The sequence below is a fragment of the Oryctolagus cuniculus genome, chromosome 9 (genome assembly GCF_964237555.1).
Source record: "Oryctolagus cuniculus chromosome 9, mOryCun1.1, whole genome shotgun sequence".
NCBI classification, from domain to species: Eukaryota; Metazoa; Chordata; class Mammalia; order Lagomorpha; family Leporidae; genus Oryctolagus; species Oryctolagus cuniculus.
Window position 1 is genome coordinate 76,751,113 of NC_091440.1, and position 280,018 is coordinate 77,031,130.

The 280,018-nt window shown below is 41.1% G+C and overlaps 1 protein-coding gene and 4 pseudogenes across 6 annotated transcripts; all 5 read right to left on the reverse strand.

The window, feature by feature from the left end:
* Positions 1-609: 609 nt before the first annotated feature.
* Positions 610-51,955, reverse strand: LOC138843819 (serine/threonine-protein kinase Nek3-like; annotated as a pseudogene).
* LOC138843820 (cytoskeleton-associated protein 2-like) lies at positions 51,897-90,645 on the reverse strand (annotated as a pseudogene).
* LOC138843729 (testis-expressed protein 10 pseudogene) lies at positions 58,691-60,229 on the reverse strand (annotated as a pseudogene).
* Positions 90,646-95,687: 5,042 nt separating the features above from the next.
* On the reverse strand, positions 95,688-190,072 carry LOC138843204 (phosphatidylinositol 3,4,5-trisphosphate 3-phosphatase TPTE2-like). Of its 6 annotated transcripts, XM_070049005.1 has the most exons (25): positions 182,160-182,344; positions 178,700-178,753; positions 175,303-175,356; positions 174,715-174,768; positions 169,513-169,566; positions 156,460-156,513; positions 155,442-155,492; positions 154,609-154,662; positions 151,754-151,804; positions 150,329-150,484; positions 145,935-146,054; positions 144,525-144,624; positions 144,341-144,404; positions 143,195-143,259; positions 142,415-142,475; positions 141,028-141,109; positions 140,835-140,923; positions 134,358-134,419; positions 132,871-132,951; positions 129,285-129,390; positions 127,581-127,672; positions 123,573-123,665; positions 117,597-117,667; positions 115,311-115,414; positions 95,688-95,823 (listed from the first exon to the last, which is right to left on the reverse strand). In XM_070049005.1, exons 1-24 carry the CDS (start codon positions 182,342-182,344, stop codon positions 115,312-115,314), a joined length of 1,956 nt encoding a protein of 651 aa, XP_069905106.1. In that variant the 3' UTR covers positions 95,688-95,823; position 115,311. The 6 variants fall into 6 exon arrangements, with proteins under 6 accessions (XP_069905106.1, XP_069905100.1, XP_069905103.1 ...); XM_070048999.1 differs by lacking the exons at positions 95,688-95,823; positions 115,311-115,414; positions 117,597-117,667; positions 123,573-123,665; positions 127,581-127,672 and adding exons at positions 186,361-186,417; positions 189,935-190,072 and having other exon boundaries at positions 128,629-132,951; positions 182,160-182,213; XM_070049002.1 differs by lacking the exons at positions 95,688-95,823; positions 115,311-115,414; positions 117,597-117,667; positions 123,573-123,665; positions 127,581-127,672 and adding an exon at positions 189,935-190,070 and having other exon boundaries at positions 128,629-132,951; positions 182,160-182,213.
* LOC138843155 (RNA-splicing ligase RtcB homolog pseudogene) lies at positions 107,563-110,563 on the reverse strand (annotated as a pseudogene).
* Positions 190,073-280,018: the final 89,946 nt, after the last annotated feature.

Below are 280,018 nucleotides of genomic sequence, written 5' to 3' on the forward strand. Positions count from 1 at the left end.
GTTACACACAAAAAGAGGGAGAGGCAGTGATATATAGAGAGAGGTCTTCCATCCATTGGTTCACTCCCTAAATGGCCGCAACGAATGGAACTGGACTGATCCAAAAGCCAGGAGCCAAGAGCTTCTTCTAGGTCTCCCACACTCACACTATTCCTTAACACTTTAGATATCCTTTCTTTTTGTTCTTTGCACTCATTTAAAATAACTGATTAAAGTCTGTCTAAGGGCCAGCATTATGGCATAGTGGGTTAAGCTACTGCCTGAAACACCAGCATCCTATATGGATGCCAGTTCAACTCCCTGCCACTCTATTTCTTATCCAGTTCCCTGCTAATGTGTCTTGGAAAGCAGAAGATGATGGCCCAGGTGCCTGAGTCCCTGCCATCTATGTGGGAGGCTGGGATAAAGCTCCTGGTTTCAACCTGAAACAGCCCTGGCCATTGTGGCTATTCGGAGAGTGAACCAGCAAATGGAAAATAGTAAGTGTGTGTGTGTGTGTGTGTGTGTGTGTGTGTGTGTGTGTCCCTCTCTCTATAACACTGCCTTTCAAATAAATAAATCTTTTTTGAAACTTTTTTAAAAGTTAAAACAAATTTTAAAAGTCCTTGCCTTGGCAGTTGCAGGTTGTCATCTCAAATCTCATCAAGCGCATGCAGGGTACAAATCTGCTGGTGTTTGTCATTCCCCCAGTTCATTCACAGAACCTGCAATGAGATCAACAACAAAATATTCTGTCACCATCATCAAGGGCATAGTCTAAGGTTTTAAGCAAGTGTAACTCACTTCCAGCATCATACTCAAGAAGAAGGGCATATGGGTACTGGTTCATGTTCCGACTGCTCCACTTCTTTTTCAGCTCCCTGCTAATGGCCCAGGAAAAGCAGCAGATGACCCAAGTGTTTGGGCCCCTGCCACCTATATGGGAGACTCAGATGAAGCTCTTGGCTCCTGGCTTCAGGCTTCAGTCTGGCCCAGCACTTGCTATTGTTGTCATCTAGGGAGTGAACCAGATGATGGAATCTCTCAATCTCTCTGTCTCTCCCTCTCCACAGTAACTCTGACTTTCAAAACAAATAAATAAATCTTTTTAAAACACAAAAGGACATTGACATTAGTATGTTGATGAGTGCCAACACTGCCAGCAAAGTGGCTACAGAGTTCTGTGAAACCACTATCAGCAGCTAAGTGACAGAGAATGGCCTTTTTTTCAAAGAACTTTTGCAGACTCCAATTCTTTAATGACTGTGGTTGCTGATGCAAACACTGTTGGACTTTGTGGTACTCTTAAAAACATTATGGCCTTAGGAACTGGGTTCTGTGACTACCTCTGCTGTGGTGACAACATTAAAGCTGCCATCATCCACATGTGCCTCATGGAAATATTTGCTTTTTCCAGGATCTCTGCTAGGGTCAGGAGTCCACAGTCACTGTCCTAGAGAGCTGCCAGGTGGCTAACCTGATTGTCACCTGCTACACAGGGTGGAACCACAGGTGACCAAGGCATTTGCCAGAACTAGGAAGACCACTGAAGAATTGGAGGAGATGCTGAATGGGTAGAAGTCTCAAGGACCTCAGACTTCTGAAGTGTATCACATCCTCAAACAGAAAGAACCAGCTGACAAGTTTCCATCTGCAGTATATCAGATCTGTGAAGGCAGACTCTTCCTAGAGATGTCGTCTCCAGAGCCATCAGAGTATATCTGAAGTTAGCCATGCAACACATTGGAGAATGTTTTATCTTTCTAATCAATCTTCTGTTTTCACATGGAACTATGTGACTTGGCAACAACATGTTTGCTTGAAGGTAATCCTAGTTTGGATAGTTATATATTTTTATAGTTTAACTTTTTAATTGTGAGAGACAATTCATTGGCTAAGATGTACTGGGCAGTAACTATATACACATGTAAACATGTAATTGTGTACTGTTTCTCATTCTGTGAGACCAAAATTTTATGTCCATTTTAAAAATTGCTTTTGAAACTTTCCTACTGTGATCGTTTATAAGATTATGACTGGGGCTGGCACTGTGGCAAAGAAGGTTAAACTGGGGCCAGCATGGTGGCAGAGAAGGCTAAGCCTCCATCTGCAATGCTGTCATCCCATATAAGCACTGACTCAAGTCACGGCTATTCCATTTCTGATCCAGCTCCTGATAATGTACCAGAGAATGCAGCAGAGGATGGCCAAGTCCTTGGGCCACTGCACACACATGGGAGACCTGGATGAAGCTCATGGCTCCTGGCGTCAGCCTGGCCCAGTCCCAGCTGCTATGGCCATATGGGGAGTGAACCAACAGATGAAAGATTTCTCTCTCTCTCCCTCTCTCTCTGTAACTCTGCCTTTCAAATAAATATATAAATAAATAAAATATTTTAAAAAAACATTGGGAAGGAGGACCCTTCTCTTCATCTCTCTCTCTCTCTCTCTCTCACTGTAACTCCACCTACTATTTCAAAAGACAGCTGTTTCATGCAGTAGGGTCTAGGTGTATTCACAGCTGAGTGGGAATTGAGATAAAGGACTCTGAGATGTGAAGGTCTATTAAGTACTAGTGTAGGTTATTGGGTGTTGGGATATCTGAGAATTTTTCATTCTGTTCAAGATCTCTGTCCTGGCATGCATTCTGCCCCTTTCCCCCTCCCAGGACCTCCACAGAATATACATTCACATTTCTATCTAAACTTGAGAGCTGGAAGGAGCAATATAATGGCTCTGGGACAGAAGACAGGTGAAAGGCAGTAAGCAAAGGATGTAGTAGATGTCTGCTTTGTTTTTATTTTGACATGCAGCCTTCACTCTCACTTCTGGAAATGTATCTCTGTTGCCTTCTTTTTTGGCTGGCGCTGCGGCTCACTAGGCTAATCCTCCGCCTTGCGGCACCGGCACACCGGGTTCTAGTCCTGGTTGGGGCGCCGGATTCTGTCCCAGTTGCCCCTCTTCCAGGCCAGCTCTCTGCTGTGGCCAGGGAGTGCAGTGGAGGATGGCCCAAGTGCTTGGGCCCTGCACTCCATGGGAGACCAGGAGAAGCTCCTGGCTCCTGCCTTCGGATCAGCGTGGTGCGCCAGCCATGGCAGCCATTGGAGGGTGAACCAACGGCAAAGGAAGACCTTTCTCTCTGTCTCTCTCTCACTGTCCACTCTGCCTGTCATAAAAAAAGGCAAGTTTTACTAATAATGGATGATCAGATAAATTCACCAAAAATATATTGATAATTCATTTGATTATAAATGAAGAAAACACACTTGAGTTATAAAATACACATACCCATTTGAGAATTTGAAAAACACAGACAAAAGAAAAAGATATATTCCTTAATTATTGAAAAAAGGAATTATGTAATTTGAATTACTGGTTCAAATATGTTTCAAATTTGAATTACTATATTTAGTGAAGAATCCTTGTACTCATTCAATATTCCAATTGTCTTTTATAGTGATCATTTCCAAAACATGGTATGCACCACCCCATTTAATTTTTTCTTCAGTTTTTTCTTCATACTACTTGTTGAATTCCTTACTTAGTGGAGAGTTAATCTTGTGAGTATAAATTAAGCTGAAAATACATCTTCGTAAAAATCAAGAGTGGGAATAGGAGAGGGTGGAGAAAGCAGTGTGGGAGCATGGGTGGGAGGGAGGGTAGAGTGGGAAGTAGCACTATATTCCTGAATCTATATATATGAAATACATGAAATTTGTATATTTTAAAAAAATTTTAAAAAAACCAAGAAAATTCTGTCTTTATCAAGATATACTAAATAGACATTGCTAAGATCTTCCGTCTTCCCTAGCAGAGCAGGATAGCTATTTTAAAACAGAATGCCAAATGATAAAAGGAAAGAGTGAAGCTATAAATATGTCACATTTCAAATAGCTAAGGAGCATCCACAGTCAGATGCTTTTTAAGCCGGGAAGATTTATCTCAGAGGCATCCTAAGTAAGACTGTCCAAAAAGACCATCTTTTCTCTCTCTCTCTCTCTCTTTTTTTTTTTTTTTTTTTTTTTTTGGACAGGCAGAGTGGACAGTGAGAGAGAGAGACAAAGAGAAAGGTCTTCCTTTGCCATTGGTTCACCCTCAAATGGCTGCCGCGGCCGGTGCACCGCGCTGATCCGAAGGCAGGAGCCAGGTGCTTCTCCTGGTCTCCCATGGGGTGCAGGGCCCAAGCACTTGGGCCATCCTCCACTGCACTCCCTGGCCACAGCAGAGAGCTGGCCTGGAAGAGGGGCAACAGGGACAGAATCTGGCGCCCCGACCAGGACTAGAACCCGGTGTGCCAGTGCCGCAAGGCAGAGGATTAGCCTATTGAGCCGCAGCGCCGGCCAGAGACTATCTTTTCTCAAGATCTCATTGCTCAGAAAAGGTAGAGTTCAAGTTCAATTGCAAACATGTTTTGGTCTGAATTTACCAAGAATTTTTTTTTTTTACTTTTTTTTTCTATAGATTTATTTGTTTGAAAGAGTTACACAGAGAAAGGAGAGGCAGAGGGCGGGGAGGGAAAGGGAGAGGGAGAGAGAGGTCTTCCATCCGCTGGTTTGCAGAGCTGGGCCAATCTGAAGCCAAGACCCAGGAGCTTCCTCCGGGTCTCCCACGTGGGTCCAGGGGTCCAAGGACTTGGGCCATCTTCCACAGCCTTTCCAGACCATAGCAGAAAGCTGGATCGGAAGTGGAGCAGCCAGGACTGGAACCGGCGCCCACATGGGCTGCGGGCACTGCAGGCAGGGGCTTTACCCGCTGTGCCACAGCACCCGTCCCTTTCCATCTAAAGCATTCCTGAACTCTAACTTTTATTTCCTTAAAGGCAGAGCTACAAGGAGAGGATGACAGGTGACAGAGAAAGATCTTCTAAACGCTGTTCACTCCCCAGAGGCTGACACCAGGAGCCTGGAACTCGATCCGGGTCTCCCCCATGGATGGCAGGGCCACATGGTTGGGCCGTCTGCCACCACCTTCCCAGGCCCACCAGCAGGGAGCTGGATCGGAAGTGGAGCAGCGGGGACCTGAACTGGTTGCCATGAGGGTTGCTGGCGTGTAGCAAGGCTGCCAGAGACCAGGGCATCACCGGCCCGCAGGCCCGGACACCTGGGACAGGGTAGGGGTGGGGCCAGCAGCAGGAGCTCACGGTGGTGCTGAGTGGACGGCCGGGGCTGCTGGACCTAGCCTGGCCAGCGGGCTCAGGTAGGCACAGAGCAGCTGGGGGCAGGGGGTGGGCAAGGTGCAGGGAGCCCAGCCTCTGTGGGGGGACCGTGGGAGGGCACTGCATTTTTAAAAGGAAGATTTACTTGGGGACAGGCTTAAGCCACAGCCCACATGGAGTTCCGAATGATGGCCTGGAACGCAGTGGAAGACCGCCCAAGTGCCAGGGCCCGCGCCCACCTGGGAGCCCCCATGGAGTTCCTGGCTTCAGCGCAGCCCAGCCCTGGGGGTTACAGTCCCCTGGGGAGTGAAGCCGCGTGCAGACGACCTCTCTCTTTCTCTGCCCAGATCACCTGCTGGCTCACCCCAGGTGCCCGCAGTGGCCTGGCAGGCACAGGGCAAGGCCAGAAGCTCCAGCCTGGTCTCCCACAGGGGGGCGGGGCCCGAGCACTGAGGCGCTTTAGCAAGGAGCTGAGATGTGGGGCCTGCATGCTGACCAGCTGCTGGGACGGTGTTTCCACAATTCTCCGCGGCAGGCAGGCCGGGCACGGGCGGGGCAGGGCTAGGGGTGACATCCCGCCCGGGGGCCTGGCCGTGGCTGGGGGCTCCGCTTTACTCAGCTGCCCTCCCGCCCATGCGACCGCCACGCAGCCACCTTGGAGTCAGAGCACAGCCCCCTGGGGGGAGACCAGGGCACAGCCCCCAGCACCCGCCGGGCTGCTCTGGCCGTCGGGGGGCGCCCCAGCTGTCGGGGGCCCTGTCTCTAACCCAGCCCGAGACACCCGGGGCACCAGGCGGGTCGCCCAGCACGGGCACAGAGCCCAGGACAGGGGCCCGAGGGAAGCGACAGGGGTCTGGAAGTGTCTCGGAGGCGGAGGCGCAGGTCACAGCCAGAGGAGCCAGGCTGTGGGAGCCCGCGCCCCGCCCGCCCACCCGCGCAGGGCCCAGATGAAGTCCCCGGGAGGGCCCATGGCCCCCTTCCCCGGCACCAGGCCCTATGGGGCCCGGCAGCCACCACCTACCTGTCCGCCAGCTGCTGGGCGCCAGGCCCACGCCGCCGCCACTCGCTCCGCGCCGAGGACTCGGGTCAGACGCCGCGGCTGCCAAGCTCCTGAATTTACCAAGAATATTGATCCACTCGTTCATGTTTCATACAAACTTATGACATTTTAAATGTAATCCTTCCTCTCCACATATAGATTAAACGGCAAATTAGAAACGATTTTACCTGATCTTCACTAAGTAACACTCCCCACTGTCTGCTGATCCTTCTCATGAGATCCCCTCCATCACAATATTCCATGACAATAAACAGCCGACATTTTTCTGTAAGAAAAGGCATCATTTGGCGCTGGAGGGGTTCAGATATTTAACAACCATTTGCTTGCTAAGTTCCAAAAAGTTCCAAAAGGTGGAGAATGTAACAGAAAATAATACTGTATACAATAGATCACAACTCTGGCTGTGGAGTCAAAACAGACTGGGTTCTACGCCCACTTAACCACCGAATGTTTCTTAGCTCTGTAACTCTGGGCAAGTCACTTTCTTTGTGTCTCAGTACCTCATCTGTAAAATGCAAATAATTCAGAAACATCCTACTAGGATGGCTGGAAAGATCAAATGAGTTCATCCATGTCAGATGCATAGAATATTGCCTACACATGAGAATGTGGTGAGAGCTATTATGATTAATACATTACTATAAGGATTAGAAATCTGCTGGAAAAGTAGCAGCTGTGAATCTCTCCCAGTACCCCAAGATTAAGAGCCCCTTCTTATGTTGGGGTATGAACATGTGTATTTATTCAAACATGTTGTTGAGTACAATAGCAACTGTTCTTTCTGGTGGACTTCTCCTAACCTACTCAGTAGATTCCTGGACGCTCTCCTATAGTGTTGCCCGCTCAAGGTCATCACTAGTGGCTTCTGGGCTCTCCATTTTTCTACACATTTCTGTTCCCACCAATCACACTGATGCTTACCGAGACCCTTGTGTTTTCCCCAAATCTTCTTATGCCACTTATGTTTGTCATTGTAACTATTATATAGACTGATATAGTAGGAATAGAAAAAGAAAGAGGATTATATCTGTAGAAGACCACATTGAATGTTTTGGAGGACTCAGAAAAATTGACTAAAGAAAAAAATTTCATTTACCTAAATGTTGGATGAGACAAGTAAAATATAGTTAGAAAAGCTCTAAGAGGATTGTGAATACAGATTATTCAGAAATTCTTATTCTACACTAAAGAAAGGAAACAAAATTCTAAATAAGAGGCAGAGCTTGCGGGTGGGAGGGACGTTTGTGGGGGGGAAGCCATTGTAATCCATAAGCTGTACTTTGGAAATTTATATTCATTAAATAAAAGTTTAAAAATAAATAAATAAAATAAAATAAAATACAAAAAAAATAAGAGGCAGAGCTTACATAAGAAAGAATATTCAGAACTCTAGTCCATGAACTCAATGCCTTGGTCCTGCATCAAAAGTTTGATAATATGTTGTGTTTTTATCTGTTAAATTTGTTTGCATGTATGGGGACAGGAGTTCTGGCATAGCAGATTAAGTCATTGCTTGTGACATGAGCATCTCATTGGGGTGCCCCGTTACATCCTGACTATTCTGCTTCCAAACAGCTTCCTGTAATACACCAGGGATGCAGCAGATAGTGGCACATGTACTTGAGATCTCTGCCATCCACCGGGGAGACCAGGGAGATTCAGATGTGGTCCTGGCTCTTGGCTTCAACCAGGGGCAGCTCTGTGTGTTATGGGCATTTGGGGAATGAACCAGTGGATAAAAGATCTCTCTGTGTCTGTCTCTGTGCATCTCTCTTTGTGTCACTCTTTCAAATATGTAAAAAAATTTTTAAAAATTTAAACACTCATATTATTCCTATGGGTGTCCCAGGCAGCTGCTTAATTGCTGTGCCAAATGCCTGCCCCCCTCATCTCCCTTCTTAAGGAGTAATCCATTTATTCAACAACACACTTTTATCAAGGACATGTGATCAGTAAGAAATGCTGTTAGGGATATGGAGCAAATAAGCTGTCCTCCTGCTCTGTCTAGTTGGGGAGTCATTCCACATTGTGTGACCAGTGCTGGATTGGATGTCTGTGGGCTTGAGGGTGTAGAGAGCAGAAAGTGACAGGGGGCCGGTGTTGTGGTTCAGTGGGTTAAGCTGCTGCCAGTGATGCATGCACTCATATGGGTGCTGGTTTGTTCTGGCTGCTCCATTTCCAACCTTTGCTCCACATTAATGTGCCTGGGAAAGCAATGGAAGATGGCCCAAGTGCTTGGGTACCTGCTACCCACATGGGAGACCCAGAAGATGCTCCTGGTTTGGGCCTGGCCCAACCCTGACCATTGTGGCAATTTGGGTAACAAAACAGCAGATGGAAGATCACTCTCTGTCTCCCCCTCTCTCTGTAACTCTGCCTTTCAAATAAATAGGTGAAAGAAAGAGAGAGAGGGGGAGAGAGAGAGAGAGGGAGGGAGGGAGGGAGGGAAGGAGGAAAGAAGGAAGGAAGGAAGGAAGGAAGGAAGGAAGGAAGGAAGGAAGGAAGGAAGGAAGGAAGGGTGAGTGATAAGTCTGACTGGAGATCTAAGAAGGCTCCTAAGAAGATGCTCCCCAATATATACCCTCACATCTGGAGATCAGTTATCCTCAGCACCATACTACTTGATTTTTGTTGTAACTCAGTCATTGAAAGAACTACGAAGGCAAGGAAGGGATGGCAACTTCAAAATGAGAGGGGAATCAGAATAAGGAAACTGAGGGGTCCACTTCATTTCCTTTCCACTAACCTCCATTGGACTCAGCCTTACACTACACTGGCTTTTGGTGAAAGAAACGGACAGGTTCAGGATTATCATGGTTGAACCATCTCAGACTATTCAGGCAAATGAGCATTAATTGGCTCTAATATAAGCATATCCTTTTTCCCCATTAATCAGTGTTATCAGTGTTAATTGCCTTTTTTGTTGTTTAATATTTATTTGAAAGAGTGACAGGGAAATAAAGAGTTTCTAGACTTATAAAGCTCATGGATCATAGACCTTGCAAAAACAATTAAGGGGCAATAATATTAGGGTTGTGGGGTTGGGGCTGTGGCATAGCAGGTAAAGCGGCTGCCTGCAGTGCTGCCATCCTATATGGGTGCCAGTTCAAGTCCATTTCCAATCCAGCTCTCTGCTGTGGCCTGGGAAAGCAGTAGAAGATGGCCCAAGTCCTTGGGTCCCTGCACCTGTGTGGGAGACCCAGAAGAATCTCCTGGCTCCTGGCTTCAGATCAGCACAGCAACAGCAGCCATTTGGGCAGTGAACTAGCAAATAGAAGACTTCTCTCCCTTTCTGCCTCTGCCTCTCTGTAACTCTGCCTTTCAAATAAATCTTTAAAAAATATATTAGGGCTGCAATCTTTATTAGCCAAGTCCCAACATACATTAACTGTTGCTATAATTATCAACTCTAAAACACACTCTTGAAAAATCAAGTTTGTGTCTTACAGACGTTAGAATCTTCTTATCAATTGCTGTAGGGCCAGCAGTCTTAATGTTTTCACTGTGTGCATAATTTTTAAAAACTTCCTAAAAATTTTAAAAAAATATTTGAGAGACAAAGACAGACAAAGGAAGAAAGATTCCATCCCTTGGTTCACTCCTTAAATACCCACAGAAGTCAGGAGCTGGACACTCAGTCCAGATCTCCTGCATAGCCTTCTGCTCTCCAGGACAGGCACTGGCAAGAAGTTGGAGTAGGGAACTGGAGGTGGGTATTGAATCCAGGCGCTCTGATATCTGCTGTGGGTGCCTGAGCCAACATGTTAACTGCTAGGCCAAATGCTTGCTCCTGCATAATTTTTAGAATACATTAAAAAATACATTAGCCAATTTTATTCACTTACATTTTCTTGTTTCTATATGCACAATAGTAATATGAAACTATGTTTAAGTAAATCTAAAAAGAGGTCTGTCTATGCATATAAAAATCATAAATGAGGAGAAAGCACTGTGTCAGCATCTGTAAGAATTTTTTCTTTTGCATTAGCATGCAATGATGCCTATTTCAATCGTTTGATGAAATATCATCTACTATCACTATCATTCCACAAAATAAAGGCATTTTAATACCAAAAATCTGGGAAGTACATACTATCAGAATAAAGAATAAAAAACAAATCTCCTATTTTCTTCTTGATCATTATGCTCTACTCACAATGACATCAGGGAAGGTTCTATGAAGAATCTGAGATTCTACCCTACTAACTGGCTGCTTTCTACTTCACAAATGCTGGCAGAAGTCATGAGACTCCCAGGTAAGAAACAAAGGATGTTATTGTGTCTGGCAAAAGCAGTAGCCAGAGCTTCATATTAACACTGGTTCTCTATGTCACTGAAATCCCACAGAACCAACACAGGTGGGTCTGGATGGACACTGGTACATGGGGGTGGGCTTCATCACACTGAGGGCAGGGAAGCTACTGCTTTCACAGCGAGAAGGAAGCAAGGCTGCTGTCTTCAGGGAGATGTCACCTCATCTTTAAAAGTTGCTCTCAGCAAACACAGTCCTGAGAAACAGCCCAGGTAGACAGTGGACAGGACCTTGCATTCTTGGGATACCCAGCAGTGGATGCTGAAGGCCCCCGGTGAGCTGTTCTCCCAACAGCTCTGGCTGGTCCTTTAGCACATCAGGCCTGCTCTTGCCTCATGCCTTTGCAGTGTTCATTCCCTTAGCCTAGAAGGTTCTTCCTGAGACATCAGCAGGACTCTTTCCTTACCTCCTCCAAATCTTTGCTCCAATGTCACCTTCATAAGTCCTTCCAGACCACTCTATTTAAAACTGCACCCTCCCACCCCCCATCTCATTCCATTCTATTTTCTGACAGCACTTGTCACCTTGCTATATAAAGTAAGCTCATGAATTACATTTACATTTGTCCTCTGTCTCTCCCTACTCCCTAGCTCCAAGAAGGTTAAGTCCTATAGTTGCATTAGGATGTATGATGGCCCTGGTGAACAAACCACAGATGACTCTAACCCCTGAGTGAGGGTGGAACCACTCTTCCCGGGACTGTTATGTCACATTACAAGGGGACTTTGCTGATGTAAAGGCACTGATCAGCTGACTCAGGGTCAATGGAAAGGCAGATTACCCAGGTGGAAGTGACCTAACTACATGATCCATTTTAATCTGTATCTAGAGGTCAGAAACAAAGGAAGAGAAGGATCTCCACACTCTGTTAAGGAGGCCAAATGGCAAGGTACAGAGGCCCACTTCTTGAAGCCGACAGCAGAGGCCCCGTTAACAGGTTAGCTGCCAGCTGCTGAACAGCCAGCAAGAAAGTAGGGGCTTATGTCTTAAAATTGCAGGGAAATGAACATGAACAGGCCAAACAGCAACCTGAGTAGGCTCAGAAAAGGACCATGAGCTGCAATCCCAGCTGACACCCTCATTTCAACTGCATGAGACCCTGAGCAGACTCTCCAGCTAAGCCAAGCCCCACCTTCTGAGCTGCAGGATTTAAGAGCTCATAAATGGTAGCTGTTTTAACCAACTAGATTGTGGTCATTTGCTAGGCAGCAATAGAAACCAAATGCAGCAGTGCAGAGATTTTTGCCTCTTTTGATCACTGGTGTATCTTGGAGTCCTAGAACATACCTAGCACATGACAGACAGTATTTATTGATAGAACTTATGTGGTATTAATTTAGCCTTAGGAAAATATCAAGACATCCTCCTTATTTTTCTTATGCTGCTTCAAACTGGGAAAACTTCACAATTTCCATAGACAAACAGTGGAGCCTGGTGTGTTCAGGGATGAGCTGTTGGAGGGCAAACAAAGCCTTTATCAGGTGCTACAAAGACCTTTCCAGATAAGCTTGGGGTTTCAGGTACCAACAAGCTACCAAGCAAAGGCAAATGCATCACAGCATCTCCAGTGTTTGTAAACACAGGGTGATTTACTTAGAAAAATAAAAGCAGTCATCAGAAAATGTAAACTTACAATATAAACAAACAAAGCACAGGTTTTCATACTTAGAAGTGACCTGAGTTTTGTAACAGTATCCAGTATAAACTGTCCTTTAAAGCTGATCTTGCATGATATAAAGACATACTACACTCTGTTAAGCCACTCCATTCCATTCATTCATTCAGCAAACATACATTAAGCAGCTCCTATGTGCTAGATGCTAAGGATCAAGAACTGAACAGGGGCCTGTGCTGTGGCTAACTAGGTTAACCCTCCACCTGTGGTGCCGGCATCCCATATGGGTGCTGGTTCTAGTCCCGACTGCTCCTCTTCCCATCAGGCTCTCTGCTATGGCCTGGGAAAGCAGTAGAGGATGGTCCAGGTGCTTGAGCCCCTACACCTGTGTGGGAGATCTGGAAGAAGCACTTAGCTCCTGGTGCAGCTCCGGTTGTTACAGCCATGTGGGGAGTGAGCCAACGGAGGGAAGACCTTTCTGTCTCTGCCTCTCACTGTCTGTAACTCTCTCTCTCAAATAGATAAATAAAATCTTTTAAAAAAAAAAAAAAGAACTGAGCAAAAGGGAGATTCCTTTCACCAAAGGTCATTTGGATATTTATAACATCATGCGTGGGCCATACAAATTACCAAGTTAAAATTAGCCTGCTAAGGAGTTATTGAATTATGGAGTCCCATCTGTGGCTGCCATGGCAGGGCCAGACCCAGTGACTCCTGAAGATGAATATAAAATGTACAAATTCATAATTATGATGTAGGGATTCAGTATGATGTGACCAAAGCCATTTTGGACACATCTGTCCTCTTCCTCTTGTGGTAGCCCTGAGGGTCATTCCAAACCTTGTGAGATAAAGGAAGTCATTAAGATCTGCCAGACCTGCAGGTGGAATGTCCCCTGTCTAATCCTTGGAACAGTACTGTTGCTTGAGATGGTCCAGGTGCTGTTAGGTTAGCTGGGGACCCCCTTCCCATTGACTGAGGTTGTGTGGATCCATTGTGTCATGTACACCACCACAGCCTACACTTCTGTGCTCTCAATAAATCACTTTCTATCTAATCTTGGATTTTTCTTCTTTGGTCTCTCAGTCCCTTTTCCCTGTGGCAGCTGGTTCTCATACACAGGGTTTTTCCTGAAACATAGGCATACTTGTAGACACACAGGATATATAGACCCAAATACAAAAATTGCAGAGATCAGTAAAGAGGTTAGACTGAGGGGGAGCAGGAGTAGGAGTTAGCCATACACAGTCACAACAGCATCCCAGCAAGTGAGGTGGTAGCATTTTTTGCCCCAGAAACCTTTGATTTAAAGTATATACACTTCATGCATTTCATAAATACAAATTTAGGAACATAGTGATTCTTCCCACCCTATCTGCTCTCCCACTCACACTCATTTATGGCATAGCTGGATATCAATAGACAGGAATGAGGTCACTTCATTTAGGGGCTCCCCTTGGAAGTTGTTCAATACAGTTCCATCAGCTGGCCATGTGCATTGCTCTATTCCCAAGAACACATCCCAAGGGTCCCAAGAGCTCTTTTAAATTCTCAGTTAAAGAACAGCTGTAACACAGTAAACTCATAGACTGATAATCACTTTAAATAGCACTGTGACCTCAGATTCAGCTCTTATGGCTTTCTGGTCTGGCTGAAAAGCCCATGATAGCATTTCAGGCATGGAAATCCAAGACACTATGGCAAAAAAAAATGTCCTACAAGAAGGATCTCTGTGAAAGAGACCCAAGAGGAAAGAAGTGTCCATCAAAGAAGGATGTACTTTTTCTGAAGGGAGGAGAGAACCTCCACTTTGCTTATGGCCTTATCTAAACATTGACAGAGTTTGTATTCACAAAAGGCTTCCATACCTTTGGTATCTCATGTCAAGACCCTTGGGTGATCACTGATGTCATACATAAGAGTGTTAATTGTTAAATCAACAACAGGAGTCACTATGCACTAATTCCCCATGCAGGACTTCTGTCCTCAATGAGTTGTATTATGAGAATTAACTGTAAAACCTGTTCTCAAACAGTTTGTGTGTGTGTGTGTGTGTGTGCGTGTGTGTGCAAATTGTTGAAATCTTTACTTAGTATAGAGTTGGCCTTCTCTGTATAAAGTTAATTGAAAATGAATATTTGGGGGGCCGGCGCTGTGTCTCAGTAGGTTAATCCTCCGCCTGCATTACTGGCATCCCATATGGGCACCAGTTCAAGTCTTGGCTGCTCTGCTTATTATCCAGCTCTCTGCTGTGGCCTGGGAATGCAGTGGAGGATGGCCTGAGTGCTTGGGCCCCTGCACCTGTGTGGGAAACCTGGAAGAAGATCCTGGTTCCTGGTTCGGATCAGCCTGGTTCTGTCCATTGTAACCATTTGGGGAGTGAACCAGAGGATGGAAGATCTTTCCCTGTCTTTCCCTCTCTTTGTCTATAACTCTACCTCTCAAATAAATAAAAAAATATTTTTTAAAAAGACATTTGCAACAAAATGAATACAACTGGAAACCATTACACATAGTGAAATAAGCCAGTCACAAAAAGACAAATACCATATGGTCTCTCTGATCTGTGGTAACTAATGGAGTACTCAAAAGGTAATCTATAGGAGTGAAACTGACACCTTGAGATGCGATGATTTTTAACAGCTCTTGACTGTCAAGGAACAATGTTATTCTTGTTTGTTTGTTTCTGTTCTTTTTTGTTCATACTATTGAGGGAATTCTCTACTTAATGTAGGGTTAATTTTACGAATAAAAAAGTAACTGAAAACTGACCTTTGTAAAAAAAAAAGAAAATAATGGGAAAGGGAGAGTGAGGAGGAAGAAGGAGGGGAGTATGGGCAGGAGGGAGGTAGGGGAGAAGAATCATCATGTTCCCAAATTTGTATATATTTAATACATGAAGTTTGTATTCCTTAAATAAAATTTTTAAAAAAAATTAAAAAGAAATATTTTTAAAGACCAGTTCTTTAACAGGAAAATAACTCACAATAAAAAACTTTGAAATATAATAATCTATATTAAATCATTAAAATTAATCTATATTAAAGCATTAAACTTTCATTGGAAGTTGGATAACAGTGAGTTCTTTTTCCTTTGAGCCTTTTCTCCCTAAGTCTTCTCATTGAACAGGGGAAAATGTAGTGAGCTGAAGGGCACTCCCATGCTTTAAAAAAAAAGCTTATTTATTGTTTATTTGAAAAGCAGAGCAAGATAGAGAAAGGGAAAGAGGGAGAAGGAAAGAGAAAGATTTTTCATCTGCTGGTATGCTCCCTAAATGGCCACAACAGGGAGGCAGGGTCAGGCCAAAGCCAGGAGTCTGAAACTCCATCTGGGTCTCCCATGTGGGTGACAGGGGCCCAGCTATTTGAGTCATCCTCTGCTGCCTTCCCAGGTGCATTAGCAGGAAGCTGGACTGGAAGCAAGGAGCCAGGACTCAAACCAGTACTCTGATATGGGATGACAGCATCACAACCACCACACCACACACTCGGTCCTACGCGCATGCTTGTTTGTTTTGTAAGATTTATTTATTTATTGGAAAGGCAGAATTACTGAAAGAGAAAGACAGAGGAAAGAGATCTTCCATCCACTGTTTTACTCCACAAATGGCCTCAATGGTAGGGGCTGTGCCAGACCAAAGCCAGGAACCAGGAACTCCATACTTGTCTCCCATGTGGCTGGCAGGGGGCCAAGTACTTGAGCCACTTGCTGTTGCTTTGCCAGGCAGGGAGCCAGATCAGAAGTGGAGCAGCTGGGACTCAAACCTGTGCTCATATGAGACGCTGGCATTGTAGGCAGTTGCTTCACCTGCTGTGCCACAATGCTTGTCCCACACATATATTTAAGTTTCTAGGGGGTGGGTGTTTGGTGCAGTGGTTAAGATCCTGCTTGGGATGCCCACATTCCATATCAGAGTGCTGGTCTGAGTCTTGGCTCCTCTGCTTCTGATTCAGCCTTCTGCTAGTGTACACCCTGGGAGGCAGAAGGTGATGACCCAAATATGAGGGTCCCTGCCTCCCATGCGGGAGACCCAGACTGAGTTCTTGGTTCCGGGCTTCAGACTGGCCTTGCTCCAACTATGGTGGGCATTTGAAGAGTGAACCCATAGATGGAAGATCTTTCCTGTTTATCTGTCTCTCTCTTTTTCAAATCAAACAAAAATACATAATTTTATAAAAAAAATTTTCCAGATAGTGATTACTTTTGAGTTTTCACTTAAACAAAAAAACTCTAATGTAAAAATGTGAATTAAATCTTAATAAAAACCATTTCAAGATAGAGCTAGGACAGATTTTTTAAATTATGACTTTCTTATAATGACAAGGACTTCATCATTTGAGCAGATACAAAATCCAGGACTATAATTTCTAAATCAAAATTGCAGCCATTAATCTTCCTGAGACCTTTCTCCCAGGTATTGGCCCTCCTCAGGCTCCCACATTCCATGTTTAGCCCTATTGGAATGTGCACACGGTACAGCGCTGGTTTCCCTGGCAATAAATGCCTTCAGTCTTCAAAGCAGAAACAGTGTTTTACTGGTTTATTTTAAATCTTAATCTGTTAGTAAATCAATAAATATTGCCAAAACAGACCTCAATCTGCTACAATAAATAAAGTTCAGACTTACTATATACCACTATAGGCTCTTGGTATAACTTGTCTCCAATTTTAACCTAGGAAGGTGGCTCAGGAATTGAATTATCAAAATTATACACATGCACACACCCTTCATGCAGGCCTTTGGCCTGGATCCCTAGGGTTAGAAGTATAAAAGGTTATTTTGTACAAGTTTACTAAAAATGTCTATAGAAAAACTTTAAAAATCAAATCCTGCTTGATCATCCCTTTTAAGTTCTATTCAATATAACTGAATTCAAGGACACAGCAAAAGAAATCTTGGGGCTGTCACAAAAGTAATGTCCAACACTTGCATGGTAAAAATGGGCTACTCTTAAAAAAAAGTAGTAGCATGATTATTAAAATAAGCAAACAAATGGGCAAATAGCTCAATGAAGCTCTAGGGAATGCACTGTGGCACAGTGGGTTGGTTAAGCTACTACTTGAGATGCCAGCATCCCATATTGAAGTGCTGGCTCAAGAACGGGCTGCTCAGCTTCCAATCTAGCTCCCGTTAACAAACTTGGGAAAGCAGTGGATGATGGTCCAAGTGCTTGGCCCACTGCCACCCATGTCAGAGAGCAGGACAGAGTTCTTAGCTCCCAGCTTTGGCCTGGCTCAGCCCAGTCTGTTGTAGCCATCTGGGGAGTGATCCAGTGGTGGGAGATCGATCTCTCTCTCCCTCACTGCCTTTCAAATAAATAAGTCAATCTTTTTTTAAACAATGTGAGTAAAGTAGCCACATGGAAAATTTTAATTGCAGCTTAAGACAGGCTAGAACAGATTTCAGGGACCTCTAAAAATACAATGCTAAGACGTACTTCACAATTTTACAGCTGCAGGGTTTCTAGGAAGGGAGAATGGGGAATTACTATTAAATGGGTCTAGAGTCTCAGTGTTGGAAGGTGAGAAAAACTTGGTGGTGGGATAGTGGCGATGTCAGTACAAAGGGAACACTCTGTACCTGGCTGAATGGCATTAAAATGGTCAAGGTGGTGTATTCTATGTTATATATATATCTCATACTTTTTTAAAAATTGAAGAGTTTCCACAATTACAGGCACCAATTACCATTCTATAAAGTGTGTAGGTCTGAAACGCCAGGCTGAGATCAGCATTCTGAAGGATGTTCAACAAGGTGTCAGGGGTCTCTTTGAGCCACTGCTTGCAGGCGTTATTTTCACTGTATTTGATTACAGAACCACCTAGAGGGAAAAGATAAAAATTAGCACCAAATAAAAAAAAGATGTTCGGCATCTGTCTCCCAGATCACATTTCAGGCTGTCGCTCCCCCTCTTCGTGGAGGAACGACACAGGACCCTGTGCTGTTCTTTTGTCTGCTCGGCCCTCCCCGGGTTTGCTGCTGGTTCTTCCCGGGTTGGCTACCATCCCTTCCACCTCCGTGGAAGGGCGGTTCCCCCTGCCACATTCCCCACTTCTGCGGGGGAGCGGCACACCACCGGCCGGCTCTCTCGGGGGCTGCACAGGTGTTCCTTCAGATAGATGTTCCCCTTAGATGTTCCTGGTGCATGTTGTCTCTCTCCTCCTTTATAGTCCTCTTCCGCCAATCCCAACTCTGCTACCCACACGCCGAGTACGCTGCTCTCCTCCAATCAGGAGCAGCTCCTGCAGCTTGTCAAGTTGGTGAGAGGCAGCTGGGAAGAAGCTGTTTTCTCCTCTCCCAGCGCCATATTGTGGGAGAGCAGATGTATAGAATAAGTCTTAATTCCAGTAACTTAGTCTAGTCCGAGTTGCTCCCAGTTGCTCCCCACACAGGCAAAGTTAGTTATATTTGATTCTCAACTACAATGTTTTTCACTTTTTGTATGAGTAGTGCTCTGATGTGTGACACCTGGTATCTTGCACAGAGTGACATTAAAGAGAGAAAGAAATCCCAGCACATCATAACCATGAGCAAATGTCCTATAATAAAATAACTGCATTTGATCTGACACAGTCAGCCCTCCGCACCGTGTGCTCCACCACCTGTGTATCAGAAACACTGTTTTTAAAAAACTGGGTCTGTACTGAATGATTACACTTTTCCCCTTGTCATTATTCCCTAAATAACCCAGTATAACAACTATTTATGTCACTTGCACTGTATTACTAAGTAATCTAGGGATTTTTTTTAAAGTACATAGGAGGATACTTTAAATTTGATATAAGGGACTTGAGCCATCTTCAGATTTTGTTATCTTCAGAGGGTCCGGGAACCAACCCCCCAGGGATGCTATGGGCCGACTGTACTCACCTTTGTCATCCTCTGCTGTTACACTGGAAGTGAGGATGGACGCGTTTTCCAAAGCTGTCAAAGCTGTACCAGGTACATTTTTCTCCCACTGCCGCCTATGAGGGCCTGGTGAGCCTGCTTGCCTCAGATGCACTGACTTACTGCCTGGTTCTGAAATGTAAAGAGGAATGCCAAGCATGTCATTTTATTTATTCCTCTATAGCTACAAAAGTACCCTAAGGATTCAGAAGTATTTATTTTCTCTTTCAAACTCAGATTTAGCAACAGTGTTCTTTCAAATCTAAGTAGCAAAGGAAACAAACAAACAAAAAAGGTAAAATAAATCATTAAAGTGACTGAATTTGGAGGGCTGGTGTTGTGGTATAGCAGATAAAGCCACTGCCTACCATGCCAGCATCCTATATGGGCACAGGTTTGAGTCCTGGCTACTCTACTTTCTGTTCACCTCCCTCAAAATGTGCCTGGGGAAGTACTGGAGGATGGCCCAAGTACCTGGGCCTCTGCACCCATGTGGGAGATCTGGATGAAACTCCTGGCTCTTGGCTTCAGCCTGGCCCAGTCCTGGCTGTTACAGCCATTTGGGGAGTGAACCAGCAAATGGAAGATCTTGATCTCTCAGTCTCTCTCTCCTCCTCTCCCTCTCTTTATCTGTAACTCTTTCTAAATAAATAAATTAATTAAAAATATATATATATTTATTTATTTGAAAGTCAGAGTTATACAGAGAGAATAAGAGACAGAGAGGGATGTGGGCAATCCCAGCAGTTAGCCTGAGCCAAAGCACATTTTTCCCCACTCCCACCTTCTGCCAATCAGGTGAACTGCTCCCAGGTGTGGCCAAGGCCCATTAGGCCCACCTGGAAAGCTACTTGACCTTCCAGCTGATTGGAGAGGCATATTGGCATCCGTATCGGTTCTGTCCTGTAGTCAGTGTTCCCTTGAGTTAGTTACGCCCCTTCTCCCTGCTCTTTAAAAAGCCTACGTGGCTGTTAATAAAGGGACATGTTCATGGAAGCCTGTCCCCAGTGTTTCTTTATGGGAAAGGACACCTCTGCCCTGCTCTTCCCCGATGGTGTGGCTTTGCAGGACCAAGCCAGAGAGGAAGAAAGAGATCTTCCATCCACTGGTTCACTACCCAAATGGCCTTAAAGGCCAGGGCTGGGCCAGGCTGAAGCCAGGAACCAGGAGCTTCTCCTGGACCTCCAACATGGGTGCAGGAGCCCAGGTACTTGAGCCATCTTCTGCTGCTTTCCCAGGCACATTAGCAGGGAACTGGATGGGAAGTGGAGCAGCCAGGGCTCAAACCAGTGCCCATATGGGATGCTAGCTCCACAGGTGTTCATTTTAAAAGCTATGCCACAATGCCCATCCTAAATAAATAAACCTTTAAAAAAATAAAAGCAACTGAATTTTTAAGAAATAGTATATATGTAGTTATAAAGTATATGATGTACAAGGAAGAAGCTCCAGGAGGATTTTCATATCCACAGTAGCCTATGCTTTCTATGGTAGATAACAAATGCTACATTTCTTAATGGCTCTTAACAAGAAATCATATTCTCTTTTTTTAATGTGTATATACCTCTTTAAAAAGTTTTTGTTGACTGATTTGTTTGAAAGGCAGAATGAGAGACAGAGTGTGCGAGCAAACAGGGTTGGGGGAAGAGGGGAAGAGCTATCTCCCAATTGCTGGTTCACTCTCCAAATGCCCACAGCAGCTGGGTTGAGCCAAGCCAAAGCTAGGAGCCAGTGAACTCCATCTGGGTCTCCCACATGGGTGGCAGGGACTCACGGACTTGAGCCATGTCTGCTGCCTCCCATGGTGTGCATTAGCAGGAAGCTGTCCTGGAAGTGAAGGAGGGAGGACTCAAACCAAGCACTCAACATGGGATGCAGGCATCCCAAGTGTCTTTTTTTTTTAATTTATTTGACAGGTAGAGCTACAGACAGTGAGGGAGACAGAGAGAAGGGTCTTCCATCCGCTGCTTCACTCCCCAAATGGCCACAATGGCTGAGCTGGGCCAATCTGAAGCCAGTAGCCAGGAGCTTCTTCTGGGTCTCCAACATGGATGCAGGGGCCCAAGCATTTGGGCCATATTCTACTGCTTTCTCAGGTCATAGCAGAGAACGGGATCAAAAGTAGAGTAGTTAGAACTTGGACTGGTACCCATATGGGATGCCAGCACTACAGGCGGCAGCTTTCCCTGCTATGCCACAGTGCTGGCCCCAGTAATAAGAATTTTCAATGAGGTTTGTTGTAATGGGCTTTTCATGCTATGATCTTTTTTCTTTTTTAAGATTTAAAAATTTCACAAGAGACCTCGAATAGCTAAAGCAATCTTGTACAACAAAAACAAAGCTGGAGGCATCACAATACCAGATTTCAGGACATACTACAGGGCAGTTGTAATCAAAACAGCATGGTACTGGTACAGAAACAGATGGATAGACCAATGGAACAGAATTGAAACACCAGAAATCAACCCAAACATCTACAGCCAACTTATTTTTGATCAAGGATCTAAAACCAATTCCTGGAGCAAGGACAGTCTATTCAATAAATGGTGCTGGGAAAACTGGATTTCCACGTGCAGAAGCACGAAGCAAGACCCCTACCTTACACCTTACACAAAAATCCACTCAACATGGATTAAAGACCTAAATCTACGACCTGACACCATCAAGTTACTAGAGAACATTGGAGAAACCCTTCAAGATATTGGCACAGGCAAAGAGTTTCTGGAAAAGACCTGGGAGGCACAGACAGTCAAAGCCAAAATCAACTATTGGGATTGCATCAAATTGAGAAGTTTCTGTACTGCAAAAGAAACAGTCAGGAGAGTGAAGAGACAACCGACAGAATGGGAAAAAATATTTGCAAACTATGCAACAGATAAAGGGTTAATAACCAGAATCTACAAAGAGATCAAGAAACTCCACAAACACAAAACCAACAACCCAATTAAGAGATGGGCCAAGGACCTCAATAGACATTTTTCAAAAGAGGAAATCCAAATGGCCAACAGGCACATGAAAAAATGTTCAAGGTCATTAGCAATCAGGGAAATGCAAATCAAAACCACAATGAGGTTTCACCTCACCCTGGTTAGAATGGCTCACATATAGAAATCTACCAACAAAAGATGCTGGCGAGGATGTGGGGAAAAAGGGACACTAACCCACTGTTGGTGGGAATGCAAACTGGTCAAGCCACTATGGAAGTCAGTCTGGAGATTCCTCAGAAACCTGAAGATAACCCTACCGTTCGACCCAGCCATCCCACTCCTTGGAATTTACCCAAAGGAATTTAAATTGGCAAACAAAAAAGCGGTCTGCAGCCTAATGTTTATTGCAGCTCAATTCACAATAGCTAAGACCTGGAACCAACCTAAATGCCCATCAACGGTAGACTGGATAAAGAAATAATGGGATATGTACTCTTTAGAATACTATACCGCAGTAAGAAACAACGAAATCCAGTCATTTGCAACAAAATGGAGGAATCTGGAACACATCATGCTGAGTGAAATAAGCCAGTCCCAAAGGGACAAATACCATATGTTCTCCCTGATCGGTGACAACTTACTGAACACCAAAAAGGAAACCTGTTGAAGTGAAATGGACACTATGGGAAACGTTGACTTGATCAGCATAGCCCTGACTGTTAATGAACAACTTAATACATTATCCCTCTTAGTATTTTTTTTGTCTGTTCTACTTAATATGACTGGTTTAACTCTGTAATTAATACACAGTTATTCTTAAGTGTTGAAATTTAACTGAAACGTGATCCCTGTTAAACATCAGAGTGGGAATAAGAGAGGGAAGAGATGTATAATTTGGGACATGCTCAAGCTGACTTGCCCCAAATGGTAGAGTTAGAAACATACCAGGGGATTCCAATTCAATCCCATCAAGGTGGCATGTACCAATGCCATCTCACTATTCCAAGATATCAATTTCAGTTCACAACTGATCATAATGAAAGGACTAAGAGTCAAAGGGAGCACATAAACAAGTCTAGTACCTGCTAACACTAACCGATAGAATAAATAAAGGGGAGAGTGATCCAACATGGGAAGTGAGATACTCAGCAGACTCATAGAATGGCAGATGTCCTAAATAGCACTCTGGCCTCAGAATCAGCCTTAAAGGCATTCGGATCTGGCTGAAAAGCCCATGAGAGTATTTCAGGCATGGAAAGCCAAGACACTCTGGCAAAAGATCTCTGTGAGTGAGATCCCAGTGGAAAGAACCGGTCTTCAAAGAAGGAGGTACCCTTCTCTGAAGGGAGGAGAGAACCTCCACTTTGACTATGACCTTGTCTAAACAAGATAAGAGTCGGTGAACTCAAAAGGCTGCCATAGCCTTGGAAACTCATGACTGGAGCATAGGGAGATTACTGATGCCATAGACAGGAGTGTCAATTGGTAAAGTCAACAACAGGAGTCACTGTGCACTTACTCCTCATGTAGGATCTCTGTCCTTAATGTGCTGTGTATTGAGATTTAATGCTATAACGAGTACTCAAACAATATATTTCACTTTGTGTTTCTATGGGGGTGCAAACTGTTGAAATCTTTACTTAATGTATACTAAACTGATCCTCTGTAAAAAAAAAAAAAAAAGAAAAGAAAGAAATTATCAACTCCCAACTTGACTCTCACTGGGATTAAACATGACAATAGGTCTGATCTGATTTCATCATCATTTAAAAAAATCATCTATTATTTTTCACTTTATGTTTCTGTGTGGGAGCAAACTGTTGAAATCCTTACTTAATGTATACTAAGCTGATCTTCTGTATATTAAGATAATCGAAAATGAATCTTGATGTGAATGGAAGGGGAGAGGGAGTGGGAAAGGGGAGGGTTGTGGGTGGGAGGGACAGTATGGGGGGGAAGCCATTGTAATCCATAAATCGTACTTTGGAAATTTATATTCATTAAATAAAAGTTAAAAAAATAAAATAAAATAAAACTATTTTATATCTTTGTCAAAAAAAAAAGATTTAAAAATTTATTTGAAAAGCATCAGACAGAGAGAAGGAGAGACAGAATCAAGGAGGGGGCTGTTCTATCCAGCCATTCCCTAAACGGCCACAACACCCAGGGCTGGGCCAGGCAGAAGCCAGAAGCCTGCAGCTCCATCCAGGTTTCCCATGAGGGTACAGGAGCCTAAGCACTTCTGCTGCTTTCCCAGGTGCATTAGCAGGGAGCTGGGTCAAAGGTGAAGCAGCAGGGACTCATTTGGGATGCCAGCACTGCAGGTGGCAGCTTAACCTGCTGTACAATGCAGGTCCCCATGCTGTAATCTCAAATCAAGACATTTTATAAGGCTGCTATTATTGTGGCTCATAACACGGTACTCCCAAGTATGGCACTTTGATATGCTGAGTGCTTTGAACTAAAGGACATTACAAGCCCTCAGAAGCAGCCTCAGAATCAAGATCTCTGGGACCTTCTCCTGCCCTCCTGTCCCCAACTCTCATTCTCCCCCAAAGTGAGTCACAGAAACCAGAATTCCTCTTCCCCAATGTGGACTATAGAAACTAGAACCTGGGGCCGGTGCTGTGGCATAGCAGGTATAGCCGCTGCCTGCAGTGCTGACATCCCATGTGGAAGCTGGTTCGAATCTTGGCTGCTCCACTTCTGATCCAGCTCTCTGCTATGGCCTGAAAAAGCAGTAGAAGATGGCCCAAGTCCTTGGGGCCCTGCACCCATGTGGGAAGATGTGGAGGAAGCTCCCGGCTTCAGATCAGCACAGCTCCCACCCTTGCAGCCAACTGGAGAGTAAACCAGCAGATGGAAGACCTCTCTCCCTGCCTCTCCTTCTCTGTGTGTGTGACTCTTTCAAATAAATAAATAAATAAATAGATCTTTAAAAAAAGAAAAGAAACTAGAACCCTCTTTCTAATGTAAGCTGTAATCCTAAACCTATCACACTAGCCCTCTCCCACCTTTGTGCCTCAGACTGGCCATCAAGAAATTCTCTGATACACCCTTGTCATCAGACCATCATTCCAGGGAAGAAGTCCTGTCCCATACCTGGGAGGAAGAAGTGCTGTACTGAGAGCCGGAGAAGAAAGCTGAACAGGCAGGGCTTGCTGGATTTCCCCTCTCAGTCTATTACCACTAAGCCATATCCTTTGTCTAATCACATGTCTGCACACCCATCCACGTATTATCATACCTAAGCATAAGAATGACACTTTTTCTGGGTCTTTGTGTCTTCCTTATGAAGGCTTCTGTGACATGTAATATGTTGATTAAATCTTTTTTCTCTCTCTTTTTAAAGATTGATTTTATTTATTTGAAAGGCAGAGTTACAGAGAGGGAGAGACAGAGAGAAAGAGACCTTCCATCCACTGGTTCACTCCCCAAATGGCCACAATGGCTGGAGCTGGGCCACACAGAAAGCAGGAGCCAGGAGCTTCTTCCAGCTCTCCCACATAGGTGCAGGGGCCCAAGCACTTGGGCCTTCACCTGTGGCTTTCCCAGGCACATTAACAGGGAGCTGGATCAGAAGTGAAGCAGCCAGGACTCAAACTGGCACCCATAGGGATGCTGGTATTGCAGGTGGCAGCTTAACCCATTCTGCCACAATGCCGGCCCCTCTCCTGTTAACCTGTCTTTGTTATAGGGTATTGACCATGTCCTTTTTGATGAGTGCAGAAAGGTATCATTCCTTTCTGTCCCTACACTAGACGAGAGTCCTCACCGGCACTTACTAGGATCACTTCTGTGCCATTGCTGGGTTAGCTGGGGTCAAGACATGTAGACAGGCATATGAATTTAGAGTCAGTCTAGTGTGATAGCCCAGCTCCTGCTGAGGATGTGGACATCCTCCAATTAAGAAGAAAAGGAAACCCGCTTGTGGGCAGCACACTGCACAAAGGTACAACTGCAAAGGGCATTTCCTGCTGGCACCATCGCAGATGGCGGGCCGAGGGAGTTTTAGCAAAGACTCTGTACAGAAAATGAATTCATCTCTGAATACCGTGGAGGGGGAATTTCTCAAGATGAAGTAGACTGGAGAGGGAAAGTAGAAGATAAATAACATGTGCAGCTTTTTGTTCAACTTGAACAATGATTCTGTAGTGGATGCAACCAGCAAGGGTAACAAAATTCATTTTGCAAATCATTCAAGGAATCTCAACAGATGCAACCAGTATCTGTAATCTGAAGTCTGTGGGGACTGAAAAAGAAATGGAAATCCCTTGACCTCTGCTAGTTCCTTCCTCCCCTTCCTGTCTGAAATAGCTGCCCGAGCTTCCGGAACCTCAGGTACCACGGGCAATTTAGAAAAAGAAAATGCAAGCCGGCGCCGTGGCTCAATAGGCTAATCCTCCACCTTGCGGCGCCGGCACACCGGGTTCTAGTCCCGGTTGGGGCGCCGGATTCTGTCCCGGTTGCCCCTCTTCCAGGCCAGCTCTCTGCTATGGCCAGGGAGTGCAGTGGAGGATGGCCCAGGTGCTTGGGCCCTGCACCCCATGGGAGACCAGGAAAAGCACCTGGCTCCTGGCTCCTGCCAGGATCAGCGTGGTGCGCCGGCTGCAGCGGCGGCCATTGGAGGGTGAACCAACGGCAAAGGAAGACCTTTCTCTCTCTGTCTCTCTCTCTCACTGTCCACTCTGCCTGTCAAAAAAAAAAAAAAAAAATGCAGTTTGAAATTTTGAGTTTGCAAAGTACTGTCAGAATGACTTACAGTACTGAGTTTTAAAGTCAACTTTTTTTTTTTGGACAGGCAGAGTGGGCAGTGAGAGAGAGAGAGAGAGAGAGAGAGAGAAAGGTCTTCCTTTTCCATTGGTTCGCCCTCCAATGGCTGCTGCGGCCTGGCGCACCGCGCTGATCTGAAGCCAGGAGCCAGGTGCTTCTCCTGGTCTCCCATGTGGTTGCAGGGCCCAAGCCCTTGGGCCATCCTCCACTGCACTCCTGGGCCACAACAGAGAGCTGGACTGGAAGAGGAGCAACCAGGACAGAATCCGGCGCCCTGACCAGGACTAGCATCTGGAGTACCAGTGCAGTAGGCGGAGGATTAGCCTAGTGAGCCAAGGCGCTGGCCATTAAAGTCAACATTTTATTGCTTTCTCACTCGCTGCAAAAGTGTTTTGTGCCAGTGAATTTTTTTTTTTGCAATAATGCAGAAAAGTACATTTTTCACCTTTGAATAAAGAATACTTAAATTAAAAAAAAATTAGTGATCGGGGCCAGTGCTCTGGTGTAATAGGCTAAGCCTCTGCCTCTGGCACTGGAATCCCATATGGGTGCCAGTACATATCCTGGCTGCTCCTTTTCTGATCTAGCTCTCTGCTGATGGCCTGGGAAAGCAATGGAAGATAGCCCAAGTGCTTAGGCCCCTGCATCCATGTGAGAGACATGGAAGATGCTCCTGGCTCCTGGCTTAGGATTGGGTCAGCTCCAGCCATTGCAGCCACCTGGGAAGTGAACCAGCAGATGGAAGATCTCTCTCTCTGTCTCTTCCTCTCTGTAACTCTCTCAAATAAATAAAATCTTTTTTAAAAATAGTGATCTAAAATCACTTATCAGTGAAAAGGAATGAATTTACACAGATGAAACCTGAAAACATTACATAAGTTAAAGAAGCCAGACCCAGTAGGACAAATCTTGTGACATTCTGATTAGGAAATATAAAGACAAGCAAACTCATAGAGACCAAAACAAACCTGAGGTCACCAAGGATTGGGTTGGGGCTGGGGGCAGGTAAATGCAGGTTTATTGTTTTTTTTTTTAACTTTTATTTAGTAAATATAAATGTCCAAAGTACAGCTTATGGATTACAATGGCTTTTTCCTCTCCATAACTTCCCTCCCACCCGCAAACCTCCCAATTCCCGCTCCCTCTCCCATTTCATTCACTTCAAGATTCATTTTTAATTCTCTTTATATACAGAAGATCAATTTAGTATATATTAAGTAAAGATTTCAACAGTTTGCACCCACACAGAACATAAAGTGTAAAATACTGTTTGAGTACTAATTCTAGCATTAATTCACATTGAGCAACACATTAAGGACAGAGATCCTACATGAGGAGTAAGTGCACAGTGACTCCTGTTGTTGACTTAACAAATTGACACTCTTGTTTATGGCATCAGTAATCTCCCTAGGCTCTTGTCATGAGTTGCCAAGGCTATGGAAGCCTTTTGAGTTTGAGGACATTGATCTGATTTAGGTCATAGTCAAACTGGAAGTTCTAGTTCTCTCCTCCCTTCAGAGAAAGGTATCTCCAACTTTGATGGCCTGTTCTTTCTACTGGGATCTCACTTGCAGAGATCTGTCATTTAGGTGTTTTTTTTTTTTTCCAGACTGCCTTGGCTTTCCATGCCTAATGCCTAAAATACTCTTATGGGCTCTTCAGCCAGATCCGAATGCCTTAAGGGCTGATTCTGAGGCCAGAGTGCTGTTTATGACATCTGCCATTCTATGAGTCTGCTGTGTATCCCACTTCCCATGTTGGATCGTTCTCTCCCTTTTTTATTCTATCGGTTAGTATTTTCAGACACTAGTCTTGTTTATGTGATCCCTTTGACTCTTAGACCTATCAGTATGATCAACTGTGAACTGAAATTGATCACTTTGACTAGTGAGATGGCATTGGTATATGCCACCTTGATGGGACTGAATTGGAATCCCCAGGCACATTTCTAACTCTACCATTTGAGGCAAATCAGCTTGAGCATGTCCCAAATTGTATATCTCTTCCCTCTCTTATTCCCACTCTTATGTTTAACAAAGATCACTTTTCAGTTTAATTTAAACACCTAAGAATAATTGTGTGTTAATTACAGAGTTCAACCAATGGTATTATGGTATTAAGTAGAACAAAAAAAAAATACTAAAAGGGATAAAGTATTAAGTTGTACATCAACAGTCAGGACAAGGGTTGATCAAGTCAGTTTCTCATAGTGTCCTTTTCACTTCAACAGGTTCCCTTTTTGGTGCTTGGTTAGTTGTCACCGATCAGGGAGAACATATGATATTTGTCCCTCTGGGACTGGCTGTTTAATAGGTTCAGAGTTTCCATCTAGGGCAATGAAAAGTTGGCTTTTTTAAGTTTTTATTTTATTTATTTGAGTGGTAGGGTTACAGACAGAGGGAGAGAAGGAGAGAAAGGTTTCCCATCCACTGTTTCACTCCCCAAATGGCTGTAAAGGTTGGAGCTGAGTAATCTGAAGCTAGGAGCTTCTTCTGGCTTTTCCATGTGGCTGCAGGGGCCCAAGGACTTGGGCTGTCTTCCACTGCTTCCCCATACCATTAGCAGGGAGGTGGATAGGAAGTGCAGCAGCTGGGACTCGAACTGGCACCCACAGGTAGCAATGAAGTTTTGGAACAGTGGTGATGGCTGCACAATATTATAAGTAAAATTAATGGTGTTGAATTGTTCACTTAAAATTGCCTAAAATGGTAATTTTTGGCTATATATATTTTATTGCAATAAAAAACAAAAAGCCATGATTGAAAATATGAATAATTCTCTTACATGTGCTTTGAGGCCATTGTCACTGATCAAGAAATCCTGTCTTTTGCAAATAAAAAATGAATGCAACTGGAGATCATTATGCTTAGTGAGATGAGCCAAACTCACAAACATCATATGTTTTCTCTGATGTATGGTAGCTTATATATAGAGTACAAAAAAAAACACCCTAAATGTATAAGAATAAAATTGACATCTTATCATCTGATGATCATTTACAACCCTTGTCTATATTCCTGTGGAACAGTGGTCTTTCTACTTTTTACTGCTGAACACTATATTCAGTGGAGTATTAAGCCTGTGATTATAAAGTAAATCAAAAGTATGCTATGGCAAAAATTAAAAGAAAAGAAGGATGGAGGGAGGTTTCCTTAAGTTCTCGGATTGTATCTTTGAAATACATGAAATCTGTTCTTTTTTAACAATAAAAAATATATTTTAAAAGAAAAATGAAGAAACAGATCAAATAACTGGTGACTTACAGAAGCTCATCCAGCAGTGCAGGGCTCCAAGACTGATGATGTCGTCACACGTCAAAGATGCAGAACTGCTTCCCCGCTGGGGCCCCACAGCCTTTCAATATCTCAGAGCACCCAAGGGCAGCCAGTGCCCCGTAGATGGATGTCTCAAAAATGTCATTTTAAAGCACTTACCGTCGAGCTTGCTTCATTTCCCAAGGCAATCCTGATTCTGCTGGTGTCTGCTTAAAAAGAAAAAGGTGGGCAGAGAAACACAGGAAGAATCACCTGATGAATTCCCTAATGGGATCAGCACAAAGCTTAAGAGACAAGTGAGGGTCTTCAAGGCAAAGAACCTGGGGCCGACGCTGTGGTGTAGCAGGTTAAAGCCCTAACATATAGCACCAGCATCCCATATGGGCACTGGTTCGAGTCCCAGCTGCTCCACTTCTGATCCAGCTCTCTGCTATGGCCTGGAAAAACAGTAGAAGATGACCCAAGTCCTTGGGCTCCTGCACCCACATGGGAGACCTGGAAGAAGCTCCCGGCTTCAGCTCAGCTCTGGCTGTTGCAGTCATTTGGGGGAATGAACCAATGGAACGGAAGATCTCTCTCTCTCTCTCTCTCTCTGCCTCTCCTTCTCTGTGTAACTCTTTCAAATAAATAAAATAATTCTTTAAAAAAAAAAACCTGAAGAGCGATTCCAGGCTTTAATCACACAATAACACACTCCACGTGTTCAAAGAAGCTATTTCTGTTGTTAAGTCCTGATGTTAAACTCTGAAAGTTTAGAGACATCTCCATTCACTTAGGTCTCTGTCTCTCTCTTCCTCCCCCTCTCCCTCTCTCTGTCACCTTGCCTTTCAAATAAACATATCTTTAAAAAAAAAAAAACATAAAAATTCAAAATTGCTATTGTGCGGCAGGCATTTGGCCCAGCAGTTAGGACATCAGCTAGGATGCCTGCATCCCGCATCAGAATGCTTGAGTTCAATTCCTGTCTTGGGCTCCTGATTCCACTTCCTGTGAAGGTGCACCTGGGTTCCTGCCACCTAAGCAGGACACCTGGACTGTGTTCCTGGCTCCCAGCTGTGGCCTGGCCCAGACCTGGCTCTTGTGGGCATTTGGGGAGTGAACCAGCGGATGAAAGATCTGTCGGTCTCTACCTCTCTTTCTACCTTTCAAATAAATGAAACTAAATTGAAAAAACATTTTCAGAATTGTTACCCTTTTTTCTTGGTGCATTATGCTTAGACTTTTTGGTTTCTTCTAGTATCTGTTCACCATATTCTGAGATGATCTGAAAATTAAAGTTGGGAATTTATATACATCTCTTTAGACACTGCCGTAATGTTATTTAATTATCAACAATCTTCAGCACAATAATATTTAAGTTGAAAAATAAAAAATGACATTTGAAAATACATGTAGTTAGGCAGAGATAAATATAGACATTTGTATATTATTTATATATAAAATATGTAAATTTATACATATAAATAAAGATCTGTATGATTACACAAGCCACAGCTGAGCTTACACTTGGAAACAGTATTGTGGGATGAAGAAGAAAAGGGAAGGAAGCATTAACATTCTTTATTTTACTCTACTTTACTTTACTTTTTCTTTACCTTTTCTTTACTTTTTCTTTACTTTACTTTACTTGACAAGCAGAGTTAGACAGTGAGAGAGAGAGACAGAGAGAAAGGTCTTCCTTCTGTTGCTTCACCCCGCAAATGGCCGCCATGGCCAGCGCACTGCACCAATCTGAAGCCAGGAGCCAGGTGCTTCCTCCTGGTCTCCCATGGGGGTGCAGGGGCCCAAGCACCTGGGCTATCTTCCACTGCTTTTCCAGGTGCATTAGCAAGGAGCTGGATTGCAAGTGGAGCATCTGGGACACAAACCAGTGCCCATATGGAATGCCAGCATTGTAGGTGGAGGCTTAACCTGCAACACCACAGCACCAAGCCAAAACGGCACCACAGAAGGTTTATGGAAGGGGCAGCATTGTGGTGTAGTGGTTGAGCAATTGCCTGCAGTGCTAGCATCCCATGTGAGCACCAGTTCAAGTCCTGGCTGCTCAACTTCTGATCCAATTCCCTGCTAATAGCCTGGGAAAGCAGCAGAAGATGGCCCAAATGCTTGGACCCAGCACCCATGTGAGAGAAACTCCTGGCTCCTGGATTAGGTCTTGTTCAGCCCTGTGTGTCATTTGGGAAGTGAACCAGTGCATGGAAGATCTCTTTCTCTCTCTCCCTCTCTATAACTCTGCCTTTCATTTATTTTTTTTTTTATTTTTTATTTTTTGACAAGCAGAGTGGACAGTGAGAGAGAGAGACAGAGAGAAAGGTCTTCCTTTGCCATTGGTTCACCCTCCAATGGCCGCCGCGGCCAGTGCACTGCGGCCGGCGTACCGCGCTGATCCGATGGCAGGAGCCAGGTACTTACCCTGGTCTCCCATGGGGTGCAGGGCCCAAGCACTTGGGCCATCCTCCACTGCCCTCCCAGGCCATAGCAGAGAGCTGGACTGCAAGAGGAACAACCGGAACAGGATCTGGTACCCCAACCAGGACTCAAACCCAGTGTGCCAGGGCCGCACTGTAGGTTAAAAGTTTAAAAGTACTCTTGCAAGTGTGTTGACAAGATAACAAGCCCTGGAAACCTGTTCACAGCTGATCCAACAGGCGTCCTACCTCAGGGGGGAAGCACTTCCCCAGGAGCGGAGCTAGGCTGCCTCTGCACAGGAGCGCCGAGGCTGAAGGGCAGTGCAGGGGATTCTTCCTAAACATCTGCTTGATTAGAAACTGCAGCTCTTAGGAGTAATGGGAAGGCAGTGGCCTGATGGACCCTCCACATATTTTGAGGATGAGACTTTTCCAACTATTGGCCTGAAACTGGAAAGTAAAAACAGAACTTGAAAAGCAGAAACAGAGAAAGAAAAAGGAAATTAGAAAATACCAACTGAATTGAATTCATATAAACTATTTTAATTTTATAAATATACGTGAGGGTAGGTCATTTTTCTTTCCAGAAGTTTCCTTAAGATATTTGTTGTGGCAAAACATGTCAAGCTGCTGCCTGCGATGTTATGAGCACTGGTTCAAGTCTCAGCTGCTCCACTTCCAATCCAGCTCTCTGCTTATGGCCTGAGAGAGGAGTGGAAGATGGCCCAAGTGCTTGTGTCCCTGCACCCATGTGGGAGACCCAGAAGAAGCTCCTGGCTCCTGGCTTTGGCCTGGCCCAGCCCAGACAATTGCAGCCATTTCGGGAGTGAACCAGTGGATAGAACACCTCTCTCTCTCTCTGTCTCTACCTCTCTCTCTTTAACTCTTATTTTAAATAAATAAAATAAATATTTTCTTAAAATAAAGGTACTATTCTATAGGGAGCAGCTGTTTAGCCTAGTGGTTAAGGCACCTGCATCCCAAACCAGAGTGCCTCAGCTGGACACCTACTCTGGTTCCTGACTCCAGTTTCCTGCTAAAGCAGACCCTGGGAGTCAGAGGTGATGGCTCAAGAAATCGGGCTCCTGCCACCCACTTGGGAGACCTGGATTGAGTTCCCAGTTCCCAGTCCTGGCCACTGCAGGCATTTGGGGAGTGAGCCAGTGGATGCAAGTTCTCTCATATAAATACATAAAACTTCTATCTCTCATATAAAGAGATAGAAAGTATATCTCTCATATAAATACATAAAACTTAAAAGATAATATGGTGGTTCAGGAGAAAGGTCAGCATGAACAATAAGAAACTTGCCTGCCTTGCATACTTTTAAAGTCAACATCAATGTTGTTACAGATATACATTTTTAACATAAACTCACAATAATACATATGACTTTTTTAAAAAAATGATATAGAAGACTCACAATATGCATAATATTCTTTTGATCCATTATTCCTCCCCAGAAACCCCAAGACTTATACTGTAACAACATGTACTTTTGGCTTTTCCAGATTTAAACTACTACTGTAAAATCCTTCTTAACATTCATGCCATTAAAGAAGCTATTGAAGTTTGACAAGTAAAAGAGTGGAGACATAAAACGACACAGTGGAATAGCATCCTAAAAGTTTTCCATGTGTAATATATTTACTGGAACCAACATTAGCCGTCAGCCTTGCTAATGCTCATATAAGAACATGTTGGCACTCTATCTTGAAAGTGTATTGCCCTATTAATAAAAAAAAGTGAAGACATGAAAAAAACCCAACCTATAACAAAGGAAACTTCAGATAATGAAAAATAAAATTGAATGTGCTTGGCCTCAGGCTTTTAAACAATTATACTGCATTTCTACATTTCCTAAAGGTTTGGGAACAACTGTTTTTAAAAATATATTTATTTATGGGGGCTAGTGCTGTGGCTTAGTAGGTTAAGCCTCTGCCTGCGGTGCTGCAATCCCATATGGGCACTAATTGGAGTCCCAGCTGTTCTGCTTCCAATCCAGCTCCCTAATTATGGTCTGGGAGAGTGGTAGAGGAGGGCCCAGGTCCTTGGGCCCCTGCACCACATGGGAAGCCGGGAAGAAGAGTGAACCAGCAGAGGGAAGACCTCTGTCTCTCCCTCTCTGTGTCTGTACATAACTCTGCCTCAAATAAATAAATATATCTCTTAAAAGTATATATTTATGGGCCAGCGCCATGGCTCACTTGGTTAATCCTCCGCCTGCACCACCAGCATCCCGTATGAGTGCCAGTTTGTGGTCCTGGTTGCTCCTCTTCCAGTGCAGCTCTCTGCTGTGGCCCAGGATGGCAGTGGAGGATGTCCCAAGTGCTTGGGCCCTGCAACTGCATGGGAGACCAGGAGATGCACCTGGATCCTGGCTTCGGATCAGCACAGCACTGGCCGTAGCAGCAATTTGGGAGGTGAACCAACAGAAGGAAGACCTTTCTCTCTCTCTCTCATTGTCTAGCTCTACCTGTCAAAAAAGGTATATATTTATTTATTATTTTTATTTATCTGAAAGGCAGAGATAGAGATCTTCCATTGCTGGTTCATTCCCCAAATGCCCATAAAAGCTGGGGCTGGGTCAGGCTGAATCTAGCAGCCTGGAACTCAAATCTGAGTCTCCCACATGGGTGGTAGGGCCCTAACCACTTGAGTTATCACCCACTGCCTCCCAGGGTGGGCATTAGCAGGGAGCTGGAAGTGGAAGTGGAACTGGGACACAAACCCAGGCATTCCAGTATGGATGTGGGTATCTCAAGCAGCATCTTAGCCACTGCAACAGTGTCTAACCCCAAAAATACAAAAACTGTGTCTTAAAGCAGAGAAGAGATGAAATACTGTGTGCCAAAGAATCTGGGCACTATAGTCCTCCCTGTGTATTCTTGCTAGGAAGAAGAAGAACAAGTATATTTATGCTTATGAAAAACATTTCTAAAATATTCATGATGTTAAAATTAAATAATTTTATTTGTATATAACAGTGTTTCTCAACGTAAGCTATACATCAGAATCACCTGTGGGTTTTTTTATGATTTCTTTAATTTGAAAGGCAGAGTTACAGAGTGAGAAAGGGGGGCAAGAGAGACAGAGAGAGAAAGGGAGGGAGACACAGAGAGAGAGAGAGAGAGAGAGGGACAGAGAGAGATGACTGATCTTTCATTTGTTTGTTCACTCCCCAAATGGCACAACAGCCAGGGCAGGACCAGGCTGAAAACAGGAGACAAGAGCTTTATCTGGGTCTCCCATGTGGGTGCAGGGGTCCAAGGACTTGGGCCAACTTCCAGGCTTTCCCAGGCATATTAGCAGGGAGCTGGATTGGAATTGGAGCCGCTGAGACTCAAAGAGGTGCCCACGTGTGCTGCTGGCTGGCATCATAGGCTGCGGTTTTACTCACTACACCTCAGCACCAGACCCAGAATAACTTCTTAAAAATACTAATGCCCAGGACACCTTCAGAGTTAGCATGGGCCCAGGCAGCAGCATTCTCACAGGTTCCCCACCGCGTTCTAACTGGACGGGCAGCATGACAAGCCGCTTGTTCAAATAGACGCCCTCTCCTGAACAGCACACACCTTCAGTTTGCGTTACCTTCCTCTGGTGGTGCTGAGGGATTTTTCTCAGCCATTCCCTCTCCTGAGCTCTGTGTGCAGTCAAGCACCTCTGTATAAGAGCTTGGTAGAGCTTATTTTCAATTCATTCCCAAAGAACAGAATTTATTTCCATGCAAAGCAAAGACTTAATGGAAATCCATTCTACAATTGCTGTTCTTTGCAATAAACTACTGCTAAACAGAAAGGACAAAGTATTTACCATCTATTTTGTTGAATTATTTTTTAAAATATTTAGAAAAACACAACACAATGTGGCAGAGTCTATTTTCTCATATTTCAGTTACAGAGGAAACACACATGATAAGTAAAATCTAATTTCAAAAAGATTGGTATAAAAATGGTACAGCCATTCTGGAAATGTTTGGCTATTCCTCAGAAAGCTAAACATATAATTATTGTATTATACATCAATTCCACTCTTGGATATACACCTCAAAAACTGGAATCAGAGAGTCTGACAGACATTTGCTCTCATGTTCATAGCAGCATTATCCTCAAGAGTCAAAAAGTAGAAACACCCCAACTCCAGTGTCCACAGACACTGTATACTGTATACACACAATGGAATATTATTCAGCCACAAAATGGAATGGAATTGTGATACATGTTCAACAAGGATGATGAGCTTTGAAAACACTATGCTAAGTGGAATAAACAAGACATAAAAGACAAATATATTTTTTGACAGGCAGGGTGGACAGTGAGAGAGAGAGACAGAGAGAAAGGTCTTCCTTTCTGCCGTTGGTTCACCCTCCAATGGCCCCCACGGCCTGTGCGCTGCAGCCGGCGCATTATGCTGATCCGAAGCCAGGAGCCAGGTGCTTCTTCTGGTCTCCCATGCGGGTGCAGGGCCCAAGCACTTGGGCCATCCTCCACTGCACTCCTGGGCCATAGCAGAGAGCTGGCCTGGAAGAGGGGCAACTGGGACAGAATCCGGCACCCTGACCAGGACTAGAACCCGGTGTGCCGGCGCCACAGGTGGAGGATTAGCCTATTGAGCCATGGCACCGGCAAAAGACAAATATTTTATTACCTCACTTACATGAAATATCTAGAATATGTGATTCATAGAGACAGAGAGTAGACTAGAGACCAGGAGCTGGGGGAGAGGAACAAGGAGTAATTATTTAATGGGTGTAAAGTTTCTGTTTGGGATGGTGAAGAAGTTTAACAGGGAAGTATTATTGATGATTGTGCAATACTGACAATATAGTTAATGCCACTGAATTATACACATAAAAATGGTTAAAATGGCAAATTGTGTATTATATATATATATTTACCAAAAATCTTAAAAATTTAAGAACACTGATCAGCACGGGAGTTTTGACCTGCTCCGTTTCCAACCTGGGCTGGTGGTTCACCCCTCCTTAGGCAACCTGGTGGTCCCCCGCTCCCGGGAGGTCACCATATTGATGTCAAACTTAGTGTGGACACCCGATTGGCATAGCGCATGACAGCCCAGAACTCCTGGACTCAAGCGATCCTCCGGCCTCAGCCTCCTGAGTAGCTGGGACTACTGTTGAAATCTTTACTTAATGCATACTAAACTGATCTTCTGTACAAAAAAAAAAAAAAAAGAAATTATCAATTCCCAACTTGACTCTCACTGGGATTAAACATGACAATAGGTCTGATCTGATTTCATCATCATTTAAAAAAAATCATCTATTATTTTTCACTTTATGTTTCTGTGTGGGAGCAAACTGTTGAAATCCTTACTTAATGTATACTAAGCTGATCTTCTGTATATTAAGATAATCGAAAATGAATCTTGATGTGAATGGAAGGGGAGAGGGAGTGGGAAAGGAGAGGGTTGTGGGTGGGAGGGACGGTATGGGGGGAAGCCATTGTAATCCATAAGTCGTACTTTAGAAATTTATATTCATTAAATAAAAGTTAAAAAAAAAGAAATTCAAAAAAAAAAAATTTAAGAACACTATGGCAAAAAGAAGGGAAGAAAAGCTACATATAGAACAACAGAAATGGGAGCCATGGGAGCTGCAGGGTCTGCACGCCAGTGCAGGAAGGGGAGTGGATGTCACACAGACACCAGCGGGGAGAGCAGGGACACCCAGGGCTCCGAGTCCACACATCAGCACTGGAAGGGAAGGTGAGCTCAGTAACCCGAGACATTGGTGGGGAAACGGTGGTCAGAATCTGGAGGGGAGTGGGAAAGTTCACCAGACTGACTACAGGAGAGAAGGAAAAAAGGTAGGGGGGGTACTGGTACAGATGAGTTTCTCTCTAGTTTCTCTCTCCACCAACCTTGCAAAGGCAAGCAAGAGACAAAGAGCAGGCCCCACTCTGGATTTACATAACAACAGGGGAGAGCTAAGGAACTGAGTCGCTACAATTCAGTAGCCTAGGCAACCCAGTGGGAGTCCAGAGGTGAAACGGAGCCTGCACAGACTCTTTGGGTAGAAGCCAGAGATTGGAAGCTAAATACCATCAATCCTGCACAGCCATGCCGTGCGGTATTACTTACCTCCTGAATAAATAAATAAAATAAATAAATAAATAAATAAATAGAGATTTACCATGCATAACCTGAGGGTGTCACCTTTGCACACCCATAACCCGGAAGAACCAAGCAGAGCTCTCAGGCCAAACCCATCTCAAGCCTCCAAGGCTCCTCCAACAGCAGGCAGTCCACTTAACACAGACATAGTATAAAATAAAAAAATAAATAAATAAACAAATGCACAGTGACGAAAGAAGAATTAACTATGCCAAGCAACAAACACAAAAGTTGAGGGAACAAGATCAACGATGACACTATGATGCTTCCAAATAAACAAAACTCCCCAAGCCAAGATTATGAAGATGATGAGATAGAAGAAATGCAAGATACGGATTTCAAAAAATTTATGATAAGAACATTTAGAAGTTTTCAAAAGCAAATCCTTGAACTACAGAAATCCTTATTGGACAGGATTGAAAATCTCTCTCGTGAAAATGAAATTTTAAGGAAGAATCAAAATGAAACGCAGAAACTAGTAGAACAGGAAAGTGTGATAGTGAAGAGAAATCAAAATGAAATGAAGAGCTCAATAGATCAAATGACAAACACATTAGAGAGCCTTACAAACAGAATGGGTGAAGCAGAAGAGAGAATATCGGACTTAGAAGTCAGAACACAGGAAAACATACAGTCAAACCAAAGAAAAGAAGAGGAAATTAGAAATCTAAAAAATATTGTTGGGAATCTACAGGATACTATTAAAAAAACCAACATTCGAGTTCTAGGAGTTCCTGAAGGCATGGAGAGAGAGAAAGGATTAAAAGGCCTTTTTAGTGAGATACTAGCAGAGAACTTTCCAGTTTGGAGAAGGACAGAGACATCCTAGTACAGGAAGCTCATAGAACCCCCAGTAAACATGACCAAAAGAGATCCTCACCACGATACGTTGTAATTAAACTCACCACAGTGAAACATAAAGAAAAGATCCTAAAATGTGCAAGAGAGAAACGTCAGATTACTCTCAGAGGATCTCCAATCAGACTCACAGCAGACTTCTCATCAGAAACACAGATACTTAAAGATGTGCTACACTCAGAAACACAGAAACACGCCCATCAATATGAAAGAAGGTAAAGGAAGAAAAACCACCAGTAAAAGAGCATGGAAAGCTCAAAGCATATACTAGAAAATATATCCGGGAAAATGGCAGGGCAAAGTCACTACATATCAATAGTCACATTAAACATTAATGGACTTAACCCTTCAGTTAAAAGACACCGATTGGCTGATTGGCTCAAGGAACAAAACCCAACTATTTGTTGCCTACAAGAAACACATCTCTCCAAGAAAGATGCATGCAGACTGAAAGTGAAAGGTTGGAGAAAGATATTCCATGCCAACAGAAACCAAAAAAAAAGGCAGGTGTAGCCATATTAATATAGACAAAATAAACTTTAATACAAAAACTGTTAAGAGAGACAAAGAGGGGCACTATATACTGATTAAGGGTTCAATTCAATAGGAAGATATAACTATTATAAATGTATATGCACCTAATTACAGGGCACTGGTCTATTTAAAAGATATGTTAAGGGACTTAAAGGGAGATTTAGATTCCAATACAATAGTACTGGGGGACTTCAATACTCCACTCTCAGAAATAGACAGATCATCCAGACAGAAGATCAACAAGGAAACAGCAGATTTAATCAACACTATTGCCCAAATGGATCTAACAGATATCTACATAACTTTCAATCCTACATCTAAAGACTTCACATTCTTCTCAGCAGTGCATGGAACCTTCTCTAGGATTGATCACATACTAGGCCATAAAGCAAGTCTCAGCAAATTTAAAAGAATTAGAATCATACCATGCAGCTTCTCAGACCATAAAGGAATGAAGTTGGAAATTAGCAACTCAGGAAACCCTAGAAAGTATGCAAACACATGGAGACTGAACAACATGCTCCTGAATGAACACTGGGTCATTCAAGAAATCAAAAGAGAAATCAAAAACTTGCTGGAAGTAAGTGAGGATAACAACACAACATATCAAAACTTACGCGATACAGCAAAAGCAGTACTGAGAGGCAAGTTTATAGCAATAGGTGCCTATATCAAGAAATTGGAAAGGTACCAAATAAATGAGCTTTAAATGCAGCTCAAGGACCTAGAAAAACTGCAGCAAACCAAACCCAAATCTAGTAGAAGAGAAATAATTAAAATCAGAGAAGAAATCAACAGGATTGAATCCAAAAAAAATTACAAAAAATCAGCCAAGCAAGGAGCTGGTATTTTGAAAAAATAAACAAAATTGACACCCCATTGGCCCAACTAACTAAAACAAGAAAAGACCCAAATCAATAAAATCAGAGATGAAATAGGAAACATAACAACAGACACCACAGAAATAAAAAGAATCATCAGAAATTACTACAAGGACTTGTATGCCAGCATACAGGAAAATCTATCAGAAATGGATAGATTCCTGGACACATGCAATCTACCAAAATTGAACCAGGAAGACATAGAAAACCTAAATAGACCCATAACTGAAACAGAAATTGAAACAGTAATAAAGGCCCTCCCAACAAAGAAAAGCCCAGGACCAGATGGATTCACTGCGGAATTCTACCAGACATTTAAAGAAGAACTAATCCCATTTCTTCTCAAACTATTCAGAACAATCGAAAAAGAGGGAATCCTCCCAAATTCTTTCTATGAAGCCAGCATCACCTTAATCCCTAAGCCAGAGAAAGATGCAGCACTGAAAGAAAATTATAGACCAATATCCCTGGTGAACATAGACGCAAAAATCCTCAATAAAATTCTCGCCAATAGAATACAACAACACATCAGAAAAATCATCCACCCAGACCAAGTGGGATTTATCCCTGGTATGCAGGGATGGTTCAACATTCGCAAATCAATCAATGTGATTCACCACATTAACAGACTGCAGAAGAAAACCATATGATTATCTCAATTGATGCAGAGAAAGCATTTGATAAAATTCAACACCCTTTCATGATGAAAACTCTAAGCAAATTGGGTATAGAAGGAACATTCCTCACTATAATCAAAGCAATTTATGAAAAACCCACGGCCAGCATCCTATTGAATGGGGAAAAGTTGGAAGCATTTCCACTGAGATCTGGTACCAGACAGGGATGCCCACTCTCACCATTGCTATTTAACATAGTTCTGGAAGTTTTAGCCAGAGCCATCAGACAAGAAAAAGAAATTAAAGGAATACAAATTGAGAAGGAAGAAGTCAAACTATCCCTCTTTGCAGATGATATGATTCTTTACTTAGAGGATCCAAAGAACTCTACTAAGAGACTATTGCAACTCATAGAGGAGTTTGGCAAAGTGGCAGGATATAAAATCAATGCACAAAAATCAACAGCCTTTGTATACACAAGCAATGCCATGGCTGAGAAAGAACTGCTAAGATCAATCCTATTCACAATAGCTACAAAAACAATCAAATACCTTGGAATAAACTTAACCAAGGACGTTAAAGATCTCTACGATGAGAATTACAAAATCTTAAAGAAAGAAATAGAAGAGGATACCAAAAAATAGAAAAATCTTCCATGCTCATGGATTGGAAGAATCAACATCATCAAAATGTCCATTCTCCCAAAAGCAATTTATAAATTCAATGCAATTCCAATCAGGATACCAAAGACATTCTTCTCAGATCTAGAAAAAATGATCCTGAAATTCATATGGAGGCAAAAGAGACCTCGAATAGCTAAAGCAATCTTGTACAACAAAAACAAAACCGGAGGCATCACAATACCAGATTTCAGGACATACTACAGGGCAGTTGTAATCACAACAGCATATTACTGGTACAGAAACAGATGGATAGACCAATGGAACAGAATAGAAACACCAGAAATCAACCCAAACATCTACAGCCAACTTATATTTGATCAAAGATCTAAAACCAATTCCTGGAGCAAGGACAGTCTATTCAATAAATGGTGCTGGGAAAACTGGATTTCCACGTGCAGAAGCACGAAGCAAGACCCCTACCTTACACCTTACACAAAAATCCACTCAACATGGATTAAAGACCTAAATCTATGACCTGACACCATCAAGTTATTAGAGAACATTGGAGAAACCCTTCAAGATATTGGCACAGGCAAAGAGTTTCTGGAAAAGACCTGGGAGGCACAGACAGTCAAAGCCAAAATCAACTATTGGGATTGCATCAAATTGAGAAGTTTCTGTACTGCAAAAGAAACAGTCAGGAGAGTGAAGAGACAACCGACAGAATGGGAAAAAATATTTGCAAACTATGCAACAGATAAAGGGTTAATAACCAGAATCTACAAAGACATCAAGAAACTCCACAAACACAAAACCAACAACCCAATTAAGAGATGGGCCAAAGACCTCAATAGACATTTTTCAAAAGAGGAAATCCAAATGGCCAACAGGCACATGAAAAAAATGTTCAAGATCACTAGCAATCAGGGAAATGCAAATCAAAACCACAATGAGGTTTCACCTCACCCCGGTTAGAATGGCTCACATACAGAAATCTACCAACAAAAGATGCTGGCGAGGATGTGGGGAAAAAGGGACACTAACCCACTGTTGGTGGGAATGCAAACTGGTCAAGCCACTATGGAAGTCAGTCTGGAGATTCCTCAGAAACCTGAAGATAACCCTACTGTTCGACCCAGCCATCCCACTCCTTGGAATATACCCAAAGGAATTTAAATTGGCAAACAAAAAGCGGTCTGCACCCTAATGTTTATAGCAGCACAATTCACAATAGCCAAGACCTGGAACCAACCTAAATGCCCATCAACGGTAGACTGGATAAAGAAATAATGGGATATGTACTCTTTAGAATACTATACTGCAGTTAGAAACAACAAAATCCAGTCATTTGCAACAAAATGGAAGAATCTGGAACACATCATGCTGAGTGAAATAAGCCAGTCCCAAAGGGACAGATTTCATATGTTCTCCCTGATTGGTGACAAATGACTGAACACCAAAAAGGAAACCTGTCGAAGTGAAATGGACACTATGAGAAACGGTGACTTGATCAGCATAGCCCTGAATGTTAATGAACAACTTAATACATTATCCCTCTTAGTAGTTTTTTTGTTCTTCTTAATATGACTGGTTTAACTCTGTAATTAATACACAGTTATTCTTAAGTGTTGAAATTTAACTGAAACGTGATCCCTGTTAAACATCAGAGTGGGAATAAGAGAGGGAAGAGATGTACAATTTGGGGCATGCTCAAGCTGACTTGCCTCAAATGGTAGACTTAGAAGCATACTAGGGGACTCCAATTCAATCCCATCAAGGTGGCATGTACCAATGCCATCTCACTAGTCCAAGTGATCAATTTCAGTTCACAATTGATCATAATGAAAGGACTAAGAGTCAAAAGGAGCACATAAACAAGTCTAGTACCTGCTAATACTAACCGATAGAATAAATAAAGGGGAGAGTGATCCAACATGGGAAGTGAGATACACAGCAGACTCATAGAATGGCAGATGTCCTAAACAGCACTCACTCTGGCCTCAGAATCAGCCCTAAAGGCATTCGGATCTGGCTGAAAAGCCCATGAGAGTATTTCAGGCATGGAAAGCCAAGACACTCTGGAAAAAAAAAAAAAACCCAAACACCTGAATAAAGATCTCTGTGAGATCCCAGTGGAAAGAACATGTCTTCAAAGAAGGAGGTACCTTTCTCTGAAGGGAGGAGAGACCCTCCACTTTGACTATGACCTTGTCTAAACAAGATAAGAGTTGGAGAACTCAAAAGGCTTCCATAGCCTTGGAAACTCATGACTGGAACATAGGGAGATTACTGATGCCATAAACAGGAGTGTCAATTGGTAAAGTCAACAACAGGAGTCACTGTGCACTTACTCCTCATGTAGGATCTCTGTCCTTAGTGTGCTGTACATTGAGATTTAATGCTATAACGAGTACTCAAACAGTATATTTCACTTTGTGTTTCTATGGGGGTGGAAACTGTTGAAATCTTTACTTAATGCATACTAAACTGATCTTCTATAAAAAAAAGAAATTATCAATTCCCAAGTTGACTCTCACTGGGATTAAACATGACAATAGGTCTGATCTGATTTCATCATCATTTAAAAAATCATCTATTATTTTTCACTTTATGTTTCTGTGTGGGAGCAAACTGTTGAAATCTTTACTTAATGTATGCTAAACTGATCTTCTGTAGATAAAGAGAATCAAAAATGAATCTTGATGTGAATGGAAGGGGAGAGGGAGTGGGAAAGGGGGGGATTGTGGGTGGGAGGGACGTTATGGGGGGGAAGCCATTGTAATCCATAAGCTGTACTTTGGAAATTTATATTCATTAATAAAAGATAAAAAAAAGAACAACAGAAATGAAACAACAGACATTTCCTACTGGTATACATCACAAAAGTGGCTCTAGGCAAAGACAACAATAATGACAACATAGGAAAACTTTTTCATAATGAATTCATCCTAAGTAAGTGAACTGCCAGCTGGAATTTTCTACATTGCTTAGGACCTCACCAGAGATAACCACAACCTTCCAGTTATGTTTTGTGCACCATACTTACTGGATGCTTAAGGGTACAGAGTTCATACAGAATGCATCCTAAGGACCAGATGTCACTGGAAACGTAGAGGAAGCAACATATCAGTAAGTAGGTTATGAGTTATTACACAAAAACAGATGCATTTTTGAATTAAAAAATGAAAAATTATCCTACTTTTAGTAAGAATAGGCATAAGTAATTCCTAGGTATTTAAAGAAGACACATAGTAATTTTGGTTTAATACTTAGGTACTAAGAATAATGGTCACAATAAAACTCTTTGCTCCCCAACTTGCACCACTCCCAATCAGGGTGGTTCAGATACCATTTCAACAGCCTTAGGGAATTCAGCGGCAAAAGGAAGGAGTATCTGTGAACTGAGACTGTCAGAGCTGGAGGAAGGACTTAGAGGATGTCCAGTACAGCTTCCACCAGACCGCCACGTGCATGGCAGCCGGCCTAAGAGGGCAGCTCCTGGTAGACGGCTCTCTGCCATACACGCCATAGTCCGTTGCCCTGCTGGAGGGCCTAAGGTAGCACCTCCTGCCTCACAGCAGCCAAATGTGTCCTCTGGCAACATTCTCCAGGCCTAGAGTCAGCTCATGCTCCAAGAGAAGGAGAACAAGACCACTCGTTCTTCCACAAAACAGCTCTTCAAACTCACCAGAGTCCTATGGGTGGTCCTGTGCCCGACTGCCTCATGCCAAGCATCTCAGTTCTCCTCCAGCAGCCTCACTGCCCAGTTGTCATCATCCAGGCTTTTTCTCAATGACACTCTTGTTATTATTATTTTTAAGATGTATTTATTCATTTGAAAGGCAGAGTTACAGAGAGAGAGAGAGAGAGACAGAGACAGACAGAGATCTTCCACCCGCTGGTTCACTCCCCAAATGCCTGTAGCAGCCAGGGCTGGGACAGGCTGAAGCCAGGAGCCAGGAACTTCCTCCTGGTTTCCCATGTGGATAGCAGGGGCTCAAGAAATTAGGCTGTCAGCAGCTGTCTTCCCCAGCACAGGAAGCTGGATCGGAAGTAAAGCACTCAGGATTCAGAAATGGGATGCTGACGTCATCAGCTGCAGCTCAACCTACTGCACCACAACGCCACTGGGACATTCCTTTTATTTTATGTTTTATTTTAACTAATTGTTTCCCTCGATTTTACTTTTTTAAAATTTCAAGCCTACAGGAGTTACAAATGCCCACATGCTCTCAGTCAGGCTCCCCAATGGTTAACATCTGCCACACTTGCATGCTATCTCCCTCTATGTATCTCTGAACCCCTGGAGAAAAGGCTGCAGATATCAAACACTCACCCCAAACACTCCAGCATGTACCTCCCAAGAGCAAGGACACACTCTCCCTCATAAACACAGCACCATTATCACCCGCAAGCAGAGAACTCAATTATATAGTCTAGTATTTAGTCCAAACTCCAGTCTCCCAATAAATCCCTTGAGGGGTGTTTTGCTCCCAAAGTAGTCAATTCTACTTTGAAACGAACCTATTTAGTATAGATTGTGTACCCTTTTCAGAAAGCCACTTGTTAGAAAGTAATAAGAGCTTTCAGGTGCTTCTGTCTCTAGGAGTCCATGCCAAAAATACAATATAAGACAATGACATTTTTATGCACAAACAATAAGTTAATCGCAGCATGTTTACAATTCAAAAAACTGGAAACACAAGCGCAAGGACAGAGGAGAAGTTAAGTCAACTTTAGGAAGAGCCATAAAGTAAAATATTTGAAGCCTTGATAAATATTTAGGAATTTTGAATGTGTGGGGAAATTAATGTAAGGTAAAGTGAAAAAAAATCAGGATATCAAGTTGTGTAGAGAATATACCAATTAGTACTATGGAGAGAAAGGGGAAAACCCCACCAAAAGATTCTTAGTAGTAGTTGTGGAAAGCAGGTGGTTTCCATTTCCTTCTATGTCCAATCCTTTCTGCCTACTCATACCCACAACAGGCACATAGAACTTGTAATCAGAAAAAATACGGTTCTACTTTTTAAATATTTATTTATTTGAAAGGCAGAATAAGAGAGAGAGAGAGAGATCTTCCATGCACTGGTTCACGCCCCAAATGCCCACAACTGTGGGCTAGGCTGAAGCTCGGAGCCTGGAGCCAGGAACTCCACATGGGTCTCACAGATGGGCAGCAGGGACTCAAGTACTGGGGCCATCATCTACTGCTTTCCCACATTGCATTAGCTGAATTGGAAGCAGAGTAGCCAAGACTTGAACCAGGCACTCTGATATTGTATGCAAGCAGTAGCCTCACCCACTGTGCCACAACACCCACCACAGTCTTAAATCATAAGGCCCTCAGATGAACTTTCAGCAATCAACTAACTTACCAACCAGGTGATTATTACCTAGTCCTGTAAATGTTAACTCAATGACATGATGTAGGGGTCCCCAAATGTTGCTGCATATTGGAATCTCTTGACAAATTGGTCATCTTGAAAAATTGCTGATGCTTGATTTCCATCCTCTGATATTCTAATTTAATTGACATGGATGCAACCAGGACTTTGGGATTTTTTAAAGTGGGAGTAGGACTGGCATTGTGGTGCAGCGTTAAGCTGCTGCTTGCAAAACCAGCATCCCACACTGGAGGGCCAGTTTGAGTACTGGTTGTTCCACATCTGATCCCACTTCCAGATGATGCAGGTACACAGCCCCAGTATTTGCACCCCTGCCATACATATGAGAGACCAGGATGGAGCTCCTGGCTCCTGTTTTTGTGTCTGGTTGGTTGGTTGGTTGGTTTTAAGATTTATTTACTTATTTATTTGAAAGGCTGAGTTACAGAGAGGCAGAGGCAGAGAGAGAGAGGGCTTTCATCACTGGTTCACTCCCCCAACAGCCACAACAGCCAGAGCTGGGCCAGTCTGAAGCCAGGAGCCAGGAGCTTCCTCTGGGTCTCTCACCTGGGTGCAGGGGCCAAGGACCTGGGCCATCTTCTACAGCTTTCCTAGATCATAGCAGAGAGCTGGATCGGAAGAGGAGCAGCCCCATATGGGATTCTGGCACAGCAGGCAGTGGCTTTTACCGGCTACACCAATGTTCCGGTCCCCTGGCTCCTGATTTTAGCCTGGCTCAGACCAGGCTGTTTCAGCCATTCAGAGAGTGAACCAGCAGAGGGAAGATCTATATTTCACTATCTCTCTGCCTCTCAAACAATAAAAATAAATACATTAAAAAATTTTTAAAGTGGGGGCAGCAGACTGGCACTATGGCATAGAAAGTTAAGCCTCTGCCTGCGGTGCCAGCATCCCATATGGTCACCAGTCTGAGTCCTGGCTGCTCCACTTCCAATCCAGCTTTCTGGGAGTGCATCTGGGAAAGCAGTGGAAGATGGCCTAGGCACATGGAGCCCTGCACCCACATGGAAGACTCAGAAGCTCCAGGCTCCTGGCTTCAGCCTGGCCCAGCCCTAGCCATTGTAGACACTTGGGGAGTGAACCAGTAGATAGAAGATCTCTCTCTCTCTGACTCTGCCTTTCAAATTAATAAATAAATCTTTTTAAAAGAATAATAAATAAATAAAGTTGGAGAAGCAAAGTATGGGAACCAGTAATATAATTCATACTATTTTTAGAAATAACTAACCTTTCTTCTGGCATTTATAATGAGCTCTTCTCAGCTCTGATTAAAACAGAAAACTATAACATTCGTCTAGAAGCCAGAGAATATGGATTCCACAGTGCTTTCAGACACATCTTTTAAAAACCAAGATGCTCTGTGTATCTGCTTTACAGTGGCGCTAACTCTAGTGTCCTGCACAGGTCACCAAATGGTCACCCTTGCACAAAATAAGTCCACTGCTTACCTTTTATTGTTGTAAGGCAAGTTCTCCCAAATTTCTGGAGGCACGTAATAACTTGTTCCCACATATGTACAAGCAAACGCCATGGGACTAAAACCAAAAACGGCAAAGAGTGACCACAGAGAATTCCTGAAAATGCAGCATGTTTTGATTACTGTCACAGCATGACAACAGCAGTACATACTCAGAGAGAAGATGGGCAGATCCAAAATCTCCCAATTTTACTTTTCCATTTTGGGTGAGAAAGACATTCTGTATGAAACAAGAACTCAGGTTACATCTTCCTTCATGCAGACACAAGGCCAAGGTCTCCAGAGGCTGACATCAGAGACCAAGGGTAGAAACGCTGGCGTGGAATGCAATATGCCCTCCTGCCAGCTACACAGCCCCCTACCTGGGAGCTCCAGGTGACGGCTTTGAAACTGAACAAGCTTTGGGTGAGTCAGCAGACCTGACTGAACAGGAACCTGTGTCAGGGTGACCCCACATGGCAGGACCGGGTGTCAGCTACTTCCTTTTCTTTTCTAAAAGATTTATTCATTTATTTGAAAGTCAGAATTACACAGAGAGGTAGACTGAGAGAGAGAGACAGAGAGAGAGAGAAAGAGAGAGAAAGGTCTTCCATCTGCTGGTTCACCCCCCAATTGGCCACAATGGCTGGAGCTGCGCTGATCTGAAGCCAGGAGCCAGGAGCCAGGAGCTTCTTCCAGGTTTCCCACGTGGGAACAGGGGCCCAACAACTTCAGCCATCTAATACTGCTTTCCCAGGCCATAGCAGAGAGCTGGATTGGAAGTGGAGCAGCCAAGACTTGAACTGGCGCCCATATGGGATGCTGGTACTGCAGGAGGCAGCTTTACCCACTATGCCACAGTGCTGGCCCCTCAACTACTTTCCATCTGAGAACATATGTTCTAGGAATGGGGCCCGAAAAGGCTGAGAACATATTAGCATACACTTCCAAAGTGACTCTAGTGGCTTCTTCTCATTTCACTAATTTGGTTAATATTAAGTCAAAGGGTACAAAGCTTCAGTTTGAAGGAACGAATAGTTCAGATCAGGTGTATGGCTTGCTAATGACAGTTCATAATAACATACAATATGCTTGAACACTGCTAAGCGAATACATCCAAAAGGTTCTCACCACAAAAAAGGATAAGTATGCAAGGTGATGGGTATGTTAATTAGTTTGATTTCATCATTTCACAAGGTATACATACATTAAAAAAAGAAATACCTCATAACTATATACAATTTTATATCTTAATGCATGGTATCTTTATACATTTTTATCTTAATAAAGCTGGGAAGTTTTTTTAACTAAATAAAAGTAAATAAATAAACATTAGGCTGAAAAATATTTTTCAACTAAACAGAAATGTCCCAAAAGGAAATAAGGTAACAGAAAACAAAAGACTGAATGATACAGCTTTGGGTTTTCTTTAAGCTCCAAAAATATAGTCCACTCACCTTGGATTTGATATCTCTGTGTAGCACCCGTTTCTTGTGAATGGATTTACTCCAAAGCCCATTTGTGTGAACGAATTAGGTATCTGTAAGGAAAAAGATGCAAAATCCACAAACACGTAGTAACGGGTAAACGCTAACCCCAAATTCCAAAGAACCATTTCTAGGATGCAGCTGCCCAGGGTTTTATACAACGTGAGCACAAAACTCCTGCACTCATCTTAGTTCAATTAAAATTCAGTGTTGTCTGAAGAAATTCAGAAAAGCTGTGATCCCCATGCCTATTTCATGTATGATTCAAATGGCAATTTGGTTTATTTTTTTAAAGCATTAGTGGTTGTATTATTCACTGATTTACTTTCATTTGAAAGGCAGAGAGATAGAGATAGTCGGAAAGAGGAGAGAGATCTTTCATCTCCTGGTTCACTCCCAAATACCCACAACTGGGGCTGAGCCAGGCTGAAGTGAGGAGCCTGGAACTTCATCCAGGTCTCCCATGTGTGAAGCAGAGACCCAAGTACTTGAGCCATCAGCTGCTGACTGGAGCTTCCTGTCAATGCACACCTTGGGAGATCGTGGTGATGGCTCAAGTAATTGGGTTTCTGCTACCCATGTGGAAGACCTGGACTGTGCACCTGGCCCCCAGTTTTGGTCCAGCTCAGTCCTGGCCATTGTGAGCATTTGAGATGTGAACCAGAAGATGAAACGTTGTGTCAGTCTCTGCCTCTGAAATAATAAAAATTTCTCTGCCTCTCAAATAATAAATGAAAATTAAAATTTCAGTACAATAAAATTAAGACTGAAATATCTACAATAAAGTACAATGAGTAACACAATTTTCAAAATCTTGTAAACTTGAAAATTTTATTCTTTTATATTTTATAACCATCATATTGATTTTACTTTCTAAAATATTTTGGGCAGCCGCATCCTTAGGATACCATTCAGTAACATTAGCATAGAAATCAGTTGTTGGGGTGTCTCTAGGAAAGATGGTTGAGCCACTGCCTGCAGTTCCAGCATCCCAAATGCATACCTGTTCAAATCCCAGCTGCTCCACTTCTGATTCAGTTCCCTGTTAATGCTCCTGGGAAAGCAATGGAAGATGGACTATATGCTGGGGCCTCTGCACCCATGTGGGAGACTGGGGTGATGCTCCTGACTCCTGGGTCCTGGGCCCTGGGTCCTGGCTGCAGCCTGGGTCAGCCCTGGATTTTGCAGCCATCTGGGATGTGAACCAGCAGATGAAAGATTCTCTCTGTAACTCTGCCTTTCAAATAAATAGCTCTTAGAAAAATCAGTAAGTCAGTCTCTTACCGTATCTTCAGGAAATAACTTTCCCTTTTGCTGTTTAATCTTTTGCATTAGATACCCTCCATCACAATATTCCATCACAATATATAGATGTCCTCCAGCTAAAATAGATATAAGTGTCTTTAGGAAAGTTGCAGTGCCATAAAGAAATTCAGAAATGCACAGATGTATGGGAGTTCATACTCACCTTCAAATGATTCTTTGAAGGCAACAATATTGGGGTGTTTCATTTTGGCTAACAGAACAGCCTCCTTCCTAAACTTCTGTGTTTCAGAAAGACTAGAAAAAGATTTTAAACCATAAATTTATATTGCATTTTATTTTTAAAGACTTATTTATTGAAAAGTGGCATAGCAGAGAGGTATCTTCCATCCATTGGTTCACTTCCAGAATGGACACAACTCTGGCTGGGCTAGGCTGAAGCCATGGGCAGTAGGAACTCAACTACTTGAGCCTTCATCCACAGCTTCTCAGGCACACTAGTAGAGAGCTGGACTGAAAGCAGAGCAGCTGGGACTTGATCTGGCAATACGTTATGGGATGTCAGCATCCCAAGTGGCAGCTTAACCTGCTGTGCCATAATACCCACCCCTAATACTGTACTTAAAATAGCATCACATCCAGCTCCCAGATAATGCACCTGGGAAAGCATCAGAAGATGGCCCGAGTATTTGGGCCCCTGCACCCATGCAGGAGACTTGGAAGAAGCTCTGGGCTCCTGGCTTTGGCCTGGCTCTAGCCCAGTCCCAGCTGTTGCAGCCATTTGTGGAGTGAACCAGCAGATGGAAGATTCTTCTCTCTCTCTCTCTCTCTCTCTCTTCTCTATCTTTCAAATAAATAAAACAATAAATCTTTAAAAGCACAATAATTTAAAACATTTAATTATATTATTTAACATTAGTTTAAGTATACTAATATGTAATCATATGAATATTAGTGTTTTAATCTTATATTTTAGAAAGCATTATAATAATATTTATATAGGTTGAATATATTTCAATGTTAGATGCAGTACTGTAACATTGCACTCAAACCCAATTTAAGTTTTTCAAACTTGCTCAAAAAACAACTATGGCTATATTTTGCATACTGGAGCTGACCATTTTATTATACTATTATGTTCTTTTTCCTTTTCTTACATGTACAGAGTGGAAATAGTTTTTTCTTCTCCTGTAAACTAGTTTTAATATCCACCTAAGTGTCACCGACTTGGAGGGCCAGTATTCCATCAAGAACAGGGCATCCTAAAAGAGAAATCAATGATTTCATGTTTTGACCACTTGTAACATTTTACTGGTCCGTGGCCAAGATAAAAAAAGTAATAATACATTACTGCATCAAAGATGGACAAAGATGATACGCAAAATAAGTATCCAAAGCCGTTTGTCTATAACTTACTGAGGATTAAATCTAGAATACATGGCCTTCCAATCCAGAAATTGCCACTGATTATGTACTAGCACAGGGTTCCTGCAGCAGCAGCAACAGCATCAACTGGGGACTTGTCAAAAATGCAGGTTCATAGGCGCCCCCAGACCTACTCAATCAGAACTTCACGGGGAGGCACAGCAATCTGTATTTTAACAAGTCCTCCAGACGATTAAGTGTCACTGAACACAGTCAAGAATTCAGTGGTGCGGGGTGGGCATTTGGCACACCAGTTAAGATGCCATCTGGGATGCCTGCATCCCATATCAAAGTGCCTGGGTTCAAGTTCCTGCTCTATTTCTGATCTAGCTTCCTTCTAATGCACCTGGGAAGCCAGTGGAAGATGGCCCAAGTGCTTAGGTCCTTCCCACCCATGCTGTAGACCCAGATGGTGTTACTGGCTCCTGGCTTCGGCTTAGCTCAACTCTGGCTGTTGCAAGCATTTGGGGAATGAACCAGCAAATGGAAGATCTCTCATTATGTCTGCTTCTCTCTTTCTCTCTGTTAGTCTGCCTTTTCGACAAATAAAGAAATCCTTCAAAAAACCAAAATATTGTTAAACAGGCTCCATAGCATGTATTGTATAGTACATGGTAATGAAGTCTAGAGGGAAATGAAACCTGTACATGGATCTGGATCGAGATGGTCAGTTCCCTGATTCTAAGAGTGAGTAGCCTACATCTTTGCTCTTCATATTTTTATGTCCCATTCTCATTAATACTGCACCTGAACTGCATTTGGCAAAGATCTGCTACACTGTTAGGTATACACGATTGGAAATTAACTGCTGATTACACACTGGGATAAAATAAACAATAATCACTATCTGAACATGGGCTAATTTTTTTCCCTTTCCTAATTGCAGTGTCCTAAGAGCCACATAAACTATATCAAGCTCTTATAAAGCCAATGAATAAACAGATTACATCGTTTGCATGGAGGAGAAATTCCTCATTAAGCATCAAGAACTTATTGTCTTATACAGACTGCAAGTGCATGCTCACTATGACTTATTTTCTTTAGCAGTGACCTTGGGGAGCCTTATTTCCTTCATTGCAAACAGCTGATTACTGCTTTCCTGCTGCACGAGCCAAAGGAGCCCTCACCAATCACCCTCTGGACTGTGTAGTCACCCATGCTGGGTTCCTGCACAGCTGGGCTCCACCCATGCAGTCCCCAAGGGCTCTTCAAATCTACCTTCAAAAACAGAAACATCTGAGAAGTACATTCACTTTCAAAAGGCATAATTCATCCTGTTGAGGCTAAAAATGATATCCCCCAAATGTGGTGTTTTTTGGCATGCTGAGAAGTTTGATCAAAAGAAAATTAAAAAGTCTTAAAAGCAGGCTCAGAGTCAATGTCCCTCTAACCTTGTCTTCCCCCTTCAAGAGCAAGGAGATGCCACCTGCAAAGTGCCTTTATCTGCCTAAAGTTTGGACAAGCTAAAGAATATACAAATGACCTCTGTCTCTTCCCCTATACTTCCCTTAAGTAGGCTCACATCCCAAGAAAAGACTGAATTCTGCCAATACACCTGGATAATTTTTTTTTTTTTTTGGCAAGCCATTGTCTGTGTTTCAGTCCCAGATGCATCGCTAACGCATTGTCTCTGCTGCAGGCAAAACAGATTTTGTCCCATGCTAATTATGCCCTCCAAGCCCACAGAGTTCCTCTAAAAATCATTCACAATTTCCCTTATACTCCCCTTTTCTCCCTCACCTACAGAAAAAGGGGTAAAGATGTGTCAGGACCATGTTGGGTTTGTGGGTAATCACACACCTGTGATCCCAACCCTGCCCCAGGCACATTAATAAATGTGTATAACTTCTTTCCTCTTTAATCTATTGTCACTTCATTTGGGCAAAGCTCTAGAAGACAGGGGAAATTTCTCTTCACCCCTACAAGCTAAAGTAGCTCTAATCATCACAATATGGCACAGCTTATTCCTTTGAAAGGGATCAGTTTGCCACAAGCATTCCACTTTGGCACAAGAATTGCTTGGAGCTGAAAGCAATTTGTTCTTTATCCTTTTCACTTTCATTTAAATACAAACATCCCCCTAGGTAATGGCAATAACCTTTGTAAATGTGTTTTTCCCTCCAGTACCAGGAATACATTTGTTACCAACAGGGAAGGCATCAATTTAAGTTTGCATTATAAACCTTTATCTTCTGTTATCTAAATAATCTTTATCCTCTGTTGTTTCTTTATCCTCTGTTGTTTCTTCCACATATTTACCCTCTTGCTCTTCACTTTAGAAGCCTCTGTCCTTGATCTAGCTACTGTTCCCTAATTTATCACAGAGTTAGTTAAAATGTAAGTATCTTGGTTTAACATTTCACAATTTGGAGATGTAGTAGACTTTTTCTCCCATCTATCTCTTTTTGTCAGTTTAATTTTCAGGGCCTCAAGCACTGAATCTAAGAAGACACAGAAAAAAGTTTCCCTCCCTACATTATTCACTCAACAGGCAGACACCGAGCCCCAACTCTGAGTCAGAAGTTGGAATCCTGAACAAATCTCTCTTGGTCTCTGGCATCAGGGATGTCCCATGCAGAGGTGGCCATAAACCTCAACAAATGTGGAGGGCAAGTCTTCCAAGAAGAGCATGCCGGTTTATAGCAGAAATATCCAAAGCAGTGGGCAAACGTATACTTAAACTAGAGCCTGAAGGATAAGTGGAAGTTGGCCAAAGAGGAGGGAAAGCGCGATCAAGGCGGAGGGAATGGCACATTGCAGAGCAAAAGGGATTACGTTCAAAGAATTCAAGAAGACTGTAAGGGGCTACAGTGACAGGGCCTTATCTGAAGTCCATTACAAGGCACAGTTAGATGGCTGGATTTTGTCCTCAGGGTAATTAATAGGCTGTCCCTGCAGTGTTTTTTTTTTTTTTTTTTTTTACAGGCAGAGTGGACAGTGAGAGAGAGAGAGACAGAGAGAAAGGTCTTCCTTTGCCGTTGGTTCACCCTCCAATGGCCGCCGCGACCATCCTCCACTGCACTCCCTGGCCACGGCAGAGAGCTGGCCTGGAAGAGGGGCAACTGGGACAGAATCCGGCACCCCAACCGGGACTAGAACCCTGTGTGCCAGCACCGCCATGCGGAGGATTAGCCTCGTGAGTTGCGGCGCCGGCCCTGCAGGGTTTTAACCAGGAGGGCAATACAGTCCTCACACAAATGTATTAGAAAAATCACCCACACAGACGGCAGAGTGAGCAGAGCAGAGGGTGGAGGCACGGAGGGGCCAGATCAGAGGCTCCATGAGTAGACAAAGCAGGAAAATGATGGTGCAATGAAGTAGGTGGTGCCAGTGGGGAAGAAGAAACTGGGAAGGAAGAAGTGGCAACAATTGACACATTTTTGCTACAGATTTCTGGAGGACAGGAAGGGAGGAGGAGGCACCATGGACTTCCAGATTTCTGGCATAAACTGGATGAATGGTGATGATATTCCTAGAGAGAAAAAAGCATAATCAATGGTGGTGTGTCTAGCTTTTTCTTTGATTTTTCTGGTGGTAGGAGCATGGCAGAGGTGGGGCAGAATATGGGAGAAAGGAAAAATCCATTCCATTTTCGACAGGCTGAGCTAGAGGAGCCTGCAACTGGAATGAGTTGTGAAACACACTGACTTCAGACTGCCCAATACATATGAGAGTGTGTGCAAAATGTAAAATGAGATGTAAGATTCCCAGAGCCTTGCCTGGTACACAGGTCTTTAATAAATGGCAGCTATGTTCATTATTAAGACCTTAGAAAGAGCATGCATTTTTTTTATTATTTAAAAAAAACACGCTTTATTTTTCCAAAAGCTCATGCTGGTTTTTTTTTTAATCTCATAAAGAGAATGACCAATAAAGCAAAAATCACAACCCAAAACCTACAATATTGTGAGGTATAAAACTTCAAGTTTATATTTGTTAAGTCACAACATTATCAGGAAAATCTAGAAATCATTTCTACATCGAATCAGATGCATTGTCATTGCTCTGAAACAATGCTAATCATATCGAAGGAAAACGTCTACCTGTACAATGCACCCTGTATCGAGTTCGAGTGAGCAGCCCATATAGCTAAGTTTAATGGATACAGTACTCAGTGCTAGCACTTAACCAGTTCTGTGACATTGGGCAAGTGTGGAAAGCCAAATAATACTCTCCCCTCTATCCCACCACCTTCCCAAACTTCTCCCTTCAACTGCCTGCAACCTGTGCATTGGTTCTTCTGTATGGCAAAAGGGAATTAGATTGCAGATGGAAGTAAGGTTGGTAATTGTCTGACTTTTAAATAGGGAGCTGGGGCCAGCACTTTGTGCATCTGCTAAGTGGCCATGTAGGACTCCTGCCTCCCACATTTCCAATTCCAGCTCACTGCTAGTGTAGACGCTGGGAGGCAGCAGATGATGGCCCAAGTACTTGGGTCTTTGCCACCATGGGAAACCTGGATTCCAACAGTTCTGGGCATTTGAGGAGAGAACCAGCAGATGCAAGACCTACCTCCTATAAGTAAATAAAATAAAAAAAACATAGGGGGTTGATCTTGGGTTAGCCAAGAGCCAAGAGGGCCCAATGTAATCCCGAGTGTCCTTTCAAGTGGAAGAGGGAGGCAAGAGAGGAGGCCAGAGTCACAGAGGGATTTGAAGATGGAGGAAGGGGCCAGGAACCAGGGAATGCAGGTGGCCTCAAGAAGCTGGAAAAGGGACCCACATTGCCCCCTAGAGCTCCCAGGAGAAAGTAGCTCTTTTGATGCTGTCATTTTAACCCCATGAGAGCTCTTACAGATTCGCCCTCCACAACTGTAAGCACTTGACTTGTGATAAGGTATTACAGCTGCTATAGGAAGCTGGCACAGCAAGTAACCAAGCTGTGTGAAAATGTAGTATTTACTTCAAAGGCTGATCCAGAACCTGTCTGGTATACTCTGATATATCAATTACTCTGTAGTTGAGTGATAGCCCTAAGGACCCTGGAGTATACTGTTGCAAATGGCTAACATTTGCAACACCTGCAGAGTGCTCTTTGTATTCAACTTTGAGACTGTTTTCAATGCAAAACAAACAGCAAAAAGTACTGCACTTGCCTGTATGCAGAACACTGCTACAGCGGACACTGCTATGGACTAACGCTCCTCAGGAGTGAGCTGCCTGCACAGACCTAGCCATTCTCTATTAGTGACAGCATCAGCGGAGAAGGTGATAAGAGGGCCTGATTGTTCTCTTTCCCACTTAGTGCTGATGGTCACGAGAGAGACTCCTTCCCTTGTTCCACTGTGTACTAGTCTGCTCCAGCTGCTGAAGCAGCTTCCCACAGACTGGGTGGGAGGAACAGAAATGCATTGTGTGGTGGGTCCAGAGGCTTGAAGTTCAGGATCAAGGTGTTGGTAGTCTTGGATCCCTCTAAGGACTTGGAAGGAAAGGTCTCTTCCAGGCCTCTCTGCTTCCCTTTAGATGGCTGTCTTCTCACTGGGTCTCTTCACATCTTCCTTCTGTGGGTGCTCTCTCTGGGTCTAAATTCCTCTTTTTTATTTTTTGTTCTTTAAAAGTTCAGCTTTAATGACAAACATCTATTACATCAGCCTCTCCACAAAATAAGTTAGATGTGAGTACCCAATTTCCCACAGGAGGTACCACAGCTCCTCTTCAGTACCCTGCATTCAAGGCGCTGGGCCTGTGGGTATTGCCCTGTGATGTACACATGGAAGCAATAACGTAAGTCGCTGACGTACATGGCTCCTGCACACTGCTACTCTTCAAGGCTGGGATATTCTTGATGATCTGCTGCACCAAGATAGCATTGGTCAACACGTGGGTCTGAGGGGAGCATGCTGAAGCGGCAGGCGAAGCAGCTGGCCCACCACAGGCAGCTCCTCAGGCCCAACCCTGTTCACCCACAGGCTCTGCATCAACCTGTGGACTCGAGGAGAAGAGCCAAGGCAGAGACGCGGGCCCCCAGAGCTTGTCCCTCTTCCTTAGATGCTCTGCTTCCCCTTTCTCTAGAGAAGACTGTAGCAACAAGAAGCCAGAAATGGCAGTAGAGTCTCACCAACTACACAAGTATGCTCCAGGAGCCTACAGATAACACCAGAAACACAGTCGGCCACGCTGTCAGGAATTACAGTCAAACCAACCTAGTGCCTAGCTTACTGGCACTTTGCAGGATGTCAAAGCTCTGACCTGGGACAGGGATAACCAATAAGCTGTGACAAACTGCCTCTGTCACATGCCAGTGGTATAAAAGTTGACCCAAATCCATAAGGTAGAGCAGCACAGGGGAAAGCTGCGTCTGGGTGACATGAGGAACTCCTCCAGGCTCTGAAGCCAACAACTCCTCTTTCGAAAATCCTGCTAGTGTGGAAAAGAAAAAGCTGACGTATCCACATCACTGATCAACCAGTCATTAACTTCCATCCAGAAAATGATGATCTCATGTGCAGTATCCCGATAAGCATAGCAACCAAGCTTGAACTGAGTCTTCCCATAATACAGCAACGACTTAACTGAGAAAGCAGATCAGCAGGCAGACTGGGTGGAAAATGTACAAGCTGAACCAAATGTTGCTGAGGCTCTGCAGGGAGAACCACCACAGTGCCTTCCTGTGGATCATAGATTCGGAGAGCAGTAGCTTGTAAACTTTTTAGTAATTCTTTATTTGCTCCTGCTGCAGTAGTATGAATGATATCTCTAAGCTATGCAGAAAGCTCAGGGTTTCAGGAGCCAAGATGAGCAAGCTGCAATGGTAAACCAGCCAGCCAACATGAAAACACTTTACTACGGTATCTGAATCTTGTAAGACCGTATCTCTTCCTTTTGATAGATTTTACTGAAAAACTTCAGCAATGAAGTTTGAACTGGAAGGATAAGGCCCCTCTGCTGATAAAAGGTATACACTGCCTTAATCAGAGTCTCAGTAGCCTCTCTGCTGTGTTGTATCTACACTAACCTCCATGACACTCCAAGCAATCTGTTCAGTTGCTTACTATTCTGCCTAGAGTCATCTTCAAGGGTCTGTCACAAATCTTCTGATCATTTCTATCCAACTGGAAGCTTTCTGCAAAGTTGAGGCATTTGCCAAGGAGACCATGATATCAGACAGTGCTAAATTCAGTAAGAGAGGCCGGTGCTGTGGCTCACTAGGCTAATCCTCTGCCTGCAGTGCCAGCACCCTGGGTTCTAGTCCTGGTCAGGGTGCCGGATTCTGTCCTGGTTGCTCCTCTTCCAGTCCAACTCTGCTGTGGCCTGGGAAGGCATTGTAGGATGGCCCAGGTGCTTGAGCCCTGCACCCACATGGGAGACCAGGAGGAAGCACCTGGCTCCTGGCTTCGGATTGGCGCAGCATGCAGGCCGTAGCAGCCATTTGGGCGTTGAACCAATGGAAGACCTTTCTCTCTCTCTCTCTCTCTCTCTCTCTCTCTCTCTCACTGTCTAACTCTGTCAAAAAACAAAAAAATTCAGTAAGAGTTGATCTATGTTATTGGAGAAAATTGTGCAATGCTTGATGTTTTTCTTTCCTTCTGTTCTTGGTTATTTTAATGCATACAGAAAATGACTCATAAAATGGTGTTTGAAATAAATAAGGCAATTCTTTAAATCCATGATTCCAATTTATGGATTTCATCATTTTCTTTAGACAGTTTCCACAAAAGGGAAATAATATTAAGGACTTGCTGCATAACTTGTAGAGACACTCATTCTATACCATTTCAAACAGAAGCATCTGGCTGTAGAGGCACAGCTTCAACCCAGCATTCAATTAGTCATCTTCAGTAGATGATAGGCCTTCATCCATAACACCTAATCCTCAAACAGGATACAATAGCCTGAACTGTGAACTGACATTTGGCTGTGAACCCCTGTTTTCATAAACCTGGATGTGTTACTGGTCATTGGCGTGTTCCTTCCAATTGATAAAAATGGGGTTTCTAGTGGCATAGGGATTTTCTTTTTGTTCCTGAAGTCCTTCATTTTCTTTCAACCTCCTGGATCCATCTGCCAAGGTGAAAGGAAAAAATGAAGAAATTTGTTCAGCTCCTATTTTAGGGGACAGGGATTGAAGTTGAATTGCTGCTGTATAATTTTTAAGTGAGTTAATGTATGCAAAATGTTTAGCATAGGGCTAGATACATATTAACTCATTTAATCCTCAAAACAACCCTAAATATCTTTTTTTAACTTTTATTTAATGAATATAAATTTCCAAAGTACAGCTTATGGATTACAATGGCTTCCCCCCCATAATGTCCCTCCCACCCGCAATCCTCCCCTTTCCCACTCCCTCTCCCCTTCCATTCACATCAAGATTCATTTTTGATGCTCTTTATATACAGAAGATCAGTTTAGCATACATTAAGTAAAGATTTCAACAGTTTGCTCCCACACAGAAGCATAAAGTGAAAAATAATAGATGATTTTTTAAATGATGATGAAATCAGATCAGACCTAGAGTCAAGTTGGGAATTGATAATTTCTTTTTTTTTACAGAAGATCAGTTTAGTATACATTAAGTAAAGATTTCAACAGTTTGCACCCCCATAGAAACACAAAGTGAAATATACTGTTTGAGTACTCGTTATAGCATTAAATCTCAATGTACAGCACATTAAGGACAGAGATCCTACATGAGGAGTAAGTGCACAGTGACTCCTGTTGTTGACTTTACAAATTGACACTCCTGTTTATGGCCTCAGTAATCTCCCTATGCTCCAGTCATGAGTTTCCAAGGCTATGGAAGCCTTTTGAGTTCACCGACTCTTATCTTGTTTAGACAAGGTCATAGTCAAAGTGGAGGTTCTCTCCTCCCTTCAGAGAAAGGTACTTCCTTCTTTGAAGACCTGTTCTTTCCACTGGGATCTCCTCACAGAGATCTTTCATTTAGGTCTTTTTTTTTTTTGCCAGAGTGTCTTGGCTTTCCATGCCTGAAATACTCTCATGGGCTTTTCAGCCAGATCCGAATGCCTTTAGGGCTGATTCTGAGGCCAGAGTGCTGTTTAGGACATCTGCGATTCTATGAGTCTGCTGAGTATCTCGCTTTCCATGTTGGATCACTCTCCCCTTTATTTATTCTATTGGTTAGTATTAGCAGGTACTAGACTTGTTTATATGATCCCTTTGACTCTTAGTCCTTTCATTATGATCAATTGTGAACTGAAATTGATCACTTGGACTAGTGAGATGGCATTGGTACATGCCACCTTGATGGGATTGAATTGGAGTCCCCTGGTATGCTTCTAACTCTACCATTTGGGGCAAGTCAGCCTGAGCATGTCCCAAATTGTACATCTCTTCCCTCTCTTATTCCCACTCTGATGTTTAACAGGGATCACATTTCAGTTAAATTTCAACACTTAAGAATAACTGTGTGATAATTACAGAATTAAACCAGTCATATTAAGTAGAGTAGACAAAAAAACTACTAAGAGGGATAATGTATTAAGTTGTTCATTAACAGTCAGGGCTATGCTGATCAAGTCACCGTTTCTCATAGTGTCCATTTCACTTCAACAGGTTTCCTTTTTGGTGTCCAGTAAGTTGTCACCGATCAGGGAGAACATATGGTATTTGTCCCTTTGGGACTGGCTTATTTCACTCAGCATGATGTGTTCTAGATTCCTCCATTTTGTTGCAAATGACTGGATTTCGTTGTTTCTTACTGCGGTATAGTATTCTAAAGAGTACATATCCCATTATTTCTTTATCCAGTCTACCTTTGATGGGCATTTAGGTTGGTTCCAGGTCTTGGCTATTGTGAATTGTGCTGCTATAAACATTAGGGTGCAGACCGCTTTTTGTTTGCAAATTTAAATTCCTTTGGGTAAATTCCAAGGAGTGGGATGGCTGGGTCGAACGGTAGGGTTATCTTCAGGTTTCTGAGGAATCTCCAGACTGACTTCCATAGTGGCTTGACCAGTTTGCATTCCCACCAACAGTGGGTTAGTGTCCCTTTTTCCCCACATCCTCTCCAGCATCTGTTGTTGGTAGATTTCTGAATGTGAGCCATTCTAACCAGGGTGAGGTGAAACCTCATTGTGGTTTTGATTTGCATTTCCCTGATTGCTAATGATCTTGAACATTTTTTCATGTGCCTGTTGGCCATTTGGATTTCCTCTTTTGAAAAATGTCTATTGAGGTCCTTGGCCCATCTCTTAAGTGGGTTGTTGGTTTTGTTTTTGTGGAGTTTCTTGATCTCTTTGTAGATTCTGGTTATTAACCCTTTATCTGTTGCATAGTTTGCAAATATTTTTTCCCATTCTGTCGGTTGTCTCTTCACTCTCCTGACTGTTTCTTTTGCAGTACAGAAACTTCTCAATTTGATGCAATCCAAATAGTTGATTTTGGCTTTGACTGCCTGTGCCTCCCGGGTCTTTTCCAGAAACTCTTTGCCTATGCCAATATCTTGAAGGGTTTCTCTAATGTTCTCTAATAACTTGATGGTGTCAGGTCATAGATTTAGGTCTTTAATCCATGTTGAGTGGATTTTTGTGTAAGGTGTAAGGTAGGGGTCTTGCTTCATGCTTCTGCACATGGAAATCCAGTTTTCCCAGCACCATTTATTGAATAGACTGTCCTTGCTCCAGGAATTGGTTTTAGATCCTTGATCAAATATAAGTTGGCTGTAGAGGTTTAGGTTGATTTCTGGTGTTTCAATTCTGTTCCATTGGTCTATCCATCTGTTTCTGTACCAGTAATATGCTGTTGTGATTACAACTGCCCTGTAGTATGTCCTGAAATCTGGTATTGTGATGCCTCCAGCATTGTTTTTGTTGTAGAAGATTGCTTTAGCTATTCGAGGTCTCTTTTGCCTCCATATGAATTTCAGCATCATTTTTTCTAGATCTGAGAAGAATGTCTTTGGTATCCTGATTGGAATTGCATTGAATCTATAAATTGCTTTTGGGAGAATGGACATTTTGATGATGCTGATTCTTCCAATCCATGAGCATGGAAGATTTTTCCATTTTTTAGTATCCTCTTCTATTTCTTTCTTTAAGGTTTTGTAATTTTCATCGTAGAGATCTTTAACGTCCTTGGTTAAGTTTATTCCAAGGTATTTGATTGTTTTTGTAGCTATTGTGAATGGGATTGATCTTAGCAGTTCTTTCTCAGCCATGGCATTGCTTGTGTATACAAAGGCTGTTGATTTTTGTGCATTGATTTTATATCCTGCCACTTTGCCAAACTCCTCTATGAGTTGCAATAGTCTCTTAGTAGAGTTCTTTGGATCCTCTAAGTAAAGAATCATATCGTCTGCAAAGAGGGATAGTTTGACTTCTTCCTTCTCAATTTGTATTCCTTTAATTTCTTTTTCTTGTCTGATGGCTCTGGCTAAAACTTCCAGAACTATGTTAAATAGCAGTGGTGAGAGTGGGCATCCCTGTCTGGTGCCAGATCTCAGTGGAAATGCTTCCAACTTTTCCCCATTCAATAGGATGCTGGCTGTGGGCTTTTCATAAATTGCTTTGATTATAGTGAGGAATGTGCCTTCTATACCCAATTTGCTTAGAGTTTTCATCATGAAAGGGTGTTGAATCTTATCGAATGCTTTCTCTGCATCTATTGAGATAATCATATGGTTTTCTTCTGCAGTCTGTTAATGTGGTGAATCACATTGATTGATTTGCGAATGTTGAACCATCCCTGCATACCAGGGATAAATCCCACTTGGTCTGGGTGGATGATTTTTCTGATGTGTTGTTGTATTCTATTGGCGAGAATTTTATTGAGGATTTTTGCGTCTATGTTCACCAGGGATATTGGTCTATAATTTTCTTTCAGTGCTGCATCTTTCTCTGGCTTAGGGATTAAGGTGATGCTGGCTTCATAGAAAGAATTTGGGAGGATTCCCTCTTTTTCGATTGTTCTGAATAGTTTGAAAAGAAATGGGATTAGTTCTTCTTTAAATGTCTGGTAGAATTCCGCAGTGAATCCATCTGGTCCTGGGCTTTTCTTTGTTGGGAGGGCCTTTATTACTGTTTCAATTTCTGTTTCAGTTATGGGTCTATTTAGGTTTTCTATGTCTTCCTGGTTCAATTTTGGTAGATTGCATGTGTCCAGGAATCTATCCATTTCTGATAGATTTTCCTGTTTGCTGGCATACAAGTCCTTGTAGTAATTTCTGATGATCCTTTTTATTTCTGTGGTGTCTGTTGTTACATTTCCTTTTTCAACTCTGATTTTATTGATTTGGGTCTTTTCTCTTCTTGTTTTAGTTAGTTGGGCCAATGGGGTGTCAATTTTGTTTATTTTTTCAAAACACCAGCTCCTTGCTTGGCTGATTTTTTGTAATTTTTTTTGGATTCAATCCTGTTGATTTCTTCTCTGATTTTAATTATTTCTCTTCTACTAGATTTGGGTTTGGTTTGCTGCAGTTTTTCTAGGTCCTTGAGCTGCATTTAAAGCTCATTTATTTGGTACCTTTCCAATTTCTTGATATAGGCACCTATTGCTATAAACTTGCCTCTCAGTACTGCTTTTGCTGTATCGCGTAAGTTTTGATATGTTGTGTTGTTATCCTCACTTACTTCCAGCAAGTTTTTGATTTCTCTTTTGATTTCTTGAATGACCCAGTGTTCATTCAGGAGCATGTTGTTCAGTCTCCATGTGTTTGCATACTTTCTAGGGTTTCCTGAGTTGCTAATTTCCAACTTCATTCCTTTATGGTCTGAGAAGCTGCATGGTATGATTCTAATTCTTTTAAATTTGCTGAGACTTGCTTTATGGCCTAGTATGTGATCAATCCTAGAGAAGGTTCCATGCACTGCTGAGAAGAATGTGAAGTCTTTAGATGTAGGATTGAAAGTTATGTAGATATCTGTTAGATCCATTTGGGCAATAGTGTCGATTAAATCTGCTGTTTCCTTGTTGATCTTCTGTCTGGATGATCTGTCTATTTCTGAGAGTGGAGTATTGAAGTCCCCCAGTACTATTGTATTGGAATCTAAGTCTCCCTTTAAGTCCCTTAACATATCTTTTAAATAGACCGGTGCCCTGTAATTAGGTGCATATACATTTATAATAGTTACATCTTCCTGTTGAATTGAACCCTTAATCATTATATAGTGTCCCTCTTTGTCTCTCTTAACAGTTTTTGTATTAAAGTTTATTTTGTCTGATATTAATATGGCTACACCTGCTTTTTTTTGGTTTTTGTTGGCATGGAATATCTTTTTCCAACCTTTCACTTTCAGTCTGCTTGCATCTTTGTTAGAGAGATGTGTTTCTTGTAGGCAACAAATAGTTGGGTTGTGTTCCTTGAGCCAATCAGCCAATCGGTGTCTTTCAACTGAAGAGTTAAGACCATTAATGTTTAATGTGACTATTGATACATAGTGATTTTGCCCTGCCATTTTCTGGGGATATTTTCTAGTATATGCTTTGAGCTTCCCATGCTCTTTTTTTTTATTTTTTTGACAGGCAGAGTGGACAGTGAGAGAGAGAGACAAAGAGAAAGGTCTTCCTTTGCCGTTGGTTCACCCTCCAATAGCTGCCGCGGTTGGCGTGCAGCGGCCGGCACACCGCGCTGATCTGATGGCAGGAGCCAGTAGCCAGGTGCTTTTCCTGGTCTCCCATGGGGTGCAGGGCCCAAGCACCTGGGCCATCCTCCACTGCACTCCCTGGCCACAGCAGAGAGCTGGCCTGGAAAAGGGGCAACCAGGACAGAATCCGGCGCCCCAACCGGGACTAGAACCCGGTGTGCCGGTGCCGCTAGGCGGAGGATTAGCCTAGTGAGCCGCGGCGCCGGCCTTCCCATGCTCTTTTACTGGGGGTTTTTCTTCCTTTACCTTCTTTCATATTGATGGCCGTGTTTCTGTGTTTCTGAGTGTAGCACATCTTTAAGTATCTTTTGCAGGGCCGGACGAGTGGCCACAAAGTCTTTCAATTTCTGTTTGCTATGAAAGGTCTTTATTTCACCTTCATTCACAAATGACAGCTTAGCAGGATATAATATTCTGGGCTGGCAATTTTTCTCTCTTAGCACCTGGGCTATGTCTCGCCATTCCCTCCTAGCCTGTAGTGTTTCTGATGAGAAGTCTGCTGTGAGTCTAATTGGAGATCCTCTGAGAGTAATCTGACGTTTCTCTCTCGCACATTTTAGGATCTTTTCTTTATGTTTCACTGTGGTAAGTTTAATTACAATGTGTCATGGTGAGGATCTCTTTTGGTCATGTTTATTGGGGGTTCTATGAGCTTCCTGTACTAGGATGTCTCTGTCCTTCTCCAAACCTGGAATGTTCTCTGCTAGTATCTCACTAAAGAGGCCTTCTAATCCTTTCTCTCTCTCCATACCTTCAGGAACTCCTAGAACTCAAATGTTGGATTTTTTAATAGTATCTTGTAGATTTCCAACAATATTTTTTAGGTTTCTAATTTCCTCTTTTCTTTGGTTTGACTGTATGTTTTCCTGTGTTCTGACTTCTAAGTCCGATATTCTCTCTTCTGCTTCACCCATTCTGTTTGTAAGGCTCTCTAATGTGTTTGTCATTTGATCTATTGAGCTCTTCATTTCATTTTGATTTCTCTTCACTATCACACTTTCCTGTTCTACTAGTTTCTGCGTTTCATTTTGATTCTTCCTTAAAATTTCATTTTCACGAGAGAGATTTTCAATCCTGTCCAATAAGGATTTCTGTAGTTCAAGGATTTGCTTTTGAAAACTTCTAAATGTTCTTATCATAAATTTTTTGAAATCCGTATCTTGCATTTCTTCTATCTCATCATCTTCATAATCTTGGCTTGGGGTGTTTTGTTTATTTGGAGGCATCATAGTATCATCATTGATCTTGTTCCCTCGATTTCTGTGTTTCTTGCTTGGCATAGTTACTTCTTCTTTCGTCACTGTGCATTTGTTTATTTTTTTTTTTATTTTATACTATGGCTGTGTTAAGTGGACTGCTTGCTGTTGGAGGAGCCTTGGAGGCTTGAGATGGGTGTGGCCTGAGAGTTCTGCTTGGTTCCTCTGGGTTACGTGTGTGCAAAGGTGACACCCTTAGGTTATGTGTGGTAAATCTCTTTTATTTATTTATTTATTTATTTATTTAATTCATTCAGGAGGTAAGTAATACCGCACCACACGGCTGTGCAGAATTGATGGTATTTAGTTTCCAATCTCTGGCTTCTACCCAAAGAGTCTGTGCAGGCTCTGTTTCTCCCCTGGACTCCCACTGGGTTGCCTAGGCTACTGAATTGTAGTGATTCAGTGCCTTAGCTCTCCCCTGTTGTTATGTAAATCCAGAGTGGGGGCCTGCTCTTTGTGTCTTACAAACCTTGCAAACTCTTGCAAACCTTGCAACCTTTGCAAGGTTGGTGGAGAGAGAAACCCCCCACCTTTTTTCCTTCTCTCCTGTAGTCAGTCTGGTGAACTTTCCCGCTCCCCTCTAGATTCTGACCACCGTTTCCCTGCCAGTGTCTTGGGTTACTGAGCTCACCTCCCCTTCCCACACCTTTGTGTGGACTCGGAGCCCTGGGCATCCCAACTCTCTCCGCTGGTGTCTGTGTGACATCTACTCCCCTTCCTGCACTGGCGCGCAGCCCCTGCAGCTCCCGCAGCTCGGCTTCTGCGCGGTGGGCAACCTGGTTCTCCCAGTAGGTCCTCCGAGTCACAGCCACTAGATCCAGAAGAGTTTCCTCTGCAATTTTTTCCTGATCCTTTTTCTGAAGCTACTGTAACTCCACTTTTATTAAACTAAATGTTCCTGGACTATCGGTGCCCGCCCTCACTATTCCGCCATCTTGCCTAAAGATCTTTTTAAGATTTATTTATTTGAAAGACAAAGAGAGGTAGAGCGAGAGAGGGAGAGAGAGAGGTCTTCCATCTGCTGGTTCACTCCCCAAATGGCTGCAACAGCCAGAGCTGGGCCAATCCAAAACCAGGAGCCAAGAGCTTCTTCTGGGTTTCCCAAGTGGGTGCAGGGGACCAAGGATTTGGGCCATCTTCCACTGCTTTCCAAGGCCATAGCAGAGAGCTGGACTGGAAGTGGAGCAGCCTGGTCTTGAACCGGCACCCATATGGGATCCTAGCATTAGACAGTGGCTTTAGCTACTATGCCACAGCACTGGCCCCAAAAAGATAAATTAAATTCATTTACTGTAGTTCATTTAATGCAGATTCATTTATGCATCTCATAAAATATTGGTTAAAATAAATGTCATTGAAACACCACTATACAGATATTTTTATTGTATACATATCAGCTATGCATTTAAAAATAATAAAAATCCTACTCTCTAGAACATAAGAACACAATAGAACAGAGATATTATACAAATGTAATGAATATACATAAGATTAAGTATATGATTTTTACCACACTCATATTACATACATAGTTTTTAAACTAATCTTTTTTTTTCTCTGTCTTCTACATTTTTTTTTAATCTTTTATTTAATGAATATAAATTTCCAAAGTACGACTCATGTGTTACAATGGTTTCCCCCCCATACCGTCCCTCCCACCCACAACCCTCCCCTTTCCCACTCCCTCTCCCCTTCCATTCACATCAAGATTCATTTTCGATTATCTTAATATACAGAAGATCAGCTTAGTATACCTTAAGTAAGTATTTCAACAGTTTGCTCCCACACAGAAACATAAAGTGAAAAATAATAGATGATTTTTTTTTAAATGATGATGAAATCAGATCAGACCTATTTAAACTAATCTTTTACGATTCACTTATCTGAAACTTTAGAGTTACAAAACCATGTATGAAATGAAAATATTAGTTCTGGGACTTACAAAACAGCTTTATTGGTGGATTTATATATGGGGAGAAAATGCTTTACTGTATGTAAATTTTATTTTGCTGCAGTCATGACTGAAAAGTAAAGTTGTTATAGAGGAGAAAGCAAGTATAAATATTAACTATTTTAGAAGTGATACCTCAACAAGATTGACATTTATTAAATATTATATATTCCTTTTCCTAATTCAATTCTAATAGTTCATAAACTATCAAATGAAGCTATGGAAGTTAATGTTTTAGGTAGTCAAGTTATAAAAAGAACTCATTTTAAAGTTTCAAATATCTACAAAATGTGGCTTCTTTTCTTTCTTACACAAGGAACCCTCTTTTAGGATTAGGCTATTTATCCTTTTTGGTGACCTCAGTTATAATTTAAAGAAAGAGGCCAAGAGACCAGAGACACAGGCTATCACTGATGAAGTGACAGTGAAGAACCACAAGCTGTCCAAGAGACACAGCAGGGCACAACAGTGTGGGTAACAGGAATCTGGTGGAAAAGCAAGCCAAACCTCGTTTTATACTTGAAGGGAGTTGGTTCTACTCAGTCATCAAAGAAAATTATCACAACTTTTTAAAATGCAAAACTAGAAACTCTATCAAGAACATTTTATTTTCTGATGATACATCTTACTGTACTTAGATTTAGTAAAGAAGCTAACATGACCAAACCTGTATATAGTCAAGGAACACAGTAAACTAGCTGTTTTAAACTATTTATTTTAAAGAAAAGTGTTGAGATTGACAAGGCAGGATTATGTTTTCATTGCATAGAAAGGCAATGCCTGTTACAAGATAAATGTTAGTAAAGGAGATCACTGTCAGGAATACTTAGAATACTTAGGGACTTAGCCATATCCAGACCAAAAGGAAACACAAAGCCACACAAAACACAACACTCAGGAATAATAAAACCCCATTCTTCTTCAGAGCTTTATTCCTCTTCTGTTGTGTTGGTCTCGGAGAACATCGTGCAGAGTGCTACATTAGGACGGCAGACAAAAGCGTCAGCTTCACTTCCCAGCTCTGTTAACTGCTCCAGTGAAGACACACAAGGATAATGGTCTTTTAACATATCTGGCAATTTGGATTAACACTGTCTGATATCATGGTCTCCTTGGCAAATGCCTCAACTATGCAGAAACCTTCCAGTTGGATAGAAATGATCAGAAGATTTGTGATAGAGACCCTTGAAGATGACTCTAGGCTGAATAGTAAGCAACTGAACAGATTGGCAATTTGGAACGTCTCACTGGTGTAAAAAACTTCAGCTCTTTATATGTAGAATTTGTTTCATCAAATTGCATCTTCTTTTTTACACTGATAAAACACAAAATTATTCCCAGAGTTATAAAAACTATTTTTTGAGATTTATTTATTCATTTGAAAGGCAGAGTTATTGAGAGACAGAGAGGGAAAGAGATCTTCCATCTACTGGTTCACTCCCCATTTGGCTATAACAGCCAGGGCTGGACCAGTCCAAAGCCAGCAGCCAGGAGCTTCCTCTGGGTCTCCCTGGGATCTAAGCACTTGGGCCATCTTCTGCTGCTTTTCCCAGGCCATTAGCAGGGGGCAGGATCAGAAGTGGAGCAGGAGGAACATGAACTGGCACTCATGTGGGATGCCAGCATCACAGGCAGCAGCTTTAACCATCATACCACTATGCTGGGCCCCAAAGTTAACATTTTTATTTTGTACGTCTATGCTATTTATCATTCTATAACTTATATGTTACAGCCCTGTGATTGCTTATCTTGTAGAAAGGTACAGATACTGTAAACCTTGAAGAGAGGAACTTACTCCTTCCATCATTTGTTAGAACTTGTATACAGTAGATACTTGACTGGTTAATTCCTAAAATGTAACACCTACTATTATTAGCAATATACAGAGATTCCATAAAATGACATAGAAGTTTTCTTTTCCAAAATGGCAATATTTAGAAAAAAGCAAAGCAAAGAGAACATTTAAAAGGTGAAATGGTCCAATTACATTTAATTTGATCAAAAGTTTTCAATATTAATAAATGATAGTTCCAATCTGGAGCTACCTTAGAAATACCATGTTTATTATCCCTAAGCATGAAAAGAAATCTCAGCCATTATATTTTAAAAGTTTACCTTTGCAAGTATGCCATAGTGGATACATTATATTTAATTATGCAACTTGCTCTGGTTTCAGTATTGGGGATTTTAACATCATTGGTTGAATCTTTTATCATCTTGTTCTTTCCCAATCTTGAAACACCACATTTCTATGATGTTTATTTTCTATTTCCTGTTTTACTGGTTCTAGATTAAGATCTTTATCTTCAGTGTTGCCTTCTTGGATTTGTTCCTTGGTACATTTACTTTTTAGTGTAAGTTTTTGGCCAAATTTTAGGAACAAAATCAGAAGACATTAAAGTTATTCTTAGTTGGCCCTTATTTTCAAAATAAAAGAATGAAACCAAACTGCCATTTCTTAACCATCAATTCTCCTAAGTAAACACTGTCATCAGAATGAGCATTTAGCCGAGCAGCTAAGATGTCCACATCTCATACTGGAGTGCCTGGGTTCGAGTCCTGGCTGTGCCCCTGATTCCAGCTGTGCCTCTACCTTTCAAGTAAGTAAAATGAAATAAACATTTGAAAAATGAAAATAATTGTAAAATGAGATAAGCACTATAAATGAAAAAAGAACCAAGGATTGTTATAACCTGCAAAAAGGAACAACTCATTTTGCTTGTGGTACACAGAGATGGCAAGCGTAAGCTTCACAAATAGCATTTATCCCGAGTCTTGAAAAATGAGTACTGGACAAGACCAAGAAAGAAATCTTAGTATGACACATAAAATGAAATGACCTATTAATATAACATTAGGGGCTGGCGCTGTGGTATAGCAGGCAAAGCTGCCACCTGCAGTGGTAGCATCCCATATGAGCACCGGTTCAGGTCCCAGCTGCTCCACTTCCAATCCAGCCTGGTAAAAGAGTGGAGGGTGGCCCAAGTCCTTGGGCCCCTGCACCCTCAAGGGAGACCTGGACGAAGCTCCTGGCTTCTGGTTCCTGGCTTCTGATCAGCACAGCTTTGGCTGTTGCAGCCACCTGGGGAGTGAACCAGCAGATGGAAGACCTCTCTCTCTCTCTCTCTCTCTCTGCCTCTCTGTAATTCTGCCTTTCAAATAAATAAAATTAATCTTTAAAATAAATAAATAAAAACATTAAAGAGCTAATGTGTTTAGAAGGTAATGAGAAAAGTGGCAGTGTGGGAGGAGGTGAGGAGCTGACAAGTAGGCAGGCGCACAACTGTAATGAATTTATATGCAAGAAATTTGATAACAATTTCATTGGAGAGAAAGATATATTTGGTTGATGTGAAGGATTGTCTATAAAGGCATGGAATGAAAAGGAATGATCTATAATGGTAAGAAGGCAAAGCTGTTGTAAATAGAAAGGTCAGGAAAGGAAGGAAGGGTCCATTTGAGAAATATTTTTGAGTCAGGATTTCATGAACAAATAAAATGATGTCTATGTATAGATGAGTGTGCATGTTCCTTCAAAAATTTCTTAGGAGTCACTGATGCCAGAAGAGATTTTTTTTTTTCCCCTTCTGGAGAAAGGAAGCAGTATGAGAAGATAAAGAGTTCAAAATAAAACACATTAGATTTAAATACTTTTGAGACATCCTGATAAATCCATTAAGCTAAAAAGGTCTCTGCATTTCTTTTTAAGGAAAATTATTAGAGAGTTTTACTAAGAGATGTTTCTTGATAAGTGACTATGACTTTTTTTAGTGAGTGAAAGACCAAGGTGAGAAAAAGGGAACATGGAATCAGTAATTCAACAAATAATTTAAGCATCTAATATTTGTCAGGCATTGCATTAGTATTAGGGATACAGTGGTCAGGAAGATTCTATACCGTTCTTGTCCATCAAGCTTACTGTTTAAAATATGAGACAAACAAATAAGTAACCAAGTACACTAAATATTGCATAGGGGAAAAAAAAGGGAGTACAAAGCAGGTATATTTAACCTAGATTGTAGGAGGAAGAAAAGGTGTATTAATGTAGGTTAATCATGAAAGTGATGTTTAGTTAAGGTCTAAAGGGTAAGTGAGAATTAGGTAAAGAAAAAGCAGATTTTTAAAATAGATTTATTTATTTATTTATTTGAAAGGCAGAGTTATAGAGAGGCAGAGGCAGAGGCAGAGAGAGAGGTCTCCCATCGTTCGCTCCCCAAATGGCCACAACAGCCAGAGCTGGGTCCATCCAAAGACAGGAGCCAGGAGCTTCTTGGGTCTTCCACTTGGGTGCAGGGGCTCAAGGACTTGAGCCATCTTCCACTGCTTTCCCAGGCCGCAGCAGAGAGCCCAGGTGGGAAATGGAGTGGCTGAGACTTGAACTGGCACCCATATGCGATGCCAGCACTGCAGGCAGAGGCTTTACCTGTTATGCCCCAAGTTCTTTTTATGATTTATTTGAGAAGAAAAGCTAGAGACAAAGAGGGAGGGACAAAGGCCTCCATACACTGGTTCAATCTCCAAATGGCTGTAATAGCCAGAGCTGAGCTGATCAGAAGCCAGGAGCCAGGAGCTTCTTCTTGATCTCCCACATGGGTGCAGGGATCCAAGCAGTTCCACTGCTTTTCCAAGCCATTAGCAGGGAGCTGGATTGGAAGTGGAGCAGTCAGAACTCAAACCAGAGCCCATATGGGATGCCAGCGCAGCAAGTGGTGGCTTAACCTATGATGCGACAGTGCTGGCCCCAAGGAAGATTTGCATGAAAAGACCAGGAAGAAAAGATAGTATGATCCCTCCTGGGAAATGAAGACAATAAAAGACACAAGAAGGAAACAGAAGGTTTGGGGCAGAGGAAGAGTGACAAGAGAAGATGCTGGAGTCAGAAATTCGAGCAACTGAGTGACAGGACAGGACTTTGGCAGCGTTGGGAATGGCTTAGGATGGAGCAAGAGTAGAGAGAGGAAACAAAGGAGACAGCTATTGTGGCCCAGCTGAGCTACAGGAGATCTTACCACACTAATGAGAGGAAGCATGGAGAGAAGTAGATGGGTTTTAAAAAGATATTTAATCCCTGTGCTTGGGAAGCAGGAGTAGGGAGATAGGAAGGGTAAGGGAGTCACAAGCATCCCAAGATTCTGCTTTGGACAGCTGGATAGCACCATTCATTTAGATCAGGAACCAAAAGAAGGTTCAGATTTAGGGAAAATTATGTGTTGGGGCAGCCACATAGTGGCATTGCTGGGTTAAGCCACCACCTGTGATGTTGGCATCCTGTATTGGACCTCTGGGTCAAGTCCAGGCTGCTCTGCCGCAGATCCAGATTCCTGCTAGTGTTTCTGGGAAAGTAGTGGAAGACTGCTCCAGTGTTTAGGATCCTGCAATCTAGATTAGGATGGTGTTCCAGGCTCCTGGTTTCAGTGTGGATCAATGCCCGCCACTGTGGCCATTTGAGGAATGAAACAGCAGATGGAAGATCTCTCTCTGGCACTCTTAGCCCTCTAATTGCTCTTTCAAATAAATAAATAAATAGATATACATACTTATTTTTAAAAGTTTAAAAAAGTATTGTGTTCAAAGTTTGGATTTGAGAGTTTGAGCAATCTGAGCAGACATCCCCAAGTGGTAACGCTGGTCTGTCATTTTATTTTTTTTAATTTACACTGTGCCAAATGCCCAACCTTTGTCTCAATTATTACTTGTTTTATATCCCCCACTTATGTTCTCTGCTGTTTATAAATAATTTTGATTTGCAAAATGGATCTTATATTCAGATCTTATAGTGATATATTTCAGAAAGCCAAGAGTTTATAGATAGCTCTTTTTTTCCCATCCAAAGACAAACATTCTCCTGCTAGAGAACACCAGTTTTATTCTATTAAGGAAAAATAAGAGTAACTGAATCAGATTTAAGTACTGGTTTTAGCTTTTCACATTACCTTTGGAGCTAGTGAGAACTATGAGGAAAACTCTTTATACGGCTTTTACTTCCACTTTGCTGTTTTAGCAAGTAAGACACAATTGGGTTAAATCTTTCTCTTCCTTTTGTATATACTAATTAGTCTTTCCAGAGTTTCCTCTTTTCCTATTCTTCTTAAGCTATTAAATATTCCTAGTAAGATCAGGTCATACATCCTATGGGGTCTATTAACAGTTGCCTTAATATGTAATATTCCCCACTGAATTAAGCATACTGCCAACAGAATGGTCTCCTAGAACATATTATTAGGTTTATATGGCATTAACATATTAACTCCACCAAGCAGTTGTGGGTTTTTTTTTTTTTTTTGGTATTTCACATAACCAAATACTTACAATTTCTAATTAAGCATGACCTTTGTTATTATTTAAATTTTAATCCTGAATCTAGAGTTCTACATTTTAAATTCATTTTGTGTACTAAAAATAATGGTACTGTATCTGCTCTGGAAAGCAATCTGGCAGCATACATCAGAAACCTTAAAAAGTTTAAAATCAGGGCCAGCACTGTGGTAAAGCTGCCGCCTGCAGTGCTGGCATCCCATATGAGTGCCAGTTCAAGGCTTGGCTGTTCCACTTTCGATTCAGCTCCCGGCTAATGTGCCTGGGAAAGCAGCAGAGGATGGCCTGGGTCCTTGGGTCCCTGCACCCATGTGGGAGACCTGGAGAAAGCCTCAGGCTCCTGGCTTCTGATCAGCCCAGCTCTAGCCATTTGGGGAGGGGACCAGCAGATGGAAGGCCTATCTTGCTCTGACTTTGCCTCTCTGTAACTCTGCCTTTCAAATAAAGAAGTCAATCTTTAAAAAAAAGGTTTAAACAATTTTAACATAAATCAAAAGAAAACAAACAGAGACAGGGAGGCAATAAATAGTATGAACTGAAATATTTGCTGATTAGGTGACATATAGCAAAAATAAAACCCGAAAACCAAAAATAAAACTGGAAACAATGTTTCTAAACAAGAAAACAAATTAGCTTACATTTAAGTTAATGAATGTTAATGGCTGAAGTTTAGTAAACTTACTATTTGTCATACACTATGATACTTGCTTTATATACATTATTTCTTTCAGTATCCTCAACAATCACCATCTTATAGTGCCTAAGGTTGGCAAAACCTATACTTGAATCTAAAAAATGTTTATATTCTATGTCTGACAGCTAATGAATCTCTTTCATACCTCTACCTATTATATCCAAACAAGGAATTCTTGAATGAGGTTTTCTAGAGCACAAAATAGATGACAGAATTTAATAGGTGAAGTCTTTAGAGATCACCCAATTAAAATGCCTCATTTAAAAAATATTTTTGAAATTTTTATTTGAAAGGCTGAGACAGAGAGATATTTTCCATTTGCCAGTTCACTTTCCAAATGCCCACAACAGCCTAGGCTGGGTCAGTCCAAAGCCAGGAGCCTGGAACCCAATCCAGGCCTCCCATGTGGGTGTCAGGGACTTAAGTACTTGGGCCACCACCTGCTGCCTCCTAGGGTGCTGCATTACAGGAAGTTGGAATCAGAAGAGGGGCTGTGACTCAAATCACAACACTCTGATGTGGGATATACACATCCCAAGTGGCATCTTAACTGTGGCTCCAAATGCCTACCTCAAACTATCTGGTATTTGTAGAAAATTAAGGCCTAAAGAGGTAAAGTAACTTCCATAGATAATCAATGACAATTTGGATTTTGAACCAGAACTCCTAATTAAAAATTCCTTACAATACTTAAATCCACTTTATCTGAGAGGTAGGTCAACAGAAACAGCTTACATATTTTAAAAAGTTAAAAGATAAAAGGAAAAATGAATTCTGCAAAGAAATTTAACAAAATCACAATTTGCTTGAAGGAAATGAAACAAAACTTACCAAAAATAACCTTTTCTAGACTCTTCATTGTTAGAATATCTTTTATTCTACAATTGTATGTCACATCTCTTCAATAGGCTTAATTTTTTTAAATAAAGAAAGGAAATCCATATTAGTTTTATATTCTCAGACATTAACTAGATGATTCAAGTTGAAAATGGTAAGGCCAGTGATCAAAATTTCACTTTTAAAATATGACAGTATTTGCTTTATTTATAAGATTTGTTTATTTATAAGATTTATTTCTTTATTTCAAAGGCAGAGTGAGAGATGAAGAGAGCTTCCATCTGCCGTTTCACTCCCTAAATGGCCACAATGGTCAAAGCCAGGAGCCCAGAACTCCCTTCAGATCTCCCACATGGATGGCAGGAGCCCAAGTACTCAGACCATCCTACCTTTCCAGACACATCAGCAGAGAGCTGGATTGGAAGCAGGGCAGCCAGGACTGAACCAGCACTCTGAATGGGATGGCAGCATTGCAGAGGGCAGTTTAACCTGCTGTGCAACAATGCCAGCCCCGAGATAATGGTTCTTTAGTCAAGCTTCTCAAAACACTTAGTAGTTACTAAGATTTAAAAATGACCATTTTTTCCAAATTATAGGTAACAATGAACTTAGAGGATAGAATTTCATCAATTTAAAATTTTCCCTATTTTTCTGAAGCCTTTGATAACTATTGCTGTTTTCCTGATATAAACAAAATTAATGAAGATGGTAAATTAACAGTATCAGTATATATGAAAGGGCTGAGAATTAAATTTAATAGCTCCTTTTCTCCTATATTTAAGTTCAGTATTATATTTTGCTTCACATGTTATTAAATGCATCTCTGAATAGCTTAAGGTTGATCAGCCCAATATATTTCATTTATTCAAAACTTTATTAAATGTGCACTATTTGCATGTATCATAGTACTTACCATGTTCCTTTGAGATATCATGCCTGCTAACATAATACATTCAAGATAAGTGAGCAGTCCTGGATTACCAAGTGCTCCTGAATTCCCATCTGCTTTCAAATTTTTGACCAATTCTAATTCCTGTTTTCCAACTCTGCTCTGGTATCACATCTTTCTGTTTACATTACTGCATTGTACACACAGCAGTGGCTCTAGTTTTACACCCTAACTACACTGCTTTAAGCGGCCTTAAAAGAAACTTCCATCCTGGTTTACTGTGGCAGGGATCTAATACTCCCTTTCAATTAGGATTCTGTCAAATACAATTATCCTTCAATAATGTAATAATCAATAAGAGAATATCTATCCAATATTTGATTTTTGATTCCGGTGTGTTGCAAGCGCCTGCTGTCATGCAGCTTGACAGTAGCAAGTGCGACATACGACTTGTCAGTCATGGGGAAGAAAGGAACACCAGGACACAAGACTGTCTTTCCAATGAGATTTTATTGCTTACACACCAGGGGTTTTTTATCACACTACTCATCAGCATGCTCAGTGAAGTCAATACACTTATCAGTATCAATATACTTATCAATCTATACTATTTAATACACTTATCAATAAACTTAACACCACTACTTAATCATGACTTAACTACTTAACTCAGCTACTTAGCTTAACGTAACTACTTAGCTTAACTACTTAGCTTAACATAACTACTTATCTTCTACTTAACTTACTTACTATAATACTTAACTATCAGGGTAACACTATTTCCTTAATGACTAGAGGTCTACTGGAATCTATACCATTAATATCAATAATACTACTTGAACTTATTCATTAATCCACAGATCACAGTATACACAGATACAGTATACAGTGTTAAAGTAATTTTGAGGGCTATCCAATTATAATAGTATATGTACATCAAGGTCTCCAGCATTATTTGCAGATACCTTGCATGGGGTCAAAACATAGGGTCAAAGCATAGTTATATTATATTACACATGACTAACATTATTTGTAAAAGCTGTGTTTTCAAGGCTTGTATCACTGTCACGAAGAAGAGTGTCAGTGTTCAAGGTCCAGAGCTCCATGTCTCGGCAGAGACGGATCTCAGATCAATCACTTACAGGCAGGAAGTCGTGGGAAGACTGTCACTCTGGGCAGTAGGCTCAAAGTTCCCAGGCGGATGACCAGGCGAGAAGTTGGAGAGGTCCCCTGTTGAGAGGCCTGGTCTGGCTCTGTGGTCAACTCCGGCATCAGGCTGATAAGGAATCCAGCAAGGCGGTGAGGCGGCATCTCAGCTGGAGTTTTGATCTCCTAGTCACCTTGTGTCGCTTAGGAAGGGGGTTAGCGAGCTGGCTCTTCAGCTCCAAGTGCAAGGAGATCCAGAGGTTCACATGCACTGGGGCCACGTGCGTGCGCACGCGCACACACACACACTAACACAGAGACAGTGGGGTTATAGCTCAGGGACAGCTCTGCAGGTCGCAGGTCGGCTTGCGCCACTACCTGCTCCGTGCAGAGTAGTGGGCTGCCTCTTCAGCTCCAGATGTGTGGAGATCCAGAGGTTCACACACATTGGGCCATGATCCCCAAGAGGATGGAGAGAAGTGCAAGGGCTCCCCTTTTTATCCTCATTTTCTGGCAGTCCTCCAGCTTGCCATCCTCTGACTTGTTGTCCAATCAATGCTGTTTCCTCCTTGCTTACAGTTGAACAGTCCAGTCAATACTGTCCCCGCCTTACTTATGTTGGAACTGATTATGGATTGTTAGTTATTGTCTGTAGCGCAATGCTGTTTCCTCCTTGCTTACAGTTGAACAGTCCAGTCAATTCTGTCCCCGCCTTACTTATGTTGGAACTGATTGTGCACTGTTATCTAACTGACCAGAGACATCTGCTTGGTATGATTGGGAGTGTCTCCCTAACAGCCGTTAGGTATTGCCTCAGCTTATGACTTATAACTCCACTTTACTTTTATTTTGTGGCTAGTGGTAACTTTTTAACTCAATGTTTTACTGTGGAGTTTCCACAGTTCATCTCCTTTCCAGGTAAGCGGTGATCCGTGACTCTTTTTGAGACTCCTGTGGGATTCTCCACAGTCCACCCCCTTGGCTCTCGATGTCTCTCCTGAGTGAGAGGCATTGTGAGGCTCAAGAGGGAGCAATCCTGAGTCATTCCAGTGGCCTCTAAGGTCCACGCCGCTGCACCTTTATTTACTAGGAAGGACAGTTCTTGAGTTATAGTGATTCCTTTGTTGGGAATCTATACCACGTTTCCACAATTTCAGCAAAATGGAAGATAAACCTATCTTCTATTCTTTAGACATCTCCATGAGTTCATCTTTTTTTTTTTTTATTATGCCCTCACTGCCCATTGCTGATATATTGTAAAAGGTCCAAACTTCTTTTTTTTTGGATTGCAGAATTCTGTTAGTCATGACAGTCTATAACTTTATACTTAGCAGTCTATAGCTTAATGATCTATGTTCTAATTTGACCACTATACCTACTATGACAACACAAGCTTAACACACAATCATAATCATACTAATAGCAATAACTAACAATCCATAATTAGTAATCAACAATCAATAATCAAACATCAATATCACATCATTGACATCATGATATTCAATTCATATATATATATATTTTATTTTTTATACCACAAAATATCTGTGAAACAATTATCTAATTAAGGAAAAATTCTATTACATTTTATGTATTCTTTCACATTCTTACTCTCTAATATGGGCTTTCACAGACATTCATATACTGCTTTACATTTTAGTGACCAAAAGAAGTATTCAGGCCATTTTATCTCTTCATATTGCCTAGCATTTTTACATTCAAAAACATCATTATGCCCTAGATGAAAAATGCATAATCTAAGCCAAAATTTTCTATGTGTACTGGCCTTTTTATATGCAGGAGTGTCCATAACTATTTATTAATACATATCCTACAGTCTAATTTGGGGTTTGTTGCTATTTTTATATTTTGCTGAGAATCAACCTTTCTTAAAGAAAGGCCAAAAAGATGAATTTTTTAAAATTAGTTATGTAAACAGTCTCAAAAATATATTTTTAGAAACTTGGTGAAAAGCAATTATGTCTGTACATTCAGCTATAAAAACAAAAAATCTTCAACCAAAGAAAAACTCTTGAGAAATGATTCACTCTTTACACAGGGTTTCTTGTATCAATAGTTTAGAAAAGGTGAGAACTATGGTGGTAATACTGTTAGAGAAACTAGTTGGTCATTTTCTATACGTGAGCAAGACGATTTCATGTGGAGCATAAACATAAGTACATTCAGATATACTCCTAGAGGCAGAGTTCTTTCACAAAGCCATCAGAGCTTGATTTTATATATATATATATATATTTTTTTTTTTTTTTGACAGGCAGAGTGGACAGTGAGAGAGAGACAGAGAGAAAGGCCTTCCTTTGCCATTGGTTCACCCTCCAATGGCCGCCACAGCCGGCTCACTGCGGCCGGTGCACCACGCTGATCCAAAGGCAGGAGCCAGGTGCTTCTCCTGGTCTCCCATGGGGTGCAGGGCCCAAGCACCTGGGCCATCCTCCACTGCACTCCCGGGCCACAGCAGAGAGCTGGCCTGGAAGAGGGGCAACCGGGACAGAATCTGGCACCTCGACCGGGAGTAGAACCCGGTGTGCCGGCGCCACAAGGCTGAGGATTAGCCTGTTGAGCCATGGCGCCGGCCGAGCTTGATTATATTTTAAAAGTTGATTTAGTTATATTTGCTTTATATTTAATTAAGAAAATTTTAATGTTAAAAATCAGTTTCACAGTAAATATCCCAAATAGCAAATGTACACAATGACATGTTATGTTAAAACATTTCTCACAAAAAGTTTCATTAAATTCACATTTGAGCCTGTCTGAAAGTATGCATACACTAAGGCAGCGGTGGGGAATGCCTATCGTGCAGTCATTTGGCCTGGTCCTGCCAAGGCAAACACAGGCAGGACTTGAAATTCAATACATCTATAGCATGCTAATCATAATTTTGTATGGCCTGTGAATGATGTTTTAATTATTCAAACGGCTGCTCACAGGAAAAAAAAAATTCCCCACCCTTGAACTAAGGTCTGATTATCCCTAGTACATGACAAAAAATTTTAGAAGGCTTCGAAATAGCTTCTTCTTTTCTTTTCTTTTTTTTTTTTTTGACAAGCAGAGTGGACAGTGAGAGGGAGAGACAGAGAGAAAGGTCTTCCTTTTGCCGTTGGTTCACCCTCCAATGGCCGCCGTGGCCGGCGCACCACGCTGATCCGATGGCAGGAGCCAGGTACTTATCCTGGTCTCCCATGGGGTGCAGGGCCCAAGGACTTGGGCCATCCTCTACTGCACTCCCTGGCCACAGCAGAGAGCTGGCCTGGAAGAGGGGCAACCAGTACAGAATCCGGCGCCCCGACCGGGACTAGAACCCGGTGTGCCGGCGGCGCAAGGCGGAGGATTACCCTAGTGAACCACGGCGCCGGCTCGAAATAGCTTCTATAATGCAATCCTTTAGTGTCTGAACATTCTTTACTATTATACTATTTATACATAAACCAGTTTTATTAAGTTACATTATCTTGTGTCCCCAAAATAATTCTGTATCTTTTTCACTGTAATAATATATATAAATAAATTTTAACTCACCTGAGCCCCTGCCAGAATGGCCTTCTCATAGATTGCAATAATATTTTCAATAGGACTTGTGATTGGTTCAATACATGCAAGGCAAATCCAATATTTAACAAGTTTTGTGGCATCTGGAATATTTTTAATCAGGTCATTTAGTGTGATTAGTATTTCTTCTTTTGGGCATCCCTAAAACAGCAAGAAATAACATGTGTGATTTTTTTTTACCCTACAAACTATGAATAAATAATAATTCAGCTTATTAAAATAAAAATCATCCTAACTTCAAGAAGCATAGCATCAGCAATGAGTATAAGGCAAAAGAAATGAAATATTAGTTGAGACATAAATAAGCAGTCTTCAAAACGTTAATAGAAAATATATATTATGTGGGGCTGGCGCTGTGGTACAGTGCGTTAACACCCTGGCCTGAAGCGCCGGCATCCCATATGGGCGCCAGTTCAAGTGCCAGCTGCTCCACTTCCGATCCAGCTCTCTGCTATGGTCTGGGAAAGGAGTAGAAGATAGCCCAAGTCCTTGGGCTCCTGTACCCACCTTGGAAACCATGAAGAAGCTCCTGGCTTCTGGCTTCGGCTTGGCGTAGTTCCAGTCGTTGCGGCCAATTGGGGAGTGAACCATTGGATGGAAGACCTCTCTCTCTCTCTCTCTCTCTCTCTTTCTCTCTGCCTCTCCTCTATCTCTGTGTAACTCTGACTTTCAAATAAATAAATAAATATTAAAAAAAATAAAATGCATATTATGAAAAAGTTATGTATGAATTTTGGTCTTGATGTTTATCCTCTTGTCTATAGTGTGGTTCCATGTTAATACCTTACTTAGAATTTTCTTTTGAAAGATTTTATTTATTTAAAAGGTAGAGTAATAGAGAGAGAAGAAGAGACAGCAAGAGACCTTCCATCTGCTGGTTCACTCCCCACTTGGATGCAAGCACTGCGGTTGGACCAGGCTGAAGCCAGGAGCCTATAGTTCCATCAGGGTTAACACCAGTGTCACAGGTGGCAGCTTAACCTGCTGTGCCACAATGCTAGCCCCCTTACTTAGAATTTTTGCATCTATCAAATGTTTGAGAACAGCCTGAGGATTTTTTTCCATATTTGTTGTCTTGTTTTTTTTTTTTTTTTTTTTTTTAAGATTTATTTATTTATTTGAAAGGCAGAGTTACAAAGAAGGAGAGGCAGAGGCAGAGAAAAGAGATCTTCCATCCATTGGTTCACTTTCCAAAAGGCCACAATAGCTGGGGTTGGGCCAGGCTGAAGCCAGGAGCCAGGAACTTCATCCAGGTCTCCCACGTGGGTGCAGGGGCCCAAACACTTGGGCCATCCTTCACTGCTCTCCCACGTGCATTAGAAAGGAGCTGGAACAGAAGTAAAGCAGCCGGGACTCGAACCAGCACCCACATGGGATGCTGGTGCTATAGGCGGCAGGTTTACCTGATATGCCACAGCACTGGTCCCTCCATATTTGTCTTTGTTGGGTTTTGATATTATGGCCAAAATGAATTTGTAGTGGTTTATGTAAGAGTTATATTTAGTTAAACAGCAGGGCAGAAAAATTCCATAGTATCAAAACAAAAAACCTTACTGCAGCAAAGTAATAATAGGACCAGCGTTTTTCTGAATATAATTTTCATGGGTCCTCAAAAGGTTTAAAGATGTCCATCTATGGGGCCAGCGCTGTGGCGTAGTGAGTAAAGCCGCTGCCTGTAGTGCCGGCATCCCATATGGAGCACCAGTTTGAGTCCCGGCTGCTCCACTTCCGATCCAGCTCTCTGCTATGGTCTGGGAAAGCAGCAGAAGATGGCCCGAGTCCCTGGGCCCTGCAACCATGTGGGAGACCTAGAAGAAGCTCCTGGCTCTTGGCTTCAAAATCAGTGTAGCTCTGAGTGTTGTGGCCATCTGGGGAGTGAACCAAGCGGACAGAAGACCTTTCTCTCTCTCTGTCTCTCCTCCTCTGTGTAAATACAACTTTCAAATAAATAAATCTTTGAAAAAAAAAAAAGTTCATCTAGAGTAAGTTTTAAAATCATACCCTACATTCAGTCTTGTTTCAGATCTTAGACACTAACGGTTCACAAAAACAAGATTAAACAGTAGCCAATAAATAAAGAAAATATTCTGGGGCTGATTATTATCACTCCAGAAGATTTTGGTTCAAATAGTAAATTTTTACAATAAATTCAAGACCAGGATGATATTGGTTTAGAGATGAATGGGATTTTGTTAGAGAATTATTTTCATTATCTGAATTTAATCTGTGATAATGGTTCACATAATTATTATTATCACTATTTTTAAAGATTTTATTTCTTTACTTGAAAGTCAGAGTTACAGAGAAGCAGAGGCAGAGAGAGAGGTATTTCATCCACTGGTTCCAGATGGCAGCAAAGGCCGGAGCTGCACCGATCCGAAGTCGGGAGCCAGGAGCCTCCTCCAGGTCTCCCATGCGAGTGCAGGGGCCCAAGGACTTGGGCCATTTTGTACTGCTTCCCCAGGCCATAGTAGAGAGCTGGATTGCAAGTAGGGCAGCCGGGATTAGAACCAGCACCCATATGGGATGCCGGCACTGCAAGCGGCGGCTTTACCCACTATGCCACAGCGCAGGCCCCAATGATTACTGTTAATAGTACTCGTGTTGCTAGCTTTCGGTAAAATACATTATGAGTGTAAAAAAATTTTAAGTATGTTGAATAAAGATAAGAAACAGAAATATCAGAAGTGAAAGTAAATATCTACCCCATCCACTGGATACTAACATCTTACAAAACTGGAACTCAAATAAAAACCCAATTATCCCTTTGTCCTATTTATGTAAACTCAGTGGAAAACTCAGTCAATGAAAGACTAACAATCTCACAATTAATGAACAAGGCAGTATATCTTACAATTAGTTAATTAACTGTGCAAACAATCTGACATTAAATCAACAGCAACTCACTGACATTACTTGGTTAAAAAGACTGACAATCTAATTAATAAGTAATCTTCAAACTTTAAAATGCTTTACAAATGTTGTATAAAATAAACATTACCTCAGTAATCAGGTTCAGGCATTCAGAAATTGCCTTGTTTACTTTTTCAGTAAATAGTCTTTGCTCATCTTCTTCTGCCATGGTAGTCCAGAAGGACCCAACCGGTTTTCCAGCTTGTCCCTCAGGCTCAGGTTGTTGAACTACTGGGTTAGAAGGTCTTTTCAATACTCTTCCTTTGCCAGCTTTCCACTCACTCAGACGAGCTCTACAGTTAGAAGCAGCAGGTAAGTATTACTTTGATATTTATGATAGAATTCTGCCAAATGGAGCAAGTTTCAAAGTATTTCAGGTCTTTAAGTGGTTCTACACTAGTGACACACACCTAGTTCACAGTTTAAAAATATCGAACACATTGGCCGCCTTCGTGGCTCACTAGGATAATCTTCCGCCTGCGGGGCTGGCACCCCCAGTTCTAGTCCCAGTTGGGGCGCCGGATTTTGTCCCAGTTGCTCCTCTTCCAGTCCAGCTCTCTGCTGTGGCCTGGGAAGGCAGTGGAGGATGGCCCAGGTGCTTGGGCCCTGCACCCCATGGGAGACCAGGAGGAAGCACCTGGCTCCTGGCTTCGGATCAGTGCAGCGCGCCAGCCATAGCGACCATTTAGGGGGTGAACCATTGGAAGACCTTTCTCTCTGTCTCTCTCTCACTGTCTAACTCTGCCTGCCAAAAAACCAAAAAACCAAAAAACAAAAAACTGAACACATCAAGATCAAGTGTATGCTCAAAGATCCCAAGTTCATTTTTAAATGGAGAGGTTATAAAGTGGTTCCCAATTATTTTGCACTTAGGTTACAGAATGCAAACTAATAAAACATACTTAAACACAATCTCTATCGGATCATATTGTCCCATGACATATGACATCATGCACATGACAGGACACATGAAAAATTCTGGTATAGTCAATGAAATTATAAGCTAAATCCAAAAGTGATATACTACTGAAAATTAAAGTAATAAAATAAAGAAAATTACAACTACTTACTTTCTGTTCTGCAGTTTCTTTGGGTTGACCTGACCGACTACTAACAGTTGCCGTTGCTATAGTAGGTCTTTGCTGGTCAACGGGTTTTGACTTTTCTACCAATTTGGCATTAGAAATGAAGTAGGCTTGGCTACCATTTCAGATGCTATGCCTCTGGACAGTGCCTTGTTTCTTTTTATGTCCTGAGAAGAAGCAGTTTTGACACTAGATAAAGCTGGTTTTGATTGTAATAACTCTTTTCCCGAGGCCCTTTCCGGATGGTAACGTTGGCCAAGGTTCTACTGATGCTTTGCTTCCCCGTGTTTTGGGTATTATCATGGTGACTTCTAATAGGAGGTCTCACAAGTTGTGTATTCTGAGATGTAGCGCTCACAGATTTAGTGGCAGCTGTCATATTTGAGGGTTGCTCACTTTTCACTGTTTCACTGCTAGTGTTTATAGGCTGAGGCTTTGTGGCTTTAGAGACAGTAGTTGCAAGTTTCGTTGTTGTTGTCAAACTTGCATCTTTGACTTGTAGAGGTTTTCTGAAAGAATTAATCTTAGATTGTACAATTTGACCACGGTAAGCTCCAAGCACAGGTTTTTTGGGCATGTTAGCATCTTGCTTTGGCTTTTCTGCAGTCACTGGTTTCTTTTTATTGTTGTTTTTAAGGTGAAATGCTTGGCTTAATGTCATATGTTGACTTTGGGGATCATCTTTAATTGATAACAACTGCATAGCTTGATTATCATCACCAAAATTCTTTGCATCAATTGCTGTGGTTGAGTTGTTTAATTCATTAGACAGTTTTAAAGGAACACAATTTTTGTCCACCATTGTATTTTTGTCCCCTGTAGGTCTATTGAGATTTTCTTTATCAGCCTAAAAGAGTTATTTAAGACAAAACGGTAGTTTAGGACTCATTTCTTTCAGAAAGAGTTTCTGAAGGGGAAAAAACAAAGATATTTATGAGTTCTATGTTCATCTCTTACCATTTTTGTTTTAAGATTCAGAGCTTTTGTTCCTTTTTGGACCTGGTCCTCATACATCATCACTGTCTTGTCTCCACAACTTAAAAAAAAAAAAGAGAGAAATCAGTTCTGTATCAGGGAGGTTTCCTTTTGGGAAGAAGGATTGGGGGGATATTAGTAATTAACCAATTTTACAATTTTATATTTTAAGTTGAGGCAAGAACTGAGATGAGATTTATTTCTCCTAAGAAAAAGTTTTATTACAGTGCAGTAGCAAACAAGACAATTGAGGAATTTTCCTAAAAGTCTTAACATCTTCCCTACCATAGAGTATGTAAACACATAACAATCTTATTCCAAATCATTTTTATCTAGTGTCCAAACAAGTCTTCAGAAAAAAAACCTTTATCAAGCAACACCTCCTTAGGTTAGTTTTAGCACTTACTAACAGATTTATTAAATTGAGGAAAATCTTTTTTTAAATATTCTTCCCAAAGGAAATCCAGAATTTACCACACACAAACCAGGATACATTAAAAATTGTAGTTTTTAGTTGGCATTGTGTTTAGGCCATTTATCCAAAGCAATGTTTTCTCTAACTAACCTAATCTGCCTTTTACAATTATAGACTGACCAGCACAGGCTGTGACAATCTTTTAGGTGATTCTAATGATTTTATCCAACATGAAACAAGAGGAGAAAAACATCAGACCTGTAATTGACTCTAAAACAGATCTAAAGTCTACAGATTACGTTAAAACATGAAAAAATTGCACATTTAGAATCCACACGATTTGATATCTGCAATAATTAATAACTATGGTTATGCCACCTTTCACATCTTTGTTCAATCGGCTTAGAGAAGTGGCAAAGCATTGACAAAGCCAGGAGCACACATTTTGAATGGTGGCTTTGGTAATAATGGCTTTAGTAATAATATTACTAAATTATTATTTAGTAATAATAGATTACAGCCCAGCTTCTTATCAGGCAAAAAACCTGGAATGATGCTATTATGAGCTAACTGTAGAAAATGAGGGAACCTTTTGTCTTTCTACTTCCATATACTTTCATAAGCTTTGTTTTTGCTGTAACCATGTAAAATTCTAAAAATGTAAATAAGATAATATCAGGAGTTTTCTAGTTGAATTGAGATTAAAACAATCTTCAAATCTCTGCATTTTGGAAACCCCTGCCCCGCCACCTACACACACCTTTGTTTCTGCTTAAGAATGTGAATCAATTTAGATAGAATAACTCAACAATCTAATGGTACACCATCCAATAATGTACCACGAGCCACATGTAGGTCCTGAGGTACTTGAAATGTGGCTAGTCTACACTGAGATGTGCTGAAAGTGCAAAATAGCACCAGATTTGAAAACTTTGTACCAAAAAAAGAATGTAAAAATAAATTGGAATAAATTTGACCTCACCTGGATAATGTCTGATTTTCCTGTTTGTATGAAAAAATGTTTTTTTTCTTAACAGATGTTCCTTGAATTTCTGTCTTCTTTGTTCTAAATAATAAAATATAGGATCTATAAGTCAACATTAATTAAAACAGCAAATATTGCTAAGTGGAGATTTTATTTCGAAAACTGCTGTACTTGAGATCACATTTTCCATTTCCAGAAAAGCGCCCAATTCAGCACTGCCTTTGGGAAATAATTCCATTAATAAGCGAATGTGATCATGAAAGGCCCCACAAGCACTGTGCAGGAGAATCATGTTCTCCACTGTCTACGCTGCTGAAAGCCATGCCTCAGGGAACCGAGCGGTAGACTAGGCGAGACACTGGACTCCCAAGTTCTAACTCGCCAGAACTGGTTCAGCTGAGAATTACTGTTTCCTCATCTGTAGAACAAAGAAATAACAGTAGTCGTATTTGTTGAGACCCACTTAACCCCAGGGTTCCCAGAATAAGGAAGCGAGGAAGTGAATCCAAACATCAGAGCAGGCAAGCCCACCACGCCAGAGGCACTCACGACCCGGCTCGGGGAGGGCTCGGCGCAGGCGCAGGCGCAGGCGCAGGCGGACTGTGCACCCGCGCTGCCCTGCCCCGCCCCGCCCCGGCAGCGGCCCCACCACCCGCGGCCCGGGACCCCCAACGCCACCCACGCATGCGCACTCGCTCCGTCACTAAACGGATTCCTCGTGTCTACCGGTCCGCAGCCGGCAGCCACCGCACAAAAGGCTCTCAACCCGCACACTATCGCCACAGAGCCAACAGCCACCGGTTCGAGTGCTCACACCGTCGGCGGGAGGCCCGGTGGCCCTGACCGCCGGCCCCCACGCCCGCCCGCGCCCCTCCGGCCGGCTGGCGCCGCTCCCGCCATCTCGGCCAGCCTCACCTCTGAACGCGGACTGGGCCCTCTGACTCGGGGGCAGCTGCAGGTCCCGGGGAACTGCCGGCGTGCTCATAGCAGCCCGTGCTCGGAGGATGCGCGTCTGCTCGGAGCGGCTCAGACTCCCTCAGGCCGCGGCCGCCGGACACTGCGCGCCGCGGCCCCTGCGCTAGCCTTTGACAGCGCGGGCGCCGCCTCCGCCCATTGGTGCCGGCGTGAATTGAATGGGCCAATAGGCGCAGAGAGGCGGGGCCTGCGCTGCGGGTGCCGGGAGCGTGCCCGGGCGTCCACCCGGGTCCGTGCCCGCTGAGCCTGTGCGTTTCAAAGTCAAACAACGCTCTTCGTCCCGACTGTGCAGCGTAGGAGGAGTCGGTCCGCTGAATCCTCACCTAGCAGCGCCTCGAGGTTGCAGATAGGACGAGTCCCCGGATGGTCACGGTCCTTTGAGGAAGGCAGACGAGACAAAAAAGTGTGCTCTGGCTGCGCCTGTTGTAGGACAACGGAACCAGCAGGCTACGTACCGAGAGCACGAGTATTTTCCTCTCGCCAACGTGACCCCATTTCGAGCCTCATCTCTGCTTCGCAGATGACAAGCTCGGAAATTATGTTTCCACGTTTGCTGAGCTCGCAGACGGGAACTGGAGTCTGTTTTCTATGCCTGCATACTACACAATTATCAGCTGCGAGAGAGAGAGAGAGAGAGAGAGAGAGAGAACGAGGAAAGAGGCGCTCCCTTCTGCAGGTTGTGTATACTCCGCCTGTGAAGATTAAAAGCATTTACTGTAAACACTTGCTGTTGAAGTGTGCTGCCATAACGCTCAGTCCTCACCTAGAAATAGCACCTTCACAAAGGCCACCCAAACACCTCTCCACCAGAGAAAACGTAACGATTCCCAGCCGGAAGGTTTTAGTGTGGGAGAGTTAGGGAGAGTCCAGACTGCCTTTCCGGTTCTACGCTCTGAGTTCACGACTTTGCTTCCTCTTGCCTGGTCTCTGCACTAAGACTGGACTGGGGCTGTGTTCTGTTTCAGCCGGGTCTCAGCGTGGGATCAGGGGTGCGAGGGTGTGACTTCCCCACAGCGCCCCTGCCCAGCTGTGAGAACCTCCAAAGCCGGCCCTCCACTAAGGTAAGTTTTCCCCACTGTTGTCCACTCTTTTCTTCAGACCTCTTATGGCAGCTAGTAGCAAAACGGGTGTGGGATTTTCTGTAGGTTTTTTTTTTTTTTTCTTAATGTCCCATTTTCAGTACGGCTGCTTACATTTAAGGTCAACTCTGGCAGAAACAACAGTCAAGTCGTACTCTCACCATTCTTAAGACATCACTGCTCTTTATGTACTGCTGTCAATGTTGTTGTTCTATACTAAAGTTTCATCAGACAGCTTGAGTAAACATGGGTTCCCATTAAGTGACAGAGACCAGTTTAACAATTAGGACAGCTAACAAAAACTCAAGAACCTCTAAAGCTTGCTAAGTGAAAGAAGCCAGACACAGAAGGTTGTGTGTGATGTCATTCAATTTGTATGACATACCCAGCATAGATAAATCCGCAGAAGTCCATGGATTGGTGGATGATGGGGTTGGGGAGAGGCTGCTTGCTTAATGGGTAAGGGATTTTCCTTCGGAGTGATGGGAATGCTTTGGAACTAGATAGATGTGTGGTTCACTCTAAACGTTAACTTGATATCATGTGAATTTCCCCCCAGTGATTTTCAGTGGGCATATTAAAAGGAAGTGATTCAGAGAAAGCAGTGGAGGTCTCAATTGGCTGAGAGTGAGCAGGAAAATTTGAAAAACAGATAGGTTTTCCAGCACGGCAATTTTCTCCTAATATCCAGACTTATCCTCTCCAAGAATGATATATTTTTAAACTCTTTTTTATATCATTATCCCAGAATTGTCAGAGAAGGTAGACCCTTTTCGAAAAGATCCAAAGAGAAGAATTCCTTCTCGGAAATGTCTCCACCAACACAGCTGACCATGAAACTACAGGCCGTCGGCCATGGACCGCTTCGTGTGGACCAGCGGCCTCCTGGAGCTCAAGGAGACCCTGGTGATCCAGCAGCGCGGGGTGCGCATCTACGATGGCGAGGAGAAGGTATGGCGGCGGCGGCGGCGGGCCCGGCGTGAGCGGGTCGGCCTGGCTCTGGGTCGTTGGCGAGGCCGGGGCGGGCCTGCGCGTGCGGGGCGCGGCGCTCGGGTCGGTCTCTCCGCCGGCGGCCTGGGGCGCTCGGCGCCTGCCTCTGCCTGCCTCTGCTGGGCCGGGCCGGGCCGAGCCGACCGCGCGGTGCCCGCCTGCGGAGCGGTTCCCGGGGCCGCGCTCTCGGGTCGGCCCCGTGCCGCCGGTGCTGACGGTGGGTGCGGGCACGCCGACTCCCGCATCTGTCCCCGCAGAGCGGCGGGTGGCCTGGGACGGGATTCCGGAAGAGGCCGCAGGGCCCGCGGCTCGGGTGAGAGAGACAGAGAGAGAGAGAAAGAATGAGTGAATGAATGTCTTCTACTCTGGTTTACTCCGCAAATGTCCGTAACAACTAGGGCTGGGCCAGGCCGAAACCAGGAGCCAGGACCCTCTTCTGGGTCTCCCACACAGGTGCAGGGGCCCAAGGACTTGGACCATCTTTGCTGCTTTCTCAGGCGCATTAGTAGGGAGCTCGATCTGAAGTGGAACAGCCAGGACTTGAATTTGTGCAGGCAGTGGCTTAACTGGTAATGCCACAATGCCCAGCCCTGTCCTCTTCCTCTTTTGAGCCCACCACAGGGTGTGAGGGTGTGTGTGTGTGTGTTTAAAGATTTATTTTTAAGACAGAGAGAAAGAGATTTTCCATCCACCGATTCACTCCCCAAATGGCCTCAATGGCAAGGCTGGTGCCAGGCCAAAGCTTGGACCATCCTCTGCTGCCTTTTCAGGCACACCAGCAGGGAGCTGGATTGGAGGCCCAGCAGCTGGGACTCCAACACGTGCTCATCCTGTGCTGTAGGTTTTTTTTTTTTTTAAAGGATTTAATTTTTGTTTACTTGAAAGACAGAAAGAGTTACAGAGAGGTAGAGACAGAGAGAGAGAGAGAGAGAGAGAGGCTTCCATCTGATGGTTCACTCCCCAAATGGTTGCAACGGCCAGAGCTGTGCCGATTGGAAGCCAGGAGCCCAGGAGCTTCTTCTGGGTCTCCCGCGCGGGTGCAGGGGCCCAAGGACTTGGGCCGTCTTCCACTGCTATCTCAGGATACAGCAGAGAGCTGGATAGGAAGTGGAGCAGCCGAGACGTGAACCAGCTCCCATATGGGATGCCGGCGCTTCAGGCCAGGGCTTTAACCCACTGCACCACAGCGCTGGCCCCGTAGGTGGTGGTTTCACATGCTGTGCCCGGTGCTGGTCTCTTGGGAGCTCTCCCTGTATTTCTGTCCATTTCTCTTTTCTCCGTGTGTGTGTCTGCCTGTCAAATAAACAAAGAAATTTTAAAGTAAGAAATAGCCTTGGGGCTATAAGCACCAGCTGTGGCTTAGTGGGTAAAGCCACTGCCTGCATGCTGGCATCCCATATGGGTGCCAGTTTTGAGTCCTGGCTGCTCCATTTCCGATCCAGCTCTCTGTTATTGCCCGGGAAAGCAGTGGAAGATGGCCCAAGTCCTTGGGCTCTTGGACCCATGTGGGAGACCCTGAAGAAGCTCCTGGCTCCTGGCTTTGGATTGGCCCAATTCCAGCCCCAAAAGGGGCCGTTTGGGGAGTGAAACAACTGATGGAAGACCTCTCTCTCTCTGCCTCTCCTTCTCTCTGTGTGTCATTCTGCCTTTCAAATAAATAAATAAATCTCCAAAAAAGAAATAGCCTCACCAGCAAATGAAAAACTAAAAAATAACGGTCAAGTAGCAGAAATGAACAGAAATGATAATGTGTAACATAGCTGGGGCTACCTGGCCTGCAAAAGACCAGTTTGCTGGTGACACTTCACTCTGGCTAAATATGTCTCCAATACATAATCGGCTCTAAGAATAGAATCCTAAGGAGGAAAACAGATGGTACTTGCAGACAGTCAAATATTCGTAGCTCATTTACGATTGTAAAATACATAAGCAGGGTCGAAAGCCTGAGGTGGGGGAGGTGCAAGCCACGGATGGGTTTTGTGTGCAGCAATCAACAGATACATTATGGGAGCTCTATGTTGAAATACAGCCTAGAGTAAATTCAGGATGTCTGTATTAATACTGGAAATGTTTAAATGAAAGCGATCTTAGGAGGGAAAAGGAAAAGGAGCACAAGGACTTAACGCAGCTGTATAAAAAAAAAAAATCGTGCCATCAATTCTCATTTGAAGAAAAAATTATAGCCTTTAATGAAATGACAGGCACCGACAAGAAAACTGCTACGGATACGCAGGCGTAAAGGACAATAAGAAGTCCAAGCTACAGTGTGGGCTCCCTCTACGCTGAGGGCTTAGGATGGGGTGGACCGCGCTGCCCAGCAAGGGTCTAAAAGGCCATTGGCGGACTGACCGCCAGGGGGCGCGACACGCACGCCTCCACGCCCTCGAGCGCCGCACACGCCCCCCCTCCCGTGCCCACCCTCCCTGGAAGGCGACCTCCGCCACGCTCGCCGCCAGGGGGCGCCGCCGTCCGCCTGGCGCAGGACTCGCGGGCCGGGAGCGCCGGCGCCGGCGTAGGCGGGCGGGCTGGCGAGCGGCAGCGGCCGGCTTAGCGTCGGCCATGGACCGCTTCGTGTGGACCAGCGGCCTCCTGGAGCTCAAGGAGACCCTGGTGATCCAGCAGCGCGGGGTGCGCATCTACGATGGCGAGGAGAAGGTATGGCGGCGGCGGCGGCGGGCCCGGCGTGAGCGGGTCGGCCTGGCTCTGGGTCGTTGGCGAGGCCGGGGCGGGCCTGCGCGTGCGGGGCGCGGCGCTCGGGTCGGTCTCTCCGCCGGCGGCCTGGGGCGCTCGGCGCCTGCCTCTGCCTGCCTCTGCTGGGCCGGGCCGGGCCGAGCCGACCGCGCGGTGCCCGCCTGCGGAGCGGTTCCCGGGGCCGCGCTCTCGGGTCGGCCCCGTGCCGCCGGTGCTGACGGTGGGTGCGGGCACGCCGACTCCCGCATCTGTCCCCGCAGAGCGGCGGGTGGCCTGGGACGGGATTCCGGAAGAGGCCGCAGGGCCCGCGGCTCGGGTTCTTGTTTGCTGGTTCTGATGTGTGAGTCCTGTAGGGTGGACGGAGTTGGGAGCCAGTGTGTTGGGTGGTGACGTAGCCAGGTGGTGCCCCCAGGCGTCTCCGGAGCTGCCTTTGCAAAAAGAAATAGAAAGTGTTACGGAACGATTTCGGTGAAACCACACGACATCCCTGCTTGGGTGGAATGTGTAAACTAGGATGAAGGGGGAAAAGGAAGTTTTTTTCTTAAACCCATTTACCCACGAACACTGGTAGTTTACGGAAGTGTTGAGCTGCCACTTCTCCTTCCTGGCCGTCTGGTTCGGGAACGTTGTCAGTGTGCTCACATGTCGGTACCTCACGTGGTACCGAAGACATAGCAGTGTGCACATTGGTGTGCAGATCTGGTCAAGTCAGCCTCCCGTCTGGAAGGAGAAGGCTTAGGTACTGCCGTGGAGAATGCTCAGCCTTCAGGGCTTTGCGTCCCAACACGCTCCCTGGACAGACTGGTCATCCTGTGCCTTCTGGCTCATTGTGGGTGTGAAACCCACTTAAAAAAAACCAGAATGACTAAAGTGCCTCGCATGTGCTTGGAGCTTTATATTTATGACCTCATTTATTCCTCACAACAGGTGTACGAGCTGAGCATTTCATTAAGAAAATATCTCTGAGAGATCCAAGGGACTTTCCTAGGATCCACAGAGTAGCAGGCGGGGTGGGACTTAAAGCTGTGTTGTTCACTGGGCCACGGCACTTCAGCGAGAGCAGTCTGCAGTGCCAGATGCCTTTATGTGGCGAATCTGCCGAAAGATGTGGACACAGAGACCTGCGGTGGATAGCTGAGAAAACTGCAAGCCGTCCAGGGCCACACAAGCAGTCATTGGTGGAGCTGCAGTTCCAAGCCAGATCCAGTGGCCTGTGCTCTGTCCACACCCCGGTGCCCCTGGCGAATCAGTGTGTGTGCACTTGTCTGTACAGGCACAGCTTTTGTGGGCCCATTATGCCTGGGTAATGTGTAGTTTCCTTAAGCAGTATAGACAGGTCATTTGTTTCATTCACAGATGCTTCTGTGGCCTCAGCTAATTAGAAAACAATGTGAAGAAGATTAGTAATGCATAATGTGGCAAGTTGGCAGCTTATACCAGATTTACCAAATGTTCTCTTTCAGCTGACTATTTCACTTTTAGGAATTTACCCTTGGGAGAGAGTCAGGGATGCATAAGAAAACTACATTTGAAGATACTCATCTCAGCATTGGCTATAGTGCATGATTGTTACAGTCACATAGATGGGAAAACCAAAGGCAATCTGAATGCCTACTGCAGAGATTGGTTTATTATATTACAGCATGCCCTAGTTAGCATAGGGATTGCTAGTATAGGTTTCTAAGTAATGAAAAAAAAAGCTATAAAACTATAAATATCCTGGTCTCATTTCTAGAGTGTACATGCATATAAATATACACTCTGTGTGTGTGTGTGTGTGTGTATATATATATATAAACTCTGGCTTCTATGGATAGGAATGATTTCATTTTCTATTTTAGGCTTTCCTTTAAATGTTTTCCAGATTTGTCAGTAATGAGTATGTATTAATGTCATAAGAAATAACATGAAAAATAAGGTAAGTTATTCAGTGAGTTCCCAAGTTTGATGAACTTCTAAGTAGTTGAAATTATTCTAACTCTGAGTGGTAAAGCAAACCAGCAGTAACTTGTCTGTCAGGCTTAGATCAGAATCCCCTGGAACCCTGAAGGGAACTATTGCACAATCTCTTCACTTATAGTAGCAAGATTTTATGTCTGCATATTGTTAATTGACATAGCAATGGAACAGACTCTGGTTTGAGCTTGAAATTTACATCCTTCTGCTTGGATTTCAGTAAGATAAAACACAGCACTTCTTAATCAGAACTCATGTTCTAATGCAACATCATGTACTCTCAAATTAATAAAATACTTGCTTTTGGAAAGGGGAATTTTAAAAAATTACGTATTTATTTATTTGAGAGGCAGAGTGAATCAGCAAGCTCCCAACTGCTGGTTCACTTCCCAGTGTCTAGCAATGGCTGGGCCAGCGTGGGAACTGAAGAAAGAAGCTGGTGTCTCAACTTGTGTGGGTGGTGGGAACCCAGTTACTTGAGCCATCACCACTGGCTCCCAGGGACTCTGTTAGCAGGAAGCTGGAGTCAGGAGCTGGAGCTGGGCATCAGACTCAAACAGTCTGATGTGGGAAGTGAGCATCTTAACTGGTAGCCTAACTGCTAGACCAAATGCCTGCTCTATATGATTTTAAACACAGTGGAATCCTGTTATTACTTGTAAGAATTGGACACTCACTAAAATACTTTGCTTAGAGTTTGTCATAAGGTAGTCTTGTAAATGGGACCAGCCTTACAATTTTTGACATAACTAAATACCCCTAGAAAGTATACAAGCACATCTTCTTATGGCAAATGCTAATTTCTGATCATTAGAATTCATAGAAGATAGCAATGCACTCTTGCTTTTCACAGAAATTAAGGAGTTTGATTTATTCTCTTGGGTTCCAACTTAAAAACTTTATTACTTATATAATTTTCAAAGATAGTGACAAATTATGAGAGTTAAAAGTTTGATCCTAAAAACGTTTTTTAACTTTTATTTAATAAATATGAATTTCCAAAGTACAGTGTATGGAGTACAATGGCTTTTCCCCCTATAACTTCCCTCCACCTGCAACCCTCCCATCTCTTGCTCCCTCTCCCATTCAGTTCGCATCAAGATTGATTTTCAATTCTCTTTATATACAGAAGATCAAATATATACTAAAGTATATATTAAGTAAAGATTTCAACAGTTTGCACCCACACCGAAACACAAAGTGTAAAATACTGTTTGAGTACTAGTTATAGCATTAATTCACATTGTACAACACATTAAGAGCAGAGATCCTACATGGAGAGTAAGTGCACAGTGACTCCTGTTGTTGACTTAACAAATTAACACTCTTGTTTATGGCGTCAGTAATCTCCCTAGGCTCTTGTCATGAGTTGTCAAGGCTATGGAAGCCTTTTGAGTTCACCGACTCCTATCTTATTTAGACAAGATCATAGTCAAACTAGAAGTTCTCTCCTCCCTTCAGAGAAAGGTACCTCCTTCTTTGATGGAGCCCAGTTCTTTCTACTGGGATCTCACTCGCAGAGATCTTTTATTTAGGTCATTTTTTTTTTCCTGAGTGTTTTGATCTCCTCATCCAGATACGAATGCTGTAAGGGCTAATTCTGATCCAGAGTGCTGTTTAGGACATCTGTTATTCTATGAGTCTGCTGTGTATCCAGCTTCCCATGTTGCATTGTTCTCTCCTTATTCTATCAGTTAGTATTAGCAGACACTAGTCTTGTTTATGTGATCTCTTTGACTGTTAGACCTATCATTATGATCAATTATGAACTAAAATTGATCACTTGGACTAGTGAGATGGCTTTGGTATATGCCACCTAGAAGGGATTGAATTGGAATCCTCTGGCACGTTTCTAACTCTACCATTAATGTCCCAAATTGTGCCTTTCCTCCCTCTCTTATTCCCATTTTTATATTTAACAGAGATCACTTTTCAGTTAAATTTAAACACCTAAGAATAATTGAGTGTTAATTAGAGTTCAACCAATAGTATTAAGTAGAAGAAAAAGATAGTAAAAGTCATAAAATATTAAGTTGTTCATCGACAATCAGGTCAAAGGCTGATCAAGTCATTGTTTCTCATAGTGTCCATTTCACTTCAACAGGTTTCCTTTTTGGTGCTCGGTTAATTGTCACCGATCAGGGAGAACAGATGATATTTGTCCCTTTGGGACTGGCTGATTTCACTCAGCATGATGTTTTCAGGATTCCTCCATTTTGTTGCAGATGACTGGATTTTTTTTTTTTTACTGCTGTATAGGATTCCATAGAGTACATATCCCATAATTTCTTTATCCAGTCTGCTGTTGATGGGCATTTAGGTTGATTCCAGGTCTTAGCTACTGTGAATTGAGCTGCACTAAACATTAAGGTGCAGACCACTTTTTTGTTTGCCAATTTAATTTCCTTTGGGTAAATTCCAGGGAGTGGGATGGCTGGGTTGTACGGTAGGGTTATATTCGGGTTTCTTAGGAATCTCCAAACTGACTTCCATAGTGGCTTAACCAGTTTGCATTCCAGCCAACAGTGGGTTAGTGTCCCTTTTTCCCCACATCCTCTCCAGCATCTGTTGTTGGTAGATTTCTGAATGTGAGCCATTCTAACTGGGGTGAGGTGAAACCTCTTTGTGGTTTTGATTTGCATTTCCCTGATTGCTAGTGATCCATGTGCCTGTTGGCCATTTGGATTTCTTCTTTTGAAAAATGTCTATTGAGGTCTTTGGCCCGTCTCTTAAGTGGGTTGTTTTGTTGTTGTGGAGTTTCTTGATCTCTTTGTAGATTCTGGTTATTAATCCTTTATCTGTTGCATAGTTTGCAAATATTTTTTCCCATTCTGTCGGTTGCCTCTTCACTTTCCTGTTTCTTTTGCAGTACAGAAACTTCTCAATTTGATGCAATCCCAAATGTTAATTTTGGCTTTGACTGCCTGTGCCTCCAGGGTCTTTTCCAAGAAGTCTTTGCCGGTACCTAAATCTTGCAGGGTTTTTCCAATGTTCTCTATTTTTAAATTTTTTTTATTTATTATTATTTTTTTGACAGGCAGAGTGGACAGTGAGAGAGAGATAGAGACAGAGAGAAAGGTCTTCCTTTTCTGTTGGTTCACCCTCCAATGGCCGCTGCGGCCAGCGCACCACGCTGATCCGAAGGCAGGAGCCAGGTGCTTCTTCTGGTCTCCCATGCAGGTGCAGGGCCCAAGCATTTGGGCCATCCTCCACTGTACTCCTGGGCCACAGCAGAGAGCTGGCCTGGAAGAGGGGCAACCGGGACAGAAACTGGTGCCCCTGCTGGGACTAGAACCCGGGTGCCGGCACTGCAGGTGGAGGATTAGCCTATTGAGCCACAGCGCCAGCCCTCCAATGTTCTCTAATAATTTGATGGTGTTGGGTCATAGATTTAGATCTTTAATCCATGTTGAGTGAATTTTTGTGTAAGGTGAAAGGTAGGGGTCTTGCTTCATGATTCTGCATGTGGAAATCCAGTTTTTCCAGCACCATTTATTGAATAGACTGTCCTTGCTCCAGGAATTGGTTTTAGATCCTTGATCAAATATAAGTTGGCTGTAGAAGTTTGGATTGATTTCTGGTGTTTCTGTTCTGTTCCATTGGTCTATCCATCTGTTTCTGTACCAGTACCATGCTGTTTTGATTACAACTGCCCTGTAGTATGTCCTGAAATCTGGTATTGTGATGCTCCGGCTTTGTTTTTGTTGTACAAGATTGCTTTAGCTATTCGAGGTCTCCTGTGTCTCCATATGAATTTCAGTATCATTTTTTCCAGATCTGAGAAGAATGTCTTTGGTATTTTGATTCATATCGCATTGAATCTTTAAATTGCTTTTGGGAGAATGGACATTTTGATGATATTGATTCTTCCAATACATGTGAGCATGGAAGATTTTTCCATTTTTTGATATCCTCTTCTGTTTCTTTAAGATTTTGTAATTCTCATTATAGAATCCTTTAATGTCCTTGGCTAAGTTTATTCCAAGGTATTTGATTGTTTTTGTGGCTATTGTGAATGGAATTGATCTTAGAAGTTCTCTGTCAGCCGTGGCATTGCCTGTATATACAAAGGCTGTTGATTTTTGTGCATTGATTTTATATCCTGCTACTTTGCCAAACTCTTCTAATAGTCTCTTAGTAGAGGTCTTTGTATCCCCTAAATAAAGAAGCATATCATCTGTAAAGAGGGATAGTTTGAGTTCTCCCTTCCCATTTTGTATCCCTTTAATTTCTTTTTCTTGCCTAATAGCTCTGGCTAAAACTTCCAGAACTATATTGAATAGCAGTGGTGAGAGTGGGCATCCCTGTCTGGTACCAGATCTCAGTGGAAATGCTTCCAACTTTTCCCCATTCAATAGGATACTGGCCGTGGGTTTTTCATAAATTGCTTTGATTGTATTGACAAATGTTCCTTCCATACCCAGTTTGCTTAGAGTTTTCATCATGAAAGGGTGTTGTATTTTATAAAATGCTTTCAATGCATCTGTTAAGGTAATCATATGGTTTTTCTTCTGTAGTTTTTTAATGTGGTGTATCACATTGATTGATTTGCGAACATTGAACCATCCCTGCATATCAGGGATAAATCCCACTTGGTCTGGGTGGATGATCTTTCTGGTGTGTTGTTGCATTCTACTGGCCAGAATTTTGAAGATTTTTGTGTCTATGTTCATCAGGGATATTGGTCTGTAATTTTCTTTCAATGCTGCATCTTTTTCCAGCTTAGGGATTAAGGTGAAGCTGGCTTCATAGAAAGAATTTGGGAGGATTCCCTCTCTTTTGATTGTTCTGAATAGTTTGAGAAGAATTGGAGTTAGTTCTTCTTTAAATGTCTGGTAGAGTTCCGCACTGAATCCATCTGGTCCTGGGCTTTTTTTGGTGGGGAAGGTCTTTACTGTTTCAATTTCTGTTTTAGTTATGGGTCTATTTAGGTTTTCTGTGTCTTCATGGTTCAATTTAGGTAGATTGCATGTGTCCAGGAATCTACCCGTTTCTGATAGATTTCCCTGTTTGCTGGCATACAGGTCCTTGTAGTAATTTCTGATGATTCTTTTTATTTCTGTGGTGTCTGTTGTTACATTTCCTTTTTCATCTCTGAGTTTATTGATTTGAGTCTTTTCTTTTTTTAGTTAGTTGGGCCAATGGGGTGTCAATTTTGTTAATTTTTTCAAAACACCAGCTCTTCGCTTGGCTGATTTTTTATAATTTTTTCAGGATTCAAATCTGTTGATTTCTTCTCTGATTTTAATTATGTCTCTTCTACTAGATTTGTGTCTGGTTTGGTTTGCTGCAGTTTTTCTAGATTCTTGAGCTGCATTGAAAGCTCATTTATTTGGTGCCTTTCCAATTTCTTGATGTAGGCCTCTGTTGCTATAAACTTTCCTCTTAACACTGCTTTTGCTGTATCCTATAAGTTTTGATGTGTTGTGTTGTTATCCTCATTTACTTCCAGAAAGTTTTTGATTTCTCTTTTGATTTCTTCTGTGACCCAGTGTCCATTCAGGAGCATGTTGTTCAGCATATGCCTGTGTTTGCATATGCTCTAGGGATTCCTGAGTTGCTAATTTGCAGCTTCATTCCACTGTGGTCTGAGAAGCTGCATGGTATGATTCTAATTCTTTTGAAATTGCTGAGACTTGCTTTATGGCCTAGTATGTGATCAATCCTAGAGAAGGATCCATGCACTGCTGAGAAAAATGTAAATTCTTTAAATGTCTGATTGAAAGTTCCGTAGATGCCTGTTAGATCCATTTGGGCAATAGTGTCGATTAAATCTGCTGTTTCCTTGTTGATCTTCTGTCCGGATGATCTATTTCCGAGAGTGGAGTATTGAAGTCCCCCAGTAGTATTGTATTGGAATCTAAGTCTCCCTTTAAGTCCCTTAACATATCTTTTAAATAGACTGGTGCCCTGTAATTAGGTGCATACACATTTATAATAGTTACATCTTCCTGTTGAATTGAACCCTTGATCATTATATAGTGCCCCTCTTTGTCTCTCTTAACAGTTTTTGTGTTAAAGTTTATTTTGTCTGATATTAATATAGCTGTGCCAGCTTTTATTTGGTTTCTGTTGGCAAGGAATATCTTTTTCCAACCTTTCACTTTCAGTCTGCATGCATCTTTGTTGGTAAGATGTGTTTCTTGTAAGCAGCAAATAGATGGGTTTTGTTCCTTAATCCATTTAGCCAATCTGTGTCTTTTGCCTGGAGAGTTGAGGCCATTAATGTTCAATGTGACTATTGATAAGTAGTAACTTTGCCCTGCCATTTTCCCAAAGATATTTCTAATATATGCTTTGAACTTCCTGAGAGCTTTTACTGGGAGTTTTTCTTCCTTTAACTTCTTTGGTATTGATGGCTGTATTTCTGTGTTTCTGTGTGGTCCTGTTCCTGGCGCTTGTGGACAACCACTGGTTCACTGTGTGTTCACTAGGCCTTTCCTACATTCATGCATGTAGAGAGAGCTCTCATGTCTCTTCCTCTGCTTGGAAGGGCACTAATCCAGGAGGCAGTGCTGTTATGGACCCCACTGGTGACCTTACACAGACACCATCTTCCATCTCCAAATACCATCACAGTGGCCTTAGGGCATCAACATTGGGATCTGAAGTGGACATTTAGATTCAGTCCAGAGAGTTAGAAGTCGCCTTCCCACCCTGTCTTTTGGTCACCTTGTTCTCCCCACGTGTCTCATTCTACAGAGCTGTGCATATGTGTCACACACATGTATTTGTGTGAAACATAATGTTTTTTACTTTTTAAAATATGAATGTGTAGCATCCTGTGCTTGCTCTTTTGAAGCTGCTTTTTTCAGTTGATTATCTGGAGAATATACTGTATGTCATTGTTTCTAAGCACACTTTTTCACATTTTAACAATTATGAAAGCAAGGTGCATGTTACAATCGGTAGCATTTTAGGTTTTATTGACTACTGTAAGTACATAAAAATTCTCCATATTCTTTTTAATGAATGCCTATGAATTCTTTTTAATGAATGCCTATAAATCAAATGAATGCCATTTGAATTATTTTCATTCTTTGCTCTTAGAAACAGCAATGGATAGCCTGATATTATATCATCTTGCCCAAGTATGAATTCATGTGTAGCAAGTTCCAAGTATCCTTGGGTCAAACGATGTGTGTATTTGTAATTTTTATAGATATTAGTACTTTTTTCTCCACTGAGGTTTTCCTTTAGTCACCAGCCAGTGCTATGAAACTTTTGGATCTTTGCCAGTCTTAGGGGTGAAAGGGGTACCAGGGTGGTTGCTTGGCCTGGTAGATAAGGCGCAGCTGAATAAGCCTACATCCCACTTTGGAGTGCCTAGGTTTGAGACCTGTCTCTGCTCCCAGTTCCAGCTTCCTGCTAATGCACACTCTGGGCAGGAGCATGTAATGACTCAAGTGGTTGGGTCTCTGCCACCCACACAGGAGACCAGTCAAATTCTCCCTGCTTTGGCCTGGCCCAGCCCAGTCATTGCAGACATTTCTATTGTTTTTATAATTTTCTTTCTGTTTTTGGCCCTAATATTTGATCCATCCAGAGTTTACTTTGCTGCAGTATGTTTAGGTATAAGTTGAACCCCCCCCCCCCCACGTGGCAACACTGTTGTCTCAGTGTCATTGATTGAATCTCCATCCATAACTGTTCTTGTGTGTATTTGTGTGTGTTCATGAGTTTTCTTTTTAAAGTATTATACACACACAGGAGATTGATTGCTGTCTCTCCTTGTCTCTCTGCCTCTCAAATAAAATAAATAATTTTTAAAAAGAAGAGGGGTATTTTGATGTTCTTTTTATCTTATTGTCAGTGAAGCTTGGGCATCTATTAATGTGTTTATAAGAGTTTTTGTGTTCCTTTTCTGGGAAATTTCTATTAATAGTCTTTGTATAGTTCTCTAGTGCATTACAGGCTGTTTTCTCATTGATTTGTACGAGTGCTCCATATAGTAAGGACATTAGTCCTTAGGGATGCCCCTCAAATCTCAGCTGTTCCACTTCCTATCCAGCTCCCTGCTAATGCACCTGGGAAAGCAGCAAAAGACTGCCCAAGTGCTTGGGCCCTGGAATGCATGTGGGAGACCCGGATAAAACTCCTGGCTTGGGCCTGGCCTAGCCCCAGCCGTTGCAGCCATTTGGGGAGTGAACCAGTGGTTGGAAGATACTCTCTCCCTCCCTCCCTCCCTCCCTCCCTCCCTCCCTCCCTCCGTCCATCTCTGCCCCTCTCCCTCTCTCTCTAACTCTGTCTCTCAAATAAGTAAAGTAAATATTTAAAAAGATCATATGATAGAGCAAGGCCATTTCTTGACTCCTTTCACCAGTCCTCTAATAGATTTTATTACTAATCTGTGGCACAATGGAACATATTCTTCCCTTCCTAAATGGGGGCAGCGTGGATTCTTGTGGAAGATTATTTTACAGCACTGGCTCCTGAAGCAGTTAGAGCTGCACACTTTGTAACCTGCTGGGTCTTGCATCTGGTGTCTGAAGCGCCTTTCAGTCCAGTTCTCCTCTGTGAGCATTGGTGGTGTCCAGTGGTGCCCTTGGTCAAGGTCCCACACTTTGATAACGGCAATCAACCCAAGTGTGATGGCCTGCTTGCTGTTTCCAGCCTGCTGGCAGTTGTTCCCCACATCTGGCCTACTTTCTCCCGACTCCCAGAGTCTGTGTGGTGACTCCGCATCTCTTGTCCCCACCACGCTCCTCCTCTCAGAACAAATCCACAGCAACTTCTAGCGCCCAATGTGACTGAGAGACAGCGTGTCAGACTCGGCGAGGTCCCCTCCCCTTGATATCAGCAAGTAGGCCCCTCATTGTTTTGTGTGCTCTTCAGTTCAGTGAGGGTGAGCACAGAACCCCCTCCTACATCCCTTTCCTTGTCCTTGTCCGTGGTTGAAGTGATCCCAGGTTAGGCACACACCGCCCAGAAGCGTAATGCCGCTTCTTGGCTCCTCCTTTTACTTTTGGTTCACCAGGTGAATTCACATAAGGGACTGATCATCCCAGAATTCAGAACCAAGTCATCTTCCTTCACTGTATTGAGGTGATGCTCCAGAGACACGTGTGTGCATACAGCCTTGACCTAACAAATAAGGAAGTCTCCCACTAAGCACAGGGCCTACTTAGGATCTGATACACCACTGTCTGTTCATCTAATGTAGTGAACCCCCTGCATAATGCCATCAGCCACTGAGTTGCTAGGAATTGGTTTTGTTATGGCAGCAGTGCTGTGTGTGTCTTTCCTTTGGCTAGAGTTGTGGTGTGCCATTCTTAAGTGTTCAAACATGGGAAAGATACCCCCCTCTCAGAAGCTCACCCAGATTACCAAACATAATGAATCTGTGAGTGATAAGAGCCTATCACTCCAGGCCACTGCCTCACAGGCTACAGTTGATGACTTAGGGGGAGAGAGCTCCGACAGTGAAAATGACAGGACAGCAGAGAAGGCAGCAGTGCCTAGTCAGCCACCCCCCAAATAGATGTGGGATGAACTCAGACGACCTCGAGGTGATAACCCATGCGAGGTCATCCCACCCGCACCCAATAAGGATCCCCATGTTTGTGGCCATCCCTGGGCACCCCAGGCTCTAAGGGCAGCTGCTAGACCCCATCCCACCCACATGTTTGCCGTTAATGTCTGAGCAGACGCAGAATTCAGGCCCTGGATACCAACACCCATAGAAAGGCTTCTGCTACAAGGGCCGAAGATATGCTTGTGTCTTTCCAGAGAATGCGGGGCAGCCCATTTGGGTACCAGCCAGAAACATCAAGCCTGCAACTGACAGTCAACCAGAACCAGCTGAACAAGACTGAGAGTCCGCCTTGTTAGCGGATGCACCTGCTACTGAGTGTCAAGCCCTTGCCCTATCATCCTTTCCTGAGGAACTGCCCATAGCCACATCCGCTACTGCTTTATACTCCACTAGCTCTGGTCAGCCACTCAAATGGCTCACAGCCTGTGTGCGGTCACACCATTCCTGATTTCCATTGTTCCTCATTCCTACCCCCCTCTGAGCAAGCACTCCTGTAGTCTCCTGTTTTGAGGGCTGGTTAGTCAATGACGGGTGAGATCCCCTGAGGGACAACCTAAGACAGGCACAGCCACGTACGGAGACCATAAGGAAATGGGGTCAACAATGGTATGGCCAAGAATCATGCCTCCCGTTGCTCAAAAATAAATGAAAAGGGGGAAATGTGGTGGAATGAGAAGGCCATGCCAAGGTGGCCGCTGGCAAGTGAGCGTCAGTTACTCAGGAATGGCTTTGGAACCCTCCTGGCAATGGAGCCTGCCTGGCAACAGGCTGTGATTGGTTAGGGCATAAACTGCCCCTTGACTGGATTGGCTGCCTGTTATATAAGCTGCTGTACCAGCTGAAATTAATGAGTTTACAGGCTGCTGACCTCTGGCCCGTTATCACCTGACTCCTGGTGTCTGTGTGATGACTCTTCCTCTCAGAACGAATCCACAGCAATACCCAGTGAGTTGAGAAAGTCATGGAAGAGCAGTGGAGCAGGTGTGGTTCCCAGCCACTACCATTTCCTTTAGGCAGGCCTGACCTGCAGAAGTGATTTGAGCACTAGCCAGCTGATGGTCATTTACTGTAATCTTGTCTGTCTGTCTTTCTGGCCTTTTGCACAACTGCCAGTGCATTTGAGGCTACTTGGTGGCCTATGCCTGTGTGGCCACTGTGGGTCATCATGCACACTTGTCCCTTATGGTTGAAGCTCATTTTCTTAGCAGCATACTCACTGAAAATCTCATCTTCAACCATAGTGTTCTTGTAGGGACCAGTCCATACATATCTCCAAGGCCTTCTCCACGTCTTTGGCAGTCACTGGAATGACAGCTTTTGATGCCATGCCAACAGGGATGTGGTCAAATGCAGCTTGGGCAAGTTGCTCCTTCACAGGCTGGCCATCTTTTTCATTTAAATCAGCAGACACTACAGCTAAAGTCAAATCTAACACCACCAGGGATACCATTGCTTCAGGGTCACTTGTCTCAAAGACTGCAATATTCCCAGCAGCAAACCCATAGCCTGAATAGACATCAGGACACACAGCAGATGGATGAACAATCCCAGGCAGGGTTGCCACACTGCCATTCTGTTTTATAGCTGGCAGAAAGCTGCCACCAGCACCCTGAGTGACAACTTCTCCAAAGCATCGGAAAATTCCCATAGAAAATTCCGTCAGCTTGCGTGTTGCGCACAAAGCCCTTCTTGATCCTCTAGCAGTTTTTACTGATGGTTTCCAGGAGCTGGAGCTCATCATTACAGGCACAACTCTTGACGCCGACAGTGGTGGTGGAAGCTTCTGGCTCTGCTCATCTCATTCTTTTAACCTCTTCCTGGATCTCATTGTATTTAACTACCTGGCTGTTACACTTCAGGGTTGTTTCTGATTTTCTCCAAACCAATTACAGTAGCATGTTTAACTTACATTAATGATGTGTGTACTGTGGCTTTTTGTAATAAACCTACTTATAAAATGTTTATATGATTTAGTATTGTGTGATTTGTGGGAAGGTAAATCTAGAGATGATATATTATTAATATTTTGTTATGATCTTATTTAGTTAAAGTTTGATGCTGGGACCCTCCTTCTTAGTACACACCAACTGATTTGGAGAGATCAGAAAAATCATGTACGATACGGTTTTCGTCATCTGTTCTAGGTTTTAAATCACTGAAGTTTTTATTTCCTTTTTCTTTTAGTTCCCCCCTTTTGGCAAAGCTATCAATAGATGCAATACATTTTTCTGTTCAAAATATCCGAAGGGGGCAGGTATTTGGTCCAACCATTAAGCCATGGGTTAGGGTGCTTGCATTCCACACCAATGGGCCTGGGTTCAGTTCCCTGCTCTGGCTCCTGATTCCAGGTTCTTGCTAATGGGCACTCTGGGAGACAGCAGATGATGGCTCAAGTAATGAGTTCCCGCCACCCATGTGGGAGCCCTGGATTGAGTTCCTGGTGCCCAGCTTCCACTCTGATCATTGTGGACATGTGGGGAGTGAATCAGTTTATGAGAGCTTTGTCCTATTCTCTCTGTCTCCTAAATAAAATTAAATTAAAAAAAGAATTTCAAAAGAATGTAGGCTCTGAGTGGAGTACAAAATGGAATGAGGGTGTTGTCCCTCATTCAGTTCCAGAAAAGTCTCTGTGTAGTTACTGGTTGGAGAATCGTGGTGTCTCCTATTCTTTAAGACACCAATCAAATATTACTTTATGCCTGAGCATTCTGCTTCTAGCAGGAGAGTTATTTTCCCATCAGTGGTAAGGGAGAACACTGAAGCATCCCCCAAAACAACCTGCTCTTCCAGTTGTTAAGATGCAGGATTTAGGGCATACTCTTTTTTTTGTTGTTGTTAAGTTTATTTATTTGATAGGCAGAGGCAGGCAGACACACAGACACACACACACACACACACACAGAGAGAGGTTCTCTATCCTCAGGCCCATTCCCCAATGGCTGCAATGGCCTGAGCTGGGCCAAGAGCTCTGAAGCCAGGAGCCTCTTACCGGCCTCCCATGCAGGTGCAGTCACCCAAGGACCTGGCCCATCCTCTTTTGCTTTCCCAGGCCATAGCAAAGAGCCGGAGCAGAAGTGGAGCGGCTGGGACTGGAACTGATGTCTATTAGGATGCCAGCACTGCAGGCAGTGGCTTTACCAGCAAAGCCACAGTGCTGGGCCCAGAAGGGCGTTCTCTTACCTCAACATTGAGTACTGCCTGTGAGTCACCCAGGAAAAGAACACCCTTCCTCCTTCCCAGTTTTAAATTTCCAGGAAGACAGAGTGAGTTATGTATGTATAAAGCTGATACCCTTATTCTGAAGAGCCTTAACTTGAAGGTATATCTTCAAGTATTCCACGGACTCTCAAGCACTTTACTTCGAGAAGTGCCAGGCTATCTCTTCTTTGTTGGTTATGAACTGAGCCGATCATTCTTTGTATCAGGGAGGTCAAAGGATAAGCTAGATAAATGCGATCACATCAACAGCAGTGGGATAGGTTGGTGTCTACTTTTGGTAGAGTCTCTGCTCTCTGTGCCCTCTCATGAGGGGGGTCCATGCGGCCCTGGGAAGTTTCTCGATGGTGGAAAGCAGCCCTGTGGCAGGTGCTCACTAGCACCCTCCTCAGGACACGGCTGAGACAGCAGGGTCCAAACTTCTTCACTGCGGTAACATTGGTTAATTGCTCTGGATCCATTTTAGGGGGAGAAGAAATAGTAAAGGTTCCTTTCCCCGTGGGGAGATCCCCTAAAAGTAATCTTGTAATAAGCTTCAAATACTGGGTCATACATCTTGGTTGTGTTGCCGAGTACTGAACTGCATGGTTCTTTTTTAGCTTCTGTTCAGCCACTTGGCACCACGATATTTGTTTATGTGCTTTGTATCTATACTGAGAACCAACAGTCAGGAATAGTCAAGAGTGATGTACAGTAATGTTTTCAGGTGGTAGTTTTATTGCAAGAAGCATTTCACTTACTGCAAGAATTCCTCATGTAAAGTAATCTCACCATAGGTGACAAAAGTGTATGTGTGTGTACACTGCAGTTAAGAATCTTGCCCTAGTAGGATTACTCTCCACATCTCTCTCCGTGTTTCTAAAGTGGTTAAATTGCTTGCTATTAACTTTTGGATAATCCTATTCTAAGTTAGTAGATACTGTTTAAGAAAACTAGTATCACAGAAGTTTTTCATGTTGCTCAAAGAATTGTTCACTTTGGGCCATGTGAGCACAGTATCCCGAGAGATCTCAACAAGTGTGCTCTACATGAGCAAACCCAGACTAGTGTGGCGACACATGACTGCCAGAATTTTGATGAATCTCAGAGGGTTGGGGAAGAGAAACCTCAGCAGTAATCTATTTCAAAATCATAAATCTTTGGCCTGGGACTGTGGTGTAGAAGGTTAAGCCTCAGCCTACAGTGCTGGTATCCCAAATGGGTGCCAGTTCAATTCCTGGCTGCCCCACTTTCAATCCAGCTCCCTGTTTATGGCCTGGGAAACCAGTGGAAGATGGCCCAAGTGCTTGGACCCCTGCAGCCACATGGGAGGTCCAGAAGAAGCTCCTGCCTCTTGGCTTTAGATCCGTTCAGCTATAGCCATTGTGGCCATTTGGGGAGTGAACCAGAGGATTGGAGCTCTCTCTCTCTCTCTGTCTCTCCCTCTGTAACTGCCTCTTAAATAAATAAGTCTTTAAAAAAATTCTTAAAAGTTGGAGTTTCCTTCCCTCTTTTTTTTTTTTTTTAAGTTCTTAACATTGGTGCAATTTCAGCACCCGTGTCCCTTCCTGAAAGTAGTAGTGTATTTCCACCAAGAAAGCTAGTGTGACAGACTTAAGTTGCTTTGATGCCCACTTTCATCACTCTTATTTAATGTAGTATTGGAAGTTTGAGGCACAATTTGGGAAGAGAAATTGAACTTTGAAATTGCAAAGGAGGAAGTCAAAACATCCCTGTTGACATGTATGACATAGTGTACATGGAAAAGCCTAAACACTCTAGCAAAAAGCATTTGAATTGATAAATGAATACAGTCTAAGGTTAGAAAGCCAACATACAAAAAAAGTAACTTTTTGTACATCAGTAATGAACTGGGCAAGAGAAATCAAGAAAAAAGTCCCATTCACAATAGCCATCAAAAAATCGAATATTTAGGCATAAATTTACCAAAGAAGTGAAGAATCTCTACCATGAACACTATAAAATGTAAGAAATCATGAACACACACACACGCACACACACAGACAAGTTCCTTGCTCGTGGATAGAAAGAATATTAAGATATCTGTACTACTCAAAGCAATCTACAGATTCAACGCAATTCCTATCAAAATACCAATGAAACTCTTTAAAGAAAAAAATCTTAAAAATTCACTTGGAATTTTACAAAAGTCCCAGAATAGACAAAGCAATCGTGGGAAAAAAATTTAAGTTGCAGGCATCACAGTGTCTGACTTCAAAGCATACTACAAAGCTATAGTAATAAAAGCAGCATGCTACTGGCATAAAAACAGGCACATAGACCACTGAAACATAGTAGAGAGACCAGAATTTAATCCCCATGAATACAGACAGCTGATTTTTGACAAAAGTGCCCAGACGGAACACAACATTAAAGGAAGGATAGTCTTTTCAATAAATGGTAATGGCAAAATTGGATATAGAATGAAGTTAGGTTCCTGTCTGTTGCCAGATACAAAACTCACTTGGATTGAAGACCTAAATTTAAGACCTGAGACTATGAAATAGTTACAAGAAAACAAGGAAAACACTTCAAGGCAATGGAGTAGATGACTTCTTAAGACCTAAAATGCAGGCAACAAAAGTAAAAGTAAACAAAATGGCCTTATATGAATCTCAGAAGCTTTTGCCCAGCAAAGGAAACAACAGAGTGAAGAGACATCCAACAGACTGGGAGGGAATATTCCAAGCTCTTATCCAGCAAGGGCTAGTATCTAAAATAGATCAGCAACTCTAAAAACTGAACAATAAGAAAACAACCAATTCATTGAAGAAATGGGCAGAGGATTTGAATAAACAGTTTTCAAAAAAGTACAAATGGCCAAAAAATAAATGAAAAAGTGCTCAGCATTACTAGCCATTAGAGAAATGCAAATCCGCACCACAATGAGACATCACCTCACCTCTTTCATAATGGCTGTTATCCAAAAGAAAGAAAACAACAATGTTGGTGATGTTGACAGAGGGGAACTATTTTATGCTGTTGGTGAGAATGTGATTAGTGCAGCCACTGTGGAAAATGTATGGAAATTTCCTTAGAAACTAGAAATAGATTTGCCCTAGGAACCAGCAGTCCCATTCCTGGATAAATCATTTTATCAGAGATACATGTTCCACCATACTTATGGCAGCCCTGTTCACAGTAGCCAAAATGCAGTCAACCAAGGTGTCCATTATTAGGTGACTGGATATAGGAAATGTGATACATACACATACATGCATATACCACAATGGAATACTCTTCAGCTATAAAAAAAGAATGAAATCCTATCATTTGCAGCAAAATGGTTTGAACTGAAAGACATCATGTTGATCAAAATCAGCTGGCCATAGAAGAAAGGTAAATACTACATGTTTGCCCTTATGCATGGGAGCTAAAGTTAAAAGAAAATGATAGAGGAGGAAGGAAAGGAAAGGGAAATGGAAAGGGTTAAAGTTTGTATTAAATGATTGACCAACAGATTGATAAGAATTATATGCTCCAATGGTAAGAATGCTTCTGTGACTTTTAAAATTTGCTTTATATGAGTGAAGTTGGACATCTTTTCACTTGGTTATTGATTATAGTCCTCACCTATTTTTCTGCTGGACTATGGTCTTTCTATTTTTTTTTTTTATTTTTTGAACTTTTTATTCAGTAGAACATTAAACCTTTGACTGTAATATAAATTTAAAATGTCATCTCAAACTTTTTTTGACAGGCAGAGTTAGACAATGAAAGAGAGAGAGACAGAGAGGAAGGTCTTCCTTTTTCAGTTGGTTCACCCCCCCAGGTGGCCCTATGGCCGGTGCGTTGCGCCGATCTGAAGCCAGGAGCCAGGTGCTTCCTCCTGGTCTCCCATGGGGGTGCAGGGCCCAAGCACTTGCGCCATCCTCCGCTGCACTCCCGGGCCACAGCAGAGAGCTGGACTGGAAGAGGAGCAACCGGGACAGAATCCGGCACCCTGACCAGGACTAGAACCCGGGGTACCGGCGCTGTAGGCGGAGGATTAGCCTAGTGAGCCACAGCACTGGCCTCACAAAAACTTTTAATAAAAATGAATTTTAATAAAAGTACTTAAAGCAACAGTAGTCAAGAAAAAGTGATTCCCTGTGGCCACAGGGCTGTCTTCCTCAGAGTTCCCCAGGCATGGATGAAGCTGGTTTGAGCAGGACTGATGGATTTTAAAATAATTCCAATTATTTACTATTTCTTTTGTCTTTTGCACACAAAAAGAAGTTACTGATAATTCTTTATTTTCTGTGTTTACCAAGATTGCATTACCCTCCTGCTATGTGTGTGTGTAACTGAAGTTTGTCACATAAGCTACCTGTATAGTACTTGGAACAAGAGAACAGTGTGTCAGTGCTGGGGACTGGTGTGTGAAACATTTTTCTTTCCTGGGTTTAAATTTTAGTCTTTGCTGCTGCGTTGATGTTTGGTAACAGAGAGTTTGCAAATCAAGTAGAGGAAGAAAATAGAAATTAGCTTTTTGAAAATCTGAAGTTACAAATGTGAAACAAAGCAGTGTTAAATACTTTCCCAAAAATGTGTAAGTAAATACATATTGATGAGACAATAAAATCAATCATTTGATATAAGAGTTTGGTATCACAGTTATCCAGAATTATAACCTAATGTTCCTTTGCCCTTTGTTCTCATTTATCTCATCATAAGATGGAAACTTCCCATGAAGTATATTACTTAAAAAGGAAAGAAATATAGGTCAGCATTGTGGTGTGGCCGGTTAAGCCATTGCTTGTAACTGGTGTCCCCTGTTGGAGTGCAGATTAGCTCCCAGCTGCTCCGCTTCTGATCCACCTTCCTCTTAATGTGCCTGAGAAGGGAGTGAAGATGGCTGAAGTGCCTGGACCCCTGCCATCCATGTAGGAGATCTGGAAAGAGTACTGGGCTCCTGGCCTTGGTCCTGTGGCCATTTGAGCAGTGAACCAGTGGATGGAAGATATGCTCTCTCTCTTTTTCTCTTTTACATACTCACTCTTTCTCGGTTGCTCTGCATTTCAAATAAATACATTTTTTAAAAAATCACCATTGACACTTTAATGTTTAATTTCTCAACTATATACAATTATATACATGCACAAAAGTCAGTATATGTGCCTACAAATAGATAGCTTTGGAAAACATGTGTGGTACCGATTGGGAAGCATATGATGTGTGTTATAAGAGGAGCTACACTAAAAAGAGTACCAGGTACAGGATAATTACCTTAGGTCTGATTGAAGTACATCTCAACTGAGAAACATGAACTGTAAATTTTCCAGGCTTTTCGTTTGTGTGGGTTGTCCAATTCATTTCGTCTTAAATACAGCCTAAGGAGGAAAAGCAAGCACACATTACATTTTATTTTAGGACTAACAGTCAAGCCCTGCAGTAGGCCCCCTTGGCCTTCGTGAAAAGCCTTGCTCACCACATTTAGAACCTCAGCCTTTTTTTGTGTCTTACTTGGCTTCCTCCACATCCCTCACAGAATACCTTCATCTTCGCTAACAAGTACCTCAGTGACAACATACTACCAAATCTTTTAGCATCTCCTGTTATAGAATTAATGACATCCAAGATTGATAAAGCATGTTTGCATAGATGACAATGCCACCAGAGGCTTGATGTGTAATAAGACCCAATAACAGTGCCACCATTGTGGTATAGTGGGTTAAGTTGCCACTTGCAATGCTGGCGTCCCATATTGGAGTGCTTGTTTGAGTTCCAGTTGCTCCACTTTTGCTCCAACTCCCTGCTGATGGCCTGGGAAGGCAGCAGAAGATGGCCCAATGGCTTGGACATTTGTTGCCTACATCATGCCTCTCCCTTTCCCTCTCTCTCTCCTTCTCTCCCTCTCCTCCCTCTTCCCCCCACTTCCCTCTCCCTCTATCCCCCTTCTCTCCCTTCTTCATGCTCTCCCTCTCCCTCTATGTCTCCATCTCCCTCTCCATCTCCCCTCTCCCACTCCCCTCTCCCCTCTCTCCCTCCTCTGCCTCCATCTCCCCTCCTCTCCCTCTTCCCTCTCCCTCTGCCCCTCTCCCCTCTCTCCCTCTGCCTCCTCTCCTTCTCTCCCTCTCCCTTTTCCTCCTCTTCATCCTCTCCCTCTCCCTCTCCCTCTCCCTGGCAGAGGCTTTAACCCAGTGTGCCACAACACTCTCAACTTTCAAATAAATGAATCTTTAAAGAATAATAAAACCCAATAATACTGTTTTTTTTTTTTTTAAGAATGACATTGGTGTTTTTGGCCAAACAACATCCTGATAGCTATAAAATCTGCTTTGCCAAGTAGTGTGTACATGTAAAGCTTACAGAAATCTTTAGAAACTTACATAAAAATGATCTAATATTGCTTCTCCAGTATGAACACATTGTTTCAAAGGACAAAACTGTACACTGTAGTAACAGCCATTTTTCAGGAGTAGCACCAGGTTTCTCTATTTGAGGGACTTTGCCCATGTAATGAATCAAAGTTTATTGTTTGTTTACTTCCAGATATAAATGCATAAAAATTTTCCATGAAATGCAGCATTCGCCTTCAAAATCTATTAAATGTGCGTGTATCACAGGAGTGTGTGTGAGATGTTCCCTCTGCTGTCTTATAGGACTTGGGATGGCACTCGAGCCAGTTCAGATTTGCAGCAGAGTAGGGTTGGATGTGATGAATATCAAATAGAGCCACATGCAATTGCAACCAACTTCACTCTAACTTGAATAATTTTCAAAGTATCTTTTCCTTTGGGTTGTAGGGTATGTTGATACCATCTTTTCACCCCCACAGAACATAACCCCAAAGTAGAGCATTTCTAGATTCAGGAATGAGTTCCAGGTATGGGTAAAAAGGTCTTTGGAATGATAACCTTGAAATCCACTTAATAAATGCTTTTTAATAAAAAGTTTCCTGATTGAGTTGTTAGAAAAATGTGCAATTGGGAGACTAATAAATTATTTCTTTTCTCTCTTGATCCCTCTTTCTGTTATGCTCTCCTGCTCTCTTACCCTCTTGCCCTCTTTCCCCAGCCCATCTGGCTCCCCCCACCCAATGATAAACCTTTCCTCTAACTCTGGTGTCTGGTGTGTTTTGTGGCAGCCTTACATCAGTACAATGACTCGGATCCAGGCTCCCCCATTGAACTTGCTCTCCCTTTGGGAGAGCCTCCAGAAATTGTGCTTTAGATTAGCATAGGTTGATGATTGCTTCTAAGTGGATCAGCACTTACTGGGGACCTGCTATATTTTGAATTCAAGGTACTGTGCATAATCATATTGAATTTACTGGGAGTACGTTATCACCATACTCAGGATCTGATTTTAATCCTTTGTAACTTAGAACACAGTTCTCTGGCATGGCCCATGAGGATCATGCAACAGTTGAGTCTCATCTAGGTTTTAAATAATCACATTGAATAAGTGTAATGAAGAGATTATAACAATTGGCAAAAGAATGGCCATTATATCTTACACACAGGCATTGAAGATTAGGCTGTTTCTATTGGATTTATACTATATCCATACCTGTTATTTTGTATGAAAGCTGTATTGAACCAAAAGAAGAATGCACAGTTGTCGTAGTATTTGGGGAGATTCTAAAAAGACATGGTTAAAGAAAAAATGGTTATTTTCATAGTAAAATTGATACCAAGAACTAGTTCCACAGAATAATCTCTTTGGCGTCTTCCCTTCATTTATGCCTCTATATACTGCTCTAACAACTGTACCCATTAAATAGGCAGCACTCCTTGATAATACACCTAGAGACAAGGAGGAGACTAATAGAATGCTGTTGCTTTGTCCTTTTGTTTCTATCAGGAATTTCAAGGATAGCCTGGGCTTTGGGCATAGCAGTTAAGATGCCACTTGGGACACCCACATCCTATATAAGAGTTCCTGGATTCAAGTCCCAGCTCAGCTCCTGATTCCAGCCTCCTGTTAGTGCACACCCTGGAGGCAACAGGTGATGGGTCCCTGCAACCCACATGGGAGACCAGATTTGAATTCCTGGCTCCCAGCCTCAGCTTTCCCCAGCCATGGCTCTTGTGGGGAGTTGAGGCATAAACTAGCCGATGGGCAGTCTCTTCTCTCTGCCTTTTTTGTTTTTAATTTATTTTTTAAGGAATACAAATTTCCTAAGTACAATGTTAGAAATATAGTTATTCTTCACACCATACCCACCCTTCCACCCATACTCCCACCCCACCACCTCCTCCCTCTCCCTTTGCCAGTCTCATTCTCCATTAAGATTCATTTTCACTTAACTTTGTACACAGACCTACCATATGACCTATACTTAGTAAATATTTCAACAGTTTGCACACATACACAAACTGAGGAGTAGTATTATAGTTAACTCATAATGAAACTCATTGAGGGCAGAGGTCCTACATGGGGTGTTAGTGCACAGTGACTCCTTTTGTTAATTTAACAACTAATTTAACTAACAATTTATCTTATGTATGATTATCAGTGACCACCTGAAGCTCTTGACATGATCTGCCTAGGCTATGGAAACCTTGGAAGTCCACTAACTGTCAGTATTTGGACAAGGGCATAAGCAAAGTGGAAGCTTTCTCCTTCCTTTAGAGAAAAGTACATCCTTCTTTGATGGCCAATTCTTTCTGCTGGGGTCTCACTACAGAGTTCCTTCACGTAGCACATTTTTTGCCAGTGTCTTGACTTTCATTGCCTGAAATGCTCTCAATGTGCTTTTCAGCCAGACCAGGAAGACTGAAGAGCTGAATCTGATGTCAGAGTATTATTGAAGTGATGGTCATTCTGTTAGTCTGCTGTGTGAACTACTTCCCATGTTGGAACATTCTCTTTTTTAATTCTATTATTATTACCAGGCACTTGATCATATATATATATATATGATCACTTTAACACTTAATATGACCACTTTAACAACCAAGATGGGATTTTTACCATCAGGCTTAATGGGATTTGGAGTCCCATGACAAGTTTTTAAACTGTACCCTTAGAATTAAGTCCACAGGAATATATGCAGAATTATAGAGCTTTACAGTTACAAACTTCCTCTTCCCTCTCTTATTCCCACTCTTATTTTTTACTGAGATCTATTTTCAATTGACTTTATATACATATACATATATATACATATACATATATACATATATATGGTTAACTGTTAAGTAAAAAATTCAAAAAATAGTATGAAGGAAAAATAACAAAAACTGTTCTTCGACAGTCAAGATAAGGGGAGCTCAAGTCATCCCTTCTTGAAGTGAATGTTGATTTAACTTCTACAGATTTTGTTTTAGGTGCTCTATTAATTCTCACAGTTGAGAGAGAACATATGGTATTTGTCCTTTGGGGACTGGCTTATTTCACTAAGTATGATGTTTTCAAGATTCATCCATTTAGTTGCAAATGAACTAATTTCATTTTTTCTTTACTGCTGTGTAGTATTCCATAGTGTATGTATCCTATGATTTCTTTATCCAGTCTTTGGTTGATGGGTATTTATTTTGATTGCATGCCTTAGCATTGTGAATCAAGCTGCAATAAACATGGAGGTACAGATAACTCTTTTGTTTACTGATTTCATTTCCCTTGGGTAAATTCCTGGGAGTGGGATGACTGGGTCAAATGGTGGGTCTATATTCAGATTTTTGAGGTATCTCCAAACTGTCTTCCAGAGCAGCTTTACCAGTTTACATTCCCACCAACATGGGATTAGGGTATCTTATGATGATTCTTTTTATTTCTTGGTTTCTTTTGTTACATTTCCTTTTTCATCTCTAATTTTGTTGATTTGGGTCTACTCTGTCTTTTTTTTTTGGTTAGCTGGGCCAATAGTTTGTTTATTTTTTCAAAAATAGCTCTTCAGTTTGCTGATATTTTGTATTGTTTTTTGAATTCAATTTTGTTGAATTTTTTTTTCTCTAATTTTAGTTTTTTCTTTTTTTCTACTAGTTTAGGGTTTGGTTTACTGTTGGTTCATCCCCAGCATCCTGGCTCTAGTCCTGGTTGGGGCACCGGATTCTGTCCCGGTTGCTCCTCTTCCAGTTCAGCTCTCTGCTGTGGCCCAGGAGTGCAGTGGGGGATGGCCCAGGTCCTTGGGCCTGCACCTGCATGGGAGACCAGGAGGAGGCACCTGGCTCCTGACTTTGGATTGGTGCAGTGCTCTGGTCGCAATGCACCTGCCGTAGCAGCCACTTGGAGGGTGAACCAAGGGAAAAGGAAGACCTTTCTCTCTGTCTCTCTCTCTCTCTAACTCTGCCTGTCAAAAAAATAAAGTGAATAAAAAATGAATTCCTGTTATTTGCAAAAAAAAAATGGATGAAACTGGACAACATTATACTTAATGAAATAAGCCAGTCCCCAAAATACAAATGCCTTATGTTCTCTCTCATCTGTGATAACTAACAGAGCACCTAAAAGGTGATCTATTATAGTGAAATTGACACTTTGAGATGCAGTGACTTTGAACAGCCTTTGTCTTGACTGTTGAGGAACACTTTTATTTTCCATACTATTTGTTGAATGTTTTACCTAGTATAAAGTTAATCAGATAGGTATAAAGTTAATTGAAAATAGATCTTAGTAAAAAATTAGGAATGGGACTGAGAGGGAGGAGGAAGAGTGGTAGGAGTGTGGGTGGCAGAGCGGGTATGGTGGCATAAATCACTGTGTTCCTGAAGTTGGATTTATGAAATGCATGAAGTTTGTATCCTTTAAATAAAAGATTCTGGGAAGAAAACAGGTTTCCTGGGAGAGCCACAGCTGCTGCTCACAGTCAGGCACTTAGGCATCAGGCATCTGCCAGGATAATGAAGCATCCTGTGAAAAGCACAGTGTAAACCTCCATGACCACCTCACCTGCAGTCCTGTCAGGGCAGGCTACAGTTTACAGCCACCCTCCAGAGAGCCCTCAAGACCAAACTACTGGCATATTCAACAAATATCAACCATTTCTATAAGGAACAGCTGCACTGAATAGTTAGCCCTACTTACTGAAGATGATACAGTGTTGATGATGATAGAAATATCTGACATTTTGAGTGCTTTCATAATCAGAGGCTGGATGTTACCCAAGTACCCTAGGCCAATGACCTTTACACCATTGCTTCTACTTAGAAACCACTGTTTGAGAATTTAGAGCAGCTCCATTAGGTAGGAGGCCACCAGCCAGTGTGGTAACTACCCAGACTTGTTTCAACTCAGTGACCATCTGAATACTTACAAGATTCTTTTCCAACAGGCAGCAAGCAGGGGATGAAGGAAGGTACAAGAAATAACTTTTAAGTTGCCCAGCATACTTGTTGGCAGTTCTGGTTGATGACTTCATAGGAATATGAATTGAAATTATTGAGGATTACTCCTTGGAATTTACCCCAAGGAAGTTAAATTGGCAATTAAAAGAGCTGTCTGCACCTTAATGTTTATTGCAGCTCAATTCACAATAGCTAAGACTTGGAATCAACCTAAATGCCCATCAACAGTAGACTGGATAAAGAAATTATGGGATATGTACTCTATGGAATCCTATACAGCAGTAAAAAAAAAAAGAAAGAAATCCGGTCATTTGCAACAAAATGGAGGAATCCTGAAAACATCATGCTGAGTGAAATCAGCCCGTCCCAAAGGGACAAATATCATCTGTTCTCCCTGATTGGTGACAACTAACTGAGCACCAAAAAGGAAACCCGTTGAAGTGAAATGGACACTATGAGAAACAATGACTTGATCAGCCCTTGACCTGACTGTTATGAACAACTTAATACTTTATCCCTTTTACTATTTTTTTCTTCTACTTAATACCTTTGGTTGAACTCTGTAATTAACACTCAATTATTCTTAGGTGTTTAAATGTAACTGAAAAGTGATCCCTGTTAAATATAAGAGTGGGAATAATAGAGGGAGGAGATGTACAGTTTGGCACATGCTCAATCGGACTTGCTCCAAATGGTAGAGTTAGAAACATGTTGGGATTCCAATTCAGTCCCATCAAGGTGGCATGTACCAATGTCATCTCACTAGTCAAATGATCAATTTCAGTTCATAATTGATCATAATGATAGGATTAAGAGTCAAAGGGATCACATAAACAAGACTAGTGTCTGCAAATACTAACTGATAGAATTAAAAAGGAGAGAATGATCCAACATGGGAAGCAGGATACACAGCAGATTCACAGAATGGCAGACGTCCTAAACAGCACTTTGGCCTCAGAATCAGCCCTGAAGACATTTGCATCTGGCTAAAAAAGCCCATGAGAGTATTTCAGGCATGGAAAGCCAAGACACTGTGGCAAAAAGAAACAAACAAACCAACCTAAATGAAAGATCTCTGTGAGTGAGATCCCAGCGGAAAGAACAGGCCATCAGAGAAGGAGGTACCTATATCTCTGAAGGGAGGAGAAAACTTCTAGTTTGACTATGACCTTGTCTAAATAAGATTGGAGTCGACGAACTCAAGAGGCTTCCATAGCCTTGGCAGCTCATGACAAGAGACTCGGGTGATTACTGACGCCATAAACAAGAATGTCAGTTGTTAAATCAACAACAGAAATCACTGTGCACTTACCTCCCCATGTAGGATCTCTGTTCTTAATGTGTTGTTCAATGTGAATGCTATAACTAGTACTCAAACAGTATTTTACACTTTGTGTTTCTGTGTGGGTGCAAACTGTTGAAATCTTTACTTAATATATACTAAATTGATCTTCTGTCTATAAAGATAATTGAAAATGAATCTTGCGTGAATGGGATGGGAGAGGGAGTGGGAGATGGGATGGTTGTGGGTGGAGGGAGGTTATAGGGGGAAAAGCCACTGTAATCCAAAAGCTGTACTTTGGAAATTTATATTTATTAAATAGAAGTTTTTTAAAAACATAAAAAAGAAACTATTGAGGATTATAAATTTGTTATATGCAGAATAATATGCAAACACAACAATTTATGGCTGGTCAGTAGAAGTTATGCAGATATGTTCAAGTAAAGAAAATGAAAGGCATTCTTATTTATTTGAAGTTAAATATAGGGTTAAATATAGTGTTAAAATAAGGTTAATTTTAAGTTAAATATAGGGTTAATGAATACTATTTGTAATAAGCATCAACTTCGAGAAAAGCAAAGTCCCATTCAGTTTATAGCAATGTATTTTAAAGGTATAAAACAAAGAAGTTGTCACTGCTATGTAGTAAAAACACGTTTTTTTAGCTCCTTGGTTTTTGTGAGTTTTTTGATTAGTTTTATATATATATATATCAAGTAGAATTTAGAAAAACACAAAGGAGCTTCATACATGTGAATTATATAGAACTTTTTTTAAAAAAGAGCAAAATATCTTAGATTACATGTGTTTTTCTTTTTTGAAAATATGTTAGTGATATGATGCTTTCTTATTCCTGGTTACGGATTGATGTCTCTCATCTCTGCTCTTGGGATTTGTAGCAATAGAAGTCCTAAATCAAAATCAATCAAAAGAGCAAACAAGTACAACAGCAGAAGTAATTTCTTGATTACTTACCCGAGAGAGAAATCTGACTTTAACGTCGTCATATAGGATTGGACAGTTCAACAATTCAATAATGACTTTGTCAGTTTCGACATCGTGAAATATCTGTGAATGAACACATGAAATTCAGAGCTAAAAATCTAGCTGCTGATGGGATCTGTAAAACTGAAGTGGTTTTCACTCATTCAGCCTTTCTGTATTTATCAAGTACTCTTAGCCTCATAGCAAACTCACTATATATATTAATAAATAGAACCTGTCGGGGCTGGCGCTGTGGTGTAGTGGGTAAAGCTGCGGGCCACAGTGCCGGCATCCCGTATGGATGCCGGTTTGAGTCCCGGTTTTCCACTTCTGACCCAATTCTCTGTGAAGGCCTGGGAAAGCAGTGGAGGATGGGCCCAGTTCTTGGGCTCCTGCACCTTCATAGGAGACCCAGAGGAAGCTCTTGGCTCCTGGCTTCAGATTGGCGCAGCTCTGGCTGTTGCAGCCATCTGGAGAGTGAATCAGCGGATGGAAGACTCTTTCTCTCCCTGCCTCTCCTCTCTGTGTGTAACTCTTTCAAATAAATAAATAAATCTTTAAAAAAGTAAATATAAACTCTCTTTTCTGTAAAGTTGCGAGTCTATAAATTTCTGTAACATTGTTTCAAAATTATATTGGGACACTTATTTATTTATTTATTTATTTTTTATTTAGTAAATATAAAATTTCCAAAGTACAGTTAATGGATTACAATGGCTTCCCCTCCCCATAATTTCCCTCCCACTCACACCCCTCCCATCTCCCACTCCCTCTCCCATTCCATTCACATCAAGATTCATTTTCAATTATCTTTATATACAGAAGATCAATTTAGTATATATTAAAAAGATTTCATCAGTTTGCACCCACACAGAAACACAAAGTGCAAAATACTGTTTGAGTACTAGTTATAGCATTACTTCACATTGGACAACACACTAAGGACAGATCCCACATGAGAAGTAAGTACACAGTGACTCCTGTTGTTGACTTAACAATTTGACACTCTTGTTTATGGTGTCAGTAATCTCCCTAGGCTCTTGTCATGAGTTGCCAAGGCTATGGAAGCCTTTTGAGTTCGCTGACTTCGATCTTATTCCCACAGGGTCATAGTCAAAGTGGAAGTTCTCTCCTCCCTTCAGAGAAAGGTACCTCCTTCTTTGATGGAGCCCAGTTCTTTCTACTGGGATCTCACTTGCAGAGATCTGTCATTTAAGTCTTCTTCTTTTTTTTTTTTTCCCCCAGGGTGTCTTGGCTTTCCATGCCTAAAATACTCTCATGGGCTCTTCAGCCATATCCGAATGCCTTAAGGGCTGATTCTGAGGCCAGAGTGCTATTTAGGACATCTGCCATTCTATGAGTCTGCTGTGTATCCCGCTTCCCATGATGGATTGTTCTCTCCCTTTTTGATTCTATCAGTTAGTATTAGCAGACGCTAGTCTTGTTTATGTGATCCCTTTGACTCTTAGACCTATCAGTGTGATCAATTGTGAACTGAAATTGATCACCTGGACTAGTGAGATGGCATTGGTACATGCCACCTTGATGGGATTGTATTGGGATCCCCTGGCACAGTTCTAACTCCACCATTTGGGGCAAGTCCGATTGAGCATGATATTGGGACACATTTGAAAAGCAAAGTGTTTGATTTATTTTCAATTAAGTTTAGTCACGTAAACATTACTGTTTAATGTGTTATGGTTTTCATAAGTTGGACCACTTTTGATAATACACTCAAATCTTCAGTTTTAAAGTTGACACTGCCATTCAAGAAGCAATACAGAATGCTTAATCCAAAATCATGTGTTTTTGATGGGATCATTGGTAAGCTCCATTGCAGGCCTTTAAATGAAGTGATTAACGATAAACTTTCCAGGAGGAACAGATTTGGAATTATACTAAATATTTCTTTGTTACAGATTTATTTTTATACAATAATGGTATAGAAAATGAGAAAGACTTACGCTGGGCCCTGTGAAAAGCATAATAAGATATAGACTCAGTCGGTCCCTTCAGGGAGCTGGGCATGTAAAGAATAATAGTATAACTAATGTCAGGCTACATGGTGAAGACTGAGTGTGCTGTTATGAACTGCAGGGGGTGGTATTATTAGGCAACATAGAGTAGAGACTCTTCAAGGAGATAGCTACTGAGTTGAGTATGGAAGGGTTTGAATAAATAAAAGAGAGCACTGAAAATAGAATCTAGTGCATACATTGGGACAGAGGAGAGGGAAAAGACAAGCAGAAACATGAAGTAGAAATTAGAATTATATTCCAAGAACCTGCGAGGATGACCCAGTTTACAAGGAAAAATCTCTGCAGCTTAAGTTGCTGATGGAAATAAGCTCAGGTTGGATATGGTTATTGTATCTTGAGAGTTCAAGATCCATGGAAATAAGAGTGAAGTTGCTAGAGAGTATTGGGGAGAGGGGTATTTTATGTGTCAAAGTATCCTGACTACTGTCATGAATTAACATCTACTTGGTAATTTATAGTTGACAAATTTTTATTTTATTACCTAACTTAATTCTCACAACACTTGAGATGTCATCTTTATTTTTCAGATAAGAATGCTGACCCAAAGATGCTAACTGGCTTTAACTGTGCATAAACTGTGTGTCTTCTGACGTACATACAGCTCTTCACAATGAGAGCAATACTTCAAGATGCATGTTGTAGGATTCTACCCACTACAATGTGTAAGAAGAAAGACAAGGTAAGGAGACCATTGTTTAGAAACTTTGTCAGAGCAACGAGCAAATGGACTAAACAGTGGCAGTGGAAACATAAAGGAAAGGAGAATGAAGAAAAATTTCAAAGGAATAATCAGAGGAATTGGTGACTCATTGGATTTATGTGGAGAAGGCAAAGTGAGAATCAAAGATAATACCACGTGTGAAGACCTGAGTGAAAGAATGATGGTGCCATCTGCAGTAGCAGAGGAAAAGCTCCATTTGGCAAGTTTGGATTTGACTAACTTTGGATTGTTGGGGTAAAGACTGTCCATATTGTAATTTCTACATGTAGCAACAGTGAGTGCTCATTAATATATGTTCCACGGCTTAAAGAACAAATAATAATGTAAAGAAGGGGAATGGCTGAGAGTAACCAAGAATGGGGTAGTTACAGAAATGAAAACACAAATGTCAAGGATCAGGCCCAGGTGAATGCCCTCAGCTAGGAGAGGCAAAACAAAACAAAACAAAACAAAACAAAACCAACACAGGGGGACAGGACAAGGAGGATTAGTGTCAGGAATAGAAGCATGGGAGGGTCTTCTGAATGTTTACAGTTCCTAGACTCATGAAAGAAGCTTTATTATTGTTCCACAAAAGTCTTTATATAGTTAGGCATCACTTCAACATTTTAGCAGATCATTGTCTACTAGGGTCCCATTGCTTTGGGTAAAGAGACTCCTCTTTCATCCATATGCTTACATAGTTTCTCATAACGCTAACTCACAGGACTGTTGGTTACAGTCATCTGGAGCATTGCTATATCTACAGATAGCTGAGACCCATTCCAGATTTCCTGAATCATACCTTGGAGGCACAGATAATGAATTTGCATCTTTACATGCCCCTAGGAGATTTTCTTGTATGCTACAATTTGAAATTTTAGTGTTGGACAGTAAAAGGTAAAATGACCAAGAGGAAAAAAATATGGCTAAAAATAACTACAATCTGAAATTAAAATCTTGATAGATTCCTGGTAACATGCTCAGCATTTGTGGGAACCTAAAAGGCAAAGCCACAATTTACAATGATATATATTTTAGAAAATACCCTGGGAAACCCTCCCCCCTTTTTTTTTTCAAACAATTTGGTTAAGTTAGCTCTGGTTTGCATCCATACTTACGGTTTCCATGTTGGATGGTAACTACAAAGCAACATAACATCTTCTTTGTGGTGAGTGATGGTTCAGGAGGCCAACATGCTGATATAACTTTGAGCTTTAAAAAAACTTCAGAATTTTCAATTCATATGCTTTCTCTTACCTTGCAGTTTTTAGAAGATGAACATGAAAAGACTGTCTGTTGTTTTGTAGTTATTTGAATTTTTAGGTCACTTCCATCGCCTTTTCCAACATCTGTATAAAATTAAAAAGATAGGCACACTAATGAGGAAACAATAAAATATTCTAGCTGGTTCAAAGTACCACACACAAGCATATAGTAAATGATGCAATGAACCTACGACTAGATGCAAATGGGCTAGTAGCCAATTGCATTCCACTGAACATATCCAGTTTGCATTTCTATGTAGAAAAGTTGTTTGCATTATCACTTTTCTACAACTTGCAGAGTAGAGCTCAAAGACAATGAAAGCTGGAAAGTGTGCAGTCACAGACATTACCCATCTAAGAGCCTCTCACACTTTTTCTTCTCAGTCTCCCTAGCTCCTTTCTCTTGTTGTCACAACCATTTGAAAGATTATTTTTATTCAAAAATCATACTGATCCCAGTAAGTTTGGCCCGCTTATTTACACGGGTGCAGGACGAATTTTAACTTGTCCAACAGTCCTTCCTGAGTTGGTTTACAAGCTAAGACATGTGGAAAGCTGAACACCCAGGATCTTGGATCTCAGATTGTCTTTTATTTGTTTGTTTGAAAGGCAGAGTTAGAGAGAGACAAAGATCTTCCATCTACTGCTTCACTCCCACAAATGGTCACAACATCCATGGGTGGGCCACACTGAAGCCAGGAGCCTGGAACTCCATCTGAGTCTCCCTTGTAGGTACCAGGGGCCCAAGCAGTCAGGCCATCCTCTGCTGCTCTCAGGTGCACCCACAGGGATCTGGATTTGGAACAGCACTTAAGTGGAATGATAAAACTGCAGGCAGTGGTTTAGCCTTCTATGCCGCAATGCTGGCCCCTGAGATTGAGGTTTTCCAATCCTCTATTTCATGTTAGTCTGAGATAAGCAAATCATGCCATAAAATTCCACACAACTTCACCTACAATAACTTGAAGTTGTGAATTTGAGCAACTCCCTATTTTTTCCAGATCTGCACCTTACAGTTGTAAGCATTGTCTCTACAGGGGTTTTTTTTTTTTTTTTTAAAGATTTATTTTATTTATTTGAAAGACAGAGAGGTAGAGACAGAGAGACACCCGCTGGTTCACTCCCAGGATGGCCGCAACGGCCAGAGCTGTGCCAATAGGAAGCCAGGAGCTTCTTGCAGGTCTCTCACGTGGGTGCAAGGGTCCAAGAACTTGGGCCATCTTCTACTGCTTTCCTAGGCCATAGCAGAAAGCTGGATCAGGAGGAGCATCTAGGACTAGAAACAGTGTCCATATGGGATGCTGGCACTTCAGGCCAGGGCTTTTAACCCACTGTGTCGTAGCACTGGCCCCTTCTACAAGGTTTAAATAAAACCCAAAGTGATATTAAGAAAGAAGACATAATCTTAGGATATAATATCCGACTGACACAAAAATTCCCAAATTTTTAAATGATTTTTAGGCTTTGAATTTTGAGAAACTATTTTATTCTCATTGTTCCTATGAGAGAAAGGTGTTAAAACTTCATTAGGCTGAAATGCCCGTGACTTCCCTGAAATGGTTTAAAACTCACAAAGATTTCTTTAGATGCCCTAGTACTAGTAAAGCTCATCTGTATATATCCACAAGCAAATCTTCCCAAAGAATGGGAACATTGTTGCTTCTGCCCAGTTTTTCAGTTATACAAAAACACTTACTATGAATTGAATAAATGATAATTTTGTATGGCGTAAGGATTTTTTTTGGCGGGAGAGTCCAGTTGCAGAGATTTTTCACATTCTCAAAATATCCAACATATCTACTCTGCAAAGAAACAAAAGCTTCAGGTTACATGAGGAAGAAAAGCTGAAAATCAGAAATTCCTATTGTGAGGGCAGGGCATAGAGCTTGGTAAGGGCAGTAAGAAATTAAGAAATCACTTGCTGGATTTTGTTATAAGACAGAGTGTTTTTATGTATGTGGCCTCAAAACTACCTTAGGAAACAATACTGAACTAAGTGCTTTGGGAGGAAACCAGAAAGGAATCAGGTCTGGCTTATAGGGTGCTTATAATTATGATTGTGTTTTAGACTACACCATTATCCATGTGTGGATAGAAGCAAGGATGTGACTGAGTTACGGGAAGCTTTGTGATTGGGTGAAGAATAGCCTATGATAATGGAAGAATGGTATTTGCAAACTCAGGAGGAGACCAACATCTCTCAGGTAGATTCTTGGTCATTTTTACCTTGCCTCTGCCAGCTAGAGTTTCTTTAATTATCATTTTCTCAGTTCTGTTGTTGCAAAGAAGTTCTGGAATTTTCTTGGTTTCATTCTTTCTGTGATAAACTTATTCACAAGGTCTGTCCTTGAGTCTTTCTTAAGGAAGTTGAACAGTTCTGGCACTGAACCAACAGGACTCAGAAGTTCACAGATTCTTCTTTCCCCATTGGGAAGTTTAATAAAATTAAGTGTTGTACTTTCTATGAGAAAGGGCAGCCATGAGATAGTCTCATGCAAGTTCTTAACTCAGGGATAGATGTAATGTGACCAGGAGACTGGCTCACTGGGAGGGTCAGAATGTGATGGTGTCTGGAGAATCATCACTTGACATAAAGGAACCTCTGCCCCAGGGCCTTGCCAAATCTGAAGTCTGCAGCTGAGTTCTTCTATTGCTATCCCAGTGAATCAGAAGACATTCAGGTGTAGCATATGGTGTGCTAGTTCTGGACTAAAGTCAGGATAACTGTGCAGGACTAAAGGAGAAATGGAGAAAGGGAGATGTATGGGGAGAGTCAGTGAAGGAGCTGCATTTCACATACCCTTGGCTCCTGCCACCAGATTCATAGCATGAAGATACACAGTGCTGACAAGCTGGGAAATAGCAAAGGGTCTTATTGTCTTAGAGCACAGGATATGTGACAGCACTTAATGAAGAAAAAATTTGAAAAATCAAATTGAAGAGGATTTTTTTTAACAGGCAGAGTGGACAGTGAGAGAGAGAGACAGAGAGAAAGGTCTTCCTTTTGCCGTTGGTTCACCCTCCAATGGCCGCCGCGGCTGGTGCGCTGCGGCCGGCACACCATGCTGATCCAATGGCAGGAGCCAGGTGCTTCTCCTGGTCTCCCATGGGGTGCAGGGCCCAAGGACTTGGGCCATCCTCCACTGCACTCCCAGGCCATAGCAGAGGGCTGGCTTGGAAGAGGGGCAACCGGGACAGAATCCGGCACCCTGACTGGGACTAGAACCCGATGTGCCGGCGCCGCAAGGCAGAGGATTAGCCTAGTGAGCCGCAGCACCGGCCGCAGAAGATCTTGAGAGCTAGGTTAGAACATATAGTTGCCATTGGCAGCAGGGAGCCATCATGGATTTTGAGCATGGAAATGGCGTGATAAAAGATGGACTTCAGTAGGTTGATGTATTACTTTTATCCAAGGGTGTATGTATATCTTGTTTTTTGTTTTCTTTGGCTTAGGTATGGGAGAAAAGTATTGGTGAGTAAAGGCTGAATTCTTTTGTCCTAACCAAAGATCTAGGGTGAGAAGTTACTGTGTGCTGCTTTCAAAGCCCAGTGTAGTTATTCAGTTGCCATCACTTCACTCAAAGAAAGTCTCTCATTTATAGCTACATTCACATCTCCCTAAGAGTCTCAATCAGCTCTCACTTTGGTTTTAGGGGGACAATAAATAGAAGCTGTTCACAGCATGGACTATACTGGGCTTCAGATTTGACAGATCTAGATTTGAGTTCTTGGTTCTAGTGGTTAATTTCTCTGAACTTCAATTTCATAATCTGTAAAATGGGATTCATAACAGTGCCTATTGAATTAGGTAATGAATATAAAACCCTTAGCATGTATCAATAAAGTCTAGACTGTTGTAAACTCTATCAGATAAATGTTTTGATTTCTGCAATAAACAAATCACAAGGAATAAAAATGAGATGGGAAACAGAAACAGAAAGAGACCTAAGAGAGGTAGCATCCAAATGATATGTATGGGCCTTGTTTGTATTGTAACTGAAACAAAGTTTTCTAAGTATCTTAGACAATTATGAAAATTTAAAAATAAACTCAAAATTTGAAATTATTAAGATTTTATAAGGCATACAGCATTTGATGTGATAAATGGTATTAAGATTTTTGGGTTCTCTTGAGACCTTATGTTAGATGTCATACCAAAATACTTGTGGGATAAAATGATCTCATGGGTGTAATTTCCTTCAGAATAACCCAGGTTTGGTGAAACAGAGTGGAATAGGGTTGAGGAATTTGGATAGAGAGGGGAGAGAATGAATAAACCATGATTGGTTAGTTATGAGATAAAGTGGCATGTTGAGTAAAAATGGATTTGTTGTATAATTGTCTTTTTTGCATATGTTTGAAAATTTCCATAATCTTTTTAAAAGGAAAAAATTCAGCAATCTCCACATAAATATTATAAATCCTAAATGAAATAGTTTTAAGTTTAGAAGCATTTGGGGTATATTAGAGGTTTTGAAAAGTGTTTATTTTCCTTTTTCTTTTTTTTTTTAAATTGACAGAGTTACAGACAGTGTGAGAGAAAAAGGTCTTCCTTCCATTGGTTCACTCCCCAAATGGCTGCTATGGCCGACGCTGCGCTGATCTGAAGCCAGGAGCCAGGTGCTTCTTCCTGGTTTCCCATGGGTGTGCAGGAGCCCAAACACTTGGCCCATCCTCCACTGCCCTCCTTGGCCATAGCAGAGAGCTGGATTGGAAGAGGAGCAACTGGGACTAGAACCCAGTGCCCATATGGGATGCCGGCACTATAGGCGGAGGATTAACCAAGCGAGCCATGGTGCCGGCCTCTATTTTCTTTTTTCTTTAACCATCAAAATATAGACATTCCTTCTCCCTCCCCAACCACTCTCACAAGGAAATCATCTAGAAATAGTTCTCATGATTCTCTGAGAGGGCAACATTGCCGCAGGAGGGGTTTGTGAAAGACTCAGTTCCTCTTCTATGGGGAAATCAAAGGCAACTGATAAGCATTAGGGGCCTGGAATCTTAGGTATTAGACTTGCCTATTACAGGAAAGTAATCAACTGCTGAACTCTGTACACAACAACAAATATCAAATGCTCTAGGGAGGACCCACTGCTCCTCAAGCATGGGCAGCGACTGAGGTATAGGTTTTGGTCCTGAGGAGGAGTTAAAGCCTGCTGCAGGGCACCCAAGGGCCACTGCCTGATATCCAACAGAGAAGAGTCTAAAGTGAAACCATGTGTCGGGCTAATCTTAACCCACTCCCCCCAAAGAAGTGCCCCTTTAAAAAGAAAACTTACTTGGGAGGGAGTTTCAATTCCTTGGAATTTACTACTGATGGTGTGATCAGTACGTCGACTTGCAAAATAAGCAAGACTTTCCTATAGAAAAGGAGCAACATAACAATGGTTCATCTGCAATCTTCCCTTTCCCATAGTAGATGTGTTTTAAGTTTCTAAGGACACATTATTTCCTTAAGGGGGAGCATTCTGTGAAGAGAGGCTACTCAAAATAACAGTATTAAAAAGGCTACATCAAAGATATGTCTCATTCAAAGATTCCTGCATACATGGACTTTCAGAACTAGAATGCCCTTAGAAACTATTTGGTCCAACTCTTCTTTCTACCTTCCAATATACAAATGAGAAGACTGAGATGAAAAGAAAATGAAATTGTAACCCACATTAATAAACCCATGATATACACACAGACTTGGGCATACACACACACCCATCAAACATTGATATTTTCTAATCTCCATTTTAGAAGTGAAACACTACTCAGTAAGTTGCTTTTACAACTCACTGAAACATAATGATGTATGACTTAAAGAAACACCTATTTTCCAAACTTGTGTATCTTAGATTATAAGACAGAAGTGGCTAGAGAGCTGTTTTTTTTTCCTTTTTTTTAAATTTAATAAATATAAATTTCCAAAGTACGGTTTATGGATTACATTGGCTTTCTCCCCCATAATTTCCCTCCCACTCGCACTCCTCCCATCTCCTGGAGAGCTGACTGTTGTGCATAACCCTCAGCTCCTCTTCTCTCTACTGCAGGCCAGCAGACCAGAGCTGCTGGAAGTAGGGACTTAAGTGGCAGCTTCCCAAAAATATGGCAGCAAAATGAACCCTGCTTTAAGACATGGGAACAACTCACCTTCTCTTCTCAGCAATTTCCAGATTACAGTTATTATGTATATTGACTTTGCAAAAATAGTAATTAACCATGAGAGACTCTGAGTGGGAAAGCAAGGCCTTTTATGTATATACAGCAATTTTAAGGATAGCCAAGGTCCTCTGCAAAATGCATCTAATTAATCTGAATATTATTCTCATGAGGAAGTCCTGCAACGCTTTGCATTTGTATAACTTGGCTTTACTGACCTCACTTAATCCTGCTCCTATTGGGTCCCACTTGTATTTAAAAGATTAATAGTATTAATAATAAAAGATTAATCATGATTTTTTTGCATTCGTTTTTATTTTTAAAATATTGATTTAACATTATTTATGCTAACTACTGAGATTTTTTATATTCCCTTAAATTTTATGCCTCACACATTTTACCCTAGTCCTTGTCCAGGGTAAGAAATAGTCATTTACTAATTTCATAGTGGATATGAAACAAAGGAGGAGCCAACCAATACTTTTTAATGACCCACTCTCCAGTTACAGTTTCACTTAACCATTGGGACTCAGAGAGTCACCATAACATCCTAGCAGTGATAGTTCAGAATTGGCGATTTCAGTAAGCACAAGACAGATTGTAGTAACATGTTTCATACCTTTGCAGTACCAAAGATCTGATTACCAATGAGGCAAGCACAGACCATTGTCCCAGTTCTTCCTAGAAAAGAAAAGTTAGTTTAAGAAGCTAGTTCATGGTAGAACTTAGTATGAAAATACACTCAGAAGTATCCAGAGTGTGTTTTTGATTGACTTTTTTACACCCTGAATGTGCTTGTCACAAATAGTTTAGTAATAGCCAAGATATTTCGCTGTTTTATGGTTGTATCTGGAATTTGGTTCTGTAAATGGACATGATACACTTGTGCACATGTGTACTTGTCTTGAATCACAGATGCTGGGAAACACACTGGAGGCAGTCAGTTCTGCCTAGGACTCCAAGCCTAAAGCCTCACTTGCTAATTAGGAACTAATTCTACACTCTATGATCCATATAACATAAATAAAAGTATCTATAAAAGTTAAAAATAGCGGTCAGAGTTGTGGCACAGCAGGTTAAGCTAGTCCATTTCAGATCCAGCTCCTTGCTAATGAGTCTGGGGATTTAGCAGATGACCAAAGTACTTGGGCCCCTGCCACCCATGGGGGAGACCCAGAAAGGGTTCTAGGCTCCCAGTTTCAGCCATCCCCAGTCCTGGTCATTGTGGCCATTTGGAGAGTGAACCACTTGATAGAAGATCTCTCTGCCTCTCCCTCTCTCTTTCTGTGCCACTGCCTTTCAAATAAATTAAACATTCTTTTAGAAAAAGAATAAAACCAGGATCACAACTCAAAATGGCTTTTAGCATTTGCAATACTCATTGTTTCTTCCATAGAGTATTTAATTGTAGTACAAAAGTTTTTAAACATATGAAAGCATACAGAACAGGATAGTGAACCCTCGTGTACTTTTCCTGATTTTGTAATTACTGATATTTGCTGAACTTGGTTACTTTCCCTCTCCTCTTTCCTCGCTTCTCTCCTACCCCTCCCCTCTCCTCTATCCTCTATCCTTTCTTCTTCTGTGCCATCTCCTTTCTTTTCCACTGTTACATTTTAAAGCAAATCCTTGACCTTATGCTTCATGTCATTTATCCTCAAAATTTCTCGAGTTTTATTTGAATTTCTATTTTTCATCTGCCATACAAAATTTAACTTTAAAAAGATGTTGTTTCCTGGGGGCCACCGTCCAGGGCACAGGTAGCCACTGCGCTGTGGGGGCACCTGGCGTCTGGGGCTGTGATGCGCTCTCCTGAGGACTGGCGACCGGGCCAGCTTCCTGGGTGCTGCCATGGAGGAGTTGTAGTCAGTTCTCAGCCTGGAGCCTCCCCTGAGTCAGGAGACACTTTCAGACCTATGGAAACTGCTTTCTGAGTACAACCTGCTGACCACCTTGCTGAACCCTCCCTTGGATGATCTGCTGTCCACTAAAGATGTTGCCAACTGGCTCAACGAAGACCCAGATGAAGGGCTCTGAGTACCAGCAGCTCCTGCACCAGAGGCCCCCACCCCAGCTGCCCCTGGGCTGGCGACCCCTGCACCAGCCACCTGCTGGCCCCTGTCATCCTCTGTCCCTTCCCAAAAGACCTACCACGGCAACTCCAGTTTCCGGCTGGGCTTCCTGCACTCTGGGACGGCCAAGTCTGTCACCTGCACGTACTCCCCCTGCCTCAACAAGCTCTTCTAGCAGCTAGCAAACACCTGCCCTGTGCAGCTGTGGGTCGACTCAACACCCCTGCCTGGCACCCGTGTGCGGGCCATGGCCATCTTCAAGAAGTCTCAACACATGAAGGAAGTTGTCAGACACTGCCCCCACCACGAGTGCTGTTCCGATAGTGATGATCTGGCCCCTCTCTCAGCATCTCATCCGGGTGGAGGGAAATCTGTGTGCTGAGTATTTGGATGACAGAAACACCTTCCGACACAGTGTGGTGGTGCCCTATGAGCCACCCGACATTGGCCCTGACTGTACCACCATCCACTATAATTACATGTGTAACAGCTCCTGCATGGGGGGCATGAACCGGTGGCCCATCCTCACCCTCATCACACTGGAAGATTCCAGGGGGAACCTGCTAGGATGGAACAGCTTTGAGGTGCGAGTGTGTGCCTGTCCTGGGAGGGACCACGGCACAGAGGAAGAAAATTTCCTCAAGAAAGGGGAGTCCTGCCCTGAGCTGCCCCCCGGGAGCTCTAAGCAAGCACTGCCAACCACCACCACCGACTCCTCTCCCAAGAAAAAGAAGCCACTTGATAGAGAATATTGCATCATTAAGATCCGTGGGCGTGAATGCTTCAAGGTGTTCCAAGAGCTGAATGAGGTCCTGGAGCTCAAGGATGCCAAGGCCAAGAAGGAGCCCTGGGGGAGCAGGGCTCACTCCAGCTGCCCAAAGGCCAAGAAGGGGCAGTCTACCTCCTGCAGTAAAAAACTAATGTTCAAGAGAGAGGGGCCCAACTCAGACTGAGGTCTCACCTTCTGACCACGTTGACGACCCCCATGCCCTCCTACCTTGACATTTTGGGACTCAGGTGCTTGAACCCTACTTGGTAGAGGTATGCCTCAGAACTCCCAGGAATTCTTCCACTTGCCTTGGCCTGCACTGGTGGTATTGGGGGGAGGAAGGGAGGGGCAGTGGGAGCTAGGATGGGCCAGCCTTAGCTTTTAGAATTTTGACTGTGAGGAATGTTTGGGGGGAAAAATGCTCTGAGAAGCAGCCCTAGGCTGGGTGGGAAGCCCAGCCCTCCTGCTGTGCTGAGCAGGGATGTGGCCACAACTTCATGAAATGCTGATCATGCCTACCTCACAGGGTCTACTGTGAGGATTAATGAAATGCTGTGTGGCTGTCCTGGAAAGCACCCTTTATTATAGGGTGGCTGGGATGTGGCACCCTCATGGGAGCTGGTTCCCTGCCCTCCTGCTGGCTGGGTTGACAGCTTCACTGGTTGGGCACCTGGTCTACGCTGGTGCAGCCAAATCCTGCCCAGCCTCTTAGTGACAATGGCACCTGAAAGAAGTCCTGCCCTAACCTACGCCTGGAGGATTCCATCTCATGTACCATCTGCATCTACTAAGACCTTTTTCACTTTCCCCACAATGCTCAGGGTCAATTTCTTTTGCACCTTGCAAGGCACATCTGCATTTGTCACCGCCAGTCCTCTTCCCTTTTTATATCCCCTTTTTATATCGGTTTCTTATTTTACAATAAAACGTGAGTACCATCCTGTGTCTCAAAAAAAAAAATAAAAATGTTTGCTTAATTACTGTAGCTTTTTACTTAGTACACACTGAACCTAATTACTTAATGTAATTCCAAACTTATTTTTACCTGAGATGCACAGAATTTTCTATCATTTTAAAAATGTTTAATGAACCGCTAAATTGCTTTCTCAGTCTGTCATTGCAAACACTATTCTAAGCCAGGTACTTCCAAAGAGGAGTTTTTCCACCTTTTGCATGAAGTTTCCTGAAAAGGAGGCTACTGATCAACAGCTTGGTTGGCTCCTGACTCCAGCTTCCTCCTAATACAGACTTTTGGAGGCAGTGGTGATGGCTCAAGTAATTTGATTTCCTGCCATCCACATTGAGAGACCAGCACTGTATTCCTGGCTCCTGGCTCCTGGCTCCTGGCTACTACTGGGGCTGATGTTCTGAGTATTTGGGGAATGAACCAGCAGATGGGAGTGCCAGTGCTCTCTTTGTCTCTCCCCTCTAATATAATAATACTAAAAAAAGAGCTACCAACAATAATCTAATAATTTGGTACTTTGAAAAGATTGATAAAATTGAAAAATCCCTGGTGAAACTAATCAAAGAAAATAGAGACAAGGCATCAAGAAAGCTACATAGGGAATAAAAAGGGGAGCACACTCTAGATATTAGAATAGTAAGATTATATGTTGAACAATTTGATGCCAAGACATTTGAAATTGTATATAAAATGGACAAATGCTTGGGAATATACAACTAACTAAAATAGATACAAGAAATAGTTTTAAACAATCCTATATCTAACAAAATCTGATTTACAACTTGAAAACATCCACAGAGAAAACTGTAGGTTGATGTGGGTTCACTAGGGAGTCCTAGCTTACATTTAAGGTAAAGAAAAAAAAATAATTACCAAGTTAAACAGACTTGGAGAATAAAAAAGAAAGGAAATGCAGCCTAGCTCATTTTGTGAAGCCAACAGTTGAAATTAACATTATGAGGGAAACTAAAAAAAGAATATCCAATCATACCCATGGCCCGGATACAAGAACTGTAAACCAAACTATCAACAGAATCTAGCAGCTTTCTATTAAGAAGGTAATATAAGTACCACGTGCTAACCGAATGCATCACTCCCACCATGATGCCATCTAACATGCTGTGATGCAACCAAGCAGCTTTACCAGGGCCCAAACACATGGGGTTGCCTGATCCTGGACTTTCAGCCTTCAAATTTGTGGTCTAAATAAACCACTTTTATTATAAAGTACCCAGCCTTCGGTATTTTTGCTACCACAACAGAAAATGGACTACAAAAACCACTGTGAATATAAAGTATAAAATATTATTGAAGGGCCAAATGATTCAAATAAATAGATAACCTAGTTGTCAGTTCTCCCAAATTAATAAATTCAGTTCCTTTCCAATGAAAATCCTAAACATATTGTGAAAACGGACAAAATTATTCTAAAATTGAATGTAAGAATCAAGTTGTAAGAAGAACCAAAGGGTCAGGGAAAAGATGGCAGCTTAGAAACAGGAAAATCTGGGCCGGCACCGTGGCTCAACAGGCTAATCCTCCACCTAGCAGCGCCGGCACACTGGGTTCTAGTCCCAGTCGGGGCGCCGGATTCTGTTCCGGTTGCCCCTCTTCCAGGCCAGCTCTCTGCTGTGGACTGGGAGTGCAGTGGAGGATGGCCCAAGTGCTTGTGTCCTGCACCCCATGGGAGACCAGGAAAAGCACCTGGCTCCTGCCTTTGGATCAGCATGGTGCGCTGGCCGCGGCGGCCATTGGAGGGTGAACCAATGGCAAAAGGATGACCTTTCTCTCTGTCTCTCTCTCTCATTGTCCACTCTGCCTGTCAAAAAAAAGAAAAAAAAATAAACAGGAATATCCAAGTCACATGGGGGCAAAATAGGTAGTTAAAAGGGAGAGAGGTTACATGCAGGAGATAGAACTGCGGGAAATTTACACCGGGAAACCCAGTTGGCCAACACAGACTGGGCAGGTACATGCTGAAAGGGAAAATAAGAAGGAGAAACAGAGGAGACGCAGCATGCACAGGTTGTCGGGGTGGAGGGTGCCAGTCCCCAGTGGATCAGGTTAGGTGGAATTAGGTGTCCATGGAGCTGGGAGTAGCAGCAGGAGGAGGAGATAGGTGAACTGCTTTTGAAGTTCCAAGAGGGGAAAAAAAGAGAAGGTATAAAAAAAGCAAACAGATTGGTACTATGCTGTCCGACCCCTTTTCCCCCTGCCCATCCAGACCTGCAGCTGGCCCACAGAAGCCATCTTTAATGTTTACATTCTCGAACATAGACCTTGGCCTACCAGACACACAAACATCAACTGTGGGAGCCATCCCACGACACCTCCCACACAGGAGCGATGTCCACACTATCTCAGAGGAGACTCTTCCCCACCATGCAAGTCAGGCAACAAGGAAACTCGAGCCCATGAAATCCATCATTGAGAACTCATCTGGGTCTCAGAAGGTGGGGCTAAGTGCACCACAGCTCACACCCAACTCCACCATGATTTACAGGTGAACAGGGCTCCAGTAGATAGTGCTCTGTGCTTCCACTTGAAACGCACACAGAGCAGCACATAACAGAAATCTCACAAGAGAAATTCTGTAAGTTTATAAATATTTGTGTGTAATATATATTTATACACACATATGCTGAAAACAAAGCTAAAACCTGAAATAAGAATAAGGAAGACAATATGAGTCCCCCAAAGGAACATTACAACTCTTCACTAATAGAAGCTGCAGATGAAGTGAGTGAGGATATGTCAGTTCCTGAAAGGTGAGATAAGGCTGAGAGGGATTAGAAATTAATAGAGAATAAAATAACATGCAGTAGATGGTGTTAGAACAATGGACTATATGTATAGAAAAAGAAATACATCCATTTCAATTTTTAAAATTCCAATATTAAGGGGCTGGTGCTGTGGTACAGCAGGTAAAGTCACTGCCTGCTGCTGTTGGCATACCATACGGGTTAGAGTCCCAGCTACTGTACTTTAATCCAACTCCCTACTAATGAGCCTGGGCCCCTGCATCCATGTGGGAAACCCAGAAGCAGCCCTGCCTCCTGCCTTTGGATCTGCCCAGCTATGGCCATTGCAGCTAAATGGGGAGTAAACCAATGGGTAGAAGGCCCTCCCCATCTCTCCTGTCTGTAACTCTGCCTCTCAAATAAATAAATCTTTAAAAAAATTCTAAATTTTAAACCTTACTCATATTGTTTGATAGTAAGATGAATCTGTTTTATACTTTAATATACATTTTGAATTTCTTTAGAAAAAAAGAAAAAATGCTATTACCTTTGCCGCCTTTGCAGTGAATCACTACTACGTTCTTCTTGTCTTGAGCCAGCCACATATTTACTTCTTTGGAGAATACCACCATCTCGCTGATTTTAAAAGTTAGACTTTTAGTTGAATTAAAATATTTCCAAAACAATAAAGCCCAGTGTATCTGGCCCTCTTCTCATAGCCAGTGTTGCATAAAAGTTACCTGAGAGTAGGGACATTATGATCATCAATCATGATTCTTTGGACTCTGTTATGAAAATGTTCAGGATTATAAGCTCTTTCACCTAAAATAAATCATACAGATGTCATATTTTCATAACTAATAACATAATAAATGATGAGTTATGAACATGTTAAAGTTTTCTATTGAAATTCCTTATCAAAAGGAGTTTTCTGGCCGGCGCCGCGGCTCACTAGGCTAATCCTCCGCCTAGCGGCGCCGGCACACCAGGTTCTAGTCCCGGTTGGGGCGCCGGATTCTGTCCCGGTTGCCCCTCTTCCAGGCCAGCTCTCTGCTGTGGTCAGGGAGTGCAGTGGAGGATGGCCCAGGTGCTTGGGCCCTGCACCCCATGGGAGACCAGGAAAAGCACCTGGCTCCTGGCTCCTGCCATCGGATCAGCACGGTGCGCCGGCCGCAGCGCGCCGGCCGCGGTGGCCATTGGAGGGTGAACCAACGGCAAAGGAAGACCTTTCTCTCTGTCTCTCTCTCTCACTGTCCACTCTGCCTGTCAAAAAAATAAAAAAAATAAAACAAACAAACAAAAAAAAAAAAAAAAGGAGTTTTCTGAGTGGCTCTAGCTGCTCTAAAAAAACTTGAGGGCCTCAAAAACATAAAAAAATTAGTGACTTATTCTATGGATAAGTTACTGATCCAACTGACTTTTGAATAGCCTTTACTTTAACTTTTTAGCAGATAATTCATTATACTATTGTAAGATAGTTGAAAACAATGGGGCAAAGGCAGTGTAACTGGCCAAAATTCTTTCCCTTGCAAAATGTCCATTTAATAAACAAATAGAGGAAAAACTCAGGAGAGACAAGAGTGGTAACTTAAGGATATCATTTGTTAATATTCTTTAAAGGTTTAGTTTCTTTTTTTAAAATTTTAGTCTACTCTGTAATCACAGGGGTAATTCACCACTAACCATAGTATGCAACAAGTAAAAAGAAGACAACAGTTCCACAGGAGTATAAACAAGGACTAAAAATGACAATCCTCCCCACTCCCACTTAGTACACTGCTGTCATCACAACTCACTCCTAGTGGATAGAGAATTCCTATTTTTGGTCTGTGTCCTCAATGCAGTGTTCCAGGGAAAATAGAAAGTTTTCTTAACCCTAAAACCACTGGAGTAGACCAAACCTCCACTTCTGCCTCTTGGGTTCTAACAGGCTTGTCTCTGTTGAAGGGCACCCACTGAGCTCAATCTTCCTATTAAATGTACCTGAGCAAGATCAGTATTTTTGAACTCACTCTCCTCACTGCCACCAAATGCTTATGATTAAATGACAAGTAGAAATGAAATTGTCTTCTTACATTCATAATTGTTTTCTATCTATAGTAGCAAAATATCAAGTCATGTACATACTGCATAGATTGTAGACTCGGTAATGGTTTCGATGTTTGGTATCCAGGAACCTCACAACTTCCTAAAAGAGACAGACACATATCTTACTATCCAGCATAACCTAGGAATGACCCAGGAGTTAGTTATATAAACATGATGGCTGTTACTTTTTGGCTCTCACTCATGCTTCTAGAAGAGATTCATAGAATATGAAGGTACATGTAGTCCAAGTCATGTCTAACCCATGGATGGCTTTCATACAGTTAACCAGTGTGCTTGGCTACTCAAATTATTCTCTACTCCAAGTAAGCATTGTTTACTGCCACTAGAGGAGGAAACTGGCTGGTTAGCTAGCTTTATTTTATTTATTGTCCAAATTCTTAATTCCCAGTTAACATATAGTTCTTATTTAAATTAATTCTGAATAGATATCATTTCGATAATGAACTGATTATTATGGTCTAAGCATTATATAAATAAATAAAAGGCAAAGTATATAGTATTACTCTGTATATGCATAAAATGATAGATTTTATCAAATTTTAGAAAAGTCATAGCTATATGAAGACATTTTGGTTCATTTCTTTTAAAAACTAATATAGGTCTGTGTGTATATATAATTTTAAAAATACTGGCTATTACTTAAAATACAGCAAAAACTATCTGATATAATCCATTATGATGTTTTACGTTAGAGAGTAAGATTTCAGAGGAAGACTGACAAACCTGGGTCAACAGTAAACTATGACTCCACATCTGTGTTCACTGAAAATTGAGTATTTATTAGATAAAAACTCTTACCTTAATTGGATTCCTGTAGAAAGACTGCTTTCCAGAAGATGGAAATGACATGGCGATAATGCGATCTAAAAAATCACGATAATCACTATTATGAATGTGATTATAGATGTGGAACAATATATGAAAATAATTTAAGTATGTTTAGACTTTTGTTACAGAAAAGAACTTTCAAGGGGTTGGCATAGTGGTATATTGGGTTAAGCCGCTTCCTGTGAGGCAGACATCCCAGATGGGTGTCAGTTTGAATCCCAACTGTTCATCCAGCTCCCTACTAACATGCCTGGGAAAGCAGCAGAAGATAGCTCAAGTACTTGAGTTTTTGCCACCTATGTGGGAGACCCAGATGAAGCTCCTGGCTCCTGGCTCCTGGCTCCTGTCTTGGGCCTGGCTCAGCCCTCACCAGTACAGCCATTTGGGGAGTGAACCAGTGAATGGCAAATATTTCTCTGTCTCTTTCTCTCTCTCTCTCTTTTTCTTTCTCTCTGTTCCCCTCTCCCTGTCACTGTAACTCTGCCTTTCAAATACAATAAAGGAAACTTTGAAAAAAACTTTAAAGGTTGAGGTTGACAGAAAAAAGCTATCCCAGACACAGGATAACCAAGAGAATATACTAAATTACCCAGTGTAATGACCAGTTAAATGTCATGGTGTCCTAAGACTCAGTTGATTCTAGTAATATGCCAGAGTTGTGTTGAGCTCATTCTGGAGCACCTCGTTAAGCACCAAAGGAAAACTGAGAGGTCTGGGTTCTGGTGATTGTGGGAACTTCCAGGGTTTCAACACTCCTGACTCAGAAGACTTTTAAGACCTGCAATGCAGTGGCCTCCATCTCTGGTATTCTAAGAAGAGAAGAGGACTCTCTGGATCTGTAAGACCCAAGAGAACTATCCGAACTCAATAAATTCTCAAGAAACTGAAAATCATTCAACTTTCTCTAGAGCAGTCAAGTATCCCTGATTTGGTATGATGTGGAGAGCTTCCATTGTGAGAGTTAAACTACAGATATGTCATACCATCTCACTGGCATATGTCTTTGTGGGGGGAAAAATGGAAGAATATGGCTTAGAAAAAGCAAAAGCAAAATAAAAATTTGCACACAAGAAAAGTAGGACAATGTAAGTAAATCAATAGCTAAGCTTAACAAACCAGTTATGTAAGTGAGATCTAGGTCAAATCCATCTCTCCTGTATCGCCTTTTGTTTTCTGAAACCTGAGAGTTCAAAACAATAATTAACTTGTCAAACACAAATCAACTTAGAAGTGAAGAACATTATATAGGTATCTACATCCCTTGCCATTATGTCCCAAAACACAAGTTTTGCCCACTCACCAGTCTTCTGGTCAGCTTTTGGAGTTGTCTGTTTTGGTAAGCCAGATGGAAAACTCTTACCAAAATTATAAGGCGTAGAGGTCGAAGCAGAACGGCCACCCTAACAAACATTTAAAAGATACATTTTTTGTTTTAGAAACAAGATTTTATCTGGATAGACAAAGTTTGGAGCAGTGGTTCTTAACCAGGGGCACTTATGCCACCTGCCCCTGGCCATCCTGGCATGATCTGGAGACATTTGGGATTGTCACAGCTGCTGGTATGGGGTGCTACTCACATCTAGTAGATAAATGCCAAGATTGCTGCCAAATACCATACAATAAATAAAATTTCCCCCTTCCCCCTAACAAAGAATTATCCAACTTAAACTGCCCATAATAATAAAGTTGAGAAATTCATCCTAGAAAAGTGATAATAAGTTCTTAGAATTTGTTTATTCAACATTTACAGTTGAAGAAATTTTCAAGTTTTCCCCAGCAAAACAAGCTTATTATTCAACAGTTATTCCCATCAGTAACATAGGTTCACTACCACTGCGAATGAACATCAAACATACAACAAATTGACACCCTTCCCAAGTGGGCTATCCGGGAACTAATATTCCGGACTAATACTTTTCTAACTTGGGCACACATAAATGCATCACCTGAAAGAGCTTGTTTAAAGATAGCTTGTTTGGGTCCCAGAGATACAGATTTAGTAGGTATGGAATTGGGACCAAGGTATTTTTCTCCTAGCTGCTCAGGTTTCTTATTGAAGACCACATTGGCTTATGCTATTTTCTTTTTTTTAAATTTTATTTGAGCTGTACAATTTTCATGTATTTCATATATACAGATTTAAGAACATAGTGGTCCTGCCCACCCCCACCTGTGGCTCATGTTATTTTCAAACAACTCCAAAGCCTAACACATAACACAGTTAATTGGGTCTGAATTGAAGCCAAGGGAAGCTGGAATACAGAAGAAAGTCAGCTATTTGACTAATGGATAAGCCTGGTGAGCTCCCACCCACTATATGTACATCCCAAATCATATTTGCTTCTGTTCCTCATTGCTCCAGTAGAAAAAATTAATTGCCTAATCCTGAACAGTTTTAACTTTGCCTCAGCTTTCCTAATTTCTACAATAACTATACTGCAAAACTACCTCTGCATTGCTATCCACAACACTTACTATTTTTCTGTTTTGTTTGCTGTTCTTTGAGACTCATGATTAAAGTTATTTGAATTTTGCCTATGCTAAAATGAAAGGTTGAAGTGCATGGAAATTTATCTAAGATTTCTTTTTTAAGTAGCTTATTTGGTACAGAATCAGAATATTCCAAGTTGAAAAGACTATGTGGAATAATTACCACAGAAAATAGAAAAAGGAAAAGAAAAAACTGAGAGATATATCATATGTTTCATACCTTGGTACGTCTTTCAGAAATCTTAGGTCAAAAAAGAAGTAAATGGTATCGATCAAGAGAGTTATTGCAATAATGACAGCATCTAAGATGTTAAATAGATCAGTAAAATATGTCTTCCTCCTGCAATATAAAAAAAGTTTGTCCCTCACAAGATAGGAATATTTTAAAAGTACATATTACTTGACTCATTGCCATTAAACATTCTCCTTTCAATAATTATTTAAGATGAAATTTCTAGATTCAACTTTGATAAAAATGAAATGTGAATGGAAATTTTACATATAGGAAATTTATATTCATTAATAGATTCATATGTATAACTAAAGCTTTACTATGGCAGTTTCAGTGTAGTAAGAGATAGAGGAGAACCACAGAATAAGAGGTAAGCATTGATTTCATGTGGGTGACAGAAGAAATGTGGGATATTGGGCAGTACTATTGGGAAATGGAAGTTGAATATGTCACACTATTAGAGCACCTGGAGCCGTGAGGAGTTATAACAGAGAAGCTTATGAGATGAAGAAGCATCCACTATTTAGACCTGCAAACTCACATTCTGGCTCTGAACCACACTGGAATACCAGCAGGCTTCTGTAGCCTCCTTTAGGCAAAGATGAACTCCATTCACCACAGCTTCCTCCTCAAAGTGGCTCCTTCAGACATGGGCATTTGTTCTCCAGGAAATGCTCTTTCTGAGTCAAGGAGGCCCCTTTCAGGGTCTGAGAAACCTGATTTTGGGCAACTCTGCTTAGTTCAATGGCATGAGGATGGGGAGTCAACAGAGGAGACAAACTGCCTTCTGAGACCTCTAGATGAAAGGAGGCTGGAGAACTTAGTTCTTGACTCCCCTATTGGTCATGTCCAAGGCTTGGCTCATACCACACACCTTCTCAGAAAGCTGGCAGAGAAAAAGTGACCACTGCTTCACTACCAAGGCCCTCTAATGGGATGAGCATGCTTCATGTCTCCTCTTCACCTCACTAAAATTTGCATTCTTTTTTTTTTATAGATTATTTATTTGAAGGGCAGAGAGTTACAGAGAGAAAGAGAAGGGGAAAGAGCGAGTGAGAGAGATCTTCTGTCTGCTGATTCACTCTCCTAAATTGCCCAAACAGCTAGGGCTCTGCCAGGCCAGAGCCAGGAGCTTCCTCCAGGTCTCCCACATGGGTGCAGTGGCCTAGGGACTTGGGTCATCTTCCACTGCTGTCCCAGGTGCATTAGCAGAGGACTGGACTGGAAGTAGAGCAGCCAGGATTCTAACCAGTTGCCATATGGGATGTCGGCACTGCAGGTGGCAGCTAAACCCACTGTACCACAGTGCCAGCTCCAAAATTTTCATCCTGAGATAAGACACAGGGTGATTTATGATTTATTGTCTAGTACTTAGTATACTGTTAAATGTCATTTATGATTCAGTTATTTTTTAAATATTTTTTCGAATGGCAGAGTGACAAAGACACATAGAAAGAGACAGAGACAGAAAGAGAGAGACAGAATGTTTCATCTTCTGGTTCACTCCCCAAGTGATAGCAATGGCTAAGAGTGGGCCAGGCCAAAGGCAGTAGCCGAGAACTCCATCTAAGTCTTTCATGTGGTGGCAGGACCAAATACTTGGGCCATCTTCCACTGCTTTCAGAGAAGTATTATCAGAGAGCTGGATCAGAAGTGGAACAGCTGGGACTCAAACTGTTTCTCTGACATGGGAGGCTGGCATTGCAAAGTGGCAGCCTAGCTCACTGAGTCAGTGCCAGCACCATGAGTCAACTCTTAATAAAGGTACCAATATTTGTACTTCATATACATGTTCTTATTTCTGTGTAACTTTGCCTTTCAAATAAATCTTTTTTGGGAATCTGAATTTTTCTGTGGACTTCATTTACTTCCTTACATATTCTAGATATTAATTCTCTGTCAGATATATAGTTTACAAATCTTTCTCCCATCTCTTCACTATGATGATTGTTTCTTTGACCATGCAGAAGCTTTTTTGATTAATAAAATTCCATTTATTTATTTTTGCTTTTGTTGATTGTACTTTTGTGGTCTTATCCAAAAACCCATTGCCTATATTGATGCCTTCAAGTGTTTTTCCTATGATTTCTTCTAGGTGTTTCACAGTATCTGGCCTTATATTTAGATTGATCTGTATTGAGTTGATATTTGTATAGGGTGAGAAGTAGGGAAGGGTGATACTTTAATCTTTTGTCTATGGATATTCAGCTTTCCCAGCATCATGTATAGAGGAGATTGTCATTTTTCCATGGTATATTTTTGGTGACTTAGTTGAGAATCAGTTGGTTATAGATGTGTGGATTTAATTTTGGGATCCCTGTTCTGTTTCATTGCTCTATGTATCCTTATGCCAATACCATGATATTTTGGTTACTATCATTTAATATTATGCTTGTGATGCTTTAAGTTTTGTTCTTTTTGTTCAAGATTACTTTGGTTATTTGGAGTCTTTTGTGCTTTTATGTGAATTTTAGGATTTTTTCTAGTTATGTAAACAATGGCATTGGGTATTTTGATGGCGATTATACCATCTTATACGATCTTAACTCTTGCAACCCACAAATATGGGACCTCATTCTTTGTACGTGTGTGTGTGCTTCAATTTCTTTTATCAGTGTTTTATAATTGTCATTGTAGAGGTGTTTCTCATCCTTGGTTAATTTTACTCCATGATGCTTTCTTTAAAAAATTGATATCATGCATGATTGTTTTTATGATTTCCTTCTCAGCAAGTTCATTATTGGTATATAACAAGACTGCCAGTGGATCAGGCATTGTGGTGCAGCAGTTAAGGAACCGCTTGGGACACCCACATCCCATATTGGACTGCCTGGTTTGAATCCCAGCTAGTCTGCTTCTGTTGCAGCTTCCTAATGTGCCTGGGAAGGCAGCAGATGATAGCTCAAATACTTAGGCCCCTATCACCCATGTGGAAGACAAAGATGAAGTTCCTGGATTCTGTCTTCAGCCTGGCCTAGTCCTGGCCTAGACATGGCCATTGGGGGAGTGAACCAGCAGGTAGAAGATCTTTCTCTGTCTCTGCCTTTTGCTCTCTTTCTGGTAGTATGCTTTTTAAATAAAGAAATCCTTTTAAATGTTACCGATTTTTCCAGGTTGATTTAGTGTCCTCCAACTTTACTGAATTTGTTTATTATTTTTGACATTCTTTTGGTGGGGTCTTTAGATGAATTATATCATCTACCAATATGTATAATTTGACTTCCCCTTCCTATATGCCTTTTAGTTTTTTCTCTTGCCTAATGAATCTTGCCAAAACTTTCAGTATTGTTCTGAATAAAAGTACTGAGAGAGGACAGCCTTGTGTAATTCCAGATCTTAGAAGAACTGCTTTCAGCTTTTCTCCAATCGGTGCAATGTTGGCTATCAGTTTTTCACCTATAGCCTTTATTATTGAGGTACATTCCTCATATACCTCATTTGTTCAGAGTTTTTATTATGAACTGATGTTGAATTTTACTGAATGCTCTTTCTGTATCTATCAAGATGATCAGGATTTTATCCATTACCTTGATGTGGTATATCATGTTAATTGATTGACGTTGCTGCCATCATCCTTGCATCCCTGGGATAAATCCTACTTGATCATGGTGAATGATCCTTTTGATGTGCTGCTGAAATCAACTTGTTCATATTTTGTTGAGAATTTTTGTTATCTATATTCAACACATGTTCTCCTTGTTAATGTGCATGTGGACACATCAGCTGCTGGTTCTATTTTGCATCCTCTTTATCTATTCAAAGAAGCTTCTACAATATTCCGTTGGAGACTATATACTATTAACATCCAATTGGTGAAAAACTGGGATTTGAATTGCTGTTTCTCTATGGACTTTGCGTGTCAGAAGAAAGATTTTGATAAAGAGGTACACATTTGGTTGGACTGACCAACCAATTATTTTGGGATATGTTTCATGATAACATAAATTACTTTATGTGTTGGGGCTGGCACTGTGGCGCAGTGGGTTAATGCCCTGGCCTGAAGCACTGGCAACCCATATGGGCATTGGTTCGAGACCCAGATGCTCCACTTCCTATCCAGCTCTCGGCTATGGCCTAGGAAAGCAGTAGAAGATGGCCCAAGTCCTTGGGCCCCTGCATCTGCATGGGAGACCTGGAGGAAGGTCCCAGCACCTGGGTTTGGATCAGCACATCTCCGGCCATTGTGGCCAACTGGGGAGTTAAACATTGGATGGAAGACCCCCCCACTCTGCATCTTCTCTCTCTGTGTAACTCTGACTTCCAAATAAATAAATAAAAATACTTTTTAAAATTTACTTTGTTGTTGTTTCTAGGCAGTTTTGGCTAAGATCATGTGTAAAAAAATTACTTTGTGTGCTAAGAAAAAAAGGAATCAAACTTACCCCTCAACATACACTCTGAGTAGAACATCAAAGAAAAAAAAGAATGCAATAGCCAAAGAAATTGAATGGCATTCGAAAACTATTTTGTTATCATTGAAAATTACATCTGACATGATGAGAAATATGTCCACAAAGATGAGCAGGATTCCAAATACTCTATAAAGAACAAAATGTAAATAATGATAATACAGATAAAGAGATTTTTGTCCTATAGTTGGGCTATGTTTAGTTCAATAATCAGATATCAGTATGTGAGTATTTAGGCTTAAACCATCAAGTAAAGGGAAGAACTATGTGGCCTCAGAATCTCAAAAAATTACTCAGTTTTCACACAATCAAAGCATTAGCTGGTGAATAAAATTCTCAGCAGCCCATTTTACAGCATGTTATCTTGTCTTCTTATAGTATGCATATCATACTGACTCCTCAAGACACAGCAGGAAAACAAAATTAGAATTGTATGTCTCTTTTAGTAAATTATTCTTCTAATTTAAGAATTTCTAAGGAATTTCTATAAATTTCTCATAAAGTTGAAACCTCATTAATCTGAAGAATACTTAATAAAAACCAAGTGAGGGCATACTCAACATCAAGGCCTTAAAAGACCACTTTGACTAGTAAGATTTTTTTTATCAGTGAGTTTTTCAACAAGTACATGATTACAAATTCATGGGTGCTTCTGGCCCAGTAATTCTCACATAAGACAGAATTCAATTCTATCAGTATTTTGAATGCTGTACTCTAAAGTGCCTCCTAAACCTTTCTCTTAAACTTCTAAACACATTCCCTATAAACTGATTATATTATATAGCCTGTGAAGATTAACTAATCATCAGAGTACTTAATAATTCCAACTCAAATGAAAATATTAATTTAAAAGGAAAGAATTATTTATATTCCATAAATTTATATGAAATCTTTTATATACTTTTTGTTCAGAGTTTATGTACATTTTTGTATATTAGAGGAACTAAGTATATGTACTAAGTTCCTCTTATGTACAGAAAAGAAACTAAGTAAAATGTTTCCAAAATTAAGAATTAATTCTCATTCTGTATTGTATTTACTAAAATGCCTTACAATATTTATAATGTGTGCTTCGTTATTTTCACTTATACAGGTAGAAAAAACATTAATATATTACTGTTAGACTTAGCAGATGCTATTTCTTTGCAAATCCTGATGTCCAGCTTAAGCCAGAATTCCAAAACAAATGAGATTACATGAAAGGGAAGCACAGAGTATATATATATACTATGTGTATATATATATATATATATATATGTATGTATATATGTATATACACACATATATATATGTGTGTGTGTATGTTTGAAATATTTCTATTTTGTTTTCATATAATTTCCCATTTTAATAATGATATTAAATAATCATATTTAAATACATTCTTTTTAAAAGTATCACCTGAATGCAAAGGCTGATACAATTAAACGAGTAGTGTTCTTCATCTTGCTGCTGCAAAAAGGAGGAAATATACAATCAATCACAGGTTTCCTTTAAAATACATTAAGGTTTTAATTCAGAATGGCCCTTAAATCATAATTTTACAAGAAAAAATTTCAGAAGTTGTGAAACAAAGTGCTTTTTTGGCTAATAAATGAAATTTGTTTAGCTTTCTGCAACATGAGGTTTCGTGTGTGAATAAAACACTAAGCTTTGGATATTTAGTAACATTTCCCTTAGGTGTAAAGCCATGACTCTAAATGGTAATATTGAACTTAAGGACATAAACTAATGCACATGGTATGGACAAGAGAGTGGTAAGGTAGAACTGTATTCTCACACCAACTCTTCCATTAATGAGCTAGGGTGTTGTGGGCAGGTCACCAGATTTGCACTAAGCCTCAGGTTCCACAGTAGTAAGAGATTTCAGGGTTGGGCAACAGGAATAAATGGTATTCTTATCCTATAATGTTCATTTGTTGCATCTAGATTCCCATGAACAAAAAATCATTAATGAGAGCTACAGTTGGTGTTGCAAATGTACTTTGGAGGTAAGGAAGTTAGGCACATATTTCCAAGGAAAAAACATCCTAAAGACTGAGTGCCTTCCATTCATCACAGGAGGGAAAACCTGGTTTCTGTAGGCTCCAGTGATGCTCCATTTTACCAGATGGCTGCAGACAAGGTAACTAATGGGGACCAATTTCCTACCCTGCTGAAACCTCCAATGCAAGACCCAAATTCCATCCCACGTGGAATGAATCCCAACACAGCTCTGATAGCCTATGCCCAAAACTGGAGAATGGAGAGAACAGATACTGAGCAGAGAACTTGGGACACAGATGAATGTTGTTAGGTTAACCTGAGATATAAGAAATCTTCAATACTTTTATTATCTCCCTCATCCACCTGCACCCACCCACTTTCCACCCAGACTAAGGAGCTAAGACTTAGGTAGATGGGCAACTGATTGATTAAAAAAGTAAAATTTACCTTGAGGTAGGCATCCTCTTACTACAAGCCCTTTCTGACTCCTGCAGTACACTGGATCTCCAGGAAGCAAAGAATTGTTACAACCCTGAAATTGCTTAAGAGTGGGGCCATAGAGAACCATGCTTGACAGAAACATGGAGGCACAAAGGAGTAGCTAGGAATGACACTAGCCTCTCTATTCTTTTTCTGCATCTTTTCAAAACTATCCAGAGTAAATATACAATTAAGACTATTTTGTTCTTATCAAAATTTAAATGCAGCTTCAAACAGTGTTGGAGGCAATGCAAATTGGATCAATCATATGGAAAACATGAAGAATATTCCTCAGGAAACTAAAAATAGATCTATGTGATCCTGACATCACACTCCTGGGAATATATGCAAGGCAAATTAAATCAGTATATGAAAGATGTAGCTGCACATCATATATATAGCGGCTCAATAATTGACAATAATAAAAACATGGAAGCAACCTAGATGACCATCAAATGGTGACAGGTAGTGAAAATGTGGTATAACTATTTTAATAAAATGTTTAGAAAAACAAAATGTGGCATGTACGCCCAATGGAATATTTCACAGCCACAACAAAGAATGCTATCCTGACCTTTTCAACAAAATGCATCGAACTGGAGATCATTAGACTATGTAAAATAAAGCAGACCATGGGGCCGGCATTGTGGCGCAGAGGGTTAAAGCCCTAGCCTGAAGCTGTGGCATCCCATGTGGGCGCTGGTTCTAGTCCCGGCTGCTCCTCTTCCAATCCAGCTCTGTTATGGCCTGGGAAAGCAGTACAAGATGGCCCAAGACCTTGGGCCCATGCACCTATGTGGGAGACCCGGAAGAAGCTCCTGGCTTCTGGCTTCAGATCAGCACAGCTCTGGCCTTTGTGGCCATCTGGGGAGTGAACCAGTGGATGGAAGACCAACCTCTCTGTCTCTACCTCTCTCTGTAACTCTGTCTTTCAAATAAATAAAATGAATCTTTAAAAAAAAGTAAAGCAGACAATGAAAAACAAATATCACATGTTTTACTTGCAGAAGTTAATATTATGGGAGAGTATAAAAATTGCATGGCTGGCATATCATTTGGCCATTACAATTACAATTACATTACAATTACAATTATAAATAATTGTTTCACTGATTCATACCATATACATGACAATATGTCCTTTTTTCACATTATGATTATGATCATGAGTCCTCACTTTCTCATATTAATCTGTTTTCAAGAAAAAATAGTAGAGGCTGGGCTGTGGCACAGCAGGTTAAAGCCCCGGCCTGCAGCTCCAGCATCCCATATGGGGACCAGTTCAAGTCCTGGCTACTTGACTTCCAATCAAGTTCACTGCCAATGTGCCTGGGAAAGCATCTGAATATGGCCCAAGTACTTGTGCTCCAGGCTCCTAGCTTAAGATCAGCTCGGCACTGGCAGATGTGACCATTTGGGGAGTAAACCAGTGAATGGAAGTCTTCTCTCTCTGTCTCTCTCTCTCTCTCTCTCTCTCTCTCTCTCTGTAACTCTTTAAATAAAACAATTTAGAAGAACAAATAATATATATGTATATAATCTCCACATATGAAGTAAATGTGGCAAAATACTAAAAATTATTAAATTTTCAAGCTGAAAAATAATAAACATAAAAGCTACCTACAGATAAAAGGAGACTTTAGAAAGACATGCTGTATTGTCACTGATGCTGCTGACAATGAAATTATCAAATCTCCATCTCTCTGGGTATACATGTGTATGAGTGTGTGTCTATTTATATGTGTATTGGTTTACATAATCAAATATATATTTGTTTATATAGAGCTCACGTTTCATCGACGTCTTCATCAACAGATATTACTGTTGACTGACTTAATGGAGTGCTGAAGGATTAAAAATATGTATATCAGATACAACATAATTTCCTAGATTTTATCTTGGTTCAATTAGTTACAATTACTCATTAACTTAGAAACTGGTTGACTTTTAAAAAAATCAATTTAAAAAGTAAACCATAGATATGTCAAAAAGTAAAATTCACCCTGAGTTTGCAGATACCTATTTCTCTTGCCCCATCCAATTTCATGACTCTCAAGTACATTCACCATCTCAATCTCCATGAATCACATTGTCTCTATAGCCTCTCAGGTAAGGTCAAGCAGACCTGAGGTGGCAGCTCCATTTTTTGTGGGTAGGCACCAGCCTCACATGGTGGCACAGCTCTGGAGAGTGAAGGATACATCCAGGATGCATTAGCTTTATTCTTTTCTGCTGAGGGCACCTCAGCTGCTGTCATTGCCACTTCCTTGGTCCATCCCGATGGCTTTCTCTGCAGCGTTGGCCTGCTCTAATAGTGTCATACAGACATTCTGATACTTTCCTAAAGGTTTGGCTGCTACAAACTCAGGGTGAAGTAAGCAGTAAGTAACAAGAGAAGTAAGTGAAGTAAACAGTAAGAGTAAGAAGAATCCTTTTTCAAACTATGCTTCTTCTTTCTATGATGATTCAAAACAAAGAGTATTACATACCGAAGCTTCCCATGAAAGGACCATTAGGAATGGCATGGAAGGAACTAAGTATTCTCATGGGTGCGCTCCTGACAGTGACTATCCCAAATTCCACCCCCCACCCCACACACCACAAATCATTTATGTCTTATTACCTTACACTGATGCGTTCACTTGGGGATGTTTTCAAGTCTGACTGGGCAGTACTAGAGGATTAAAAAGGTACATAGTAAGACCCCATGCAACTTGCTAAACTTGCTGCTTTACTTCAAAACGGTTTCAATAACTCTTCAGCTTACAAACTGGTTGACCCTTAAATACTTCATATACAAATCAGTTGTTTTGAATAGAATATGCCATGTTCCTTAAAAATGATTATTTCTATCATTGTGGTAAGTACTTTAGTCCTGTCAAAAAATGTAATGGTTCAGTATTAAAGTGCAGTTTCTTATCACTGAATGTGACGCGATGTGTAAAAACCTTTTCTGATGGGATTTATTTGAAATTCAACTCTAGGATGCTTATTGCACCTAAAGCCCTGCTTCCTAAGACCCTCCTTCACTCCTTTAATTCATCAAGGTGATCTTGCTTCCCTTTAGACAGGGTCTAATAGCTGGTAGCATGAGTCAGGGTTCCCTCCAATATGCTGTTATTTTTAGCTTCAGGGTACCTGCCTTACTAGGTAGCAGAGAACTGGAGGATACAGGAAACATCCAGGTTCCATTACCTCCTCCCCTTTCTGCTGAATTTATCTGATTTATCTGTTCCTTGTCCACTGCTTCCTCCCTCTTGCTCTAAATATGTCTCTCCTCTTTCCACCCAATCCAATAAGGTCTCATACAGAGGATTCTGAAGATATTCTGAGAGTTTGGCTAGTGATTGCCCAGGGTATAAATAACACAAGGAAGAGGAAACATTGATCTTGTAACATTTTTCTCTCTTATCCAATACAAACCAAAAGAAAGGTACCTACATAGGCTACAGAGAGACTAGTTAGAAACAGTGTCAAAGATGCTGTATGCCATGTATGTTTCTGACTACGAACTTCCCAAATCTTCATCTCTCTGTTTAATATGTATATATGAATGCTTGAATATATGTATAAATGTATATATTTTATGTATATATCTTGATATATTTTTATTTATATATATATAAATATATATATCTCACACTTCACTTGTAGCTCCATCAACATGTAGTGATCCATATTCATATATTGAAGTCCTGTTGGATTTAAAAACACATTAGTCAGATACCTTATAACTTTCTAGGTTTAAATTTTGGTCTTAAAAGTTTATATATCTTGTTTATCTTTTCAAAACACCAGCTTTTATTTTTGTTGATCTTTTGTATTTTCTTTAGTTTCCATATCATTGATTTCTTTTTTTCCACTTTGTTTATTTCTGCTCTGAATCTTAATATTTCTCACCTTTTTTATTTGAGATTTTGTTTATTCTTAAGTGCTTAAGATTCATCATTAGATTATTTATTTGATATCTGTCTTTTGTAATGTAAGCACTTAAGCAGTGGTGCCAGACAATGAGAAGGTAGACACCCTACGCTTGGCTCACTTTATTAAAATCTGATACACAAAACATTGAGTTTCCTAAGTGTTTTCCTGTTACTAATGGTGATAATACACCAACAGGAAGAAGCAACCCTCCATAATCTATTTTTCTTTTATCCAGTACAATATTTGAAAGAGAAATTTACCTACAGATGTTCCAGTGTGAAGGTCTTACTCTCTATTGTCATGGTTTCTCCTGACTGTGAATTTCATGAATATCAGTCTCCACCTTTCTGTGTATGTGTGTGAGTCCACAATCAATGGATGTGTGTATGTATATATGTATAAGTTATATATCTTATCCATCCTTTTATTTAAGGAATACAAGCTTCATACATATCATAATGAAACCTTCATGAACATCGTAATTCTTTTTTTTTAACAGGCAGAGTGGACAGTGAGAGAGACAGAGAGAAAGGTCTTCCTTTGCCATTGGTTCACCCTCCAATGGCTGCTGCGGCTGGTGCGCTGCAGCCAGTGCACCACGCTGATCCGAAGGCAGGAGCCAGGTGCTTATCCTGGTCTTCCATGGGGTGCAGGGCCCAAGCACTTGGGCCATCCTCCACTGCACTCCTGGGCCACAGCAGGGAGCTGGCCTGGAAGAGGGGCAACCAGGACAGAATCCGGCGCCCCGACCAGGACTAGAACCCGGTATGCCAGCGCCACTAGGTGGAGGATTAGCCTATTGAGCCACAATGCTGGCTTGAACATCACAATTCTTCCCACTGTATCCACCTGCACACCTACTCTTCCACTGCTCTTCCTCCTCTCTCTCTTATTCAACTCTTATTTTTTACTAAGATCTATTTTCAATTAACTTTATACACATATGATTAACTATTAAGTAAAGAGTACAACAAATAGTTGAAAAAACTGTTCCTCATGTAATTATCTATTAATATAACTATGTATTCATTTATTTCTCACATTTCATTGATAACTCCACCAAAGGATGCTGCTGCATGTGAAGGAGAGCTATAGAATTTAAAAATACATGACTGATTGACATGTAGTTCACATCTAAATAACTTACTTGAAAGGTTGTTATCTGTTATTCATACAAATCAAGCTTTCTATGTTTTAATGAATATGTTCCTTCTGTGAAAAACTTTAATGACTCAGGATCTAAGCTAAAGGATTGGTGTTGTGGCATTGCTGGTTAAATCTCCACCTCTGACATCAGTATTCCAAATGGGTATTGGTTCAAGACCCTGCTGCTCCACTTTTGATCCAGCTTCCTGATAATGTACCTAGGAAAGCAGTGGCGATGGCCCAAGTACTTGGGCACTGCCTCCACAAGGGAGACCTGAGAGAAGATCCAGGCCCCTAGCTTCAGCCTGGTGCAGCTCTGGCTTTCTAGCCATTTGAGGAGTGAACTAGCAGATGGAAGATCTTTCCCTCCCTCTGTCCCTCGTGCTCTCTCTGTAACACTGCCTTTCAAATATATGAAAAATCTGAAAAAAAAAAAAGATTTAAACTTAGTCATTTACTGTTGAACCTACACACAATGTGAAAGCACTTTCTGGTTTAATTTATTGCTAACTAAATTGCAGTTTCTAGGTACAAATACCTTTTACCCCATCTAATTTTCTTATTCTCATGTCTCTCCATCAACTCTCTATTTTCACCCATCTCTGTCCACCCTTTTGTATCTTCTCTATTCCTATTTCAGGAACTGTAGGCCTGAGGCAGAGGCTGTATCCAATGTGATGGAAGGTTTGGGTTTGAGGCAACAGCTTCACATAATGGCAGAATTCCCAAGGGTGAGGAACACAGACTGGGTCTCTTAGCTCCATTCTTCTGTGTTGAGTGCTCCCATTATCTCTGCCTTTTGCTATCTCCTCCTTGCTTCAGTGGGATTCTTTCCTCCCATGGCCCGGTAGAGACTCTAATAGAGTCTCATGCACAGGAAACCTAAGTTGTCAAAGCACTTGCTGTCTCCTAATTAAGGATGGCAAACACCAAGAGAAAGAAGCATCCTATGTGCTATTTCCTTTTATCAAAAATAATCTCAAAAACATGGTAATATACCTACAGATGCTATAGTGAGGTACTGTGTTTTAAGGTCTAGAAATAAGGCCATACATCTACAGCCAGAAGATTTTTGACAACATGAGCAGACCAGACATTAATGAAAGGACAGTCTCTCAAAAGATGATGCTGAGAAAACTGAATATGCACATGCAGAAGACTCAATCTTTCTCAATTTACAAAAATTAATTCAAAATTGATTGAAAATTTAAGTGTAAGACCTAAAACTATGAAACTATCAAAAGAAAACAGGAGAAACCTTTCTTGATATTTTGGACATGATGGAAAGCACAAGCAAGGAAAGCAAAAATAGACAAATGGGATTATGTTGAACTTAAAAAGTTTCTGCATAGCAAAGAAAACAATTAACAGAGTGAACAGATAATCTACAGAATGGTGGAAATATTTACAAACTCTACATCTGATAATGTTAATAATGTCCAGAGTATATAAGAACTCAAACACCTCAAGAGCAAAAATACCTAGCATTTAAGCCACTGGTTAGGATACTGTCATGCCATATCACAATGCCTGATTTCAAGTTACAGCTCTGTTCTAAATCCAGCTTGCTGATGCATACCCTAGGAGGCAGAAGGTGATGGCTTAAGTAATTGAGTCCCTGGTGCTCATGTGGGAAGACCAGATGAAGTTCCTGGCTCCCAGCTTCATGCTGGCTCAACCATGGTCATAACAGGCATTTGGGGAGTAGATCAGCAAATGCAGGTTCTCTCTGACTGGTTGTGTTTCACTGCCTGACTTTCCTTTAAAAAAAAAATAAAGCAAATAATCTCATTTAAAAATATACAGAAGACCTGAATGAACATTTCACAAAACATGACATGAATGACAAACTGGTATTTTGAAAAGCATTCAGCATTACTAATCATTGGGGAAATTCAAATCAAGAAAACATTGAGATACCATATCACCCTGGCTGGAATGTTTATTATTCAAAAGGCGAAAGTTAACAGGTGCTGGCAAGGATGTGGAGAAAAGTGATCCCATAAACACTCTATGTGGGAATGTAAATCAATATAGCCATTATGAAAAGCATTTTGTAGGTTTCTGAAAACATTAAAAATAGAACTACCATAGGATCAGCAATCCCATGACTACTTTTATACTGAAGGAAATTGAAATCATTATGTTGAGGTTTTCACATTCTTATGTTTATTGTAAGACAAGAGCCAAGATACAGAATCAAACTAAATATCTATCAATAGTGAATAAAGGAAATTTGGTGTATATGTACACAAAGGGCTGCTATTCAACAATTAAAAAGATAAATCTTGTCATTGTGACAACATTCATGGAACTGGAAAATATATTAAATGAAAAAGCCAGGCCAGAAAGACAAATACAGAATAACCTCATTAATACATAGAACCTAAAGAAGCCTAGTTCATAGAGGTAAAGTATAGAGTAATGGCTAGCAGTTGGGAATGGGGAAGAGGATTTCAGCAAGTTAAAAGTTAAAATCATGGGGGGCGGAGCCAAGATGGCAGAATAGTGAGGGCACGCACCGGTAGTCCGGGAAAATTTAGTTTAATAAAAGCAGAGTTACGGTAGCCTCAGAAAAAGGATCAGGAAAAAATTGCAGAGGAAACTCTTCCGGAGCTATTCGCTGTGACCCAAAGGACCTACTGGGAGAGCAGGGTCACCCACCACGCGGAAGCCGAACCACAGGAGCCCCAGAGTCTGAGCACCAGTGTGGGAAGGGGAGTCTATGTGACAAAGACACCAGCGGGGAGAGGAGTGACGCTAAGGGCTCCGAGTCCACACATCGGCACTGGAAGCAGAGGTGAGCTCAGTAACCGGAGACATTGGCGGGGAAACGGCAGACAGAATTTTAGAGGGACGCGGGTTTTGAAGCGGGAAAGTCCAACAGACTACAGGAGAGAAGGAAAAATAAATAAATAAATAAATAAATAAATAGGTGGGGGCATACTGGTACAGACAAGTTCCACTCTCCGCCAACCTTGCAAAGGTGAGCAAGAGACAAAGAGCTGGGATATACATAATAAAAGGGGAGAGTTAAGCCTACAATTCAGTAGCCTAGGCAACCCAGTGGGAGTCTGCAGTAGAAACGGAGCCTGCACAGACTCTTTGGGTAGAAGCCAGTGGAACCTAAATACCATCCATTCTACTCAGCCTTGCAGTATTACTTACCTCCTGAACAAAAAATAAAATAAAATAAAATAAATGAATAAATAAAGAGAGATTTACCACGCATAACCTGAGGGTGTCACCTTTGCACACCTGTAACCCTGAATAACCAAGCAGAGCTCTCAGGCCACACCCATCTCAAGCCTCCAAGGCTCCTCCAACAGCAGGCAGTCCACTTAACACGGACATAGTATAAAAAAAAAAAAAAAACCTCACAGTAAGGGAAACAGAATTTTTTTTTATCTTTTATTTAATGAATATAAATTTCCAAAGTACGTCTCATGGGTTACAATGGCTTTCCCCCCCATACCGTCCCTCCCACCCACCACCCTCCCCTTTCCCACTCCCTCTCCCCTTCCATTCACATCAAGATTCATTTTCGATTATCTTAGTATACAGAAGATCAGCTTAGTATACATTAAGTAAGGATTTCAACAGTTTGTTCCCACACAGAAACATAAAGTGAAAAATAATAGATGATTTTTTTTTTAAATGATGATGAAATCAGATCAGACCTATTGTCATGTTTAATCCCAGTGAGAGTCAAGTTGGGAATTGATAGTTTCTTTTTTTTTTTTTTTTTAACAGAAGATCAGTTTAGTGTACATTAAGTAAAGATTTCAATCGTTTGCACCCCCATAGAAACACAAAGTGAAATATACTGTTTGAGTACTCGTTATAGCATTAAGCCTCAGTGTACAGCACATTAAGGACAGAGATCCTACATGAGGAGTAAGTGCACAGTGACTCCTGTTGTTGACTTTACAAATTGACACTCCTGTCTATGGCATCAGTAATCTCCCTATGCACCAGTCATGAGTTTCCAAGGCTATGGAAGCCCCTTGAGTTCTCCGACTCTTATCTTGTTTAGACAAGGTCATAGTCAAAGTGGAGGTTCTCTCCTCCCTTCAGAGAAAGGCACCTCCCTCTTTGAAGACCTGTTCTTAAGGGAAACAGAATTAACCATGCCAAGCAATAAACATAGAAATCGAGGGAACAAGATCAACGATGACATTATGATGCCTCCAAATAAACAAAACACCCCAAGCCAAGATTATGAAGATGATGAGATAGAAGAAATGCAAGATACAGATTTCAAAAAAATTTTTGATAAGAACATTTAGAAGTTTTCAAAAGCAAATCCTTGAACTACAGAAATCCTTATTGGACAGGATTGAAAATCTCTCTCGTGAAAATGAAATTTTAAGGAAGAATCAAAGTGAAATGCAGAAACTAGTAGAGCAGGAAAGTGTGATAGTGAAGAGAAACCAAAATGAAATGAAGAGCTCAATAGATCAAATGACAAACACATTAGAGAGCCTTACAAACAGAATGGGTGAAGCAGAAGAGAGAATATCGGACTTAGAAGACAGAGAACAGAAAAGGATACAGTCAAACCAAAGAAAAGAAGAGGAAATTAGAAATCTAAAAAATATTGTTGGGAATCTACAAGATACTATTAAAAAAAAACAACATTCGGGTCCTAGGAGTTCCTGAAGGCATGGAGAGAGAGAAAGGATTAGAAGGCCTTTTTAGTGAGATACTAGCAGAGAACTTTCCGGGTCTGGAGAAGGACAGAGACATCCTAATACAGGAAGCTCATAGAACCCCCAGTAAACATGACCAAAAGAGATCCTCACCATGACACGTTGTAATTAAACTCACCACAGTGAAACATAAAGAAAAGATCCTAAAATGTGCAAGAGAGAAACGTCAGATTACTCTCAGAGGATCTCCAATCAGACTCACAGCAGACTTCTCATCAGAAACACTACAGGCTAGGAGGGAATGGCGAGACATAGCCCAGGTACTAAGAGAGAAAAATTGCCAGCCCAGAATATTATATCCTGCTAAGCTCTCATTTGTGGATGAAGGTGATAGCAAACAGAAATTGAAAGACTTTGAGGCCACTTGTCTGGCCCTGCAAAAGATACTTAAAGATGTGCTACACTCAGAAACACAGAAACACGGCCATCAATATGAAAGAAGGGAAAGGAAGAAAAACCACCAGTAAAAGAGCATGGGAAGCTCAAAGCATATACTAGAAAATATCTCTGGGAAAATGGCAGAGCAAAGTCACTGTGTATCAATAGTCACATTAAACGTGAATGGCCTGAACTGTCCAGTTAAAAGACACAGACTGGCTGACTGGCTTAAGGAACAACACCCAACTATCTGTTGCCTACAAGAAACACATCTCTCTAACAAAGATGCATGCAGACTGAAAGTGAAAGGTTGGAAAAAGATATGCCATGCCAACAAAAACCAAAAAGAAGCAGGTGTAGCCATATTAATATCAGACAAAATAAACTTTAATACAAAAACTGTTAAGAGAGACAAAGAGGGGCACTATATAATGATTAAGGGTTCAAATCAACAGGAAGATGTAACTATTATAAATGTATATGCACCTAATTACAGGGCACCAGTCTATTTAAAAGATATGTTAAGGGACTTAAAGGGAGACTTAGATTCCAATACAATAGTACTGGGGTACTTCAATACTCCACTCTCAGAAATAGATAGATCATCTGGACAGAAGATCAACAAGGAAACAGCAGATTTAATCAACACTATTGCCCAAATGGATCTAACAGATATCAACAGAACTTTCAATCCTACATCTAAAGGCTTTACATTCTTCTCAGCAGTGCATGGAACCTTCTCTAGGATTGATCACATACTAGGCCATAAAGCAAGTCTCAGCAAATTCAAAAGAATTAGAATCATACCATGCAGCTTCTCAGACCACAGTGGAATGAAGCTGGAAATTAGCAACTCAGGAAACCTCAGAAAGTATGCAAACACATGGAGACTGAACAACATGCTCCTGAATGAACACTGGATCATTCAAGAAATCAAAAGAGAAGTCAGAAATTTTCCGGAAGTAAATGGATAACAACACAACATATCAAAACTTATGGGATACGGCAAAAGCAGTATTGAGAGGCAAGTTTATAGTAATAGGGGCCTATATCAAGAAATTGGAAAGGCACCAAATAAATGAGCTTTCAGTGCATCTCAAGATCTAGAAACACTTCAGCAAACCAGACCCAAATCTAGTAGTAGAAGAGAAATAATTAAAATCAGAGAAGAAATTAACAGGATTGAATCCAAAAAAAAAAAACATTACAAAAAATCAGCCAAGCGAACAGCTGGTTTTTTGAAAAAATAAACAAAATTGACACCCCATTGGCCCAACTTACTAAAAAAAAAGAAGAGAAAAGACTCAAATCAATAAAATCAGAGATGAAAAAGGAAACATGACAACAGACACCACAGAAATAAAAAGAATCATCAGAAATTACTACAAGGACTTGTATGCCAGCAAGCAAGAAAATCTATCAGAAATGGATAGATTCCTGGACACATGCAATCTACCTAAATTGAACCAGGAAGACATAGAAAACCTAAATAGACCCATAACTGAAACAGAAATTGAAACAGTAATAAAGGCCCTCCCAACAAAGAAAAGCCCAGGACCAGATGGATTCACTGCGGAATTCTACCAGACATTTAAAGAAGAACTGATTCCATTTCTTCTCAAACTATTCAGAACAATCGAAAAAGAGGGAATCCTCCCAAATTCTTTCTATGAAGCCAGCATCACCTTAATCCCTAAGCCAGAGAAAGATGCAGCACTGAAAGAAAATTATAGACCAATATCCCTGATGAACATAGACGCAAAAATCCTCAATAAAATTCTGGCCAATAGAATACAACAACACATCAGGAAATTCATCCACCCAGACCAAGTGGAATTTATTCCTGGTATGCAGGGATGGTTCAACATTCGCAAATCAATCAATGTGATTCACCACATTAACAGACTGCAGAAGAAAACCATATGATTATCTCAATAGATGCAGAGAAAGCATTCAATAAAATTCAACACCCTTTCACGATGAAAACTCTAAGCAAATTGGGTATAGAAGGCACATTCCTCACTATAATCAAAGCAATTTATGAAAAGCCCACAGCCAGCATCCTATTGAATGGGGAAAAGTTGGAAGCATTTCCACTGAGATCTGGCACCAGACAGGGATGCCCACTCTCACCACTTCTATTTAACATAGTTCTGGAAGTTTTAGCCAGAGCCATCAGACAAGAAAAAGAAATTAAAGGAATACAAATTGAGAAGGAAGAAGTCAAACTATCCCTCTTTACAGACGATATGATTCTTTACTTAGGGGATCCAAAGAACTCTACTAAGAGACTATTGGAACTCATAGAGGAGTTTGGCAAAGTGACAGGATATAAAATCAATGCACAAAAATCAACAGCCTTTGTATACACAAGCAATGCCATGACTGAGAAAGAACTGCTAAGATCAATCCCATTCACAATAGCTACAAAAACAATCAAATACCTTGGAATAAACTTAACCAAGGATGTTAAAGATCTCTACGATGAAAATTACAAAATCTTAAAGAAAGAAATAGAAGAGGATACCAAAAAATGGAAAAATCTTCCATGCTCATGGATTGGAAGAATCAACATCATCAAAATGTCCATTCTCCCAAAAGCAATTTATAGATTCAATGCAATCCCAATCAAGATACCAAAGACATTCTTCTCAGATCTAGAAAAAATGATGCTGAAATTCATATGGAGGCACAATAGACCTCGAATAGCTAAAGCAATCTTGTACAACAAAAACAAAGCTGGAGGCATCACAATACCAGATTTCAGGACATACTACAGGGCAGTTGTAATCAAAACAGCATGGTACTGGTACAGAAACAGATGGATAGACCAATGGAACAGAATTGAAACACCAGAAATCAACCCAAACATCTACAGCCAATTTATATTTAATCAAGGACCTAAAACCAATTCCTGGAGCAAGGACAGTCTATTCAATAAATGGTGCTGGGAAAACTGGATTTCCACGTGCAGAATCATGAAGCAAGAACCCTACCTTACACCTTACACAAAAATCCACTCAATGTGGATTAAAGACCTAAATCTATGACCTGACACCATCAAGTTATTAGAGAACATTGGAGAAACTCTTCAAGATATTGGCACAGGCAAAGAATTTCTGGAAAAGACCCGGGAGGCACAGGCAAAGCCAAAATCAACTATTGGGATTGCATCAAATTGAGAAGTTTCTGTACTGCAAAAGAAACAGTCAGGAGAGTGAAGAGACAACCGACAGAATGGGAAAAAATATTTGCAAACTATGCAACAGATAAAGGGTTAATAACCAGAATCTACAAAGACATCAAGAAACTCCACAAACACAAAACCAACAACCCACTTAAGAAATGGGCCAAAGACCTCAATAGACATTTTTCAAAAGAGGAAATCCAAATGGCCAACAGGCACATGAAAAAATGTTCAAGGTCACTAGCAATCAGGGAAATGCAAATCAAAACCACAATGAGATTCCACCTCACCCCGGTTAGAATGACTCACATATAGAAATCTACCAACAACAGATGCTGGCGAGGATGTGGGGAAAAAGGGACACTAACCCACTGTTGGTGGGAATGCAAACTGGTCAAGCCACTATGGAAGTCAGTCTGGAGATTCCTCAGAAACCTGAATAGAACCCTACCGTTCGACCCAGCCATCCCACTCCTTGGAATTTACCCAAAGGAATTTAAATTTGCAAACAAAAAGCGGTCTGCACCCTAATGTTTATAGCAGCACAATTCACAATAGCCAAGACCTGGAACCAACCTAAATGCCCATCAAAGGTAGACTGGATAAAGAAATTATGGGATATGTACTCTTTAGAATACTATACCGCAGTAAGAAACAACGAAATCCAGTCATTTGCAACAAAATGGAGGAATCTAGAACACATCATGCTGAGTGAAATAAGCCAGTCCCAAAGGGACAAATACCATATGTTCTCCCTGATCGGTGACAACTTACTGGACACCAAAAAGGAAACCTGTTGAAGTGAAATGGACACTATGAGAAACGGTGACTTGATCAGCATAGCCCTGACTGTTAATGAACAACTTAATACATTATCCCTCTTAGTAGTTTTTTTGTCTACTCTACTTAATATGACTGGTTTAATTCTGTAATTAATACACAGTTATTCTTAAGTGTTGAAATTTAACTGAAATGTGATCCCTGTTAAACATAAGAGTGGGGATAAGAGAGGGAAGAGATGTACAATTTGGGACATGCTCAGGCTGACTTGCCCCAAATGGTAGAGTTAGAAACATACCAGGGGATTCCAATTCAATCCCATCAAGGTGGCATGTGCCAATGCCATCTCACTAGTCCAAGTGATCAATTTTCAGTTCACAATTGATCATAATGAAAGGACTAAGAGTCAAAAGGAGCACATAAACAAGTCTAGTACCTGCTAATACTAACCGATAGAATAAATAAAGGGGAGAGTGATCCAACGTGGGAAGTGAGATACTCAGCAGACTCATAGAATGGCAGATGTCCTAAACAGCACTCTGGCCTCAGAATCAGCCCTAAAGGCATTCGGATCTGGCTGAAAAGCCCATGAGAGTATTTCAGGCATGGAAAGCCAAGACACTCTGGCAAAAAAAAAAAAATACTAAACAAAAGATCTCTGTGAGTGAGATCCCAGTGGAAAGAACAGGTCTTCAAAGAAGGAGGTATCTTTCTCTGAAGGGAGGAGAGAACCTCTACTTTGACTATGACCTTGTCTAAACAAGATAAGAGTCGGAGAACTCAAGGGGCTTCCATAGCCTTGGAAACTCATGACTGGAGCATGGGGAGATTACTGAGGCCATAAACAAGAGTGTCAATTTGTAAAGTCAACAACAGGAGTCACTGTGCACTCGCTCCTCATGTAGGATCTCTGTCCTTAGCGTGCTGTACATTGAGACTTAATGCTATAACTAGTACTCAAACAGTATATTTCACTTTGTGTTTCTATGGGGGTGCAAACTGTTGAAAGCTTTACTTAATGTATGCTAAACTGATCTTCTGTAAAAAAAAAAAAAAAAGAAGAAGAAGAAGAAGAAGAAATTATCAATTCCCAACTTGATTCTCACTGGGATTAAACATGACAATAGGTCTGATCTGATTTCATCATCATTTAAAAAATCATCTATTATTTTTCACTTTATGTTTCTGTGTGGGAGCAAACTGTTGAAATCTTTACTTAATGTATGCTAAACTGATCTTCTGTAGATAAAGAGAATCGAAAATGAATCTTGATGTGAATGGAATGGGAGAGGGAGTGGGAGAGGGGAGGGTTGTGGGTGGGAGGGATGTTATGTGGGGGAAGCCATTGTTATCCATAAGCTGTACTTTGGAAATTTATATTCATTAAATAAAAGTTAAAAAATAAAGTTAAAATCAGAGGGTGTGGTATTATGGCACAGTGAAGTTAAGCTGCTGCTTGTGACACCCACATGCCATATTGGAGCACGGTTGAGTCCAAGCTGCTTGACTTCTAATCCAGCTTCCTGCTAATATGCCTAGGAAAGCAATGGAAGATGGCCAAAATTTTTGGGCTCCTGCCACCTATGTAGGAGAGAAGGGTTTCCTGGTTTTTCACTTCAACCTAGCCCAGACCAGGCTTTTGTGGACATTTGGGGAGTGAACATGGATGGAAGATTTTCTTTCTCTCTCAAGCTCTTTAAAATGAATAAATCATTTTTAAAGTTACAATTATCAAGAATAAGTTTTAATATTCTATTGCAAGTAGGGTTATTACTGTTATTGGTAATATACCATATATTTCAAGATAGTTAGAAGAGAGAACTTTAAATGTTTCAACACAAAGAAATAACGCTTATGGTAATGAATGTTATTTACTCTGATGTGCTCATTATATGGAATACATGTATTGCAATATCACATTGTACTCCATGAATCCATGCTGTGGGCCTGAGTCAAAATCATAATGAGTTTCAGAATGGGTTTGGAGCATCAGTCCCATATGGTGGCAGACTTTCCTACAGGATTGGCTGTTACTAAGAATGACAAATATACAGACTGGAAGAATCATCCCACTCACAACTCTCCTTTCATCCAGTTTAAACTAAAAAGAAAACAGAAAATTCACTACATTTTTGAAAATGAGAACATTTAAATGATACAAAAGGTTTCATCAGTTGTCAAGGATACTCCCAAGAGTAGACTTATAAATTTCAACCTTGTTTTCTTTTTCATAGTCTTACTTGTGTGTGTGTGTGTGTGTGTGTGTGTATTAAAAGAAATACCTTTGTGTATGAACATACATAGGGTACTCGTGATAGTTTTTGAGAAAATGGAATTAAAATTAGCTGCAAATTTTGGGAATGCATTCACAGTTTGTTAATAATATTCATATTCCAAAAACTTTTTAAAGATATCTCTGTGCATGAATTTCAACATAAGCTTTTATTTGAATTCCATTTTCATGAGTTCTTGGAAGTTCTGCCCTATATTTAGTTATGCATATATATGGGTTTGGTGTATATGTATACACACAAATACATCTATAACTTTTAAAATTTATAACTCACATGGTACTGGGTGCTTCCTCATAATTTTCATATGTCAATTCTTCTGTATTTGGTCTAAAGAATTAGAAAGTAAATAGTGAGATACCATGGGGTAAGATATCTTACCTTTTTGTGTCAACTAATTACATTCATTCTAAAAACTGATGTGATATATAGATATAGATATCACTATTTTTCAATCTGGCTTTTTAAAAAATTAGAAATGAAGCTCTTTGTGGTGGAAATGAATATATTAGGCTTGTGAAAGTTGTAATATATGCAGATTTAAGTACCTATTATCTTAACACCAGCTTGTAAGAGTCTTTGGAAAGGACATTTATTACAAACTCAAACTACATTTTATAGATCCACATACCATTTACTATGTCCAGAGTCCTCATTCTTATGTCCCTCTTTATTTTCACCTCTCATGGTCGTCTTCCTTGCCTATGAAACACTTCACTTGAAAGCAATGATGACATTGTTGCTGAGTTGACAGAAGCAGCAAATACATAACTTAAAAAAATAACCATGAAGGAGAAACCAGAAGAATTCCCATGACCGCTTATAATTAAAATATTTGGAGGAAGCACCTGGCTCCTGGATTCGGATCGGTGCAGCGTGCTGGCCATAACAGCCATTTGTGGGGTGAACCAATGGAAGGAAGACCTTTCTCTGTCTCTCTGTCTCTCTCTCTCTCTCACTCTCTCACTGTCTAACTCTGCCTGTCAAAAAAAAGTTAAGTAAAGGGGAATATTTTGCTAAGAGAGTACTGAGTTTTAGTACTTGGTATAGAGCTTCCAACCAATGTATTCCATCAAGGAAGATAGCAACAGCTGACCTGTCAGCAGCATTGCAGAGAGGGAGTCTGCTCAGCTGACAAGGTTGTGTTTTCCAAAACTGATGCTTAATTGTAGATGTTATCCTAATTTGTGACATGGAACTAACTCACACATCAGTCTTTGATCAAACAAAAGTACAGATTCTATAAAAACACAATCTGGCTTTTGAATTTGTTAAATCACGTGCTTTGCCACAGGAAATGGAGGCTCTTACAAGGGTTGGATCAGAATTAAAACCCCAAACCCACCCTCTGTTAACCAAGCAGGGATGGTCTGCATTACTTTACTCAACAAGAAGGAAGCAACTGTAATGAGGAGAGATTGCCTCGCCTTACTAACGATTAGCTAGTACCATCATCTAAGGAAAATGAAGCCATGTTGCATCCATGTGTTTCCATCTGCAGAAACCTCACAGGACAGTACAAATTCCTGGCACTTTTACACTCATTGAAGCAGCAAATTCCTCCTTGCCTTTAAGGGCTATGGTTGTGGCATGACCCTTGGCTAACAGGCTGTGAAAATCCAGTTTGCTGTAGCAGAGCTTTCTAACAGACATTTTAAAAAAATCGAATAACCATGTGAAATAATTCTGGCTTAAAAATAGAACATAAATTACAGAGTGGAAGGTGAAGGACAAAAAAGCCTTTTACCTTTAATTTTCCTGGAGAATTGCATAAAGATTTTTGTATAATAGTTTTGCCCTGATTACTGAAGTGGCACGTAAAACTAGAATGAATATTTTGTTTTGAAAAGGTGCTCAAGCTCTGATATTTTTGGTTTTCATAGCTGTGAAGTATTTATCATTTGCATGACTAATAGCACAGGAAAAACCTATTCATAAGCTTTACAATCAAGTGTAGAAGAGCTTTCAACTAACTGGAGTGTTTTGTTTTTTTAAACAGGCAGAGTGGATAGTGAGAGAGAGAGAGACAGAGAGAAAGGTCTTCCTTTTTTTGCCGTTGGTTTACTCTTCAATGGCACAGGAGGCAGGTGCTTCTCCTGGTCTCCCATGTGGGTGCAGAGCCCAAGTACTTGGGCCATCCTCCACTGCCCTCCCAGGCCATAGCAGAGGGCTGGCCTGGAAGAGGGGCAACCAGGACAGAATCCAGCACCCCAACTGGGACTAGAACCCGGTGTGCTGGTGCTGCAGGTGGAGGATTAGCCTATTGAGCCATGGCACTGGCCCTTACTGGAGTTTTTAAAGCTGACAAAAGATTATCTTGAGCTGGGCCGCTGGAGATAAATTTAGCCTTCAGAACTGCTATATCACTGATCCTGAGATCTATGTACCACCCCAAATTTGCTTAGTTTCACAGTCTTGTGCAAGTAACCTTTTGTCTTATGTGTGTAGCTGAGAGAAGAGTGTATGCTGTGTGTCCATGTATTTATGGTTCCTAAGAATTTGGCACAAGTTGGAAATAATTGCCTACACTGAGAATCTATACTGCAGAATATGCTGTATCAAAGACTTTTTCTTTTAAATTAGTTGAGTGTCTTTTATACATTATTGAAATTATTGGTAGCCCACCCCCTGAAGTGCTTAATAACTGGCATTAAGGTTATAGGATGGGAAAAAAGCTGGGTAGGATTTTCATAGATAAGGAAACTGAAGAAATTAAAGCCAGGCCATGGCTATCAAGAATGTTTCCATTGTGAATATTTCCAAGCTTTGGTATAATTTTTATAATCCTCATTTATGAAGCTCCTTGTGTAAAAGACAGAAAGTTTTGACCAACTTTATTGAAAATATATTTGACTATATAAAAATTGATTTGACTCAAATGCAGGGAAATCAGATTCAAGAAGTATAGTTTACGGAAATAGGAAACATTCATTAGTGAATTGGTGGGGTTTTGAAGCTTCTAACTTCCCAGAATGTTCTGGTTTCTGAGAATTCTATAATTAATAGAAATTTATGACAACTAAGATTGCATTTTGGAAGCAACTATGAAAATTTTGCAGTTTTAATTTTGGATTGCTATGCAGATGTTATAAATATGTTAAAAATGTGAAAGACTTGGCAAAATGTAAGCTGGAAAAGATTATCTTACATTTATGGTTTTAGTTAAAAATGTTTCTATCAGATACTAAGGTGGGCTTTTACTGGACAGATGTTAATAATAACTGATTTGGCTACCTGATCAATGTTCCCATATAGCCCTACACATTTTGTGACAAGATAACAAAATTTCCAAAACCTGGAGATGGGTCCACCTGTGCTCTTATTATTGGTATTCATTTGGTATGAACAAAACTCAGTTTGAGAGAATTTGTCTGTTGAGATGTTAATACAAAGCTTAACAATGGGAAGACTGTATTTGTTGGCATAAGAAATACTGGTGTCAACAGAGGAAAATTGGTGACCTTGGGTCATTATTCTATGCCCTGATCAGACTAGCAGCTAGATAGGTGAGTTTGAATTTCTTTCTTTTTCTTTTCTTTTTTCTTTCTTTCTTTCTTTCTTTTTTTTTTTTTTGACAGGCAGAGTTAGTGAGAGATAAAGGTCTTCCTTCCATTGGTTCACCCCCCAAATGGCCACTACGGCAGGCGTGCTGCACCAATCTGAAGCAGGAGCTGGGTGCTTCCTCCTGGTCTCCCATGAGAGTGCAGGGCCCAAGCACTTGGGCCATCCTCCACTGCCTTCCCGGGTCACAGCAGAAAGCTGGACTGGAAGAGGAGCAACCGGGACAGAATCCGGCACCCCAACCGGGACGAGAACCCGGGGTACCGGCGCTGCAGGCAGAGGATTAGCCTAGTGAGTCGCAGCGCCGGCCTGAATTTCTAACATGCCTAAAAATATTATGGTTTGATCCAAAGACCCTCTTTTTCTTTAACTATCGTGATAAGGTTTTGTTTTGGTTTTTATTTTTATACAAGAGCAGCATTTATTTTAAGTTGTTTTATTTTAATATTACAACTTTTGTTTTTTTCAGCTGTGATGCCAATGGTAACTCTGCCTTTCATTTTGTTGAACTTACAAGAAAACCAGCTGGCATCTGATCGAAAGTATTATGTAAAATCTTTTCTTAAACTATCAGAGGGTGCTTCGATCATTTTTCTCCTTTGGTTTGTAGAGTTAGGACTGAAGTTTCACCTCTGATCACTATAGTTGCCATCACTTTTCTGTATTTAAAACTACTGATATTTGCTTTCCTATATGAGGAAATGTTACCTAAGGATGTCTGGCATTTTCTTTCAGGGTTTTCCAGTTTGAGTGTTCTCAGTGTTCCTATGAAGATAATTGTTTTGTGTGCTGATGTTGAGTTTTTGTTTGTCTTTTTTTTCCAGTGTTTTTTTTTTCTCAGTAGTTTTGTGTTAGCACTGATTAAGCTTAATTGTCTCCATAGCCAATGAAATGTTAAAGACTATGGGGGGAGTCTTTTTTTTTTTAACATGTCATTGTGCATCTGTTAAATCTTGATCAGGGTTTCAAGAATGACTGCAGTGGGTTTTGGAAACAAACTTAACATTATTGATTTGGGGTTTCCCAGAGATATAGTTCACAGTTAATTGTTGAACTCTAATACAACTGACCATTTAAAATTTAACAATGGCTTATTTTTTTAAACAGTGTCAGCTGTTAAATCTTGACATTTCAATTGAAACATGAATTGTAGTTATAACTCAATACAAATTCAATAGTTGTATTTGGAGTTAAACTATTTTAATAAATAAATTCATTTAATGAAACTGAAAAGAAAAGATTTACTTGAAAAACAGAGGGACAAAGAGTGGGAGAGAGAGAGCAAGAGCAAGAGCAAGAGAAGGACAGAGAGAAATATAGCTATCCTTTACTGGCTTCAACAAGGGCTGCACCAGGGCAATGTCAGGAGGCAGAAACTCCATCTCAATTCCCCATGTGGGTGACAGGGTCTAATGTTGAGTCATCATCCACATCCTTTCAAGATGCATTAACAGGAAGTTAGATTGGACAGGCAACAACCAAGACTGGGACCAGCACTGCAATCTGTGATGCCACAGCTGCAAGTAGTATCAACCTTCCATGTGTGCCACTCTATACACCTTTTGATGATTACTCATGGATAAACCTGTACACATACACACACAACATATATACACACAGATGTATGTAATCTGATATAAATGCAACCCTAAAAGACAAAGGATTAAAGTAATATTTAGTTCTCTCTGGATATACTACTCTTTTAATAGTCCTGATATAGTCATTATTGTCACATGAAGCCTCATTTTTAATTTTCAATAGTACCTACCACATTCAAATCAGTGATATGCACATGTGTATTTGTATATCAATCAGTTCACAGGTAGTACCTTAATTTTAAGGATAGTGTACACTTACCTGTGTATTTTGGGGGATTCATGTATACATATACACATATTGAATTTGTTTTTCACTCACTTGTCATTGATGGATTCCACAAAAGTAATGGATGTTGATTCCTTTGGCTGTGAGCTAAGGGAATATAAAGATACAAAGTCAGAAATCACACAAGATTTTATCTTAACATTTTTGCTCAAATAACTACAGTTATTCTGGACATGAACTGGTTGATCTCCAGATGGTCATGTTACACTGGTGTGTATTTCTATTAGAAATGAAACTTTATGGGGGCCAGTGTAGTAGCATAGGTGAAGCTGCCACCTAGGACACTGGCATCTCAGTTGGTGCTTGATCACTACTTGGCTGCTCCAATTCCAACCAAGCTCCTTGCCAAATGTCCCTGGAAAGCAGCAGAAGAAAGTCTAAATGCTTGGGCCATTGCACTCACATAGGTGACCTGAAAGGAGGTTAGGCTTCCTAGCTTTTGCCCAGTCTCATCCCAGCTAATGGGGCCATCTAGCGAGGGAACCTGCAGAGGATAGATCTCTCTGCCCCATCCCTCCTTGTATTTCCATCTTTCAAGTAAGAAATAAAACTTAAAAAAGAAAACACAAATGAAACATCACATGTATGCATATACACATATTGAATTTGTTTTTCACTCACTTGTCATTGATGGATTCCACAAAAGTAATGGATGTTGATTCCTTTGGCTGTGAGCTAAGGGAATATAAAGATACAAAGTCAGAAATCACACAAGATTTTATCTTAACATTTTTGCTCAAATAACTACAGTTATTCTGGACATGAACTGGTTGATCTCCAGATGGTCATGTTGTATCACTGTTTGAACTTGGTGTGTATTTTTATTAGAAATGAAAAATTATGGGCGTCAGTGTAGAGCTATAGGTTAAACTGCCACCTAGGATGCTGCCATCCGATCTGAGCACTTGATCTCCACCTAGCTGCTACACTTCTGATCAAGCCCCCTGCCAATGTGCCTGGGAAATCAGCAGAAGATGGCACAAGTTCTTGCAGCCATTCACCCACATCGGAGACCTGGAAGGAGTCTCTGGCTTCCTGGTTTTTGCCCAGTCTCACACCAGCTATTGGGGCCATCTAGTGAGGGAACCTGCAGAGGACAGATCTCTGTTTTGGCCCCCTCTATATATATATATATAGACAGATCTCTATATTTGGCCTCAAATATAGAAATAAGATAATAAAAAAAAAAACAGAAATAAAACATCAATTCCACTAAGAGGTAGCTACATGCTGTGAAAATCGCAAGGCTTCTGGATTATGTGAAGCTCTTGATTATTACCTAAATTCCAAGGAATGACTCCAACTTAAAACTTTTCTTATGCATTAGTTTTTTATTTGAAAGACAGAATCCCAGAGATGGAGACATTGAGACATCTTCCAGCTACTCGGTTACTCACCAGATGCTTGCAATGGCAGGCCTTAGGCTAGAACAAAGCCTGAAGCCAGGAACTTCATCTGGGTCTCCTATGTGGGTGGCAGGGACTGAATTACTTGCCAGAAGCATTGAGAGGGAGCAGGATCAGAACTGGTACAGCCAGGACTCAAACCATAAGTCTGATATGGGATGCCAGTGTCGCAACTGGTGACTTGACCCAATACATCACAGCACCAGCCCCAACAGCTTTTTGTTTCTCAGCATTTACTTTGAATTCAATTTACTTTTGGTATACATCATTCCATACCACCTATGTTCCCAATTCTCAAGTCTCTCCATCGCCTTCCTACTTTCATACAGGATTCACTTTTCTTCTCCAAACATACAGTCAAGTAATGCAGGCCTAAGCCTGTGGCACCCTCCAATATATATATTTATATATTAAAATAGATTATATATTATATATAATAATATAATTATATTATATAATAACATAATTATATTTTTATATATAAGTTATATATATATATAAATTCAGTTATTTACAGATCCTATACTGAAATGATTTAAATTATGTCAAATATAGTCTATGTTGCTAAGGATACTCCTCATGGTAAGTATTATATATCTTGACTTTTGTTTCTTTTCACGGCTTCTGTGTATATAATGTGTGTGTGTGTGTTTGTGTGTGTGTGCTTCCATGTTCTGAACATAGTTTTAGTATACACATGTATATCTGTGTACACATGTATATCTGGAACAAAATACCATTCTTGTATCAGATCCCAAAGAAAAGAGATTGTTGAAGTGCCTGAGAAAGAATTCAAAAGAATTACGGATGGTCAAAGAGATACAACTGAACACAGACAAATAGTTAAAAAAAAAATTAGAAAACAATGCACAAAATCAATGAGATAGTCAGGAAGGACGTAGACATCCTGAAGAAGAACCAAACAAATCTTGGGGATGAACTCACCAGATCAAATAAAAAATACAGTTGAAAGCCTCAACAACAGACTTGATCAAACAGAAAAAAGAATATCTGAATTTGAATACAGATCATTTGGAATATCATCTCAGTCATCAAACAAAACAAACAAAAAAGTAAAAAGACAGAATGAAGACAGTCTATGAGACCGTTGGGAAACTACCAAACAAATAAATATCCAAGTTATGGGAATCCCTGAGAGAGAACAGAGGATTAATGGACTAGAAAACCTACTCATTGAAATAATGGCTGAAAACATCCCAGGTTCCTTCCATATCTAGAGAAAGATATGGACATGCTAGGATAGAAGGCCCACAGAACCTCAAATAGACATGACTAGAAAAGAACTTCACCATGACATATTCTGTCAAACTCTCTAAAGTACAACACAAAGAATATTAAAATCTGCCAGAGAAAATTATCAAGTGACCTTCACTCGAAACATCATTAGAAGAGTAACCGTGGTTTCAACAGAAACAATACAGGCCAGGAGAAAACAGAAAGATATAGTCAAGTTCTGAAAAAAAAAGTCTATCAGAATACTTTGACCAGCTTAGCTATATTTCATGAATGAAGAGATAGATATTCTGAGACAAACAAACATTGAAGAAAGCTGTCTATATCTGAACAGCTTTATAAACAATGCTTAAAGGAGTTCTATAGATAGAAACAAAGAAGAGAAATATACTTTTGCATGGAAATTGCACTTTGTGTATTTGTAATGAATATCTTTGGCCTATGGGAAAAATGACTCAAAATTCATGTTCAGTTTTTCTACAAAGAGACAGACTCCTACCCATTAGCATACTGAACATTTCCTTTGAGCTTTGTCTAGGGGTTACTCAATGTGAATACCAGAAGGAAGAAATATTCCTCTTATGACATACTCCTCTTTAATCCAAATATATACAAAAACCTAGAAAAAGTAGCTACATATGCTACTGTGAGAACACATTAAAGGAGTGTAAAAGACTGTCTCTTGCCATGCTTCCTGCCTACAACTACCAAGTCTTTGCTTGCAAAATGGGTTCTCTTCTCCCTAGGATCACTGTGCATCACACTCACAGGTATTTTGATATTTGCCTAGGTTCTAAATGGTGATAGGCTCTGGTTTCTAGTCTCTAAAGTTCACAAACATACCATGAGTACATATTTTCATTACTTATCAATAGTCCCCTTGAATGTAAATGGCTTCAACTCTCCTGTTAAAAGACAGACTAGCTGAATGGATTAAAATCAAAACCCATCTATTTGCTGCCTATCATAAACATATCTCACCAACTAAGATGCACGCAGACTGAAAGTGAAAGGAGAGAAAAAGATATTCCATGCAATTTTTGATGATTCATGCACACACCCATTCATATACACACACACCACATATACACACACAAATAAATATATGTAATCTGACATAAATGCAACCCTAAAAGACTAGTGTTTAAAGTAATAGTTATTTCACTCTGGATATACTGCTGTTTTAAGAGTCCTGAGCTAATTATTATTGTAACATTAATCCTCATTTTAAATCAAATATACCTACCATGATGTGCACACATGTATTTAAATATTATTCAGTTGACAGGTAGTAACATACCTGTGTCTTTTGGGGGATTCATGTATACAAATACACACTGAGTTTGTATTTCACTCACTTGTCACTGATGGATTCCACATATATACTAGATGTTGATTCTCCTGAGTGTGACCTAAGGGAATATAACGGTATATAATCAGAAGTCACACGAGGTTTTATCTTATTATTTTAGCTCAAATGACTACAGTTACTCTTGACGTGAACACAATAGACCAAATGGGACCTAACAATATCTACAGAAGTTTTCATCCTAAAGTAGCAGAATACACATTCTTCTCAGCAGCGCATGGAACTTTCTCCAGGATTAACTACATACTAGGCCATAAAGCAACTCTCAGCAAATTAAAAAAAAATCAAAATCATACCATGCATCTTCTAAGACCACAATGGAATGAAGCTGGAAATCAGCAACTTGAGAATCTCTAGAGCATATGCAAACACATGGAGTTTGAATAACACGTTCCTGAATGAACAGTGGTTCATAGAAGAAATCAAAAGAGAAATCAAAACTATTCTGGAAATGAAGATGACAACACTTAGCAAAACTTATGGGATACAGCAAAAGCAGTGTTAAGAGCAAAGTTTATAGCAATAGGTGCCTACATCAAGGAATTGGAAAGGCACCAAAATAAATGACCTATCATTGCAACTCAAGGATCTAGAAAAATGACAGCAAAGCAAACCCAAAGCTAGTAGGAGAAAAGAAATAATTCAAATTAGAGAGAAATCAACAAAATTGAATTCAAAAAACAATACAAAAGATCAGCAAAATGAAGACTGGTTTTTTGAAAAAACAAACAGAATTGAAACATCATCAGACATTACCACAAAGAGTTGTATACCAGCAAACAGGGAAATCTATCAGAAATGGATTGATTCCTGGACACATACAACCTCCCTAAATTGAGCCATGAAGACACAGAAAACCTAAACAGACCCATAACCAAGACAGAAATTGAATCAGTAATAAATGCCCTCCCAACAAAGAAAAGCCCAGGACTAGATGGATTCACTGCTGAATTCTACCAGTCATTTAAAGAAGAACTAACTAAAACTCTTCTCAAGTTATTCAAAACAATTGAAAGAGAGGGAATCCTCCCAAATTCTATGAAGCCAGCATCACCTTAATTTCTAAACCTGAAAAAGATTAATAGAGAAAGAGAATACAGACCAATTTTCCTGATGATCATAGTCGCAAAAAGCCTCAACAAAATTCTAGCCAATAGAATCCAACAACACACCAGAAAGATCACCCACCCAGACCAAGTGGGATTTTCCCTGGTATGCAGGGATGGTTCAACATTTGCAAATCTATATGTGATGCACTACATTAACAAACTGCTGAAGAAAAACCATATGGTTATCTCAATAGATGCAGAGAAAGCATTTGATAAAATACAAGTCTTTGATAGTTAAAACCCTCAGCAAACTGGACATAGAAGGAACATTCCTCAACAAAATCATGGCAATTTATGACAAACCCACAGCCAGCATCATACTGAATGCGGAAATGTTGGAAGCATTCCCACTGAGATCTGGTACCAGATGGGGATGCCCACTCTCAGCATTGCTATTTGATATAGTACTGGAAGTTTTAGCCAGAGCCATTAGGCAAGAAAAAAAATCAAAGGGGTATAAATTGGGAAGGAAGAAGTCAAACTATCCCTCTTTGCAGATGATATGATTCTTTATTTAAGGGATCCAAAGAACTCCACCAAGAGACTATTGGAACTCACTGAAGAGTTTGGTAAAGCACCAGGATATAAAATCAGTACACAAAAATCAGGAGCCTTTGTACACACAGGCAATGCCACAGCTGAGAAAGAACTTCTAAGATCAATCACATCACCACAGCTACAAAATCAAATACCTTGGAATAAACTTAACCAAGGATGTCCGAGGTATCTATAATTAGAATTACAAAACTTTAAAGAAATAGAAAAAGGTACAAAAAATGGAAAAATCTTCCATGTTCATAGATTGGTAGAATTAATGTCATCAAAATGTCCATTCTTCCAAAAGCAATTTACTGATTCAATGCAATACTAATCAAAATACCACAGACATTCTTCCCAGATGCAGAAAAAAAAATGAATCTGAAATTCATATGGAGGCACAGGACATCTAAATAGCTAAAGCAATCTTATACAACAAAAACAGAGCTGGAGGCATCACAATATCTGGTTTTAAGACATAATACAGGGCAGTTATAATCAAAACAGCCTGGCACCGGTACAGAAACAGATGGATAGACCAATGGAACAATTAGAAACACCAGAAACAATCCAAAGATCTACAACCAACAGATTTCTCATCAGAGACCCTAAAAGCTAAGAGAGAATAGTGAGATATAGTCCAAGAATAAAAGAAAAAATTGTCTTCAGAATAGTGAACCCTGCAAAGCTCTCATTTATGAATGAAGGTGTAATAAAGACCTTCCATAAAAAACAAATTGAAAGAATTTGTCACCACCAACCCAGCCTTACAAGAGATGCTTAAGGATGTGCTGCACACAGAAACACAGAAACATAGTTATCACTATGAAAGAAGGTAAAGGCAGAAAACCTCTCAGTAAAAGTACAAAGGAAATACAAAATAAAAAATAGGAATGTTTATGGAAAGATGGTAGGGCAAAGTTGTTATTTATCAGTAGTCTCCTTGAATATAAATGGCCTATCTATCCAGGTAAATGACAGAGACTGGTTCAATGGATTAAAAAAGAAAACCCATCTGGGGCCAGTGCCATGGCTCACTTGGTTAATCCTCCACCTGTGGTGCTGGCATCCCATTTGGGTGCCAGTTCTAGTCCTGGTTGCTGCTCTTCCAGTCCAGCTCTCTGCTATGGCCTGGGAGGGCATTGGAGGATGGCCCAAGTGTTTAGGCCCCTGCACCCACATGGGAGACTGGGAAGAAGCCCCTGGCTCCTGGCTTCAGATTGGCACAGTGTCATAGCGGCCATTTGTGGAGTGAACCAATGGAAGGAAGACATCTCTCTCTCTCTCTCTCTCTCTCTCTCTCACTGTCTATAACTCTACCTGTCAAATAAAAAAAAAAAGAAAAAAAAAGAAAACCCATCTATTTGCTGCCTACAAGAAACACATCTCACCAACAAGATACACGCAGGCTGAAAATGAAAGGAGGGAAAAGATATTCCATGTGCTTTTTGATGATTATTCATGTAGACACCCATACATATGCAAACACACCACATATACACACACAGATAAATGTATATAATCTGACATAAATGCAAACCTGAAAGACAAGGGGAAATAGTTATTTCCTTAATAACAATTATATACTTATTTAAGAGTTCTGAGACAGTCATTGTCACATGAGGCCTCATTTTTAGTTTTCAAAAATATCTACCATGTCCAAATTAATGATATTCACATGTGTATTTTTATATCAATCAGTTCACAGGTAGTACCTTAATTTTAAGTATTGTGTATTATTACCTGTGTCTTTTGGGGGATTCATGTATACATATACACATATTGAATTTGTTTTTCACTCACTTGTCATTGATGGATTCCACATAAGTAATGGATGTCGATTCTTTTGGCTGTGAGCTAAGGGAATATAAAGATACAAAGTCAGAAATCACACAATATTTTATGTTATTATTTTTGCTCACATGACTACATTTATTATGGACATGAACTGGTCGATCTCCAGATGGCCATATTATATCACTGCACATGGTTTGTATTTTTATTAGAAATGAAGCTTTATGAGGGCCAATGCAGTGGCATTGATTAAGCTGCCATCTAGGATCCTGGCATCAGATCTGGGCACTCAATCTCTCCTTGGCTGGTCCACTTCCAATCAAGCTCCTTGCACAATGTGCCTGGGATATCAGAGGAAGTTGGTCTAAGTCTTGGGTCCATGTACCCACATGAGAGACCTGAAAGGAGGTTCTGGCTTCCTGGCTTTAGGGACCATCTAGGGAATGAATCTGCAGATGACAGATATCTCTGTCTTGTCCCCTTCATCAGTACTTCTACCTTTCAAATAAATAAAATTTTTTTAAAAATCAGAAATGAAACATTACATCCCACTAAGGGATAGCTATGTCCTGTGAAAATAGCAAGGCTTCTAAATTCCTAGGAGTGACTGTAGTCTTAAAACTTTTCTTAAAGATTAGTTTGTTCATTTGAAAGACAGAATCCTAGAGAGGGAGACATAGAGAGATCTTCCATCTACTAGTTTACTCCTCAAATGCCTGCAATGACTGGGCCTAGACTAAGCCAAAGCCAGAAGCCAGCTACTTCATCTGGGTCTCCCATGTAGGTGTCAGGGACTCAATTTCTTGGGCCATCTTCTGCTTGCTTCTTGGAAGCACTGGGAGGGAGCAGGATCATTAGCGGTGCAGCCAGTACTCAAACTGTAAGTCTAATATAGGATGCCAGAGTCAAGTGGTGGCTTAACCCACTGCACAAAAACATCACCCCCAACAGCATTTTGTTTCCTCAGCATTTCCTTTGAATTCAATTTACGTTAGGTACACATCACTCCAAACCACCTATATAACAATTCTCAAGTCTCTCAATCGCCTTCCTACTTTCATACAGATTTCACTTTCCTTCTCTGAACATACAGCCAAGTAACTGCAGGCCTGAGCCTGCAGCACTCTCCAAAATAACACTGGGTTGGGGCCACCAAACTCATATAGTGACGGAGCACTGGAGTATGAGAGACACATCCAGGTTCCATTAGTTCTGATCATTTCTGCTAAGGAAGTCACTGTTTCCTGTCCATTATTTTCTTTTTTGCTTCCCATAGATTTCTTTCATTCTGTGGCTCAATGCAGTAGAGACAATAAATGGAAAGCTTTAGTTTTATATATATATATATATATATATATATATATATATTTACAGATCTGTAAGTTATTTACAGATCTTATTGTGAGAAGATTTAGATTATGTCTAATAGAGTCTAAGTTGCTAAGGATACTTCTCCCAGTAAATATTATATATCTTGACCTCTATTTCTTTTCATGGCTTCTGTGTATATTGTGTCTGTGTGTGTACATGTATGCTTTGGACAGATGTTTGAATATCAACATGTATATATATTAACATGTGTATAAATATAGCTATGTACACAAATTTATTTCAAAAATTTCATATAAAGTGTACATTACATTTTAATTATATTTTCACATTAATTATTTGAAATGCTCAAAGACACATTTATGTCTGTGTGCACATGTATGTCTGGAACAAAATACCATTCTTGTATTAGGTTCCAAAGAAGAGAGATTGATGAAATTCCTGGAAAAGTATTCAAAAGAATGATTATATGGTGGTCAAAGAGATACAACTGAACACAGATAAATAGCTAAACAAAATCAGAAAACAATGCACAAAATCAATGAGATATTCAGGAAGGAGATAGACATCCTAAAGAAGAACCAAACAAATCTTGGGGATGAACTCACCAGATCAAATAAAAAATACAGTTGATGTTGAAATCTTTACTTAGTACATACTAAATTGATCTTCTGTATATAAAGATAATTGAAAATGAATCTTGATGAAGAATGGGATGGGAGAGGGAGTGGGATATGGGATGATTGTGGGTAGGAGGGTGATTACGGGGGGGAAAAACCACTATAATCCAAAAGTTGTACTTTGGAAATTTATATTTATCTAATAAAAATTGAAAAATACAGTTGAAAGCCTCAACAACAGACTTGATCAAACAGAAAAAAGAATATCTGAATTTGAATACAGATCATTTGGAATATCATCTCAGTCATCAAACAAAACAAACAAAAAAGTAAAAAGACAGAATGAAGACAGTCTATGAGACTGTTGGGAAACTACCAAACAAATAAATATCCAAGTTATGGGAATCCCTGAGAGAGAACAGAGGATTAATGGACTAGAAAACCTACTCATTGAAATAATGGCTGAAAACATCCCAGGTTCCTTCCATACCTAGAGAAAGATATGGACATGCTAGGATAGAAGGCCCACAGAACCTCAAATAGACATGACTAGAAAAGAACTTCACCATGACATATTCTGTCAAACTCTCTAAAGTACAACACAAAGAATATTAAAATCTGCCAGAGAAAATTATCAAGTGACCTTCACTAGAAACATCATTAGAAGAGTAACCGTGGTTTCAACAGAAACAATACAGGCCAGGAGAAAACAGAAAGATATAGTCAAGTTCTGAAAAAAAAGTCTATCAGAATACTTTGACCAGCTTAGCTATATTTCATGAATGAAGAGATATATTCTGAGACAAACAAACATTGAAGAAAGCTGTCTATATCTGAACAGCTTTATAAACAATGCTTAAAGGAGTTCTATAGATAGAAACAAAGAAGAGAAATATACTTTTGCATGGAAATTGCAAAAGTATATTTAAAAATTATTTATTATTTAAAATATTAAATTAAATATTAATTAAAATATTTATTATTTAAAAATTTCAGATGAAATCAGTACAGTTATTCTAGATACAAATGGATTTTTACTCGTATGTTTGAGGGTCCATCCAAAAGTTTGTGGAAGTGTGTCTGGCATGGATTATGGGTATCTTGAGGCTTTGGGACATTCCTAGGGTCTGTTAGTTTTATTTTTCTGTGCTTAGGGCTCCTCTTCTCTGTGCTCAATTTTACCTTCTCCTTAGTGCAAACAGGATTCCTCCTCAATTCCTTTTTGTTATAGAATGAATATTGTCCCCCGAATTTGATTGTTTCTATCCTTAGCCTGGTAACTCACAATGTGAGCTGATGTGCTAATAGGCTCACTCCTTTTTGTCCAAAGTAAAAAAGTTTTATATGGTGGAAATTAAGTTCTTAGGCCTATAAAGTAAATATTCATGCCTCAAGACTTTTTGAAAATTTTATTAACTGTAACAATTTCATTATCTATGGGTTTAATGATATTAAAACACACGTACACAGCATACACTGACCAAATCAGGGTAATTAGCATTTTCATCTCATTATTCTTTCATTATGTTTGGAGATGCTGAGGTTCTCTCTTCCAGTTCTTTGTGAAATATGTAATAGGCTATCGTCACCCCACTGTGCTGTGGAACTCTAGGACTTTCTCCTTCTAACTTTCTTTCGATACCCATTGTGCAGCCACTCTCTGTAACTACCTCCTAGACCTCTTCAAGTTCTAAGTACCTATACCTCTTGTCCCATCTGATTTCCTGCTTTAACAGCCTCCCTCTCACCATCTCCTTGATTAAACCCATCATGGTTGCCTTTCCTGCTCCATAGATAGGGTTGACTCACTGCAGGCTAGAAGCAAGAGTTCCACCCAGTGTGATGGTGGGTTTGGGCTGAGTGGATTAGCCTCACGTGGTGGCAGTGCCCTGGAGCATGAGGGATTAATCCTGGGAAGATTAGCTCCTTTCTTTGCACTGAGGCCTCCTGTGCTCCCTGCCTACATCTACCAAGTGCTTGCTTCCAAAATGGGTTCTCTTCTCCCTTGTGTCACTGTGCATCTCACACACAGGTATTCTGATAGTTGCCTGGGTTCTGAATTGTGATAGGCTCAGGTTTCTGGTTTCTGAGGTACACAAACATATCATGAGTACATATTTTCTGACCTGGCTCACTTTTTTACATCTAGGTAGAAAACACAAACAGGTTACACGCAGACACTGACAGGCTGTAAATTAACTGTGTGTTGTCATAACGACTCCAAAATGGTTTCCCATGCAGATAACAGAAAACAAACTCACCTATTATTGACATTCTGGTTAGGGACAACCAAAATGTCTGTCAACGGATTATCATCCCTGTGAAAACAAACGGAAAAAAAAAAAAAACATCAGACAATTTGGATGAAATGATGCTCTTTCCAGACAGGAGTTTCAGGGAACAAAGAATAAGTCATACATGCGAAAGCCTAGAGACACATGATGGGAACTAAAGCCACAGTTTAGGATCATGGCAGCGAGACCTGTAAGCCTGCCTCAAAATACGCTTGTGTGTGTATGTGAGGGGGCGTGTGTCCTTGTGAATGTAATTATTTACTAGAAATAGAAGGAAGCAAGGGGAAGCACCAATGTGATGGTTAAGATTCCTTCCCCACATTCTGTTCTCTGTCTCGTTCTGGTCAATGTCAGAGAACTTTGGGAAGTGAGAGGGAAATGACAGTGTAGGGATGGGGAAATCCATCTGGATAAAAGTGGACGTAAGGTTACAAATAAAGGGGTGGGGAAAATGCTGGAACAATGACAGTTGAATGGCAAAAATTAGTCCCTGGTGGCCATTTGGTTAGCCTGAAGCCAGTAATGTAGGTCAGCATCTACCTAAACTATAAGATTGTATAAACTGAAGAGAGAGCATGAGATCAGAATGATTATTTTTCTTTGTACTTTGTTTCTAGTATACCTTATTTTTTAGAGAAAATTTATTTGTGGAAAAATTAAAGTACTGAAAGTTTCCATATACTGATTATACTCATTCTGTCTCAGACAGTTTCTTCTATTCCTAACACCTTATATTCTTGTGGTACACTTGCTAATATACCAAATAAAACCCATAGTTGAGGTCCATTCATTGTATTGCACAGTTCTATGTGTTTTGCTAAATGCATGGTGTCATGGTCCATCATTACAGCATAAATTTCCCTGCCCTAAAACTTCCCTGTCTCCTACCTATTCATTCCTCTACTCATCCACCAGTGCCTGACAACTACTGCTCATTTTTCCTGTCTCTATACCTTTCTAGAATGTCATATAGCTAGAATCATATAGTAAGTAGCCTTGTCATATTGGCTTCTTTAACTTAACCATATGCATTCAAGGTTTCAGCAAGCTTTGTCATGGCTACATGGTTCAAATATTTTTAGTGCTGACAAATATGCCATTTTATGTACATGCTGGTTTGTTTATACACTCCTCTATCGAAGGATATGTTGGTTGCTTCCAATTCTTAATAATTATGAATAAAGCTGCTAGAAATATCTGTATGTCAGTTTCCATGTGGACATAACTTTCAAGCCAATTGAGTAAATACTTAAGGGTGCATTTTCTGGGTTGTATAGTGAGACTATGTTTGGCTTTGCAAGAAACTGTCAAACTGTTTTGGAAGGTGGCTGCATTATCTTGCATTCCCACCAGCAATGAATGAGGGTTCCCACTGCTCCACATCCTTGCCAGTATTTGGTATTTTCAGTATATTGGTATATTTCAGTATTTTGGCATATTTCAGGGATTTTAGCCCTTCTAATAGACATTTTTTTAGTATCTTATCGTGTTAATTTGCAATTCTCTACCACTGTATGACTGTGAGCATGTTTTGATATGCTTAAGGACTGTCTGTATATCTTCAGGGTGAGGTGTCTGGTCAAAGGATTGTTATGTTTTCCCACAAAAATCATTCCTTAAGAACAGGTCTTCAAAGAAGGAGGTACCTTTCTCTGAAGGGAGGAGAGAACCTCCACTTTGAATATGACCTTGTCTAAACAAGATAAGAGTCGGTGAACTCAAAAGGCTTCCATAGCCTTGGAAACTCATGACTGTTGCATAGGGAGATTACTGATGCCATAAACAGGAATGTCAATTTGTAAAGTCAACAACAGGAGTCACTGTGCACTTACTCCTCATGTAGGATCTCTGTCCTTAATGTGCTGTACATTGAGACTTAATGCTATAATGAGTACTCAAACAGTATATTTCGCTTTGTGTTTCTATGGGGGTGCAAACTGTTGAAATCTTTACTTAATGTATACTAAACTTATCTTCTGTAAAAAAAAAAAAAAAGAAGAAGAAGAAATTATTAATTCCCAACTTGACTCTCGCTGGGATTAAACATGACAATAGGTCTGATCTGATTTCATCATCATTTAAAAAATCATCTATTAGTTTTCACTTTATGTTTGTGTGGGAGCTAACTGTTGAAATCTTTACTTAATGTACACTAAACTGATCTTCTGTATATAAAGAGAATCGAAAATGAATCCTCATGTGAATGGAAGGGGAGAGGGAGTGGGAAAGGGGAGGGATGCGGGTGGGAGAGATGTTATGGGGGGGAAGCCATTGTAATCCATAAGCCGTACTTTGGAAATTTATATTCATTAAATAAAAGTTAAAAAAAAAAAGAAAAAGGACTTGGATATCAAGAATTCCAAACTGAAAGAGAAATATGTGACAACATGCTGTGGATTTGTACTTAACAATGGAGAGTTTAGATTAATTATAGCGTTAAAGTCAGAAACAAACTCTACAATAAAAATGTTTTGGTAATTGTTAAATAAATCATTCCTTTATCATTACTTAATGGCCCTTGTTACAAATGACAATTTCCTTACTTTGAACTCTGCCTTTTCTGAAATTAATACAGCCATTCTTGCTTTTTCAAAATTAGTGTTAGCACGAAATGGCTTCCTCTATTCTCTCATTTTTATTCCACTTGTGTCTTTATACGTAAAGTAGGTTTCTTGCAAACACTATTTGGTTGGATATTATTTGTGATCGTTTCTATCTGACCCTATCCTTTAGTAATGTTGTATTAGGTTAGTTACATTTAAAGTGACTTTAATACAGTGATATTAATCGGTGACTTTTTCATACTTCTCTGAGTTCACTGTATAAAAGTCCTTTAACCCCTTTACCCACATGGGAGACCTAGAAGAAGCTCCTGGCTCCTAGCTTCAGCCTTGCCCAACCCTGGTCCTTGGGCCCATTTGGGGAGATGGCCAGGGGATGGAAGCACTCTCTATTTCTCTTCTCTGTAAAATAAACAAAGAAATCAGCCGGCACCGTGGCTCACTAGGCTAATCCTCCGCCTGTGGCGCCGGCACCCAGGTTCTAGTCCCGGTTGGCATGCCGGTTCTGTCCCGGTTGCTCCTCTTCCAGTCCAGCTCTCTGCTGTGGCCCAGGAAGGCAGTGTAGGATGGCCCAAGTCCTTGGGCCCTGCACCCACATGGGAGACCAGGAACTTTGGGGGACATCGCTGTGGTGTAGCGGGTAAACCCCAGTCTGCAGTGCCAGGCCTCTCACATGGGTGCTGGTCGTGGCTTAGCTGCTGCACTTCTGATCCAGCTTTCTGCTGGTGCACCTAAGAGGGCAGCAGAGGACTCCTGCACCCACATGGGAAACCTAGAGGGAGCTCCTGGCTCTTTAGTTCATACTGGCCCAGTTCCAGCCATTGCAGCCATTTGGGAAGTGGACCAGCATTTGCAAGGCCTCTCTCTCTCTGTCTCTATCTCTGTCTCTGTCTCTGTCTCTCTCTCTACCTACCTACCTACCTCTCTAACACTTTCACATGAATAAAAATAATTCTTTTAAAGAATTTGTTTGAACTCACCATTCATTAGGGTCTTCCATAGTGACAGAGTTCAGTTTACCCTGGTTTGGGCTAAGAGATTATAAAGCAAAAGTACACAATCAGAAAGGATGCTGATTTTAAGCTAAGTTTTTCAGATGAAATCAGTACAGTTATTCTAGATACAAATGGATTTTTACTCATATGTTTGGGGGTCCTTCCAAAAGTTTGTGGAAATTAAATAAGAACGTAAGTACTTTAGTGCAAAATAATTTTATTTTTATTTATTAATGATGTTGATTCATCCATGTGTGACCTATTATAAACTTACTTTGTTGGATCCGAGAGCTATAGGTACTCATAAACTAGGTGGTCTTTAGTCACTACTTAAACCCAGTGTTGATGTTATTAGGAACACGACTTCATATTTCAGGTATAAACTTCTTAGTGATATGAACTTAGTAATGCTCTAGATATAATTAAAACTATTATTAACTTAGTCCCAGAGAGAGATAGCCCTTTGTGGTGTCACTTCCTTCAACTCAACTTCAATTTGTAGGGACACATCACTCTCACCTCACCTAAATTCTTGATTCTCAAGTCTCACCTTCACCTCCTTACTTTCACCCATGTTTGTGGTTCTTGTCCATGAGATATGGTCAGGTAGCTGCAGACCTGAGTCAGGGTTCATTCATCCAATAGTGTGTCTGGCATGGGTTATGGGTGTCTTGAGGCTTTGGGACATTTCTAGGGTCTGTTAGTTTTATTTTTCTGTGCTTAGGGCTCCTCTTCTCTGTGCTCAATTTTACCTTCTCCTTAGTGCAAACAGGATTCCTCCTCAATTCCTTTTTGTTATAGAATGAATATTGTCCCCCGAATTTGATTGTTTCTATCCTTAGCCTTGTAACTCACAATGTGAGCTGATGTGCTAATAGGCTCACTGGAAACTAAGCAGTTAAGACGAGGTTCTATTGGCATAGAGTGAGCTCCTGATCCAATATGACTGGTGCCCTTATAAAAAGAAAAATGTGAACGCAGGCACAAACAGAAAGCATGCCATGTGCATATGTGAGCAGAGACCTGGGTAAGGAATCTAAGTGCCAAGGAATACCATAGATGGACAGCAATTGGCAATAGCTAGGAGAGAGGCATAGAACAGATACGTTGTTACTGACCTCCAAAAAGCCTATGTGCAGTAGTTCATTTTCCAGTTCTAACCCCTAGGTCTGTTATATAATAAACTTGTTTAAGACACTCAGCTTGTCATGTGTTGTTACATTAGCTCTAGCAAATGAACACTGCCCACTCTACTACAGTTGCATGCACAAATGATCTGATAGTTTTCCAAGAATTTTGGAACTAGTTATCAAGATGGGAAGAAGTCTGTTTCTTCTGACCTGTTCCTCTTTTATAGAACTGGATGCAAAAAAGGAAAAAAAGTTACAAACAAAAGCTGGCACTGCCAATACTTTAGAAACAGTTTTGAAGGAAATCTACATTTAATATGTATTTAGACATATGTGTATATATCTGTATACAAGTAGGTATCTGACCTTTCATTTTCGACTCCGCCATGAGTGGATACTGCTTCATTTAGAGCAGGGCTGAGGATTAAATTGTACATAATCAAACACCACGTGAATCCATGAACTTCACTTTTTATTCAAATTAGTTGTAATTGATCTACAATTTTAAATTGGTTAAACTAAAAAGTCGCAGTTATTCAAAAATTTCAGATGAAATCAGTACAGTTATTCTAGATACAAATGGATTTTTACTCGTATGTTTGAGGGTCCATCCAAAAGTTTGTGGAAGTGTGTCTGGCATGGATTATGGGTATCTTGAGGCTTTGGGACATTCCTAGGGTCTGTTAGTTTTATTTTTCTGTGCTTAGGGCTCCTCTTCTCTGTGCTCAATTTTACCTTCTCCTTAGTGCAAACAGGATTCCTCCTCAATTCCTTTTTGTTATAGAATGAATATTGTCCCCCGAATTTGATTGTTTCTATCCTTAGCCTGGTAACTCACAATGTGAGCTGATGTGCTAATAGGCTCACTCCTTTTTGTCCAAAGTAAAAAAGTTTTATATGGTGGAAATTAAGTTCTTAGGCCTATAAAGTAAATATTCATGCCTCAAGACTTTTTGAAAATTTTATTAACTGTAACAATTTCATTATCTATGGGTTTAATGATATTAAAACACATGTACACAGCATACACTGACCAAATCAGGGTAATTAGCATTTTCATCTCATTATTCTTTCATTATGTTTGGAGATGCTGAGGTTCTCTCTTCCAGTTCTTTGTGAAATATGTAATAGGCTATCGTCACCCCACTGTGCTGTGGAACTCTAGGACTTTCTCCTTCTAACTTTCTTTCGATACCCATTGTGCAGCCACTCTCTGTAACTACCTCCTAGACCTCTTCAAGTTCTAAGTACCTATACCTCTTGTCCCATCTGATTTCCTGCTTTAACAGCCTCCCTCTCACCATCTCCTTGATTAAACCCATCATGGTTGCCTTTCCTGCTCCATAGATAGGGTTGACTCACTGCAGGCTAGAAGCAAGAGTTCCACCCAGTGTGATGGTGGGTTTGGGCTGAGTGGATTAGCCTCACGTGGTGGCAGTGCCCTGGAGCATGAGGGATTAATCCTGGGAAGATTAGCTCCTTTCTTTGCACTGAGGCCTCCTGTGCTCCCTGCCTACATCTACCAAGTGCTTGCTTCCAAAATGGGTTCTCTTCTCCCTTGTGTCACTGTGCATCTCACACACAGGTATTCTGATAGTTGCCTGGGTTCTGAATTGTGATAGGCTCAGGTTTCTGGTTTCTGAGGTACACAAACATATCATGAGTACATATTTTCTGACCTGGCTCACTTTTTTACATCTAGGTAGAAAACACAAACAGGTTACACGCAGACACTGACAGGCTGTAAATTAACTGTGTGTTGTCATAACGACTCCAAAATGGTTTCCCATGCAGATAACAGAAAACAAACTCACCTATTATTGACATTCTGGTTAGGGACAACCAAAATGTCTGTCAACGGATTATCATCCCTGTGAAAACAAACGGAAAAAAAAAAAAAACCATCAGACAATTTGGATGAAATGATGCTCTTTCCAGACAGGAGTTTCAGGGAACAAAGAATAAGTCATACATGCGAAAGCCTAGAGACACATGATGGGAACTAAAGCCACAGTTTAGGATCATGGCAGCGAGACCTGTAAGCCTGCCTCAAAATACGCTTGTGTGTGTATGTGAGGGGGCGTGTGTCCTTGTGAATGTAATTATTTACTAGAAATAGAAGGAAGCAAGGGGAAGCACCAATGTGATGGTTAAGATTCCTTCCCCACATTCTGTTCTCTGTCTCGTTCTGGTCAATGTCAGAGAACTTTGGGAAGTGAGAGGGAAATGACAGTGTAGGGATGGGGAAATCCATCTGGATAAAAGTGGACGTAAGGTTACAAATAAAGGGGTGGGGAAAATGCTGGAACAATGACAGTTGAATGGCAAAAATTAGTCCCTGGTGGCCATTTGGTTAGCCTGAAGCCAGTAATGTAGGTCAGCATCTACCTAAACTATAAGATTGTATAAACTGAAGAGAGAGCATGAGATCAGAATGATTATTTTTCTTTGTACTTTGTTTCTAGTATACCTTATTTTTTAGAGAAAATTTATTTGTGGAAAAATTAAAGTACTGAAAGTTTCCATATACTGATTATACTCATTCTGTCTCAGACAGTTTCTTCTATTCCTAACACCTTATATTCTTGTGGTACACTTGCTAATATACCAAATAAAACCCATAGTTGAGGTCCATTCATTGTATTGCACAGTTCTATGTGTTTTGCTAAATGCATGGTGTCATGGTCCATCATTACAGCATAAATTTCCCTGCCCTAAAACTTCCCTGTCTCCTACCTATTCATTCCTCTACTCATCCACCAGTGCCTGACAACTACTGCTCATTTTTCCTGTCTCTATACCTTTCTAGAATGTCATATAGCTAGAATCATATAGTAAGTAGCCTTGTCATATTGGCTTCTTTAACTTAACCATATGCATTCAAGGTTTCAGCAAGCTTTGTCATGGCTACATGGTTCAAATATTTTTAGTGCTGACAAATATGCCATTTTATGTACATGCTGGTTTGTTTATACACTCCTCTATCGAAGGATATGTTGGTTGCTTCCAATTCTTAATAATTATGAATAAAGCTGCTAGAAATATCTGTATGTCAGTTTCCATGTGGACATAACTTTCAAGCCAATTGAGTAAATACTTAAGGGTGCATTTTCTGGGTTGTATAGTGAGACTATGTTTGGCTTTGCAAGAAACTGTCAAACTGTTTTGGAAGGTGGCTGCATTATCTTGCATTCCCACCAGCAATGAATGAGGGTTCCCACTGCTCCACATCCTTGCCAGTATTTGGTATTTTCAGTATATTGGTATATTTCAGTATTTTGGCATATTTCAGGGATTTTAGCCCTTCTAATAGACATTTTTTTAGTATCTTATCGTGTTAATTTGCAATTCTCTACCACTGTATGACTGTGAGCATGTTTTGATATGCTTAAGGACTGTCTGTATATCTTCAGGGTGAGGTGTCTGGTCAAAGGATTGTTATGTTTTCCCACAAAAATCATTCCTTAAGAACAGGTCTTCAAAGAAGGAGGTACCTTTCTCTGAAGGGAGGAGAGAACCTCCACTTTGAATATGACCTTGTCTAAACAAGATAAGAGTCGGTGAACTCAAAAGGCTTCCATAGCCTTGGAAACTCATGACTGTTGCATAGGGAGATTACTGATGCCATAAACAGGAATGTCAATTTGTAAAGTCAACAACAGGAGTCACTGTGCACTTACTCCTCATGTAGGATCTCTGTCCTTAATGTGCTGTACATTGAGACTTAATGCTATAATGAGTACTCAAACAGTATATTTCGCTTTGTGTTTCTATGGGGGTGCAAACTGTTGAAATCTTTACTTAATGTATACTAAACTTATCTTCTGTAAAAAAAAAAAAAAAAAGAAGAAGAAGAAATTATTAATTCCCAACTTGACTCTCGCTGGGATTAAACATGACAATAGGTCTGATCTGATTTCATCATCATTTAAAAAATCATCTATTAGTTTTCACTTTATGTTTGTGTGGGAGCTAACTGTTGAAATCTTTACTTAATGTACACTAAACTGATCTTCTGTATATAAAGAGAATCGAAAATGAATCCTCATGTGAATGGAAGGGGAGAGGGAGTGGGAAAGGGGAGGGATGCGGGTGGGAGAGATGTTATGGGGGGGAAGCCATTGTAATCCATAAGCCGTACTTTGGAAATTTATATTCATTAAATAAAAGTTAAAAAAAAAAAGAAAAAGGACTTGGATATCAAGAATTCCAAACTGAAAGAGAAATATGTGACAACATGCTGTGGATTTGTACTTAACAATGGAGAGTTTAGATTAATTATAGCGTTAAAGTCAGAAACAAACTCTACAATAAAAATGTTTTGGTAATTGTTAAATAAATCATTCCTTTATCATTACTTAATGGCCCTTGTTACAAATGACAATTTCCTTACTTTGAACTCTGCCTTTTCTGAAATTAATACAGCCATTCTTGCTTTTTCAAAATTAGTGTTAGCACGAAATGGCTTCCTCTATTCTCTCATTTTTATTCCACTTGTGTCTTTATACGTAAAGTAGGTTTCTTGCAAACACTATTTGGTTGGATATTATTTGTGATCGTTTCTATCTGACCCTATCCTTTAGTAATGTTGTATTAGGTTAGTTACATTTAAAGTGACTTTAATACAGTGATATTAATCGGTGACTTTTTCATACTTCTCTGAGTTCACTGTATAAAAGTCCTTTAACCCCTTTACCCACATGGGAGACCTAGAAGAAGCTCCTGGCTCCTAGCTTCAGCCTTGCCCAACCCTGGTCCTTGGGCCCATTTGGGGAGATGGCCAGGGGATGGAAGCACTCTCTATTTCTCTTCTCTGTAAAATAAACAAAGAAATCAGCCGGCACCGTGGCTCACTAGGCTAATCCTCCGCCTGTGGCGCCGGCACCCAGGTTCTAGTCCCGGTTGGCATGCCGGTTCTGTCCCGGTTGCTCCTCTTCCAGTCCAGCTCTCTGCTGTGGCCCAGGAAGGCAGTGTAGGATGGCCCAAGTCCTTGGGCCCTGCACCCACATGGGAGACCAGGAACTTTGGGGGACATCGCTGTGGTGTAGCGGGTAAACCCCAGTCTGCAGTGCCAGGCCTCTCACATGGGTGCTGGTCGTGGCTTAGCTGCTGCACTTCTGATCCAGCTTTCTGCTGGTGCACCTAAGAGGGCAGCAGAGGACTCCTGCACCCACATGGGAAACCTAGAGGGAGCTCCTGGCTCTTTAGTTCATACTGGCCCAGTTCCAGCCATTGCAGCCATTTGGGAAGTGGACCAGCATTTGCAAGGCCTCTCTCTCTCTGTCTCTATCTCTGTCTCTGTCTCTGTCTCTCTCTCTACCTACCTACCTACCTCTCTAACACTTTCACATGAATAAAAATAATTCTTTTAAAGAATTTGTTTGAACTCACCATTCATTAGGGTCTTCCATAGTGACAGAGTTCAGTTTACCCTGGTTTGGGCTAAGAGATTATAAAGCAAAAGTACACAATCAGAAAGGATGCTGATTTTAAGCTAAGTTTTTCAGATGAAATCAGTACAGTTATTCTAGATACAAATGGATTTTTACTCATATGTTTGGGGGTCCTTCCAAAAGTTTGTGGAAATTAAATAAGAACGTAAGTACTTTAGTGCAAAATAATTTTATTTTTATTTATTAATGATGTTGATTCATCCATGTGTGACCTATTATAAACTTACTTTGTTGGATCCGAGAGCTATAGGTACTCATAAACTAGGTGGTCTTTAGTCACTACTTAAACCCAGTGTTGATGTTATTAGGAACACGACTTCATATTTCAGGTATAAACTTCTTAGTGATATGAACTTAGTAATGCTCTAGATATAATTAAAACTATTATTAACTTAGTCCCAGAGAGAGATAGCCCTTTGTGGTGTCACTTCCTTCAACTCAACTTCAATTTGTAGGGACACATCACTCTCACCTCACCTAAATTCTTGATTCTCAAGTCTCACCTTCACCTCCTTACTTTCACCCATGTTTGTGGTTCTTGTCCATGAGATATGGTCAGGTAGCTGCAGACCTGAGTCAGGGTTCATTCATCCAATAGTGTGTCTGGCATGGGTTATGGGTGTCTTGAGGCTTTGGGACATTTCTAGGGTCTGTTAGTTTTATTTTTCTGTGCTTAGGGCTCCTCTTCTCTGTGCTCAATTTTACCTTCTCCTTAGTGCAAACAGGATTCCTCCTCAATTCCTTTTTGTTATAGAATGAATATTGTCCCCCGAATTTGATTGTTTCTATCCTTAGCCTTGTAACTCACAATGTGAGCTGATGTGCTAATAGGCTCACTGGAAACTAAGCAGTTAAGACGAGGTTCTATTGGCATAGAGTGAGCTCCTGATCCAATATGACTGGTGCCCTTATAAAAAGAAAAATGTGAACGCAGGCACAAACAGAAAGCATGCCATGTGCATATGTGAGCAGAGACCTGGGTAAGGAATCTAAGTGCCAAGGAATACCATAGATGGACAGCAATTGGCAATAGCTAGGAGAGAGGCATAGAACAGATACGTTGTTACTGACCTCCAAAAAGCCTATGTGCAGTAGTTCATTTTCCAGTTCTAACCCCTAGGTCTGTTATATAATAAACTTGTTTAAGACACTCAGCTTGTCATGTGTTGTTACATTAGCTCTAGCAAATGAACACTGCCCACTCTACTACAGTTGCATGCACAAATGATCTGATAGTTTTCCAAGAATTTTGGAACTAGTTATCAAGATGGGAAGAAGTCTGTTTCTTCTGACCTGTTCCTCTTTTATAGAACTGGATGCAAAAAAGGAAAAAAAGTTACAAACAAAAGCTGGCACTGCCAATACTTTAGAAACAGTTTTGAAGGAAATCTACATTTAATATGTATTTAGACATATGTGTATATATCTGTATACAAGTAGGTATCTGACCTTTCATTTTCGACTCCGCCATGAGTGGATACTGCTTCATTTAGAGCAGGGCTGAGGATTAAATTGTACATAATCAAACACCACGTGAATCCATGAACTTCACTTTTTATTCAAATTAGTTGTAATTGATCTACAATTTTAAATTGGTTAAACTAAAAAGTCGCAGTTATTCAAAAATTTCAGATGAAATCAGTACAGTTATTCTAGATACAAATGGATTTTTACTCGTATGTTTGAGGGTCCATCCAAAAGTTTGTGGAAGTGTGTCTGGCATGGATTATGGGTATCTTGAGGCTTTGGGACATTCCTAGGGTCTGTTAGTTTTATTTTTCTGTGCTTAGGGCTCCTCTTCTCTGTGCTCAATTTTACCTTCTCCTTAGTGCAAACAGGATTCCTCCTCAATTCCTTTTTGTTATAGAATGAATATTGTCCCCCGAATTTGATTGTTTCTATCCTTAGCCTGGTAACTCACAATGTGAGCTGATGTGCTAATAGGCTCACTCCTTTTTGTCCAAAGTAAAAAAGTTTTATATGGTGGAAATTAAGTTCTTAGGCCTATAAAGTAAATATTCATGCCTCAAGACTTTTTGAAAATTTTATTAACTGTAACAATTTCATTATCTATGGGTTTAATGATATTAAAACACATGTACACAGCATACACTGACCAAATCAGGGTAATTAGCATTTTCATCTCATTATTCTTTCATTATGTTTGGAGATGCTGAGGTTCTCTCTTCCAGTTCTTTGTGAAATATGTAATAGGCTATCGTCACCCCACTGTGCTGTGGAACTCTAGGACTTTCTCCTTCTAACTTTCTTTCGATACCCATTGTGCAGCCACTCTCTGTAACTACCTCCTAGACCTCTTCAAGTTCTAAGTACCTATACCTCTTGTCCCATCTGATTTCCTGCTTTAACAGCCTCCCTCTCACCATCTCCTTGATTAAACCCATCATGGTTGCCTTTCCTGCTCCATAGATAGGGTTGACTCACTGCAGGCTAGAAGCAAGAGTTCCACCCAGTGTGATGGTGGGTTTGGGCTGAGTGGATTAGCCTCACGTGGTGGCAGTGCCCTGGAGCATGAGGGATTAATCCTGGGAAGATTAGCTCCTTTCTTTGCACTGAGGCCTCCTGTGCTCCCTGCCTACATCTACCAAGTGCTTGCTTCCAAAATGGGTTCTCTTCTCCCTTGTGTCACTGTGCATCTCACACACAGGTATTCTGATAGTTGCCTGGGTTCTGAATTGTGATAGGCTCAGGTTTCTGGTTTCTGAGGTACACAAACATATCATGAGTACATATTTTCTGACCTGGCTCACTTTTTTACATCTAGGTAGAAAACACAAACAGGTTACACGCAGACACTGACAGGCTGTAAATTAACTGTGTGTTGTCATAACGACTCCAAAATGGTTTCCCATGCAGATAACAGAAAACAAACTCACCTATTATTGACATTCTGGTTAGGGACAACCAAAATGTCTGTCAACGGATTATCATCCCTGTGAAAACAAACGGAAAAAAAAAAAAAAAACATCAGACAATTTGGATGAAATGATGCTCTTTCCAGACAGGAGTTTCAGGGAACAAAGAATAAGTCATACATGCGAAAGCCTAGAGACACATGATGGGAACTAAAGCCACAGTTTAGGATCATGGCAGCGAGACCTGTAAGCCTGCCTCAAAATACGCTTGTGTGTGTATGTGAGGGGGCGTGTGTCCTTGTGAATGTAATTATTTACTAGAAATAGAAGGAAGCAAGGGGAAGCACCAATGTGATGGTTAAGATTCCTTCCCCACATTCTGTTCTCTGTCTCGTTCTGGTCAATGTCAGAGAACTTTGGGAAGTGAGAGGGAAATGACAGTGTAGGGATGGGGAAATCCATCTGGATAAAAGTGGACGTAAGGTTACAAATAAAGGGGTGGGGAAAATGCTGGAACAATGACAGTTGAATGGCAAAAATTAGTCCCTGGTGGCCATTTGGTTAGCCTGAAGCCAGTAATGTAGGTCAGCATCTACCTAAACTATAAGATTGTATAAACTGAAGAGAGAGCATGAGATCAGAATGATTATTTTTCTTTGTACTTTGTTTCTAGTATACCTTATTTTTTAGAGAAAATTTATTTGTGGAAAAATTAAAGTACTGAAAGTTTCCATATACTGATTATACTCATTCTGTCTCAGACAGTTTCTTCTATTCCTAACACCTTATATTCTTGTGGTACACTTGCTAATATACCAAATAAAACCCATAGTTGAGGTCCATTCATTGTATTGCACAGTTCTATGTGTTTTGCTAAATGCATGGTGTCATGGTCCATCATTACAGCATAAATTTCCCTGCCCTAAAACTTCCCTGTCTCCTACCTATTCATTCCTCTACTCATCCACCAGTGCCTGACAACTACTGCTCATTTTTCCTGTCTCTATACCTTTCTAGAATGTCATATAGCTAGAATCATATAGTAAGTAGCCTTGTCATATTGGCTTCTTTAACTTAACCATATGCATTCAAGGTTTCAGCAAGCTTTGTCATGGCTACATGGTTCAAATATTTTTAGTGCTGACAAATATGCCATTTTATGTACATGCTGGTTTGTTTATACACTCCTCTATCGAAGGATATGTTGGTTGCTTCCAATTCTTAATAATTATGAATAAAGCTGCTAGAAATATCTGTATGTCAGTTTCCATGTGGACATAACTTTCAAGCCAATTGAGTAAATACTTAAGGGTGCATTTTCTGGGTTGTATAGTGAGACTATGTTTGGCTTTGCAAGAAACTGTCAAACTGTTTTGGAAGGTGGCTGCATATTCTTGCATTCCCACCAGCAATGAATGAGGGTTCCCACTGCTCCACATCCTTGCCAGTATTTGGTATTTTCAGTATATTGGTATATTTCAGTATTTTGGCATATTTCAGGGATTTTAGCCCTTCTAATAGACATTTTTTTAGTATCTTATCGTGTTAATTTGCAATTCTCTACCACTGTATGACTGTGAGCATGTTTTGATATGCTTAAGGACTGTCTGTATATCTTCAGGGTGAGGTGTCTGGTCAAAGGATTGTTATGTTTTCCCACAAAAATCATTCCTTAAGAACAGGTCTTCAAAGAAGGAGGTACCTTTCTCTGAAGGGAGGAGAGAACCTCCACTTTGAATATGACCTTGTCTAAACAAGATAAGAGTCGGTGAACTCAAAAGGCTTCCATAGCCTTGGAAACTCATGACTGTTGCATAGGGAGATTACTGATGCCATAAACAGGAATGTCAATTTGTAAAGTCAACAACAGGAGTCACTGTGCACTTACTCCTCATGTAGGATCTCTGTCCTTAATGTGCTGTACATTGAGACTTAATGCTATAATGAGTACTCAAACAGTATATTTCGCTTTGTGTTTCTATGGGGGTGCAAACTGTTGAAATCTTTACTTAATGTATACTAAACTTATCTTCTGTAAAAAAAAAAAAAAGAAGAAGAAGAAATTATTAATTCCCAACTTGACTCTCGCTGGGATTAAACATGACAATAGGTCTGATCTGATTTCATCATCATTTAAAAAATCATCTATTAGTTTTCACTTTATGTTTGTGTGGGAGCTAACTGTTGAAATCTTTACTTAATGTACACTAAACTGATCTTCTGTATATAAAGAGAATCGAAAATGAATCCTCATGTGAATGGAAGGGGAGAGGGAGTGGGAAAGGGGAGGGATGCGGGTGGGAGAGATGTTATGGGGGGGAAGCCATTGTAATCCATAAGCCGTACTTTGGAAATTTATATTCATTAAATAAAAGTTAAAAAAAAAAAGAAAAAGGACTTGGATATCAAGAATTCCAAACTGAAAGAGAAATATGTGACAACATGCTGTGGATTTGTACTTAACAATGGAGAGTTTAGATTAATTATAGCGTTAAAGTCAGAAACAAACTCTACAATAAAAATGTTTTGGTAATTGTTAAATAAATCATTCCTTTATCATTACTTAATGGCCCTTGTTACAAATGACAATTTCCTTACTTTGAACTCTGCCTTTTCTGAAATTAATACAGCCATTCTTGCTTTTTCAAAATTAGTGTTAGCACGAAATGGCTTCCTCTATTCTCTCATTTTTATTCCACTTGTGTCTTTATACGTAAAGTAGGTTTCTTGCAAACACTATTTGGTTGGATATTATTTGTGATCGTTTCTATCTGACCCTATCCTTTAGTAATGTTGTATTAGGTTAGTTACATTTAAAGTGACTTTAATACAGTGATATTAATCGGTGACTTTTTCATACTTCTCTGAGTTCACTGTATAAAAGTCCTTTAACCCCTTTACCCACATGGGAGACCTAGAAGAAGCTCCTGGCTCCTAGCTTCAGCCTTGCCCAACCCTGGTCCTTGGGCCCATTTGGGGAGATGGCCAGGGGATGGAAGCACTCTCTATTTCTCTTCTCTGTAAAATAAACAAAGAAATCAGCCGGCACCGTGGCTCACTAGGCTAATCCTCCGCCTGTGGCGCCGGCACCCAGGTTCTAGTCCCGGTTGGCATGCCGGTTCTGTCCCGGTTGCTCCTCTTCCAGTCCAGCTCTCTGCTGTGGCCCAGGAAGGCAGTGTAGGATGGCCCAAGTCCTTGGGCCCTGCACCCACATGGGAGACCAGGAACTTTGGGGGACATCGCTGTGGTGTAGCGGGTAAACCCCAGTCTGCAGTGCCAGGCCTCTCACATGGGTGCTGGTCGTGGCTTAGCTGCTGCACTTCTGATCCAGCTTTCTGCTGGTGCACCTAAGAGGGCAGCAGAGGACTCCTGCACCCACATGGGAAACCTAGAGGGAGCTCCTGGCTCTTTAGTTCATACTGGCCCAGTTCCAGCCATTGCAGCCATTTGGGAAGTGGACCAGCATTTGCAAGGCCTCTCTCTCTCTGTCTCTATCTCTGTCTCTGTCTCTGTCTCTCTCTCTACCTACCTACCTACCTCTCTAACACTTTCACATGAATAAAAATAATTCTTTTAAAGAATTTGTTTGAACTCACCATTCATTAGGGTCTTCCATAGTGACAGAGTTCAGTTTACCCTGGTTTGGGCTAAGAGATTATAAAGCAAAAGTACACAATCAGAAAGGATGCTGATTTTAAGCTAAGTTTTTCAGATGAAATCAGTACAGTTATTCTAGATACAAATGGATTTTTACTCATATGTTTGGGGGTCCTTCCAAAAGTTTGTGGAAATTAAATAAGAACGTAAGTACTTTAGTGCAAAATAATTTTATTTTTATTTATTAATGATGTTGATTCATCCATGTGTGACCTATTATAAACTTACTTTGTTGGATCCGAGAGCTATAGGTACTCATAAACTAGGTGGTCTTTAGTCACTACTTAAACCCAGTGTTGATGTTATTAGGAACACGACTTCATATTTCAGGTATAAACTTCTTAGTGATATGAACTTAGTAATGCTCTAGATATAATTAAAACTATTATTAACTTAGTCCCAGAGAGAGATAGCCCTTTGTGGTGTCACTTCCTTCAACTCAACTTCAATTTGTAGGGACACATCACTCTCACCTCACCTAAATTCTTGATTCTCAAGTCTCACCTTCACCTCCTTACTTTCACCCATGTTTGTGGTTCTTGTCCATGAGATATGGTCAGGTAGCTGCAGACCTGAGTCAGGGTTCATTCATCCAATAGTGTGTCTGGCATGGGTTATGGGTGTCTTGAGGCTTTGGGACATTTCTAGGGTCTGTTAGTTTTATTTTTCTGTGCTTAGGGCTCCTCTTCTCTGTGCTCAATTTTACCTTCTCCTTAGTGCAAACAGGATTCCTCCTCAATTCCTTTTTGTTATAGAATGAATATTGTCCCCCGAATTTGATTGTTTCTATCCTTAGCCTTGTAACTCACAATGTGAGCTGATGTGCTAATAGGCTCACTGGAAACTAAGCAGTTAAGACGAGGTTCTATTGGCATAGAGTGAGCTCCTGATCCAATATGACTGGTGCCCTTATAAAAAGAAAAATGTGAACGCAGGCACAAACAGAAAGCATGCCATGTGCATATGTGAGCAGAGACCTGGGTAAGGAATCTAAGTGCCAAGGAATACCATAGATGGACAGCAATTGGCAATAGCTAGGAGAGAGGCATAGAACAGATACGTTGTTACTGACCTCCAAAAAGCCTATGTGCAGTAGTTCATTTTCCAGTTCTAACCCCTAGGTCTGTTATATAATAAACTTGTTTAAGACACTCAGCTTGTCATGTGTTGTTACATTAGCTCTAGCAAATGAACACTGCCCACTCTACTACAGTTGCATGCACAAATGATCTGATAGTTTTCCAAGAATTTTGGAACTAGTTATCAAGATGGGAAGAAGTCTGTTTCTTCTGACCTGTTCCTCTTTTATAGAACTGGATGCAAAAAAGGAAAAAAAGTTACAAACAAAAGCTGGCACTGCCAATACTTTAGAAACAGTTTTGAAGGAAATCTACATTTAATATGTATTTAGACATATGTGTATATATCTGTATACAAGTAGGTATCTGACCTTTCATTTTCGACTCCGCCATGAGTGGATACTGCTTCATTTAGAGCAGGGCTGAGGATTAAATTGTACATAATCAAACACCACGTGAATCCATGAACTTCACTTTTTATTCAAATTAGTTGTAATTGATCTACAATTTTAAATTGGTTAAACTAAAAAGTCGCAGTTATTCAAAAATTTCAGATGAAATCAGTACAGTTATTCTAGATACAAATGGATTTTTACTCGTATGTTTGAGGGTCCATCCAAAAGTTTGTGGAAGTGTGTCTGGCATGGATTATGGGTATCTTGAGGCTTTGGGACATTCCTAGGGTCTGTTAGTTTTATTTTTCTGTGCTTAGGGCTCCTCTTCTCTGTGCTCAATTTTACCTTCTCCTTAGTGCAAACAGGATTCCTCCTCAATTCCTTTTTGTTATAGAATGAATATTGTCCCCCGAATTTGATTGTTTCTATCCTTAGCCTGGTAACTCACAATGTGAGCTGATGTGCTAATAGGCTCACTCCTTTTTGTCCAAAGTAAAAAAGTTTTATATGGTGGAAATTAAGTTCTTAGGCCTATAAAGTAAATATTCATGCCTCAAGACTTTTTGAAAATTTTATTAACTGTAACAATTTCATTATCTATGGGTTTAATGATATTAAAACACATGTACACAGCATACACTGACCAAATCAGGGTAATTAGCATTTTCATCTCATTATTCTTTCATTATGTTTGGAGATGCTGAGGTTCTCTCTTCCAGTTCTTTGTGAAATATGTAATAGGCTATCGTCACCCCACTGTGCTGTGGAACTCTAGGACTTTCTCCTTCTAACTTTCTTTCGATACCCATTGTGCAGCCACTCTCTGTAACTACCTCCTAGACCTCTTCAAGTTCTAAGTACCTATACCTCTTGTCCCATCTGATTTCCTGCTTTAACAGCCTCCCTCTCACCATCTCCTTGATTAAACCCATCATGGTTGCCTTTCCTGCTCCATAGATAGGGTTGACTCACTGCAGGCTAGAAGCAAGAGTTCCACCCAGTGTGATGGTGGGTTTGGGCTGAGTGGATTAGCCTCACGTGGTGGCAGTGCCCTGGAGCATGAGGGATTAATCCTGGGAAGATTAGCTCCTTTCTTTGCACTGAGGCCTCCTGTGCTCCCTGCCTACATCTACCAAGTGCTTGCTTCCAAAATGGGTTCTCTTCTCCCTTGTGTCACTGTGCATCTCACACACAGGTATTCTGATAGTTGCCTGGGTTCTGAATTGTGATAGGCTCAGGTTTCTGGTTTCTGAGGTACACAAACATATCATGAGTACATATTTTCTGACCTGGCTCACTTTTTTACATCTAGGTAGAAAACACAAACAGGTTACACGCAGACACTGACAGGCTGTAAATTAACTGTGTGTTGTCATAACGACTCCAAAATGGTTTCCCATGCAGATAACAGAAAACAAACTCACCTATTATTGACATTCTGGTTAGGGACAACCAAAATGTCTGTCAACGGATTATCATCCCTGTGAAAACAAACGGAAAAAAAAAAAAAACCATCAGACAATTTGGATGAAATGATGCTCTTTCCAGACAGGAGTTTCAGGGAACAAAGAATAAGTCATACATGCGAAAGCCTAGAGACACATGATGGGAACTAAAGCCACAGTTTAGGATCATGGCAGCGAGACCTGTAAGCCTGCCTCAAAATACGCTTGTGTGTGTATGTGAGGGGGCGTGTGTCCTTGTGAATGTAATTATTTACTAGAAATAGAAGGAAGCAAGGGGAAGCACCAATGTGATGGTTAAGATTCCTTCCCCACATTCTGTTCTCTGTCTCGTTCTGGTCAATGTCAGAGAACTTTGGGAAGTGAGAGGGAAATGACAGTGTAGGGATGGGGAAATCCATCTGGATAAAAGTGGACGTAAGGTTACAAATAAAGGGGTGGGGAAAATGCTGGAACAATGACAGTTGAATGGCAAAAATTAGTCCCTGGTGGCCATTTGGTTAGCCTGAAGCCAGTAATGTAGGTCAGCATCTACCTAAACTATAAGATTGTATAAACTGAAGAGAGAGCATGAGATCAGAATGATTATTTTTCTTTGTACTTTGTTTCTAGTATACCTTATTTTTTAGAGAAAATTTATTTGTGGAAAAATTAAAGTACTGAAAGTTTCCATATACTGATTATACTCATTCTGTCTCAGACAGTTTCTTCTATTCCTAACACCTTATATTCTTGTGGTACACTTGCTAATATACCAAATAAAACCCATAGTTGAGGTCCATTCATTGTATTGCACAGTTCTATGTGTTTTGCTAAATGCATGGTGTCATGGTCCATCATTACAGCATAAATTTCCCTGCCCTAAAACTTCCCTGTCTCCTACCTATTCATTCCTCTACTCATCCACCAGTGCCTGACAACTACTGCTCATTTTTCCTGTCTCTATACCTTTCTAGAATGTCATATAGCTAGAATCATATAGTAAGTAGCCTTGTCATATTGGCTTCTTTAACTTAACCATATGCATTCAAGGTTTCAGCAAGCTTTGTCATGGCTACATGGTTCAAATATTTTTAGTGCTGACAAATATGCCATTTTATGTACATGCTGGTTTGTTTATACACTCCTCTATCGAAGGATATGTTGGTTGCTTCCAATTCTTAATAATTATGAATAAAGCTGCTAGAAATATCTGTATGTCAGTTTCCATGTGGACATAACTTTCAAGCCAATTGAGTAAATACTTAAGGGTGCATTTTCTGGGTTGTATAGTGAGACTATGTTTGGCTTTGCAAGAAACTGTCAAACTGTTTTGGAAGGTGGCTGCATTATCTTGCATTCCCACCAGCAATGAATGAGGGTTCCCACTGCTCCACATCCTTGCCAGTATTTGGTATTTTCAGTATATTGGTATATTTCAGTATTTTGGCATATTTCAGGGATTTTAGCCCTTCTAATAGACATTTTTTTAGTATCTTATCGTGTTAATTTGCAATTCTCTACCACTGTATGACTGTGAGCATGTTTTGATATGCTTAAGGACTGTCTGTATATCTTCAGGGTGAGGTGTCTGGTCAAAGGATTGTTATGTTTTCCCACAAAAATCATTCCTTAAGAACAGGTCTTCAAAGAAGGAGGTACCTTTCTCTGAAGGGAGGAGAGAACCTCCACTTTGAATATGACCTTGTCTAAACAAGATAAGAGTCGGTGAACTCAAAAGGCTTCCATAGCCTTGGAAACTCATGACTGTTGCATAGGGAGATTACTGATGCCATAAACAGGAATGTCAATTTGTAAAGTCAACAACAGGAGTCACTGTGCACTTACTCCTCATGTAGGATCTCTGTCCTTAATGTGCTGTACATTGAGACTTAATGCTATAATGAGTACTCAAACAGTATATTTCGCTTTGTGTTTCTATGGGGGTGCAAACTGTTGAAATCTTTACTTAATGTATACTAAACTTATCTTCTGTAAAAAAAAAAAAAAAGAAGAAGAAGAAATTATTAATTCCCAACTTGACTCTCGCTGGGATTAAACATGACAATAGGTCTGATCTGATTTCATCATCATTTAAAAAATCATCTATTAGTTTTCACTTTATGTTTGTGTGGGAGCTAACTGTTGAAATCTTTACTTAATGTACACTAAACTGATCTTCTGTATATAAAGAGAATCGAAAATGAATCCTCATGTGAATGGAAGGGGAGAGGGAGTGGGAAAGGGGAGGGATGCGGGTGGGAGAGATGTTATGGGGGGGAAGCCATTGTAATCCATAAGCCGTACTTTGGAAATTTATATTCATTAAATAAAAGTTAAAAAAAAAAAGAAAAAGGACTTGGATATCAAGAATTCCAAACTGAAAGAGAAATATGTGACAACATGCTGTGGATTTGTACTTAACAATGGAGAGTTTAGATTAATTATAGCGTTAAAGTCAGAAACAAACTCTACAATAAAAATGTTTTGGTAATTGTTAAATAAATCATTCCTTTATCATTACTTAATGGCCCTTGTTACAAATGACAATTTCCTTACTTTGAACTCTGCCTTTTCTGAAATTAATACAGCCATTCTTGCTTTTTCAAAATTAGTGTTAGCACGAAATGGCTTCCTCTATTCTCTCATTTTTATTCCACTTGTGTCTTTATACGTAAAGTAGGTTTCTTGCAAACACTATTTGGTTGGATATTATTTGTGATCGTTTCTATCTGACCCTATCCTTTAGTAATGTTGTATTAGGTTAGTTACATTTAAAGTGACTTTAATACAGTGATATTAATCGGTGACTTTTTCATACTTCTCTGAGTTCACTGTATAAAAGTCCTTTAACCCCTTTACCCACATGGGAGACCTAGAAGAAGCTCCTGGCTCCTAGCTTCAGCCTTGCCCAACCCTGGTCCTTGGGCCCATTTGGGGAGATGGCCAGGGGATGGAAGCACTCTCTATTTCTCTTCTCTGTAAAATAAACAAAGAAATCAGCCGGCACCGTGGCTCACTAGGCTAATCCTCCGCCTGTGGCGCCGGCACCCAGGTTCTAGTCCCGGTTGGCATGCCGGTTCTGTCCCGGTTGCTCCTCTTCCAGTCCAGCTCTCTGCTGTGGCCCAGGAAGGCAGTGTAGGATGGCCCAAGTCCTTGGGCCCTGCACCCACATGGGAGACCAGGAACTTTGGGGGACATCGCTGTGGTGTAGCGGGTAAACCCCAGTCTGCAGTGCCAGGCCTCTCACATGGGTGCTGGTCGTGGCTTAGCTGCTGCACTTCTGATCCAGCTTTCTGCTGGTGCACCTAAGAGGGCAGCAGAGGACTCCTGCACCCACATGGGAAACCTAGAGGGAGCTCCTGGCTCTTTAGTTCATACTGGCCCAGTTCCAGCCATTGCAGCCATTTGGGAAGTGGACCAGCATTTGCAAGGCCTCTCTCTCTCTGTCTCTATCTCTGTCTCTGTCTCTGTCTCTCTCTCTACCTACCTACCTACCTCTCTAACACTTTCACATGAATAAAAATAATTCTTTTAAAGAATTTGTTTGAACTCACCATTCATTAGGGTCTTCCATAGTGACAGAGTTCAGTTTACCCTGGTTTGGGCTAAGAGATTATAAAGCAAAAGTACACAATCAGAAAGGATGCTGATTTTAAGCTAAGTTTTTCAGATGAAATCAGTACAGTTATTCTAGATACAAATGGATTTTTACTCATATGTTTGGGGGTCCTTCCAAAAGTTTGTGGAAATTAAATAAGAACGTAAGTACTTTAGTGCAAAATAATTTTATTTTTATTTATTAATGATGTTGATTCATCCATGTGTGACCTATTATAAACTTACTTTGTTGGATCCGAGAGCTATAGGTACTCATAAACTAGGTGGTCTTTAGTCACTACTTAAACCCAGTGTTGATGTTATTAGGAACACGACTTCATATTTCAGGTATAAACTTCTTAGTGATATGAACTTAGTAATGCTCTAGATATAATTAAAACTATTATTAACTTAGTCCCAGAGAGAGATAGCCCTTTGTGGTGTCACTTCCTTCAACTCAACTTCAATTTGTAGGGACACATCACTCTCACCTCACCTAAATTCTTGATTCTCAAGTCTCACCTTCACCTCCTTACTTTCACCCATGTTTGTGGTTCTTGTCCATGAGATATGGTCAGGTAGCTGCAGACCTGAGTCAGGGTTCATTCATCCAATAGTGTGTCTGGCATGGGTTATGGGTGTCTTGAGGCTTTGGGACATTTCTAGGGTCTGTTAGTTTTATTTTTCTGTGCTTAGGGCTCCTCTTCTCTGTGCTCAATTTTACCTTCTCCTTAGTGCAAACAGGATTCCTCCTCAATTCCTTTTTGTTATAGAATGAATATTGTCCCCCGAATTTGATTGTTTCTATCCTTAGCCTTGTAACTCACAATGTGAGCTGATGTGCTAATAGGCTCACTGGAAACTAAGCAGTTAAGACGAGGTTCTATTGGCATAGAGTGAGCTCCTGATCCAATATGACTGGTGCCCTTATAAAAAGAAAAATGTGAACGCAGGCACAAACAGAAAGCATGCCATGTGCATATGTGAGCAGAGACCTGGGTAAGGAATCTAAGTGCCAAGGAATACCATAGATGGACAGCAATTGGCAATAGCTAGGAGAGAGGCATAGAACAGATACGTTGTTACTGACCTCCAAAAAGCCTATGTGCAGTAGTTCATTTTCCAGTTCTAACCCCTAGGTCTGTTATATAATAAACTTGTTTAAGACACTCAGCTTGTCATGTGTTGTTACATTAGCTCTAGCAAATGAACACTGCCCACTCTACTACAGTTGCATGCACAAATGATCTGATAGTTTTCCAAGAATTTTGGAACTAGTTATCAAGATGGGAAGAAGTCTGTTTCTTCTGACCTGTTCCTCTTTTATAGAACTGGATGCAAAAAAGGAAAAAAAGTTACAAACAAAAGCTGGCACTGCCAATACTTTAGAAACAGTTTTGAAGGAAATCTACATTTAATATGTATTTAGACATATGTGTATATATCTGTATACAAGTAGGTATCTGACCTTTCATTTTCGACTCCGCCATGAGTGGATACTGCTTCATTTAGAGCAGGGCTGAGGATTAAATTGTACATAATCAAACACCACGTGAATCCATGAACTTCACTTTTTATTCAAATTAGTTGTAATTGATCTACAATTTTAAATTGGTTAAACTAAAAAGTCGCAGTTATTCAAAAATTTCAGATGAAATCAGTACAGTTATTCTAGATACAAATGGATTTTTACTCGTATGTTTGAGGGTCCATCCAAAAGTTTGTGGAAGTGTGTCTGGCATGGATTATGGGTATCTTGAGGCTTTGGGACATTCCTAGGGTCTGTTAGTTTTATTTTTCTGTGCTTAGGGCTCCTCTTCTCTGTGCTCAATTTTACCTTCTCCTTAGTGCAAACAGGATTCCTCCTCAATTCCTTTTTGTTATAGAATGAATATTGTCCCCCGAATTTGATTGTTTCTATCCTTAGCCTGGTAACTCACAATGTGAGCTGATGTGCTAATAGGCTCACTCCTTTTTGTCCAAAGTAAAAAAGTTTTATATGGTGGAAATTAAGTTCTTAGGCCTATAAAGTAAATATTCATGCCTCAAGACTTTTTGAAAATTTTATTAACTGTAACAATTTCATTATCTATGGGTTTAATGATATTAAAACACATGTACACAGCATACACTGACCAAATCAGGGTAATTAGCATTTTCATCTCATTATTCTTTCATTATGTTTGGAGATGCTGAGGTTCTCTCTTCCAGTTCTTTGTGAAATATGTAATAGGCTATCGTCACCCCACTGTGCTGTGGAACTCTAGGACTTTCTCCTTCTAACTTTCTTTCGATACCCATTGTGCAGCCACTCTCTGTAACTACCTCCTAGACCTCTTCAAGTTCTAAGTACCTATACCTCTTGTCCCATCTGATTTCCTGCTTTAACAGCCTCCCTCTCACCATCTCCTTGATTAAACCCATCATGGTTGCCTTTCCTGCTCCATAGATAGGGTTGACTCACTGCAGGCTAGAAGCAAGAGTTCCACCCAGTGTGATGGTGGGTTTGGGCTGAGTGGATTAGCCTCACGTGGTGGCAGTGCCCTGGAGCATGAGGGATTAATCCTGGGAAGATTAGCTCCTTTCTTTGCACTGAGGCCTCCTGTGCTCCCTGCCTACATCTACCAAGTGCTTGCTTCCAAAATGGGTTCTCTTCTCCCTTGTGTCACTGTGCATCTCACACACAGGTATTCTGATAGTTGCCTGGGTTCTGAATTGTGATAGGCTCAGGTTTCTGGTTTCTGAGGTACACAAACATATCATGAGTACATATTTTCTGACCTGGCTCACTTTTTTACATCTAGGTAGAAAACACAAACAGGTTACACGCAGACACTGACAGGCTGTAAATTAACTGTGTGTTGTCATAACGACTCCAAAATGGTTTCCCATGCAGATAACAGAAAACAAACTCACCTATTATTGACATTCTGGTTAGGGACAACCAAAATGTCTGTCAACGGATTATCATCCCTGTGAAAACAAACGGAAAAAAAAAAAAAACCATCAGACAATTTGGATGAAATGATGCTCTTTCCAGACAGGAGTTTCAGGGAACAAAGAATAAGTCATACATGCGAAAGCCTAGAGACACATGATGGGAACTAAAGCCACAGTTTAGGATCATGGCAGCGAGACCTGTAAGCCTGCCTCAAAATACGCTTGTGTGTGTATGTGAGGGGGCGTGTGTCCTTGTGAATGTAATTATTTACTAGAAATAGAAGGAAGCAAGGGGAAGCACCAATGTGATGGTTAAGATTCCTTCCCCACATTCTGTTCTCTGTCTCGTTCTGGTCAATGTCAGAGAACTTTGGGAAGTGAGAGGGAAATGACAGTGTAGGGATGGGGAAATCCATCTGGATAAAAGTGGACGTAAGGTTACAAATAAAGGGGTGGGGAAAATGCTGGAACAATGACAGTTGAATGGCAAAAATTAGTCCCTGGTGGCCATTTGGTTAGCCTGAAGCCAGTAATGTAGGTCAGCATCTACCTAAACTATAAGATTGTATAAACTGAAGAGAGAGCATGAGATCAGAATGATTATTTTTCTTTGTACTTTGTTTCTAGTATACCTTATTTTTTAGAGAAAATTTATTTGTGGAAAAATTAAAGTACTGAAAGTTTCCATATACTGATTATACTCATTCTGTCTCAGACAGTTTCTTCTATTCCTAACACCTTATATTCTTGTGGTACACTTGCTAATATACCAAATAAAACCCATAGTTGAGGTCCATTCATTGTATTGCACAGTTCTATGTGTTTTGCTAAATGCATGGTGTCATGGTCCATCATTACAGCATAAATTTCCCTGCCCTAAAACTTCCCTGTCTCCTACCTATTCATTCCTCTACTCATCCACCAGTGCCTGACAACTACTGCTCATTTTTCCTGTCTCTATACCTTTCTAGAATGTCATATAGCTAGAATCATATAGTAAGTAGCCTTGTCATATTGGCTTCTTTAACTTAACCATATGCATTCAAGGTTTCAGCAAGCTTTGTCATGGCTACATGGTTCAAATATTTTTAGTGCTGACAAATATGCCATTTTATGTACATGCTGGTTTGTTTATACACTCCTCTATCGAAGGATATGTTGGTTGCTTCCAATTCTTAATAATTATGAATAAAGCTGCTAGAAATATCTGTATGTCAGTTTCCATGTGGACATAACTTTCAAGCCAATTGAGTAAATACTTAAGGGTGCATTTTCTGGGTTGTATAGTGAGACTATGTTTGGCTTTGCAAGAAACTGTCAAACTGTTTTGGAAGGTGGCTGCATATTCTTGCATTCCCACCAGCAATGAATGAGGGTTCCCACTGCTCCACATCCTTGCCAGTATTTGGTATTTTCAGTATATTGGTATATTTCAGTATTTTGGCATATTTCAGGGATTTTAGCCCTTCTAATAGACATTTTTTTAGTATCTTATCGTGTTAATTTGCAATTCTCTACCACTGTATGACTGTGAGCATGTTTTGATATGCTTAAGGACTGTCTGTATATCTTCAGGGTGAGGTGTCTGGTCAAAGGATTGTTATGTTTTCCCACAAAAATCATTCCTTAAGAACAGGTCTTCAAAGAAGGAGGTACCTTTCTCTGAAGGGAGGAGAGAACCTCCACTTTGAATATGACCTTGTCTAAACAAGATAAGAGTCGGTGAACTCAAAAGGCTTCCATAGCCTTGGAAACTCATGACTGTTGCATAGGGAGATTACTGATGCCATAAACAGGAGTGTCAATTTGTAAAGTCAACAACAGGAGTCACTGTGCACTTACTCCTCATGTAGGATCTCTGTCCTTAATGTGCTGTACATTGAGACTTAATGCTATAATGAGTACTCAAACAGTATATTTTGCTTTGTGTTTCTATGGGGGTGCAAACTGTTGAAATCTTTACTTAATGTATACTAAACTTATTTTCTGTAAAAAAAAAAAAAAAGAAGAAGAAGAAATTATTAATTCCCAACTTGACTCTCGCTGGGATTAAACATGACAATAGGTCTGATCTGATTTCATCATCATTTAAAAAATCATCTATTAGTTTTCACTTTATGTTTGTGTGGGAGCTAACTGTTGAAATCTTTACTTAATGTACACTAAACTGATCTTCTGTATATAAAGAGAATCGAAAATGAATCCTCATGTGAATGGAAGGGGAGAGGGAGTGGGAAAGGGGAGGGATGCGGGTGGGAGAGATGTTATGGGGGGGAAGCCATTGTAATCCATAAGCCGTACTTTGGAAATTTATATTCATTAAATAAAAGTTAAAAAAAAAAAAGAAAAAGGACTTGGATATCAAGAATTCCAAACTGAAAGAGAAATATGTGACAACATGCTGTGGATTTGTACTTAACAATGGAGAGTTTAGATTAATTATAGCGTTAAAGTCAGAAACAAACTCTACAATAAAAATGTTTTGGTAATTGTTAAATAAATCATTCCTTTATCATTACTTAATGGCCCTTGTTACAAATGACAATTTCCTTACTTTGAACTCTGCCTTTTCTGAAATTAATACAGCCATTCTTGCTTTTTCAAAATTAGTGTTAGCACGAAATGGCTTCCTCTATTCTCTCATTTTTATTCCACTTGTGTCTTTATACGTAAAGTAGGTTTCTTGCAAACACTATTTGGTTGGATATTATTTGTGATCGTTTCTATCTGACCCTATCCTTTAGTAATGTTGTATTAGGTTAGTTACATTTAAAGTGACTTTAATACAGTGATATTAATCGGTGACTTTTTCATACTTCTCTGAGTTCACTGTATAAAAGTCCTTTAACCCCTTTACCCACATGGGAGACCTAGAAGAAGCTCCTGGCTCCTAGCTTCAGCCTTGCCCAACCCTGGTCCTTGGGCCCATTTGGGGAGATGGCCAGGGGATGGAAGCACTCTCTATTTCTCTTCTCTGTAAAATAAACAAAGAAATCAGCCGGCACCGTGGCTCACTAGGCTAATCCTCCGCCTGTGGCGCCGGCACCCAGGTTCTAGTCCCGGTTGGCATGCCGGTTCTGTCCCGGTTGCTCCTCTTCCAGTCCAGCTCTCTGCTGTGGCCCAGGAAGGCAGTGTAGGATGGCCCAAGTCCTTGGGCCCTGCACCCACATGGGAGACCAGGAACTTTGGGGGACATCGCTGTGGTGTAGCGGGTAAACCCCAGTCTGCAGTGCCAGGCCTCTCACATGGGTGCTGGTCGTGGCTTAGCTGCTGCACTTCTGATCCAGCTTTCTGCTGGTGCACCTAAGAGGGCAGCAGAGGACTCCTGCACCCACATGGGAAACCTAGAGGGAGCTCCTGGCTCTTTAGTTCATACTGGCCCAGTTCCAGCCATTGCAGCCATTTGGGAAGTGGACCAGCATTTGCAAGGCCTCTCTCTCTCTGTCTCTATCTCTGTCTCTGTCTCTGTCTCTCTCTCTACCTACCTACCTACCTCTCTAACACTTTCACATGAATAAAAATAATTCTTTTAAAGAATTTGTTTGAACTCACCATTCATTAGGGTCTTCCATAGTGACAGAGTTCAGTTTACCCTGGTTTGGGCTAAGAGATTATAAAGCAAAAGTACACAATCAGAAAGGATGCTGATTTTAAGCTAAGTTTTTCAGATGAAATCAGTACAGTTATTCTAGATACAAATGGATTTTTACTCATATGTTTGGGGGTCCTTCCAAAAGTTTGTGGAAATTAAATAAGAACGTAAGTACTTTAGTGCAAAATAATTTTATTTTTATTTATTAATGATGTTGATTCATCCATGTGTGACCTATTATAAACTTACTTTGTTGGATCCGAGAGCTATAGGTACTCATAAACTAGGTGGTCTTTAGTCACTACTTAAACCCAGTGTTGATGTTATTAGGAACACGACTTCATATTTCAGGTATAAACTTCTTAGTGATATGAACTTAGTAATGCTCTAGATATAATTAAAACTATTATTAACTTAGTCCCAGAGAGAGATAGCCCTTTGTGGTGTCACTTCCTTCAACTCAACTTCAATTTGTAGGGACACATCACTCTCACCTCACCTAAATTCTTGATTCTCAAGTCTCACCTTCACCTCCTTACTTTCACCCATGTTTGTGGTTCTTGTCCATGAGATATGGTCAGGTAGCTGCAGACCTGAGTCAGGGTTCATTCATCCAATAGTGTGTCTGGCATGGGTTATGGGTGTCTTGAGGCTTTGGGACATTTCTAGGGTCTGTTAGTTTTATTTTTCTGTGCTTAGGGCTCCTCTTCTCTGTGCTCAATTTTACCTTCTCCTTAGTGCAAACAGGATTCCTCCTCAATTCCTTTTTGTTATAGAATGAATATTGTCCCCCGAATTTGATTGTTTCTATCCTTAGCCTTGTAACTCACAATGTGAGCTGATGTGCTAATAGGCTCACTGGAAACTAAGCAGTTAAGACGAGGTTCTATTGGCATAGAGTGAGCTCCTGATCCAATATGACTGGTGCCCTTATAAAAAGAAAAATGTGAACGCAGGCACAAACAGAAAGCATGCCATGTGCATATGTGAGCAGAGACCTGGGTAAGGAATCTAAGTGCCAAGGAATACCATAGATGGACAGCAATTGGCAATAGCTAGGAGAGAGGCATAGAACAGATACGTTGTTACTGACCTCCAAAAAGCCTATGTGCAGTAGTTCATTTTCCAGTTCTAACCCCTAGGTCTGTTATATAATAAACTTGTTTAAGACACTCAGCTTGTCATGTGTTGTTACATTAGCTCTAGCAAATGAACACTGCCCACTCTACTACAGTTGCATGCACAAATGATCTGATAGTTTTCCAAGAATTTTGGAACTAGTTATCAAGATGGGAAGAAGTCTGTTTCTTCTGACCTGTTCCTCTTTTATAGAACTGGATGCAAAAAAGGAAAAAAAGTTACAAACAAAAGCTGGCACTGCCAATACTTTAGAAACAGTTTTGAAGGAAATCTACATTTAATATGTATTTAGACATATGTGTATATATCTGTATACAAGTAGGTATCTGACCTTTCATTTTCGACTCTGCCATGAGTGGATACTGCTTCATTTAGAGCAGGGCTGAGGATTAAATTGTACATAATCAAACACCACGTGAATCCATGAACTTCACTTTTTATTCAAATTAGTTGTAATTGATCTACAATTTTAAATTGGTTAAACTAAAAAGTCGCAGTTATTCAAAAATTTCAGATGAAATCAGTACAGTTATTCTAGATACAAATGGATTTTTACTCGTATGTTTGAGGGTCCATCCAAAAGTTTGTGGAAGTGTGTCTGGCATGGATTATGGGTATCTTGAGGCTTTGGGACATTCCTAGGGTCTGTTAGTTTTATTTTTCTGTGCTTAGGGCTCCTCTTCTCTGTGCTCAATTTTACCTTCTCCTTAGTGCAAACAGGATTCCTCCTCAATTCCTTTTTGTTATAGAATGAATATTGTCCCCCGAATTTGATTGTTTCTATCCTTAGCCTGGTAACTCACAATGTGAGCTGATGTGCTAATAGGCTCACTCCTTTTTGTCCAAAGTAAAAAAGTTTTATATGGTGGAAATTAAGTTCTTAGGCCTATAAAGTAAATATTCATGCCTCAAGACTTTTTGAAAATTTTATTAACTGTAACAATTTCATTATCTATGGGTTTAATGATATTAAAACACATGTACACAGCATACACTGACCAAATCAGGGTAATTAGCATTTTCATCTCATTATTCTTTCATTATGTTTGGAGATGCTGAGGTTCTCTCTTCCAGTTCTTTGTGAAATATGTAATAGGCTATCGTCACCCCACTGTGCTGTGGAACTCTAGGACTTTCTCCTTCTAACTTTCTTTCGATACCCATTGTGCAGCCACTCTCTGTAACTACCTCCTAGACCTCTTCAAGTTCTAAGTACCTATACCTCTTGTCCCATCTGATTTCCTGCTTTAACAGCCTCCCTCTCACCATCTCCTTGATTAAACCCATCATGGTTGCCTTTCCTGCTCCATAGATAGGGTTGACTCACTGCAGGCTAGAAGCAAGAGTTCCACCCAGTGTGATGGTGGGTTTGGGCTGAGTGGATTAGCCTCACGTGGTGGCAGTGCCCTGGAGCATGAGGGATTAATCCTGGGAAGATTAGCTCCTTTCTTTGCACTGAGGCCTCCTGTGCTCCCTGCCTACATCTACCAAGTGCTTGCTTCCAAAATGGGTTCTCTTCTCCCTTGTGTCACTGTGCATCTCACACACAGGTATTCTGATAGTTGCCTGGGTTCTGAATTGTGATAGGCTCAGGTTTCTGGTTTCTGAGGTACACAAACATATCATGAGTACATATTTTCTGACCTGGCTCACTTTTTTACATCTAGGTAGAAAACACAAACAGGTTACACGCAGACACTGACAGGCTGTAAATTAACTGTGTGTTGTCATAACGACTCCAAAATGGTTTCCCATGCAGATAACAGAAAACAAACTCACCTATTATTGACATTCTGGTTAGGGACAACCAAAATGTCTGTCAACGGATTATCATCCCTGTGAAAACAAACGGAAAAAAAAAAAAAAACCATCAGACAATTTGGATGAAATGATGCTCTTTCCAGACAGGAGTTTCAGGGAACAAAGAATAAGTCATACATGCGAAAGCCTAGAGACACATGATGGGAACTAAAGCCACAGTTTAGGATCATGGCAGCGAGACCTGTAAGCCTGCCTCAAAATACGCTTGTGTGTGTATGTGAGGGGGCGTGTGTCCTTGTGAATGTAATTATTTACTAGAAATAGAAGGAAGCAAGGGGAAGCACCAATGTGATGGTTAAGATTCCTTCCCCACATTCTGTTCTCTGTCTCGTTCTGGTCAATGTCAGAGAACTTTGGGAAGTGAGAGGGAAATGACAGTGTAGGGATGGGGAAATCCATCTGGATAAAAGTGGACGTAAGGTTACAAATAAAGGGGTGGGGAAAATGCTGGAACAATGACAGTTGAATGGCAAAAATTAGTCCCTGGTGGCCATTTGGTTAGCCTGAAGCCAGTAATGTAGGTCAGCATCTACCTAAACTATAAGATTGTATAAACTGAAGAGAGAGCATGAGATCAGAATGATTATTTTTCTTTGTACTTTGTTTCTAGTATACCTTATTTTTTAGAGAAAATTTATTTGTGGAAAAATTAAAGTACTGAAAGTTTCCATATACTGATTATACTCATTCTGTCTCAGACAGTTTCTTCTATTCCTAACACCTTATATTCTTGTGGTACACTTGCTAATATACCAAATAAAACCCATAGTTGAGGTCCATTCATTGTATTGCACAGTTCTATGTGTTTTGCTAAATGCATGGTGTCATGGTCCATCATTACAGCATAAATTTCCCTGCCCTAAAACTTCCCTGTCTCCTACCTATTCATTCCTCTACTCATCCACCAGTGCCTGACAACTACTGCTCATTTTTCCTGTCTCTATACCTTTCTAGAATGTCATATAGCTAGAATCATATAGTAAGTAGCCTTGTCATATTGGCTTCTTTAACTTAACCATATGCATTCAAGGTTTCAGCAAGCTTTGTCATGGCTACATGGTTCAAATATTTTTAGTGCTGACAAATATGCCATTTTATGTACATGCTGGTTTGTTTATACACTCCTCTATCGAAGGATATGTTGGTTGCTTCCAATTCTTAATAATTATGAATAAAGCTGCTAGAAATATCTGTATGTCAGTTTCCATGTGGACATAACTTTCAAGCCAATTGAGTAAATACTTAAGGGTGCATTTTCTGGGTTGTATAGTGAGACTATGTTTGGCTTTGCAAGAAACTGTCAAACTGTTTTGGAAGGTGGCTGCATATTCTTGCATTCCCACCAGCAATGAATGAGGGTTCCCACTGCTCCACATCCTTGCCAGTATTTGGTATTTTCAGTATATTGGTATATTTCAGTATTTTGGCATATTTCAGGGATTTTAGCCCTTCTAATAGACATTTTTTTAGTATCTTATCGTGTTAATTTGCAATTCTCTACCACTGTATGACTGTGAGCATGTTTTGATATGCTTAAGGACTGTCTGTATATCTTCAGGGTGAGGTGTCTGGTCAAAGGATTGTTATGTTTTCCCACAAAAATCATTCCTTAAGAACAGGTCTTCAAAGAAGGAGGTACCTTTCTCTGAAGGGAGGAGAGAACCTCCACTTTGAATATGACCTTGTCTAAACAAGATAAGAGTCGGTGAACTCAAAAGGCTTCCATAGCCTTGGAAACTCATGACTGTTGCATAGGGAGATTACTGATGCCATAAACAGGAGTGTCAATTTGTAAAGTCAACAACAGGAGTCACTGTGCACTTACTCCTCATGTAGGATCTCTGTCCTTAATGTGCTGTACATTGAGACTTAATGCTATAATGAGTACTCAAACAGTATATTTTGCTTTGTGTTTCTATGGGGGTGCAAACTGTTGAAATCTTTACTTAATGTATACTAAACTTATTTTCTGTAAAAAAAAAAAAAAAGAAGAAGAAGAAATTATTAATTCCCAACTTGACTCTCGCTGGGATTAAACATGACAATAGGTCTGATCTGATTTCATCATCATTTAAAAAATCATCTATTAGTTTTCACTTTATGTTTGTGTGGGAGCTAACTGTTGAAATCTTTACTTAATGTACACTAAACTGATCTTCTGTATATAAAGAGAATCGAAAATGAATCCTCATGTGAATGGAAGGGGAGAGGGAGTGGGAAAGGGGAGGGATGCGGGTGGGAGAGATGTTATGGGGGGGAAGCCATTGTAATCCATAAGCCGTACTTTGGAAATTTATATTCATTAAATAAAAGTTAAAAAAAAAAAAGAAAAAGGACTTGGATATCAAGAATTCCAAACTGAAAGAGAAATATGTGACAACATGCTGTGGATTTGTACTTAACAATGGAGAGTTTAGATTAATTATAGCGTTAAAGTCAGAAACAAACTCTACAATAAAAATGTTTTGGTAATTGTTAAATAAATCATTCCTTTATCATTACTTAATGGCCCTTGTTACAAATGACAATTTCCTTACTTTGAACTCTGCCTTTTCTGAAATTAATACAGCCATTCTTGCTTTTTCAAAATTAGTGTTAGCACGAAATGGCTTCCTCTATTCTCTCATTTTTATTCCACTTGTGTCTTTATACGTAAAGTAGGTTTCTTGCAAACACTATTTGGTTGGATATTATTTGTGATCGTTTCTATCTGACCCTATCCTTTAGTAATGTTGTATTAGGTTAGTTACATTTAAAGTGACTTTAATACAGTGATATTAATCGGTGACTTTTTCATACTTCTCTGAGTTCACTGTATAAAAGTCCTTTAACCCCTTTACCCACATGGGAGACCTAGAAGAAGCTCCTGGCTCCTAGCTTCAGCCTTGCCCAACCCTGGTCCTTGGGCCCATTTGGGGAGATGGCCAGGGGATGGAAGCACTCTCTATTTCTCTTCTCTGTAAAATAAACAAAGAAATCAGCCGGCACCGTGGCTCACTAGGCTAATCCTCCGCCTGTGGCGCCGGCACCCAGGTTCTAGTCCCGGTTGGCATGCCGGTTCTGTCCCGGTTGCTCCTCTTCCAGTCCAGCTCTCTGCTGTGGCCCAGGAAGGCAGTGTAGGATGGCCCAAGTCCTTGGGCCCTGCACCCACATGGGAGACCAGGAACTTTGGGGGACATCGCTGTGGTGTAGCGGGTAAACCCCAGTCTGCAGTGCCAGGCCTCTCACATGGGTGCTGGTCGTGGCTTAGCTGCTGCACTTCTGATCCAGCTTTCTGCTGGTGCACCTAAGAGGGCAGCAGAGGACTCCTGCACCCACATGGGAAACCTAGAGGGAGCTCCTGGCTCTTTAGTTCATACTGGCCCAGTTCCAGCCATTGCAGCCATTTGGGAAGTGGACCAGCATTTGCAAGGCCTCTCTCTCTCTGTCTCTATCTCTGTCTCTGTCTCTGTCTCTCTCTCTACCTACCTACCTACCTCTCTAACACTTTCACATGAATAAAAATAATTCTTTTAAAGAATTTGTTTGAACTCACCATTCATTAGGGTCTTCCATAGTGACAGAGTTCAGTTTACCCTGGTTTGGGCTAAGAGATTATAAAGCAAAAGTACACAATCAGAAAGGATGCTGATTTTAAGCTAAGTTTTTCAGATGAAATCAGTACAGTTATTCTAGATACAAATGGATTTTTACTCATATGTTTGGGGGTCCTTCCAAAAGTTTGTGGAAATTAAATAAGAACGTAAGTACTTTAGTGCAAAATAATTTTATTTTTATTTATTAATGATGTTGATTCATCCATGTGTGACCTATTATAAACTTACTTTGTTGGATCCGAGAGCTATAGGTACTCATAAACTAGGTGGTCTTTAGTCACTACTTAAACCCAGTGTTGATGTTATTAGGAACACGACTTCATATTTCAGGTATAAACTTCTTAGTGATATGAACTTAGTAATGCTCTAGATATAATTAAAACTATTATTAACTTAGTCCCAGAGAGAGATAGCCCTTTGTGGTGTCACTTCCTTCAACTCAACTTCAATTTGTAGGGACACATCACTCTCACCTCACCTAAATTCTTGATTCTCAAGTCTCACCTTCACCTCCTTACTTTCACCCATGTTTGTGGTTCTTGTCCATGAGATATGGTCAGGTAGCTGCAGACCTGAGTCAGGGTTCATTCATCCAATAGTGTGTCTGGCATGGGTTATGGGTGTCTTGAGGCTTTGGGACATTTCTAGGGTCTGTTAGTTTTATTTTTCTGTGCTTAGGGCTCCTCTTCTCTGTGCTCAATTTTACCTTCTCCTTAGTGCAAACAGGATTCCTCCTCAATTCCTTTTTGTTATAGAATGAATATTGTCCCCCGAATTTGATTGTTTCTATCCTTAGCCTTGTAACTCACAATGTGAGCTGATGTGCTAATAGGCTCACTGGAAACTAAGCAGTTAAGACGAGGTTCTATTGGCATAGAGTGAGCTCCTGATCCAATATGACTGGTGCCCTTATAAAAAGAAAAATGTGAACGCAGGCACAAACAGAAAGCATGCCATGTGCATATGTGAGCAGAGACCTGGGTAAGGAATCTAAGTGCCAAGGAATACCATAGATGGACAGCAATTGGCAATAGCTAGGAGAGAGGCATAGAACAGATACGTTGTTACTGACCTCCAAAAAGCCTATGTGCAGTAGTTCATTTTCCAGTTCTAACCCCTAGGTCTGTTATATAATAAACTTGTTTAAGACACTCAGCTTGTCATGTGTTGTTACATTAGCTCTAGCAAATGAACACTGCCCACTCTACTACAGTTGCATGCACAAATGATCTGATAGTTTTCCAAGAATTTTGGAACTAGTTATCAAGATGGGAAGAAGTCTGTTTCTTCTGACCTGTTCCTCTTTTATAGAACTGGATGCAAAAAAGGAAAAAAAGTTACAAACAAAAGCTGGCACTGCCAATACTTTAGAAACAGTTTTGAAGGAAATCTACATTTAATATGTATTTAGACATATGTGTATATATCTGTATACAAGTAGGTATCTGACCTTTCATTTTCGACTCCGCCATGAGTGGATACTGCTTCATTTAGAGCAGGGCTGAGGATTAAATTGTACATAATCAAACACCACGTGAATCCATGAACTTCACTTTTTATTCAAATTAGTTGTAATTGATCTACAATTTTAAATTGGTTAAACTAAAAAGTCGCAGTTATTCAAAAATTTCAGATGAAATCAGTACAGTTATTCTAGATACAAATGGATTTTTACTCGTATGTTTGAGGGTCCATCCAAAGGTTTGTGGAAGTGTGTCTGGCATGGATTATGGGTATCTTGAGGCTTTGGGACATTCCTAGGGTCTGTTAGTTTTATTTTTCTGTGCTTAGGGCTCCTCTTCTCTGTGCTCAATTTTACCTTCTCCTTAGTGCAAACAGGATTCCTCCTCAATTCCTTTTTGTTATAGAATGAATATTGTCCCCCGAATTTGATTGTTTCTATCCTTAGCCTGGTAACTCACAATGTGAGCTGATGTGCTAATAGGCTCACTCCTTTTTGTCCAAAGTAAAAAAGTTTTATATGGTGGAAATTAAGTTCTTAGGCCTATAAAGTAAATATTCATGCCTCAAGACTTTTTGAAAATTTTATTAACTGTAACAATTTCATTATCTATGGGTTTAATGATATTAAAACACATGTACACAGCATACACTGACCAAATCAGGGTAATTAGCATTTTCATCTCATTATTCTTTCATTATGTTTGGAGATGCTGAGGTTCTCTCTTCCAGTTCTTTGTGAAATATGTAATAGGCTATCGTCACCCCACTGTGCTGTGGAACTCTAGGACTTTCTCCTTCTAACTTTCTTTCGATACCCATTGTGCAGCCACTCTCTGTAACTACCTCCTAGACCTCTTCAAGTTCTAAGTACCTATACCTCTTGTCCCATCTGATTTCCTGCTTTAACAGCCTCCCTCTCACCATCTCCTTGATTAAACCCATCATGGTTGCCTTTCCTGCTCCATAGATAGGGTTGACTCACTGCAGGCTAGAAGCAAGAGTTCCACCCAGTGTGATGGTGGGTTTGGGCTGAGTGGATTAGCCTCACGTGGTGGCAGTGCCCTGGAGCATGAGGGATTAATCCTGGGAAGATTAGCTCCTTTCTTTGCACTGAGGCCTCCTGTGCTCCCTGCCTACATCTACCAAGTGCTTGCTTCCAAAATGGGTTCTCTTCTCCCTTGTGTCACTGTGCATCTCACACACAGGTATTCTGATAGTTGCCTGGGTTCTGAATTGTGATAGGCTCAGGTTTCTGGTTTCTGAGGTACACAAACATATCATGAGTACATATTTTCTGACCTGGCTCACTTTTTTACATCTAGGTAGAAAACACAAACAGGTTACACGCAGACACTGACAGGCTGTAAATTAACTGTGTGTTGTCATAACGACTCCAAAATGGTTTCCCATGCAGATAACAGAAAACAAACTCACCTATTATTGACATTCTGGTTAGGGACAACCAAAATGTCTGTCAACGGATTATCATCCCTGTGAAAACAAACGGAAAAAAAAAAAAAACCATCAGACAATTTGGATGAAATGATGCTCTTTCCAGACAGGAGTTTCAGGGAACAAAGAATAAGTCATACATGCGAAAGCCTAGAGACACATGATGGGAACTAAAGCCACAGTTTAGGATCATGGCAGCGAGACCTGTAAGCCTGCCTCAAAATACGCTTGTGTGTGTATGTGAGGGGGTGTGTGTCCTTGTGAATGTAATTATTTACTAGAAATAGAAGGAAGCAAGGGGAAGCACCAATGTGATGGTTAAGATTCCTTCCCCACATTCTGTTCTCTGTCTCGTTCTGGTCAATGTCAGAGAACTTTGGGAAGTGAGAGGGAAATGACAGTGTAGGGATGGGGAAATCCATCTGGATAAAAGTGGACGTAAGGTTACAAATAAAGGGGTGGGGAAAATGCTGGAACAATGACAGTTGAATGGCAAAAATTAGTCCCTGGTGGCCATTTGGTTAGCCTGAAGCCAGTAATGTAGGTCAGCATCTACCTAAACTATAAGATTGTATAAACTGAAGAGAGAGCATGAGATCAGAATGATTATTTTTCTTTGTACTTTGTTTCTAGTATACCTTATTTTTTAGAGAAAATTTATTTGTGGAAAAATTAAAGTACTGAAAGTTTCCATATACTGATTATACTCATTCTGTCTCAGACAGTTTCTTCTATTCCTAACACCTTATATTCTTGTGGTACACTTGCTAATATACCAAATAAAACCCATAGTTGAGGTCCATTCATTGTATTGCACAGTTCTATGTGTTTTGCTAAATGCATGGTGTCATGGTCCATCATTACAGCATAAATTTCCCTGCCCTAAAACTTCCCTGTCTCCTACCTATTCATTCCTCTACTCATCCACCAGTGCCTGACAACTACTGCTCATTTTTCCTGTCTCTATACCTTTCTAGAATGTCATATAGCTAGAATCATATAGTAAGTAGCCTTGTCATATTGGCTTCTTTAACTTAACCATATGCATTCAAGGTTTCAGCAAGCTTTGTCATGGCTACATGGTTCAAATATTTTTAGTGCTGACAAATATGCCATTTTATGTACATGCTGGTTTGTTTATACACTCCTCTATCGAAGGATATGTTGGTTGCTTCCAATTCTTAATAATTATGAATAAAGCTGCTAGAAATATCTGTATGTCAGTTTCCATGTGGACATAACTTTCAAGCCAATTGAGTAAATACTTAAGGGTGCATTTTCTGGGTTGTATAGTGAGACTATGTTTGGCTTTGCAAGAAACTGTCAAACTGTTTTGGAAGGTGGCTGCATATTCTTGCATTCCCACCAGCAATGAATGAGGGTTCCCACTGCTCCACATCCTTGCCAGTATTTGGTATTTTCAGTATATTGGTATATTTCAGTATTTTGGCATATTTCAGGGATTTTAGCCCTTCTAATAGACATTTTTTTAGTATCTTATCGTGTTAATTTGCAATTCTCTACCACTGTATGACTGTGAGCATGTTTTGATATGCTTAAGGACTGTCTGTATATCTTCAGGGTGAGGTGTCTGGTCAAAGGATTATTATGTTTTCCTGCAAAAATCATTCCTTTATCATTACTTAATGGCCCTTGTTACAAATGACAATTTCCTTACTTTGAACTCTGCCTTTTCTGAAATTAATACAGCCATTCTTGCTTTTTCAAAATTAGTGTTAGCACGAAATGGCTTCCTCTATTCTCTCATTTTTATTCCACTTGTGTCTTTATACGTAAAGTAGGTTTCTTGCAAACACTATTTGGTTGGATATTATTTGTGATCGTTTCTATCTGACCCTATCCTTTAGTAATGTTGTATTAGGTTAGTTACATTTAAAGTGACTTTAATACAGTGATATTAATCGGTGACTTTTTCATACTTCTCTGAGTTCACTGTATAAAAGTCCTTTAACCCCTTTACCCACATGGGAGACCTAGAAGAAGCTCCTGGCTCCTAGCTTCAGCCTTGCCCAACCCTGGTCCTTGGGCCCATTTGGGGAGATGGCCAGGGGATGGAAGCACTCTCTATTTCTCTTCTCTGTAAAATAAACAAAGAAATCAGCCGGCACTGTGGCTCACTAGGCTAATCCTCCGCCTGTGGCGCCGGCACCCAGGTTCTAGTCCCGGTTGGCATGCCGGTTCTGTCCCGGTTGCTCCTCTTCCAGTCCAGCTCTCTGCTGTGGCCCAGGAAGGCAGTGTAGGATGGCCCAAGTCCTTGGGCCCTGCACCCACATGGGAGACCAGGAACTTTGGGGGACATCGCTGTGGTGTAGCGGGTAAACCCCAGTCTGCAGTGCCAGGCCTCTCACATGGGTGCTGGTCGTGGCTTAGCTGCTGCACTTCTGATCCAGCTTTCTGCTGGTGCACCTAAGAGGGCAGCAGAGGACTCCTGCACCCACATGGGAAACCTAGAGGGAGCTCCTGGCTCTTTAGTTCATACTGGCCCAGTTCCAGCCATTGCAGCCATTTGGGAAGTGGACCAGCATTTGCAAGGCCTCTCTTTCTCTGTCTCTGTCTCTCTGTCTAACTCTGCCTGTCAAAAAATAAAGAAATCTTTAAAGCAAATACAGATTTTGTAATACTTTATAATATTCTTTTGGTTTTTGAGCATTATGAAATCATGACAATAATTGAGAAAATAATACTTCTCGAGTGAGCATTTTAATACCATAACTTAATTTGTATTAATTCAATTATCTGACACTTCAAAGGTATCTATAAATAGACTTTAGATATAGTTTTTGGTCTGCCTGGTGATAATGTAATTGTTTGGAGATCCATATTAGCATCATTTTCATATTTCTGGGTTTTCACCCTTTTCTGCATTGAAAATTTAGGGTATGCAGATATGGCTGAAGAGCCCATGAGATTATATTAGGCATGGAAAGCCAAGACACTCTCAACAAAAAGAAAAAAGAAGAGCTAAATGAAAGATCTCTGCTAGTGAGATGCCAGTGGAAAGAACAGGGCCATCAAAGAAGGAGGTGCCTTTCTCTGAAGGGAGGAGAGAACTTCCACTTTGACTATGACCCTGTGGGAATAAGATCAAAGTCAGCAAACTCAAAAGGCTTCCATAGCCTTGGCAACTCATGACTAGAGCCTAGGGAGATTATTGATGCCATAAACGAGTGTCAACAACAGGAGTCACTGAGTATTTACTTCTCATGTGGGATCTGTCCTTAGTGTGTTGTCCAATGTGAAGTAATGCTATAACTAGTACTGACACAGTATTTTACACTTTATGTTTCTGTGTGGGTGCAAACTGATGAAATCTTTACTTAATATATACTAAATCGATCTTCTGTATATAGTGATAATTTAAAATGAATCTTGATGTGAATGGAATGGGAGAGGGAGCAGGAGATGGGAGGGGTGTGAGTGGGAGGGAAATTATGGGGGGGGAAGCCATTGTAATCCATAAACTGTACTTTGGAAATTTATATTTACTAAATAATAAAAAAAGAAATAAAAAAAGAAAATTTTTCTTCAGATTAACTTTCAGACATCACATGTGCCTCACAAATTTCAAAAATGAAATTAATGGTTCTTAAATTTCACAAGAAAAAAAAATTTCACAAGAAATTCCTTTGGCAAAACCTGTCTCAAATGAACACATCAGCATCTACTCTTCTGATTATCCTTCAGACATATTCAGTTTGATTAAGCCAGCATCTCTGAAAGGTTTCTAATGGAACAGTAGTCTGAAATTATTAATACAAAATAAAAGCACTTATATTTCAGGTGCTATTGAAATACTTTACATATAATAATTCCTTAATTCTCATAATAATCTTATGAAGTTTACAGGATTATCCCAATTTGATAGATGAAAGCAATTAGCCTCAGAGAGGGTGACTAACTTGCCTAGTATCACCAAGTAGAAAGTAGCAGACATGAGATTGAAAGTCTCTTATCCTTAATACTTACCTGACTTTTCAAATGTTTATTCAAGTTTGGGAAATTGATTGCACACATTTTGCTTGTTTTTAAGGATTTATTTATTTCAAAGGCAGAGTTATGGAGAGAGAGGCAGAGAGAGAAAGAGAGAGAGAGAGAGAAAATCTTACCTGTGCTGGTTCACTCCTCAAATGGCTCCAACAGCCAGACTTGGGCCAGGCTGAAGCCAGGAGTCAGGAGCTTCATTCCTGGGCCCAAGTACTTGGACCATCTTCTGCTCCTTTTCCAGGCACATTAGCAAAAATGTTGGATCAGAAGAGGGGCAGCTGGGACATCCCATATGGAATGCTAGTGCTGCAGTTGGTGGGCTTACACCACTGTGCAGCAGCGCCACCCCAGCATATTTCTTTTATAAATACCATGGATCTCTAAAAGCTGACCAGAATATGCTGCAGTTCCTGACTTATTTGAACACAAACCTCATACTGCCAAAAGTATAAGAAACACATTACAGAAAGAGTATGTTAAATGCTATTTAATTGTCCCTTTAGCAAACCAATTTTGTACTCAGCAATAGATCAAAACTCTAAGAACAGACAGATATAATTATTATATTATTCCTCAAATATTTAGAAAGAAGACTATAGTCTAGATGTTCCAATAATTTTTGCCTGGGCTGAGGGTCCTTGAATGTAGTCGTTCAAGTATTATGCTGGTCTTCTGATATCCTTGAAGCATATCTGATAGGTATCTGCTATCTCTCAACAGGAAGATCAACAGGAATGTGTTGGGGATATAGCAATAAATCACCTTAAGGGAAAATGTTCAGACTGCCAAAAGGGGGAATATGAGTTTTTTGATGCAGGTAGCCTCATTGAATGATTATCAGGTTTTCCTGATGGGTTCTACTGAGGAAGAGAGCTGGTCAATATTCAAATTACTCCTCAGATCCAGCTGACAGACTAGGACAGCTAATCATATTTCTTGGGGCACCAATCTATCTGGGAATGAGACATCCATACAATAAATGGGATATAGTTCCAATATTCAGGAGGCAAAAACTCTTAAACCAATGGCTGCAGATAGGACCACCTAGCGGACAAGTCTCTGGTATACACTTACAGATATCATTCAGATTCTTAAATTGTGCTTATCCAAGGGGGAACTATCTGTATAATCATTTATCTGATTCACAGATTTTAATTTTCATACAGTTTTAGCATTTTCATGCTAAGTTGTAAGCCCCAGTGTCACTAATAAAAACACATTTGTAGCCTTTATTTTAGTAATTAACAACAATTCAGGTGTTTATCAAGACAAAACAACTGAAGCCCTTGTGGTGGCCTCTATGTGGAATGGTTTCCTGAGTTGGACCTAGCTTATCATTCCAGAACACATCATCCTCTGGTAGGGCAACCAGATTTCCCATAGGAAAAGCATAAAGTGATGGGCACATGCATATTATCACACCATCCAAACTAGTGTTTTTAAGGACATTTCAGGCATAGATTAACAAGATCCTTATTCTGTGAGCTTGACAAATTTCATCTCTATACAGTTTATATTTAGCCAGAATGAATGCACAGATTGCCTATCAGATTAACTAAAGTTGAAAGTTATGTTTAAAATTCAGTACATTAGAATAATATCACTTACATATCAGTATTTTTCTTTTTAGAGAACCAGCGATACTGACGATTCTTTTTGAATCTCTTCATATCGCCATGCGGTTAAATTCGATCCATAATCTAAGAAAAGTAAAAGCACTTGTGAATTTTATATTCCATGTGTTTAGACACCTATCATATCCTTCAAAGGAGAAAGACAAAGACTCACATAGAACTTATTAGGTATGGATCAGCATTTCTAAGGTCCTGAATCTGTAAATGAAGGAAATCTACAGTATCATGTAATTTGATAACTTATGTGGAACATACATTCTTTATTTGCCCTTGGTAAAAAGTAGAAGAAAACATTCCAAAAGTAGAAGAAAACATTTTTTGAAGATTCAACGATATTTACATTTACCTGCAGTACATTTTTTAAAAGCTTCTTTGCTGTTAAAATATTATTTATTATTTGGATTACAGAATTATAGAGACAGAGATACAGAGTGAGAGAGAGCAAAATCATCTATCTGATGCTTCACTCCCCAAATGTCCACAATGGCTGGAGCTCTGCTAATCTGAAGCCAGGAGCCAAGAACGTCTTCTGGATCACCCACATGGATTCAGGAGCCCAAGCACTTGGGCCATCCTTGGCAGCTTTGTTGAGCCATTAGGGGAGCTGGATTGGAAGTGGAGCAGCTGGGACTCGAACTGCACCCAAATGGGATGTTGGCACTGCAGGCATTAGCTTTACCTACTATGCCAGAGCAGCAGCCTTACCCACTACACCACAGCACTGGCCCCAGAATAGACATTTAAGATCATCCAATTGCTACCCAGAACCAGAAAATGAAACAGAATCTGTTTCAACTCAATAGCTGTATCATCATAGTGACTTATGATATTTCCATCCTGAAACATTCTGTAGAATAAATCAAAGAAACGTGAGAAAAAGAGATGTGTCCCTCAACATTACACCCAGTAGCTTTGTGTCATGTAAGAAAATTGGAAGTCACAGGAAAATAAGACATTGCCAATCACATTGCCAGGGAAAAACAACATGATGACTACATTTAGGCAGTCAGAACTGTACCATAAGTCCCTAAACTCTTGGCAAAGAGAGAAAAATAATTTAATATAAAAATAATTATTTTTAAAAATAAATAGTCCAATTTTGGGCATAAATGTTGATTTTGAGTTTTGGACCCATGCCACAGCCATCTGTAAATTTCATACATTTGAAAGGATACCAACTCATTGGCAGAAGGGGTAGAAATTCCCAAGCTCCCAGTCTACCATCTAGTGCTCCAGAGATGTGCTAGAGGCACATCTTTAGATGTGAACCAGGGTGACCCAAGGCAAAGTGGGATTTCTAGGAATATTTTTTCTCTTACTATTCCTCAGAAGAGGCTAGAAACAACAGGATACAGTAGCTCTCAGTATTGTGCACTCCTGTAGTTTTCTCTAAAAGGGAGGTAACTTTTTTAAGATCTTGATTCAAGTTTCCTCTCCTACTATCCTTCAGAATAATGGTTTTCCCTTTTTTCATAGTTTCTTGTGTGTGTGTGTGTGTGTGCATTTATACATATATATATATATATATATATATTCCTTTTCTTATTTTTAATTGCCCCAAATCAGAATTTGTTAAGTCAAATCTTCACTCAATTCCTTGCCAGCAACAAGGTCACTGCTACTTAACCAATATTGACTTAGTTGTTCACTGGTCCCAGAGGGTAAGGGAGATTTGGGAGGTCCCCCAGAGGGGAGAGGAATGTTTATCAGTGCTCTTCTCACCATTGGGCTCAAGGCTATCTTCCCATCTATGAGCCCTAAAGACTCTCAGCCCATCCCCACTCCCTTCCCTCCTTTTTCTCCAGCTATACACCTCCATTCTTTTCATGAGAATGAGAGGGCAGGGGATAGGATAGGGGGACCTTGCTCTGAGACCCTTACCACCATGTCCTACGCCTTTGGCTGCGAACATGCCAATGAAAGAATAAGAGTTCCATGTCCATGGCAACCACAGATTCTGGTGGTCTTGAGATCATTGTGAGGAAAGAATGGAATGAATTTGGTCCCAGACTGCAAAGATTTTTTTTAAAGACACATGCTGTTTGTTTGAAAGATGGGTGACAGAGTACACCAACATCAAATACTCCAGAAGAATAATCTCAAAGCAGAGATTGTTTTATCTGTTATTTTTTCTTTTGTGTATAATGGAGGGGCTTCTTACACACACAGATATTTCAAAAACTAGCTTTATTTTCTTTGTGGGTTGGAAGACTCAATACTGTTAGGATGTCAGTTCTCCGACAAAATGGAGTACAAATTCAATGCAATCTCAACCAAAAATTTCAGTCAGCTTTAAGAAAATTTTGGTAGAAATTGGGAGTTGTTTCTAAAATTCATGTGGAAATATAAAGGAATTCCAAAATCCAAACAACTTTGATACAAGAACAAAGTTGAAGGGCAAACATGAGTTGATGTCAAGACTTTTTAGGACAGACATAAGTAAAAATAAATCAATAAAACAATCAAAAGAATAACAAAGAATCAAGAATCAAAGTATATACCCACACAAATAGACAACAAAGATAGAAAGGGAAATCAGCCACGCAGGATAGTATTTTCAAAAAATGGTGGTTGATTGATTGAAAAATTAACCTCAGTATGTAAGTCTCATCATATCAAAAACCAGAGAAATAAATGCAAAACTCAAAATCAATAAAATTTCAGGAGAATACTCTATGGCCTGTATTAAAGTTTTCTAGATACAACACCAAAAACATGATCCACAAAATAAAAACTGACCAATTGGTCTTCATCAAAATTTAAAACTTCTCTCCAAAAGACAGTTAAGAGAATGAGAAGGGATTACACAGTCTGGGAGAAAATCATTCCAAAGCATATATTTTAAAGAGACATCCAAGAGATACCAAGGTGGCAGAATGGAAAGATAACTGCTATAGTCAAAGGGAAGACAGTTAAAAAACATGGAGAGAGTGCAATCTCAGGGAGCAGTTAGGAAGAAAACTGCAGTGGAAACTCCACAGGAGTTAGAAGGACACTGTAGATCTAAGTGGAGGGTGTGGACATGCAGCATGAACACAGACACAACACAGGCCCCCAGCAGCCAAGAGCCTCAGCAACACCTTTGGAGGGGAATGAGGTGAGAATAAACTACGGCAGCCTAAGCCACCAGCCATAAAGCTGTGTGTAGACATGAGTCTGGCTTGGAGCCCTGTGGGGGACAGTGTACCTGCCAACTTAAAGGAAAACAAAGGAGGCTGTTTCTCTCTCCTCCTGACCACCAAACCATGGTGTCCTGTAATTAGCTGAGAGGGTGGGTGTCATTTGATCATAGGTAACAGCTGCATCAGCTTGTGTCTGTACACCCAGCAACCACCCAAGAGGAGATGCCTGTGTCTAGCTGGGAGAATTGACAGGTGACTGGACACCCATGACTGTGGGAGCCTTGTGTGCAAGGACTGTGAAAAAAACTGTGTCAGTGTGGGAGGGTGCAGGGTGTGGCTGGGTCTCTGGGGAGTTGCAGTGGGCAGGTCCACACACTCCAGGCTCATTGATTGCTTTGGGAAGGCCATTACTGAGGGATCTGTGCTTACATTAAAGACTGCATGGATCCTTTTTCTGTTTCATGTGGCAGCATGGATGAATATTGCACCCATTGGGGATAGCACCTGCATTTTTACCTTGGAGGAGAGGAGGTGAGCATGAAACTATGCCAACAGAGCTCATCAAACTCTCAACACTAATAAAAAAAAAAGATTGACATTTGCCACATTCATCTTGGGTGTCACTCTGGACATTCCCCTCACTCTGGAGCACTGAATGGAGCTTTCTGGCAACACCCAGCACAGACCTCTGAAAGAGCAGACACTACACTGTGCCACAGAGGCATAGTCCAAAGATAAAAGCCACCAAGAGAAACAAGCACCAGCAACAAATATCTCCACAAATGCTTAAAATAAACAAAGAAAATCTAGAATCAAATAGGGAAGACTACATGACACCCCCAAAGGAACACAATACTTCAATACTAGAATGTGAAGATGGAAAGTCTGATGAAATGCCAGTAACCAGTTTCATAAAACTGATTGTAGGATTATTTAGAAGTAATGAGGGGCAAATTCATGAATTCAAGCAATCTATATGTGACATGAATTAAAATGTTTCCCATGAAATTGAAATATTAAAGAGAAATCAAAATAAAATATTACAAATTACAAATGAAGAATTCAATAGATCAAATAAAAAATGGGGTAGGAAGCTTTAACAACAGACTCAGTGAGGCAGAAGAAAGAATATCTGAGTTAGAAGATAAGTCTCTGGAAATTTTACAGTCAGATCAAAAATAAAGAAATTAGAAAACTTAAAAACAATGTTGAAGATTCATGGGATACTCAAAGGACCCAACATACGGGTCTTTTCCTACTCCTCTTTCTTCAAATGGAAATCTCTCCTTCTTCAGCCCACTCTAGCAGAGACCCACAAATGGGAAACCTGAGTTTCCTAAGGGATTGTTTGCCCCCAACTAAAAATGACAAAAATACTTACTGGAAGAGCCATGCCTTTCATGACTTCTGCTTCTGTTACCCAATTTAACCTAAGAAAGACAAAAAGTTCTCGACAGATACTATAGTGTTCTCAAGGACAGTAAATTTCACAAAAATCAACTGTTTTCTTTCATTGTATTATGTTTCTGCGTGTGTGGTGTTGATAGAAATATCTAGGTGTGTATGAGAGCAATTAAAAAGGTTCATGAAAATGGATTTGAACAATAAGTTTATATTGATGCAAACATTCTGAAATACCGGCATACATAACTCATATTTCCATTCACTCTTCCTTTTAAAAAAGATTTAATTGGAAGGTGGAGTGACAGAGCGTGGAAGAGAGTGAGTGAGAATGAGAATGAGAGAAAGAGATAGCTACCCTTTACTGGGTCACTCCCTAAATGTGGGGAGCAACTGGGAGCAACTCGGACTAGACTAAGTTACTGGAATTAAGACTTATTCTATGCATCTGCTTTCCCACAATATGGCGCTGAGAAGGGAAACAGCTTCTACACAGCTGCCTCCAGTTCAACCAATAAACTGTGGGACCTGCTCCTGATTGGAGGAGAGCAGCGTACTCGGTGTGTGGGTAGCAGAGTTGGGATTGGTGGAAGAGGACTATAAAGGAGGAGAGAGACGGCATGCACAGGGAACATCTAAGGGGAACGTCTAGCTGAAGGAACACCTGTGCAGCCCCCCGAGAAAGCCGGCCGGCGGTGTGCCGCTCCCCTGCGGAAGTGGGGAATGCGGCCAGGGGGAACTGCCCTTCCACGGAGGTGGAAGGGATAGTAGCCAACCTGGGAAGAACCAGCAGCAAACCCGGGGAGGGCCGAGCAGACGAAAGAACAGCGCAGGGTCCTGTGTTGCTCCTCCACGAACAGGGGGAGCGACACCTAAATGGCCTCAAAGACTAGGGCTGGATCAGGCCAATGTCAGGAGACAGAAACTCCATCTCATTTTTGCATGTGAGTGACCAGGCTCAACTTTGGGCCATCAGCCGTGTCCTTCATAGATGTATTAACATGAAGTTGGATTGGAAGGGGAGCATCCAGAACTCTTTTAGCTGGGATGAGTTAAAAGACAGAGACAGACTCAATGGATTAAAAAAGAGAACCCATCAATGGATTAAAAAAGAAAACTCATCTATTTGCTGCCTACACTGTCAAAGAGGCACACAGACTGAAAGTGAAAGGAGGGAAAATGATATTCCATGTGCTTTTTGATGATTATTCATGCACACACCCATACATATGCACACATAACACATAAACACACACAAATAAATATATGTAATCTGACAAAAATGCAACCCTAAAAGACTAGGGATTAAAGTATTCGTTCACTCTGGATATACTTCTGTTTTAAGAGTCCTGAGATAGTCATTATTGTCACATGGAGCATCATTTTTAAATTTTTAAAAATACCTACCACATTCAAATTAATGATATGCACACGTGTATTTATATATCAATCAGTTCACAAGTAGTAGCTTAATTTTAAGGATTGTATATAGTTACCTGTGTCTTTCAGGGGGTTCATGTATACATATACACATATTGCATTTGTTTTTCATTCATTTATCATTGCTGGATTCCATATAACTAATGATGTTGATTCATTTGGGTGTGAGCTAAGGGAATATAAAGATATATAGTCAGAAATCACACAAGATTTTATCTTATTATTTTATACTTTAAGCTCTCAAAATTACAAAACAAAGAATATTAAAAACTGCAAGAGAAAAGTATCAAGTTAACTTTAAGAGCAATCCTATTAGAATTGTAACAGATTTTTCAACAGAAACAATACAAGCCAGGAGAGAATAGAATGATATATTCCAAGTTCTGGAAACAAAAAGTCTAGCAGAATGCTTTAACCAGCTTAGCTATATTTCATAAGTGAAGAGAAATATAATTCTAAGACACACAAAAATTGAAGAAATTTGCCTCTATCAGATCAGCTTTATAAACAATGCTTAAAGAAGTCCTATAAATAGAACCAAAGAAAGATAACTATCATGATGGAAATACATGAAATTATTGAATTTCTGACATTGACTTGCTTGCTGAAAGTGGCAGAAGATGCTGGTTTATTCCTCAAATGGACACGATAGCCAGGGTGAGTACAGGCCGAAACTAGGAGCCAGGAAGTCCATTCTGGTCTCCCACATGGGTGGGAGGGGCCCAAGTCCTTGAGACATCTTCCCACTGCTAGCTTTAATACTGAGCTGGATTGGAAGCACAGCATCAGGGAATTGAGACAGGATGACACTCTGAGACAGGATGACATTACAAGTGGCAAGTAAACCTCTGCTCCACAACACTGGTTCCCTTCCTCAAACTTTTTGAAATGTCTTTATTCATTGATTTGGACCTTACATTTCACTGATGGGTCTTCATAGATTCCTGATGTCAATTCAGTCAAGTAAGATCAAAAGGATTAAAGAATAGTACATAGGCATAAATCATATGTGAATATGACTTACTTTTTCAGTCAAGTGATCACATGTATCCTAAAGCTTGATTTTTTCTTTTTACAGGCAGAATTAGACAGTGAGAGAGAGAAACAGAGAGAAAGGTCTTCCTTTTCCCTTGGTTCACCTCCCCCCCAAATGGCCGCTATGGCCAGCATGCTGCACCGATCTGAAGCCAGGAGCCAGGTGCCTCCTCCTGGTCTCCCATGCGGGTGCAGGGCCCAAGGGCCTGGGCCATCCTCCACTGCACTCCCGGGCCACAGCAGAGAGCTGGACTGGAAGAGGGGCAACTGGGACAGAATCCGGCGCCCCAACCGGGACTAGAACCTGGGGTGCCGGTGCCGCAGGAGGAGGATTAGCCTAGTGAGCTGTGGCGCTGGCCTAAACTTGATGTTTTAATATGCATCTGCATGTTACTACTTTGAGTCTGGTGTTTTAAAATTAGGAATGAGTTTATATGGTGGTAATGATTACCTTAGGCTGGTGAAAATAGTACTATGTCCAGTTTTATGTTGTTAACATCTTAACACCGATATGTGAAAGGCTTTTGTGGTAGAATTTATTTCAAATTCAACTTCACTTTCTGATTACACATTGCTCTTACTAAATCAAATGCCATTACTTCTTAGGTACACCTATCACCTCCTTACTTTCATTCCAAATGACTGTTTTTCCTGCCCCTCAGAAACATTCAAGTAAATTTATGTGTGAGTGGCTCCATCTTGTGTGTTGGAGAGTTTGGTGTCAGGGATAAAGCTCATATGCTGGCAGAGACCTGAAGGATGAGGAACACACCCTGGTTCCATTAGCTCCATTCTCTGCTGCAGGCTCCACTTCTTCCTATCCACTGGCACCTCCTGGCTTCCAATAAGGCTCTTTCCTTTCATCCATCAGTACAGTAAAGTCTAACACACAGGCATTCTGAAAATTTCCTTAGAGCTTTTCTAGGGGTTACTAGATTTGAATACTAGCAGGAGGAAGAAGTATTCCTCTTATGACATGTTCTTCTTTTACCCAAATTCATGCAAAAACAGGAAAATGACCTACATATGCTTCTGTGAAAATATATGAAAAGAGTCTCCAACACTCCCTTCTGCCATGCTCCTCTCAGGAATTTTGCCAAATCTCAATCATCATGATTTTCTGTGTATATTTGTGTGAGTATTCACATTTGTATGTGTACATGTAATTAGCATATATATCTATATCTATCTGACAAAGTGTATTCATCCATATATCTTTTTTAAAATATAATTTTACTTATTTGAAAGAGTTTCAGAGAGAGAGGTAGAGACAGAGAAAGAGGTCTTCCACCTGCTGGTTCACTCCCCAAATGGCTGCAACAGCCAGAGCTGATCCAAAGTCAGGAGTCCAGAGCCTCCTCCGGGTCTCCCATGTGGGTGCAGGAGCCCAGGGACTTATTTCACCCATCACTGTCTTTTCTGTCTATGAGATAGGGTAGAACAGCTGCAGGCCTGTGCAGAGGCATCTGCCAAAATAATATTGGGTCTGTGGCACCAGCCTCATATGGTGGCAGAGCTTGGAAGGAGAGGCACACATCCAGGTTCCAGTTGATCTTATCATTTCTGGGAGGGCTCTGCTGCTCCCTTTATACTACTTCCTGTTCTTGGCTACAAATAAAAATCTTTTCTTTACTAGAGGAGTCAAGTGGAGACTAGTATATGGGACACCTGACAATTTTCTAAGGGATTGACTGCAACAAAGGGGAATAAGCGAACTGACTGGAAGAGGCATGCCTTCCATGACCAGTCTCTCTTATGTACAACTTGAACCCAGAAAAAAGAAAGTTTGCTACAGACCACACCATCAGAATATTTAGAAAGTGGCAAAGGCATATTGCATTGCAAGGATATTGCCAAGAACAAATTTTACAAATGTCAACAGCTTTCATTCTGTGATGTGTTGGTGGGTGTTGACAGAAATATCTAGGTGCATGTATAAGTATATATATAAATATACATTTACATGGTCACATACTTATCTTCTCAAGTTATTTGTGCTCATACTTGGTAACACCTTGACCATACATAACTGACTCCAATTTATTTGGGTGTGGGCTCAGATATAAAAGTACATAGTCAGAAAGGTATAATTTTAACTTTTTTCTATCAAATAGCTACAGTTGCTCCAGATAAAAACTATTTGGTGTTTATCTGTGTGTATGAGAGTCCTTTAGAAAATTTATAGAAGTGAAATGCAAAGGTAAGTTTTTTAGTGCAAAATAATTTTTAAATCAATGCATCATAATTTTCTTCAAGCATTTACCTTAAACTTTGAAGATGCCTTTTATACATGGATTTTAATAACTTTAAATACATGTCCATAACTTTTGAAAGTTCTTTGGTATATCACTGCTTGAATGTGATGTGTTATTTATTACTAGAAATGATTACAACATGTCGTGGTGAGGATCTCTTTTGGTCATGTTTACTAGGGGTTCTATGAGCTTCCTGTACTAGGATGTCTCTGTCCTTCTCCAAACCCTGGAAGCTCTCTGCAAGCATCTCACTAAAAAGGCCTTCTAATCCTTTCTCTCTCTCCATGCCTTCAAGAACTCCTAGAACCCGAATGTTGGTTTTTTTAATAGTATCCTGTAGATTCCCAACAATATTTTTTAGATTTATAATTTCCTCTTCTTTTCTTTGGTTTGACTGTAAACTTTCCTGTGCTCTGTCTTCTAAGTCCAATATTCTCTCTTCTGTTTCACTGACTCTGTTTTTAAGGCTCTCTAATGTGTTTGTCATTTGATCTATTGACTTCTTCATTTCATTTTGATTTCTCTTCACTATCACACTTTCCTGTTCTACTAGTTTCTGCGTTTCATTTTGATTCCTCCTTAAGATTTCATTTTCTCAAAGGAGATTTTCTATCCTGTCCAGTAAGGAATTCCATAGCTCAAGCATTTGTTTTTGAAAACTTCTAATTGTTCTTATCATAAATTTTTTGAAATCTGTATCCCTCTCATCATCTTCATAATCTTGGCCTGGGGTGTCTTGTTCATTTGGCGGTGTCATAATGTCTTCCTTGTTCTTGTTTCCTCAGTTTTTGCATTTGTTGCTTGGCATTGTGGAGATATTCTTTGGATTCTTCTTCCCTCGCTGTGGTGTTTTTTCTTGTTAAACTATGACTGTATTAAGTGGACTGTCTGCTTTTAATGGAGCCTTAGAGGCTTGAGATGGGTGTGGCCTGAGAGTTCTGTTTGGTTCCTCAGGGTTAAGGGTGTGCCAAAGGTGACACTCACAGGTTAGGTATGATAAATCTCTCTTTCTTTTTTTGATTCAAAAGGGAAGTAATTCCACACAGCTGAGCAGAACTGGAGGTAGTTAGCAGGCAAATGATATACCCACAGGAGCCAGAGATTGGAAGCTCTTTCCCAAGGACCACACAGGGAATCTGTACTGCCCTCAGTGTGGGCTCAAATTCTCCTGCAGTCTCCCACTGGGTTGCCAAGGTTACCAAATTGTAGCATCTCTGGAGAGTACTCATGTGAATTCCGTGAGTTCTCTCCCCCACCATCTCTTTTTTCACAGTCTCAGTTCAGTAGCACCACACATTCACTAGGTCCTAATCTCCTGCTATTTCACCGCCCCCAGAGTCAGGTTTTTCTGCTTGGCTGAGGGTGGGTGCAGACCTGAGGTCACCCCTCTTATGACGTATGTCCAAGATGGCACCTGCTCTTTGTTTTGCTCACCTTTGAGAGGTGAGCAGAGAGAGAGAAACTCGTGTCCGTATCAGTCACTTTTTTTTTCCCTCTCTCTACTAGATAGCCTGGTGAACTTTTCCCCATGGGGTCATTCCCTCTAGTCTCCTCTTTCTGCTTGCCCACCGGTGTCTCGGGCTATTGAGGTTCAGCTCACCTCACATTCCAGTGCTTGTGCGTTGATTCTGCTGCTGGTGTCCCAAACTGTGGACTCCCACGCTCTCCACGCAGGTCCACTGTGAATCACTAGTTCCAGAAGGGTTTCCTCTGCTGTTTCTTCCCCTACTCTTCCTTGAACCTGCAGTATCTCCACTTTTATTAAACTGTCTCTGAAGGGAGCACACTGATAGTCCTGGAAGAATTTATTTTCAAATTCAACTTTAGTTAATAGGTGCATGTCACTCTCATTCCACATAAATTCCTGATTCTCATGTCCCTCCATTTACTCACTACTTTCATTCATCATTGCCTTTTCTGTCCATGAGATATGGTAGAACAGCTGTGGGCCTGAGCAGGGGCTTCCTCCAAAATGATGTTGGGTTTTGGGGCACTGCCCTCACATGGTGTCAGAAATTAGAAGCTGAGGCACACATCAAGGTTCCAGTAGATCTTATCATTTCTGGGATGAACCCACTGTTTCCTGTCTACTAGCTCATCAAACTTTGCTCCAAATAGGATTCGCTTCCTCAATGGGCTATTCTAGTGGATACTAACGAATGAGACAGCTGACAATTTCCTAAGGAATTGTCTGCTACTAAGAGTGACAAGTCTACTGACTGGAACAGATGTGCCTTTCACAACCAGTGTACCTCATGCATAATTTGATCTCAGGAAAACAGAAAGCTCTCCACAGATCCTACAGTAAGAAGACTTAGAAAGTATCAAGACACCCTGTGTTTCTAAGGATACTCCCAAAGGTGAATTTTACTAATCCCAACCTCTTTCCTTCTTTCATTGCATTATTTTGGCAGATGTTGACAGAAATATTTATCTGTGATTTTATATATATATATATGTTATATATAATGTTATATATATGACAGATACATATAAATACATATATATACTTGTGTATATGTATATCTTTTAAAATTTATTTGAATTCACCTTTCATTGAAGTTGTCCAAATCGTTAATGACTCCAATTCACCTTGGTATGGCTAAGAGATTATAAAATAAAAGTACACAGACAGGAAGGATGCATGATTTTAACAAGTTTTTTGCATCAAATCACTGTTATTCTAGATACAAACAGATCTTTATTCATATGTTTGAGGGTCCTTCAAATAGTTTGTGGAAATGAAATGGAAAGATATTTTACTAGTGCAGAATAATTTTGAAATCCATAAATTTCCTTAATTGCAATTGCTATCTAACTTTTGAAGACCTCTTTTATGTATGAATTTCAAATATTTAAATACCATTTTCCTCAAATCTTTGGAAGTTCTTGGTATATCACTGTTTGTGATGTGCTACTGAAATGAGGCCTTCTACACCAATAATGAATATCTTCATCCTGAGAAAATCTACTTCCAGAATTATGTAAAACTATTATTACCTTAGTCCCAGTGAGTGACTTTTTTTTAGTGACAGATTTTACTTAAAATTTATTTTAAAATTCTACCTTAGTTTATAGGCATACATCACTCTCACTCCACTTAAATTCCTGGGTTTCAAATGCTCCCTCTTCTCGCTGCTTTTACCTATCACTGTCTTTTTCTGCCCATGGGATATGGTAGAGCTGCTGCAGCTTTCCCTCAAATGATTTTATGTTTGGGGCACCACCCTCACATGGTGGCAGAGCTTGGAGGGTGAGACACACATCCAGGTTCCAGTAGAACATCTCAAATCTCCATCTCTCTGTGTATATATGTGATTGTGTGTCTGTGTCCATTTACATATATATCTGTTTACATATACAAATATATTTATATAGAGCTCACCTTTCATCAGTGCCTTCATCACTAGTTATTGTTAAGTCACTTAAAGAGATGCTGGAGGATTAATAAATTATACAATAAGATACAACATAATTTTCTAGATTTTATTTTAGTTCAAATTAGTTACAAATGTTCTTTAACTTAAAAACCGATCGACCTTTAAAAAAACTTTTGAAAAAGTTAAAATTGAGACATGTTAACAAGTTAACAACTCCAGATTTTAGTTCTTTACTACTGAACCTAACCACAATGAGTAACAGTATTTATTTCAGAATTCGCCCTGAGTTTGCAGATACCTATTCTCTTGCCCCATCCAATTTCATGATTCTCAAGAATATTCACCATGTCAGTCTTCATGAATCATAATGTCTCTACAGCCCCTCAGGTAAGGTCAAACAGACCAGAGGTAGCAACTCCTTTAACGTGATGATATGTTTGTGGTTGGCACCAGCCTCACATGGTGGCACAGCTCTGGAGAGTAAAGGGTACATCCAGGATACACTGGCTTTATGCTTTTATGTGGAGGGCACCTCAGCTACTGTCACTGCCACTATTCCATCCCGATGGCTTTCTCTGCAGCTTTGGCCTACTCTAGTAGAGTGTCATACAGACATTCTGATACTTTCCTAAAGGTTTTAGCTGCTACAAACTAAGGGTGAAGTAAGGAGTAACAAGAGAAGTGCAAGGAGTAGGAGTAAGACAACTCCATTTTCAAACTATTCTTCTTCTTTCTATGATGATTCAAAGGACAAAGAATATTACATACCGAAGCTTCCCATGAAAGGAACATTACAAATGGCGTGGTAGAAATTCTGTATTCCCATAGATGCTCTTGACAGTGAACATCCAAAATCTCAGTCTCTCTTTCTCTCTGTATTACCCCCCTGCCACACACACACACACACACACACACACACAAATTCATTTGTATCTTATTACCTTGTATTGGTGGTAGACTGGACAGTACTAGAGGATTAAAAAGGTACATAGTAAGATGCCATGTGACTTGCTAAATTTGCTATTTTATTTCAAAATGGTTACAATTACTCAATTTATACACTGGTTGACCATTTAAAAATTCTTATGTAAATCAGTTATTTGGTACAGAATATGCCATAGTCCTTAAAAATGATGTTTTATATCATTGTAGTAAACTTTAGTCCTGTCAAAAATATAATGGTTCAGTATTTAAGTATAATTTCTTTTTTTAAAAGATTTATTTGTTTATTTGAAAGAGTTACACAGAGAGAGGTCTTCCATCTTCTGATTCACTCCCCAGTTGGCTGAAACAGCCAGAGCTGTGCCAATCTGAAGACAGGAACCAGGAACTTCTGGTCTCCCACGCAGGTGCAGGGGCCGAAGGACTTGGGCCATTTTCTATTGCTTTCTCAGGCCATAGCAGAGAGCTGGATTGGAATTGGAGCAGCTGGGTCTCAAACCAGTGCCCATATGGGATGCCAGCACTTCATGCCAGGGCATTAAACCACTGCACCACAGTGCCAACCCCTAAGTATAATTTCTTACTACTGAACCTGAAGCAATGTGTAAAAATCTTTGTGATGGAATTTATTTGAAATTCAACTTTAGTACACTTATTTCACCTAAAGCCCTGCTTCCTAAGTCACTGGCCAGGGTGATTTAATCTCTCTACAACTTAATTTCCTCATTATCATCAGGGTGATTCTGCTTCCCTTCAGAGAGCATCTAGTCTAGTAGTTGGAGGCCTGTGTCAGGGTTCCTGCCACTATAATGTTATTTTTAGCTTTGGAGTACCAGCCTTACCAGGTGGGAGAGGATGAGGGACACATCCAGGCTCCATTAACTCCTCCCCTTTCTGATGAAGATTTGTCTACTCCCTGTCCATTCTTTCCTCCCACTTCCTCTTGCAAAAAAATCATTCCTTTAATCATTACTTAATGGCCCTGTTAAAATTGACAATTTAATTCCTTCGAACTCTACATTTTCTGAAATTAATACTGCCATTCTTGCTTTTTCAAAGTTAGTGTAACATGAAATATCTTCCTCCATTCATTTATTTTTATTCCACTCATGTATTTTTACTTAAAGTAGGTTTCTTGTAGACAGTAATTGGTTGGACATTGTTTTCTTACCAATTCTGTCTGACCCAGTCCTTTAATTGGTGTCCTTTAATTGATCATTCATATTTAAAGTGACTATTAATTAAATTATAGTAATAGATAACATTTTATACTTCTCTGAGTTCACTGTGTAGCAGCATTTTGATATATTAATGAAAATCAAGCCTTCTCACCATCCAAGTCACTGGTCAGGGTGATTTAATCTCTCTACAACTTAATTTCCTCATCATTTAGTAAAACACACTTTGCATTTGTCAACTTCATAAAATCATCTTGAATATGCATAAGTTCCCAAATCTTGCTTTTAGACAATCTTCCCACTTCACCAAATATTATACAGTAAAAAGCAATAGATGACAATGATATAAATGGATATATGTTTTCATTTTTAAATACACAAATATCTTCATCAAAGTAATATGCTCCATTTCCATGATGCCCTGGGAAATCATGGATCCCTATCAAGATGACAAACAGTGCAGTATGCTGTATCATCCTCCCAAAACTAAGAAGGGATGTGGATGTATGGATTCCAATAAGAAGACTTCGGGGGCTGGCACTGTGGCACAGTAGGTTAATCCTCTGCCTGCAGCACTGGCATCCTATATGGGTGCTGGTTCTAGTCCTGGCTGCTGCTCTTCCATCCAGCTCTCTGCTATGGCCTGGGAAGGCAATGAAGGATGGCCCAAGTCCTTGGGCCCCTGCACCCACATGGGAGACCCAGAGGAAGCTCCTGGCTCCTGGCTTTGGATCAGCACAGCTCTGGCCATTGTGGCCATTTGGAGAGTGGATGGAAGACCTTTCTCTCTGTCTCTCCCTCTCACAATCTGTAACTCTACCTCTCAGATAAATAAATAACACCCTTAAAGAAGATTTGGAGAAACCAGAGCAGTGAAAACTGTCCTTTAATACCAAGGAACACTGAAGAGAAGGGCTGGAAGGGGCAGTAAGGAGTAAGTCAGAGGAATGCACTCCAGTTCTGTTTTGGCTCTTCTCCTGAGTTGGCTGGGAACACTCACTGCCTTTCTCAATAGAAGCCAGCAACAATTCCTCACATGTACTTTGGGTAGAATAAAGGTAGCACTAGACTACCTGTTATCGCTTTCTCTGCCTCTTACATATATTTCTTTTATTTTTAAAATATCAAGAGGTGCCAAGGTGGCAGAATAGCAACAAGGTGGTCTGATTTATATGGGCAAAATTAATATTAAAAAAAGTGGAGAAAGTACACTCTCAGAGTAAAGCTGCAGGGGAAACTGCAGTGGGACATCCAGGGAAAGCAGTAAAAAGGGGCCAAATCTGTGCAGAAGCTGCAGACTCACAGCTGGGTGGCACACAATGATGGAAGATCCAGCAGCTTGGATCCAGGAAGGGGGGCACCTGCCCACCCACCCTGGAAAACCACATGAGATCAGACTGCAGGGCCCACACCACTGTTGAGACAGCAAGAGGGAAAGCTTGATGAACTGTGCCTTTTAGAGTTCAGCTGGGATCTCTCAGAACAGCAGGGCAAACACTCACCCAGAGCAGAGGAAGAAAGGAGAAAAGGCAGAATGCCCCCCCTTCTCCCTCCTGCAACAGTGGCCTGCAGCCAATGTTGTGAGGGCTGTTGCCTTTTTTGGACTTAGGCACACAGAGGCCACCCCACATTGTATGTATGCACCCATCAATTCTTGGGGTTGCCGTCTTCCCAGATGGTGGGGGCACATACAGCAGTGCAGGAACAACCAATGGAGGTGGTCTCCAGCACACCAGCTGCACCCACTGGGCAATGAGAGGGGAGGGGGAGCCATTCATACAGAAGAGTACCATGGCCTGCAAGACTCTCCTAAGCACCCAGCACAACCAGGAAGTGAGCAGGGCTGTGGCTGATGGGTATCATGCACACCTGTGACCCAGAGATCTTAGCAGAGAGAAAAACCCATGTACCCCACTGGCATTGAATCCATTATGGAAGTTTTCTGTAATCATTTCACTAAATAGACCTTCTATTCCTTTTTCTGTTTCCACTCCTTCAACATCCCTAAGACCCGTATGTTGGGTCACTTGATGGCATCCCATAGATCTCCAATGCTGTTTTTAAGTTTTCTAATTTCTTCCTCTGGTTTGTCATTTGAGCCCATCCCACATGGGTGCTGGTTAGAGCCCCAGCTGCTCCACTTCTGATCCAGCTCTCTGTTATTGCCTGGGAAAGCAGTGGAAGATAGCCCAAGTCCTTGGGCCCCCGCACCCATGTGGAAGCTCCTGGTTCTTTGCTTTGTATCGGCACAGCTCCAGCTGTCACAGCCAATTGAGGAGTGAACCAGTGGATGGAAGACCTTTCTCTCTCTCTCTGCTTCTCCTTCTCTCTGTGTGTAACTCTTTCAAATAAATAGATTCAGAAAAAAAAAAAAGAAATAAAGAAAATCTCCCAGTAGAAGGACAAAAGAAACCCAAAGTAAACAATAGGAATATTCATGGAAAAATGCCAGGACCAAGTAGTTACCTTGAATATAAATGGCCTCAAAACTTCAGTTAAAAGATACAAACTGATGGAATGGATTAACAAATAAGACCCATCTATGTACTGCTTATAAAAAATACACCTCACCAACAAAGATACATGCAGACTGAAAGTGAAAGGATGGAAAAAGATATTCCATCCTAATGGGAAAAAAAGGTCAGGTGTAGCCCTCTTAATATCAGACAAAATAGTAACAGGGAACTTCAACACTTTGCTTTCATCAATGGATAGATCAACAAGACAGAAAATCAACAAAGAAACAGCAGAGCTATTCAACACTATGGAACAAAATGATAACTACACAACTGATATGACCTAACTAAGAAGTACACAACTTTTCACCCCACAATTGCAGAATACACCTTCTTCTTAGCAGTGCACAGAACTTGCTCCAGGATAGACCATATACTAGGCCATAAAGCAAGTCTCAGTAAATTCAAAAAAATTAAACACATACAATTACAATGATATGAAGCTCAAAACCAACAACTCAAGAATCTCAAGAACATATGCAAACAAATGGAAACTAAACAATATGCTCCTAAATGAACAGTGGATTATAAAGAAATCAAAAGAGAAATTTAGTCCCACTAAACAAGAGAACACAGATGACATTTCAACCTATTCCAAGACTTTATTGCCACCACCCTCAAATGCCAGGCCTCAATGATCAGGTATTATTTTTTTGTCTTTTGTCATTTAAACTAAAACAAAAATACATGGTTATTCCCTAATAGCAACCTTAGAAGAATTTGCTACTTTGAATAAATTTTTTGTATCAAATAGAGAAAAAATTGGTTTCATTGAAGAGAAGAAAATTTCAGTCATTATTTCAATCTCTAAAGAAATGCAAGTTGTTATTAAGTGTGTAAGACATATAATGCAAGCTACCAAAAACTGAAATCTTAAGTCTTCAAAAGGAATTCTAATGAATGATACTATAACGAATGATTTATATAGATATCTAAAAACCCACATGAACAATTTATAAAATATTAACAAACTAAAAAAGACAAGTTCTTTTTTTTCTAATTTGAGAGGCAGAGAAAGAGAGTTTGCAATCACTGGTTGGTTCCTAAAAAGCCTGCCATGCCTGGGGTAGGCCAGTTCAAAATCAGGAGGCAGAAATTCAATCCAAGTCTCCCATGTAGGCAGCAGAGACCCAACTACCTCTGATATTACCACTATCTCCCATGATCTGCATTTACAGGAAGCTGGAGTTGTCTAAACTTTTGGAATGAGGTTAAAAGCCAAGCATCTTTTTCTGTTTTATAATATTACATTATGTTTCTGTACTATTTCAAGAGCCACTTTATTTTATTTCTTTCAGGCAAAAAGAAAGCATCTATAATAATAAATGTCATTACTTTCATGTAACGTATGAAAACTTTTCTCAGAATATCATCTTCAAATAGGTAATTGTGTGTTTAAGGGTACACTCATCGACATTTAGAATATCCCAGCGCCTACTGTTGCTGTACATGTGTCCTTGCATATGAGTGGAGGATGGGTCTAACTCTGGACATTAGTCACCCAGGGAATAGGCTGAACAATTACAAGACTTTGATTAATACTACTAATGCTTTAATGGCCCATTTTATATCCTGAACACTGGGGAAAATATGTTCTCTTCTGTAAAGACTGGTTCTTATGATTCACTTAGCAAAGAGAGCAAAAAGCATGGAAGATCACTTTGCTCACAGGAAGAAATGGGTGGCTGTATAATGCCAGTTGCATATATTACTGAACTGTTACAGAGGAGAGGAAATTACCCAGTCAGAATAGATATGTCTCTGTAGTCTTGTATCCTCATTCTAATAGCCACAGAGTTTATCTTAGTCTGAATGGAGCTCTAAGTTATTAATTGTTTTAATGATTTCATTGATTTCTGTTAATCTAGGTAATGTGCCTTACTAAACTCGGTAGTTTATTTTGCTTTTCAATTAACCTTTTACTTTTGTTATATCATTTTTTATTAAAAACAAAGGTTTTATCTGCATTTTAATGCTGTCTATCTTAGCATATTATGAATTATATTTAACTATGTGTACAGCATTTTTCCTGAATACTTCAGGGTGATGGCAAACCATAATGGCTCAGTATTTTTATTAGTACTTATTACTGATAGAATTTTTTTCAAAATCATTTGAATAAATCATATAATTATTTATAATAAAAACATTTTAAATGTTGTAAAGGATACAAGTAAGGAAGAAATGTAATGTTTTAACTTACACCTTAATCCCCAAATGGGGAATGAGGCTATTATTTTGATTCAATTATAACTTGTTATAATTTCATTTGATTAATAGATACAAAAATATTCTATAAACACCTTAAGAAATAAAACTGTTTAAAGTAGAAAATCACAAAAGAAACCATACTGTATCTGCACTGTTACTATATTAGTATTTCACTAGTAACAGATTATTTAATATTCAGATACATTCTGCATAAATAAAGTCTTTATTTACTTTAAAATATAAAAAAAAAAGAGAAATTTAAAAATTTCTGGAAATGAATGAAGATAACAATACCTCATATCAAAACTTGTGGGATACAGCAAGAGCAGTGTTAGGAGGGAAATTTATAACAATTAATGCCTACATCAAGAAATTGGAAAGTCACCAAATAAATGAGCTGTCAGTGCATCCCACAGATCTAGAAAGAACATAACAAACCAAACCTACCTCACACCTTACACAAAAATCCACTCAAAATGGATGAAAGTCCTAAATCTACAACTCTATACCATCAAATTATTGGGGAAACCCTGAAAGATATTGGCATAGGCAAAGACTTCTTGGAAAAGACCCCAGAAGCACAGGCAATCAATGCCAATATTGACAAATGGATTACATCAAATTGAGAAACTTTTGCACTACAAAAGAAACACTCAGCGAAGTGAAGCAACCAACAGAATGGGAGAAATTATTTGCAAACTATTCAACTGATAAGGGATTAATATCCAGAATCTATAAAGAGCTCTAGAAACTCCACAAAAAGAAACAACCCAGTTAATAAAAGGGCAAAGCACTTGAAGGGGCATTTTTCAATAAAGGAATTCCAAATGGCCAACAGACACATGAAAAAATGCTCAGGATCACTAGCCATCAGGGAAATGCAAATCTAAACCACAGTAAAGTTTCACCTCACCCCAGTTAGAATGGTTTTCATACAGAAATCAACAAACAACAAATGCTGGCAAGAGCTAGACAGTGAGAGAGATAGAGACAGAGAGAAAGGTCTTCCTTCCGTTGGTTCACCCCCAAATGGCTGCTATGGCCAGCGCTCTGTGCTGATCCGAAGCCAGCAGCCAGGTGCTTCCTCCTGGTCTCCTGTGTGGGTGCAGGACCCAAGCACTTGGGCCATCCTCCACTGCATTCCCGGGCCACAGCAGAGAGCTGGACTGGAAGAGGAGCAACTGGGACAGAATCCAGCACCCCAACCGGGACTAGAACCTGGGGTACCAGTGCTGCAGGTGGAGGATTAGCCTAGTGAGCCATGGCACCAGCCAGTAGCTCAATTTTTAAATGGACAAAATATTTAAACAGATGCTATACCAATAAACATTCACAACTGAGTGAAGGCTAAAAAGTTAAATAATAAGGGGTCAGCACTGTTGCATAGTGAATAAAGTCACTGCCTGCAATGGCAGCATCTCATATGGTCACCAGTTCAAGTCCTGGATGCTCCACTTCCTATTCAACTCTTTGCCATGGCCTGGGAAAGCAGTAGAAGATGGCCCAATCCTTAGGCCCCTGTACCCACGTGAAAGTCTCAGAAGAAGCTCCAGTCTCCTGGCTTCAGATCAGCCCAGCTACCGCCATTGTGGCCATTTGGTGGTAAACCAGTGGATGTAAGGCCTCTCTGTCACTCTGTCTCTCTGCCTCTGCCTCTGCTTCTCTGTAACTCTTCAAATAAATAAATAAATAAATCTGTTTTTTAAAAAGTTAAATAACAAGCAGGATTTAACATAGCAGTTAGGACACTTGGATGATCATATGCCTTGGAGTACCTATTTCTAATCCTGGTAACACCTTCAACTCCAACTTCCTGCTAATGTATACCTTGGAAGGCAACAGGTGGTACCTCAAGTAGTTGGGTTCCTGCCACCTTCATGGGGGACCTGGATTAAGTTCCCAGCTCCTGGCTTCAGCCTGGTTTAGCCTTGATTGTTGCAGGCATTTGGGACAGGGACCAGTGGACGGGAGATCGACTGATCTATCTGTCCATATATATATTGCTATCTTTATCTCCATTGCTCTTTCTTTTTTGACAGAGTTAGGCAGAGAGAGAGACAGAGAGAAAGGTCTTTTCTGTTGGGTCACCCCCAAAATGGCCACTATGGCTGGCGCGCTGTACCTATATGAAGCCAGGAGCCAGGCGCTTCCTCCTGGTTTCCCATGTGGGTGCAGAGCCCAAGCACTTGGGCCATCTTCCACTGCCCTCCCGGGCCACAGCAGAGAGCTGGACTGGAAGAGGAGCAACTGGTACAGAATCCGGCGACCCAACCAGGACTAGAACTCAGGGTGCCTGCACCACAGGTGGAGGATTAACCAAGTGAGCCGCAGTGCTGGCCCTCCATTTCTATCTTTATCTCTTTCCAAACAAATGAAAAAAATTTCTTAAAAAGTTAAATAAATCTGTTCCCCACTCCAACATGTTAAGAACTTGGAGTCATCACTTCCAATCCTTGCAACAAGAAAAAGATGATCAAACCAAAATATAAACAACTCTTCCAGTCACCAGAGAAGAGAAATCAAGAAGGATACACCACCACCTCCAAAACTAGAGAGATGGGTAACTACTGAGAATCACAGTGTATCCAGTAGCATAAGGAACTGGAGCCATTAATTGACAGGAACACCGAAACGGTAATTGATACACTGCTGATGGCTGAGTGTGGATTACCTTGAGAGTTCAAAACTTGAGTGGCTCCAGTCTTCTAGAACCTCCCGTACTTTTATGAGTTTTACCTCTAGGGACCCCACCAGATTCTCATGGTGAAGGCTGAAAAAAATTCCCCCAGCCTTTTGAGGAAAGAGAAGGTAAAAAAAAAACCATTTCAAAATATGCCCTAGTTAAGGGGTGGGGAGAGTGGATGGGTGCTATAATAATTCTGAAATAATGGCCACAGCATATTTCATATTCTATTTGCTACAAGAAAGGTCTGTCCTAAAGAGAAACTGCATCCTTAGACAACCTAGAAGAAAGGCAATGTGATGACCTAAGCCACCTCTAGCCTTCTTGCCACATAGTAAAAACACTAAGAAACAAATCTCCAGGTCTTAACCCAGCAACTCAGGAGCGGGAGATGGGATGGTTGCAGGTGGGAGGGAGGTTATGGGGGGAAAAAGCCAGTGTAATCCAAAAGCTGTACTTTGAAAATTTATATTTATTAAATAAAAGTTAAAAGAAACTGAGATTTAATCATAAGAATATACCATACTAATATTTTACCATCAGCTCAACAGGACTCCTGTGGATTACAATTGAGTGTTAAGACACAGAATCTGTTTAAGAAGTTTCTAAGGAAATCCATCTATAAAAATGGGTGGTCAAAATCAAGCACACTAGAGGATATTGAAGTATCAACAGCTAATGCCACAGCAAGCATTAGATATGGCCTAATTCTTAGCCAAAACCTTGGCCTTTGATTAGTAATGGTTTCTTAACATCACACTTCAAACTACTGCGACCAAAGCAAAAAAATAAACTAGGCTTCATCAAAACTAAAAACTTTTGTGCTTCAAAAATATCAAAAGAGTGAAGACACCCCACAGACTTCCAGTTTCCATACATAAAGAACTTGAAAGCCATCTTACCTTCACAAGAAGGAAAAAAAGCTGAACTGAAAATCAAAAACTTTCCCTCACGTGTAAAGAACTGACATCACAGGCCAAACCTCCATCCTGAAAACTGGAGAAGCAGGGAATACAGAGACAACAGACCAGCTTATTTGAAGCAGAAGTCTTTGGAGCCTCATAGGAACATTTTTAATGCAACCTTGGTGAGTTGCTGTGAAACTATTCTAGCTTAAGAACTAAAATTTGTGGAGTACCCAGTCTAATGGATGCTTCCATACCTTCACAGTTTCCTAGGTTTTACCTCTGAGTCTTACTAGGTTCTCATGGCAGTCATAGGACAAAAATACTCTCTTACTTGCCAGGGAGTGGGGAAAAGAAAACAGTTTTTAAAAAGCCAGAACATTCTCCATAACAAAGGCCTAACCAGCAAAGCAAGACTAAATTTTCCTTAGATTTATCCACTTTAGAAGAGGGGCTATATCCAACTCCAGCCCTCTTTAACCTTCCTGTCTCTAACCATTTTTTTTTTCACCTAAAAAGAGGAAATAATAGTACTTGTGATAGTCACACCCCAGGCACTGTACCTATGTTTTCAACTAAGAGCTTTATAGTTGTAGAACTAATATTTAGATGTTTCATTCATTTTGGTTATTTTTCTGTATGGTGTGAGGAAGATGACCAACTTCACTCATTTGCAAATGGATATCCAGTTGTCCCAGCACCAATTGTAGAAGAGTCTATTCTATCCCACTGAACAATGTTGACACCCTTGTGGAAAATCAGTTGACCTTAGATGTATGGCTTATTTTTGCATTCTCAATTATATTACATTGATCTACATGCTTATCCTTATTCCAGTAGTACATATTTTTTTAAAGATTTATTTTATGTATTTGAAAGACAGAGTTACAGAGAAAGGTAGAGACAGAGAGAGATATTCTAACCCCTGGTTCACTCTCCAAATGGCCACAACAGCCATAGCTGAGCCAATTTGAAGCCAGGAGCCCCTTCCAGATCTTCCACATGGATGCAGGGGCCAAAGCACATAGACCATCCTCCACTGCTTTTCCAGGCACATTAACAGGCAGCTGGAATGGATGTGAAGATGCCAGGATTCAAACCAGAGCCCATCTGGGATGCCAGCACTATAGGCTGGGGCTTTAACCTGCTGCACCACAGTGCCGGCCCTAGTACATAATTTTTACAACAGTAGATTTTTAGTAAGATTTGAAATCAGGAAGCATGAATACTGCAACTTTATTCAAGACTATATTTGTTGTTCAGGGGCCCTTGCATTTTCATATGAATTTTAATATCAGCAAATAAATTTCTGAAAAAAAAGGAAGCTGGGATTTTAATAGTAAATGAATAGACCAATTCTGGAATACTGTCATCTCAACAGTATTGACTTCCACACAATGAATAGGTTGTATAGCCATTTATTTGGGTCATATTTCATTTCTTTCAAGAGTGTTTAAGAGTCTTACATTTCTGTTTTGAATTTTTATTCCTAAGTATTTTGGATTTTTTTAAACTTTTATTTAATGAATATAAATTTCCAAAGTACAGCTTATGGATTACAATGGCTTCCCCCCATAATGTCCCTCCCACCCGCAACCCTCCCCTTTCCCACTCCCTCTCCCCTTCCATTCACATCATGATTCATTTTCGATTCTCTTTATATACAGAAGATCAGTTTAGCATACATTAAGTAAAGATTTCAACAGTTTGCTCCCACACAGAAACATAAAGTGAAAAATACTGTTTGAGTACTAGTTATAGCATTAAATCTCAATGTACAGCACACTAAGGACAAAGATCCTACATGAGGAGTAAGTGCACAGTGACTCCTGTTGTTGACTTAACAAATTGACACTCTTGTTTATGGCACCCTAGGCTCTTGTCATGAGCTGCCAAGGCTTTGGAAGCCCCTTGAGTTCACCGACTCTGATCATATTTAGACAAGGCCATGGTCAAAGTGGAAGTTCTCTCCTCCCTTCAGAGAAAGGTACCTCCTTCTTTGATGACCCATTCTTTCCACTGGGATCTCACTCGCAGAGATCTTTCATTTAGGTTTTTTTTTTCTTTTTTCCCAGAGTGTCTTGGCTTTCCATGCCTGAAATACTCTCATGGGCATTTCAGGTGGATCTGCATGCCTTAAGGGCTGATTCTGAGGCCAGAGTGCTGTTTAGGACATCTGCCATTCTATGGGTCTGCTGTGTATCTCACTTCCCATGTTGGATCATTCTCTCCCTTTTTTATTCTATCAGCTAGTATTTGCAGACACTATTCTTGTTTATGTAATCCCTTTGGTTCTTAGTCCTATCATTACGATCAATTGTGAAAAGAAATCGATCACTGGGACTAGTGAGATGGCATTGGTACATGCAAATGCCATTATAAATGAAATTGTTTTCATAATTTCATTTTCAGATTTCTCACTGCTGGTATATAGAAATGCAGCTGAATTTTGTATATTGATATTGTATCTTTCATGAACTCTTTTCTTAGCCCTGATACATCTTCATTTTGTGTGTGTATGTGTGTGTGAATTCCTTAGCTCTTTCTACATCTAAGGTCATTCATCTACAAATGGAGACACTTTTACTTTTCCCTTTCCAGTACAGATGCATTTTCTTTCTTTCTTACTTCATTAGCCAGACTAGAACTTCCAGTACAATGTTGAATAAAAGAGGCAAGATCAGACATTCTTGTTTAATTTCTTATCTTAGTGGGAAATCTTTCAGACATTCACTATTAAGTTTAATGTTCACTATTGGTTATTCTTAGATAGCATTTAGCAGCCTAAAGAAGTTCCTTAATAGTTGAGTATTTTTACCATGAAAGGGTACTGGATTTTGTCAAATGACTTTTCTGCATCTATTGAACTGATCGGATGTTTTTTTTCTCCTTTACTTTATTAATATGGTATGCTATATTTGAATTTTTTGTATACTGAACAACCCTTGCATTTTTTAGATAAATCCCACTTGTCCTGGATGTATAATCCTTTTATATGTGGCTAGATTAGGTGTGCTAGCAGTTTTCAATGACTTTGGGAGTTGCATTCACAAGAGATATTATTCTAAACTTATAGTTTTCTGGTAATGTCTTTGGTTTAGGTATCAGGGTAATACTAAATCATCAAATAAATCAGGGTTTCCTCTTTTATTTTATGGAAGAGTTTGTGAAGGGAAAGAATTCTCTCAGATTTCTTTATCATGGAATGTCTAAATTTCTTCTTCAAATTTTTTCATTTATTTGAAAGGCAGAGAGAGAGAGAGAGAGGAGAGAGAGAGAGAGAGAGAGAGAGAGAGAGATCCCCATCCACTGGTTCACTCCCCAGATGGCCACAACAGCCAGGGCTGGGCCAGGAGCCAGGAGCTTCAGGAGCCTCATCCAGGTCTCTCACATAGATGCAGGGGCCCAAGAACTTGGGCCAGCTTCTACTGCTTTCACTTTTCCAGGTGCATTAGCAGAGAACTGAATCAGAAGTGGAGCAGCTGGGACTCAAACTGGCACCCAAATGGGATGTCAGCATTGCAGTCAGCAATTAACCTGTTTCGCCACAATGCTGACCCATGTTCTTCAAATTTGAAGGATATTTTTGCTAGATATTGGATTCTTGGTTGTTCTCTTTGAAGACATCATTCCTCTGCCTTTTGTTCTTCATTATTTCTTATGAGAAGTAGCTGTTCATCTTATGGAGAATCCCTGTATAAGATGAATTGCTTCTTTTGCTGCTTTCAACACTTTTGTCTTTTAACAGTTTGATTGTGATGTGTCTTGGTGCAGCTCTCTTTGAGCTTACTTTACTTGAAGTTCATTGAGCTTCTGAGATACAGGGATTAGTGTCAGATTTTAGAAGTTTTCTGCCATTATTTTTTCATTCTTTTTTTTTTTTTGAAGACTTATTTATTTGTTTGAAAGTCAGATTTACAAAGAGAGAGAAGAAGAGGGGAGGGAGAGGGAGAGGGAGAGAGAGAGAGAGAGAGAATATCTTCCATCCACTGGTTTATTCCACAAATGGGTGCAATGACCAGAACTGGACCAAGCCAAAGCCAGGAGCCAGAAGCTGCTTCTGGGTCTCTCATGTGGGTTCAGCGGCACAAGGACCTGAGCCATCCTCTGCTCAGGCTATTAGCAGGGAGCTGGATTGCAAGTGGAGCAACCAGGACTCAAACTGGTGCCTATATGGGATGCTGGCACTGCAGATGGTGGCTTAACCTGCTATACCACAGCTCCATCCCCTATTTCTTCATTTGTTTTGCCTCTTTCTCTCTTTCCTCTTCTCCTGGTACCACCATTATGTACATGTTGATGTGTTTGATGGTGTTCCACAAGTCTCTGAAGTTATGTTCCTTTGTTTGCTTTCTTTTATCTTTCTGTTCCTCAGCCTAAATATCAATTGACTTATTTTCAAGTAAGATAATTCTTTCTTCTGTCTACTCAAATATGATATGTATATATCAACAACATATTTTAAATGTGCTATAAGTGTATGCTATAAATATGTAAATTTTAATTTCAGGTAATGTGGGGATTTTTTATTAAAGAGCTAATCATTTATTTGAAAGGCAGTTACATAGAGAAATCTTCCAACTGCTAGTTCACTCCCCTAATGGGCACAATAGTCAGGGCTGGGCCAGGCCAAAGCCAGGAGCCTGGAAATCCATGTGAGTCCCCCGCCTGAGTGGTAGGGTCACAAATACTTGCACCATCTTCTATTACTTTCCCAAGACCTCCATTAGGGAAGCTGGATCAGAAATGGAGCAGCTGGGACTCAACAAATATTCATATGGGATGCCAACCTTACAGGTAGTGCCTTAAATGGTATACAACAACACTGACTACATTTTTGAACTGTACTTGTTTTATCTTGTTCTTTTTTTTTTTTTTAATAATTTCTACCCTCTATCTCTGTCGCTCTCCCTCTTCGTGGAGGAACAACACAGGACCCTGCGCTGTTCTTTTGTCTGCTCAGCCCTCCCCGGGTTTGCTGCTGGTTCTTCCCAGGTTGGCTACCGTCCCTTCCACCTCCGTGGAAGGGTGGTTCCCCCTAGCCACTTCCCCCACTTCCGCGGGGGAGCGGCACACCGCCGGCCGGCTCTCTCGGGGGCTGCACAGGTGTTCCTCTTAGATGTTCCTGGTGCATGTTGTCTCTCTCCTCCTTTATAGTCCTCTTCACCAATCCCAACTCTGCTACCCACACGCCGAGTACGCTGCTCTCCTCCAATCAGGAGCAGGTCCTGCAGCTTGTCAAGTTGGTGAGAGGCAGCTGGGTAGAAGCTGTTTCCTCCTCTCCCAGCGCCATATTGTGGGAGAGCAGATGCATAGAATAAGTCTTAATTCCAGTAACTTAGTCTAGTCCAAGTTGCTCCCAGTTGCTCCCCACAATCTCTTTCTTAATACTCAATGTATAGGGGCCAGTGCTATGGTGAAACAGGTTAAAGCCCTGGCCTGAAGTGCTGGCTGCTCCTCTTCTGATCCAGCTCTCTGCTATGGCCTGGGATAGCAGTGGAAGATGGCCCAAGTCTTTGGGCCCCTGCATCCACATGGGAGACCTGGAAGAAGCTCCTGGCTCCTGGCTTTGGATTGGCGCAGCTCTGGCCGTTGCAGCCATTTGGGGAGGGAACCAGTGGATGGAAGACCTCTCTCTGTGTCTCTACCTCTCTCTGTAACTCTGTCTTTCAAATAAATAAAATAAATCTTTTAAAAAAAGAAGTTGGCTCAAGTCCTTGGGCCCCTGCACTCATGTGGAAGACCTGGAAGAAGCTCCTGGCCCCTGGCTTCGGATTGGCACAGCCAATTGGGGAGTGAATCAGCAGATGGAAGACCTCTCTCTCTCTGCCTCTCCTTCTCTGTAACTCTGACTTTCAAATAAATAAATATTTTTAAAAATATATGTATTTAGAAAACCTTGAAACTTGACACACACCTTATAACTTAAACAGTCATTCAAAATGTCCCATATACTTATATTTAAAATGTGAACCTGCCTCTGCATCTCTGTAACTCTGCCTTTCAAATAAATAAATCTTTTAAAAAAAACACTCACTATATGAAGAGACATTGTTCTCACACTATTCTTTTTTTTAAAAAGACTTATTTATTTATTTGAGAGGCAGAGTTACACACAAAAAGAGGGAGAGGCAGTGATATATAGAGAGAGGTCTTCCATCCATTGGTTCACTCCCTAAATGGCCGCAACGAATGGAACTGGACTGATCCAAAAGCCAGGAGCCAAGAGCTTCTTCTAGGTCTCCCACACTCACACTATTCCTTAACACTTTAGATATCCTTTCTTTTTGTTCTTTGCACTCATTTAAAATAACTGATTAAAGTCTGTCTAAGGGCCAGCATTATGGCATAGTGGGTTAAGCTACTGCCTGAAACACCAGCATCCTATATGGATGCCAGTTCAACTCCCTGCCACTCTATTTCTTATCCAGTTCCCTGCTAATGTGTCTTGGAAAGCAGAAGATGATGGCCCAGGTGCCTGAGTCCCTGCCATCTATGTGGGAGGCTGGGATAAAGCTCCTGGTTTCAACCTGAAACAGCCCTGGCCATTGTGGCTATTCGGAGAGTGAACCAGCAAATGGAAAATAGTAAGTGTGTGTGTGTGTGTGTGTGTGTGTGTGTGTCCCTCTCTCTATAACACTGCCTTTCAAATAAATAAATCTTTTTTGAAACTTTTTTAAAAGTTAAAACAAATTTTAAAAGTCCTTGCCTTGGCAGTTGCAGGTTGTCATCTCAAATCTCATCAAGCGCATGCAGGGTACAAATCTGCTGGTGTTTGTCATTCCCCCAGTTCATTCACAGAACCTGCAATGAGATCAACAACAAAATATTCTGTCACCATCATCAAGGGCATAGTCTAAGGTTTTAAGCAAGTGTAACTCACTTCCAGCATCATACTCAAGAAGAAGGGCATATGGGTACTGGTTCATGTTCCGACTGCTCCACTTCTTTTTCAGCTCCCTGCTAATGGCCCAGGAAAAGCAGCAGATGACCCAAGTGTTTGGGCCCCTGCCACCTATATGGGAGACTCAGATGAAGCTCTTGGCTCCTGGCTTCAGGCTTCAGTCTGGCCCAGCGCTTGCTATTGTTGTCATCTAGGGAGTGAACCAGATGATGGAATCTCTCAATCTCTCTGTCTCTCCCTCTCCACAGTAACTCTGACTTTCAAAACAAATAAATAAATCTTTTTAAAACACAAAAGGACATTGACATTAGTATGTTGATGAGTGCCAACACTGCCAGCAAAGTGGCTACAGAGTTCTGTGAAACCACTATCAGCAGCTAAGTGACAGAGAATGGCCTTTTTTTCAAAGAACTTTTGCAGACTCCAATTCTTTAATGACTGTGGTTGCTGATGCAAACACTGTTGGACTTTGTGGTACTCTTAAAAACATCATGGCCTTAGGAACTGGGTTCTGTGACTACCTCTGCTGTGGTGACAACATTAAAGCTGCCATCATCCACATGTGCCTCATGGAAATATTTGCTTTTTCCAGGATCTCTGCTAGGGTCAGGAGTCCACAGTCACTGTCCTAGAGAGCTGCCAGGTGGCTAACCTGATTGTCACCTGCTACACAGGGTGGAACCACAGGTGACCAAGGCATTTGCCAGAACTAGGAAGACCACTGAAGAATTGGAGGAGATGCTGAATGGGTAGAAGTCTCAAGGACCTCAGACTTCTGAAGTGTATCACATCCTCAAACAGAAAGAACCAGCTGACAAGTTTCCATCTGCAGTATATCAGATCTGTGAAGGCAGACTCTTCCTAGAGATGTCGTCTCCAGAGCCATCAGAGTATATCTGAAGTTAGCCATGCAACACATTGGAGAATGTTTTATCTTTCTAATCAATCTTCTGTTTTCACATGGAACTATGTGACTTGGCAACAACATGTTTGCTTGAAGGTAATCCTAGTTTGGATAGTTATATATTTTTATAGTTTAACTTTTTAATTGTGAGAGACAATTCATTGGCTAAGATGTACTGGGCAGTAACTATATACACATGTAAACATGTAATTGTGTACTGTTTCTCATTCTGTGAGACCAAAATTTTATGTCCATTTTAAAAATTGCTTTTGAAACTTTCCTACTGTGATAGTTTATAAGATTATGACTGGGGCTGGCACTGTGGCAAAGAAGGTTAAACTGGGGCCAGCATGGTGGCAGAGAAGGCTAAGCCTCCATCTGCAATGCTGTCATCCCATATAAGCACTGACTCAAGTCACGGCTATTCCATTTCTGATCCAGCTCCTGATAATGTACCAGAGAATGCAGCAGAGGATGGCCAAGTCCTTGGGCCACTGCACACACATGGGAGACCTGGATGAAGCTCATGGCTCCTGGCGTCAGCCTGGCCCAGTCCCAGCTGCTATGGCCATATGGGGAGTGAACCAACAGATGAAAGATTTCTCTATCTCTCCCTCTCTCTCTGTAACTCTGCCTTTCAAATAAATATATAAATAAATAAAATATTTTAAAAAAACATTGGGAAGGAGGACCCTTCTCTTCATCTCTCTCTCTCTCTCTCTCTCACTGTAACTCCACCTACTATTTCAAAAGACAGCTGTTTCATGCAGTAGGGTCTAGGTGTATTCACAGCTGAGTGGGAATTGAGATAAAGGACTCTGAGATGTGAAGGTCTATTAAGTACTAGTGTAGGTTATTGGGTGTTGGGATATCTGAGAATTTTTCATTCTGTTCAAGATCTCTGTCCTGGCATGCATTCTGCCCCTTTCCCCCTCCCAGGACCTCCACAGAATATACATTCACATTTCTATCTAAACTTGAGAGCTGGAAGGAGCAATATAATGGCTCTGGGACAGAAGACAGGTGAAAGGCAGTAAGCAAAGGATGTAGTAGATGTCTGCTTTGTTTTTATTTTGACATGCAGCCTTCACTCTCACTTCTGGAAATGTATCTCTGTTGCCTTCTTTTTTGGCTGGCGCTGCGGCTCACTAGGCTAATCCTCCGCCTTGCGGCACCGGCACACCGGGTTCTAGTCCTGGTTGGGGCGCCGGATTCTGTCCCAGTTGCCCCTCTTCCAGGCCAGCTCTCTGCTGTGGCCAGGGAGTGCAGTGGAGGATGGCCCAAGTGCTTGGGCCCTGCACTCCATGGGAGACCAGGAGAAGCTCCTGGCTCCTGCCTTCGGATCAGCGTGGTGCGCCAGCCATGGCAGCCATTGGAGGGTGAACCAACGGCAAAGGAAGACCTTTCTCTCTGTCTCTCTCTCACTGTCCACTCTGCCTGTCATAAAAAAAGGCAAGTTTTACTAATAATGGATGATCAGATAAATTCACCAAAAATATATTGATAATTCATTTGATTATAAATGAAGAAAACACACTTGAGTTATAAAATACACATACCCATTTGAGAATTTGAAAAACACAGACAAAAGAAAAAGATATATTCCTTAATTATTGAAAAAAGGAATTATGTAATTTGAATTACTGGTTCAAATATGTTTCAAATTTGAATTACTATATTTAGTGAAGAATCCTTGTACTCATTCAATATTCCAATTGTCTTTTATAGTGATCATTTCCAAAACATGGTATGCACCACCCCATTTAATTTTTTCTTCAGTTTTTTCTTCATACTACTTGTTGAATTCCTTACTTAGTGGAGAGTTAATCTTGTGAGTATAAATTAAGCTGAAAATACATCTTCGTAAAAATCAAGAGTGGGAATAGGAGAGGGTGGAGAAAGCAGTGTGGGAGCATGGGTGGGAGGGAGGGTAGAGTGGGAAGTAGCACTATATTCCTGAATCTATATATATGAAATACATGAAATTTGTATATTTTAAAAAAATTTTAAAAAAACCAAGAAAATTCTGTCTTTATCAAGATATACTAAATAGACATTGCTAAGATCTTCCGTCTTCCCTAGCAGAGCAGGATAGCTATTTTAAAACAGAATGCCAAATGATAAAAGGAAAGAGTGAAGCTATAAATATGTCACATTTCAAATAGCTAAGGAGCATCCACAGTCAGATGCTTTTTAAGCCGGGAAGATTTATCTCAGAGGCATCCTAAGTAAGACTGTCCAAAAAGACCATCTTTTCTCTCTCTCTCTCTCTCTTTTTTTTTTTTTTTTTTTTTTTTTGGACAGGCAGAGTGGACAGTGAGAGAGAGAGACAAAGAGAAAGGTCTTCCTTTGCCATTGGTTCACCCTCAAATGGCTGCCGCGGCCGGTGCACCGCGCTGATCCGAAGGCAGGAGCCAGGTGCTTCTCCTGGTCTCCCATGGGGTGCAGGGCCCAAGCACTTGGGCCATCCTCCACTGCACTCCCTGGCCACAGCAGAGAGCTGGCCTGGAAGAGGGGCAACAGGGACAGAATCTGGCGCCCCGACCAGGACTAGAACCCGGTGTGCCAGTGCCGCAAGGCAGAGGATTAGCCTATTGAGCCGCAGCGCCGGCCAGAGACTATCTTTTCTCAAGATCTCATTGCTCAGAAAAGGTAGAGTTCAAGTTCAATTGCAAACATGTTTTGGTCTGAATTTACCAAGAATTTTTTTTTTTTACTTTTTTTTTCTATAGATTTATTTGTTTGAAAGAGTTACACAGAGAAAGGAGAGGCAGAGGGCGGGGAGGGAAAGGGAGAGGGAGAGAGAGGTCTTCCATCCGCTGGTTTGCAGAGCTGGGCCAATCTGAAGCCAAGACCCAGGAGCTTCCTCCGGGTCTCCCACGTGGGTCCAGGGGTCCAAGGACTTGGGCCATCTTCCACAGCCTTTCCAGACCATAGCAGAAAGCTGGATCGGAAGTGGAGCAGCCAGGACTGGAACCGGCGCCCACATGGGCTGCGGGCACTGCAGGCAGGGGCTTTACCCGCTGTGCCACAGCACCCGTCCCTTTCCATCTAAAGCATTCCTGAACTCTAACTTTTATTTCCTTAAAGGCAGAGCTACAAGGAGAGGATGACAGGTGACAGAGAAAGATCTTCTAAACGCTGTTCACTCCCCAGAGGCTGACACCAGGAGCCTGGAACTCGATCCGGGTCTCCCCCATGGATGGCAGGGCCACATGGTTGGGCCGTCTGCCACCACCTTCCCAGGCCCACCAGCAGGGAGCTGGATCGGAAGTGGAGCAGCGGGGACCTGAACTGGTTGCCATGAGGGTTGCTGGCGTGTAGCAAGGCTGCCAGAGACCAGGGCATCACCGGCCCGCAGGCCCGGACACCTGGGACAGGGTAGGGGTGGGGCCAGCAGCAGGAGCTCACGGTGGTGCTGAGTGGACGGCCGGGGCTGCTGGACCTAGCCTGGCCAGCGGGCTCAGGTAGGCACAGAGCAGCTGGGGGCAGGGGGTGGGCAAGGTGCAGGGAGCCCAGCCTCTGTGGGGGGACCGTGGGAGGGCACTGCATTTTTAAAAGGAAGATTTACTTGGGGACAGGCTTAAGCCACAGCCCACATGGAGTTCCGAATGATGGCCTGGAACGCAGTGGAAGACCGCCCAAGTGCCAGGGCCCGCGCCCACCTGGGAGCCCCCATGGAGTTCCTGGCTTCAGCGCAGCCCAGCCCTGGGGGTTACAGTCCCCTGGGGAGTGAAGCCGCGTGCAGACGACCTCTCTCTTTCTCTGCCCAGATCACCTGCTGGCTCACCCCAGGTGCCCGCAGTGGCCTGGCAGGCACAGGGCAAGGCCAGAAGCTCCAGCCTGGTCTCCCACAGGGGGGCGGGGCCCGAGCACTGAGGCGCTTTAGCAAGGAGCTGAGATGTGGGGCCTGCATGCTGACCAGCTGCTGGGACGGTGTTTCCACAATTCTCCGCGGCAGGCAGGCCGGGCACGGGCGGGGCAGGGCTAGGGGTGACATCCCGCCCGGGGGCCTGGCCGTGGCTGGGGGCTCCGCTTTACTCAGCTGCCCTCCCGCCCATGCGACCGCCACGCAGCCACCTTGGAGTCAGAGCACAGCCCCCTGGGGGGAGACCAGGGCACAGCCCCCAGCACCCGCCGGGCTGCTCTGGCCGTCGGGGGGCGCCCCAGCTGTCGGGGGCCCTGTCTCTAACCCAGCCCGAGACACCCGGGGCACCAGGCGGGTCGCCCAGCACGGGCACAGAGCCCAGGACAGGGGCCCGAGGGAAGCGACAGGGGTCTGGAAGTGTCTCGGAGGCGGAGGCGCAGGTCACAGCCAGAGGAGCCAGGCTGTGGGAGCCCGCGCCCCGCCCGCCCACCCGCGCAGGGCCCAGATGAAGTCCCCGGGAGGGCCCATGGCCCCCTTCCCCGGCACCAGGCCCTATGGGGCCCGGCAGCCACCACCTACCTGTCCGCCAGCTGCTGGGCGCCAGGCCCACGCCGCCGCCACTCGCTCCGCGCCGAGGACTCGGGTCAGACGCCGCGGCTGCCAAGCTCCTGAATTTACCAAGAATATTGATCCACTCGTTCATGTTTCATACAAACTTATGACATTTTAAATGTAATCCTTCCTCTCCACATATAGATTAAACGGCAAATTAGAAACGATTTTACCTGATCTTCACTAAGTAACACTCCCCACTGTCTGCTGATCCTTCTCATGAGATCCCCTCCATCACAATATTCCATGACAATAAACAGCCGACATTTTTCTGTAAGAAAAGGCATCATTTGGCGCTGGAGGGGTTCAGATATTTAACAACCATTTGCTTGCTAAGTTCCAAAAAGTTCCAAAAGGTGGAGAATGTAACAGAAAATAATACTGTATACAATAGATCACAACTCTGGCTGTGGAGTCAAAACAGACTGGGTTCTACGCCCACTTAACCACCGAATGTTTCTTAGCTCTGTAACTCTGGGCAAGTCACTTTCTTTGTGTCTCAGTACCTCATCTGTAAAATGCAAATAATTCAGAAACATCCTACTAGGATGGCTGGAAAGATCAAATGAGTTCATCCATGTCAGATGCATAGAATATTGCCTACACATGAGAATGTGGTGAGAGCTATTATGATTAATACATTACTATAAGGATTAGAAATCTGCTGGAAAAGTAGCAGCTGTGAATCTCTCCCAGTACCCCAAGATTAAGAGCCCCTTCTTATGTTGGGGTATGAACATGTGTATTTATTCAAACATGTTGTTGAGTACAATAGCAACTGTTCTTTCTGGTGGACTTCTCCTAACCTACTCAGTAGATTCCTGGACGCTCTCCTATAGTGTTGCCCGCTCAAGGTCATCACTAGTGGCTTCTGGGCTCTCCATTTTTCTACACATTTCTGTTCCCACCAATCACACTGATGCTTACCGAGACCCTTGTGTTTTCCCCAAATCTTCTTATGCCACTTATGTTTGTCATTGTAACTATTATATAGACTGATATAGTAGGAATAGAAAAAGAAAGAGGATTATATCTGTAGAAGACCACATTGAATGTTTTGGAGGACTCAGAAAAATTGACTAAAGAAAAAAATTTCATTTACCTAAATGTTGGATGAGACAAGTAAAATATAGTTAGAAAAGCTCTAAGAGGATTGTGAATACAGATTATTCAGAAATTCTTATTCTACACTAAAGAAAGGAAACAAAATTCTAAATAAGAGGCAGAGCTTGCGGGTGGGAGGGACGTTTGTGGGGGGGAAGCCATTGTAATCCATAAGCTGTACTTTGGAAATTTATATTCATTAAATAAAAGTTTAAAAATAAATAAATAAAATAAAATAAAATACAAAAAAAATAAGAGGCAGAGCTTACATAAGAAAGAATATTCAGAACTCTAGTCCATGAACTCAATGCCTTGGTCCTGCATCAAAAGTTTGATAATATGTTGTGTTTTTATCTGTTAAATTTGTTTGCATGTATGGGGACAGGAGTTCTGGCATAGCAGATTAAGTCATTGCTTGTGACATGAGCATCTCATTGGGGTGCCCCGTTACATCCTGACTATTCTGCTTCCAAACAGCTTCCTGTAATACACCAGGGATGCAGCAGATAGTGGCACATGTACTTGAGATCTCTGCCATCCACCGGGGAGACCAGGGAGATTCAGATGTGGTCCTGGCTCTTGGCTTCAACCAGGGGCAGCTCTGTGTGTTATGGGCATTTGGGGAATGAACCAGTGGATAAAAGATCTCTCTGTGTCTGTCTCTGTGCATCTCTCTTTGTGTCACTCTTTCAAATATGTAAAAAAATTTTTAAAAATTTAAACACTCATATTATTCCTATGGGTGTCCCAGGCAGCTGCTTAATTGCTGTGCCAAATGCCTGCCCCCCTCATCTCCCTTCTTAAGGAGTAATCCATTTATTCAACAACACACTTTTATCAAGGACATGTGATCAGTAAGAAATGCTGTTAGGGATATGGAGCAAATAAGCTGTCCTCCTGCTCTGTCTAGTTGGGGAGTCATTCCACATTGTGTGACCAGTGCTGGATTGGATGTCTGTGGGCTTGAGGGTGTAGAGAGCAGAAAGTGACAGGGGGCCGGTGTTGTGGTTCAGTGGGTTAAGCTGCTGCCAGTGATGCATGCACTCATATGGGTGCTGGTTTGTTCTGGCTGCTCCATTTCCAACCTTTGCTCCACATTAATGTGCCTGGGAAAGCAATGGAAGATGGCCCAAGTGCTTGGGTACCTGCTACCCACATGGGAGACCCAGAAGATGCTCCTGGTTTGGGCCTGGCCCAACCCTGACCATTGTGGCAATTTGGGTAACAAAACAGCAGATGGAAGATCACTCTCTGTCTCCCCCTCTCTCTGTAACTCTGCCTTTCAAATAAATAGGTGAAAGAAAGAGAGAGAGGGGGAGAGAGAGAGAGAGGGAGGGAGGGAGGGAGGGAAGGAGGAAAGAAGGAAGGAAGGAAGGAAGGAAGGAAGGAAGGAAGGAAGGAAGGAAGGAAGGGTGAGTGATAAGTCTGACTGGAGATCTAAGAAGGCTCCTAAGAAGATGCTCCCCAATATATACCCTCACATCTGGAGATCAGTTATCCTCAGCACCATACTACTTGATTTTTGTTGTAACTCAGTCATTGAAAGAACTACGAAGGCAAGGAAGGGATGGCAACTTCAAAATGAGAGGGGAATCAGAATAAGGAAACTGAGGGGTCCACTTCATTTCCTTTCCACTAACCTCCATTGGACTCAGCCTTACACTACACTGGCTTTTGGTGAAAGAAACGGACAGGTTCAGGATTATCATGGTTGAACCATCTCAGACTATTCAGGCAAATGAACATTAATTGGCTCTAATATAAGCATATCCTTTTTCCCCATTAATCAGTGTTATCAGTGTTAATTGCCTTTTTTGTTGTTTAATATTTATTTGAAAGAGTGACAGGGAAATAAAGAGTTTCTAGACTTATAAAGCTCATGGATCATAGACCTTGCAAAAACAATTAAGGGGCAATAATATTAGGGTTGTGGGGTTGGGGCTGTGGCATAGCAGGTAAAGCGGCTGCCTGCAGTGCTGCCATCCTATATGGGTGCCAGTTCAAGTCCATTTCCAATCCAGCTCTCTGCTGTGGCCTGGGAAAGCAGTAGAAGATGGCCCAAGTCCTTGGGTCCCTGCACCTGTGTGGGAGACCCAGAAGAATCTCCTGGCTCCTGGCTTCAGATCAGCACAGCAACAGCAGCCATTTGGGCAGTGAACTAGCAAATAGAAGACTTCTCTCCCTTTCTGCCTCTGCCTCTCTGTAACTCTGCCTTTCAAATAAATCTTTAAAAAATATATTAGGGCTGCAATCTTTATTAGCCAAGTCCCAACATACATTAACTGTTGCTATAATTATCAACTCTAAAACACACTCTTGAAAAATCAAGTTTGTGTCTTACAGACGTTAGAATCTTCTTATCAATTGCTGTAGGGCCAGCAGTCTTAATGTTTTCACTGTGTGCATAATTTTTAAAAACTTCCTAAAAATTTTAAAAAAATATTTGAGAGACAAAGACAGACAAAGGAAGAAAGATTCCATCCCTTGGTTCACTCCTTAAATACCCACAGAAGTCAGGAGCTGGACACTCAGTCCAGATCTCCTGCATAGCCTTCTGCTCTCCAGGACAGGCACTGGCAAGAAGTTGGAGTAGGGAACTGGAGGTGGGTATTGAATCCAGGCGCTCTGATATCTGCTGTGGGTGCCTGAGCCAACATGTTAACTGCTAGGCCAAATGCTTGCTCCTGCATAATTTTTAGAATACATTAAAAAATACATTAGCCAATTTTATTCACTTACATTTTCTTGTTTCTATATGCACAATAGTAATATGAAACTATGTTTAAGTAAATCTAAAAAGAGGTCTGTCTATGCATATAAAAATCATAAATGAGGAGAAAGCACTGTGTCAGCATCTGTAAGAATTTTTTCTTTTGCATTAGCATGCAATGATGCCTATTTCAATCGTTTGATGAAATATCATCTACTATCACTATCATTCCACAAAATAAAGGCATTTTAATACCAAAAATCTGGGAAGTACATACTATCAGAATAAAGAATAAAAAACAAATCTCCTATTTTCTTCTTGATCATTATGCTCTACTCACAATGACATCAGGGAAGGTTCTATGAAGAATCTGAGATTCTACCCTACTAACTGGCTGCTTTCTACTTCACAAATGCTGGCAGAAGTCATGAGACTCCCAGGTAAGAAACAAAGGATGTTATTGTGTCTGGCAAAAGCAGTAGCCAGAGCTTCATATTAACACTGGTTCTCTATGTCACTGAAATCCCACAGAACCAACACAGGTGGGTCTGGATGGACACTGGTACATGGGGGTGGGCTTCATCACACTGAGGGCAGGGAAGCTACTGCTTTCACAGCGAGAAGGAAGCAAGGCTGCTGTCTTCAGGGAGATGTCACCTCATCTTTAAAAGTTGCTCTCAGCAAACACAGTCCTGAGAAACAGCCCAGGTAGACAGTGGACAGGACCTTGCATTCTTGGGATACCCAGCAGTGGATGCTGAAGGCCCCCGGTGAGCTGTTCTCCCAACAGCTCTGGCTGGTCCTTTAGCACATCAGGCCTGCTCTTGCCTCATGCCTTTGCAGTGTTCATTCCCTTAGCCTAGAAGGTTCTTCCTGAGACATCAGCAGGACTCTTTCCTTACCTCCTCCAAATCTTTGCTCCAATGTCACCTTCATAAGTCCTTCCAGACCACTCTATTTAAAACTGCACCCTCCCACCCCCCATCTCATTCCATTCTATTTTCTGACAGCACTTGTCACCTTGCTATATAAAGTAAGCTCATGAATTACATTTACATTTGTCCTCTGTCTCTCCCTACTCCCTAGCTCCAAGAAGGTTAAGTCCTATAGTTGCATTAGGATGTATGATGGCCCTGGTGAACAAACCACAGATGACTCTAACCCCTGAGTGAGGGTGGAACCACTCTTCCCGGGACTGTTATGTCACATTACAAGGGGACTTTGCTGATGTAAAGGCACTGATCAGCTGACTCAGGGTCAATGGAAAGGCAGATTACCCAGGTGGAAGTGACCTAACTACATGATCCATTTTAATCTGTATCTAGAGGTCAGAAACAAAGGAAGAGAAGGATCTCCACACTCTGTTAAGGAGGCCAAATGGCAAGGTACAGAGGCCCACTTCTTGAAGCCGACAGCAGAGGCCCCGTTAACAGGTTAGCTGCCAGCTGCTGAACAGCCAGCAAGAAAGTAGGGGCTTATGTCTTAAAATTGCAGGGAAATGAACATGAACAGGCCAAACAGCAACCTGAGTAGGCTCAGAAAAGGACCATGAGCTGCAATCCCAGCTGACACCCTCATTTCAACTGCATGAGACCCTGAGCAGACTCTCCAGCTAAGCCAAGCCCCACCTTCTGAGCTGCAGGATTTAAGAGCTCATAAATGGTAGCTGTTTTAACCAACTAGATTGTGGTCATTTGCTAGGCAGCAATAGAAACCAAATGCAGCAGTGCAGAGATTTTTGCCTCTTTTGATCACTGGTGTATCTTGGAGTCCTAGAACATACCTAGCACATGACAGACAGTATTTATTGATAGAACTTATGTGGTATTAATTTAGCCTTAGGAAAATATCAAGACATCCTCCTTATTTTTCTTATGCTGCTTCAAACTGGGAAAACTTCACAATTTCCATAGACAAACAGTGGAGCCTGGTGTGTTCAGGGATGAGCTGTTGGAGGGCAAACAAAGCCTTTATCAGGTGCTACAAAGACCTTTCCAGATAAGCTTGGGGTTTCAGGTACCAACAAGCTACCAAGCAAAGGCAAATGCATCACAGCATCTCCAGTGTTTGTAAACACAGGGTGATTTACTTAGAAAAATAAAAGCAGTCATCAGAAAATGTAAACTTACAATATAAACAAACAAAGCACAGGTTTTCATACTTAGAAGTGACCTGAGTTTTGTAACAGTATCCAGTATAAACTGTCCTTTAAAGCTGATCTTGCATGATATAAAGACATACTACACTCTGTTAAGCCACTCCATTCCATTCATTCATTCAGCAAACATACATTAAGCAGCTCCTATGTGCTAGATGCTAAGGATCAAGAACTGAACAGGGGCCTGTGCTGTGGCTAACTAGGTTAACCCTCCACCTGTGGTGCCGGCATCCCATATGGGTGCTGGTTCTAGTCCCGACTGCTCCTCTTCCCATCAGGCTCTCTGCTATGGCCTGGGAAAGCAGTAGAGGATGGTCCAGGTGCTTGAGCCCCTACACCTGTGTGGGAGATCTGGAAGAAGCACTTAGCTCCTGGTGCAGCTCCGGTTGTTACAGCCATGTGGGGAGTGAGCCAACGGAGGGAAGACCTTTCTGTCTCTGCCTCTCACTGTCTGTAACTCTCTCTCTCAAATAGATAAATAAAATCTTTAAAAAAAAAAAAAAGAACTGAGCAAAAGGGAGATTCCTTTCACCAAAGGTCATTTGGATATTTATAACATCATGCGTGGGCCATACAAATTACCAAGTTAAAATTAGCCTGCTAAGGAGTTATTGAATTATGGAGTCCCATCTGTGGCTGCCATGGCAGGGCCAGACCCAGTGACTCCTGAAGATGAATATAAAATGTACAAATTCATAATTATGATGTAGGGATTCAGTATGATGTGACCAAAGCCATTTTGGACACATCTGTCCTCTTCCTCTTGTGGTAGCCCTGAGGGTCATTCCAAACCTTGTGAGATAAAGGAAGTCATTAAGATCTGCCAGACCTGCAGGTGGAATGTCCCCTGTCTAATCCTTGGAACAGTACTGTTGCTTGAGATGGTCCAGGTGCTGTTAGGTTAGCTGGGGACCCCCTTCCCATTGACTGAGGTTGTGTGGATCCATTGTGTCATGTACACCACCACAGCCTACACTTCTGTGCTCTCAATAAATCACTTTCTATCTAATCTTGGATTTTTCTTCTTTGGTCTCTCAGTCCCTTTTCCCTGTGGCAGCTGGTTCTCATACACAGGGTTTTTCCTGAAACATAGGCATACTTGTAGACACACAGGATATATAGACCCAAATACAAAAATTGCAGAGATCAGTAAAGAGGTTAGACTGAGGGGGAGCAGGAGTAGGAGTTAGCCATACACAGTCACAACAGCATCCCAGCAAGTGAGGTGGTAGCATTTTTTGCCCCAGAAACCTTTGATTTAAAGTATATACACTTCATTGGCCGGCGCCGCGGCTCACTAGGCTAATCCTCCGCCTAGCGGCGCCGGCACTCCGGGTTCTAGTCCCGGTCGGGGCGCCGGATTCTGTCCCGGTTGCCCCTCTTCCAGGCCAGCCCTCTGCTGTGGCCAGGGAGTGCAGTGGAGGATGGCCCAGGTGCTTGGGCCCTGCACCCCATGGGAGACCAGGAAAAGCACCTGGCTCCTGGCTCCTGCCATTGGATCAGCGCGGTGCGCCGGCCGCAGCGCGCCGGCCGCGGCGGCCATTGGAGGGTGAACCAACGGCAAAGGAAGACCTTTCTCTCTGTCTCTCTCTCTCACTGTCCACTCTGCCTGTCAAAAAAAAAAAAAAAAAACAAAAAAAAAACAATAAAGTATATACACTTCATGCATTTCATAAATACAAATTTAGGAACATAGTGATTCTTCCCACCCTATCTGCTCTCCCACTCACACTCATTTATGGCATAGCTGGATATCAATAGACAGGAATGAGGTCACTTCATTTAGGGGCTCCCCTTGGAAGTTGTTCAATATAGTTCCATCAGCTGGCCATGTGCATTGCTCTATTCCCAAGAACACATCCCAAGGGTCCCAAGAGCTCTTTTAAATTCTCAGTTAAAGAACAGCTGTAACACAGTAAACTCATAGACTGATAATCACTTTAAATAGCACTGTGACCTCAGATTCAGCTCTTATGGCTTTCTGGTCTGGCTGAAAAGCCCATGATAGCATTTCAGGCATGGAAATCCAAGACACTATGGCAAAAAAAATGTCCTACAAGAAGGATCTCTGTGAAAGAGACCCAAGAGGAAAGAAGTGTCCATCAAAGAAGGATGTACTTTTTCTGAAGGGAGGAGAGAACCTCCACTTTGCTTATGGCCTTATCTAAACATTGACAGAGTTTGTATTCACAAAAGGCTTCCATACCTTTGGTATCTCATGTCAAGACCCTTGGGTGATCACTGATGTCATACATAAGAGTGTTAATTGTTAAATCAACAACAGGAGTCACTATGCACTAATTCCCCATGCAGGACTTCTGTCCTCAATGAGTTGTATTATGAGAATTAACTGTAAAACCTGTTCTCAAACAGTTTGTGTGTGTGTGTGTGTGTGTGCGTGTGTGTGCAAATTGTTGAAATCTTTACTTAGTATAGAGTTGGCCTTCTCTGTATAAAGTTAATTGAAAATGAATATTTGGGGGGCCGGCGCTGTGTCTCAGTAGGTTAATCCTCCGCCTGCATTACTGGCATCCCATATGGGTACCAGTTCAAGTCTTGGCTGCTCTGCTTATTATCCAGCTCTCTGCTGTGGCCTGGGAATGCAGTGGAGGATGGCCTGAGTGCTTGGGCCCCTGCACCTGTGTGGGAAACCTGGAAGAAGATCCTGGTTCCTGGTTCGGATCAGCCTGGTTCTGTCCATTGTAACCATTTGGGGAGTGAACCAGAGGATGGAAGATCTTTCCCTGTCTTTCCCTCTCTTTGTCTATAACTCTACCTCTCAAATAAATAAAAAAATATTTTTTAAAAAGACATTTGCAACAAAATGAATACAACTGGAAACCATTACACATAGTGAAATAAGCCAGTCACAAAAAGACAAATACTATATGGTCTCTCTGATCTGTGGTAACTAATGGAGTACTCAAAAGGTAATCTATAGGAGTGAAACTGACACCTTGAGATGCGATGATTTTTAACAGCTCTTGACTGTCAAGGAACAATGTTATTCTTGTTTGTTTGTTTCTGTTCTTTTTTGTTCATACTATTGAGGGAATTCTCTACTTAATGTAGGGTTAATTTTAGGAATAAAAAAGTAACTGAAAACTGACCTTTGTAAAAAAAAAAGAAAATAATGGGAAAGGGAGAGTGAGGAGGAAGAAGGAGGGGAGTATGGGCAGGAGGGAGGTAGGGGAGAAGAATCATCATGTTCCCAAATTTGTATATATTTAATACATGAAGTTTGTATTCCTTAAATAAAATTTTTAAAAAAAATTAAAAAGAAATATTTTTAAAGACCAGTTCTTTAACAGGAAAATAACTCACAATAAAAAACTTTGAAATATAATAATCTATATTAAATCATTAAAATTAATCTATATTAAAGCATTAAACTTTCATTGGAAGTTGGATAACAGTGAGTTCTTTTTCCTTTGAGCCTTTTCTCCCTAAGTCTTCTCATTGAACAGGGGAAAATGTAGTGAGCTGAAGGGCACTCCCATGCTTTAAAAAAAAAGCTTATTTATTGTTTATTTGAAAAGCAGAGCAAGATAGAGAAAGGGAAAGAGGGAGAAGGAAAGAGAAAGATTTTTCATCTGCTGGTATGCTCCCTAAATGGCCACAACAGGGAGGCAGGGTCAGGCCAAAGCCAGGAGTCTGAAACTCCATCTGGGTCTCCCATGTGGGTGACAGGGGCCCAGCTATTTGAGTCATCCTCTGCTGCCTTCCCAGGTGCATTAGCAGGAAGCTGGACTGGAAGCAAGGAGCCAGGACTCAAACCAGTACTCTGATATGGGATGACAGCATCACAACCACCACACCACACACTCGGTCCTACGCGCATGCTTGTTTGTTTTGTAAGATTTATTTATTTATTGGAAAGGCAGAATTACTGAAAGAGAAAGACAGAGGAAAGAGATCTTCCATCCACTGTTTTACTCCACAAATGGCCTCAATGGTAGGGGCTGTGCCAGACCAAAGCCAGGAACCAGGAACTCCATACTTGTCTCCCATGTGGCTGGCAGGGGGCCAAGTACTTGAGCCACTTGCTGTTGCTTTGCCAGGCAGGGAGCCAGATCAGAAGTGGAGCAGCTGGGACTCAAACCTGTGCTCATATGAGACGCTGGCATTGTAGGCAGTTGCTTCACCTGCTGTGCCACAATGCTTGTCCCACACATATTTTTAAGTTTCTAGGGGGTGGGTGTTTGGTGCAGTGGTTAAGATCCTGCTTGGGATGCCCACATTCCATATCAGAGTGCTGGTCTGAGTCTTGGCTCCTCTGCTTCTGATTCAGCCTTCTGCTAGTGTACACCCTGGGAGGCAGAAGGTGATGACCCAAATATGAGGGTCCCTGCCTCCCATGCGGGAGACCCAGACTGAGTTCTTGGTTCCGGGCTTCAGACTGGCCTTGCTCCAACTATGGTGGGCATTTGAAGAGTGAACCCATAGATGGAAGATCTTTCCTGTTTATCTGTCTCTCTCTTTTTCAAATCAAACAAAAATACATAATTTTATAAAAAAAATTTTCCAGATAGTGATTACTTTTGAGTTTTCACTTAAACAAAAAAACTCTAATGTAAAAATGTGAATTAAATCTTAATAAAAACCATTTCAAGATAGAGCTAGGACAGATTTTTTAAATTATGACTTTCTTATAATGACAAGGACTTCATCATTTGAGCAGATACAAAATCCAGGACTATAATTTCTAAATCAAAATTGCAGCCATTAATCTTCCTGAGACCTTTCTCCCAGGTATTGGCCCTCCTCAGGCTCCCACATTCCATGTTTAGCCCTATTGGAATGTGCACACGGTACAGCGCTGGTTTCCCTGGCAATAAATGCCTTCAGTCTTCAAAGCAGAAACAGTGTTTTACTGGTTTATTTTAAATCTTAATCTGTTAGTAAATCAATAAATATTGCCAAAACAGACCTCAATCTGCTACAATAAATAAAGTTCAGACTTACTATATACCACTATAGGCTCTTGGTATAACTTGTCTCCAATTTTAACCTAGGAAGGTGGCTCAGGAATTGAATTATCAAAATTATACACATGCACACACCCTTCATGCAGGCCTTTGGCCTGGATCCCTAGGGTTAGAAGTATAAAAGGTTATTTTGTACAAGTTTACTAAAAATGTCTATAGAAAAACTTTAAAAATCAAATCCTGCTTGATCATCCCTTTTAAGTTCTATTCAATATAACTGAATTCAAGGACACAGCAAAAGAAATCTTGGGGCTGTCACAAAAGTAATGTCCAACACTTGCATGGTAAAAATGGGCTACTCTTAAAAAAAAGTAGTAGCATGATTATTAAAATAAGCAAACAAATGGGCAAATAGCTCAATGAAGCTCTAGGGAATGCACTGTGGCACAGTGGGTTGGTTAAGCTACTACTTGAGATGCCAGCATCCCATATTGAAGTGCTGGCTCAAGAACGGGCTGCTCAGCTTCCAATCTAGCTCCCGTTAACAAACTTGGGAAAGCAGTGGATGATGGTCCAAGTGCTTGGCCCACTGCCACCCATGTCAGAGAGCAGGACAGAGTTCTTAGCTCCCAGCTTTGGCCTGGCTCAGCCCAGTCTGTTGTAGCCATCTGGGGAGTGATCCAGTGGTGGGAGATCGATCTCTCTCTCCCTCACTGCCTTTCAAATAAATAAGTCAATCTTTTTTTAAACAATGTGAGTAAAGTAGCCACATGGAAAATTTTAATTGCAGCTTAAGACAGGCTAGAACAGATTTCAGGGACCTCTAAAAATACAATGCTAAGACGTACTTCACAATTTTACAGCTGCAGGGTTTCTAGGAAGGGAGAATGGGGAATTACTATTAAATGGGTCTAGAGTCTCAGTGTTGGAAGGTGAGAAAAACTTGGTGGTGGGATAGTGGCGATGTCAGTACAAAGGGAACACTCTGTACCTGGCTGAATGGCATTAAAATGGTCAAGGTGGTGTATTCTATGTTATATATATATCTCATACTTTTTTAAAAATTGAAGAGTTTCCACAATTACAGGCACCAATTACCATTCTATAAAGTGTGTAGGTCTGAAACGCCAGGCTGAGATCAGCATTCTGAAGGATGTTCAACAAGGTGTCAGGGGTCTCTTTGAGCCACTGCTTGCAGGCGTTATTTTCACTGTATTTGATTACAGAACCACCTAGAGGGAAAAGATAAAAATTAGCACCAAATAAAAAAAAGATGTTCGGCATCTGTCTCCCAGATCACATTTCAGGCTGTCGCTCCCCCTCTTCGTGGAGGAACGACACAGGACCCTGTGCTGTTCTTTTGTCTGCTCGGCCCTCCCCGGGTTTGCTGCTGGTTCTTCCCGGGTTGGCTACCATCCCTTCCACCTCCGTGGAAGGGCGGTTCCCCCTGCCACATTCCCCACTTCTGCGGGGGAGCGGCACACCACCGGCCGGTATATATATATATATCACACACACACACACTGTATCTACATACAATGAAACATTAGCCATAAAAAGGAATGAAGCACTATTACATGCTCAAAGTGTATAAAACGCTACAAGTGTATAAGATGAACCTGCAAAACATTATGCTACGTGGAAGAAGACAGTCACCCATCCTATTTCTGTGATATTCAGAATAAGTAAATCCAGTGCATGAAAACTGGTATTTGCCAGGGGCTGAAAGAAGGAGGAATGGGGAGTAACCGCTTCACTGAACTTGGGTTTTGTTTTGGGGTTATGAAAATGTCCTGGAACTAGTTAGAGGTGGTGATTGCACAACCTCGTAAATGTGCTACATACCAATGCCAATGAACTGTATATTTTTTAAAAAGTTCTTTCTTTAGCTAAAAGGCAGGGCAACAGCAACAGAATGAGAGATGGAGAGAAAGGGATCTTCCGTCTGCCAGGGCTGAACCAGTCTGAATCCAAGAGCCAGGAAGGTCAATCCAGGACTCCCATGTGGATAGCAGGGACCCAAGTACTTGAGCTATCTTGGTAGCATTAGTGGGAAGCTGGATCAGAAGTGGAGTGAGGATTAAAACACAGGCACTCTGACATGGGATGTGACGTCCCAAAGCCTGTGCCATATACCCACCCCAATGATATAGTTTAATATGGCTTATTTGATGTTCTGTGAATTTTACCTCCATTAAAGCATTTTTTAAAAGATTTATTTGAAATGCAAAGTTACAGAGAGAGAGAAAGAGAGAGCGAGCGAGGGAGAAAGAAAGATCTTCCACCCACTGGCCTACCTCCCAAATGGCCCCAAGGGAGCTAGCTAGAAGCCTCATCCGGGTGTCCCACGTTGGGGAGAGAGGCCCAAGCACTTGGGCCATCTTCGGCTGCTTTCCCAGGAATTGCAGCAGCCAGGACTCGAACCGACGGCACTATGAAATACCAGCGTGGCAGGCCTTGGCTCTACCTGCTATGCCACAGCGCTGTCCCCTATTAAAATATTTTTTCCCCTCAACCGAATTTTCAGATGCAGAATT

Coding starts and splice junctions, on each gene's coding strand:
- LOC138843204 (XM_070049005.1), bottom strand. CDS start 182,344: ATGTGCAGTGATATAATATGGCCATCTGGAGATCGACCAGTTCATGTC. Junction 140,924..141,027: donor CATAATGTCCCTACTCTCAG/GTAACTTTTATG, acceptor TTTTAAAATCAG/CGAGATGGTGGTATTCTCCA. Junction 129,391..132,870: donor GAATTGAAACTCCCTCCCAA/GTAAGTTTTCTT, acceptor GTTTCTTTGCAG/AGTAGATATGTTGGATATTT.